This window comes from Ahaetulla prasina, chromosome 2 (genome assembly GCF_028640845.1).
Source record: "Ahaetulla prasina isolate Xishuangbanna chromosome 2, ASM2864084v1, whole genome shotgun sequence".
In the NCBI taxonomy this organism is placed as follows: Eukaryota; Metazoa; Chordata; class Lepidosauria; order Squamata; family Colubridae; genus Ahaetulla; species Ahaetulla prasina.
In genome coordinates this window covers 228,800,607-229,046,066 of record NC_080540.1, presented here as the reverse complement: position 1 = coordinate 229,046,066, position 245,460 = coordinate 228,800,607, and the positions used below count along the sequence as shown (strand labels likewise).

Genomic DNA, 245,460 nt, shown 5'->3' with positions numbered 1-245,460 from the left:
GTATAGTTGTCTTCATAATCAATTTGGCTGACATGACCTGGAAAAAGATTGAGAAAGCAGCATTTTTTCTATTGGCAGCACATACACAGGTTCGTTTCTTTGACTGTCAACTTAGGTAAAGTAGGTTTTGCTGTTGAAGTTATACTTTGGGGAGAAAAATTCTTGAGGTACCTGTAATATTATCACAGCAGCAGTAATCTTTCCTCTGTGATGGGAATTGTTTTATTCTTCAACCGCAGTCTGGGTTAGAAATCTTATCCTCTAACAGCAAAACTGCCAATCAACAACTGATAACGGACATCTTTCTGCCAATCAACAACTGATAACTCTCCTTTCTGGACAGAAAAAGTGTTCTTCCCTCGGACCGTTTGAACGAAACATCCACATATTTAAGAATTACTATTCAAATTTACGGCCGTTGCAGAACTATTTCTCAGAATGGCGACCGAAGAGAAACCTTGAATTTTCCAGGGAGGTGGTGGGTTTTAGCCGTTAATCAGCCAGACTAAAGATGTGAAATTGGACGGAAATCTCTCACTTCTCTTCCCCCTCATGAAGTGGAAGTAAGGTATGGAAGCAGCTGTTCCCCATAAATCGTCTGGCCCGAGACATATTTCTGCTGATCCTCTGCCTCCCCCCCCCCCCAACAACCCTTCCCAAGGACGAAATTAAATCCCCTACGAAAACTTATTTCCAATTATACGCGCCCGCGTTCGCCAACGCTGCAAACCTCAACAGTTCTCCGGGAACGAACGCAAGAAAAGGCTTGCAAAGATAAACGAGGGTATAAAACGAAGTTCCGCGCAAAGGGCCAAAACGAGGTTAAAAACATGTCTTGTTTGCGCTGCAGCCTTCCCTCCTCTCCTCCCGCCGTTATACAATTTATAAAGGCCACACATTCCATTGTCCAGGCTAACAAAACGACTTGTGAGTCCCTTGTAGCCGTTGCAGGATTGTGTTGCAGAAACACAAGCTTGCGCTGCAGCGGCCTTGCCCTCGCGCAAGAGCGCCTCGGATTTGCGCGCGCCGGCGACCTAACCTCGCCTTGCACCGATTTTTGGGAATCAGCCGCCTCGAGCGGGGCGGTGGAAACGTTTTCCTATTGAAACGGGCCCATCAGCAAAACCAGAGAAGAGTTTAGTGGCGCCTCCAAGACCAACCCGCTTATTTTATGAATCCTGCCACTAAGTTTCGGCAGACTGCAAATACTACATCCAAAGGTGCTTTTTCCAAAAGGCAACTGGATTTTCTTGGGTGTGTGTATGTTTTTTTTTCTTTAAAAATGTTTGCTTCTCATCCAAGAAGCTTCTTCATTTCTTGGATGACAAGCGAAGGTTCTCCAAGAAAAAAAACCTAGAAAGTCCAGTTGCCTTTTGGAAAAAAAGCATTTTTGGGACAACCACCCCCTGGATGGAGGATGGAGAATCTCCATAGACATTTGCAAGTGGGCTGTAACCCGAAGGAGAAGCTTCCGTGCCAAAAGGCCGTTGCCTCGCAGGCATCACTCTGCAAGGAACCTTATAGATTGGGCCTAGCCGGGGGTGGGGTGGGGTGGGTCAGGTTTGCGGAAGGCCGCTGGAGAGCCTTGGGGGTGGAGCCAAGAGCGCCCGGGAGCGGGTCCAGGCTCTGGAAATATACCTTCGAACAAATAGCAAAAAGTTCAGCCAATTCCCCATTTGACCCGCGCGTCTTTGCAAAGTGACGAGGTGGGCTGCAAACTTTGCACGGCTTTTGCTGCCACCGGCTAGCCGGCTCCTCCAGAAGCTGCATCCAAACAAACCCCAAGCAAAAAGCAACCGCTTTTGCAGGCCAAGGCGAACTGCCTCCTCCGGGGGACTCTCGCCTGTCCTTTTCAGGCTCCGATTAAAAAGCGAGCCCTTCCTTGCAAAGTCGAGCAATTCTTTGCACTTGACGGCTCGGAAAGGCGCCATGCCCAACGAGACCTCCTTCAGCAAGCCGTCGGCTTCGTCGGAGCATCACGCCCAGGGGACCAAAACGGGCCCTTTTGGGAAGGCTGCTGGGCTGGCGGCCGCCGGAGGTGGCGGCAATTCGGCGGGTTTAACCCAGGGCCCTGCTGGGGCCGCCACCGCCGCGGGGAAAAAGTCCCCGCGGCTCCCCAAGTGCGCCCGCTGCAGGAACCACGGCTACTCCTCGCCCCTGAAGGGCCACAAGCGGTTCTGCATGTGGAGAGATTGCCAGTGTAAAAAATGCAGCTTGATCGCCGAGAGGCAACGGGTGATGGCCGCCCAGGTGAGCAGCCGGAGGGTTCAGCAAGGAAAGAAAGAAATGGCGGGGAACCGGCTCTGGGGCAGAAAATGCACAGGGTGGCCTTACTGCCGCTCGGTGATGCTGGTTAGAAAGTAAGGCTAAGTCTCATCCCCCTAAAACTCTGCCCCGGAGAAATGGGTAGGTTTGACCTGCAGTGTAAAAAACAACAACACTCTGATGCTTTTTCTGCGAGAACCCTTAAATTCGTAGCCGGAGTTGAGGATAAATTTGGGGGGAGAAAAGTAAGATACTATTCTGGCTTTCAGCAAAAGTATGCATAACCTTTTTATTGTCCGAATAATACCCACTATGAAATTCAAGGTCTGTTTACAGTTACACTTTTTTCCCCTTTCTTAGCCTTTGTTCCAGATAGCGTGGGGCTCCCTAATATTCTAGGACTGTTTTGCAAGTAATAATGCTTGTTATATGTAGAGTACGGTATCTAAAAGAAAAAACAGAAATCAGATGCGATGGAAAGAAATCCTGCAATGGATAATGCAAATTGCATTGTTGCATTTGAAAGCATTTGTAACTGTGAGAGTGATTTTGATAGTGAAAATAATGCTTAATACGGTAATGGAAGAGTGGTAGGTTCTAGGTCCTAGATCCTAACTAGGTCAGTGAAAGACTCTTACCATTAGTTTAGTTTTTAATCAATGAAAACTTTATGATGTCAAATTTTAGTATTAGTAACCACACAAGCATCATGTTTATATCTTTGTTTTCATTTACAAGATTTGCAAAATAACATATTCAGCATTTTGAATTGCACAATCATTGTATTAAAAATTATTCCTGTTAGAAAATTGTACATTAATGTATTTTTATCTTTTTTTCATTCAGAATGTTTAATTTAAATCATGAGGAATTGGAAAAATTATACTGAAACTTTCAAATATCAACATTTTTAAAGTTTACAAATAATTGTAAACTAAAAAAAAAACTGTAGGCCATTTCTGAATACTTTGGAAAGAGTGTTGTCATAATCTTTCAACAGGTTTTTTTTCCAGTTTAGCCTCCCCCAGTTTAGCAATCTCCAGATGTCCTGGGAATTGTAGTTCAAAACATCTCAAGAATGCCAGTTTGGCAAGTCAAAAGTAGAATGCCATTCCACCAGTGCCCAATTCTTTGGCTTCTCTGAGTTAATTTTTTTAAAAAAAATTGGCATAGAAGCAACATGCATTTACACTTTCAAGACAACGCTACTACTTGTCTTACAACAGGTTGTTGTACAAGGGCAATTGTTAAATATTATTTTTGCACTTATCTAGAGTTATGTCCAATTGAATGATATGGGATTTATAAGACCGCAACTATCTAGGGCAAAATTTCCTGTACTACAATCTCAGTAATTAAATGCTAGTTTGTGCTGCTTTGCTTTTATCAATAAAGTTGCTCCTATATTTGATTGCTTTAAGTGAATATGAAAATTTTTTCGGAAAGACACTTTATTCTGCAGAGAGTAGTCACTTCAAATACTCCAAAGGAAACAACTGCATTTTTTACTATTATTCACCTTCCTTTATGTTACTACAAAATAATACTATCTTAATATTAGCTAATATTGCATCACCAGCCCATAGCTTGTTCCATATGACTGAAGTTATGACTGAAGTGCTGTCCATTTTTTTTGCTGCACCACTTGCTTCAGCCTTTGATTGGTGTCTCAACATTATAAGGCTCGGAATAATATCTGGTTATCTAAGCATATACTTTGATGCCATTATATACAGTTGTGCAGTTGTGACTTTGGGCCAGTCATAGTCTCTCAGTCCAATTCACCTTACAGGATTGTGGTTCTGGAGAAAATAAGAAGAGGAATGAGTATTAGGAACGTTGAATTACTTACAAAATAATAAAGATGAGATAAAAATCTAATAAATAAATAAAATTACCTTTTTTTCTACAAATGTAAGGAATGAAAGCAACGAAAGGCCCAAGGAGTCACTCAAGGTTAAGAAGAGGATCTTCTAAATGGGAATTGCTTGCAAAGAGAGGGAGAATAGAGAGGGTGAAGGTAGAGATGTAATAAAAACACCCTCTATTTCTTAAGGAGTTTTGTTCATTTGTAAAGACTTAATAAGTAAAAAAGTAATGGTGATCTCCTTAAGAACGTTTGCAAGTAATAAGATATGCATTGCCAGTTGGAAATGATTTTAGCTATGAGTTTGAATGAGCTACCCTTCAATAGTGATAATTTGCAGTTCTAAGAATCATTACAAAATTTAAAATTTTTGATTTCGTTCATAGTTTTTATATTATAAGATGTTTTCAATACTTTAAGAGGGTCACTGTCAGCTTCATAGTGGCAGATATAAGAAGTGGCACTCATTGAGGCAGATCAGTGACCAGAGATAAGAGGTCATGCAGGGACACAAAAAGTGAACCCCCAAATACACTGCAGCTGATCACCTGACCTCTGTACCATGAAGAATTGGTGCCAGAATTTGCAGATTTAATCTGCCTTCATACTATGATGCAACAGTGGTAAAACTGAGTTTATTCTGGTATTGTGATGGAATGCAGTAAGGAGGATCCCCAGAAGGGATGGAGTGCAATCCAGAAGGGTAAGAGGCAACGCAGTCTGGATATTACATATGAGAGAAAGAGGTTGAAAACAGCCCCTCTCTAATAATTACATAATATATTGTAGATAGTAGAGTCCTCAGTCAGGCAAGATTTTGTCTATACAGGTATGAAAACAATAAAGAACTTGGTGAATCATGTCATTCTTGGGTTTTGGCTAACAGATAGATGGAAATAATGACATACAGCTGTTTAAATCATGGGCTGAGGCTACCAGATGATCAGGGAAGAAATTTGGGTAATAGAGGCATGCTGATGTTGCTGTAAACTACAAATGGGACGGATTTAGAAAGTTCTTCCAACCATTCAGTTTACATCAGTAAAAAAGAAGTGATTGCTAAATACATTCTAGTTCTGTTAGAAATCATTTGGAAAACCAAAAAAAACCCCTCATCTGTGAGTAGGGTTTTATAATACATGTCTGAATTATAATCTCATATTTTATTTCCAGCTTTTATTGTTTGATTGGCATGTTCATTTAAATACAGGTAGTCCTTGACAACAATGGAGCCCCAAATTTTCATTTCTAAGCAAGACAGTTAAGTGCGTTATGCATTTACGATCTTTTTGCCAGTTGTTAAGTGAATCATCTCAGTTTTTAAGTGGATCTGATTTCCCTCATTGACTTCGTTTGTCAGAGGTTGGGTGGGATGGTTGCAAATGGTGAATATATGACACTGAGGCAATCCAACTGTCAAAAATACATGCCAGCTGTCAAGTATCCAAATTTTGATCATGGGGATGTTGCAACCATTGTAAGTGTGAAAACTGGTCATAAGTCAATTTTTTCAGTGTGGTCATAACTTTGAACAGTCACTAAATGAATGGTTGTAAGTCGAAGGCTACCTCTATGCAGACAGAAACTGCAATCTACCCAGAGGACAAGAAGTCTCTATATCCTTCTTTAGCAGCCCTTTGAATTTATGTAGGACTTAGTTGGCTTGTTTTTCATGCTAACTGCATGGAAGAAAGGTAGAATATCAGTACCTTACCAAGTGTCTAGTCATCTCTTGAAAAAGAATGCAGAAAAGCTTAGACTTTGTCCATTTAAATACCATATGTTAGAAAGCATTACTAAACTGCTAAAACAATCAAGTAATAATAGTAAAGCAACATAGCTTTCGTTATTCAGACAATTTATAGTTCAGATTTAGTCTCATTACTTAAATATGAGAATTTAGTGTAAAAACTAAAGCATTGGTGTCTAATTTGGCTTTCCCAAAGTGATGCTGTCTTAATGTTATGGTCAACAGCTTTCATCAGTCATTTTAAACACGAGCCTTTTGGGGAATTTTAGTCTTACATGTAAGAAGATAACAGATAGGGAAAAGTTATTAAACAAATGGTTATGTATGTATACCAGTTCACTTCCAGACTAAATTGAAATGGATTTGGTTAATAACTTGGAAAAGAGCTCAGCAGAAATTGGAAGGCTATAGGCTAAACTTGGGGGAAAAAACTAATAAGACAGTAGCAAATCTCTTCCATATTGCTACAAAGCTGTCTGGGCAAAGAACGATCAGATTTACTATTTGAAGAAAGGATTGAATTTTAGCCTGTGCAATCCAAGGCATACAGATAGTCCTCAACTTATGACTACAGTAGGGACCAGAACTAATGTCATTAAGCAATGTGGCTCTTAAGTAAGTCATGCCCAATTTTACAAACTTTTTCCCATGGTTGTTAATGACTCTGGTCATTAAGCAAACTACACAGTCATTTAAGTATATCTGGCTTCTCCATTAACTTTGCTTGTTGGAAGTTACCTGGGAAGGTTACAAATGGCAATCACATGACCCCAGGACCATGCAACATGCTGGCTAAAATTGTGTGATATCAGTATGGAAGCAAACAGCTTATATCTACTGGCCTGATGCTAGATATATTGCAAACTGCAGCACTGGGTGTGAAAGCTGGTCATAAGTCAATTTTTTCAGTGTGGTCATAACTTTGAACAGTCACTAAATGAATGGTTGTAAGTCGAAGGCTACCTCTATGCAGACAGAAACTGCAATCTACCCAGAGGACAAGAAGTCTCTATATCCTTCTTTAGCAGCCCTTTGAATTTATGTAGGACTTAGTTGGCTTGTTTTTCATGCTAACTGCATGGAAGAAAGGTAGAATATCAGCACCTTACCAAGTGTCTAGTCATCTCTTGAAAAAGAATGCAGAAAAGCTTAGACTTTGTCCATTTAAATACCATATGTTAGAAAGCATTACTAAACTGCTAAAACAATCAAGTAATAATAGTAAAGCAACATAGCTTTCATTATTCAGACAATTTATAGTTCAGATTTAGTCTCATTACTTAAATATGAGAATTTAGTGTAAAAACTAAAGCATTGGTGTCTAATTTGGCTTTCCCAAAGTGATGCTGTCTTAATGTTATGGTCAACAGCTTTCATCAGTCATTTTAAACACAAGCCTTTTGGGGAATTTTAGTCTTACATGTATGAAGATAACAGATAAGGAGAAGTTATTAAACAAATGGTTCTGTATGTATACGAGCTCACTTCCAGGCTAAATTGAAATGGATCTGGTTAATAACTTGGAAAAGAACTCAGCAGAAATTGGAAGGCTATAGGCTAAACATGGGGGGAAAAACTAATAAGACAGTAGCAAATCTCTTCCATATTGCTACAAAGCTGTCTGGGCAAAGAACGAGCAGGTTTACTATTTGAAGAAAGGATTGAATTTTAGCCTGTGCAATCTAAGGCATACAGATCGTCCTCAACTTATGACTACAATAGAGACCAGAACTTCTGTCATTAAGCAATGTGGCTGTTAAGTAAGTCATGCCCAATTTTACAAACTTTTTCCCATGGTTGTTAATGACTCTGGTCGTTAAGCAAACTACACAGTCATTTAAGTATATCTGGCTTCTCCATTAACTTTGTTGGAAGCTACCTGGAAAGGTTGCAAATGGCAATCACATGACCCTAGGACCGTGCAACATGCTGGTTAGAATTGTGTGATATCAGTATGGAAGCAAACAGCTTGTATCTACTGGCCTGATGCTAGATATATTGCGAACAGCAGCACTGGGTGTGAAAACTGGAATTATTGTAAGGTTACCAGGTCTGGACTGCAAACATTTGAATGAACTAGATGGTGGCAAAGAGAAAAATATTTTTTTGCACTCCAGCACTAGCATTGCCATAGTTGCCAAGGAATATTTCTGTTTAAGAAATGTTCAATTTGAAAACCATTACCTAAAATTTTGTAGTTGTTGGTTCCAATAAAGTAGTAATTGCTTAGGTGTATGATAGGGTGAGGATCAAATCTTGCAGACTGATGCCTTGAACTTCAACACCCAACATCCCCAGCCACAACACTGTTGGAATTATAGACACTATAGCACATCATATCTGAAGTGTCTTGACTTGAAAAAATTGCTTTCTTAGATAAAAAAACTTCTCTTCAGCAGATCCAAACTTAATCTGTTAAAAAGATGCAAAAGTTATACATTTCCACTGAATTAATATCAGTTGACTAGATTATTAATGTTTTCCCTGGTGCATTAATTTTAGTTTTAGTTTTAGTTTAATAATATTTGTATGCCTGTTTTTGCTTCCTGTAGCCACGGTGTTACATCTGCCTCTGTTTCTGCATTCTGCTTCTTTGTTATCAGTTAACCTACTTTTTCATTTTGTACCAATCTGAAAATTAGCCATACAGTATTTTTCCTTCTAGTTAGTTCTCAAAATTTGGTGTTTAGAACATGTCAAGTAAGAAACAGCCGCTCCCAGTCATTTTGAAAGTCATTTTTTGTTCTGAACTATTACATTTCTGCTAAATAATAAAAACAATCTGTTTTGTATTTAAGACAAGCATGTTTTGAACAAATCTGAACAGTTTAGATTTGAAACATTTTTCACACTCTTGCTCAATATTATGTAACTGTTAAAGGAGCTGTGCTAGAGAAAAATGCCATTTCTTAATGGTAACTCTGAATGAGAGACATACTGTATATATTTTACATATGTGCAATTAAGTGGCCCAGAATATGTTGTCTTGTTTCACTTTGCTTACATTGCAACAACATAAGATAATTTATAAAATAATACTCAGGAAAGATCTGCCTGGATTGGCTTCAGTGAGATTTCTGTAAAATAAATGCTCTGAACCTGAAATGTGATTTTAATTCTTTTCCAGAGCAGAATAGTGCTTTGAAAACCTCATATTTGCTGCAGAAATTCTGTATCAAGTACTTTGTATTATTTCGCTTTAATAAGGCTTACATCCTGAGATGCCCAAAAGACTCATGCTGTATGCATATGAAATAAAGATGAAAAATTATGTTGTTTATGAAAGATAGATGCTGTTAATACTACTCACTCCAGTTGACTAAATCCTTTGTTATAAAACATGAACAAAAAATCTCCAGAGAATCTCCATCTTTGATTTTTAGTAAAAAGGGTTCATTTAATTACAGTTGAAATTGATCCTTCATATTCCTAGGATCTCAGTTTGTATTTCAGGGGGTTTCCAAACTCACTAAAGCAAAGGGTTAAAAAATAACAGTTAACTAAGTTTAGATAGCTGCCACATTAGAAATCTTATTGGTAGATGCTTAACTTTTAGCTTTCTTTCATTTTTTAGCTTTAAAATTATGTCTTTATTTGCATCCATAAACCTTCATGTGTGCTAAGATAAAGAAAACAGCAGTGTTCCGCCAAATTTTGCTACTGTTGTTTTTCAGATAACAGTGCAAATACAGTGTAACTTTCCCTTTTCCAGGTTGCGTTGAGAAGACAACAAGCCCAAGAGGAAGAGCTGGGGATTAGCCACCCCATCCCATTGCCTAGCGCCACAGAAATGTATGTGAAGAAAGAAAACAATGCTAACAGTTCCTGCCTGTTGGAAAGCACCAGCCCACCCCAGTCGACAACCACAGCAACTGTAGTGTCTACCTCATCCACAGGTAATGTCCTGGATAAAGGGACCTCCCTTTATCTCCTTACCTCCAGATGGTAAGTCTTACATCTGGAAAACCAAATACATTGTCATGAGTTTCTTGGACTCTAACAGATCTAATTTGATTTCAGTAAACCAGGGATGCATGTATAAAAACACATACAGTAATCCTATGGAGATCCTCAGTCATCCAGATCATGGTTGTCCCAAAGGTGCTTGCTCAATATTATGGAAGCTTCTTGGATGAGAAGCGAAATGTCTTCAAAGAAAAACCAGAAGTCTAGTAGCCTCTTGAAAAAAGCACTTTTGGTACAATAATCCTGTTTTATGTTACATCTTTAGAGCATGCATTCTTTTAAAGGTATCATTTTGTTTAAAGTTGAAGTGCCTGCCTTAATCCGATTAAATTTTTTGTTTATAAATTCAATGTTATTTCTTTAGACTCTATTCGGTTGGACAGTGATTCAGAAGAAAAGCTTTAGACTAGGGGTTTTGAACTTTTCAGCCAGAAGATCTATTAGTTAAAAAAAAATAATTGTGGGATCCCTGATCAAAAGGGCCCAGGTTACAATCACTGCTTCATGAGCAGCATTGGTTGCCCATTTGCTTCCAGGTGCAATTCAGGGTGTTTGTTATCACCTTTAAAGCAATGCATGAAATGGGTATAGTCTACTTGAGGAACCATATCACCTCAATGGGACTGGTCGACTCCACCCATGCCTGCAGAGGAGGCATATTGCAGATCCTGTCAGCCATGGAATTTTGGCTGGCGGGATCCAGGAGAAGTGCCTTCTCTGCTTTAATAAGTCACAGAAGTCAATGGCAGTTTCATAATTTGTGTTTCATTCTTCTCCCCAGTCGAGACAGTTTGAGCAGCCGCCATTATTGTCCAGAAGTCCATGACACCAGATTTTTCATTTGACAACTCCAGAAAGCAATAGGTTCACTCTTTCTTGTGAAGGTTTTCTCTCCCTCCCACTTCCTTAGTTTTTCTTTCAAACTTCATCACACTGTACATGGTTTACCGAGAGAGGAATAGGGTGTGAAGGAGCCACACAAATCATACAAGGTACCAGAAAAGTCTTTTTTTTTTGCTGTATCCATTTTATTGGCAGGCCAGAAATATTATGGCACATTGAGAGGCCAGAGTCAATTTTTCAAGCCTCTGGTGACACGCCATGCTTCCTGAGGGGGAAAAAGTAAGAAGACAGAACAGAAGTGGGGGGAAAGAGAGAGGGCTTACCATTATTTTCATTCCTAAGTCTTGTCATTGTATTTCGGTGTATTTATTTTTAAAAATGGTTATGCTAATGGAGATCAAGAATGTAAAAGAAGCATGAAGCAGATATTTTGAGCCTGAAAATTCCACACTTCTTACTGAAAAGGATCTAGTCTTAAGATTGTAGGCTAAATACATCACCTTCAGCCATGATGAAGTAGAGGAAACTGGATGAGATACATGAGAAAATGAAATAATGAAGGTGTTTTGATAGCTAAACCTTTAGAAATTAGGTGCTTGTGTGAGAAAAACTAAAGAAGAGTTTGTATTTTCACTGTGCCTGTGTTACTTACTTATTTTTCTCATTAGGACAGAGAACATAATCCTCCTTCTTCTCCTGGCCTTGGGCCAGTGGTGGGATTCAGCCAGTTCTCACCTATTCAGGAGAACCAGTTGTTAACTTTCTAAGCAGTTCGGAGAACCAGTTGTTGGAAGAAATCTTATTTTATTTTTTTCCACTTTACAGGGCTAATCCTGTAAGGAAGGCAGGAAGGAAATATTCTGGTGTTTCTAGCCTAAACTTTACTGCCCTGCTTACAGAAATTGCCTCTCTGGTTAACCCTTATTACATTGTAACAGCTAAGGTGAAGCGCCCATCGACGTGAGTGATGTTGAGTTGGCCACGCCCACACGGTCACATGACCACCGAGCCACACTTACCCAGCTGGTCATTAGGGCAAAGAACCGGTTGTTAAATTATTTGAATTCCACCACTGGCTTGGGCCATTCAGAATCATATCTTAATTTGAGTGTGACACTGATTCCTGTATTTGTATGTGTGTTTGAAATGTGACTTGGTCACATGGCATGGGCAGACATAAAGCACATACAGTATGATCCTCTGCAAAAGACAACTTTTTATCTCTTGAAAAATTTAATTTAAGGGGCCGGTTTAGCTCAGGCTGGTAAAGCCTGTTATTAAGAACACCAAGCCTGCAATTACTGCAGGTTCAAGCCCGGCCCAAGGTTGACTCAGCCTTCCATCCTTTATAAGGTAGGTAAAATGAGGACCCAGATTGTTGGGGGGGCAATAAGTTGACTTTGTAAAAATATACAAATAGAATGAGACTATTGCCTTATACACTGTAAGCCGCCCTGAGTCTTCGGAGAAGGGCGGGGTATAAATGTAAACAAAAAAAAAAAAAAGTGTCCTGGTTGCCAAAAAGAAAGAAAAAGGTGTTTTGATAGAAGAATGAAGCACGTTGCTCTTGAGGGAAAATAAAACAGATTCTCACATCTGATTTAAAAGGAGGAAGAATTATATTGTCTGTCTTTTTAAAAGCAAGACGAACATGCATGAAGACTGTTGACTCATCTCTTCAACCACCACTTGTACCTTGATTGAGCAGATTATGGTATGAAGATTTGCTAAGGAGCCATCTGCTTGTAAAGGGGTTCATGCATATGATTGTTTCTTAGATATAGTGGTGCTTAGTCCTGATTTAGCTCAAAAACAGACCATCTGTGCCTCCCAATCCAATTCTTTTGGAACCCATCCATCATATTGAAAAACCCTAGTTTCAACTGGGGTCAAAAAGCCTTCCTTTAAAAAGGCTTGATACAGTTTTAAAACAATTTCCAAAATTCCATGAAATAAGTAAAATCCAAGCCTTCCTCATATTTAAGGCCTACTCTATCTAGCCTTTGCGTTCTCATCCATGTTTTGATGGAATATGGCCAGAAAAGGGTTATCTCCTTCTGTTGTACAAAATTGGAACATAGCTGTCTTTAATACCTGTTTTCAATCGCTCCTGGTTAATCCTTACCTTTGCCCCAACCAAAGCAAGTTTTTTTTTTTACAAAATGAAAATAATAATATTTCACATAAGGTTCTTGCAAAAATGAATTAGATAAAGATAGTGCCTGTGTAGTCCTATAGGAGGGCAGTAACATAGGGCAGTGATGGCTAACCTTTTCCGGATCGAGTGCCCAAAGCGCGAGCACAAATGCACATGCACCCAAACCCCCAAAATGCGATGTGCACGGCCCTCTGCATAAGCCTCCCCCCTGCGGATGTGCGCACGGCCCTTGCATGCACTCGCCCCCACGCATGTGCACACAGCCCCCTGCATGCCCCTCGGCCCCCGCACATGCGCGGCAGAGACCTGAAAACCAGTTGGCCAATGGGAGGCGCACACTCAGGCGCAGTGGAGCTGAAATGGGGCGAAGGCTTGCATGCCACCAGAGAGGGCATTGCATGCTACCTCTGGCACATGTGCCGTAGGTTCACCATCACGGACATAGGGGTATGGCTATTTTGTTAGTCAAACTTAAGACTATTAGGAAGTGATCACAGCATAATTTTTAAGATGTTTATGAAATTCTAGCACAAAATGCTCATAGGATTTTAAAAATGTGCTATCATAATCTCTCTTTAAGAGATTGAAATATCTAGCAAGACCAGAATTTAATACTTAAAGTTTTATTAGATTTGAGGAGAAAAAAGTAGTTCCATTGCTAATTTTTCTTTTGGATACATTAATCACATTTGGTGGGAACAGACTGTTATTATATGAATACAGTTCTACAAATACGTGCAAATGCCATTTTTACATGCAAAACCATTTTTTAGATTTAGCCAATTCCAAATATTTGGATGGTTTGACTAAGAATTTTGGAAATTTCATTTTTATCTTAAAGATGCTGGTGTTAAAAAACAAAATACCACATTTCTTCCTTTTCATTTGCTTACATGTAGTTTATGGTTTCAGTCATTAAAAAAATCTATGAGATAAAAGCTACTAGAATGAAGATGGTCAGTAGGTAAATTGATGGTGCAAATTAGCATATATGTGCAAAACTTGTGTACAAATGTTTGATATTTATTTACAAAATAAATGATACTGGAAAAATTATTAATGAACATTTATTTAAATGACTGCAATCTATAGTTTATGGTAAGTAAATTATACGGATTACTTGAAACCATACAGTTCCACAAATGAAAAAGTTATCATGGAAAAAAATTAGAACTGGAACATTTTCCATGTTGTCTAGTCTCATTGGTATACACTTGGGGATTGCTGGAATTGTTTTAATCTCCACTTAATCCATATATTCTCCTATAGTGTATCCATGAAGAGCTTCCTAGATCTTCATACTAACCGAATTGGGTATTAAAAGGATATATTGTAATCTTCACTTTGCTTCTTCAGTCCAATGAAGAAGGCTAATTGGAACAGAAGGGGAAAAACAAACCTAAATTTATAAATACCCTATTAAATACCATTGTACATGGAGGCTGCATGATTTGAAATGTTCAGCCGGAATGCTGTGCAGCTACCTAGTTTTGCAAAGCAAGTAGAGTATTCAGTATTTTATGATTGCTAGCCACTTACCAATTGATCATTTCTGAATTCAGATTCAGCTGGGTGGTTTTCATTTTGTTAAAACTTTAAATAGCTTGAAAGATGCTGAAGTTAATAACTGTTAATTATTTCCTACATTGACTTTTCTCTGACAAATTAAAAATCTAGCATACAGTATTTATTTGTTTGTCTCTTGGCCGTATTGGTTACAGAAATGCAGCATCGATGCTGAATTTAGCCATGCCATTCCATTCTTGATTAACAGCCAGTTCAATGAAACGCTCATTCCCAAGTCCTTAGAAGTGGTGATCAAGGCGAATGTTAGTCATTTATCAGCCTGTTCTACCCCGTATATTGGCAACTAGAGGTCCAGGAAATGTAGTCAACAACACACCTGGTAAGATTGATGAGGGCTGGCCTATGTTTTAAAATTAGTAGGAAGTTTTCTTGGGGTACAGTCTGTAATGAGCTTTGAATATCAGTACCATATGGGGCCTTTGCCCTTCTCCAGGCTAGATTAAGGATTCTGTGATCTCATGCTATCATGTCTGTTCAGCAGTTGAACAGGTTTCTCCCCCGCCCCCCAATGGTGCGGTATGGTATCTGGAATAGTAGTGAAGGCAACCGTTTTGTTAAAAGTTTTGGAGAAGGTGAGCCAGTTCTCATTTGGTGATAACTGTTGTTATCTCACCTCCCAGCTCCTGGATGCTGTTTAGCCTGTCTTCTTGTAGAACACGGGTGTCAAATTCAATCACGTTGCGTGACATCACGTAACACATCTCAATGTTTTTTGCCTTTGCGGAGCCAGGATGGGCGTGGCCTGCATGTGATGGATCTGGCCCACGGGCCACCAGTTTGACACCCCTGCTGTAGAGCTTCAGTTGCTGACCCAATGCTATCCAAATACCACCATCTCCGGGATTTCAAATTCAAGAGAAGAGGGCATGTACTTCGGCCACTTGGCAGCTTTTCTCATAGCAGAAATTGATGTTACAAATCACAATACAGATGCACACAACGTGAACCAAAAACATGGAATAGATGGAGCTTTAAAATGGAAAGATGTTCTTTGCACTCTGCTGGGAAGTTGAACTTCAAATTACTTTTGTGAGATTGGGAAGGGTGAAAATGATGATGATATGGAAGTGCTGAAATCAGGAAGTTAGTCTAACTTAGCCTTTCTTTTTTGTTGGAACCTTGCTTTAGAGCTTGGCATCTCATTATGAACAGGGACGTGGATAAACCTGAATACATCAAGACTTGGATGACAGAAATGATGTATACCTTGTAGAAAGAGAGAGGGTGAATATAACAGTCTATAAATATTAGAGAGGTAATAATATGAAGGAAGGGGAGGTATTATTTACTATGCTTGCAGCAGCATAACAAAGAGTGATGGCTTGAAACTAAAAAATACAAGGGAAATAATTAAATTGGGAGACGCTTCCTTTCTTAACTAAAGGTTCAATTAGACCATTGGAACACAAGGCAATGCTTCAAGCATCATTGGCAGGTAGATTTAAGAGAATTGCTTAGGACTCTTCTTGAGACAATTCTTAACCTCTGCAGAGGTAGGTTATTTATATTAGGTAGCGAAGAGCCTAGCAACATGTTGCATTTGTGACATGGCTAGCAATAATATTGTGTATGCATTTAAAAATATATATAACATGTTTAGTATTCAGTGGAGTTATTTCCAAAACACCAGTGTGGGGGATAAATTGGATTCAATTTTCCCTCCCTAATCACAATACTATGGAAATTTTCCCTCACTCCTCTCCCCTCCCCCACTTGCATACAGCCATTAACATTAGGGAGAAAAGTTGTCACTAAGCAGTAAATGATGTAGTTTTCTCTTACTATTTACTCCCATGAGAGGGGAAGGATTTATTCCCAGGAGGGGGAAGGATTTATTGATAGCATGTTGCCAAGGACAGTGCCTCAGACATACAGAGACTCATCGGCATCTGTTCTTTAGTTGTTTTAAAGCACAGAAGCTTATTGCTGATCACATCAATAGCATGAGATATGGTACATGGGCTCAAGTTCACATTAAATAAAAGCAAAAGCAATGAACCCATCAAGAATTTGCAATTGGGTTTGCAAATATGTTTTTTTTTAATGTATTCGCTTAAAAATGTATGGCAGTCTTCCCCAATTTAGAAGCCCTTCAGGTATGTTGGGGGAGCAACATTTCTAGAATTCGCAGCTTATTTTTAGTTAGTTATTTAAATTGCAAAGGATGACTGGAGATACATAATGACATTTTTTAAAAATTATGACATATTTTCAAGAGAAGTATATATTTGTGCTTAGGTAGCTGTTCCGTCTGGGCTCACAATTTGCAAGCAGTTGCTGATAATAGAACAGGGATGCAAGCTGGGTTGCCCCATGAAGCTTTCTCTGAAGACAAGACTGACGTGGAATGCAAAAAAGTTGTAAAGGATTTCTTGCTGCCTGCAATGGTTGAAAAAAGGCAAAACTAAACTAGTTAATTATGCAGAGAGGCAGATAATTTGGTTGCAAAAACTGAACAGCTACAGATGGTGGCAGAGCTTATACTTTTGAAATAATAGAAAATACTTGTAGCTCGGGTTTTACATTTTGGCGGTGGTTTGCTCTCCATGCTTGTTTCAATTTACTTTCTGAAAGTTTCATTATTAGACTAGGTAACATCATCAGCAGGATTGAACTGTGGAATTCTTGGTGCTCTTTGAATAGATTGTTTGTTTCCTTGTTTGCTAGTTAGGTAATGAAAAGGATTAAACTAATTTTATGTATTTAAAAAAGTGTGTTATGTATGTTTATGTATTTAAATAATTTGTGTTAGGGAAAACTTAGTGAATGATTGTTTTTTTCTTTTGAACTATACCTTGTGTTTGTTCTGGGAAGTCGGGAGTGGGTGAGTGGGAGGGAGAAGGGTGGTTTTGGAGGGAGGGGGGGAGGGGGGAAAGGGGGGTAAAAAATTTTGTAAAAACTTTTTCAATTAAAAAAAAAAGTGTGTAAACAATATCGACTGGATTTACACAGCACATTAAACAAATTCAGATAATCTATCCGGTAAGCAGGAAAGTTAATTTACTATGATCTGTATTGAATAACTTGTATAAAGAAACAGTGTAAAATAAGGGAGGTATCTGCTGGTAGAAATTCACCACATGCTACTTCAATAGAAGCTGTATCCTAGAATCTGCAATTAGAAGATAACAAACAAGACTTGATTGCTGATTTTATTTTGACCATTTATATTATAATTTCTAAACACACATTTTAACTTTTTATTTGTGACTTTGTGTGTCTACTTATTAAAATTATGCACTTGGATAACTTCTAGTTCAACCTTTGTTACTCTGTTTAGAATGACATGCCATTGAATTTTGAGGCATTTACTACGAGGTAATGAGGAACAGGGATGCAGTGTGGTTGCTTTGTTTTATTTGCAGCACTTCTGAACCATACAGTTGAGTGACTGCTTCTCTTTGCCAAAACCCTCCTTGTGTTTATCATTTTGTGGATTCTAGAATGCAGCTTCTATTGAAGTAGCCTGTGGATAATTTCTATCAGCAGATACCTCCCTAATATTATTTTTAGAGTGAGAGCGTATAATAATTTTATCCCAGTCTTACTTTTCCAAGGTCTGCCCTTTTAGATATTCATAAAAGGCTCTTACTCCCCACAACCTAGTCTTTGATATGTTATTGAAAAGATTACAGTCTGATGGCATCCATACTAATATTAGACTTTACAGAATTGTAGGTGAAGTTATTTATGCTTGGATTTTCAGCTTTTTCTCTCTCAAAATGATCTATTCCAATACAGTATTTTTCAATGATTTTGTGTTAGCATTTGCTTCATATCCAATGAGCTCTATCCTTCAGCTCTGACTAGTGTGGGCATCACATTGAGCCATAAACTTACTGATTTAACTTGGGTTTATCATGACCTTTCAACCTGGCTGTGTGGCTTGTGAAGTGTGGTATTATGTGTGAACCCACCGATCTAATTCAGAAAATCATGATTATAATGTGTTTCAATATACATGAACTATATATAATTCTTCAATAGGCAACTCTTTAAAACATGAAAATATTGAAAAAAATATGTGAGGGGTGAATAGAACATTCATTTTCTTTCTAGGGAAAAATGCATGTAGTTCAGATTGTAATTGTGAGAGGACAATTCAAGAAAGAAAACAATATCTTGTTCATTGTCATCAAAAACTGAGAAGGGCTTCCCATAGGAAGCCTGTATTGGAATATTACATCCAGTTTTGGCTGCCACAATATAAAAAAGTTGTTGAGGGATTCTAGAAAGAGTGCAGAGAAGAACAACAAAGTTGATTAGGGACTGGAGGCTAAAACATATGAAGAACGGTTGCAGGAATTGGGTGTCTAGTTTAATGAAAAGGAAAAGGGGTGACTTTTTTTTTTATTTGCATTTATATCCCGCCCTTCTCCGAAGACTCAGGGCGGCTTACACTATGTTAGCAATAGTCTTCATCCTATTTGTATATTTATATACAAAGTCAACTTATTGCCCCCAATAATCTGGGTCCTCATGTTACCTTATAAAGGATGGAAGGCTGAGTCAACCTTGGGCCTGGTGGGACTAGAACCTGCAGTAATTGCAAGCAGCTGTGTTAATAACAGACTGTCTTACCAGTCTGAGCCACAGAGGCATGATAGCATGATACGATATGATATCACATATAATATATAACACATATCATGACACACATATATATATAACATATATATATGTGTGTGTGTGTGTGTGTGTGTGTGTGTGTGTGTGTTATAATATATAACACATATCATATTATATATGATATCACATATCACATATAACACATGATAGCAGTGTTCAAATATAAGGGACTGCCACAAAGAAGGGGTGTGTGTCAACTTATTTTCCAAAGTACCTTAAGGCAGGACAAGAAGCATAGACATCAAGGTGAGAACTAACCGAGAAATAAGGAGAAATTTCCTGACAAAACAATTACTGTAATCACTAGAATGGCTTGCCTTCAGAAGTTGTGGGTGCTCCATCATTGGAAGTTTTTAAGAAGAGAATGGACAACCATTTGTCTGAAATGGTATTGGGCCATGATGGCGAACCTATGGCACACATACCAGAGGTGGCACGCAGAGCCCTCTCTGGGCACACACACAGTCACCAGCTGCTCTTATGGTTTCCAGCATGCACGTGTTGGCCACTGGGTCTTTGGGTTTCCAGCGCTTAGGTGCGCGCAAAGACCAGGAGAAACCTGAAGACCAGGTGGCCAGCGCACGCATGCACACTGGCAGCTGGTCTTTGGGTTTCCGGCACTCTAGCATGTGCACATTACAGTTTGGGCACTTGGTGCCAAAAAGGTTCGCCATCACTGGTATAGGGCCTCCTGCTTGAGCAAGGGTTGGACTAGAAGACTTCAGGGTCCCTTCCAACTGTTAGACTTCCTCAATCTGGTTCATGCAGATGCATTGGACTTCAATTTTCCAAATTTTTAATTACTGATACCTGCAAAAGACTGGGCTACAGAAAGCTTTTCAGTTGCATGTGCTTGGAAGTCTCTCTTACTCTGTGCCCAGGAACTCAACCCATGGGATGGGAATTACTCCCTCCTGAATTAGTCCCAAATTCTATCACTTGCAAGAAACTGTAGCCTCTGTTTTCCAGATTAATGCAAAAGTTCAGATCAGAGTGTGCTCTGCATCTTGTGTCAAATTTGTTGTCTTAAATAGAACCACGTTTTTCAGGCAGATTATAAATGTTGATCTATGAAAAGCTGCCCTTGACTTGTCCCAAAGATAAAAGTGAGAGCGGTACCAGCATAATCTCAGAGAACACTCCTTTTCAATTCATAAATTTTATGACTTGGATGTAAACTATTTCAACAACAGTACTCCAAATTCCTGTTAATTATTGATTAGGTACCATTAATTAGAGATTAGATGTTCATAACTATGACTAGAATTGTAGGAAGAACAGCCTAGATGAGCTGTGTGACAGCCTAATGCAGGGATGTAATTCCCTAATGCTGTGTAATTTTTAACGTAGAGAATTGTAACATTGTTAGTACAGAAAGCCATGCTTCACATATAGACTCTAGGGATTGAAAGGGGTGTTGCTGATATTTTCATGAAATTGTTAGACTAGGTATCCATAATATCTGACTTACATTTCTTTGCATTTTGCAGGATTTTTAGTGTTGTATTGGAAGTTTTTAAACTCAATTTGAAGGCACTTATTTTTGTCCTAGATTCTGCCTCTCAGAAAAGAGGAAAAAACATTCCAGTTTCATCTAAGAATGAAAACTTGCCATGGCACTTAGCTCCCACATTAGAAAAAAATTAAAGAAATATCAGCCTCACACATTCCATGGAAGTTGAGCTTTGATGCTGGGAGCCATGTGAATTATTATTGCCCAACCCTAATTTAAGGGTTTAAAACCATGAATGTGTTCTTAACATAGCTCTCAAGCTCTCAATTTCTCTGGGTATCCATTTTCCAGTGAAGCTAAGATTAATGGAATGTTCAGGGTAGGGGCCCCTACCCATCTCTGAAGATGGCCATTTAGCTATGGCACTGCCTTGTTTCTTAGGACAAATCTAATTTTGGATTGGGTTTGGTTATTTTAGTGATTATCATTTAATACTAAGTATTAATATGCCAATGAAATGCCACTTAGCTGTAATCTTTACATTTTTAAAAACGTAACATTTTTATCCCTTGAAGCAGTGTATCAGACCATGAGCCACGGTGCACAAACTGTGAATTAAACGTTAATGTTGAATGGCTTTCAGCGACTGCCTGCAGTAATTTTTAATGCAATGAATAATCTGGAATGCCTGGTTGTATAACAAATGGAAGAACCTGTCCACAAGAATATAAATCAATGCAGTTGATCAATATAGTACACTACTGTGCACAATGTAATAGGGTGGATCAATTTCTAGTATTAATGTCTGCTGTTGGCAACTGTGCCAACTTTTCAACGGTGTGGAAAAATATTACGGTCCTTTCACTGTATTTAAAACAGAGCCAAGTGCTTTTCTGACCAAAAAAAAAGAGAGAAAAAAGAAAATCATCCTTGAGAATCACATGACACTAGGCATTGACGTCTTTCCTGATAAAGCCCCTGCCTGCCCCCAGAACTGTCTTCCCTTGTCCAGATAGGCCTTATAAGAACGCCTGATAATATTTACAACAATTGTACTGTTCCGATTTGAAGTCTTTTGCACAAATCCTAGAGTTCAGTGGATAGTTTTAGCAGTATCAGAATGCCTCAGTAACCATTTTGTTTGAGGGATCGAGAGTGCTGGAGTTAGAAATTGCAAGCAAGGAGCACGCAGATAAACATAAACATCAATAGGATGAGGCCTATGCACTGTGTATAGCAACAGTAAGCAATACAGTTAGTGATTGTTCTTTGGAATATTGAACAGCTTTTTTTAAAAAAAAAATCTTCACTAGGAAAATGATTAAATTGCAAAATTGTAAGTACCCCGTAGTTCTCTTACAGAGAAATAGAGAATATAAGTATAATCCAGCCTGAATTGTGCTAACTCTTACCCTTTTTTCCATATGGTAGAAGTTTAGAGCTCAATTAATTAATTTCCATATTTTGGGCCATTAGATTTGTGGTCTAAAACAGGGATGTCCAACCTTGGCAACTTTAAGACTTGTGGACGTCAACTCCCAGAATTCCTTTCCATGCTGCCTGGAGAATTATGGGAGGTGAAGTCCATAAGTCTTAAAGTTGTGAAGGTTGTACACCCCTGGTCTATAAGAATAGGCAAGAGAGAATAAAACTTGGAAATGTAAGCACCTGTAACATAGCCTATAAAAAATAATCGGGTCAGATGGAATTGGTTCACAAAGAGAAAGGCTATGGGAGCTGGTTTATTTCTAGATTCAGTGTGCCCCTTTCTGTTTAGACTCTATGACTGCTAACATAATTTTTCCTTCTGTATACTTTTAGTTTTTATAATTTATTTTTTATTATTACATGCAGTTTCTATTTCATAGCTACAATATAACTACTGTATTTTTTTCACAAAATAGGCAATTATGTTTGACATAATACAATGCCATGCGATCCAATTATATGCATTGTGGCAAGGATCAAAACAATTTGAAAAAAATCTAATAATATTTTAATTATTACCTTAACTTTGTTTAAGATTATTTGACATGTATCATTCTAATTACCAGTATATAAACACAACTCTGGCAGACAGGGCAAGTCTATATACCATAATGAAAACAATGCAATTATTAGAAGCATAATTATCTTTAGTTAATTTAATCTTTAATTAATTTAATTTCTTAAAGTTACTAGAGAGTAAACTCAGAGATTATAGAGATTATTTGTGAGTATCCCTATAATGAACCTTATTGGATCAACACCTTCCTAAATTAGTACATATTTTAATTTACCTTTTTATAAATAAATTTATTCAGGTAGACATTATTAAGTTATTTAAATCACCATTGTGTCTCAAAAAGTGTTTGAGCTCCTTCTCAAAAATATGTTTGCTTTTATTAGCTAAATTAGTAAAAGACATGAAAGTAAGAGAATGGTTAAATGGAAAAAAGTTTAGAATCCCATTATCTCTTCAAAGAAGTATCTCCATCATACCGCATACTCTGTAAATTCTGGGACAGGGCCATGGGAGAACAAAGAACCACCGAATCCTGAGTAACAATTGTAAATAATCCATGTCCAGTTTATTGCTTCTGGAGCTGAAGTGACTTCAGTAATAACTTCAACATGTTGACCTGCTTTTCATGAGGGGGGATTACAATACCTATAATCCCCCACTAGCACAGCCAGTGTGAATTTCTACAAAACTAGGAAGGAGGAAAGAAAAAGCTACTTTTCCCCCCATTAATATATTCAGATCTCCTTCCTCCAAAGAAACCTTTTTAACATTTATTCAAGATGGTGTGCGTATGGATGTGGAACTGGTTCGCCATTTTGTTTTCTATAGAATAGAATAGAATAGAATAGAATAGAATAGAATAGAATAGAATAGAATAGAATAGAATTTTATTGGCCAAGTGTGATTGGACACACAAGGAATTTGTCTTGGTGCATATGCTCTCAGTGTACATAAAAGAAAAGATACGTTCATCAAGGTACAACATTTACAACACAATTGATGGTCAGTATATCAATATAAATCATAAGGATTGCCAGCAACAAGTTACAGTCATACAGTCATAAGTGGAAAGAGATTGGTGATGGGAAAGATGAGAAGATTAATAGTAGTGCAGATTCAGTAACTAGTTTGACAGTGTTGATGGAATTATTTGTTTAGCAGAGTGATGGCCTTCGGGAAAAAACTTCTTGTGTCTAGTTGTTCTAGTGTGCAGTGCTCTATAGCGTCGTTTTGAGGGTAGGAGTTGAAACTTATATAATTTTTCTAAACCTTCCAGCCAAGAGCAGTATTTTTATTGCTTTAGGCAGGTTCAGTGCTGCCTTCCTTGATACAAGGTAAGCTACTCCCTGCTCTTTAGAAGGTCAGATCCTGAAGATGAAACTGAAATACTTCGGCCACCTAATGAAAAGGAAGGACTCACTGGAGAAGAGCCTAATGCTGGGAAAGATTGAGGGCAAAAGAAGAAGGGGACGACAGAGAATGAGGTGGCTGTATGGAGTCACTGAAGCAGTAGGCATGAGTTTAAATGGACTCCAGAGGATGGTAGAGGACAGGAAGGCCTGGAGGAACGTTGTCCTTAAGGTCACGATGGGTCGGACACGACTTCGCAACTAACAACAACAACAACAGGCTACTCTGGCTGTTTGTGACATTGTGACAGTCGTTTGCTGAGATGGGCAGCTATAGAAATCCAATTTCATAAGTGAAATGTTATCATTTTAAAAATGATAAAGATATATTTATCACTGGGCAGAATCCTTTGCAGAACACACATTTCTATATTTTATAAATTGTAAGTAGAGACAGTTCTTGATTTACAACCACAATTATGACCACAATTTCCATTGTTAAGCAAGGTGCTTGATAAGTAAATTATGCCCAATTTTTCGACCTTTTTTGCCACAGTTTTTAAGTGAATTGCTGTAGTTGCTAAGTGAATCATGCAGTTGTTAAGCAAATCTGGCTTCTGTTATTGACTGCTTATTGGAAGCTGGCCAAGAAGGTTGCAGATGTCTATCACATGACCCTGGGAAGCACAAACCATAGTAAATTCATGCCAGCTGCCAAGGCCCGAATTTTGATCATAGGACCATGGTGATACTGCAGTGGTTGTAAGTGCAAAGGCCAGTTGTAAGTAAGTTTTTTAGTGTTTTGTAGCGTCGAACAGTTGCTAAATGAATGGTTGTAAGTCAAGGACTCTTATCTTATTTCAACCATCTCTGTCTCTCTAATAAAAATACTCTTTTAAGGATCCTATGGGCAAAGCAAGCCTGGAAACATTGAATCCCTTTTGATCTGGCAAGTGCTGTGCCATTGCTAAATGTTTGACAGTGGGTACAAGTAACATTTCTACGCGCATACTCCGAGGGGACACCTCAGCGTTGCCCTGCCTCTGCATGTGGAGAGTAGAGCTCTAAAGGTCAGGAAACCCTCCTTGATCACATAAGGCAGTGAGCTGTAACTGCATCAAATCCTGGAGGCTGTAAGGCAGTCGAGGAGAAATAATTATACTTGGTGATGGGTAATTACAGATAATGGCTCTTTTTGGGGGTGGCAAAAAAACAACAACAACACCTCACAGCCCTAACTGAAATGAATAGGGCACTGCACATTAACTTTATGGCAAGCTACAAGTTCAGCCCTGAAACAATGCAAGTTGCAAGGAGAATCTTTTTTCTTTAAACCATTAAAAAAAAAAACAGGTAAAACTTCTGGCTTCTGTTGTGCTCTTTCTCACTCTATTCCAAAAACAACCTTGATGGCTGAGAAAAGCTGGCCAGCAACAAGGGACAGCAGAAATTGCTCTTGTCATGAGAGGTCTGGTGGGAGAAACATATTGTTCCACTGGTTCCTGATTATGGCTTTAGGGAGTGATTTCACACCACTCTCATTCAAGGCTCTTGTTCGACCTCAAACGCAGCCTTAAAGCCAGGTCTGTTAATGAGGAAGGGAGGATGCGTTCAGCCAAGGGAGGGGTGGGCTGGAAACTGCTGAGTCGGGATCTAAATTTCTTTTGTGATCAGAAAAGAAGTTTTGGATGTGTGAATAATTACTTCCAGTTAAGAGATAGCGCAACATAACCAAAAGAAAAAAAATTGAAGATGGCCAGTGGCTTTGCCTGAAAAATAGTTTTTATTGTGCTTTTAAGAATGTGTAGGCAGACTGTAAAAAGATTAGCCATAAACCCCAATGTGCAGTAAATAGACTTTTTAAAGCACATTTAGATGTCTAATAAGTTCAGCGTGGGGATCTAAACCATGGGATTTCTATCTTAAGTGTACTCTTAGATACAAGGAGACCTCAATTTATGAGCACAATTGAGACCAAAATTTCCATTGCTAAGCAAGATGGTCCTTAAGTGAGTTGCACCCAATTTTACAACCTTTTTGCCATGGTTGTTAAGCAACTCACCTCAGTTGTTAAGTGAATCATGCAGTTATTAAAGAAATCAGGCTTTCCCCACTGGATTTGCTTGTCGGAAGCCAGCTGTGAAGGTCGCAAATGGCAATCATATGATACTGGGATATTACAATCATCATAAATACATGCTGGTTGCCAAGGGCCTTAATTTTGTTCACGGTGACCATGGGGATGCTTTGATGTAAATCCCAGTTGTTGTAAATCACATTTCTCAGTACTTGCTGTAATTTCAAACAGTTGCTAAATGAATGATTGTAAGTCGAGGACTACCTGTATATCAAAGAAGAAGACAGACCCGGGCATCAAGGACTCCTTTAGTGCAGCAGCATCTTTCCTTGAGTTCCCCACTCAAGGAAACTACAGTGAGTATGTTTGACCCTGTAGACGCACTTAATATGAAAGGGAGAAACACTTACTCTCGGTTGCCCCAGAGGGCAAGATTGAAGCTACTGGATAGTAAGTTTTGGCAAGGGTTTGACAATGTAATCTAGCGAGAGGGTGTGATCTTCATTGGAGGTCCTCCAGTAGCGGCTCTACAATGAATCATCCATTTGGTATGTTCTAACTCTGTTTTCTGTGTTGAGCAACATTATAAAATGCTGTTTTTCTGTACTGAGCAGCAGATAGACCTCAGCACAGTAATTACTCTCATATACCTCAGGTTTATTTGTTCAATTTTTATGCTGCCCAGAGTACTTCTGGAGTCAAGCCACCAAAATTGAATTTAGTAATGATGATGATGATGATGACTCACCGGTTGACTTTGTTTATTCAGCCAAAGGCTGAACTCTGCTTCTGGTTTTGCCACTTACTGTGTGCTCCATAAACATTTGACATTTTGAGTTTGTAATGCTTGGGAGAACCAGGGAGATAGTTTTCTCCTCTGTTTACCTACTGCAGATGCTTATATCTTTTTCGTCTAACATCTTATGGTCTCCTTGCAGCATATAAAACTTGGGTTAGAGTTGAGATAAATTTTTAATTGTATCAAGTTTTTCCCTCTGCCACTGCTGCTGTAGGCTCAGTTTGCATCCAGTGCATCTCTTCATCACATTTTATTATCTGACATTTGTAAAGCTGCCTCTTGAACCATATGTCTTTGTAAAGCAATGGAATGGAATGGAATGGAATGGAATGGAATGGAATGGAATGGAATGGAATAGAATAGAATAGAATAGAATAGAATAGAATAGAATAGAATAGAATAGAATAGAATAGAATAGAATAGAATAGAATTCTTTATTGGCCAAGTGTGACTGGACACACAAGGAATTTGTCTTTGGTGTATATGCTCTCAGTGTACATAAGGAGAATAAAATACATTCATCAAGAATAAAAAGATGCAACACTTAGTGATAGTCAAGGTTACTAATAAGCTATGAAATCGTACATACTTGATCAGATGTTGCACCTGGATATTGTGCTGTCTTTGTGGTTAGCCAACTGCCTTTTCTCCATCACCTGAAGATGTTAGCTAGCTAGGCACCTAATGGATCACATTGATGAACAACACATTACTTATGTCTTCAAATGATCATTAGTGCATTCATGCAGTTATCTCTCCAACCCTGTGTAGACAGTGGCTATAGTCTGTGGTTGTCCTGAATCACTCTCAAGGAACTGAGATTAAACAAATAAAATACTTCAAAGCATGTAAATTGGAAGAAGATGTCTATCACGGCCCATCAAAATTAAGACATAGAACATCAGTAAACACCCACGTAGGCATTAGAATGCCCTATCTTAATCTTGTAGTTAAAGCACCAAGCTAGAAACCTGGAGACTGTGAGTTTTAGTCCTGACTTAGTCATGAAAGCCAGCTGAATGATCTTGGTGCACTCACTCTTGGCCCTACCCATCTCACAGGGTTGTTGTTACGGGAAAAAAATAGGAGGAAGGTGTATTATGTTCGCACCTTGAGTTATTTGTGTGTGTTCGTGTGTATGTAAAGACACAGTTTATCATTTGAAGAACCACAGTTATAAGTGAGCAATGTGTTATTTAAAGCTCTTAAAACATACAGTCTGAAGATTGTGACCACATGCTAACTCACTTGAATTACTCTAGTTGCTAATTGCTTTAAAGATTGTGGTTAAGAATACTTCCAGGGGAAAACATAATGGAATCAACTGGATTGTTTCAGTACACATAAAAATTCCTTTGGCATCCCTGAATCTGAAGAGGACATACCAGTTCTCATATTAGCTCAAAGAGTAGACAATGCTGAATAGATGGTCAGTTTAAATGAGCTGCACTTGGCCACTATTAACTAATCAACTCCAGAGTACATGTCAGAATGACCTCCTCATTTGTCTTGTGTGGCTTTTTTTCAAATGGAACTTTCTAAATTAATGGTGAATTGGTTCTTCTCTATTGCAGTTTACTTCCAGAGAGAAAATCTTTCCCAAAAGGAGATTTACTGACTCTTCCATAGATCATGAATGAGAAAATATTTGGACATCAAAACATACTAGCAGGAAAATTAATCTGCCAGAAAAATCTAGCATAGATTTTTGGGCTTTCCAGGCATAGGCCTGATTTCTTCTGGAAATAAGAGACCATCCAATCATTGGTTTATTAAGTTTGATGGGTTTGCTGGTAGGTTTTATCTAGTCTATGCTGTATTTTATTCTAAATTATCCCTGGATGTTTCCTCATGAAGGGCTTAGAGTAGAAATAATGTTTTGGACCTTCTACTTTTTATGGGTAAAGATCATATATATCATCCATATGATGCATTGCTGTCATTCTGTATTTTCTGTACATTTGTCCATCATTTGTCAGACGAAAGAAAGTTCTAATACTGGAGTTTAGTTTCCAAGGGAAGAATATGCTTTTAGATAGTGCATTTATGTCTTTTTTTCTTTCGTTTTGTTTATAATAAGCAGAGTTCTGATACAGTCATATGTCAAAAAATAAAGCTATTGAACACTATAAAGCTTATCTTTGAATTAAACATTCAAAGATAAGCTTTATAGTAAATCATGGCTTTGTGTTTGTGATGACTTTAAATCATTGTTAAAGTTGTGACTATAATCTTATTGTTGTAATATGGTATAATAAAATAATATAAATACCATAAAATGATTGTTAATATTTTAGCCTTGTGATATTATCGTGACATTATGTGTATTAAAAAATAAGAACCTTGCAAATGTTATTACAATGAACAGGTACCATGCTTCTAACAGCTACCTATGACAGCTACATCACAGACCAGTATGGATAGATTGTAATGGGATATAAAGAGCCGTGGTAGCACAGTGTTGCAGGCTAATTCTGGTGATTACCAGGAGTTTGATTATCACTGGCTCAAGGTTGACTCAGCTTTCCTTCCTTCCGAAGTCGGTAAAATGAGGACACAGATTGTTGGGGGCAATATGCTAACTCTGTAAACTGCTCAGCCCTTTACAGAGAGGGCTGTAAAGCACTCTGAAGCGATATTTAAGTCTAAGTGCTATTGCTATTAAAACTGAATGTTTCAAATTCATTTCCAGAAAAGTGACCTGAAGTACATCATGGTGAGAGCAATCCATAAGAATTGCAAGAATTAAGAGACGACTTCCGGTGTCCAGCGGCAACGGACGTCTGGAAGGCTTCTCCTGCCTCCAGCGTCCGAATCCGGCCGCCGCCGAGGCCCTCAGGGGCCAGGTGTTCCGAAAAGGACACCTGCCGCACGGACGGCTCGCCAGGGGTCTCCCAGCCGACATACAGGACTGTGGGGACCGATGCTGGCGCGTCCTAGGCTTGGCGGGGTTTGGAGGCCACAGGCCGCGGCCATTATTTTGGTCGTCGCCTGGGCGCTGTGCCCGTGACACCGGGCATTGGATTTATAACTGCAGCAGCCTGGTGGTGAACAGGAACGGAGAAGAATTGAGGAGGAGAAGGAAGGGAATATCGTAAACGTGAGTGGACTGCTCCGAGTGCGGGGGTTTTTCTCCCCTGCGGTTGGAAGGAGCACGAGTCATTCTGGAGAGAGGAGAACTTAAAATAAGAAGATTACCGGTTTTGTGGAGCTCTGGAGAGAAGAGGTGATGGAGAAATTTAGGAGGGAAGGTTTGAGGCCCCCCCTCCCTCTGGGGAACAGTGGTGGAGTCCAGCTTCCGCCTTCACTATGAGAATTTTGATGACATCACTTCCCTTGACTTCCTGGTTGACTAACTGTACTCTGGACTCGTTGCTCCTGTGAGTGCCCCTGGTGGATCCGGAGGAAATTACAAGGATACTGTGCCTGCCTGAGGATTTTGTATTTTTTTTCCTTAATGGCAAAGGTCAGAGACCAACTGCTGGAGAGATGGAGAGAATTTTGGAAAAGTTATCTAATATGGACAAGAAATTGATGAAATAAGAGCAGAAATTGTGACTATCCAAAAGGATTTAAAGGATACTCAACAAGTTTCAGCAGAAAACAAGCAGAAAGTGGAAGGTTTGGAGGGTGAGATGCGGGCAGTGCAGAAAAGAGAGGAGACGACAGGCAATGCTGTGCTTGGACTACAGATGGATAAAATGTCTTATTTCCTTAGGTTTCAAAATTTGGAAGAAGTGGACCAAGAAGACTTGAGAGATGTTGTGACTAAATTGTTGGGAGAATTTCTTGGGAGAGGTGTTGATTTCATGAATTGGGATGTGGATCGAGTTTATAGAGTTAATTGCAATATGCACGCACGCATGCAGTTCCCAGAGAGGTTCATGTCAAATTTGTGAGAAGAGACGAGAGATGAAATTCTTAGAAAACATAGGAGTGGGGCACTGATTTACAGGGGCAGGGAGATAGCCATTCTGAGGCAGATTCCCAGACAGGTACGTGAAAAAAGAAAGAAATATTATTTTTTGTCAAGCAAATTGTACCAGAAGGGAGTGGGCTTCAGATGGCTGATGCCAGAGGGATTGATGATTTTCCGGGAGGGCATTACGAAAAAAATTAGTACAATTGCGGAGGCTACGGCCTATGTGGAGGAACACAAAGCCCTCCTGGAATCAGATGACCCAGGAATTGAAGAAGGGGAGGTTATAGATCATGGGGCGGAAGCGGCTGTTGCGCCCGTGGAGTTGGGTCAGGCTGAACCCAGAGTTCTGAGATCCAAAACTAGGAAGTGATAAAGATATTTGGGATTGTGTTGGTTTTCCTTATTCTCTTTTGTACGATATTCTGTTTATTCTTGACCCTTCTTTATTACGTATTTAAAATTTGTAAACTTAGCTACTTCGTGTCACCTGCTTGCCATATGGCTGTTGTATGTGTTAAAAAATTTGAGTAAAATTCTTATTTTAGATAAGAAAAATGAAAATTTACCATACCTGATATGTATTTGTATAAACCTTTTTTGACTAATAAAAACTTTTTGAATAAAAAAAAAAGAATTGCAAGAATTACATCAATCCGTATTTTTTTTTAGCAATTTTTTCCCCCACTATAAACCAGTGATGAAATGTAAAATATGCTACTGGTTCTGTGGGCATGGCTTGGTGGTGGGGGGGTCATATGATTGGGTGGGCATGGTCAACTTTTTTTTTAAAAAAATTTTTTTTTACTACCGATTTGGGCGAATTGGTAGTAAAAAAATGCTTTAAAACAGGGGAAAAAAAGGTTTCGATGATCATAGCTGTGCCGCACAATTCTCAGAACCTTTTTTCTTTTTTAAAGCATTTTTTTACTACCTATTTGCCAGCACTGGTAGTAAAAAAAATGCTTTAAAAAAAAGGTTCCGACGATCGCGCGGCACAGCTGATTGACAATCAGCTGTGCGCACAATTCTCAGAACCTTTTTCTTTCGTTTTGTTTATAATAAGCAGAGTTCTGATACAGTCATATGTCAAAAATAAAGCTATTGAACACTATAAAACATCTTTGAATTAAACATTCAAAGATAAGCTTTATAGTAAATCATGGCTTTGTGTTTGTGATGACTTTAAATCATTGTTAAAGTTGTGACTATAATCTTATTGTTGTAATATGGTATAATAAAATAATATAAATACCATAAAATGATTGTTAATATTTTAGCCTTGTGATATTATCGTGACATTATGTGTATTAAAAAATAAGAACCTTGCAAATGTTATTACAATGAACAGGTACCATGCTTCTAACAGCTACCTATGACAGCTACATCACAGACCAGTATGGATAGATTGTAATGGGATATAAAGAGCCGTGGTAGCACAGTGTTGCAGGCTAATTCTGGTGATTACCAGGAGTTTGATTATCACTGGCTCAAGGTTGACTCAGCTTTCCTTCCTTCCGAAGTCGGTAAAATGAGGACACAGATTGTTGGGGGCAATATGCTAACTCTGTAAACTGCTCAGCCCTTTACAGAGAGGGCTGTAAAGCACTCTGAAGCGATATTTAAGTCTAAGTGCTATTGCTATTAAAACTGAATGTTTCAAATTCATTTCCAGAAAAGTGACCTGAAGCACATCATAGTGAGAGCAATCCATAAGAATTGCAAGAATTACATCAATCCGTATTTTTTTTTAGCAATTTTTTTCCCCACTATAAACCAGTGATGAAATGTAAAATATGCTACTGGTTCTGTGGGCATGGCTTGGTGGGGGGGTGTCATATGATTGGGTGGGCATGGTCAACTTTTTTTTTAAAAAAAATTTTTTTACTACCGATTTGGGCGAATTGGTAGTAAAAAAATGCTTTAAAACAGGGGGAAAAAAGGTTTCGATGATCATAGCTGTGCCGCACAATTCTCAGAACCTTTTTTCTTTTTTAAAGCATTTTTTTACTACCTATTTGCCAGCACTGGTAGTAAAAAAAATGCTTTAAAAAAAAGGTTCCGACGATCGCGCGGCACAGCTGATTGACAATCAGCTGTGCCGTGCGATCCTCGGAACCTTTTTTTTCTTTTTTAAAGCATTATTTTACTACCGGTTCTGGTGAATAGGTAGTAAAAAATGCTTTTAAAAAGTAAAAAAAAAAGTTCCGATTATCGTGTGGCGCAGCTATGATCGTCGGAACCTTTTTTAAAAAACTTTTTAAAGCATTTTTTACTACCGGTTCGCTTGAACCAGTAGTTTTTATCACTACAGGTTCGCCCAAATTCCAATTGTCAAAAAAGAAGTTCCCACAGGGCCAACTGACAACACTTTGCTATTTCACTCTGATCAACACAGATCTCCCCACCACTCAACTATTACCACTGCACATTAATATGCCACTGTTTTAAGAAGAAGAAAAAGGAAGGGTTGCTTTGTGTCTTGATTTATTGGGGAAAAAGTAGTGAAAGGTTCCAGGCTTCTCTTTTTAGTATTTGTCTACTTTTTTACTTCTGAGTCTTATTCCATTCCCCAGCCCTTGGGGTGAATGACTTCTCCCACAAACTGTAGCACCCTCTTTGTCTGGCCTCCCTGTGTTTGCATACATGCATGGACCCTTCACCCTCTATCTCCGGTTTCCTGAGTTAATTTTGCACTGCAGCAGCACCCCCAATTCATGCATGGCCTCTGCCGGGCCTCTCAGGACCCCCCCAACCCTCCCGTGGCACCCTTACATTGTTTACTTGGGACTCCCTTCACTTCCTATGTAATGAGTTACAACAATGACCTGGATTGCCATCGCTAAGCAATGTGGTTAAGTGACATCACAATTTACAACCGTGTCACTTAGCGACGGAAATCCTAGTCCTAATTGCTTTCACCTTTCCACCTCTCACAATACTAGACAACATAGTATCAACAGTAGAAACCTTTAAATTTCTAGGTTCTATCATATCGCAAGATCTAAAATGGACAGCTAACATCAAAAACATCATCAAAAAAGGACAACAAAGAATGTTCTTTCTGCGCCAACTCAGTAAGCTCAAACTGCCCAAGGAGCTGCTGATTCAGTTCTACAGAGGAATTATTGAGTCTGTCATTTGCACCTCTATAACTGTCTGGTTCGGTTCTGCAACCCAACAAGAAAGACACAGACTTCAGAGGATAATTAGAACTGCAGAAAAAATAATTGCTACCAACCTGCCTTCCATTGAGGACCTGTATACTGCACGAATCAAGAAGAGGGCCGTGAAAATATTTACAGATCCCTCACATTCAGGACATAAACTGTTTCAACTCCTACCCTCAAAACGACGCTTTAGAGCACTGCACACCAGAATAACTAGACACAAGAACAGTTTTTTCCCGAAGCCCATCACTCTGCTAAACAAATAATTCCCTCAACACTGTCAAACTATTTACTAAATCTGCAGTAGTATTAATCTTCTCATCGTTCCCATCACCAATCTCTTTCCACTTATGACTGTATAACTGTAACTTTGTTGCTGGTAATCCTTATGATTTATATTGATATATTGACCATCATTTGTGTTGTAAATGTTGTACCTTGATGAACGTATGTTTTCTTTTATGTACACAGAGAGCATATGCACGAAGACAAATTCCTTGTGTGTCCAATCATACTTGGTCAATAAAAATTCTATTCTATTCTATTCTAACTTGAGGACTGCCTGTATTAGCTCCTGATTATGTGGGAGAGACTGACGCCTGTTTGCTGGATGGAAAAGAAAGTGCAGTGTATGTGTTCAGATAAATGTTTGCTGTCTTCCCCTTCCTGGTGCCCTCCAGATGTAGAAATGCTGATTGGAAATTCTTGAAGTTGTGATACAGCACATCTGGAGGCTGCTAAATTGAGGAAGGCTGGCTTGGATTCACCTGCAACTGCTTAAGAAGCAGTTCTTAAATGCTGCCAAGATAGTTGAAGGAAAAAAACTTTGCTAGCCAAGTGCAGTAACTTCCTTTGGGGGACATCTTGTACCTTCGGGATAGAGCCATTTGTTTTGCAACATAGCTGACTTCATAGCTGTGTTTTCTTTCAAAGTTTGTGAATTGTACCTTCTACAAAAATGAATGATTGCTAACAACTCATAATATCCTGTCTTCCTGATGCCTTCGTCCAAGTGAAAGATCAATAAGGATATTTATCAAATGAGTTATTGATCTGGGGATAAAAAATATGTGTTTCTCATTGAAAGTATGGAACAGAATAGACGCTGTCTAAAGACTTTATAACATGGAGAACAATTGAGATATTAAAAAAAAATCATCCCCATGACTATTAGAAATTGAATCCTATATTATACTGACCTTTTAAAAAATGGAAACCAATGCAGAGTCTCCACATTTATTTTTGTACAATTTAAAATTCCCTTTTGCCTTTGAATTGTTAAGTTTTCCACAGTTGCAGCCTTTATACAGTAAGTACCTTATGTTAAATATTCATAGTTTCTAGTATTTTGAAGTATAGCTAGATTTAATTGAAAAAATACTTCTTTTTCTCTAACTAATGTATCTTCTTGGAATTATTTACAATATCATGGTATATTTCTGTAACTATGCTGATTAACTGTTGATTTCCTAAACTGAAAAAAAAATATGGCATAATTCTTTTCCCAGTAGGCCGCATATAACAAAATACCTTGGCTTGCCCCTGTTCTTTTTTTGAACAGAAGTTTGTCCAGATCAAATATATTTTATTTATTTATTTATTTATTTTGTCACAACATCATACAAAACGATTATATAGCATATAAACATATATATGAGTAAATATTAGGAGGTATGAGCATATATATATATATAGGAAGAAGAAAAGAAAAACAATAGGACAGGAACGGTAGGCACGTTTGTGCGCTTATGCACGCCCCTTATGGTCCTCTTAGGAATGGGATGAGGTCAATAGTAGAAAGTTTTTGGTTAAAGCTTTTAGGATTATGGGAAGAGACCACAGAGTCAGGTAAAGTATTCCAAGCACTGATGATTCTGTTACAGAAGTCATATTTTCTGCAATCTAGATTAAAGCATTAAGTTTAAATCTATTGGTTGCCCTTGTATTATTGCAATTAAAGCTGAAGTAGTCTTTGACAGGAAGGACATTACAATAGATGATTCTGTGAGTTAAACTTAGGTCTTGTCGAAGGCGACGGAGTTCCAAGTTTTCTAAGCCTAGGATTTCACATATACACATAGAGAAGATCAGAATCTACTAGTAAATCTCCAGGCAATTTACTAGACATTTCTTACTGATTTGGGATAATGTCAGGTCTGAACACATATTCCTTGTGTGTCCAATCACACTTGGCCAATAAATTCTATTCTATTCTGTTTTATTCTATATGAAGAAAATAAGACCCAGTCTTATATATTTTTTTTCATCAAAAAAGGCACCAGGTCTTATTTTTTGGGCGGGGGTGTAGTCTTCCACTGACTCATCTTGCAGCGGCAACACCGACAACCCTGCCCAGCAGAAACCCGCTTCTGGCCCACTTGTCACTGCTTGTACACTTCACCCCCAGCCTCTGTTTCGCTGTCAGAAGCCTTTAGGAAAGGTGTCTGCAGCTAAGAAACTGGCTCCGAATGAATCTGGAGCTCCGTTATCGGCTGCAGAGGGCTTTCCGGAAAGGCCTCTGACAGCGAAATGGAGGCCAGGGGCAGTGTGCACATCAATCCGGAGCCTGTTTCTCAGCTGCAGACACCTTTCCTGAAGGGCTCTGACAGCAAAACAGGCCAGGGATGACACGCGCAAGCGACCGCAGAAGAAGTGGGCCAGCAAGGCGAGGCAGGTGGCAGAGTGTGCAAGGCCTGGTAAGTAGGGTAGCTCTACCCTTCATGGGAATCATCCCAGACTGGCAGTTTGCACCAAGACCAAACTAGATAAGATTCAGTGGCATTCAAAGGGAGTAAGATCTGCTCTCTTGTGCCTATATAAGGACTCCTCCCCCTGGCTTAGCCAGTCTCTCTCCAACAGATAACTTGGGAAGGGTTTCCAAGTACCAACCCTCTATTCCACATCCCTCCTTCCCAAAAACAGGCAGCTTAAAATATAACCAAGAAAACAACATAATTTTGATATGAAAGCTTGGATCTCAATGCAGGGGTGGGTTCTACTTACCTTTACTACCAGTTCGCAATGGGAGCCCGTGCGCCACTCGCTTCACACAGGCGCGCGCTTCTGCGCATGCGCAGATCGCCTATGACAATATCCGGGTCGGTGGGCAGAGCCTCCCACCGGTTTTATTACCGGTTCTTGCGAACCAGTCCAAACCAGGGGTAACCCCCACTGTCTCAGTGCTTATATGGAAGCTGAGAGTGTCCAGTTCCTTAATTCTAAGCTTAATTCACTGTCACTGGAAGAGGCCTGCTACAAACCTCCTTTTTGTAAGGAATTGTGGCAGGCAAAGTCAAGGAAAAGCCTTTTTCCCTGTTGCCTTGATCCTGTGAAACTACCACCGGGGAGAACTGCTCCCATGTGCTTTTGGGCTTCTGAAAGGGTATTAAAATTTGTTTTACTAGTTGGTTTGGGCCCCCAACCACTGCTGGAGGCGATTGAAAGAGTGAGACCTCATCCTTGTACTGTCTTGTCTCTTGGTTCCTGGTTTTTTGCATGTTTTCAAATTTTAATTTGCATAGCTTTAAAATTTTAGTTGCTTTTCTGTTTATTTATTTATTTTATTTATTATTTAAATTTTTATACCGCCCTTCTCCCGAAGGACTCAGGGCGGTTCACAGCCAGATAAAAAATACACAATAATACAATATAAATACGATTAAAATACAATTAAAAAACTTATTAAATTGGCCAAGATTAAAAATTTAAGATAAAAACCCATTAAAAACCCATAAATTTAAAAACTAACCCAGTCCAGCGCAGATGAATAAGTGAGTTTTAAGCTCGCGACGAAAGGTTCGGAGGTCCGGAAGTTGACGGAGTCCTGGGGGGAGTTCGTTCCAGAGGGCGGGAGCCCCCACAGAGAAGGCCCTTTCCCTGGGCGTCGCCAGACGACACTGTCGCGGCACCCTGAGGAGTCCCTCTCTGTGAGAGCGCACGGGTCGGTGAGAGGTATTCGGTAGCAGCAGGCGGTCCCGTAAATAGCCCGGCCCTATGCCATGGAGCGCTTTAAAGACGTTCACCAACACCTTGAAGCGCACCCGGAAGGCCACAGGTAGCCAGTGCAGCCTGCGCAGGATAGGTGTCACGCGGGAGCCACGAGGGGCTCCCTCTATCACCCACGCAGCTGCATTCTGGACTAACTGAAGCCTCCGGATGCCCTTCAAGGGGAGCCCCATGTAGAGAGCATTGCAGTAATCCAGACGAGACGTCACAAGGGCATGAGTGACTGTGCACAAGGCATCCCGGTCTAGAAAGGGGCGCAACTGGCGCACCAGGCGAACCTGGTGGAAAGCTCTCCTGGAGACGGCCATCAGATGGTCTTCAAAAGACAGCCTTTCATCCAGGAGAACGCCCAAGTTGCGCACCCTCTCCATCGGGGCCAATGACTCGCTCCCAACAGTCAGCCGTGGACTCAGCTCCCAACAGTCAGCCGTGGACTCAGCTGACTGTACCGGGATGCCGGCATCCACAGCCACTCCGTCTTGGAGGGATTGAGCCTGAGCCTGTTTCTCCCCATCCAGACCCGTACGGCTTCCAAACACCGGGACAGCACTTCGATAGCTTCATTGGGGTGGCCCGGTGTGGAAAAGTACAGCTGGGTGTCATCAGCGTACAGCTGGTACCTCACACTGAAGCCACTGATGATCTCACCCAGCGGCTTCATATAGATGTTGAACAGAAGGCGAGAGAATCGACCCCCGCGGCACCCACAAGTGAGGCGCGGGTCGACCTCTGCCCCCGTCACCACCGTCTGCGGCCGGTCGGAGAGATAGGAGGAGAACCACCGATAAACGGTGCCCCTCACTCCCAATCCCTCCAACCGGCGCAGCAGGATACCATGGTCGATGGTATCGAAAGCCGCTGAGAGGTCTAATAGGACCAGGGCAGAGGAACAACCCCTATCCCTGGCCCTCCAGAGATCATCCACCAACGCGACCAAAGCCGTCTCAGTGCTGTAACCGGGTCGGAAGCCGGACTGGAACGGGTCCAGATAGACAGTTTCCTCCAGGTGCAGGGGAAACTGATATGCCACCATACTCTCTACAACCTTCGCCGCAAAGCGAAGGTTGGAGACCGGACGATAATTACCTAAAACAGCCGGGTCCAGGGAAGGCTTCTTGAGGAGGGGCCTCACCACCGCCTCTTTCAAGGGGAAAGACCGGCCTTTTTATGATCTGTAAGCCATCCAGAGTTGCCTTATCAGGAAGATGGGTGACATATACATAAATACATACATACATACATAAATTCTCTTTATTTACATACAACTCTACCTGTTAGGTTTTATAATTCAAGAAAAAACTGTGTCTGTGCTGCAGTCTTGAAGTTGCCCCATTGTGGATCTCTGTAACAAATAAACTTCCCTTCCCCCTTCCCTTCCATTTCCTTTCCCTTCCCTTTCCAATATTGCAGTGTACATCGGGTGCTTTTCTGATTTATAGCCAGTGAATTAGCCACCAGTTGCTTAGAATGATTTGTTTATTGATTGTAGAAGCCATTTAATTCCAAGTGTGGCATTTTTTTTGTCGGAATCATTATTGCTTCCACTGTTGACAGTTTATGAGGAATGACATTGCTAATATGATAATACAGCTTGATTCAAAGATAGGCCATGTGGCAAGATGATGTAGCCCTCACCTTGTTTTCTCAGTTGGCTTTCAGATTATAATAAATCATGTGAGAGCTTAGTTGTGTGCTGCCTCAAAGTGCAAACAATGGCAAGAAAGAATTGTCTATTTAAATGCAGTGGTCAGTCTAATTTCCATGACTACTTTCAAAGGCTTATCTGGGTTTTTCTCAGTTACGGTCAGATGGTGTCACTCTTGAGAATTGTAGCTTAATTCATTTTAGTGATGGAAGAATGTCATGGAATAATATTAGTAGTATTACCCTTATCCTTTCCATACTTGGTATCTTTTTTTCTTTTTTGTGCCCAAATAGTAAATTTGGTTTTTTTAAATTTGATATGATCCATATATTTTCCTCCTGGTTTAGAAGATAACTGCAGTTACATTGTCCCAGTAATCAAACTATAGTATGATTGCATCTCAAATATTCCAGTGAGTAACAGCCAAATCTAGTTGAAGACATAGTACCTTTGCAGACTCAGAATTACTTGATAATATGTGCATGAATACTTCCTTGTGATTGTGATATGGAGTGTAGAACGGCAACATTTCACACATGTTAGGGAAAGGAAAGCAAGGTATAATGTCACAGTTCCATTGCTCTACTTTTGGGGAATATCCAAGACAACCCTTTTCGTGCAGGTAAGTGCTTCCTTCTTTATATGCCTGGCTACAACTTCCTATCATCCACAGCCATGTGCTTTGAGGTATGTTTACAAGTTTTACAGAGGTTCTTTCTGTGTTTCTTCTCTATTACTGTGTAAATGCAATTTGAGGACTGAAGAAGACCTACAGATAGTCCTTGCTTAATGACTGTTTTATGACTGTTTGAATTTATGACAGCTACAGAACGGGTGCTTTACGATCTATTGTAAATGGTTCACTGCCTCCCTCCACAGTCACATGGCCGCACGTTGGGTGGGTTAGCTTTACATCCCATCCTGAGATTCTATGCTCACATCACCGTGATTTGCAATGTTTTTTGCTAGTTTCCCACAAAATTGCCCATTCGGTGGGTTCACTTAACAACCATGGAGTTTGCTTAATGACTGTGATGTTTGCTTAACAATTGCCACAAAAATGGCCAGAAATTTTCTTCTAGTCACTAGAGTGCCTTGACTTAGGGCCTTAATGATTTACAACTATAATTCTGGGCTTAATTATAGTCATAAGTCAAGAACTACATGTACATGTCCTCTCATTTCTGCCACCATCGGTGATGTGGAACCAGGTGCCATACAGGGTGTTGTTAGTTTGGTGTGAAGGCAAACCATCTGCTTAATCCATCTAAATTTTACTAGAATTGACTCCACTCTAGTTGGAAAAGCAGGACATAAAAATGGCAAATAAGAAAAAAGGAGAAGAGGTAGTAATGTAATTGAGCTATGCAGGAGGACTGGAAACACTAAATGCTTTTTGATGAATTGACAATTATGATTTTTTTCCCCCTTGTGGCATCTGAGATAATGTAGAAAAAGATTTATTTTGAACTCATTCTTCTATTATTTCCATCATCTTTTTAGTTGCTGCTCCCTTGTTGTTTCTTTGCTTTGAATTGCATTCTGTAATCCAAAATGCACTGAGGGATAAAATGCAGGTTTTTCTAGTTGTTTCTGCTGTTGAATAATTGGTTCTTTCTTCTATTCTTTCTCTTCCCCCCCCCTTCCTTCTCTTTCCGCAGAAGGACGGATGCTGATTCAAGACATTCCTTCCCTGGCCAGCAGAGGGCATCTGGAGAGCACATCTGACTTAGTTATGGACCCCACCTACTACAGCAGTTTATACCAGCCATCCCTGTATCCTTATTACAACAACCTGTACAACTATTCTCAGTATCAAATGGCTGTGGCCACCGAAACTACCTCTGGTGATATGGGAAGCCCATTGACGGGGTCACCTGTTAAGAGCAGCCTCCGAAGCCTCCCAACAACTTATATGACAAGCCAGTCAGGAAACCAATGGCAGGTACTGTATAAATGAGTAAAGGCAGGGCCTTGTTTGATAAATTAAGATGTGAGTTTTCTTTGAGAATCACTGGAATTGCTGTGGTTCTACAGGTTCAAAGCACATGACCTCTTCCATAACTTGATATTCCCCAGGGGTTTGGGGATAAAACTGCCATTATTCCCAGTTATTATTGCTAATTGTCAGTGATGATGGAAATTGGAGTCCAGCATATATCGAGGGAGGAGCAGATGTGTTTTTAGAAAAAGACAAACATAGAATTGTCATGCTTAGTCTTAGAGTCTTCCCTTCTCAAAATAGGTATATGTTAATTAAGATTCTGTTTTCAGATTTATTGGGAATCTTTATCAGCATTTGGGGAGTCATTCTTTTCGTTGTTACTGGTTTTGTATTTTTACATAAATGTAACTAGAATGGAGCATTTGACCAGAACTGAGGATATTGGTTCAAATCCCCACTTAGCCATGAGGCACATTGGTTAAACTTCGACTATTACTCATCCTACCAGACCCCACAGAATTGGTATGCAGAAAAACGGGATGGTAAAAATCATAGCGTTTGTGGAACCTGCTATTGGTCTGGATAAAAACTTAACACGTTACTTCATTATCTTACATTTATTATGAAAACAGGATTTGCATCAGTGGGAACTATACTTAGATATAAACCCCCCTGAATAAATGATAATAGCCTGAAAAGCATAAAAAATATGATATACTGATGCAGACCATGCCTCTGTCTGAGTGGCAATGGCTGTTTGACATTTCAAGCTACTTTTCCGTGGAGATACAATTTGGGCCTTCAGGCTGCAGATCCTCTGTGCCAGGGATCACCAACCTTTCAGACCTCAGGGACCACTACGTTCATAATTTTAAATCCCATAGACCACTAATACGATCTGCCTAATGACCGGCTGGGTGGGCATGGGTAGGTGGGCATGTGACTAGGTGAGCATGGCCAACTCAATGTCACTCACATCGAGGGGCACCTCGCCAGCTTCTACTTGCCCCTCCCCTCCTAGCCAATCCTCACCTCTCCATCTGGGCTCCTTAGGTCCCCGACAGGAAGCAGTTGTTGGAGCTAAGCAGCCACCATGAGAAACAGTTGGCAAAACAGCTGTCTCAGTGCAAATTGGATCAGACTGTGAAGGAGGCTCAGCATAAGCACCTCACTGAGGACTACGAGCATAGGATTTCCAAGCAGAAGGAAGACTTGTGGGAGTGCAAGGCCAGGTACCGCCGCCTGGAGGCTCAGCGGACTGAGATGGTCAGCCAGTTCCAGGCCATGAGGCAGACCCACTGGAACAAGGCCCTCCGGGTGTTTGCCACCAGCAGCACTTCCCTCCAGCCTTCGGCCAAAGCCCTGCACAAGGAAGCCGAAGCGGCCAAGATGAAATTTCTGCCCCCCTCTGACCCACACAAAAAGACCCCGAAGGGGGGAGACTCTCTGAAGCAACACAAACGCTCATTGCACGTATTTGGCCCAGGGGCCGTAGTTTGAGGACTCCTGATATAGTGTAATATAAAAAATGCAAATAATTTTTCTGCGGACCAATAAAATTTTCTCACGGACCACTAGTGGTCCACGGACCACCAGTTGGTGACCGCTGCTCTGTGCTACCACTTGCCTGCAACCTTGGAGTGATTACACTTCATGTAGTTAGGGACCTATCCAATTAGGAAGAGCTGTTTTTCAAAACTACCCAAAGAGAAGTTACAAAAGATGATTCTCAGGAACAGTCAAGTCTCAGACAGATGGCCTTTTAAAGGTTGGAAATACTGTAAGCAATTCCCCTTCTTTGAAAAGGACAGTGATAAAAGAAAAGGCTGTTCAGAGGCTTCAGACAATGATATTGCCTGTATATGAATTACAAACGTCTTTAAAGCTTTAAGATTTTGGTCACCACCTTTAAAGCGCTCCATGGCTTAGAGCCTGGGTACTTACGGGACCGCCTGCTGTTACCGTATGCCTCCCACCGACCCGTACGCTCACACAGAGAGGGTCTTCTCAGGGTGCCGTCCGCCAAACAATGTCGGCTGGCGGCCCCCAGGGGCAGGGCCTTCTCTGTGGGAGCTCCTACGCTCTGGAACAAACTTCCCCCTGGATTACGTCAAGTGCCTGATCTTTGGACCTTCCGCCGTGAGCTGAAAACACACTTATTTATTCAAGCGGGACTGGCCTAATATTTTTAAAAAAATTTAATTGGGGTTTTATCATTTTGGGGTTTGAAATTTGAAATTTTAAATTTTTTAATATTGGCCATTTCTTCTAATTTGCTCGGTTTTAAATTGTTGTCTTAACTGTATTTTTTCATGTTTTTTACCTTTTGGCTGTACACCGCCCTGAGTCCTTCGGGAGAAGGGCGGTATAAAAATTTAATAAAACTAAAACTAAACTAAAACTAAATAAGTAAATATAATGTCCCAAATTACCAGTTTCCTTTTCTAGGGCCTCTATTCTTATTTCCTTCCCTTGGCAGTGATTTGGAAGGCAATATGAAGTAATTGCCATGGAAAGCTAAAAGGAAAAATTAATTGGGTGTACCAACAGGTACTGGTATATTACATTATTAATTGCAAGAGGCGTTGAGCTTGTTGACCTAAACAACTTGTGTGTGAAGGATTTAAGAAAACTCAGGCATCATTTAAGCTCTTTAGAATGTGATAACTGAACGCAGTTGCTACCTCAGCTAAGAAGGTGTTACTCCCATCACCTCTACCCTCAAAGCTCACCTTAGGTGGGAGTCACCTAAAATGATTGAGGTGGCTGTGCTAGACATGAGGGTAGTAGCGCATTGAAGGAGTTGACTGCATGAGAGGCCCTATTTCAGGGCCCCACATCCCTAGTGGCTGATGATGCTGGTTCCAAAGCTCTTTTATAAAACCTGTAGGAATCCTTGGAATGGCTGATGATCAGAAGCTCTTGTTCCCTCAGCAGGGTCTTCCATCATCTTGTGAATTCTGAAAATTCCAAACCCATCATAGGGAAAGGCTAGTCTTTTTTTTTTTTTATTCAAAAAGTTTTACAAAAAATTTTTTTCCCCCCTTTCCCCCCAACCCCTCTCCCTTCACAAACCCCCTCCCCCCCGGCTTCCCGGAACAAACACAAGGTATAGTTAAAAATAAAACAAACATATGCTAAAAAAAATTTTTTTCCCCAAAACTATTATACCAATTCTCCCTCTCTAGCTCTGACTTCCTCCTTACATAACCAAAATCCTTCAAAAAATTAACAATAAACAGTAATAAAATATATAGATCAGTAGAACAAATTAATCCTAAAATATTTAAAACCAGCTAAAGCATAAAAATCCAATCCAGTTCAGAGAATATCTCCCTTATAGCTTCTATAACCATATAATTTTCCCCCCAAGTCTTTCTTACATAAGATCTTTCGAGAATATTCTATTTAAAATTCAATACAACAGATTATAAAATTTCAATACAGGGAAATTACAATATCTATTCAACTTTAGTCCTTCCTCGTCAAAATCCAGTATAAATCCAAATATCTAGTCTTTTATGATGGTTATAAAACATATAATCAACCCATTTCTTCCAAATCTTCCTTACGTATTGTCTTTCAGAAACGCTATGGGAAAGGCTAGTCTTAAGAGGTGTATCTAGAAATGTTAAGTTAAGATTTTAAACAGTTTATTGAACAAACTATTATAGAGACATAGTTGCTTTATTAGGTAGTCCTCGATTTACAACAGTTCATTTAGTGACCATTTGAAGCTACAACAGCACTGAAAAGTGACTTATGACCATTTTTCACACTTAATGACTGTTACACAGCATCCCCATGGTCATGTGATCAAAATTTAGCTGCTTGGCAACTGACCCATATTTATGGCAGTTGCAGTGTCCCAGGGTCACAATGATCACCTTTTGCAACCATCTGACAAGCAAAATCAGTGGGGAAGCCAGATTCACTTAACAACCGTGTTACTAGCTTAACAACTGCAGTGATTCACTTAACAATTTTATGACCTTTGTTGCCACCATTGTTAAGTGAATCATTGAAGTTGTTTAGTTAGTAACACACTTGTTAAGTGAATCTAGCTTGACTTTGTCAGAAGGTTGCAAAAGGTGGTTGTATGACCCTGGGACAATGCAACTGTTATTGTATCTGCGCCCCCCGAGCCAGGCCTCCTGCCAGAAAGTGACTTGGAGCCAGGCCTCCTGCCAGAAAGTGACTTGGAAAGTGAGGGGGAAGGGCCGTCAGGACTTACCTCGGGAGCACCGGCTTCCCTGGCTCAGCTCCAGGAGCCAGAGGCAGGTCAGGTGGAAGAGATAACGAGGCCTCCGTCCCCTGACTCTTTCCCCCCCCAGGCCACGCCTTCACACCCAGCTGATGGCAATCAGGCTTGGTTGGACCCTAGGTTTAGTAGGCAGGAGAGGAGGGAACAACAGAAGCAGGGATGGGGCAGGCCTAGGAAATGCTGAGTCACGGAGCTACACCCTACAGGATATAAAGGCAGCCAGAGCTGCTGTGTCTCTTCGTAGCAGGCAAATCAACTGATTAACTAAGAGTTTGTTCCTGGGTGACTCATTGGCGTCGGGGCATATAACAGAGACACTTGGCAGGCGCTCGCTATTTTGCTGCCAGAGCTGATAGTGCCGGCTAATTAAGCCATCACTCGGACGGAGGCGAAGGAGGACAGAACAACTGTCAAATATGAGTCAGAAGCCAAACAACTGAATTTTGATCATGTGACCAAGAGATGCTGCAGTGGTCATAAGTGTGAAAAACAGTCGTAAGTCAATTTTTAAGTGCTGTTGTAACTTTGGTCGTTAAATGTACTGTTGTAAATCGAGGACTTCCTTTACTGTAGTCACTGAAGCAAAGAATGTGTTGTTTGAAAGTAGCACTAACACCAGTGTGTGACTACATTTCCAGCGATCATGTTTTGGGGGTGGGTTCCAAGGATTTCAGCAAAGGAACTTAAAGGCCACAGTTTGCCCCATATCTCTGTGTAAATCTGAAAAGCAGTAGTAGTTCAGATCCTTGAAAAATTTGTACTAAATCCCACCAATCAAATTAAAATTATTCCACTGGCTTTGTCCTTTACCTAATGCTTACCAGAATATTTCGTAAAAATAGTGTGCTAGACCATGGTCCAAGATTACAGTCAAGGAGAGGATAGAAACATCGCGTGTGAAATAAGAGAAATAGTGGAACCAGTGGTCCAATGAGCAGATGTGCTGGTATACACTAGTTCAGGGGTCTGCAAACTTGGCTCTTTTAAGACTTGTCCACAAGTCTGTGCAGACCCCTGCACTAGTTAGTTGTTCCTACTTGGTTTTTCTTGTCAGTTGACATTGCTAAACCAGACCAAATGTTCCCAACTATGGTTTGCTTTAGCATTATTTCCAAACCAGGATTGTTTTCCCTTATAAATGATAGTCATAAGTTAAGGGGGGAAAAATGGTTCTGGTTTATTGAGAAAAACGCAAGCCAAGATTCATATTGATTTGTTCAGCATAACGGTTAAAAAAGCCACTAAAGGAACTTCCTTGATTTCTCTAAATCTCCCAAGTGAGAAAAGAAGTTACCTAGGAATGATCAAGCAGGGCATGACAACTGGATCATTTCTGATCATTGTTTGAACTGGTTCAAAACTGCCTTGAAATGCCTTGTGTAGATTGTTTATTTGCATATGAAATAGAACTATAGAATGTTGTCATAGATGTTCTACTCATTGAATGCCAGCATTGTTTTTAAATTAGTCATGACTAATCTATAAAATAGCCAATTACAATTTAAACATTGGATTTAATATTAACATGTAGTTGAATTACGTCAGCAACTTGAATCCATTCTGGTTTGTCATTCAGACAGCATATTGCACACTGTACAACGCAGATTTATGCTAAAAGTAACCTAATGTTTCTGACAGCTCAAGTGTGACATGAATATAATCCATATTTCTTAGAGAAACTAATCTAAGTTGTTTATTTTCCGATACTGCTGATAGGACTATATCTCTTGGTGTCACAGTGGTTGAGATTCTGATGGTAACGTATTGTTTGTGGATCACTGCTTTTGTCTAAAAGAGTAGATTGGAAGAGAATAGCAAAGGTTAATTGAGTTTGTCTGTCAAGGTGGGACAGATACAGATGGTCCTTTTGTATGAAAATTACCTTTTCCACTTAGAATCCATGGGAGGCACGCACAGCATCACTGTGTATCTTTTAATAGTGGAAAAAGTCACTCAGGGGTTTTAGAATTAAAATTTAAAATGCTCAGTACGAAGATGCTCAGTACTTATGGCTTCTCAGTACGAAGATGCTCAGTACTTATGGCTTTTCAGTATGAAGATGCTCAGTCCTTATGATAATCCTTATTGTGTGATGATTCCATGTAATTATGAATTCCAGAGCAGTTTCCCAGTTTGGGCAATCTCCTGATATATTGTCTTCAAATTCTTGACCCTCACCAACAGCCATATTGTTTGGGATTCTGGAAATTGAAATCTGCAGAATTCAAGAGCATCGGTTTGGGATAGACTACCCTAGAAGGAACCTTTCTTAACTTTCTTAACATATAAGATGCATTGAAACTACCTAAATTCTAGCAAATTTGCTTGCTAGTATTTACCATTCCAACATATCTGGATGGTGTCATATTAGAGAATGTTTCCATAGTTGAGTACTACGGTCAGTCCATAAGAGAGGATAATATATGGGAATATATGACCAGCTATTAACAATATATTTATTGTTTAGTTTTAGTTCGGCAAGAGGCACAAAGTTCTTGGATTGATTTCCTTTAAGGGGCTTTGTTCAAACAATAGTTGGCAGAAGTAGCATCCAATCGTAATATGTCCAGTGATGGATTTGGTAATATCTACCGATAAGATGTACAAGCCAGCTTTTCTGAATCTCATGTCTGCCTTGATTCTGAAACAAGAATAGATAAGAGGAAGTTTACAAAAGTTATAATTTATTTGGTATAGTTGCTTTGAAAGTGTTTATTTCCTAGATTGGAAGATTAAGGTACCTCTCTCTTAAATCTTATTGCCACCTTCTCTTATCCCCAGAGCTAATTATGTATTTTTGAAACATACATGGCACATTGAACTCTACGTGTTCATTGTCAGGCTAAAAGAGCATCATCTGGATCCGTTTAATGAATATCATGCTAAGGTCAAAGATTTTAATGTTTGGCTAGTTCATTATTGTTACTATAAAACAGAATAACTAAACTCCATAAAAAGGAAACCTTGTGGTTCATACTTACTGTGTTTTATATATTCTAAATACTTTAATAAAATAAAAATGAAAGCTTTTTAGTTTTTTCTAGTGGTTAATTCAACACATCGTTTGCAGAGCCTTAGCTCGCCTCTATCTGTCGGTCGTACTGTGGTTCACAGGCTTGGTGCAGATAATAAGATTATAAAGCATGTCTCTCTAGGCAAGGAACATATACTATTAGTAATAGTTGTAATAATTCATTGGATCCTGGGAAATTAGTTGGCTTTTAAAGAGTAAGAAATGGGAGAAACACAAGAAGGCTCAAAAGGAAACAGGTCATTGACTACATAAGGTAAACAAACTAGAAATCCTTTAAGCACCAGTGGGTAGTGGTGCAATTTATCGCTTCTGAAATTATATTATCCTTTTGCAGTTATTATTTTTAGAGGGTGCACAAAAAAACCAAAAGGAAATACAGGGGTTGGTTTGTTTTTTTCACAGCAGAATAAAAGATCATGAACAGCAGGCTTGAAAAAAACAGCCTGTACAAAAAAGTCGCCCTAAGAAGCATTTCTCCAGTTTTCTTCCTGGTTGAAAAATAACTTCCAGAGTCGTGATTCAGAGTTCTAGTAAATTGGTAACCTCTTATACAAGTAGTCCTCAATTTATGACTAATTATGCATATTTGAATAACAGGAATATGTATCAAGCAGTAGGTGGTGAATACACCTAATACTCTTGCCTTCTACTTTCCCCATAACAACGACCCTGTGAGATAGGTTAGGCTAAGAGTGAGAGAGACTTTTGCCTGGTCTTTCTTACAAAATTCAGCAGAAAGAATATATGTGAAGCCTGAAAACTTACTATATAAAAGTAAGTTTTTTTACCATTGAAATACACAATTCCCCAATGTACACTTTTTCTTTGTGTATATGTGAGTGCTATTTTACTTTTGCTGCAGTTCATATTCTGTAGTTGCACTCCGCAGTTTTGAAGCATGAAAATTTTAATCTTCCTGGTTTGGACAAGATCTGTAGCACATACATCCGAGATGTGCAAATCTTTTGCTTTCATGCAGCCAGAATGTCTTCTTGGCTAAAAGAAGATTGAGGTTTGAAACGAGATGTCTCATTCTGAAATTAAAGCTTTGCTTGGCATTTTTACGCTTCTTATGTCAAATTTGTAAATAGCTTATATTTTCTCGCGAACTGAAACGACTTTACCCGAGAATAAATAATTTGCCTGCTTGACAGCCCTGCAATAAAGTGTTGATCAGTTTGAGAAACTGAATACTGTACGATGGTAGGAATCGGCAATGTGAAAGTTGGAAACTGGATTGCTTGGAAGAGAATTGAAAGCACTCCAGACTAATCTCTTTCCTCATACCACTTGGGTCTCCTCATCATTACTAATCAAAGAAGGGCTGGAGGCATTTGAAGCAGTATACAAAACCTGCAAAATCTTGAGCAGTTGCAACACAAGATATTTTATTTATTTATAACATTTATTGGCTGCCCATCTTAACTCAGAGTAACCCTGGACAGCTTACAATAATTTTATTTATTTAATCAAATTTTTATACCGCCCTATCTCCCGAAGGACTCAGGGCGGTTTACAGCCCGATAAAAATACAAATATAATACAAGATAAAACACTAAATTAAAAAACTTATTTAAATAGGCCAAAATTTAAAATTACAATTAAAATGATAAAAAACCCATTAAAATTAAAATTAAAATTAAAATTCTAGTCCAGTCCTGCACAGATAAATAGATGTGTTTTAAGCTCGCGGCGGAAGGATCGAAGGTCAGGAAATTGATGGAATCCTGGGGGAAGTTCATTCCAGAGGGTGGGAGCCCCCACAGAGAAGGCCCTTCCCCTGGGTGTCGCCAGTCGGCATTGCCTGGCAGACGGCACCCTAAGGAGTCCCTCCCTGTGAGAGCGCACGGGTCGGTGGGAGGCAATCGGTGGCAGTAGACGGTCCCGTAAGTAGCCCGGCCCTAACCCATGGAGCGCTTTGAAGATGGTAATCAAAACCTTGAAGCGCACCCGGAAGGCCACAGGCAGCCAGTGCAGTCTGCGCAGGAGTGGTGTCACATGGGAGCCACGAGAGGCTCCCTCTATCACCCGCGCAGCCGCATTCTGGACTAACTGGAGCCTCCGGGTGCTCCTCAAGGAAAGCCCCATGTAGAGAGCATTGCAGTAATCCAGGCGAGATGTCACGAGAGCATGAGTGACTGTGCATAGGGCATCCCGGTCCAGGAAGGGGCGCAACTGGTGAACCAGGCGAACCTGGTAAAAGGCTCTCCTGGAGACGGCCGTCAAATGGTCTTCAAAAGACAGCCATCCATCCAGGAGAACACCCAAGTTGCGCACCCTTTCCATTGGGGCCAATGACTCGCCCCCAACAGTCAGCCGCAATTGCAGCTGACTGTACCGGGGTGCCGGCATCCACAGCCACTCTGTCTTGGAGGGATTGAGCTTGAGCCTGTTTCTCCCCATCCAGACCCGTACGGCCTCCAGGCACCGGGACAGCACTTTGACAGCTTCGTTGGGGTGGCCCGGTGTGGAAAAGTACAGCTGAGTATCATCAGCGTACAGTTGGTAACTCACACCGAAACCACTGATGATCTCACCCAGCGGCTTCATATAGATGTTGAACAGGAGGGGCGAGAGAATCGACCCCTGCGGCACCCCACAAGTGAGGTGCTTCGGGGTCGACCTCTGCCCTCCCGTCAACACCGTCTGCGACCGGTCAGAGAGATAGGAGGAGAACCACCGATAAACGGTGCCTCCCACTCCCAATCCCTCCAACCGGTGCAGCAGGATACCATGGTCGATGGTATCAAAAGCCGCTGAGAGGTCTAATAGGACCAAGGCAGAGGAACAACCCCTATCCCTGGCCCTCCAGAGATCATCAACCAACGCGACCAAAGCCGTCTCCGTGCTGTATCCGGGCCGAAAGCCGGACTGGAACGGGTCTAGATAGACAGTTTCATCCAGGTACTGGGGTAATTTACGTGCCACCACACTCTCTACAACCTTCGTCACAAAGCGAAGGTTGGAGACCGGATGATAATTACCTAAAACAGCTGGGTCCAGGGAAGGCTTCTTGAGGAGAGGTCTCACCACCACCTCTTTCAAGGCGGCAGGGAAGACCCCCTCCAGCAAAGAAGCATTCGTAATCCCCTGGAGCCAGCCTCGTGTTACCTCCTGTGTGGCCAGCACCAACCAGGAGGGGCACGGGTCCAGTAAACATGTGGTGGCATTCAATCTCCCGAATAACCTGTCCATGTCCTCGGGAGCCACAGGGTCAAACCCATCCCAAACAGTCTCAACAAGACAGCTCTCCGACCTCTCACCTGGATCCACCCAATTTTGATCCAAGCCCTCCCGAAGCTGAACGATTTTATCGTATAGATAACCACTAAACTCCTCGGCACGTCCCTGCAACGGGTCATCCCGCTCCCCCTGTTGAAGGGGAGAGCGAGTCACCCGAAACAGGGCGGCCGGGCGGTTATCTGCCGACGCAATGAGGGAGGAGACGTAGCAACGTTTCGCTTCCCTCAGTGCCACTAGGTAGGTCCTATTATATGACCTAACTAGTGTCCGATCAGCCTCGGAACGACTGGACCTCCAGGAACTCTCTAGGCGTCTTCTCCGGCGTTTCATCTCCCTCAGCCCCTCGGAGAACCAAGGGGCTGGTTGAGACCTGCGCCGGGTCAGAGGCCGCAAAGGCACGACACGGTCTAGAGCCCCAGCCACGGCAAGTTCCCAAGCCGCGACTAGTTCTTCAGCCGAGCCGTGAGCCAGACCCTCAGGAAACGGCCCAAGCTCCATCCGGAACCTCTCCGGGTCCATCAGGCGCCTGGGACGGAACCATCGTATTGGTTCCGTCTCCCTGCGGTGTTGAGCGGCGGTCCGAAAGTCTAGACGAAGGAGAGAGTGTTTTGACCATGACAAAGGTTCAGTGACTAAATCTCTCAAGTCCAGATCCTTCAACCACTGTCCAGAGATAAAAATCAGATCCAGCATGCCTCCCCCAATGTGAGTAGGGCCATCAACTACTTGAGTCAGATCCAAGGCCGTCATGGAAGCCATGAACTCCCGAGCTACTGTCGATGACATGCCGGCCGATGGCAAGTTAAAGTCCCCCATGACCATAAGTCTGGGGGTCTCAACTGCCACTCCAGCAAGCACCTCCAGGAGCTCGGGCAGGGCTGCTGTCACGCAGCAAGGAGCCAGGTACGTGATCAGCAAGCCCATCTGACACCTATGACCCCACCTCACAAAGAGGGATTCACAGCCGGCAATCTGAGACACAGTGGTCTCTCTTGGCTCTAGACTTTCTTTAATAACAACCGCCGCCACCCCACCCCTACCTTGGGCCCTCGGTCGATGAAATGCTCGGAAACCCGGTGGGCACATTTCAACAAGGGGCACGCCCCCCTCTGTGCCCAACCAGGTTTCCGTAACGCCCATAAGGTCCGCGGCACCCCCCTGAATAAGATCACAAATTAGGGGGCCTTATTGGCCACAGACTGTGCGTTGCACAGCATCAACCGGAGGCCCAGGCTCTGAGGGTCTTGACCATCTGGGGAACGGGAAAAGTCTGGGGGATCGGGGCGCGTGATCGCCTTCAAACATCGAGCACGCGCCCCCAGAGAACGATACGAGCCCTCACTTTCGCCATATCTGCCCCTCCCACTTACCGTACAAATAGGACCACCCTCACTAAAAGGAACGCAATCCCCCCCATAACCTTCGAACCTATTAAATAACTGCTGTGAGCACATGCAAGAACTGCCCCCCCGACGGGTTCCCCCCAGCACCTGCCCTAACCCTCCCTCCCCTTAAAAATTCCCTCTCTAAAAATCCCCAAAGGCTCTTTCTCGACGCATGCCACCTCTGTGGGTCCCAAGACCCATCATTGAGGCCGGCCCTTGGTAACGAAGTGGGCCATTCCTGCGAGGCGGGGGTACCTCGCAGGCACAAGAGTTCATGTGCAGAGTAACGCATAGAAAAAATGAGAATCAGCGAAAGATGATAAAATCCCAGGTTGGCAGAACATTAAAATGATGGATCCTCCAATGGATATCCAGTTGTCAAATGAGAAAATTGGGGCTGGAACATGATGACACAGATAGTATAACAAAAGGAGATAGACAGATAGCACTCATGGTAAATAATCCATAAATAAGGTCTTTGTAAAAGATCTTAAAAGTCAAGAAAATGCTGCCAATCTGTCCATAATCCAGTCCAAAAAGCCATTAGGTATAAGGTGGATGGCGTTACCGTCCCCGCCATCGATGCCCGTGATTAATTACCGGATGGGTCCCCTGGTAGATCTCAAACCAGCTCTCATAGCCTCTTCCGCAGTGGTCACCAAGAGCCACTCACGGCCTAAGAATCTCAAAAGGCTGTATAAGTGCAGATGATATTGCATTGGTTCGGAAGAAACAAGCCAAAATAGGCTGGGACTCCTCCGGACTCCTCCGAAGCCTGCCATATCGCCCCCTCCGCCAGCTGCTCCGAGAGCAAGCTGCTCCAGGCCGAAGGCCTGTCCACAGCCAGCTACTGACTCCGAAAGGCCATACCCTGTCCAAGGCCCTTCAATCCCCAGGACCAGGCCATTTCAAGGGGCAGGCCTGGCCAGACATCTCCCCAAAAGGGCCCACAAACTGTAGGGTACCACAGATCCCAATGTGGCAGGGGCAAAAACGGAACATCAAGATGAAAAATCCAGGCCGAGAAGGCGACTGCAGGCCGGGAACAATCCTTCACCCCTTCAATGATCAAAAGTCGGGGGGGGGGGGGCAGACGACCGATGGAAAGCGCAGATGGAAAGCGCCAATGGAAAGCGCCGTTGGACTGGAAGAATAAGCCGCGGCCATGCCTCAAGGCCTTGTCTTGGGCCTCACCTCCCGCCGCGGCCTCGCCTCACACCGATGGAACACAGGATGCAGATTGAACACCTCACAGCCCGCCGGGGCCTCGCCGTGCACGGTAAAGTGCCGATGGACAAGGTGGGCCGGGGCCGAAGCCGGGGCCGAAGCCGTGCGCGGTAAAGCGCCGATGGACAAGGCGGGCCAAAGCTGGAGCCGAAGCCGAAGATAAACAGCAGGCCTCACCATACGCCCAGAAAATTGCCTCCATTTGCCGTTCGCTGCTTTTCCCTCGGCCCCCGTTCTCAGCAGCTGTGAACCCGAGAAGGTCAAAAAACCTCTCCTGCGGCTGCCGAGAAGATGATCCAACGGGCCGGGGGGTAAAAGCAGCTCGGTAAGTCACCTAGAGGTTGCCATCCTGAGAAAATCGTCCAACGCCGGCTCCGATTCCCCTAGCAAAACGCCATACTCGCGCATGCGCAGAGCCTTTTAATAAAAAAATTAAAGCTATATAAAGATAAATATGAATAAGTGTTGGCAGGGTAGCCTTTATAAGACCTGGGCACTACTTCAGGCTTTCAAAATGCCTTTCCAGGGATGGAAACCATAACACTGAAATTTTCCACATGGAAGTAATTAAACATTTCAGGCCTAACATTCTCAGGCAGGGAGTTCCAGGGATAAATTCAATGGGAGGATAGCATGGCAATAAGCCAAAAGTATACTTGTAGGGTGAGGAAAACTGTCCCCATCCAATGTAGGTTTTATCTCCTTACAAACTTCTATGATTTGTTCTTTCTGCTGTTTCTCTTCACAGGTGAAAAGCCCAGAAGGTCGGCACAGCTTGAGTTCCCAGTACAGGATGCATTCTTACTATCCTTCCAGCTCTTACTTGGGTCAGAGTGTTGGGGCCACTGCCTGTGTTCCCCAAATTTTTACTTTCGAGGAGAATCCTTCTTACTCTGAAACAAAAGCAAATGGTAAGCATCTTGTCAGCCTTCATGGGAAGAGGTATTGGGGCGTCTACTGAAAAGCCAGTGGTTCGACTGGGTAGAGGCAGGTAACGTTGGAGATGGATAACATTTTATTAAAATTTTCTGGATGACTCTTAAAATGGTTGCTTTCTTCCACTTTATGATAATCATTTTTTTCTCCAGCATTATTCCTTCTTTAAGAGAATAAATATTTCCAAGTTTTGGTTTATGTTCGTGCTTAGGGACTTAGAAAATCTGTGTGGTTCCGCAGCCTGCAGCTGTTGGCATAGCACTAAATCCTTCTTCAACTTGAATAGTTTGCAATATAAAAATTGTTGGGGAGCAGTATTTTACTCCTTCTCCTCAACACCTTGCCCTCTATATGTAGCAGACTGGCAAATCTGAGAGCTGTTTTCCAACCAATCTGGAAGGCGTCTAGTTGGTGAAAGTTGTTTGTAGGAATATGAAGGAGGAGAACTGTATACCTTGTGCATTTTTAAATTGCAAAAAATGCAGTATTTTCCATCACTATTGACTACTTGTCTAGACAATATTCCAGATTCTGATATTGTTCCCTAAGCTAATCCATCATTCAGCAACAGACAAGCAGAGAGTTGTAATTTACTGAGCTCAAGCAAACTTTTCTCAGCTGTGACAAAGTATTTTTCCATAGCAGGGTGACCTGCCAGCCTGAGAAACCCAGGTAGGTTTAGGAACTTAGGAAGGGTGTGAATACAAAATCACACAGCATACTTTTTGGGTGATCCTTCTAATAGTTCCTCCGTCATCCTAATACAATGATCATTTCAGGTACACTGTGTACGTTTCTATGTTAGAGGCAGACTCAAGTCTCCCATCTTCTCTGTAATTGCAATAAAAAAGATAGAAAGTGGAACCATGTACTGTACATCTTTTAAAATCAAAATATAAGGACTTGAAGGATACCCCTTGTTCATTCTCCCTTTATTTTCTGCCCCACATGTGAATGTCAGAATTCTCCAGTAGTGGAGGGCAAGATCATCCATGAATGGGTAATACTCTGCTTCTCTGCTTGGAGACCGAGTTAAATGATTCTTTGGCCACACCTCCCTTTGCCTGGGCGCTCCCCAGTTTGACTTGGTCTTCCAACGAGTGAGACTGAAAAAAATGAGGCTCAGCTACTGCAATCAACTTAATGGAAATATTTTACCGAGCGAGGCTCGAAGATCGCGGGAAGCGATATTGGAGGTTACCGGTCGCAGGTATTCCTCCCTGCCGGCTTAATTATCAGTCGAGGCCCCTGCCGATCCCGCATTTAGCGGAGGGGGCTTGTCCTTCGGCGGGCTGCCCCTGGTGATCCTCTGCGAAGGCAGAGAGGGATTCAGTCCCTGCCTGTATCATCCAGGCATACTGAGGGCGGCAAGTGCGTGAGCGCATTCAAGAGCCGCGGCAGGAGTGCTCATGACGAGCCAGTCTGCTTGAATTACAGTGGATAGCGGCTGAGGAGATTGGCGCCATTATCGCCGCTGCGGGAGTGCTCTTTGAAAGCCAGGCCTCCCTTTCCTCTGAAAGAAGCGGCAACAGTGCTCCGCTCCATACAGCCACGACGGAGAGCCTCCCTTTCAGCTTGATGAGCAAGGGGGAGTATAGCGCTTTTTCAGTCGCGGCAGGAACGCTCATGACGAGCCAGTCTGCTTATTATATGTGGAAAGCAGCTGCCAAATTCGGAGTCATCTTATCCGCGGCAGGAGAGCTCTTGGGAGCCGGGCTGCCTTTTTCCTCAGGCGGAGGGCAGCACAGCGCTGGGCTACTTAGCCATGGAAGAGAGCCTCCCTTATAGCTCATCAAGCATGGGAGAGTCAGCGCATTTATAACCGCGACCGGAGTGCTCTTGGAGCCGGTCATGTTTTTCCGGCAGAAGATACAGCAACAGCCGTAATCTGTGCCATTATGGCCAAGGCAGGAGAGCTCTGAGGAGCCAGTCTATCCACCCTATAAGGTATGTGTTACTTGCGCTCAAAAGCACCGGGCCGGAACAGGAGTGCTTATCGGGCTGGGCTACTTCCCCCCAGTCAGTCCGTCTTGTACCAGAGGTGAACAGGCTTCCGAGCTGTAGAATCAGTGGCAGGAGAGCTCATTACGAGTTACGCGGCTTCTCTTATAGTGCAACACAATGGCAGCACTTTTGCACTACAGCTGCGACGAGAAAGCTCCTTCGATCATGCCTTCCTTTTGACATGGAGTTGGCTGATAGCATGTTCAGCGCAACGATTCTGGTGGCAGATGCCTTCGAGCAAGGGGCTGAAAGTTCGCAGCAGTTTCACAGCACAGGCGCTGGGCGCCATCAGAGCTTCAGTGCATAGGCTTAGAGCTAGCTAGCTAGCCAGCCCGCCCAATTTCAAATTCAAATAGAGGTAGTTTTGGCGCCCTTTTGGTCTGTTCTCAATGGCTACACCTTGTTCCTAATCTGCCCAATGATACCATGGTGGGTGGTCCAATACTTTGAAATCCAGCAGCAGTTGCTCTTCACGAGCCAGCCCTCCTTGCAGCTGCTGACGTTAGGGATCACCAGTAGCAGTTTGTCTAGTATTAGCTGTTGCAGCTGCCAGCCCTCTCTATTCCATTCCCCTCTACGTCCCTCCCAGCAGGAAACCAGCTGCCTCCATGTTATAACACCAGGAATTCTCTTATTCTAGCGGTTTTTTGTCAGCAGACATGCCACTCATAGATTCAGTCAGTGCTTGTCTGAAGTAGTGTGTCTGTTCCTTGGGGAGTTCTTGTCATTCCAGCTATGTCTTACCCCACCAAGATGGGGACTGACCCAGGACAGGAACAGAATTAACCTTAACTGATCTTTGACTATTACTCCTTTGACCTATGGCCTCCAGTTCCCCTAGAGGGCTCAACTTAGTGGTCTGGGCCCGATACTGTGTCATGATCATTTCTTGCCTCCTCTCCGCAGGTTCTGGTGGAATTCCACATATATACATATAGATAGATAGATATTAATAATAATAAAAAATAATTTTTTTAAAAAAACCCTTCAGTATATTCTTCTGCCACAGGTTTCTCCAGAGTGGTTCTCCCCCTGTTGGCACGTTCAAGATCTGCCATTGCAGGCATCTCTCCACAGGACCTCTGCTCCATGGACCTCTGGGTCCTTTGTCTTGTTCTAGTTAGGTTCACGCTCTACAGGCCCTATTCCAGGGCCATGGTGACGCAATGGCCAGAATACAGTACTGCAGAATACTCCTGCTGATCTCTGGCTGCTAGCGATCAGGCGGATTGATTTTCACCGGAATCATGGTTGACTCAACCTTTCCTCCAGTCGAGGTTGGTAAGGTGGGACCCATTTGTTGGGGGCAATTTGCTGATTCTGTGATCTATTGTTTAACGATATGTGTGTGTGTGTGTGTGTGTGTGTGTGTGTGTGTGTGTGTGTGTGTGTTCTTCTACCATAGGTATGCCTGCAATTGACCTCAGGTAGGTTCCAGAAGGTTACTAGCCTTGATCACCTGCATGTTTGGCAACCTATGGCAGGTTCCTGTTTTCATTTCCTTCTGGTGTGTTTCAGAGATGGGTCCTTCAGGGGTGGCTCCTCCAACCCTGGCACAAGAACGGGACTACATAGATAACCAGAGAACCTGGTCACATTCTGTGCTATCTGGACATAGTCCTTCTACCGGCAACTATGGTCTTGTCCTCTCCCTCATTCACAACTGATAGGGTATATGCCACTAAGGGCAGGAAAGCAATTGGCTCATTTCCAACCCTTATTTCACCCCTGGAACAGGGTAGCAGCCTACCTAACGCAGATCCCTACTGGCTAAAGCGTCATTTCCTGGCTATGAGGGGAACAGCTTGGAGGAGAGACAGCATGGCCAATCCATTCTTAGAGGACAGCCAGGGTTTCTGTGGACATTGAGAGGGGTTACCGGAGTTTCTGTATCGACACTGCAGTAGGGAGTTTTCTTTTCCTTGTATCAAACCACTCTATATTACTTGGGGTGCCCACGGGTGATGGATTTTCCGGGGGCATGCAGTTGGAGGTCATCCGGACCTGGGATCTAGGTCCTCCTTAATCAGCTTGGTTCCATTTCAGCCATCCTCCTTGGCACAACTCTTTTTTCTCGGTGATTGGAAGGGAATGCTGTTGTGTCCCAGGCCACGTAGATATGTTTCATTGAGCAGATGGGAATTTCTCCATTCTCAATGTAGTCCTACTTAACTTCAAACAATTTTCATTCCATCTCAATTTGTCAGTCCCTTCATACCCTTGGTCAAATACCTCGGCCCCTTTGCATAGGTTCCAGAGTCACTAGAATGAGGTTAGGCGTTGTCTGCTAACGTTTTCTCCGGCTAACCCTTACACTGTTGTTGGTTAGTTTTCAGTTTCATGGGACGGGCCAATCATTCCTGGAACCTCTCCTGGGTTGTTCTTTGTTTGGGCTGCAGTTGCCTTCTGGCGGGTTTCCCGTCTGGGCATTAAGAACTGGCTCTTCTTATTCCTCAGCATCTCTATTGTCAGTTCTGCAGGTTCTGGAGTCCATACTCCTCTTCCTGAGGACCTTGGCCTCTCCTCAGCCCTAGCGCTGTCCTACTCCGTTGCTAGCTCCGCAGACTGCTGGGGTCCTTTCTATCTATCTATCTATCTATCTATCTATCTATCTATCTATCTATCTATCTATCTATCTATCTATCTATCTATCTATCTATCTACCATTAATCTCTAGGGACCGATAGGGCTGGCGATACCTTTCTTTACTCACAGGTTATCCTGGTTCGATAGTAGGTTTCGAGGGCCAGGGTTCCTTCTCTCCTATAGATTCCAGGCCTCTCCATACTCTTGCCATTGGGTGGCAGCGCTTTGCCCCTAGGGCAGCCTATGTTTGTATGCCTTCGGGCCATCCAGCCATACACAAGGGTTGTGGATACCTTTTTTGGTTCATAGAGTAGACAGGACCTCTCAGCTGTCTATATTTGTAAGTTTGTTTGTTTGTTTGTTTATTTATTTATTGTTCACACTTTTATACCACCCTATCTCCCTAGGGACTCAGGGCGGTTTACAGCCATATAAAAACATATATATATACAGAGTAAAACATTAATTTAAAAAACTTATTACATAAGGCCAAATATTTAAAATAGAAATATAAATAATAAAACCCCATTAAAACCAGATTTAAAATTTAAACATTTAAAAATTTAAAAATTCTAGTCCAGTCCTGCGCAAATAAATAGATGTGTCTTAAGCTCGCGGCGGAAGGTTCGAAGGTCAGGAAGTTGGCAAAGTCCTGGGGGAAGCTCGTTCCAGAGGGTGGGAGCCCCCACAGAAAAGGCCCTTCCCCTGAGTGTCGCCAGTCGAGTCCCTCTCTGTGAGAGCGCACGGGTCGGTGAGAGGCATTCGGTGGCAGCAGACGGTCCCGTAAGTAGCCCGGCCCTATGCCATGGAGCGCTTTGAAGATCATTACCAAAACCTTGAAGCGCACCCGGAAGGCCACAGGCAGCCAGTGCAGTCTGCGCAGGAGAGGTGTTACGTGGTTACCTTACTGTCATTCCCCAGGTTCTGGCAAGCTATGGTTGCACGCATTGGGCAAGGTTCCATGCTCCTACTTCTGGCCATAGATTGCAGGTAGCAGGTTTGCTCGGTGGTTTACACACGGGGCGCGTAGGAACTCTCATCTCGTAGAGTGTAGCTCTGCTGGCCATTTTACTGGTCTCAGGAGTCCGTTGTTATAGGACATGCCCGCGCTTCAGCCGCTGTTTGGGCTCTTCTGCCTTATTGTCAGGCAGGGGGGTTGGTCTTCCTCACCATGGGGGGATTATTTCACGCTGGTTTAGTAGAAGGGGGGGGTCTCTACGGCTTCTACCGTCATGTCCTAGAGAGGTGGTTCAAGTTCCTTCCGACCTAGGTCTCTTATGATTTAGTCAGGGCAGGTAATGTAGGCACCCTCATAGGTTCCTTCTGTTTGGGGGTCCACTGTCTTTGAGTTTCCAGTCCGGACCTTTGCTCAGTCCTCCTGCTCAGAGTCAGACCGATTCATTTTAGGGCTCCCACTTACTATGTATGGAGATTGTTCACTATCTTGCAGGTTCCAGCCCCAGACTTCACGCATGTCACGGATTGTCTAGTCCTAGGGGTGGCAGAATCCTTGATCCTCAGGAGGCTTGGTCTGTATGGGTCTCATGACCTAGACCCCTGTACGGGTCTCGTGACCTAGAGATCCCTCTCAGTGGACCTGAGCATTGGAAGGGACCTTGACATTGCAGGAGTTGAGGAGCTCTGTGTTAGCACAACACATTGGATTGGCCCAGACTGTCTTCGGTACACCTATTAGGTCACCTGGCTTGTTCCCATTGCTCTCCTTCCAGCGGGGCAGGGGGTTCCTTGGACCTGTGGGGCACACTAGCCTTGGTCTTAGGTAAGCTTGAGTGGATGCAGGTTCCCCGCACAAGTGATTTGCGTGGCCAGACGGCCTCTCCATATCACTGCTCCAGGACTTGGGTATTGGCTTCAAACCTCAGTCCGTTTCTGGGGGCCACGGCTCAGGGGCGTCTTTAGGCCCTTGAAAACAGGTATCAAGGCATCAAGGACTGGCTGTGACACTTCTTCTGTTCAGCCCCAAGTGTGCTTCACCGCTTCTCTCCACATGTCCTGGCTCCGGGATTACGTGGTTCTCATGGACAGACGGCGACTCCAGTTTTCACTACGGGGACTCTGAGGGCACCAGGGTCGTGCCATCATCTCTGGGGCTTGGAGTTGGCCATTCATTACTTCTCAGCAGTTGTTCAGGACCTGCAGGTTCCTCAGACACCTTGGTAACGTCGTCTGTGGTGATCTTACTTAAGGAAGCGGCAAGCACCATCTTCGATTCATTACGTAAGTAGGACTATTTGTTCATCTTGTCCCTATGCCCTGTGGTCATGGCGGGGATGTTCGTTCTTCGGCTGGGTCAACTTTGGCTGGGATGAACCTCCGGTGTGCTTTCTCAAAGCAGGGGACATTGGACCAGACTGCTTCCCTCCCGTGCGACTGACCAGCTTTGGTATGTCCCATTCATGGATGATCTTCCCCTCCACTACTGGAGAATGGGCGTTGGTCTTACCTGATATGCCCTTTCTCAGGAGAAAGGGGAAGATCATCCAGCCCCACCCTCATGACTGTCTGGTCCATAGTCCGGGAAGGGCTTCTGTTTTTTTCCTCTGCAGTTTGTGAGCCTCATCACCATCATCATCATCTTTCTCATCATCATCGTCACTGCACCTTCGTCAAACTGGGGAGTGCCCAGGCAAAGGGAGGCGTGGCCAAAGAATCATTTAACTTGGTCTCCAAGCAGAGAAGCAGAGTATTACCCATTCATGGATGATATTCCCCTTTCTCCTGAGAAAGGGGGTATCAGGTAAGACCAACGCCCATTCTTTTTATAACTTTGTAGCTTAAAGATCTCAATAGGTGGCAGCACCTGGCAAACTTGTCTGGCATAGAAGTGAAACAGGTTGTGATTGTTTAGTATTTGGATAGGATACCTCCACATCAAGGGTGAAATGCTCCCGGTTCGGCCAATCCGGTAGCAATGGCAGCAGGTGGTTTGGAGAACTGGTAGCAAAAATCCCTGCTCCCCCCCCTCCGCCCATGCTCAACCAACGCCCGGTCGCCCGCTTCCCCACTTGCCGCTTCTTTTAAAAAATGTTTTTAAAAGGTTAAAAAAAAGGCTCTGATGATCCCAGCTGAGCTGCCTGATCGTCAGAGCCTTTTTTCTTTCCTTTTAAAAGGATTTTTTAAATAACCTATTTGGCCGAATAGGTTGTAAAAAAAATGCTTTTAAAAGTAAAAAAATAGACCGTGTGCCACAGCTGATCACCACCACCACCCGGCACGCTATTTTACTTACCCCATGCCTTCTTTTGGTGTGCACACACAGCGCGCATGCGTAGCCAGAAAACCGGTAGTAAACCAGTTCAGATTTCACCACTACTCCACATGCTTATCTAATATATATATTAGAAGAAAGCATTGATAAACCACTTTCATATTGCTGCCAAAAGGTATATGTGGGCATATCCATGTAGTTACTACTTTGAAAACAACCATATATTTATAGCATCTATAGATCCCAACCTGGTTTATATTGATAGCCAGTTTTATTGCTGCTTCTGCATAGCACAGATTGCAGTATTTTGTTGAATACAAAATATAGCATCCTAGAATTCAATATTTCAATCGGCCTTCTTGTCCTTAAGGTTATAGAGATGGGTGTTAATTTATCCTTCTCCCAAACCTTCAGATCCATCATAGCCCCAGCTATTCTCCTGGCAGCGGTTTTGAATCCTCACCAGAATCCACCAACACTCACTTCAACTGCCCAAAATCAGTATCAGTTTTTTGCTAGGATTCTGCTCCCCACATCTATCACCATACAGAAATGCCCTAAATAAATCATCCTGTGGCTGTGTAAGCACAATAATCTTGAGACAATTTGTGGCTTTCTTGTGTGTTCACTGCTAGCCAGGGATGACAGCATTGGGGAATGGGTCCTTTTTATGCAATTCTTTTAGGGCCTTTCCGTTCCTCCCTATCCTTGAGGGAGCGTAAAATTATATGGCTTGAAAGTTTGTCCTCATTGCTGATTCTTACCCTGTCTTTGTTCTCAGTCATTGCCAATCACCTGGCTTCCCTCTTAGATAGTCATTCTAAAATATCTTACGTTAGAGCAACAAATAAAATTAAAGTGTAATTTCAGATTAGTTCAGCATGTCATTAAAAACAAAAGGATATTGTGTCCCGGCTATGTATTAATCAGGTTTATCTCTTCTTAACTTGAGCTCAATCAAAGTCAACTAGCTGGGGAGACACAAGTTGAAGTCCACTCCTATAACAGATGGTCACTTGGGCTACTTACCCTCAGCCTAAGCTACCTCACAGGGTTGTTATGGAGAAAAACTGAAGGAAGTGCTTTGTATGCTGTCTTGAATTCTTGGAGTAAAAGCAAGATGAAAATCTTATCAATCCATCAGTGATGGCAGCAGCTGGTCAAATAGGACTATAGGTAATCCTCAATTTACAGCCCTAAAGGAACAGCCCTAATATGCCCATCACAGTCATAAGTTGTGATGGTTGTAAAGAGGGTCACCAACCCAATATTATGACTGTTTTCAACAGTGGTTGTAAAGCAAACCCTTCCTTTGCTCTGGGCCGATTTTGCGGAAAACAGGAATCAAATCCTGGGTTTTCAGCAAAACTCCCAAAGTGCAGTCATGTGACTGGGGGATGCTGCAAATGTTGCTGAGCATCCACCATGTGGTCTGCCGACTGCAATCATCCAAACAAGAGATGCCCAAGGTTTTGGTGATCTTGAGCAAGACCCCACTCATCCACGAACAGGCCCAACTGGCAGACAAGATAGTCTTCCTCAATTTATTTTCAGGGATTCGTTGCTATCCTGCCCAGTTTTCATCTGGAATTGTTTAATTCCTAAGGCCTTGGAAATGTTCGGCTTGTGCTCTGTGACTTTAGGAGGACTGAGAACCACAAAGTCGGAAATTGTGCCTCACTTCCTCTTTCTTCCTCTCAGATAACTAGCAGTGTAATGGCAAGGGAAGAGCAGGCTTTGCAGTGAGGTTTCAAGAACTTTGGGGACCATGGGATTGTGGTTACCTACTAGGGTTTAGGAACTTTAATTCAGTGCTATGACCCTGAATTAAGGCATTACAGTGTTGTCAAAAAGAGAATTTGTCAAAGAGGTTTTCTGATTGCTGCTGCATGTTAGGGGAGAAAGAGGTAATTAATTTTATTAGGTAATTAAGGGGACTAGGTTTAATCAATTGTAGATGTTAGTTAGATAGATAGATAGATAGATAGATAGATAGATAGATAGATAGATAGATAGATAGATAGATAGATAGATAGATAGATACCCTGTTTCCCCCAAAATAAGACATCCCCTGATAATAAACCCAATTCGGCTTTTGAGCATATGGCAATAAGGCCAAGTGCTTATTTCAGGGTTCAAAAAAATATAACACAGGGTCTTATTTTTGGGGAAACACGGTAGATAGAGATATATGTGTACTCCAAGGCAGGGGTGAAATCTACTTACCTTTCCCACAGGTAGTGCGTGCATGCATATCATGTGCGATTTTGGACCCTCTGCGCATGTGCAAAGTCTTCTGCACGTGCGCAGAGGGTAAAAAACAGGTTACTTCCTGGTTAAAACTTCCTGGAAGTTAAAACCAGGAAGTAATGATGGATGGGCGGAGCCTCGCACTGCCACCGCTATCAGTTCTCTGAACCACCCGCTGCCGGTAGCATTTCACCCCTGCTCCAAGGATCTCAAGGTAAACTCTGAACTGTTTGGGCCCAACTGAAGCAAAATTCCAAATTTGAGTAGATGTAAGTTATTTCTTTTACTCCCGCATCCCTCCAATTTCTGAATGAGGCATAGATAAATGTAATTATGGATTTATTTAGTTGATACCATGGAAACAATCCTGTAAGAAGGCCATGTGTAGAAATGATACAGAGTTCACATGTTCTGTCTTGTTTGCTGGCAACTCATTTAGTTGACACTTCCTGATTACACTACTTCCTTATAAACCAGCTTTGTATTTTGCTATTTGTCCTTAGCTATTGTTGGTAATTAATTTGTAAATAGGATTGAAAGAGGAAATATGGATATTAGAGCTATGTAGCATTTTGTACTCTAGAATATGGAAGCATCTGCCTGCAAGTTAAACCAGGTGCTAGGAAGGGAAGTTTGCAGTCCCAGAAAAAGCAGCTGCTTTTTGAGTGCCCCTATACCCTCAAACAGCATTCCGTGCGCCTTTGGCATTGAGTCATGCCGGCCACATGACCACGGAGATGTCTTTGGACAGCGCTGGCTCTTTGGCTTTGAAACGGAGATGAGCACCGCCCCCTAGAGTCGGCAACAACTAGCACGTATGTGCGAGGGGAATCTTTACCTTTACCTATACCCTTTTGGCTTAAAATATCTGCATTTTCCTGGTGGATAAGATCATTTTTAAAGGGTTAATGCCTTGATCCTAATATGGTGGCTTCTCATTTTTAAAATTTCTATTATTAAGGGATAAAAAAATAATAATACAAGTACAAATGGCTTGTAATATTGAAGTGGTTATCCTACCTCAGCTTTAAATAGAGCTCTGAACGTAACTAAAATGTATGTATATACATCTAAAAAGGAAGCAATATTTAAAATGCAGTTCAGACCATGTTTAAAAGGGGCAAAATCTAAAGTCTATCAAATACAAGATTTCAGTAAGCATCAGAAGAGAAATCGTAACAGAATCAGGCAGATTTTCTGGGAAAAGCTATATCCATGTCACTGCTACAATAGTAGCTTATTATGTACTCTACCATCTTAAATAGTGGGATACGCATCAAACACCTTCATCCCAATCGTGGGGGCCACCAGCCAGTTTGGTCTAGTGATTAAGACACCAGATTAGAAAGTGGGAGACCGTGAATTCTAGTTCCACCTTACCTATGAAAGCCAGCTGCATGACTTTGGACCAATCACCCAGCTACTCAGAATACTCAGCCCAACTCCCCTCACAGGTTTGTTGGAAAACAGGAGGAGGAAGGTGTGTTTGATATGTTCACCACTTTGAGTTATTTGTAAAAATAATGGCAGGATCCCAAAGTTATGGCATGCTTACAATGATTTTTGAACTCTTCTTACTACGATAATATAGATCTAAGAATTCAAGCATGCTGCTGACTCTCCCAGTATGGAGTACTGTAGTGGGAAGTTAGAATCTTCTAATCACCTATTTTTTCCCCCTTGTTATATGTTGTTAGTTAAGTCCAGTGTTTGCAGAGGTGGGTTTCAGTAGGTTCTGACCAATTCTGGAGAACCGGTAGCAGAAATTTTGAGTAGCTCAGAGAACTGGTAAATACCACCTATGACTGGCCCCACCCCCATCTATTCTCTGCTTCCCGAGTCCCAGCTGATCAGGAGGAAATGGGGATTTTGCAGTAATCTTCCCCTGGAGTGGGGGGGAATGGAGATTTTACAGTATCCTTCCCCTGCCATGCTCACCAAGCCACGCCCACAGAACCAGTAGTAAAAAATTTTGAAACCCACCACTGAGTGTTTCTATTAACCCAAGGAAGACATTAAGCAGAGAGGAAAGACTAAAAAATCTCCCTAGATTTCTACTGTGTTTGAATAGGTTGTTGATTCAGGGTAATAGAGTCAAATAAATCTTGTACTTCCGATAATGTAAATAATAAGACATTAAGAGAAGATTAAAAGTGATCCTTCCAGAATAACTAATGCCCAGAGTGATCACTAAAATCGTTTAAGACAACTTTGCTTATTTGTTTGAGGGTTTAATGCTTGATATTCAAGATTACTTAAACCAGTTTGGTTGTCCTCAACACATTTTAAATGTTCTGCCTTGTTTTTGCTAGGTGATCAAAAGATCATTTAAAGGCTGAACAATGTCTATCTTGTAAATGCGTAAGTGGATGGATGAATTGGAAGTCTGTAATTGGGGAAAGTGATTGTGAATTTTGGACTAGCAATCATCTGCTTATGTTTACTTACTGTAACTGTGGAAAGTCTTGTGAACAAGATTACTTCTAGGACTGCAGGCAATCTTATGTACACTTACTGGGCAATAAAAGCCATAAAACCCAATAAGAGTTACTCCAAATACACACAGAATTTACTCCTGTCCCCTGTCCTTGATCCCAAATAAGCTAGGATGCTCTTCAACGTTTGTAGGAGTCTGACTTCAGAAAATGCATTCAGAAGATCTTAAGATATAAGTGCAGGATCAGGGTCTATGACAACTTGCCATGGCCAACTTGCCACAAAACAACTCACTGCAGGATAAGAATTGCACTAATATCAAATAAATAATGGAATAGAATCATAAAAGAAAAAATGCCAGACAAAAAATGAAATGTGAATGACAAAAATTAAAACAATTTAAAAATTATTTTAAATAATTTTAAAACAATTTAAAAATTATTTTAAATAATTAAATTAAATTGTTGAATTGTCTCGCAATGACTTGTCTCATGGCAAATTGGCCATGTTGTCCTACAATGAGTTAGCCATGGCGAGTTGACCGTGGCGATTTGGCCATAGCGAGTTGGCTGCGGCAAGTTGTCCCATTCCCACAGGGGCATTTGTTAAACCTAGGAGGAAGGAAAGAAAAAGACTGGTTCCCATTGATTCCCTGTGATATAAAAAAAGAGAGAAAGGCAAACACACAGGAAGACTTGCAGGATTCTGTTATTATAATCTATCTCAATGAAATATAGTTCTAATATTCCTGTGGAGCCAGTTTCTTGATCTGATCTATCTAGTAGGGCTGACAATTTTTAATCACATTTGCTCTGGATCTTACCTTTGGAAATACTACTCCATGGCAGGTTTGTTTGTGGGTGGAATATCTTCAGTTGGCTCCCGTTGATGTATCTTCAGGGTTGGTGTTTTGATAACCAGAAAGTTATTTTTCAGTGCAGACCTCCTCAGAGGCAGCGCTTAGGCCAAGTACAAGTTGAATAACCTTCAGGAGAGCTGTGCTGTCCTTCTGTCGGCCGCTGTCTTTGAAAATTGCCTGCAGAGTTAGTGAGCGGGAACAGTTAAGATTTACAAACAATGATGAAGCTTGTCACGCATCTTTCACCATTCATCATCTGGGTGCTGTGGCTGGGCGGTGAAGTGTTCTTCATAAAAACCAGCTCAGTGTGAAATACACCTCGCTGCAATGTTTACTGCTCTGAAACTCGTCAGAAGCCCTTTATAGTAAATCCAGATTGCGAGGTGACATTACAGTATATCATTGCACAGCGCGGTGGGGTTTACACTAGGAATGTGTGCAGTTCACACCAGATGAGATGTCGAAATTGAGTTATGTAGGAATTTGGCTGTTATATGAGGGTAGCTTTTGTTTTCTCAAGACTGAAAAGTTTTGTTTTATTTTATATATATATATATATATATATATATATATATATATATATATATGTATGTATGTATGTATGTATGTATGTATGTATGTATATATATGTATGTATATATGTATATGGAAACAAATATACATATATACACACATACATATACACAGACACAAAAACATACACACTATATACTATATATACATACATACTGAGTCCTTCGGGAGATAGGGCGGTATAAAATTTTGAATAAATAAATAAATAAATATGTATATACATGCATATATACATATACACACATGTATATATATATATACACACATACATATACATGTATACATATATGTATACATGTGTGTGTATAGATAAATACATGCATACATACAATACATATAGTGTGGTGAACTAGGTGACAACATTTGCCAAAACTTAAGTTTTCAGTCATGTTACTTTTAAACACAGGGGTTTATATTGTTTTCCAATCATTGTAGCCATTCCATTAGGATGCCAGCGTTATAGTCTATGCACCAAAGTTCAGATAAAAAAAGAATTCATTCGTTGAATTGTCATACTTTGCTGAGCAAAGCATTGAGGTTAAATCGTATTACCCTCTTCATTATAGAAGAAAAAAAATCAGGAAAATTTGATTATGGAGGCTTTTAATTTATAACTTTTATCAGTTATTATTTATACAGTTAGTTATCTCGTCTTGTTTATGGAGGGAAAGACAGAAGAGTTACGCAATTTTTTTAAAACTATAAATGTTGGAAACCACGTGCCTAGAAGCATTCTTAGACCCTTTTAAAAACCAATAAGACTACTAGCTTGTTTTTTTAACAAAATATACTTAATTGCAAGTTGCAAGGATTTATGCAATTTTATGTAAAATTGCCAACATTGGAAATTACGTTTTTGTCTTAAATTTCTAATAGACAAATAAGCAACCTCTGCCTTCAAGTGTGCAATGGGGTATGACAAATGATAATGAATGGAAGTTGTAGTCCAGCAGTGTTATGAGAACTATACATTTCTTATTTCCCTATTTTATTTCCCTGGCACTGTCTGTAAGACTGTTAAGCAATGATATTTTAAATGAACACTTTTTAAGTATGGAGTAGGAAACCAGAGATTAGTGACACATAAACCAAACTCAGCCCTTCGTGTGGAAATTTACTTTTTGTCTTTGTCTTCTCAACCCAAGTATGAGGAAAGAAAATGGCAAGAGAACAAGGGAGAGTAGCAATATAGAAGATAGATTTCCTAATATTTTCAGCTTTCACCCCTGAGTGTGGGAGAAGGTAGATCAACAAACACTGATTTATTTTAAGCCACAGGAAAGAGGTACTCAGTTCCATTACCTCCTATGCATGAGAGCACTGTGGCTGAGCGAATTCACTCATGTCACACGATTGTTGCAATGGCTTCCCTTTCTGAGTGCTCCCTACTCATGATCGTTGCTATGGTCAGACCTCTCTATTTGTGACCCCTTTCTCTTTAAGCCAAGTGTGGTAGTAGTGAGAAAAAAGTGTTGGCGCTATTGTCATGCCTACGTAATCTTTCTGGGTCCAGTGAGAATGCCAATGATGAACATTTGGCTGGGTTCCTGCTTTTGTATTCTAAGAAATAAGTCACATGCCAATAATAACTATATTGTCATTATTGATGATTATATCCTTTACTTAGAAATATTCATTTAACGACCAAAATTACAACGGCACTGAAAAAATGACTTACTACTGGGCCTTGCACTTTGGACCATTGCAGCATCTCCAGAGTCACATGGTCAAAATTAGGCACTTGATAACGGGTATGTATTTATGACGGTCGCAGCATCCCAAGGTCATGTGATCGCCATTTGTGATTTTCCCACCAGGATTCGAACAAGCAAAGTCAATGTGGGAAGCTGGTTTCAATTAACGACAGTGTGATTCACTTAACAACTGTGGCACAAAAGTCATAAAACAGGGTGCGATTCACTTTACTTAGCAACAGAAATTGTGGTCGTGATTGTGGCTGTAAGTTGAGGATTACTTGTACATATATTTATAGCTCTCTATAATCTTAAACTTAAACCAGAATTATCACTGTCATTGATTAGAATTTTGATTGTAAGCCATGCTGGTCTTTAAGCAGGTCACCACATGACCTCAGCCATTCATGTGATCTTTTAGTGATCGTTAAGCAAACCAATTGCCTACCATGGGCATTTTTTCGCCAGAACCAGAAGTAAACACTGGTTTCCAGCAAAAAAATGTTGTAAATCACGTCACATGACTGCAGGATGCTGCAAATAGCAAATACAGACCAGTTTCCAAGTATCTAAAATGTGATTGTAGGACTGTGGAGGGCCCTGGCCATTGGAACTTTAAAATTTGGGTCACCCATTTTGGGGGGGTGGTTCGTTGTAACTGAATAGTCACTAAGCAACTGGTTGTAAGTTGAGGACTATCTATACATTTAGATAGGTCAGACCAAAGTAATCCAAATTGGGAGAAAATTGTTCTGGAGAATTATAAGCAAAATGACAGATACCTTGTAGCAGGGGTGAAATCTATTTACCTTCCTTACCGGTTTGGAAGTGCATATGCCGCCCGCGCTCGCTCGCTTTGCATGTGTGCGCAGACCTTCTACGCATGCGCAGGAGGTAAAAATCACATTACTTCCTGATTAAAATCAGGAAGTAATGACACCCGGGCGGGTAGGCGGAGCTTTGCTCCGCCATTGCTACCATATCGCCAAACCACTGGCCACGATCGCTACCGGTCAGAACTGGGAGCATTTCACCCCAGCCTTGTAATGGGACTAAGATACCCCTGTTGGGTATGTATCAACCTTCACAAAACAGATAGCAAGTAAGGGCGCAATTACAGGTAAGCTACTACAAATTAGAGTTTATATTAAAGTAGATGAATTATTTGCTTGGCATTTCAGCAACTGTTGCCAATAGCAATCCTGAGACTTGCTGGAGGTTTTGAAACAGTTTGTGATTCATTAGCGTTTATGGAAACTTGGTGTGGGGAAACGTTGCTATAGCTGAAGTTTGTGTGACCATGGAAGTAGAAAGTTGTCTAACATAAATACTAGAAAAATGCCCATCAATAAAGGGTAGATAGCATTGTATTACATCTATGTAGGAAAGTACACAGAACAATAAATTAATGTTATATCTCTCTTAATAATTTAACTTTGCTAGTTTTCTATTTCTTTAATGGTTGCAGCTTTGAATAGTTTGGTTTTTTTTGCCATTGTAATTTGGATTGATGAGGAAAAGTGACACCTCTGGGACTCAAACTTTCACTTTTGTTCCTCCTTCAGCAAGAAAATAGCCCTTGATTACAAAGAGCCCATCAGAGATAAGCAAACTGAAGGGGGAGTGAAAACCATGCATGAGAAAATAAGCTAGTTAGGGTGGGGGGGGTGAAAAGAGAGCAAAGCTGCCTGACAAATAAGGAACCTCTGTTTGATGTGATGGGAGACAACCCCTCCCTTACAGCATCCCAGAGCTGTCAATCACCTGGTAATGTTTCTACAAGTGAAAAGTCAATGTGTTGTTGTTTAATTTGACATGACTCTTGAGCTGCGGAAAGGAACAGCATAATCGCTGCAGGGGACAGTTAAGTAACTGTGCTCCATGTCAGCTTGTCTCGCTCTGACTACTGCACTAAACGCTTTGCTGATGAGCGATAGATTTGGTTAAATACCAGGATAATTGCTAGCTATAGCACCCAGCACTCTTGTAATGCCATGTAGTACATCAGTACTAGCTCTCGCCTCAGGCGGTCAGAGGCTTATCCACTCAAGAGGGCACTTATGTTCAATTATATTGTTCTCTCTTCCTTTCGGAGAAAGCAATTGTTGCTGAGCCAAATGAGCTATAATAAATTATATTTCTTTCCCTCTAGACCTGTTGAGGTAGATCAGGCATGCAAATGCCAAAGCTGCTATTTTCTAAATCTTGCCAGTATTTCTTTTTTTTTCCTGCCTATCTACTTCAGGTTATCTGATTTTTGGGAGGCAGAGGTGTCATTTTAAAAATCTGTATATATCAAATTCCTATCTCTAGTATGTTGTTTATTTTTGATGGGGGAGATACTTTCGAGTACAGGTCGTCCATGACTTACGACTACAATTGAGCCCAGAATTTATGTTGCTAAGTGAGAAATGTGTTGAGTTTTGCCCCATTTTATGACTTTCCACATTTGTTAAGTGAACTATTGCAATTGTTTAATTAGTCACACACAATTGTTAAGTGAATCTGTCTTCTCCATTTACTTTGCTTCTCAGACGGTCTCAAGCATTGTCAAGCATCCAAATGTAAATCACATGACTGCAGGGATGCTACAATGGTCACAAGTGTGAAAAATGGTCATGTCACTTTTTTTAGTGCTGTAGTAACTTTGAATGATCACTAAATGTCACTCAACTAACTGTTGTAAGTTGAGGATATACATAACTACAATTGGAGAGATTTTGCAGGCCCTTAATGTTTTGTGTCAAAAATCATGAAGAATCTTGTGGCACTTTAAAGACTAATACATTTATTGCTAATGTAAAGTTCTGTGAATCACAAACAAGCAGTGCAAGTTCTAAAATGACATTGATTGAAGACAGACAATCTTTGTTTCTCCTCTATTTAATGCAGGATTTTAAGGTGGCTTCCTCTGCTTTTCTAGGACGCTCACTAAATAACCCCGCTAAAATCTCAAAATTTTGAAAACAGTCTTGGTTGGAGATACTTAAACTAGGAAAGTCATTGTTCCAAATATAAGTCTACCATTCAAGCTAGCCTAGCATTGTGTGATGGAGAAGAAACTGCTCTTTGTCATTCTCAAACCACTTCTGAACCAATTTCCACTTGTTCCATTCTCTAATTAGAAGTTACAAGACAGTTTGGTGTAGTGGTTAAAGGCAACAGGCTTGAAACTGGGAGATTGTAGTTCAGCCATAGGCTCAAAGCCAGCTGGGTAACTTTGGACCAATCATTCTCTCCAAGTTCTTAGAAGAAGCTCTCAGAATGGTATATATACCATCCCATAAGCTCTCAGAGCAGACACCTACAGATATTATATTGTGTCTTGTTCAGTGTATGGGATTTTCCATGACTTCTATTGATTTTGAAGGTGGGAGGGAGGAAAACTTTCTCTATTCTTACACACAGTTTATATCCTGAGTGATGTTTTGTAGCTACACTGACTACCGAAACCCTTCAGATGCATCTAACCAGATACTGTTCTATGGGGGTTCAGACCCCCTACTGGGAATTGAACTCACAAACTCATAGAAGTTACAGAAAATGTTACACATGATATAACATCTGCATCTTTCTGGTCTGGGAGTTTAAGGAAGAGCTTCTAGATATCCTTTCCTTTTACCACTGAGGAAGAGGACCTTGTCTTTTAAAGCAATGTGCTGAATATAGTCACCTAAAGTGAAGAATTCATTTGTGAATTCATGTCCACGTAGAAGGTTTGAACCCACAAAAGTCCCATTGAAAGATGAAAATGACCATGTAGTGTACATGGATCTGTCGAATCACATGGATCTCCAGCCTTCTATCTCCTCTCTTTATCCATCTTGGCAGATAACAATCTGAGTGGAGAGATGCCATTACTCACCTGAAGTGTAGTTTCATCTGTATCTGATGAAGTTTTCCCTTAACTGAGGTGACTAGGCAATAGCAATAGTACTTAGACTTATATACCGCTTCATAGTGCTTTGCAGCCCTCTCTAAGTGGTTTACAGAATCAGCATATTGCCCCCAACATTCTGGGTCCACATTTTACCAACCTTGGAAGGATGGAAGGCTGAATCAACCTTGAGCCAGTCAGGATCGAACTCCTGGAGTAAGCAGTGAATTAGCCTGCAGTACTGCATTCTAATCACTGTGCCACCATGGCTGTGTGCCACCACCAGGCCCAAGCAATTTTGGAATATGTGGTGCTAGATTACAAGCCCAAGATTGGGATAATCAAGAGAAAACATGGTATTTGAATAAAAGCACCACGATCGGGTTAACAAACTTAGAGCTTGATTCTAAAGCCAGCATCCTAAGCTGAGCATTCAGCACGGAACAAAAATCAAAACAAACCCTCACAGGATTTAATGTCCTTGTATATAGATTCCCATTTTCCCATGGTTTTGTAGGCCTCATTGGGCCCAATTTCATGACATTTTTTCAGGTACCTATTTGAGAACAAAGACAGTCCATATTTTGTCCTTTGTGTGTCCTTTCATTAAGGAAGACATTAACTAGGTTTTAAGAATGCTTCAAAGTTCTTCAACAAGCCAGTAGGCCACTCATAATTAAGAGGCCCCTTAAACTACTACATTGATGGTTTGAGGTCAGCCCTGAGGTCAGGAAAGAAAGCTCTGGGGGTTTCTGACATGTACATTTAATGTTTACCGAGATAAAATCTATTATGCTCAAAGGGACTTACTCTGAAAGAATGTATACTTGGGTGTCGCTCTTATAGAATAAGTACATCTATATTTTCACCCCCTGCAAAAACAGATTCTGTGTTCACTGGGACTTACTTCCAGACAAATTTGTTAGAATCCTGTGCTCACATCTCTAGTGTGGTGGGGTTTTTTTTAATCACAATAGGAATTTTGAGTCAAGTTCCTTATTAAAAGGGGAGAGAGTGGAAGAGATACTTTTCTTCCACGCTCCTTTTTTTTGTAAAGGTAAATCATTTTAAAAAAAATGAAGTTTGGGGAAAAGATCGATCAGATGAAATGCGTTTTATACCTTTCTTCATTTATACTTCTTGCTTTGACACAACTTAATCTTCTCCCTAACTACAAATAAATGGGTGAACTGCAAATGTATGTTATAATCCCTCCATTTATATCTCTTACATTGCTTTGAACGCCAAGAATAAAGGACTGTTGGGAATTGTGCCAGAAATCTGTCATGTTGTGCTTATTTTAGATGTTTAGATGTTAATGAAAAGAATTGGTGGTCAAAAGCATCAAAAAACGATGTGAATGAAGTATTAGATACGGAAACAAGGACATGTTAGGGCAAATAGGGGCAGTGACTGAAAATATCTGTTCCATGTCCAGTTACTAATTATAGTGAGATTGGTGAATAAAAAGGATAGAGGTTTCAAGACGGAGGAACACTTCATATTGTGGAAGAAGTAGTAAACTGAATCTTAGGCCACTATTTTAGCAGCAGCCAGTATAGGTAGTCCTTGACTTAGAACAGTTCATTTAGTAACCATTCAAAGTTACAACGGCACTGGAAAAAAAAGTGACTTATGACCATTTTATTTATTTATTTATTTTATTAAATTTCTATACCGCCCTTCTCACCGAAGGACTCAGGGCGGTTTACAGCCAAATATAAAACAATATTCATAGTAATTAAAAACACTATAAAAATCTAATTAAATTTTGGCTCACATTAAAACTGTTAAAAACGATAATAAAATCCCAATTAAAAACCATAACACAATTAGGCCAACCCTGCGCGATGAAACAAGAGGGTCTTGAGCTCGCGTTGGAAGGCTCGGAGGTCGGGGAGTGATCGTAACCCCAGAGGAAGGTTGTTCCAGAGGGTAGGAGCCCCCACAGAGAAAGTTCTCCCCCTGGGGGTCGCCAGCCGACATTGTTTGGCTGACGGCACCCTAAGGAGACCCTCCCTGTGGGAGCGCACAGGTCGATGGGAGGCTATCGGAATTTTTCACATTCGTGACCATTGCAGCATCCCCATGGTCACGTGACCAAAATTCAGCTGCTTGGCAATTGACTCATAACGGTTGCAGTGACCCAGGATCATGCGATCCTTCTGCGATCTTCTGATTCACTTAACAACTGTGTTACTAACTTAACAACTGCAGTGATTCACCTAACAACTTTGGCAAGAAACCACAGTTGTTTGCCCACATGTATAATGGGGCAAAGTTCGCTTAACGACTGTCTCACTTAGCAACACAACTTTGGGGCTTTAAGTCGAGAACTATCCATATGTATGTATTTTCACAGCTGGATGCTATTTGCAGATGTGATTTAGAAATTTACATACTTTGAAAATGATTTGAAAGTTGTACTTCGGACCACATGGAAGCAAAAGAACTTCTCTGCTCTTCATTAAAACAGCCTGACCCTTTTCTCTCTCCAAGCCTGAAAAGAGGATGATGCCTCAAGGAATCCACTCGTTAAAGTTGAGACAACTTTTAAAGCAACAGTGCCTTTTTAAAGGTTTTACAGAAATCTGAAAAAATAAAGACTGTCTTGATTCATAGTAGATGTTATGCTCATGTGAACTCTGAAATTGTTTTTGAAAGTGTGCACAGTCCTCAGCGAATCCCTGCCATTACTTCTTATTATGTAAATAGCATGCATATATAACTACTGGGTTCAGTTAGCAAAAATGAATTTAAGCATTCTTGGACTTTGAATCTAGGTTAACCAGAACTTAAAGTAAAAGTGGGAAACTCCCTTCTTGACAGATAATACATATCTTAGTAAGTAGACTATGACTACGTTGACCATTGAAACATTGGAATAGCATAACCATGTCTGGCACTGAATGAAATCATTATTTCTACTAGTAAAGTAGAAATTCGGGTTTGGAATAACTAGGATAATATGTAGAAACACCTGAAGCACTTTCCCAAACCTATTATGCTTTTCTGAAATACATCACTGTCCCCTTAAATACATATCTTTCCTTTTCGTTTGGATCCAAATAAAAAAAATACTTTTGTTTTTGTTCATCTGTACTAACTCACAGCATGTATGATATCCTTTTTTTAATTTATCTAATTTTCCTTATTAGTGTATTAAATGCATCAATCTTTCTGTAAGGATTTGGATTCCATTTAATTAGCTCCTGGTAGCCGTCTTAATGCAAAATTCAAAAGAGAGAAATGTAAAACTTATTTTCTGTTTTGTCTTTTTTTTTTTAACATGATAGTTTACAGAGATTATTTATAAAAGATTAAACTAAAGACAGTCTTTTTTCCAGAGGTCTAGATTCCAAAATTAAAAGCGCCTATAATTTCAACCCAATAGCCAGGTTAATCTTTGGCAGAAAAACAAACAAACTAACTTCTGGTATTCTGAAAACTAGCCATTAGTCTTCACAATCCAGTTCTGTGTTAGAATTAAGAATTTCAAGAATTTCCATTTAAGGCTGACCATTGACTGGAAATTACACTTGATCAGTTCTGTTACATGACCAGTCGCCAACATGGGATCATACAAAAACCCCTATTTGCCTTACTGCAATCTGACTTCTTTTTTTATGAAGATATACTTAGTTTTGGATATACCCAGAGGTGGTATTCAGCAGGTTCTGACCAGTTCTGGAGAACCGGTAGCGGAAATTTTCAGTAGTTTGGAGAACCAGTAAATACCACCTCTGATTGGCCCTGCCCCCATCTATCCCCAGCTGATCGGGAGGAAATGGGGATTTTGCAGTAACTGCCCCCTGGAGTGGGGAAGAAATGGAGATTTTACAGTATCTTTCCCCTGGAGTGGGGAGGGAATGGAGATTTTACAGTATCCTTCTCCTGCTATGCCCACCAAGCCATGCTACGCCCACAGAACCAGTAGTAAGAAATTTTGAATCCCACCACTGGATATACTGAATTTTTTTTAAAATTTTCATGAAAACTTGGTTTAATTAACTTAGGCTTCTTCTCTCAAGATGCAGAAGCTCTCTCAAGTAGTTGAGCATTAGGGAGATAATATTTGTCTGGCTTTTTTTATTTGTATACAAATATTTTTGTACAAATACAAAATACTGTATATTATTTTGTATTTGTACTCTATGATTATCATTAAGTGTTGTATCATTATGTGTTAAATTTGTACCCTATGACCAGCATTAGTGTTGTAAATGTTGTACCTTGATGAAGGTATCTTTTCTTTTATGTACACTGAGAGCATATGCACCAAGACAAATTCCTTGTGTGTCCAATCACACTTGGCCAATAAAAAATTCTGTTCTATTCTATTCTATTCTATTCTGCATTCCAGTTAAAAATAGGGGCCTCTGTGGCTCAGACTGCTAATCTGCTCAGTCTGTTATTAACAGCAGCTGCTTGCAATTACTGCAGGTTTTAGTCCCACCAGGCCCAAGGTTGACTCAGCCTTCCATCCTTTATAAGGTAGGTAAAATGAGGACCCAGATTGTTGGGGGCAATAAGTTGACTTTGTATATAAATATACAAATAGGATGAAGACTATTGCTAACATAGTGTAAGCCGCCCTGAGTCTTCGGAGAAGGGTGGGATATAAATGCAAATTAAAAAAAAAAGAACTTCTGTTTTTAAATTCACATACCTTTCCATGTACAGTATGTACCTGTACATAAGGTTGCTCCTCAAAGCATGATCATGGTATAGCTGTTTTATCTGGAAAAGAAATCCTTACCATTACTGCTCTTTATTATATTCCTTAGTTTGAACTGGTAAGGATTTTCCTTTTAGCACAATTTTGCTTATAAATGTTGACTTAGGAACAAATTTTGTTGGATTTATTAAGGCTTACTTTCAGGGAAGGGAAAATAAGTTTGCAACCTTAATATAGATTCTCAGCTGAAAGAACATAAGAATGTGAAAAAGATTTAACAAATGAACTATACCTTTTCAGAACTTAAATCTTTAAAATATTGCTTCACATTAAAGAATCTAATGGTCTTAAAATGTAAATACAAATAACATTTTGCTTTTCAAGCATGACTGTCTTAGTGGTTTCTCACATCTCTGGAAGCATATTATATTTTCCAGGCCATTGACTTAACAGCAGTTCACTCAAGTTAGTCTGTTCTTTGTATGGTGGTGGTCCATTGATGATTTCATTCTAAAAGTTAGTTTTCCGCTGGCATTTTTTTCTCATGAGGCTGGCTTGGAGAACAGCTAAGGGGAAGAAGGGAAAGTAAGGCATTGGAAAGATCAGGCAGCTTGGTAGAAAATGCCACACATGAAGCCGTGGACATCATTGGTGGGATGGTTAAGGGGAGGTAGGGAAATGTAGGCACTGAGAAAATTGCTCAAGCAGGCCAGTTGAAAATGGCATGCTTGAAACCAAGACCTTCAATGATTGTAGAAGCTAAACAAAAATAGGAAAAGGAAGGTATTAAGAAGGCTGTGAAAGTCACATACAGTAGACCAGAGATGGGTTTCAGCAGGTTCTGACCAGTTCTAGAGAACCGATAGTGGAAATTTTGAGTAGTTTGGAGAACCGGTAGTAAAAATTCTGACTGGCCCCGCCCCCATCCATTCTCTGACTCCCAAGTCCCAGCTGATTGGGAGGAAATGGGGATTTTGCAGTAACCTTCCACTGCCACATCTGCCATGCCATGTCACGCCCACCAAGCCATGCCATGCCTACCAAGCCATGCCCACAGAACAAGAAGTAAAAATTTTTGAAACCCACCACTGCAGTAGACCTCAACTTGTGACCACAGTTGAGCCAGTGGTGGGTTGCTATGGGTTCTCCCCAGTTCTTGCGAACCAGTAGTGGAAATTTTGAGTAGTTTGGAGAAATCATAAATACTACCTCTGCCTGGCCCCAACCCCAATCTATTCGCTGCCTCCTTCCTTCTAGCTGATTGGCTAGAAGGAAAAAATCAGGGCTTACTTGACAAAAGAAGAGGGGGAAACACAAAACAAGTCAATACCTGTTTTTCTGTCTCACCTGGCTTCAGAGCCTCTCTATGAGTCTGGGGAGGGTGAAAACAGCATTCCCCACCCCCCAGAGGCTCTCCAGAGGGCAAAAACGACCCATTTTCTGGTTGGACATGAAGTGACGTTTTTGCTGTCCTGAGACTCCTAGAGAGGAGGATTTTTTTACTTGCATTTTTTATTTTATTAAACTGTACTGTATTGTATTTATATAACTGCCCATCTCAAAAGTGACTCTAGGTGGTGTACATCACAAAATGTAAAAACAAATTTAAAACAATACAAGATGGATTCCAAGTAGAATTGTTGCCAGGAATATTAATACAGTCAAGAAACACAGTTCTTGCTTAGAATCATAGGGCTAGAAGGGATCTTGGAGGGCTTCTAGTCCAACCCCCTGTCCAAGGCAGGAGTCTTATACCAACCCACTCCTGCTTGTACAATTTATTTTTGAAAAAACTCAAGTGATTTTTATAGTTCAAGCCCTAAGCCTGGACCCACAACCAAGCTTGAGCCAGGTAATAGCTGTGACATTTTTCCCCAGTTGCGACTTCTAGCTTCACATACAGCACATTGCATTAGTCAAAAAGGATTGTAACCAATTGTGGATAATTACTGCCACGTTTGACAGTTCAGAAAGGTCACAGGTTGTGCAAACACACTCCTCACCACAATTACCACTTGCAAATCCACTGACAGCCAAGAGTCAGGAAACACTGTCAAATTGTGAATCTGTTCTTTCTAGGCAGATTCTACTTTTCTGTTTCCCAACAACATCTCTGTTTCACCTGGATTTAATTTCAGCTTGTTCTTCCTCATTTAGACCTTGGCTGAAATTAGATAGCATGTAAGGATATGAATTACTTCCTTATTTCTGTAAGTTCAGTATGGTGGAGTCCATGTATCTACAGTAGAAAAATCAATTATTCTTAAAGATGCTTTGTGGATTCTTGAATGTGGATTGGTATTCTTAGTCTAGGCACCAGGGTCCATTACTTACAATAAAAATATAATAAAGTTAATGGTGAATATAGTTTGCATTTATTGCGACTTTTATTATTAAGAAAAGTGTGTGGTTCTGTTGTTGCTATGGTTTGGTTCGGTTCGGTTCAAATCAGTTTTCAACTCCTGACAACTTCGTAGACTAGTCCCTGCAGTTTTGACAAGATTTCAAGTGGTACCATGGCCTCTTTCCCAGGGCTGAGAGAAAGAGATTGGGCCAAAGTCACTTAGCTGGCTTTCTGCCTAAAGCAGGACTAGAACTCTAAGTCTCCTAGTATTTAGCCTGGTACCTCAAGCTGACTCTCAAAAAATTACAATCATAAAAATATCATGTCCTTCAATTAATTAATAATTTTGCTTGTTTACTTGTAAAAGATTTCATTGGTACATTTTTCTGTTTCTTGAAAGCAATAAAAGTAGTAAATTTAAATCAATGAAGTCAAAGAAAGGAGAATGACTCTACTTGAAAGAAATTCATTGGATATCGTTCCCCACTAAATTATAACCATTCAAAACAGAATGGCTGCAACACATTTTCTTCTGCAAATGACTTTAGCATACTTGTCTACCAAAGCATTTTGCTAATTATATCATAGATTTCCCCATTGATGAATATATGCAGAATTAACACAGGAGCATCAATGTTGCCCTTTCACTATTATTGTTGTACAAGAAGCCATGGCAGATGTTGGCACTTAGTTACACAAACATTAGTCTTAACGATTGGCCATTTGGATTTGATGAAGACAAACGGGAGGCCTGGTGGAAATCTGAGGCTCAAACCAATCAGGAAGTTAATGAGGAGAGAAATTACCACTGCAGCTTCTCCTTAATTACATCCAGGCTAGGCGGGAAAGGAGTGCTGTGGGTGAATCTTGACTCATCAAAGGTGAATGAGGTCAGAGACCCTTCCATTTTGTGTTTTGTATCGAGCAGAGATTGAAATGTTGCAAATATTTCTTCCACTATATTAGCTTTTAAACTGCTTAAAAGTTTGCTTTGATCTTTTGTTGTTTATTGTTCTGGAACCTGGGCACTTCCTTTGGTATAACATCAGTTCTTTGGTGATTTGGGTCCTGCTGTATATGCCACATTCTACGTTTATTTCATCCCTTCTCTATGGAGCCACTGAAATCAGGACACCTTCCTTTGGCCAGAAATGGGCAACCTCTTGGATAGGAGTCTGTTTTATTCATTCATTTATTTATTTACAAGTGTTTTATCCCACGCAATCGCTTTCTCACAGCCCCATCACAAGATTGAAATCCAGGCCAGCTTGAAAGAACAGCTATTCACTTCAAATATACCCAATTTAACCCTCAGAATGCCTGGAAAGAGGTTCCTTTTTATGGAATAATCAGTAATATGATCCCTCTATCAAACCATCTGGTTTTGACCTTCCTCGCTTTGTCTGGTTGAAAGCAAACAGAATTAGGTGTGATACTGGAAGAAGTGACTCTGCCCTGTATCCGTGGGGATTGAAAGATTCCTCTTGTTGTGATTGTGGTGCTGATGTGCAAACTGTTAAACATATTGTGCAAGATTGCCCATGACGTGAATTCTCTGGTTCCCTAGAACAGGGGTCTCCAACCTTGGTAACTTTAAGCCTGGAGGACTTCAACTCCCAGAATGCCCCTGCCAGCTTTGCTGGGAATTCTGGGAGTTGAAGTCCGCCAGGCTTAAAGTTGCCAAGGTTGGAGACCCCTGCCCTAGAAGATCTGCATGAAGCAACACCAAAGGCCTGGATAGCAGAATCGGACATCCAGTTATGATGTCACTACCATATCCCCGTAGAAGTTTTGCTTATAATTAGGTGGACTATGTATATATGTTTACTTCTCTTCTGTCAGTGTTGCCAAGAAAACTGCAGGGACTTCTCGAGTAGCCAGGAATCAGCACTGACTCAAGGGCATATCCTTCCCACAGAAAAAAAATTACTAAGCAGGAAAAGAGAGATTTTTTTCCCCTGACAGTTCTCAATTTGATAAAAAAGAATTTAATTTTGAGTTGCTTTTCAAGAATACTTTACTGAATCTCTAAATTTATGGAATATAAGGTAGCCAAGACAGGTGTGTCCCCTATCTTTCACAGTGCAGTCATCCGTCAAGGAATTGGTAACCTCCTTGACATCCACACTTCCTTATATTTCAAGGGAAGATACCAAGAGAGAACTCCTTATGGGCTTTTTCAGACAAGGAAGTGTGGTGGGAAGATAAGAGAAAGTAAGATCAGCAGTTGTAGCCTTTGCCAAGCATTTTGAAAATAAGATAGAAAAAAACAGAATGTTCCTTGCATGGAAAAAAAAAACTGAGAAATTAAAAAGCAAATTCAGCACAGCACTACTGTTGGGCTTCCAAGAAAGAGGCAATCACTCGGTTGGGGGAGAGATAGTTGCCCTGACAACTAGAAGTTAGGACTTCTGGGAGTACTTGCATTGTAGCAAACACACACACACACACACACACACACACACACACACACACACACACACACCAACGTGCAAAATATACTTCCAGTTTCAATCTTGTTATAATTGCTAATGCTTTTTCTTACACTTTTCTAGAATTGGGGGCCATATGTCTGTAGAATAAGCATGGCTTCTCTCTGAATTATATCCAGTAGTCCAAACTGGATTTTGTGTTTGTATGTGTGTGTGTGTGTATGTGCGCGCACAGTTGTTGTTTCTTCAGTTGCATAAAGAGTCCATATTAGGAAAATGCATATGAACAAAAGAACTTATCTCTGATTCCCATTTGAGTTACCACCTTTTGCTGGGCCTTTAAAAGCAACTAAGAATTCAGCTGCTGAGTTATTGCTTGATTTTTCTTTGTGGTGTGCCTATTATTGGAGCCCTTTCAAAAATAAGTAGCAGTGTCAGTTCAAATGGAATTGAAGTCAAGTTGACTCCTGCCGCATAAGAACAGGCATTGCTACCTTTTTTCAAGGTGAGCTCCCCGTACCTTTCAATAAGACCCTAACGGATTAGTATTTTTTCTGCTCAACCAAGAGGCAGCCCGTTGCCAAACATGTTAAATGTGGATGATACATGGGTTGAAGAACATCAGAAAATCTCAGGACTGTAGGCTCTGTTGGAAAATTGAAAAGGCATTTCTCTCCATTGACTTCCGTGTTGTTGCCAAGAAAATATGGATGCGTCCATATAGTCATCTGAACATCTAAAATTAAGCTTGATTGAGGGAAGATTACAGGTAGTCCTCAAATTATAACCATTTGTTTAGCAACCATTCGAAGTTATAAAGGCACTAGAAAAAGTGACTTACAACCAGTAACAACCAGCTCTTAAAACTGTTGCAGCATCACGACAGTCACATGATCAAATTGGCAGTGGGCATGTATTTATGACAGTTGCACTGCCCCAGGGTCATGTGAGTGCCATTTGTGACCTCAGTTGCCCTGCACCAACCAAGTCAATGGGGGAAGCCAGATTTGTTTGTGTTATTAACTGCAACAACTATGGCAAAAAAGGTCATAAAATTGGATGTGACTCACTTAAACTGCTTTGCTTAACAACTGAAATTCTCAATTGTGATTGGAAGTCGAGAACTGTCTGTACGTTTTCATACCTTTTGTATGAACATCTTTGATGCGAATTTCCTTCTCTGGAGTTTCTTTCACCAGCTAGTATGTTGGTGATAACTTAGGTAGCTTTTTCTCAAATTGAATTAATAGATAATCCTGGAATATTGGTCTGCCATCTAATTGGCTTCTAAATGTACCTCAACATTGATGTTAATGTTTCCGAAATGTATTAATTGGTTAAGTTGTACTGCTATTGACATCTGCCTGGAGGCATGGAGGTCCCGTGTTACGTGTCATGTCAAACATTATAAATTTGGTACCTATGTGACTTATACTCGAGTTTTTGGTTTTTTTTAAGCCCCTCGGCTTATACTCGAGTATATACGGCTTATACTCGAGTTTGTTTTTTTTTTCTTTTTTTCACATTTTACCGGACGGCGCGGGGAAGCCCTGCCGGTGCAGTGAGAGGGCGGGGCGGGGGAGCCGCCAGCCTTCTCAGCTGAGGGGGGGTCGGTTTCAACCGTAGGTGCCTCATTTCCACCTGCTTATACTCGAGTCCCCAGTTTACCCCAGTTTTTGGGGTAAAATTGGGGACCTCGGCTTATACTCGGATCGGCTTATATTCGAGTATATACGGTAATAGATAATCCTGGAATATTGGTCTGCCATCTAATTGGCTTCTAAATGTACCTCAACATTGATGTTAATGTTTCTGAAATGTATTAATTGGTTAAGTCGTACTGCTATTGACATCTGCCTGGAGGCATGGAGGTCCCGTGTTACGTGTCATGTCAAACATTATAAATTTGGTACCTATGTGAGACTTTATGATATCAGATAATTTCATCATTTGTGTTATTGTATGATGCATGTGTCATTTTTAAGTCACTGTATTGTCGTGGATACTTCTGTTTACTGATGCTACTGCTGTTCTATAATACAATTGTTTTATGTCTGCATTTTGGTTTTATCATATGCTTTTTCTACAGTCCACTTTTTTAAAATGTTAAGGAAACTCCCATTCTTCCAAGCCTCAAGCAGATACGAAGTCCTCTTGATTTTAATAAAACAATCTAATGGTCTTTATAAATCTAATTCAGGTATTACCAGAACTTCAAGGAGAAGTTTTTGTTTTATTCTGCATAAAATATAATTGATTCGTCATTCAATTGTTTCACTGAAATTAGAAGAGGTTAGTTAATACACAAACATCTGCTTATTTCCTATAGACTGTCAGCTTATATGACAAGCACAGAGTTTCTAGGTGTGCCTTTTCTCATTCTGAAGATGCTTTGGTGGCACAAGTTTTTTCAAATTTCTGAATTTCCCCTATCATCCAGCTCTTAAAATTGTGAGACTCTTAGAGAGAGCGGGAGATGCTGTTTAGTTTTTGCATGGACCTGCAAAGGGTTTAGAAAGGACAAATATATCTTGACTATTTATACCTGTATGTTTATCTGAGGTCCAAACAATCTAGTACCATGAATGACCAGCCAATGATTCAAGTTAATGTTTTATGACTCACCATGGGCAGCATCTTCTCCCTCTCCACTCTTCCCTGGAAAATGGGTGAAATAAATGCATCTGGGTATCCCTAGAAAAATGGCAAGTGTGATATCCTGAGTCTTTTGTAACTTTTAACCTTGGACCAACTTTGTGGTTCTTCTCTTCCAGCAATAATATCTTATTAGAGGAGGCCAACTTATTTTCCAAAGATAATAATGAAAATAAAAATATTTTCCAAAGAATACAAAACTTATTTTTGATCTTATTAGAGGGGTTCAACTTATTTTCTAAAGCACCAGAGGACAGGACAAGAAACAATGGATGGAAACTAATTAAGAAAAGAAACACCCTGGAATTAAGAAGAAACTTCCTAACAGTGTGAGAACAGTTAAACAGTGGAACAGCTTACCTTCAGAAGTTGTGGGTGCTTCATCACTGGAGGTTTTTAAGAAGACATTGGACAGACACTTGTCTGACATGGGATAGGCCAGGGTCATCTGCTTGAGCAACGGGTTGGACTGAAAGACCTCCAAGGTTCCTTCCAGCTTTATTTTGAATTTGAAATATTATACATGTTTAAGACTGTGCTTAAGTACAAGTTATGGACCTTCATTGCATATTGATGTGTCCATGCATGTACTGTATGTAAGGTAACTTAGCCGTGCAATATTATTATTCCATGTCATTTAACTTGGCATTCCCTTTTTTTCTTTCTCTTTCTCTTTCTCCTTCCCCTTTATCCCACTGCTTCTTTAGTTTTTTCACCACCCAGTAGTCAAGATTCTGGCTTGGTTTCCCTTTCCAGCAGTTCCCCCATCAGCAATGAAAGTACCAAGGCTGTGCTGGAGTGCGAGTCAGCCTCTGACTCCAGCACCTTTCCAGTTCATTCTGTTATGGAAGATGGCGAATAAGCAGGGATGAAAAAAATAAGTCTTGGTGTGGATTCCCTTGAAGAAGTGCCTTCGTGTTAATTTGGGTTTGCCTGTTTTGTGATGACAGATGCTGAAATAACTGTTGATAAAATGTTCACTTATTCCCTTTATATTTGTTCTGCACATCGTGATTTTCAGGCTTAGATAAGAATGAGAATAGTATAGTATAGTGTAAAGGGCTGCAAGAGCATTATTCTTAAGTATATTGAAAGAAATGTATTGGTATTCTCTAATTTTTTTAAAAAAAGACCCTTTTTGACTAATAAACAGTATATAAATAAAATTAAACATTATTTTGTAGATAAAATGTAATCAAAGTTAAGTGTACACAAAAGATACTTAGATTTGCTTATAATCGATGTATCTAGCACATAAGAGTTTGATTAATTCTTTAATGGTGTTCAAAAGCAAGATATTTCAAATATGAAAATTTGAGAAATAGTTTTCTATTGTGAAACAGAATTGTTCTTTCTTTTTTAAGCTGCACTGCATGAGTTAAGATTGAGATGGAAGATTCTATGCTTTACAGACCCAAGGATCTTTTTCCTCTTTTCATGATATATAAAAGTAGATAAAAGTTTAAGCAAGAATGATATTTTTAATTAATAAAAGGATTTTTCTTAGTTCTGTTTTAATGGAAAACACTGTATTTTGACCAGATATAGCCTCTATTGCTAGCCTAAAATGTAAAAAAAAAAGTTTGTACAAGTTAAGCTATTTGCTACAATGTTAGCTCCAAGTAAAAATGGCCTTTTAAAGTTATTATAGATTTTTTTCAATATTCTGTTAAAAATGCCTTAGCATGTACTTTCTCTTAGTTACAGAAGCCAACCAGAAATAAAACTGCTCTTTAAAAGAATTCATTGTTCTCTATAGTTGCAGTAGTACCGAAATAAAAATGTTATTGATGACCAAATTTTCTTGTGTGTGCATAGTTGGTAAGCTGTATTAAACGGGGGGTGGGGGGGAGGGAGAAATTACTTGTATTTTCTTCACTCTGTGCTTTGAAAACATCTATTTGATTTCGCCCCCATCTGTTGTAATCAATAACCTGACCATCTTGTTTTTTATTAAATGCACTTACTCTTAATTTCATCCACCAGTGGTTTTAGAGAGAATAATGTGGAGTTACCTATATGGGTTTGACATTATAAATCACTTCTTGGGGCTGAATTGTATAGTGGTATCGATTGATCCTGATATATCACAGAAATTTACTGTCACTTCTGTTTTCAATTAAAGATACAATCAGTCAGATAATGACTTAATTGGATTTTACAGAAGATTGAGTTTTATTGCCCGGTGCTTTACGAGTTTAGTTAAGGAAGATCATTTTATCACACTTGTCAGCCTGCAACTGCAGTTGGATGCCTTCTGCTGCAGCCTGCTGCTGTTGCCATTGTGACAGACACATAGTTGGAGCAGAGGGCAAGGAAAAGAATCTAAGGACGAGGCGGGCTGAGCTGGGCAGCTAACAGCCAACTGCAGCCAAGACAATGCCTCCCCGTTTGCTTTCCTTCTAAACTGTTGAAATATAGAGCCGGGGTTTCCTAGTGGAGCTCAGTTTCCCTCTTGAGCTCAGTTGTCTCTCTCCTCTCTCCATTATCCAAGGAGAACATCATGCAACAATGGAGGAGAGATGGGTGTTTATTGTATGAAAGAATGCCGCTGTGCCAGTCCAACCCTGGCAAGGTTAAGATGAATTTAGAAGCGTCCTCACCTCCCTGGCACTACACAAGGGTCAGATTACATTCTATATCAAGTTTCTCTTTTAGGTCTGCTCTTTAATACATTACCAAAAGTTGGCCAGCCATGTAAATAATCTAGGATCACTTTGCTATTAAAAACAAATTCAATTGGAATTATCAGAAGAAATACACAGGATAACTTTAGCAGCAAACAAAGCTGGCATGGAATACTTCCACTCTTTCCTCCAAATATATATTGCACAGGATATCTGTTAGTCCAAAAATCAGAAATAAGTCTGATAGTGGCTACAGTTCACTTAGCTACTCCATGTTTAATTAAGCTTATTCATTTACTATTGGCCTCTTCAAATTATATATACTGGTAATTTCTTTTTACTTGAATGTGACGTGAGTCTATACCTATTTACAAATGAAGATTTGGAGCACTTGAAAGGTTCAGAGTAACATATAAACAAAACATTTATATATACTCCAAATTGAATGTGTATCATGACATTCTGTCCAGTCTCAAGGTATTTCAAATAATACATTGAAGTATTAAGTATTTCACTCTTAATCCATTTGGGTAAAGTTGCCCATCTTTATAAATTGTAATAGCTTCCCAAAATATAGGCTGGATATGTGAAAATAATTAAATGAAGCCTGGTCTAAACTTCCCTTTGGAGATCAAGCTGCTGCTCACTTTCCAAAATATAAGTGACCTCATGTAACAACCACAAAATATCCTTTAAGGACAAAAATAATGAAGATATGGAATTGGAACTGACGGTACTTTGGTCCTTTCAATATGAGAAATTCAGATTTTGCTATCTACCTGCCTGCCTTTGGGAAGTGGTGGAATGCAATCTATTGGGTGAAAAAACCTGCTTCAAATAAGAATTGGCAATTGTCATGACTTCAATTTATCCCAATCTATAAGTACTGACACAATGAGCCAAAAAACAAATTATTTTCCTGGATGTATCAAAAGCACCTCCACAATAACACCAGGTATTTTTACACACTCGAAGGGAAAAGCTAGAATTGCATACAGCAGATGCAATTCCATTACCCTTTTAATATTGTGTCTTCAAGTGTGTCTTAGATCATTTTTATATATGAATTTGAGAGTTAGTTGTACTTTACTGTTATCACCATGCGTGAATGTTTTTAACAAAATTGTCTTTAAAATCTTTTAAGAAACTATGGAAAACCATTGCCCTATTCCAGAAGAAAAGATAGTATCTGCTAAACTCCAGGGTCTTGTATTATTCAGGGAAGCTTAAAAATCTAGAGCTACCTATTTTATTATAAAGCTGGAAAGCTGCAAAATAAAATGGAAATAAAATGAGTATTAATTAGAAGAAACTAGTAACAAAAAATAAGAGATTCCAATCCACATTCACAACACTTAAAATCTGTTTACAGCCATTATCAGTGCAATTCTAGGTACAATTTACCCTCCCTGAAGCCAATGGGAAAAATCCCCATACACATTTTTATAGGATTGAAATTTACATATTTGTATGTTGTACTCAATACATTTGCATTTGCACCTTTGAGAAAATTGCTGAAGCTTATATCAGCATTTCTTGTGGTTAAATAATTGTTTCCTCTTCAACCTTTTTCCAAGGGTTGATTGAAAAGGCATATATATCTTAGGAGCAAGAGTTGCAATGTTAATTAAATACGCAGTAACTTAGCTTAGACCATAATGTCAGTCAAGCAGAATTTGTACTATATAGGCAATTCAATTAAACATTATCTTTTGTTTCTGATTAATATCCATAATTGAGGGTTAGAGCAAAGCCAAAGACATAAAACTGACAATTTTGAGTCTCCTAACGTGTGTGTGTGTGTGTGTGTGTGTGTGTGTGTACATACGTGTGTGTACACTGTATACAACAAATGTTGACAATACCACAAGCAACCCTAACACCTAAGAATAAATATTGGAGTGTTTTGTTTTGTTTTACATTTTGCTGGTTTCAAAAGGGCAGTAAAACCTTAAAAACAAAAAATAGCAATTTTTAAAATCTATTTGCAGTTCATTATTCCCAAGTACACCCTTTTTATAGAATTATTTTGGTGGACACACTATTTCATTAATGCATACCGTTTAAGCAGTATTAAGATTGCTTTTGGTCATATGCAAAATGTAATCTATTTACAATGCTTGAAGAAGTGAGGGCTATCTAATAAATAGTAATTTAATGTAAGAGTATATAGGTTCCCTGCTTATAGTAGGTATATTAAGATGTTACATTATTTTATAAGGAGTGCCTTATATTTTTGTTTCTTCATTCATGTACTTGTGACACCATTATTTTATCCAGCTGAAACTAAGTCACTTGTACAGCTATGAACCCAATCATGTTAATTACAGAAATTAATCATTGCCTATTTACTCCATTAATGGGCACAAATTTTGGCAAGAGGTTCTAGTGAAATAATAAGTAGGTGCTTTTTAAGAGCATCTAAGCCAATGTATTTTAAGAGCATTCGGAGTGGTGAAAAAGCATAATCCTTTACCACAGTGCGAGAATGAACTATCCTCCCTCCCCCCCCCCAAAAAACAAGTAGCAATTTACCCTTGGAACTAGGTCCAAAAATGTACTTACATAAAGACATGTTAAGTGAAGTTTAAACATGTGAAATCTGAACCAATTCAATCAGGCTTGCCTCTTGTTAACAAGCAGGCAAAAAAAAATCCTTGCAAATAAATTTATTTAAGAGGGTTCCCCCCCCCCATTCCTTAGATGAGTTAAATCTTCCTGGTTTCATTTAACTTCGCATTCCTAATTTCAGAATTAAGATCTGATTCTAACTGCATTTACTTAACAATCGGTAAATGAAAATTCTTCCAAGTGATTCACTGAAGTGTGGTCGGTTTCCAATTCAAGGAAATGACATTCTTGCAAAAAAGCTAGTACAAAACACACACAACAAAAACACACTGCCAAAGCGTTACTAGTTTTTATTCCGAATGCATTAAGGACAACGTGCGGGAGGAAAATCGCGCAAGAGAGAAAATGCTCTTAGAGTTAGGGGTAGCCGACGGCATCCTTTCCTAATCGCAGATTAAAATCCCCCTGTACCCAACGGCCTCATTCCGAGTCCGTATAGCCGCGATCTCTGGAAATTACGGAACTTGAGGTCGAGACGGCTGGAGGGACCGGAGCTGCGTTTTACACTCAGGCATTCATACTCGGGGCTGCTCGGCGCCTGACGGGGCGTTAAAGGGTAGGCGAGCCAGGCCCGCTTCTTTCTCGCTGCACCGACTCCGGCACCGCTGAGGAAGCCCCGCTGAACGACCCGTCCTCGCCTTTCCTGACGAAGCCGGGCCGAGAGGGCGCCTGTGCCGTCCGTCGCAGCTCGCCACAAAGCTTTAACGCCGGGAAAGGCCTTTGCACCCCGGGGGAGGCTGCGGGGCAGCGGCCTCCAAGTAGCTGGATTAATTAATCGCGCCTGGCTGGAAATCGGACCTTCTTTTCCCACCGCCGGAATTACTGGGGCCACCGACCAAAGTGTCCGCCCGGACGGCTCCTCACACTACCAGGCCGGCCAGTTCTTCCCGGCCTTGACATCTCGATGAGTGTGTGGAAATGACCGCGGCGGGGCCTCTGGAGATCTCTCGAGTCGCGCTCCCCGTTTCCGGTCAGACGGCTCCGGGCGACCGACCAGGCCCCAAACAGCGTCTCCTTCGCCAGGCAACCGCCATAGGAAAGCAACGCCAAGCAGCTTCCCCGGTGTCTCTTTAGCGTGATGGGGATTGGCAGGGAGGGGGGCCTTTTCTTACAGGCCTGGAGGGGCGGAGTGGGAAGCTTGTGGAAAACGAAAGGGCGCGAACGAAGTGGTTCGCCTTTGGTAGCCGTTGCGCCTGCGCCCGCGGGCCCCAACGGCCGCCTAATTTGGCAGTTGGAAGAAGCTTGGCGGCCGCGCGAAAGGCCCCTCTCAGGATCCGGCCCTGCGTCTCTTTTGGTTCCTAAAATTAACACCCCGCCCCGAGTGGATACTCGGCTGCCTACTGTTTTTGAGAATGGAAAAGTCAGATTTTGGGCCAGATTCCTCTCCGAAGTACCGCAGAAGAGGAGATTACGGCTCTCCGGCTTTGGGAAAGGTCGCCTTGAAGAGGCAAATTTAGGTGCACCCTCAGCTCGATTCTTCCCGCCCGGCTGAAAATGCTAGTGCCCTCCCTAGGGTCCTAATCTTACGGGCTGCCGTTGAGAGTTCTGGCGAACGGAAGCCCTTAAGATCGGTTCTTGCGATCTACCCCAGCAGAATCGAGGCCTTGTCGGTCTTTGCCCTGTTTATTCAGAGATTCCCCCGAGAAGAGGACGGCCGCCCTAGAGATGTTTGCATTGCCCTCCTTCGGCCACCGCCAACGCCACCCTGCTTAAGAAGGAATCTGCGATCGCGCCGCGTTGGTTTTGGAAAAAGAACCACCCGCCTTTGCTTCTCTCACCCGAATGCCGACCCTCCTTTGCGACTCGGGAGCCTCCCGAGTCTCCGCCCCCCTCGCGAAAGGGGCGGAGCGATAAGAACCTGAACAAGAAAGGTGTCACCAAATATTTATGAATGGCTACTGATCAGTGACCTTTATTAATTCTATTCATTTTCTCGAGATTTCCACGGCTGTTTCTCGTGCAGCTGCGTTTCGTCCTTTCGCCCCATTGTGCCAGCTCTGCCGGTGGGTGGGTGGGAGGAGGGCGGAGGGAATAGCCGAACAAGGCGGCGGCGAGAAAAATCCTTTACCTTGAAATGTAAGGGCTCCTTCAGAGAGCGCGGGTGGGGCTGGGGCCTTCTGATCCCTTCGCCTCTCTCCGGGAATGATCGGAGCTCCTGCTGTGTGTTTGGAGTCTAGTTTTTTTTCCCCCCCTCTTCCCGAACTGGATAGGAAGTTGCCGCTGGAAGAAAGCCTTACCTGCCTTGGCTTCGTCTTCAGGTTTTATCAGAAGGATGTCACCTTCCCGGTTGAGCCTTTTTCAGAACCAATGGTCGGTTGTTGTTTTTTTAAAGATATTTTTTTCGTGATTCTATGTCCTCCCCAAACGAATAAAACCAATTTCAAACCAATAGAAAAATAAACCAGACCCAGTGTTCGGCGGCAACTTCCAGCATTGGGTTTTCCAGTCCCATCTAATATTTAGCGCGGCGTTCTTCTGAAGGCGTTTCTTAGGAGATCCCGCTGGGTTTTCTTCCCAAGTTCCCGTCGGTCTCTTTTTGTTCAAACCATTCTGACATCCTCAGATTTCAATGTTTTGCTCTCAAACTCAGAGGTGTTTGAGGTCCATTTAAAGCTCCATTAAATACAGTGGGATTATACTTCGTTTTTACTACTTCGGATTTTTCCTACTTTTGCCCTGCTTTTTGAGGAGGATGGGATAGAAGGAGAAGTGTTTGACCTGCGCTACAGTGCAAGTTTTGGAGGGGTAAAAACAGATTTCGAATCAGTTCAGTGATGGAGGAAAGGGAAAAAGGCGGATTTTACTTTCTTTTAAACAGGAGTCAGAATGGCTACTTTCCTTCGTTCTCGGGCATTTCCGAAGGCATAGGTGTTTTTTTTTCCCGTTCGGGTCAGTAAAGTATTAACCGAAAGGCAGACGCCACTTCTTCTACTTAAGGGCGACCTTTGTTCGCTTTGAGCCCCACTGTTTTTAGTGAGCCAGGAACAGTTGGATCGATCCCACTGGTCAATTTCAGGCCCCCACCTGCCACTTTGCTCCGAGGTATTTTAAACGCTCAGAAGGTCGCGCTGGGGCGCCTGTTCTAAAAATCCTTTTTACTCTTTTGCTGATCTGGAAACCTTTTTAATTTCCTTGATCGCTTCCGATGGAGCTTTAATTAAGGAGCAATGGTAGTTAATCCAGAGCAGACGATAGTTCGTTGCATTCATTCATTCATTCGAAATGAATCCGCCTGTCCTACCAGAATCCTCAGGCGGCCTACAATAACAAATTACAATGGATCGGGTGGCTGGACGGTGCTTTTACATTTTGGATGTGTATGGTCTCCTTGAGGATTAGACTACCCGTTAATTCAGCAACTTTGGCGGACAAGGCAGTCTTGTTATATTTCGGAAACCTTCTGCTGACTGGGATCCCCAGGCGTGAAGTTCTGCCTAAGCCCTTCCTTTTTCCAGTCCTCTTCCAACGTTTCAATATATTAAAATATGGAATATTCACTGACATAGAATTGATAGACCTGAACACTTGCATACCTTTAATAACCAGAGTGGTGATAATACATATTTCTCCGCCTATTCTCGACATAGTTTGCCCTTCAGTTCTTCTGGGATGGTTTTTACTTCCTACCTTACAATCCCGAGACACTCTGGTGAGCTCCTACCCAAGAACCCATCACTCTGGGTCCTATTTAACTCTTCTTTTTCAGAATGCCAGGTTTGCCTTCCTATTTTATGTAAACTCTCCACCCCACCCCTCCTTTCTGTGAATCAAACCCAGATGAAGGGCCGCTGATTTGATAATTCCAGCTTCAAGGATTCCATTACCCCTTTCTCGTCAAGGCGGCTTCGGCGGACTTGGGCTGCCCCTGCTGCCGTTCTTGCCTGGGCGGCTGGCTTTCGTAGAAAACGAGCTGGGGTCTCCCACACCCCCTTTCCCCTCGCCCCCAAAGGCAGATGACCCCGCCCTGCCGCTCGACCTGATTGGGACCATATGTTTGGATCATTCATCCCCTTTTCAAGCTATTCTCTGGGGCGCAAACGGCGACCACGTTTGAGTCACCTTGAAATTGCCTCCTCTCTTATTACGCCGCTTTTCCTTTCCCAATTAAAAGCTTAACAGCCCTGGAAACGGAGTTCATGTGGCGAAGTTTACCCTGGGCCCCGCTTCTGAAAAGCCTTCTGCTGGGATCCCATTATGTGCTTGACTAAACCTTTTCTGCCCCGAGCTATGGGACCGGTTCTCGTCAGGTGTTGAGTTACAATAGGCTCTTAGGCAGGGGACGTGGCGCTCACAGAAAGGCCGACCCAGACCTGTGGGGAGATGTTGTCAAATACGGAGTGGGGGCAGAAGGGGGGGCGTAGGTGGCAGAGCTTGTCCGATTCCCAGTAAAAGAGGTGGGAAGAAGGCCCGCGGCCCGACTCAAAAGCCTGGGGCTTGCGATGACCGCGTGGGGGGAACCTCCATCCCCGCTTCATTAGGAAGAGAGACTGTTGGGAAGGCCGGCCAGCCGACGTCGCGGCTTCCCTCGGCCCGGCTCCTTTCGGGAAGTAGGGCTGCGTTTGCCTGGAAGAGCCGGTTGAACCTGGGTCCCTCCAGGGCCAAAAGAGGCCTGCCCGCCTGCTGACCTCCATCCCCACGCCTTCGGCTTCCTTCCTTGCTCAACGCAGTTGATCCTGTTGTTGATCGGTATATAACCATTTAGTACCATCGAGGTTCAATGGTTCGCTTTGTTGCATTTTCTTAAAATGTGGTTAAATTTTAATTTTAATGCGTAAAATAAGCAGCTAACGCTTTTCTTTTTTAAAAAAAGTGACTCGTTTCATTAGAATCATTTCTACAAACTGTGCTTCCAAAAGTTCATATTCTCCACCTTACGAATTATTGACAGCTTCTTTCGTTCGAGGAAAAAAAACTTCCCATCGGCTTTTTAAATTTCTTTCCATTTCTCTTCCAAGGCCGATCCCCAATCCTCTTTTATCTCCTTCCCCCAGTATTTAAATCCTTCCCCTCAGATGATTCGGATGACCTGGATTCCGAAGGACCTGGGGAAAATGATTTCAAGTGAGCACCCATTTTCCCACTCCGGTTCCGGTTTAACAAGAGCTGTTGTTTATTAAACAATAAGTTCCCTTCCCTAACAGTCCACATTTGCACTCCACATTTAGCCTGGGGAGGACAGGGAAGAATTCCAGAGGCTCGCAGCAATCCCATAGCAAAATTCAACCGACAAACAATACAAACGAGGCAGGCATATTCGGTTTCATTTCTTTTATTAACAAGTCTAAATACAGCAAAATGTTCTGCATTAGGCGCGCGGTTGATCAGAATTAGAAGCATGGCTCGAATGGGCTATAACTTATTATACTGCACAATCTTTCTTAAAGAGGTTTAAAATCTAAAGCCAAAATTATTGTTTTAGATCGGATGTCCGCATCGTGGCCCTTGTACTGATATTTTGCAAAGCTCTACTCTCCCCTACTTTGAGAAATCTATTAGCAGATATTTACATCCCAATGAATACATATAAGGATTTCTGGAACAATGCCTGCGTATGTATTGGGAGGGGAGGAGGGGGGGGAGAAGTGCACCTTGATCTCCCGTTCTGCAGCCTCTAACACGATGCTTATAAATTCACCCCGCGAGTCAGGCAGCAACTTAGTGTCCAAGCGGGTTATTGGTTAGAAATCGCGCCGGAAGGGAAAGAGTTACGTCTGGCAGGGTCCCTTTAGCCAATCCCGGAGCTTGAAAGTTTTAGAGGGTTGGGATACAGGACCTTCAGCAACTGCTCCGCCCCTTTTCTGCAGAATGGGGGTCCCGGTTGCTTTGCAGGCCCGAAAGCCTAGCAGGAGCTTCGGGTGAATGGCGCGTAGAAGTCGGCAGATTTATCCGCGTTTGCTTTGCTTTCCTTTCCTTATCTCAAAGCCAAACTGATCCTGGTCGGGTTGTGGAGCCATCGCAGGTCAAAACAGCGTTGGAGCCACACGGCAGCCTATTTGGGATTTGCCCCTGGATCTCAGAGCCTCGGTCTTGAATGCACGTTTTTTGGTGTGTGTGTGTGTGTGTTTTTTTGTGTTTTTTTTTGCAAAATAAAAATTCCTGCGGAGTGCGTGCGTGTGTGAAAGAGAGAAGCGGGGGAAAGAGAGGGACCCAGGGATGACGTACGCAGTACAATTCCTGGCCGAGGCCATTGATTCGTGCCACTTACTGTTCTGTTCCAGAAGGGACAACGCCAGCAACGCAAAACATCCGTGGCCTTCATCTACAGACGCGCACGCGCTGGGAGACTCGCTCTCCCCTCCACCCTCGAGGCGGCGCTTTCCCTCCCCCCGAGCTTTCGAGGAAGAAACGGCCTCGGCAAGGAAAGCGGCGCAGTGGGCGAGTCCACCTGTCTCCAGAAAAGTGGGGAGGGGGGTGTTGAGGGCGAGAGCGAGGCGAGGAGGGGCGAGGAATTGGCGCTGGCGAGGGGAAAGCCAGAAGCGCCGCGGCTTCGGCGGAGAGGAGGAGCCTCGCCCGAGAGGCGGGGAAGGCTGGCGGGGCGACGGAGCCGCCAACCCAACTTGCACTTGAGCTGAGGCGACTTCAGCGCCTGGTTCGGCGGCAACGGGACCCGGGTTTGGCCGAGCATGGCCCCGGCGAGAGTGAGGCGGACTTAGCGGCTGCGGTGAAGGGCTGAGGCGGCCCCCGCGGGCGCTATGAACGGCTACGGCTCCCCGTACCTGTACATGGGCGGCCCGGTGGCTCAGCCGGCCCGGGCGCCCCTGCAGCGGACGCCCAAGTGCGCGCGGTGCCGGAACCACGGCGTGCTCTCCTGGCTGAAGGGCCACAAGCGCTACTGCCGCTTCAAGGACTGCACCTGCGAGAAGTGCATCCTCATCATCGAGCGGCAGCGCGTCATGGCTGCCCAGGTGGCGCTGCGCCGCCAGCAGGCCAACGAGAGCCTGGAGAGCCTCTTGCCCGACACGCTGCGCGCCCTGCCCGCCGCCGCTCCTACACCCGCCTCTGCTACGCCGCCCGGTCACCCCGGAGCAACGCCCGCCGCCGCCGCCGCCGCTGCCCCTGGCCCAGCTGAGGGCCCGACCGGCGCCTCGCATCGTCCCCCCATGGAGTTGGCCGCCGCCGCCGCCGCGCTGAGATGGGCTTCCGAGCAGCCCGCCGCCGTCCTCCCGCCGCCACCGCTCGCCAAACCAGGTAGGTGCTTATGGGGTGGGCAGGATCGGCTCCTTCGAGCGGAGCAAATGTCGGCCGGTTTTCTCGAGGAGGCGGTTGGGTGTCCTAAAAGGACTCGGGCGTCTCTTGAACCCTTGAAGGCAGAACCCCAGTCCGGGGTGACGGCCGGGCGCTTTCCGAGCCCAGAGCGCGGCCAGTGGGGGCGACTGCTGCGGGCCCAGGGAAGGAGCCAGAAAATCCGCGATGAGGCAGGGCAATGAAAGGATCGGCGCCCCCAACTCATCAGTCGATGTCAGGCTTGACAGGGGACACCTGGCTCTGCACGGCGGGAGAAGTCCCGGAGGATTCCGCAATTAGGGCTCCGGCAAAGACCTACCCCGATGCTCCTCCTTTCTCCGGTCCGGGAAGAGACGGGGGAGGAGGCGGACACAGGAACAAATGTTTGGTCTCGAAGAGGTCCCCAGCGAGTTGGAGGGAATTAGCTCTGCGTCTTTTAGGACTACAAGCTTCAAGGGCAGGGAGGCGATCTTCTGCTCTCGCTTGTTCGCGGGCTGGACGGCTGGGCCCGAGTTTTCTTTCGCCCCCGAACTGATTAGGAGCGCAGCCTTCTAAATCGGGAAGCCGAGGAAGGCCGTCTCCCGCGGTCTTCTCTGCCCTTCGCTTCCCTGCGGGTGAAAGCAGCCCGAGGCCAGAGCGGGTTCCACGCGCGGAGGCAGGCAACCTGGCGACACGCGCTTTTGTCCCGTCGACAATTCCAGCTCCGCGAACGCAGAGCCGGTGGAAGGTTGAGCGGCGAGCGAGCATCTCCCCTTTTGGTCAGAAAGGGTCTCTTGGAGGCAGCCTAATAAGCTGCCCCGTCTTTTACCCCGTCTGGGGGAAGGAAATAGGCAGCGCCTCTATCCATCCCCGAAGAGCAGCGATTAGCTCTGTGCCCGCCGGGATCGTCTCCAAGACTTGAGGCATCCTCTGCAGAGGAGCTTCTCGGTTTCTCTCGGGAAATTTTAATCCCCTTCGGCGTTTCTTCAGAGGCGCGGCGCTTTCCACGATAGAAAGGGAACAGGTCCGTGTAGCAGGATGTGACGAAGCCTGTCGATTGCTATAGGCTTAACGGGAAGATCGCAGGTTAAGTACAGCTCCTCGGAAGATGGAATCGGAAAAACTGACTTCTGAGTTGGCTTCCAGAAAGCTTTTACCAGGCGCTATTCTTGTAAAAGCGGGAGATTATCAGACCACGGGGTTTCTAGGTGAGAAGCAATTTGAGAGGGTCCTGAAAAGGAAAAATTAAAGCTCCCCTTTTGTATACTGGATGGTTTTGGCCTGGTTCACCTAACAGGCAAAAAACGCTGATTTCGATTGCTTAGTTTTGACTTAGACTGGCTAGTGACACCAACCAATTTAAGACAGCTTGTGACTTGGCCAAGTTGTTCAAATCCTGGAACTACTGTGGTGGTTCCACAAGGTTCACTAAAACAATTTGGGGCTTGGTGTAATGTGTGAACCTAACCTCAGTGCTTCTAGTGGGCATGGAGAAAAGAAACCAGACTCACCATCTCAGAAGCCCTTAGTTTGTTGGGTCTCTGTCATCCAGACTCCTTCTGGATGTTCTTTGTGTCACTTTGCTTCTCTCAGCCAGCAGCCTCTTTTAAGCTAAGGACAGTAATTCAGGGTTTAATAATAATTTAAAAAGTATGTATTTCCACCTGAGCCCTGTCTAGTAAATCCTACTATAAAGCTTTTTATTATTCTGGTCAATAGCCAATGTAGAGATATTCTATTTTATTTTCACTTCCATCAGATTTTGGGATGACATTCAACCTTCAGAAGTACTTTCCACTGTCAAAGGTTGAAGGATTCGGAAATAGGAGTGTGACTTTACTATGGCAGGCCATAAGCCCTTCTTAAAAAGGCTTTGCAACATCCTGCTTTGTATTAAACATTAAGAGTGGTTCTTGACTTCTCTTTCTGGAATCTGGGCTCCTAAATAGCTATGAAAACCATCTTTAAAAAGATTTTTAGGAAGACACCAGGTTTTCCACAGATCTGTTTTCTTTTTTTACTAGAGTCATCTTTGAGGTCACCTCTGAAAGGAAGCATAGAGTAGAAGCCCCTGGACCCTTTGGGGAGTTACCCTGTAGGTTTAAAGACAGCTTTACTTCCAAGCAAGGTGTGCTTTGAAAATCTGTTTGGGAACAATATTCATGGTTGCATTTCCTCTTTCATCAGCCTTGAACTTGAAAGTTCCCTTAAAACTATCTGACAACAAAAATCAGTCCCATTTAGCTGCATCATATATCTGGAAAAATCAGAATGGATCCACTTCACAGATAGTGTTTATAGAAAGCCTTTTTTAAAAAAAAGGTTTTTTCTCCCATTGCAGAAACTTGGTGGAAACAGAAAATCAGTCCGTGGACAATTAAAAAAAGATCTATAAAAATTAAAGTCTAAAAGAAATGGACATGTGTCAAGTCTTATTAAATCCTGTGAGAAAGTCTGTTAGTAGATACTTATGAGCCTGGAAAAATCCAAATATTTTACATTTGGTCCTGCAATGGGTTAGTAAACTTGTTTCCTACCTTAACAGCTCCTTCTGGTACCACATACAGTAACCTTCGGTTTGTATAAACATGATTTGCTTATTTATTAAATACACTTTCATTACTTGAGTAGACACCAAAGGCTTTCTACAGTGAGAATTTTAAGTATTAGCTTCATCTAATCTCTTATTTCCCTCTATTTAAAAAAATAATGAAAATAAATATCTTTTTCTGTTGACTAGAGTGTTATAAGAATATATGAACCAAAATATTTCAATGAAGACATCCTGATTCTAGTTCTTTTTCCTGTTGTCTTTCTAACATTGGTCCTGGCTCATCCATGCTTTCAGGAAAGCATAGAAGGCATATAAAAGAATCTAAACTGCAACTTTATTCTCATGTTTTCCTGGGAGTGATGTTTGTTAATCTCAGTGGATCTTTTGAGTAGACACCGTGGAGCTGGTTGACATTAAGTAGACAAGAAAAGAAAGAGGAAAGAGATGAAAAGAAGAAGCAGGATAAGGCTGTAATAGTTAATTGCAATTTTGAGGGTAGCCTTTCATTATTACACATCTGAATTAATTATTGGACTTACTGTTTAATCCCTCGTTTTATGCTTTTAAATAAAGAAAAATGAAATTGAGCTCAGGCTCTATAAATATAAACAAGGACTAAAGTTTGAAAAAAAAGATAAATAACAAGAGATAATAGAGAAATATAGACAAATCAGTAGTGAGGATTGAAACCATCCTTTTCTCTAGATAATTGCAGTGAGAAAGTGTTAGATCCCCAAAAGCTTTTCCAGTAGTAGCTAATTCCACCAGGCAGCCATAGAGTAGGCCCTACCGGGTCCACAAGAAGGTTCCCCCTACCTTAATTTAGTGCCACCATCCCAAACTCTCAGTGTCCACCTGGAAGGGTTTTTTCGGACTCCACAGCAACTTCTTTTGCTGACTTGAGAAAATCCACCCTTAGTCCAGATGGGAAACACGCTTTTGTATCGGGTTTGTTTGTTTGTTTGGAGGGAAAGTAAAAGGGAGAGAGTAAGCTGTAAAAGGGTCAAGCCAATTCGTTGTGCAATGCCACTACTAGGTCGGACTTGGACTGTGGAGGAAGGAATACCCCTTCTCAAACCCCAAATTTTAAATCGTAGGTTTTTCAAGAAAGCAGTAGGTCAAGGCTGCTATCAGAAGGTGGGGTGCTTTTTAAAAATCCCATTATTCTGCGCATCTGTCAAAGACGTGGGGTTCTTTCCAGATATTTTCGTCCGGGCTCTTGGGAGACAATCAAGCGATGAAGGAGATCCCGACTGGATTTACACAAGGCCCTAATCTATTAACCAGGGTCTGATGGATAAACGATGGGTTCAGTCGGCGCTAACCCCGAGATGACTGTCACTGTCTGCAAAGTGGGAGCGCGCAAAGCCTATGTCTGAGCCGCCGGTGCAACCGAGTCCGGCCCGGCCTGGTTTGGCGAGGCCCCACTCCAGCGATCCCGACCAACTCCCAAGCCTTAGGAGGAGCCGGCACGGATCTCAACCTTCGTTTGGCTAGAGCCCATCATTGAAAGAAGCCTTCCCGCCGCTGAGTGGAACTTGTCGAGGCAAGGATTCCGATCACAGGTTCCTCAGATAAAGCGGGGCTGGGAATGTTGGGTTTGGAGTCGCAGCTGAAAGAAGCGATGGGAGTCACACGTTGCTGAGTGTAAGCAACCTTCCTCAAGGTGTTTGTTGGCTTCTGGTGAAGACTCGGAGCTGGGGGACCCCTTTGGCCAGCAGCGTCCCCAAAGTCCTCTGATTGCGGTCCTTTCTGCACAAGGAGAAGGTAGGCCATTGGTGGCCAGATTCACGCCTCTCCTGGAATCGGAAGTATGTTGGTCCGTGTTCCCCAAACTGTGAAATAGTGAACCGCTCTTAACGTGGTCTTAGTGTGGTATTTCAAGTCAGGCCTAGTGTTGGCTTGGGCAATATATGAATGAAGATCCTCGATTTTGGGACGCGGTAAACCACAGTTAAAGAAAGTAGGTCTCATGGGTGAACCAAGTTAGTGGTTCTACTCAGATGGAAACCCGCTGGTGATGATGACCCCACATAGGGCCACAGGCTCGCTGCCAAGTCGCTGGCGACCCGTTCCGATTTTATACAGGTGGATCTACGCCGTGCTCTGGCCTCGGTGACTTGCAAACCGAGTTATTACATTTACACAAAATACTACATTTGTTCAGAGCTGGGCGGGAGGGGAAGGTTTGTTAGCGTGCTGACGGAGCTCTTTTGGTGAGTTATGAGTTTAAAGAATAGATTGATTAACTGACTAAACATCGTGTATAAAGATGTTTACTCTTTCCTTACTCCTGCGTGCATTTGGAGGGCTGGGGATTTCTGGAGCTTAAACTTGGGACCCCGAGCCACACGCCGCCTTTCCCTCGCAGTCCATTCCGAAATCTTTTCTCTGCAGCAGATATCTTCGCAAGCCGTTACTGTAGTTAATTCTGTATAATGATTAAGGTAGGGAAGGTGGAAGCAAAAGTAGCTGGACACTCTCTCCCCTCCCCCCTCTCTGTCATCCTCTGTCTCTCTAGACTCGCTCTCTTTTTCGCACTCGCTCTCGTAGGGGACCAAACGCGGGGAAATGCGCGCCTTCACTTGCTGCCTGTGGCAGCCTAAATGTGTTCCCAGAGTCTCCGTCTCCTGTCCTCCTCCTGTCGAGAGGAGAAGCCCGAAGCAGGAGCTCCCCGCGCCCGAACCAGTCCCGGGAGATCTCGGGAATGTTGCTGTCCCTTTTCCAAAAATTGAGCTGCGGATCGGTCGTTTTTAGCCATGAAAACCAAAACCCCAAAAGGCGATGTTCCCCATAATTTTTGTGTGTGCAAATTCTATCTTGTTCTGAGTGACAGTCCACTTCGAGGTTGGGCTTCTGCGTAAACTAATTGTCCGGATTAGGAAGATTTGGACCAACGCCTCCTTTTCCCGCTTTCCGGTCCTGCCCAGCCTGATCTTCAGTTCCGGGCTGTGTATCGGTCTGCCGAGCGCCTCTGTCGGTTTAGTCAGGCAAGCCAAACAAACTGCACCTTATCCCCAAATAGTTACCATTCAGACTCTGGGGAATGATGATTCCTGCCAGATTTCTTTTCTCCCCAATTCTGAACAGATCCCAGCAATTGTAATTCCCACTCCCGCCCTTTAATGAATTATGGAATCTAGGCAAAACAGTTGGTTAGGGACGCGGTGGCTCAATGGCTAAAACGCTGAGCTTGTCGATGAAAAAGTCGGTAGTTCAGTGGTTCGAATCCCTAGTGCCGCGTAACGGGGTAAGGGCCAGGTTACTTGTCCCAGCTTCTGCCAACCTAGCAGTTCGAAAGCACCTAGAAAAATAGGGACCACCTTTGGTGGGAAGGTAACAGCATTCGGTGTGTGATGGAAACCTTATAACTTGAACTTCTGTGCAAAATTTGAAGTAAATACTGCCACATATGAAAACTCAAATTGTTAACCCAAAATCTGATTCTTTCATGTATGCCTTCGGATTTTCTCCCTCCTCCACCTCCCCAGTAAATACGGACTTAGGTGCTATGGGAGGCCTTTGAATTAGCCAGTGTAACATTTTGATTGCAGAAAATAGGACATTTTTTGGGGGAAAATATGTGGAGTTCAGAGGTGACATATTCAGGGGATTCTCTCCCTCCCCCCCTTTCCTTTCTCTCTCTCCCTCCCACCCCCCACACATCATTTCCAAAGAGGAATTTGGAAAAGGGATGAGCAACTATGGCCCATTTATGACCTGAGGACTTCCTGAGCCAGACTCCTGGGAGTTGAAGTCTACAGGTTGTAAAGTTGCCATAGTTGCCACCCCTGGTTTGGAGCCTCTATTTAATCTTTTATTAAAAAGTGTATGGTAAGCTAAGACTCGATTCTGAGCATATCAATGGAGGGGGGGAAGAGATTTCAGTGCTGTGGGCTTTACCTGGGAACAGTCTTGTAGGATTCAACAGACTGAATCCACCTGCACAGAATTGTTGCAGTTTCCTTTATTAGGATGATTAGGTTACATCCTGAGCAAGCAAACAACCCTGCTGCACATTTTTAAGATTTTAAATTCTGTTGCAAACGTCCATAATTTGAAGGTGCATATTTACTTCAATAGACTTTGGTGGTTATTTTTTCATTAAAATGGAAGAACTTGGATTTGACAATTGTACAATATCTGTTTGCACACCAGCGGGCAAGACTTGCTCCTTGCCAGCATCAGACTCTTCTGGATGTCAACCTTTTCCCATCAAATGTTTCCTTGCTCTTTAGGGCAATAGTGTGGATAGAATTCTGGGCATTGCATCTTCAGCTTCATATTGAAGCATTTGCTAAAATGCCATCTTTTCCTACTAGAAATGGTTTCTCCATTCTTAGCTCCGAACCCTTCACTAAGGTTTTTAATATTTGCTATTCTTGTTATTTTTACTTTCTGGGTGAGGAGACCTGGTCTTTCTTTATATTTCTTTTTGCATTTGCTGAGGAATATTTTTTTTCTGAATTTAATAGAAGGAGGAATTTTAATTAACGGCAAACAGTGTTTGGGTAGCTATGTGTATGTATGTAGTCACTATTAAGGGAGATTTGGGCAGTGAAGAAGATCCTGTCCTACTGCTGGAGGTTAAGAAGGAAGCTATTAGAGTAGTTTTGTAGTCTTAGAAGTGACATCCTTTTCCAGAAAGCAAATGTAGCTAGCATTTCTCTTCTGGTTTTCTCTAGGTAAAATCAAGGGAAATAATATATTAGGAAACTTTCCAGGTGATGGTATATTGTTATACTATTGCTTCAGAACCATGTACGGTAATACTGTAATTCATAGCTGCATTTCTCTTGAAATAGGTCTCTGCCTTTCCCAGAAGACCTAAATGGAAAGAGGATAATTCGGAACAAATTGGCAATTTAAAAACCTAGTTTATTCCTGCTCTTGTCTGATAGATATCAGTGACCATATCAAAACTGTTCAAATCTTATCATTGTCCATGATAAGTGCCATACACAAGAAGGATTACACAAAATACTTCAGTTCAAACCAAACCTTACTCAAAAAGAAAAGTATGTAACACAATTCCCTTAGCATTTAGGTGGGTTATTTTTATTCCATTGATTTCATTGATTTCATTGAATGGGTGAAGATTCCCTGACACAATCCTTAAGAACAGAGAATCTGTAAGAGCAGAATCCATAGAGAATTAGAATTAGTAAAAAGTAATTAGTGAGATGACATAAAAATACAGTATTTGCTTTGACCAAAGCTTTACTAGCTGTATCATGATACTTAGTTATATGGAACATTTATTACAATTGCAGTGATGAAAATTCATTCCCTGATCCTAGGAATAGTTAAGAGTTCTCCTTTCTCAATTCCAAGGAAGTCAATTACTACTGTAATCATGCTGGCTAATAGCCAGCTGGAGGCCAGCCTGTTGCCCTGGGAGAAATGTAAGCACATGTTGAAATCAATGAGATTTAAATGCTCATAGTTTTGATGGGTACATAAGTATGACGTGTTAGTTTTCAGTTCCCTGCCAAGTTATCTCTGTCTGTACTCATCCTCCACTTAGGTTGTTGTCTTTGCAAGATTATCTCTAGTGCCATGTTGCTTGATTCATTGGATGGTTCCCATGGTTTCTATTAGTGGATACCTAAACATCGTGTGAGGTTGTGGTCTTAACATGTTGTGTGTGGGCAACATTCTTGGTCATGAGAGATTTGAGGGCTGCATTGATTTCTCCATTGCTTGAGGAAACAGGCTGCCTTGTCTGACTCTACTTCAAAGCTTATAAATCTGAGGGGGAGAAGCACACAATTTTTGCCCCACTGATGTATGAACCTCCCAGTTTAAAAGATTACAGTAATCACCAGAGGACAGTGTAAATCGAATCGGGTAGCAATAACTTTTGGAGTAGGTCAGGCTCAAGTGAAATGTTACCAGGCAACAGGCATTTTCTTTACCAAATACAATCAAAGCGCATTGATGAGAAATTCTTCCCTGCCAGCTAGTCAGCACTTTTCTGCTTAACGGCTTAGGAGAAGGGAGGAGGACATCTCCATCCGTCAAAGATCCCTGCATGCTCCAGGGGACTAGGCTGCTGCTGCTGCTGCTGGATGATGGATGGTCCTTTTGGCCAGCCTCCAACTGGAGATCCAGCTTCTCCAAGTTCTTTTACATGTTTTGCAAGAATTTCTGACCAGGTTTAGACACCATGCTAAACCACGGCAGGCCTAAGTTTAGATTGTTGAATAAAATACAATAGGCTGGATTTACAGAATAAATTAAGCTGGAAACATGGATTATAAATCACAATGGCTGTGTTCACATGACACATAAAGCCAAAATCAAATAAACAACACATATGTTTATATCAGGGCTGTCCAAGCTTAGAAACTTTTAAAACCTGTGGATTTGGCTGGCTGGGGAATTCATAGAATCTATTCATAGAATTCTAGGAATTAAAGTCCACAGGTGTTAAAGATGCTAAGGTTGGACACCCTGGTTTACACCATCTGTGCATATATTCTACATAAACGATAATTCTCAGAAGAAAAATAATTGTTGAGCTAAGTTATCTAAAACAGCAAATAAAGTCCTCATTAATTTAAATCGATATAAATATTTAGCATTATTCAAATGCCTATGTTTGAGTGACTTATTGTGTACATCTTTTCAGGTAGTCTGTTTGAATCTGGATAATCTGGTTCTCTGTGGGAGACTGCTGGGGACATGGATTAAACTTCAAGCTACTTTTGGGGATTTCAAGAAACTTGATATGAATCCACTTGCTCAGTTTTAGCATTGTAAAATTAAACCAGTTACACATGTGAATTACAAGCATGTGTGAATCCAGCAGGTAAGATGGATTCTTGAAGGGAAAAAAAAGAGATAATATCTGAGATTTGGACCAACACTTAGGATGACTCGAATTGTAATGTAGGCTTAACAACATAGGATACAATTTGATAAACAGATCTGGAGTTCTTGTTGAATCCTGTTGTTCAGATAGCAAAATAATGTACAAATGTGAATATTTTTAAAGCAATGTTAATCGAATCCCGAGACACAAAATCTTCGCCTGAAAGATTTAGCATTTTAAAACTGTAATAAAATATTTCTTCTTGAATTCCATTTAGGTCTGGTTCTCTCTACTGAAAAAATGAACATTTATACACTCTGCTGTAAAAAATTGGCAATTCAGATGAAATACATATTTTGTCTTGGTTACAAATGTGCTAATGAACAAGCATGCCTATTTACTTTTCAAAAACTATTTTGGCTACAACCTTCTCTACTTATCTTTGTCCTCCCACTTACTTTAAATAAATAAATGAAACAGATATATATTTGTAATAATGATAAATGTATTGAATCTCCAGATCATTTTTACATAAAATTAAATTTTAAATGGTAAACTACTTAGAAGCAGTCTCTAGAATGTTTAGAATAAGTTGCCTGAAGAGATTATAGGTGAGGAAAAGGGGAAGTGATATATTAACGTTTTTAGGATTTACATGTAGTTAAGATTATGATATAAAGTGTATAATTTATATTTGTCCATGTAATAGATTTGTATCCTGGTGGATATTTTCTTATTATACTTAATAAGCAAGCTACTTTTCCTTGCTTATTAGTTTCTGGGTTCTGATAGTTTTTGTGCCCGCCACAAGTGAGTGGAGCCTCAGCAAACTACATGAGACCAAATATTCAGATCAAAAAGGGTTGCCTACCCCAGTCTAGTGTGTAAAAACAGGTGTATTTCAGGTAGCTCATGCTTCTTTTGTGCTATTTCTTGCTTACTTTATTTTAGAAAGACGTCCAAGAATATAGGCCAATATGAAGGAGTGTCTAGGAAAACATGCTACAGGACATTTCATTCAACAGAACCCATTCATCTTGTTTGTGGTTTTCTGACAAAGAGGTGTGGCTTGGTGAACTGCACAGAGAAATCAAATACAGGCAAAGTTCAGGATTAGTGTGTAATCTTAATTTATCTGGCTGGTTTTTGTTTTGCTTTGTGGTTTTATTTTATTTAATTTTTTATTTTATTATTTATTATACCACCAAGTCATGTAAGTGAGGATAAAGGAAACTGCAAAATAGTCAAGGAGATTGTTTTTTTAAAAACACTATTTCAAAATTAATCCTAGCAGACATGAAAGGCCATCAGAAATCAACAGAACTCTAACCCTTACTAATACCAATTTGGGATTTATTAAACAATACAGAAACTTTTGAATATTTAAGAGTTCTTCATCAGACAAGCATTCTGGAAAGAAAAATCTTACTTTAGCTGTCTTTTTCTCCCTCTTTCCCCTTTGGGGAACCATGATGATGTTTCAGAAATGCAGAACAATTATTTTGGAAATTAATAAAGATGAGAGCATACCTATTTTCCAGACAGGATGCTTCAAGGTGGCCTTTGACCTATATTTTGACAAGAGTGACCAAAGTTTTAAGATTCTCTTCAGGATTTAGTGATGGCTGATTAATAGATTACTTTATCACAGCAATGTCATGGACCCACAAATAAATAATACTTTTTTCTCAGTTGACTTTGACAAAAAGAAAAACTATAATTCCTATAAAAGCCATTTGGTGTTTATGAATCACAGATTCTAGTCTGACTCAGTGTTTTTTCATAAATGAACCAAAAATGTATCAATGATACAGTTGGTTTATTCTTAGTTATATAATTGTATGAACATTCAATATTGTAGTGGTGTAATAGGTAAGTGATCTACAAGAGTTATGGGAAGTAGCAAATGGGGACGTGATTTCTTTATTTTCATTTCCAATTCATTTGTGACTATGGTCTGTGGTACAAGCAAAGCGTGATATCTAGAAAATAAATAAAAGGGCCAAAGTAATTATAAATGGATTAAATAGGCCAATATCTTGTCTCTGTTATAAATCAACGCCTTTTTAATGCTTGTAATCTAGAACAATTTATTTATTATCTCAAGGATTCAGTGCTTGTAATACTTAAAAAATGTAATACAGAAATGATAATGTCTTTGTTCTCAGTGGCATAACAAATCTGCCTTCTGTTTTATAGACATGACAGAAGAACGACTGGGTGATGTCAGTGGAGGAGACAGTACCGAGGCCTACAGTGACAAAGATACAGACCAAAGGAGTTCCCCAGAGGTGACCAAGACCAAGAGCAGCTTCACTCCCAAGAGCCCTGAAATAGTTTCCGTTGATGAGGGTGGTTACGCAGTCCAGAAAAACAGTGGGAGCACTGACAGCAGACCAGAGAGTCCTAAGTATCAACCGGAACAGAACCATTTCTTGATTGAAGGTCCATCAGGGACAGTTTCTCTGCCATTTGGCTTAAAAGCCAACCGGCCACCCCTTGAAGTGTTAAAGAAAATATTCCCTAACCAAAAACCAACCGTGCTTGAATTAATCTTGAAAGGCTGTGGGGGTGACCTGGTAAGTGCTGTTGAGGTCCTCCTGTCAAGCAGATCCTCCCTAGGGGGAGGAGACAGAACTTCTGCAGAATCAGAAGGCCTGGTTTTGCCTTCAAACGGGCACCTCTTTGAACACACTCTGAGCTCCTATCCTATTTCCTCTTCAAAGTGGTCAGTAGGATCTGCTTTTCGAGTCCCAGACACACTGAGGTTTTCTGCAGATACTAGTAATGTTGTACCAAATCCATTGGCTGTTCCGTTACAGCATCCCTTCCCACAACCTCCTCGGTATCCACTGATGTTGAGGAATACTTTGGCAAGAAACCAGTCAAGTCCATTTCTACCCAATGATGTTACTTTGTGGAACACCATGACTCTTCAGCAGCAGTATCAGCTGAGGTCTCAGTATGTCAGTCCCTTCTCTGCTAATTCTGCCACGGTCTTCCGAAGTTCACCTGTCCTTCCCACACGCCCATCGGAAGATCCTAGAATCTCACTTCAAGAGGACGGATGCCCGATTGTGGCAAAGCAACCCATTTATACAGAAGATGACTATGATGAAAGATCTGATTCCTCGGATTCTAGAATATTAAACACATCTTCGTAATATGATTATTTGCCATGACATTTTTCAATGTAACAGAAATGCTGGACTTCAGACAAAAGAAATGGTGGGTCATATATCTACAGGAAAAAAGTGACTCTGCTTGTTACTATTGTAAGCAATAAAGACATAATTTATTTTATTTCTTGCACTTCACTGAAAAATGCCAAATAGTTACTTTCATGGCTTTAGTGCTGAATGTTACTACTGGAAAAAAATAATTAAACACACATGTAAGAAACTGGGGGATTGTAAAACATTTAAAGAAGAGCAAATATGTCTTATCTTTTACACCACTGGGAATGTTGATATTGTCTTGATTGCAGTGTTCAACAAAAGGACTCCTCAGGATAAATAAGCAACTAAAAAGCAAATAATTAAATAGCAAGAGGACTAAGCAGTGACCTTCCTGACTTTATGACCATCGTTGTCTTGGTGTTATACCCATGAGTCATAAAAAGTCTAAGAATGAACTGCCCACATGTGGTTCCAGCTGAGATACTTTTTGGAGGCACCATAAACCCTATGCTTTTTACATGGCTTGATGAAACAATATTATGGCATCAATGTAAAGTAAATAACAGCAGTAAGTTGCATGAAACTGTCTTGTGAAAAAAGTGAACACATTAATTAAAATTGTCAGATTAATGTAGCATGCTAAGGACTCTGGGGAAAAATAAACTCTGCTGATCTTGATTTTTACCTGTCATTTATATCTGGAGAAAGTTGGCTTGGCTTTATAGATACGTTGTCCTGAATGAAATTTTAGGTTCTCTTGCCCTGAACATGAGGTGCAAATATAACTGATGAGGGTAACTTAATGTTTGAGACATATAATCTAATATTATAGGCAGAGGAAGTATATTTACATTAAAACAAGAAATACATTTATACAAATGCAGTCACGTATGTTGGTGATAGTTATTTTTTCGAGCTTTCCAAGAACCATTACCTTTTTCACTTCTCTTAATTCATTGGATTCATTGGATTTTCTTGGAAAAATTTGTCTGAAATATCCCGATTCCTATTTGGAGTCTCCTATGAAGATGTAAAAAGAATATGGCCAAATGGTAAGTTTGGGAGGAGGTAAACTAAGGTAGTTGCTGCAGTGTGATGAAATAATGCATACATTTATAACATGCCTTTTATCTTCTTTTATTTTTCAGCTAAGGGACACCTGACCTCACATCTAGCTGTTGAGAAGCAGATAGCTTTATAGAGAAGAAAGGATTCAGGAAAAATGAAACACTGAAATTATGAATACAGCTTTTTTTCAGGCGGTATAAAGGCTAGTGATGCACAAAAGAAAAGTAATTTTAGTAATTTTCAGTCTATGGCAGAAATTATTTAAGCCCATCTACTCAGTGGTGAAATCCAAGTTTTTTTACCAGTTCTGTGAGCGTGGTTTGGCTTGGTGGACATGGCTTGGTGGGCATGGCAGAGAAAGCATACTGCAAACTCTCCATTCCCTCTCCACTCCTGGGGAAGGATATTGCAAAATCTCCATTCCCACCCCACTCTGGGGCCAGTCAGGGGTGGTATTTGCAGGTTCTCTGAACTACTCAAAAGAACCTGTCAGAACCTGCTGGATTTCACCCCTGCATCTATTGCTAAAAGCCTGTAGTTTTTTCTCTTCCATTATGGTGAGTACCTAAACTACACAGGGTCCAAAGACAAAGAGGATTGAGCTGAGAAAGGGGGTGGGTGGGGAATTCAGAATATGAGAATCCTGGGAGTTGTAGTTTCAACAACCTAGAAATCACCAGATTTGGGAAGGATAGCTTATTACATTAAAAATTTATAATATTCCTACATGGTTATGATTTGGAACTGTTGTCCTGAAATCCATCAATATTTCATTGTGATGGGCCCTGTAATCTCTGGAGTACACTTTCCAGATAAAAATAAATGCAGTTCCTGTTAATACTATCTGCTGTATTATTGTTGTGATCCAGATTATAAGGTATAACCTTTTTTAGCATTAAAGTTGAAACTGTATAATTTATTTTCCATAGTTTTAACCTTACAATGGAATTGGAGTATAAATAAATGATGGTGTACCATAAGCCATAGTTAATATCTGTACAGAAATTGCTGAAAATTTGGTCTGCTTCTTGCTTCAGTAACAAAGCATGGTTTAGAATCATTAACATTCCATTTCATAACAATTCAACATAGAGTGAGAAAGAGTGAATATTTGCTGCTTTAAGTGCTCAAAGTGAGTAGAAAGATAAGCTATAAAAAGCAAATATATCACATTTTGCTTCATAGTCTCTGACAGCAAGAAATTGCAAGAGTGAAACACCTGTGACATCAGTGATCATCTGTGCATTCTGAAAAAAAATGCTTGCATTTCACCTTTGTGGGAGCCAGAATAAAATTATTGACAAATTATTGACAATTTAATAATAGCAGAAACTAAATTAAAGAAAGATCAAAGAAAAAAAAAGCTAAACCCAAATGCACCATATTGTGTTTTTAAAATATAATAGAGAAGAAAAACCATGAGGATTTTCTATTTTGTATTTTTGAAACTTTTTAAAAGTCAGTTAAAACTACAATCCACAACTTTCTGCTGCTGGTGGAAATGATACCCCTGTGTGACCAGCGGTAGGTTTCCAATATTCTTACCACCAGTTCACCACACCTGCACATGCTTGCTTCTGTGTGTGACCCATGGAAGCAAGGTAATTCTTGATAGAAAAGCAATACAAGGTCCCAAATGGATTGTTCCCAGGTTCAATGTGTCTGTCCCATCTCTGAAATGCAAGTGGACCAAATCCTATTCTTTAGCAGTTGATTCTTCTCTCCCAGTTTCTGGCTTCACAGGAGCGATACAGATAGTCCTGACTTTTTACCCTAAGGGTAAAAAGGGTAACCCTGGCTTGCAGACATTTTACTATGTAAGAGAGCCAGTGTGGCCTAATGATTAAGGCACCGGGCTAGAAAACAGGAGACAGTGAGTTCAAGTCTCACCTCAGCCATGAAAGCCAGCTGGGTGACTTTGGGCCAATCACTCCTTCTCAGTCCTACCCACTTCACAGGGCTGTGGTTGTGGGGAAAATAGAAGGAGGAAGTTTTGTTGGATATGCTTGCCACCTAGAGTTATTTGTATAAATAATAAAGATGGAATAATAAACAATATGAGAAGATCTAAGTTTCCAAGTCTCCAACTGTAAAGGATGTGGTAGCAGATGAGGAGAAACATCTCTGTCCAACTCAGGAGACCTTTAGCAGTCTTCAGAATTCCCAAACATTATAGCCAAAACTGGAAGCCAGGCCCTATCAGACCTGGCTGGAGGAGCTGAATTAGATGTAATGGGCAAAGAGTCAGTCCTCAGATAAAGCAAGAAATTTTTATATTTCTTCTTTTCATGCTTAATATCTAAAAAAAAAAAACCCACTAAAAAAACCCTACAGAATTCAAAACAAATCCTTACAAGAGGTCTGAAGTGGTACCTGTAAAATAGGAATGTCCAATATATGGACTTCAACTCCCAGAATTCTCCAACCAGCATGGCTGGATGGGGAATTCCATGAGTTGAAGTCCACAGACTTAAAGTTGCAAAATTTGGATGCTCTTGCTGTAGAATATCTGTAGAACTAACAGGTTTGATTCACATTTGCTTTAGTATTCTAAAATATGAGCTTGATTCTTATATCTTATTATATTATTTCAATGATTCCTATTTTATGTGCTTTGGCAGACATAAAAAAAGGCACTGATGCTAGATTAATATATTAATTTTTAAATTGAAGCAATCAATTGGGGTTTGAAAAATAAGATCAGTTCTTCATTTTTTATGGGATCCTGGGGATTGCCTTTAGAGAGAAAATTGTTTCTGAATGCATTGATATGCCAAATTCCAATTCTAGTGGATGAATAATTCTAAACATCATATGCCCTTTCCATATACTAAATTCATTGATGGGAAAATTTTAATACTATCTCAAGATTCTTGGTCAGTAGAGAAAACAAAGGTTTATAAGTTATTTGTTAATATCGTCTTTGAACAGATTTAATGTATTGTGGTTTAGCAAATAAATTAATACCTGTTTGAATGATTGTGAACTCTGCCAATGTAACTGCCATCATGTATTACAAGCCACCACTGCTGCTACCAACAATGGATCTGCCTGTTACCTGTTTTCATAATAGATACAATGGTTACAAGTTCTGTTCACAAACATTATTATTACTTGGCCATGAAGATTTTATATTTGATTTTGAGTGGTAAATGCTTTCTTTTTTTTACATCTTAATAGTAAGATGCTTAATCCAAGATAATTATAACTGATATTACAATAAACAGTATTCCCAACCTGATGTAATGGTATCATTCAGGTACTTTATTTAAAGAATTCTGTAAATTGTAGTCCCCCAAAATCCAAATGGACAAAAGCAGGATGGAGAAGGTTGGCATTAATTGTTGGCAGCCATAAAGCATTTTAGGCAACTTCTCCTTTTGAAGTATGTATTGCTAGCACTTGGACTGGAAACAAGTTGTGCCAATAGCCAAGCTATGTCAAGGCGGACATGATCTTTTGCCATGCCTGGTACACTCAAGGATCAAAGGATTATTCAGATCTTCAAGGAAGTCCTTAATACTAGAATATTAAAGAGTCTAAAATGAGTCAAGTGATTTTCCCTGGCTTTTCAGTTTGTAGAAGCCTTGTAGTAAAGCAATTCTTAATTTTTACTTCTGCTGGCTATCCTTCTCCCTTTGTCTTTATTCTCCAGATTAACTGGTGCTAGCCTTTGAAATTGCTAGGTATTCATATCTGCAATCCTACAAGTCCATTTTGGTATGCTGATTTATATGCATTATTGTCACAATTATTTTCTATTCTCCTATTTCTAACCTTGAAAGGAAAATGACTTCTCTCTTTGATGATACTGGCAGCAGGAATAAACTGTTTTGATTACTGATCAAATTATGATATTTATACATTCTTAATTCATCAATTAGAATGGCTTCCTTCATTTTCAATTTTTGTTAAAGTTTTTCAGTAAGAAGCACTACATTCTTAACTCCATTCATCCCATTCATTACATTATTGAAATTCTTTGGTAAGCATTATACAAATTAGGAGGCTGATTAAATGACATTTTTTTTCTATATGTGGGAACAGTTAAGTGGCTTAAAGCACCAGTTGAGACCTTGCATAATGTACTGAGTCATGAACTCATCATTCAACTTTAAGCATTGGAGCCCTAAACCACTTGGCAATTGTACAACTGCACTGGAATGAAAAGAAAATGCAGAAAATCACATACTTCATTTCACTGATATGTCCACAGGCAGTCTTCAACTTACTTGAGTTAGTGAGCTTAGTGAGCGTTTGAAGCAGGGGTGAAATCTATTTACCTTCCCTACCGGTTCAGAAGTGCTTGCTTCACTTGTGCACGCACACGTGCATGTGTACGTGTACATGTCACACGCCGCACATGGACCCTCTGCACATGCGCAAACCCTTTGCAAACTGGAATAGAATGGAATGGAATAAGAAAGAATGGAATGGAATGGAACGGAACGGAACGGAACAAGAATAATGAATGGAATGGAATGGAACGGAACGGAACGGAACGGAACGGAACGGAACGGAACGGAACAGAACAGAACAGAACAGAACAGAACAGAACAGAACAGAACAGAACAGAATACAATACAATACAATACAATACAATACAATACAATACAATACAATACAATACAATACAATACAATAGGATTTATTGGCCAAGTGATAGGACACACAAGGAACTTGTCTCTGGTGCATAAACTCTCAGTATACATACAAGCAACAAAGTGATAAATCGTAATAAGATACAATCATAAATCATAAGATACAACCAACAAAGTGATAGTCATAAGATACCAATAGGAGTAGGTAAGAGGAAAGGTGAGAAGGATAATAGTAATACAGGTCTACTACATGGGTAAATATCCTTTGGCATAAGACAGTGCTGTGGGAATTAGGTGTTTAGCAGAGTGATGGCATGGACAGGGGAATCCTGTCTTTGTGTCTAGTTGTTTTGGCATGCAATGTCCTATAGCAGAGTCTTGAGGGAAGGGGTTGAAACAATTTATATCCAGGATGTGAGTGGTCTGTAGATATTTTCTCAGCCCTTTTTCTGACCTGTGAAGTATACAGATCCTCAATGGAAGGCAGGCTGATTATAATTGTTTTTTCTGTAGTCCTAACTATCCACTGAAGTTTGCACCTGTCCTGTTTGGTTGCTGTACCAAACCAGACAGTTACAGAAGTACGAATGACAGACTCAATAATTACTCTGTAGAACTGTATCAGTAGCTCCTTAGGCAATAGTTTACTTCAGAGGTTATTCTCCCTAGATTCATCTTAGATTCATCCCGGATTAGCTCTGCTTAATATTTTATATTTTTTTTCCAAGGTTCCCAGTCTCCCTACTTTCTGCTATTAATCATGATGTAGCAAGTTCCAATATACTCAAAGTTGGAATAGGCTGAGTTGGAGACTTAAGCATCCTGGCTGTTGCTACCAAGAGGATCCCATCCACTATCCAAGTGGATAGGAAAATTGTTCTAATTATGGAGACCTGGAATATATTTTTAACTTGAGTTCTATTTCATGATTGTTTAAGATTTTAACAAAAAACCCATTGATTGTACTCTATTATTCTTGAATATCAAAGGCATTCTCACTAAGCCAGAAGTCTTATTGGTCTTCCTGACGTTAAACCCAAATAAGTCTGCACTGAATGATAGCCTCTGCCTTATCACCTTGGCCTCCTTTGCAGCTAAATCCTCACATAACCTGCTTGGCCTGGTTTCCCCCTCCCCATCCAGTCCTGCCTAGAATTCAGAAGAATGTATATTGCTGTTCTTTGTGTGCCTTTATATAAAGGAGATTTAGATTAGCAGAAAAACTCTCTGATAAGATTAGATTCTCCCAATCTCTGTAACTTGGAGCAGAATTAATGGCCAATGGTATCACACTGGGCAGTTCCTCTCTCAAAGTATATTGCACATAAATGATACTGCAAGGTGTGCGTGCGTGCGTGTGTGTGTGGGGAGGGTATATTCAAATAATTGCTGTATTGTTATATTAGCTTTCCTTCTGGGGTTTTTGAGGTTCCTTTCCAGGTCTCTGAATACTGCATCTTTTTTCTCTTTCCTCCACTTGGTATTAGTCCTCTGGAAAATCAAGAAAAAAATATTAAATAATTTCATATTCAAGATACCTGGAGAAATTCAGAGTTTATTAAGCTAGAAAAATTCAAAGAGTTTTAGAACAGCCATCGTTAATTTAGAACAGCCATCAATTTAGTGCCTTGCAGCTAATAGGAATTCAGCTTGAGCTTGAAGACGTTGGGAAGACAAGCACATCTAATAAGGGAGATGAAGAGCAAATTGTGAGCTGCTTAGCTGGTTCCCCTCTTATTTACAAAATTCCATTTCACTTTTTCCATTTCCTAATTCTTTTCTCCTCCAGTTGTCAATCAGTATCCCTGGATCTCTAAGCACAGTCATGCTTCAAAGGGCTGTATTTAGTGCTTTTTCTAAATATATTTTGCTTTGTTTTTGTTTATGTTTATCATGCTATAAATGTCCATGCCATCCAAATCTCATGTTATGGCCTTCTATCTGTAAAATTCTCTCATTTCTCAGCAACATCCATTCTTTCATCCAGATCAAAAAACAAGCAGTGAAATACCATTTCAAATCCAGTAAACCAAATCCTCCTGTTTCCTTTCACTGGGTCAGTTACTGAGTTACTTTTAAATCCTACAAGAGGATTTAAGTCACTAAACATCGCATATGGCACATGCATCTAAAATTAATTCCAGCTTTTGGAATAGGTATGGACAAGAATGATGAGTTAGAAAGTCTTTAGCAACAAACTAGGAAGATGCATAAGCAATTCTATGTTGCTTTTTCAAAGAGAGGATAAACCTGAATCCCCTCTGTTTTCTATGAAAAAAAATGTAGCTCTATCCAGCAATTCTAAAATCGCAATAGTTCTTGTAATTTATAAACTTATTTCAATTTAAATGGGTTTCTTCACTTCTGACACCTTGTGGTAGCTCAATGTTAAGAACCGTTATTAATATAGAGTGAATGCCAAGGGTTACACTCAATGGAAAGCAGATGTGCATGCCGATGATTCAAAAGTGAAAGCAGATCCTAAAAAATTGGGATGTGAATCTCAGAATCCCTCCCTCAAAAAGTTGCTGCTGAGTTGTAATTTTTAACATGACAGAAAAGCGAAACGGTTGAACAGCAAATGGATCATCAGAAAAATCAACCCAGACTTCTTACTCAAGGCACAAATTATATCATCATACTGGAGACACACATGATGTGACGACCTGGTTCTTTAGAGAAGGCTCTAATATTAGGAAAGGTGGAAAGAAAATGAAGAGGACAACCAGCAGCCAGATCAATGAATTCAGTTATTGAGATGAGGGGTGCACCATTGGAAGGCCTGACAGGCCTTCCTGTTTTAGAGAAAGATTATCATGGAGAAAATCTGCCTATTTATGTGGTTGTTAAGAGTCAACACCAACTTGAAATATCATCACCATCATCAATCATTTATCATTACTCCCTGCTATATACCAGGTGTGTGTGTGTGTGTGTGTGTGTCCTGAATTGTGTGCAAATACATTGTTTATAATTCTTGCTGGTTGATGCAGATAATAAGAACTCTGTAAGTTATACAGTGTTAGTTGCAGGTTATTGGAAACAGAGTTTATGTCCAACATCTTATATCTTCATTTTGAAGATATAAGTCTGAAGTAATAAAATCATTTACAATAAGAAAGAAAGTAAAATATAGCAGTTGGATTTATTAAATACTCTTATCTCAATAATAATAATAATAATAATAATAATTCATTTTTTCAAATCTTTCTCTTTGAATAAAGTTCATTTCCCATATAATTTGTACTGATTTTCTCAGAAGCATGTCCCTTTAAATTCAAAATAAAAGATTCCTAGATAAAGTTGAATTGAGACATCAGGTTCCTTTCCTACTTTTTTGCTTTTATTGTTTGATGATATCTCTTTGTAATCACAAATGTCAGTTTGTGTAATCACAAATGTCAGTTGGCAAAATGTCAAACTCCATCTAGTGGAAGAAAGGTAGAGAAGGCCACAAAGATCTCTCAGCTGTGCAGTATCCTTGAGCAGATACTTGGGGTTCTCAGATGTTAGTGCTTCTGTGAATTTTAAATGATTCTGTGAATTTTAAATGATCTGTGAATTTTAAATGATTTATTTGGAAAACATCCCTGAAAATCCTTTGCTTTTGGCTTGTTCTTGTCCATTGATTTTTCCTAATCTTTGTTGGATTTCAAGATTAGTTTAACTTTAAATAAAGCAGGATATGCCTTTTTTTCTTTTTAAACACTGTTTTCATTTACATACGCTTTGGCTATTAATGCCTGGTTTTATTGAGCTCTTTAATGATTATTGACCCATTACTCCCAATCTCCATTAGACTAAACAATTGAGAGCATTTTATATCTACTATTACATAAAATAGAGACTAAATGAAATTTGGCAATATTTGTTCTTTCCAGCCATTTCAAAAAGAAGACTTCATTTCTAGATGGTTTTAAAAAAGTACAAGGTATAAATTAAGTTTTTAAAGGTCTAGAATTTTCATTTTTTTGTAGCTACAAAGCAAATTGTTGTATTTTTAACCATAGGAAAAAAGAGAGAGATACATATCCTATTCCATAATCCTCTTCAGCTAACAGCAAATAAATACACATATATTTTTCAGAGTATAAGATGCACTGGAGTATAAGACACACCTTAGTTTTTGGGGAGGAAAATAAGAAAAAAGCTGATTGGCAGGTGGATCTCCCGGAAGAACCCCAATCAGCTGTTCCCAGAAGTGAATTTTAGCAACAGGTTCTTTGGTTTTGAGCTCTATGCCTTGCTTTTTTTTTTTTGCTTTTTTTTCTGCCTCTGAAACTTCTAAAACTCTGTTTCAGAAAAAAGTTTTTCCTGCCTCTGAAAGCCTCCGAAACAGCTTTAGAAAAAAAGCCTCTGAAGCTCTGTTTGGGGGCTTCTTTTCTGAAGCTCTGTTTGGGGACTTTTTTTCTGAAGCTTCGTTTCTGATGCTTTTTTCAGCCTCTGAAACCTCCATTTGAGAAGCTGGGCAGGGCTACTTTTGGAGTATAAAAGGTACCCAGATTTTCACCCTCTTTTTTTGGGGAGAAAGGTGCGTCTTATACTCTGAAAAATACGGCACTATATTACTTTTCAGTAAAAAACAACAACAACCCAAACCCATAAATTTGAGGTGTAGATCTCTGTGGATCTCAGCTATCAAAATAATTAAATTTGTAAAAAGTGAAAAAATAAAATGAAATCACTTTGTAAAATATCTCCATCCCATTTCAATATTTTCAAGAAGAAAATCCAGATTAAAAAATATTAGAGTTTCAAGCAATTGGAGAAAATCTTTCGAATCTTAGATAGTGCTGCAAGCTGCAGGTTGGATTCATACACTGCACTATGCTCTATTTGCTTAATGATGATTGAATAAAGTACATTTGCCTGGGTTTATAAACTATGGATTAGAAAACACAATGGTAAAGTTTACGCAATGCACTGTGCCAGATCAAATTAATCATATTTTAATTTAACTTAATGTTTTAACCAGGGCATAGTATAATTGCTTTTATTTCATTTCAGCTTATTTGTTTTAGTTAAATTATTTTACACGTTGACATTTTTTTATTGATGGTAAAACCTTTTGAATGCAGCAAAGAAAAATGATTTAGAAATTAAAAATGAGGTTTTTAAACATATTATTTTAAGGGTGCATTTTAGATCAGGACCAGATACTTGAAAAATTATTTTCCTTAAATAGAATCTTTCTTATGTTAATATCATAATACTGTAGCAGACATTTTCTGTTAGCATTATGTTTAATTAATAGATTTTTCCTATTCTTAATGTAAAGAAATAGCTTAGGTTTAGGCAGAGTTTTGGAATGACATTTTTGTTTATGCAAGCAAATGCCAAACCTAGAATGTTAGTTTTTTCCATAGTGCTACAATCTTGATTGTTTATATTATTCAACAGGTTAAAACAGGCAAATATTTAATATTCTTTTAAAAAACATTTGAAAAATCCAGAAAAATAAATTCCAGTGTTAGACATACATTTACCCAGAAGGTGTATTAATAGTTGCAACCTGTAGATGAAGTGTTCAGATGTAGCAATAACAGGAGATGGCCTAGATTAGAACAACTTTATAGAAACTAAGAATAAAAAAGTGCCATCAAAATAAATATTCTCGTATTACAGCATAAAAAGATCTCTAAATCAGAGCATATAATCTGCAACTCTAGAGCTGCATTTGTCCCACCAAAGTTATCACCAAACTTAAATGGGAGAGAAATACTATGAAATAATGTTTTGATTTAATTTGCCCATTAAATTAAATACACTTTATTTATGTCCTAGTCCTGCCTGCTTTTTGAAGTTCAGCCATCCTGTACGACAGGTAAAGAAGCCCAATTTGGTGTAATGCTGGCCTAGAAACCAGGAGACTGTGAGTTCTAGTCATGCCTCAGCCATGAAAACCTGCTGGGCAGTGGTGGGATCCTACTGGTTTAACAACTGATTTGCTGTGCGCAGGTGCGCACTTCGAAGAAAATTGAACTTCCGCGTTGCTGAGAGCAAGAAAAACAGCTGAGGAGCAGCATCCACTCTGCCACCCCGATCAGCTGGGCTTCGGAAGCAGAAATATAGGCAAGTATAACGCAGGGGCGGGTGGGCAGGTCCACTTCAAAGAAAGAGAGAACCGGTTTGCTCACAGCTGAAAGTCGGAGCAAATGGTTCCCCCAAACCGGTCCGAACTGGTAGAATCCCACTATTGCAGCCAGGTGACTTTGGGCTGATCATTCTCAGCCCAACTCACCTCACAAGATTGTTTCGGTGGGGAAAATAGGAGGAAATAGTGTAATGTATCTTTAAAAGTTGTGGAGGGAAAACTGAGCGGGAAAAAGCACGTTGCTGATTGGATGAAGCCTCTGGCTAAACTGTATATAAAGAGAGGGTTTTCCCAGCCCGAGCCGCTGGGTTCACCATATAGTAAAGAGCTGTTGTCACTATCCTGGTCTCCTGCCTCGTTATTGCCCGAATCTAACACTGGCGACGAAGGTGGGATCTCGAGGCTAAGAGCGCCAGGAAAAAAGCTGAATTCACCAGGAAGACGCGAACCCAGCAAACAAGGTGCGGAAAGCAGCGATGTCCAGCTACACACCGCCAGCGCCATTCGACCCAGCTAAGGAAAAATGGGGGTCATACATGGCTTGTTTCGAGTGTTTCCTCGAGGCGAACGAACTTCAAGGAGTCTCAGACAACAGGAAGCGAGCGTATTTCCTGAGCCACTGTGGTCCAGAGGTTTTCGACACCGCAGAATCGTTGGCGGAGCCAACGCCGGTACAATCGGTGCCGTGGCAGACTCTACAAACCATATTGAAAGCCCATTATGCACCAACGCCGTCCAAGTATGTGCAACGGTACGAATTCAGGGAGCGTAGGCAGCAAGAGGGCGAGTCCATCAGCGTATACATGGCAGCCCTGAGGAAAGCCACGAACCATTGTGAGTTCCGAGACTTGGAAGAGGCATTGCTGGAACAACTCATTCGTGGGGTCAGGGACATCCGTTTGCGGCGGCTGCTGTCCAAAAGCAACAGCGCTGGCAAGCGCCTTGGATGAAGCCAGGGCTAATGAGATGTCTACCCAAGCGGCGGAAACCCTACAAAAGCAGGTCGCACCAACGGCTGGTGCGAAATCAACCCCGTCCACAATGAAGAGGTCCAGGCCGAGTCGGACGGTGAGGAGGAGGAAGGAGTCTTCCACGGGAGGCGGAGAAAGAAGACCGGGGTGACTGCGCGAGTTGTGGAGGGCAACACCAACGGCAACAATGCAAATTTAAGGATGCGACTTGTCGGCGGTGTGAAAGGAAGGGGCACATAGCACAGGTCTGTCGAGCACCCCAACCTTCCCGCCAAAAATTCAAACTGGCCAACCAGGGCGTGGAACGCGAAGCGCCCGTGATTGGTCAATTCAAAAAGGCGGTTGAATCAGACTGTCGTGAGAGTGGGTCACGCAGAAACACGCATAGAAAAAAAAATCTTTACGAAAACAAAGATTGAGGGGGTGCCGTGCCAATTGGAGGTGGACACAGGCTCAGCGATCACGATCATGTCCTGGGACACTCTCGTGAAAGCCTTACCCGCCATCGCAAAGTGCAAGCTGAAAACACAGAAATTAAAGGTACAAGACTACCAAGGGAATCGCATCCCTGTTCGAGGGGTAACGTCCGTCCACGTCGAGTATGGACAATACAAGAAAACTCTGCCCATCACCATAGTCGATGGGACCCTGCCAAGCTTGTTGGGACTGGACTGGTTCCGAGCATTGGGCATGGGAGTGACTGGAATCTTCAGAAACGAAGTCAACCTCAAAGACGCACTCATGAAGGAATTTGGGGACGTTTTCAGAGACTGCCTGGGCAAGTACACGGGGACCCCTATTTCTTTTAACTTAGACCCACAAGTTGCCCCTATCCGTCTAAAGGCTAGGAGGGTCCCGTTCGCCCTAAAGCCCAGGATTGACCGGGAACTGGATAAACTAGTAAACCAGGGAATTCTAGTGCCAGTTGACCATGCTAAGTGGGAGACCCCTATAGTCACCCCAGTCAAACCGGACGGGTCGGTCCGGATTTGCGCTGACTATAAGGCAACGCTTAACAAAGCGTTGCAAAAGAGTGCTTACCCCGTCCCGGTGGTACAGCACTTACTGCACTCAATGGGGCAAGGGCAGGTTTTTGCCAAGCTAGACTTGGCCCAAGCCTATCAACAGCTGCCTGTAGATAGCAGCACAGCCGAAGCGCAGACAATTGTGACTCACAGAGGGGCTTTTAAGTGTACCCGGTTACAGTTTGGGGTTAGTGTGGCTCCAGGGTTATTTCAGAACCTAATGGAGCGTCTATTGCAGGGACTACCAGGGGTGGTACCATACTTTGACGATGTACTGGTATCCGCTGAGAATCTAGAGGAATTAGGGGTAAGGCTGCGAAAAGTTTTGGGCATTTTCCGGTCTGCCGGTCTCAAAGTTAAACTGAACAAATGCCAGATCGGGGTTGAATCTGTGGAATTCCTGGGCTACCGGATAGACAGGGAAGGGATTCACCCCACTGAAAGCAAGGTACGGGCCATCAGGAAGGCCCCGGTTCCAAAGAACAAAACGGAGTTGCAGGCATTCTTAGGTCTGGTCAATTTCTACGCGGTATTCTTAAGAAATAAGGCAACAGTAGCCGAGCCGCTTCATAAACTACTAGCAAAGACGGCTGCATGGTCTTGGGGAAAGGCGGAAGCTAGGGCATTCGAAGGGGTAAAGAATCTCCTATCGAATGATAGCCTCCTTATCCAATACAATGGCACGCTGCCATTAGTGTTAAGCTGCGATGCATCTCCCTATGGGGTGGGGGCTGTGCTCAGCCACAGGTTGCCAAATGGCACAGAAGCCCCTATTGCATACTACTCCCGAACCATGTCATCAGCTGAAAGGAATTATAGCCAGCTTGATAAGGAAGCCTTGGCTATAGTCTCCGGAGTAAAGAAATTCCATGAATATGTATTTGGTCGTGATTTCGAAATCATCACGGACCATAGACCCTTGCTAGGCCTGTTGGCAGGCGACCGCCCAACGCCCGTGGCACTTTCGCCCAGACTGACCAGATGGACTATCTTTCTAGCGGCGATTCTTACAAACTACTACACCGGCCAGGAAGGAATTAGGGGTAAGGCTGCGAAAAGTTTTGGGCATTTTCCGGTCTGCCGGTCTCAAAGTTAAACTGAACAAATGCCAGATCGGGGTTGAATCTGTGGAATTCCTGGGCTACCGGATAGACAGGAAGGATTCACCCACTGAAAGCAAGGTACGGGCCATCAGGAAGGCCCCGGTTCCAAAGAACAAAACGGAGTTACAGGCATTCTTAGGTCTGGTCAATTTCTACGCGGTATTCTTAAGGAATAAGGCAACAGTAGCTGAGCCGCTTCATAAACTACTAGCAAAGACGGCTGCATGGTCCTGGGGAAAGGCGGAAGCTAGGGCATTCGAAGGGGTAAAGAATCTCCTATCGAGTGATAGCCTCCTTATCCAATACAATGGCACGCTGCCATTAGTGTTAAGCTGCGACGCATCTCCTTATGGGGTGGGGGCTGTGCTCAGCCACAGGTTGCCAAATGGCACAGAAGCCCCTATTGCATACTACTCCCGAACCATGTCATCAGCTGAAAGGAATTATAGCCAGCTTGATAAGGAAGCCTTGGCTATAGTCTCCGGAGTAAAGAAATTCCATGAATATGTATTTGGTCGTGATTTCGAAATCATCACGGACCATAGACCTTTGCTAGGCTTGTTGGCAGGCGACCGCCCAACGCCCGTGGCACTTTTGCCCAGACTGACCAGATGGACTATCTTTCTAGCGGCGTATTCTTACAAACTATTACACCGGCCAGGAAGGAATTAGGGGTAAGGCTGCGAAAAGTTTTGGGCATTTTCCGGTCTGCGGTCTCACAGTTAAACTGAACAAATGCCAGATCGGGGTTGAATCTGTGGAATTCCTGGGCTACGGATAGACAGGAAGGATTCACCCCACTGAAAGCAAGGTACGGGCCATCAGGAAGGCCCCGGTTCCAAAGAACAAAACGGAGTTGCAGGCATTCTTAGGTCTGGTCAATTTCTACGCGGTATTCTTAAGAAATAAGGCTACAGTAGCCGAGCCGCTTCATAAACTACTAGCAAAGACGGCTGCATGGTCTTGGGGAAAGGCGGAAGCTAGGGCATTCGAAGGGGTAAAGAATCTCCTATCGAATGATAGCCTCCTTATCCAATACAATGGCACGCTGCCATTAGTGTTAAGCTGCGATGCATCTCCCTATGGGGTGGGGGCTGTGCTCAGCCACAGGTTGCCAAATGGCACAGAAGCCCCTATTGCATACTACTCCCGAACCATGTCATCAGCTGAAAGGAATTATAGCCAGCTTGATAAGGAAGCCTTGGCTATAGTCTCCGGAGTAAAGAAATTCCATGAATATGTATTTGGTCGTGATTTCGAAATCATCACGGACCATAGACCCTTGCTAGGCCTGTTGGCAGGCGACCGCCCAACGCCCGTGGCACTTTCGCCCAGACTGACCAGATGGACTATCTTTCTAGCGGCGATTCTTACAAACTACTACACCGGCCAGGAAGGAATTAGGGGTAAGGCTGCGAAAAGTTTTGGGCATTTTCCGGTCTGCGGTCTCAAAGTTAAACTGAACAAATGCCAGATCGGGGTTGAATCTGTGGAATTCCTGGGCTACCGGATAGACAGGGAAGGGATTCACCCCACTGAAAGCAAGGTACGGGCCATCAGGAAGGCCCCGGTTCCAAAGAACAAAACGGAGTTGCAGGCATTCTTAGGTCTGGTCAATTTCTACGCGGTATTCTTAAGAAATAAGGCTACAGTAGCCGAGCCGCTTCATAAACTACTAGCAAAGACGGCTGCATGGTCTTGGGGAAAGGCGGAAGCTAGGGCATTCGAAGGGGTAAAGAATCTCCTATCGAGTGATAGCCTCCTTATCCAATACAATGGCACGCTGCCATTAGTGTTAAGCTGCGATGCATCTCCCTATGGGGTGGGGGCTGTGCTCAGCCACAGGTTGCCAAATGGCACAGAAGCCCCTATTGCATACTACTCCCGAACCATGTCATCAGCTGAAAGGAATTATAGCCAGCTTGATAAGGAAGCCTTGGCTATAGTCTCCGGAGTAAAGAAATTCCATGAATATGTATTTGGTCGTGATTTCGAAATCATCACGGACCATAGACCCTTGCTAGGCCTGTTGGCAGGCGACCGCCCAACGCCCGTGGCACTTTCGCCCAGACTGACCAGATGGACTATCTTTCTAGCGGCGATTCTTACAAACTACTACACCGGCCAGGAAGGAATTAGGGGTAAGGCTGCGAAAAGTTTTGGGCATTTTCCGGTCTGCGGTCTCACAGTTAAACTGAACAAATGCCAGATCGGGGTTGAATCTGTGGAATTCCTGGGCTACGGATAGACAGGAAGGATTCACCCCACTGAAAGCAAGGTACGGGCCATCAGGAAGGCCCCGGTTCCAAAGAACAAAACGGAGTTGCAGGCATTCTTAGGTCTGGTCAATTTCTACGCGGTATTCTTAAGAAATAAGGCAACAGTAGCCGAGCCGCTTCATAAACTACTAGCAAAGACGGCTGCATGGTCTTGGGGAAAGGCGGAAGCTAGGGCATTCAAAGGGGTAAAGAATCTCCTATCGAGTGATAGCCTCCTTATCCAATACAATGGCACGCTGCCATTAGTGTTAAGCTGCGATGCATCTCCCTATGGGGTGGGGGCTGTGCTCAGCCACAGGTTGCCAAATGGCACAGAAGCCCCTATTGCATACTACTCCCGAACCATGTCATCAGCTGAAAGGAATTATAGCCAGCTTGATAAGGAAGCCTTGGCTATAGTCTCCGGAGTAAAGAAATTCCATGAATATGTATTTGGTCGTGATTTCGAAATCATCACGGACCATAGACCCTTGCTAGGCCTGTTGGCAGGCGACCGCCCAACGGCCGTGGCACTTTCGCCCAGATTGACCAGATGGACTATCTTTCTAGCGGCGTATTCTTACAAACTACTACACCGCCAGGAAGGAATTAGGCATGCAGACGCCTGAGCAGATGCCCGTTACCAGAGACTATCAAGACCCCACCCGGGACACCAGTTCTGCTAATTGACTCTTTGGACTCTGGCCCAGTCACATCCAAAGAGGTGGCTCGGGCTTCGTACAAGGACATTACAATAAGGACTGTAATTGGTTGGGTACAAAGAGGTTGGCCGCTGCGCGGCGGCGTTTTAAAGAATTTGTAAAAACGTGGGAACTCTCAGCTCAAGGGGTGCCTGCTATGGGGGATCAGTGGTGATCCCGGAGAAATTGAGGGAAAAGGTATTGGGGCTCCTTCACGAAGGCCACCCAGGGATCGTGAGAATGAAGGGTCTAGCGAGAAGCTATGTGTGGTGGCCCTTAATGGACACGGAAATTGCTGAAAGGGTAGGGAAATGCCAGGCCTGCCAGGAGTCCAGACCGCTACCCCCAACGGCCCCGATTCGGGAATGGGAGAGACCCCAGGGCCCTTGGTCTAGGATCCATATCGATTTTGCCGGCCCCTTCCACGGCCAAACCTTTCTGGTAGTAGTCGATGCCTACTCCAAATGGCTGGAAATCATTCTCATGAGATCCATGACAGCCGAGGCCGTGATTTCAGTCCTACGGCACCTATTTGTAACCCACGGGTTGCCCGACACTTTAGTCTCCGATAACGGCCCGCAATCCACGGCAACCCAGTTTGAGGGGTACTTGGCAGAGGAGGGCATCCGACATGTCCTCTCGGCGCCTTTCCACCCTGCGACGAACGGCCTTGCAGAACGTTTCGTTCGGAGCGCAAAGGAAGCATTGTCCAGAATCAGGCCAGGCGATTGGCAAACAAAAATCGATACATTCCTAGCAGTCCAACACAGAACCCCCTGTGTAACAACTGGCCGCAGCCCGGCAGAGCTATTAATGGGTCGGAAGCTTAGGTGCCCACTAGACCGCTTAAACCCAAACTACGCACCAGACAGTTACAAAGGGACACACGGAAAAACAAGAGGGATGGCAGTAGGCGACCTAGTGTGGGCACACAACTACAGCGAGGGCCCGACCTGGTTAGCAGGAAAAGTCCTAGAGATTACAGGACCAAAATCATATCTAGTAGAGATAGAGGATGGCCGGGTATGGAAGCGCCACATAGACCAAATAAGGAAACGACAACCGTAAATCAGAATCAGACGAAACAGGCCCTGACTATCCCATGTTTGAATCCACAGCTGACTCAAACCCGGGCAAACGCGGGACTTATCTGAGTTCCAGGAGGTCCAGCGACGCCAACCGGTTCCTCCTGAAAACAGCAGGGACGACTCTGCAATAATCCAGGGCCGGATGGCCTAGAGGAGGAGCTGAGAGGAACAAACAGTCCTCCGGTCAGCTCGACTCACTCCCAGAAAATGAATTGCAGGTCCGAAAGAGTCAGGAGACGCCCAGTCTACTTGCGTGATTACGTTGAAAAATAAGATGTTAATTCTATGTAAATATTGGTAAAGTGTTCTCTGGGAGGGAAGGAGTGTAATGTATCTTTAAAAGTTGTGGAGGGAAAACTGAGCGGGAAAAAGCACGTTGCTGATTGGATGAAGCCTCTGGCTAAACTGTATATAAAGAGAGGGTTTTCCCAGCCCGAGCCGCTGGGTTCACCATATAGTAAAGAGCTGTTGTCACTATCCTGGTCTCCTGCCTCGTTATTGCCCGAATCTAACAAATAGTATTAAGTATATTCACCAGAGATGGGTTTCAGCAGGTTCCGACCAGTTCTGAAGAACCGGTAGTGGAAATTTTGAGTAGTTTGGAGAACCGGTAGTAAAAATTTTGACTGGCCCCACCCCCATCTATTCTCTGCCTCCTGAGTCCCAGCTGATTGGGAGGAAATGGGGATTTTGCAGTATCCTTCCCCTGGATTGGGGAGGGAATGGAAATTTTACAGTATCCTTCCCCTGCCACGTCCACCAAGCCACGCCCACCAAGCCATGCCACACCCACCAAACCACACCCACAGAACTGGTAGTAAAAGAATTTGAAACCCACCACTGATGTTCACCATTCTGAGTATGAAAAAATAAAGGCGGGATAAAAATCCAGTAAATAAACAAACGAAGGAGAAGCAGAGCCTTCGGGGGGGAAAACCTGCAGTTCTTATTTGAACGCTCCTGAGGCCCAGGGGACACGTACAGCAATTAGGATTCCACTTTTGGCCACACCATAAATTGGCAGCATACAAAAAATCCATGATTTTGAAATGGGCCACCCAAACTTTGCAGCGAGGCCCTTAAATAAGCTAAAAGTAGTTAAAAACCAAAAGAAACGTAGCCACCCACCAACTCAGACTTGTCTGTCATGCGGTCCTCCCCTTTTTATCCCACTGCTCCCCTTTTCAGTGTGGCCCTGCCCACTAATCACTGCCCAGACTCTGGGACTGGAATTACTCCAGCAATTACTTCATTCAATCTGCCCTTCACATGTAGCAGGGGGAGGTCAGTGAAATGCAAGACATAAGAACAGATCACTTCTAAGGCAGAGGGGAAAGGGGATATACAGGTAGTCCTCTATTTACAACTGCTTGTTTAACAACTCTTTGAAGTTACAATGGCACTGAAAAAAGTGGCTTATGACCATTCCTCGCACTTACGGCTGTTGTGGCAACCCCATGGTCATGTGATCAAAACCTGAGTGCTTGGCAACTGTATTTACAACAGGTGCAAGAGGTCCCCCAGGGTCATGCGTTGTGATTGCTATTTGCAATCTTCCCAGCCAGCTTCCGACAAGCTTCAGCTTCAACGGGAGAAATTAGATTAGCTTAACGGCTGCACAATTCACTTTATTCCAGTGTGATTTGCTTAACAACGGCGGCATAAATGGTCGTAAAATCGGGGGTGACTCACTTCGCAACCGCCTTGCTTGGCAATGAAAAATTTGGTCCCAATTTTGGTCGTCAGTCGAGGACTCTCTGAACTGCCTTTTTAAGAAACGTTCCTCTAAGTTCGTATCAAATAGAAAATCACTCCCCCACCCCATACACACACAATAAGAGTTCTTTGACTGGCCTTTAATGGCAGCGCTGCTTTTTTCCTTGCAAGGTGATTTTTAGCAAAAGGGGAGGGTTCCTTTGCCAGCTGATCATGGCAATTCAGAATGAGGTGCAAATGTAGAGTAACTCTTAAAGGTAACAGAAAAGCGAACACTTGATGTCACTGTTGCTCTATTACAATATGAAGGAAACATTTATCGGACACTGGGGGGAAATGTTGCCAGGGACAGAGACGTGAACTTTCTTCCGCCTTGCTTCGTCTCAAATCCTTTTCAGCAGACGCCCTGTCGTAGCTTGAAGAATCACACCGGGTTGCCATTTGTCATCCTTGCACTCCAATCCATCATCTCTGTAGCGATAACAAATATGTCCTCCCTGAAATCCTCATCGGATCACATCTGGTTTTGCCTCTGGGTTATTTATGGCAGCTCAGACGTTGATGTGGTGCTCTAGCTGAGGGAGGTAGAAGTGCCACATCGCAGGTAATATACGGCAGGTTTTGTCAGTGGATGTCCCCTTTCAAAGCCATTTCTTTTGAAGGATCTCAGGTAGCCTGTCTCTTTGAATGATGGCTGAGGGACCTGGCTTCAGCTCAATGTTGTGATGCATTGTGGGTCCAGAGATAATCGTGCTAGTCCTGCATAGGTTTTGGAGAACCTATTTGACCCAGATGGACCAGTTATTTTGGGTGCCTGGTGAGAGGACTACACTGTCAGAGATTAATTAGAGAATTAGTTGTAGCTCTGTGAACATACGGAACAGACCCATGCGGGCTGGGGAATTGTGGGAGTTGAAATCCACAAGTCTTAAAGTTGCCAAGGTTGGGATAGTCTAACCTTTGAGCTGGAAAACAGATATACTGACCTAAAATTCACTGCCCCCATTGGCTAAAACTACTATATCCTGCCAAAAGTATGATGGTAGTAAATAGTGTCCCTTTTAAGTATATACCCTGTTTCCCCCAAAATAAGACATCCCCTGATAATAAGCCCAATCGGGCTTTTGAGTGCATGACAATAAGGCCAAGCAGTTATTTCAGGGTTCAAAAAAATATAAGACAGGGTCTTATTTTCGGGGAAACACGGTAGGTATGTTAAGGGAAGAGTTGGTGGATTTTTTTGGCTTTGTTTCTCTTCCCCTTACTAAAAGCTAGCAAGAAAATATTCATCAGCTATTCTTAATGTGGGTTAGGTCACTATTATAGAAGCACAATGGTTAGACTACTACATCCTTTGCCACTATCTTGCAGTCCTCTGGATTTTGTAGACTAACTCTGATAGCCCCCAATCAGTGGTGGGATTCAGCCAGTTTGCACTTTTCGGGAGAACCGGTTGTTAACTTTCTAAGCAGTTCGGAGAATCAGTTTTTGAAAGAAATCTCATTTTGTTTTTTTCCAGTTTACAGGGCTAATCCTGTAAGGAAGGCAGGAAGGAAACATTCTGGAGTTGTTTCTAGCCTAATCTTTATTGCCCTGCTTACAGAAACTGCCTCTCTGGTTAGCCCTTATTACATTGTAATAGCTAAGGCGAAGTGCCCATCGATGTGAGTGACATTGAATTGGCCACGCCCACACGGTCACATGACCATCAAGCCACGCCTACCTAGCTGGTCATTAGGGCAGAGAACCGGTTGTTAAATTATTTGAATCCCACCATTGCTCCCAATAATGGTTGAATACATAACTGTGAAAAATGGTCATAAATCACCTTTTTCAGTGACATTGTGACTTTGAACGGTCACTAAATGAACTGTTTTAAGTGGCCTGTAATGCCATGGTTTTGTTTTCAACATTGCAAACCTGTTGAGAAGATGAGATGTAAACAAATAACAAATGGTAAAATCCAATAAAATGACAAAATAAATATGACAATGAACTACAGTAGCACATCGGGACTCATTGTTAATTGATCTCGGGAGGTGTGATGAGTACCAAAAACAATGACTACCAAACAAATTTTTCTCTTAAGGAATAATGTAGTGAGTCACAAGGCAGCCAACACTGATAACCTCTAGCTTATGCATCGCGTACCAAACAATGAGTACTGGGACAAAATTTTCGTGAGTACTAAATTTGATGAGTTTCAAAGCAGTTGAGTTCCCAGGTACCACTGTGTGTAGAAACCTAGGTAGTCCTTTGCCTTTCTCTATTATATTGTTGTTGTTGTTTTTAAATTTTGAAATTTGATCGGAGTCACCTATCAAAGTGTTGGGGAGCTACATAAATTTGTTTAATAAATAAATAGTCATTTTGCCAAGGAAACCTTCCTCAGGAGAAAGGCCACTTGATGTAGGAAACCATGTTTTCTTTTTTCAGGCTTCTAAATCATTGAAGAAATGCTAGTAAAATAATCAGGCAATCTTAGAAGGGCTGCAGATGCAAGAACAGGGAAAGATAGAAACATGTTAGCTGTGTGCTTAAAATAGCTTATTCTGATGGCTTTCCTAAAAATATGAGATTTTAAAAAAAACAACAAAAAAACTTTCAAACACATCTGTTTTTATCCTTTAGCTTGGAAGTCTCCTGCATATCCTTTATTGGTCTTTTCCACCCAATCCTCTGTGGTAACAGCCACCTTCTCGGCAGGACACGGAGGAGGGCGGGAGTTAGGGGCTGGGCTGGGGAATGTGAATGTTTCCTTTTTCAGTAAGTGATACATTTTCCGAATAAACACCTCACCCAGCTGTTGGGCCAGTGTAACGAATTGAGCACTAAACTCTCAGGACTGGTTTAAGGCTCAGAAACTCCATGGTGTGGGCCATCCATCAAAATCTCACTGCTAATTAACATAACAGGGACCACTCTAAAGGCCAGAGGAGATGGTCACTGAGTAGCCCTTGCAGGAAAGAAGAACATATGGGGAGCATTGCCTCGTGTTTACACTGGGGAGAAGGAACACACAAAAAGGAGGTGCAAAGCCAGAGTATTGCTTTTGGATAGTCTCTAGTCCGGGGTCTCCAAACTTGGCAACATTAAGACTTGTGGACTTCAACTCCCAGAATTCCTCAGCCAGCTGCTGGCTGAGGAATTCTGAGAGTTGAAGTCCACAAGTCTTAACGTTGCCAAATTTGGAGATCCCTGCTCTAGTCAAAGGCTGCCATCTATGTTCTTTTGAATATGTCCTTGATAGATTCCTAAAGCCTGCAGCAGAATTTCTGTCTCAGAAACATTATGATATGTGGACTTCAGCTCCCAGAATCCCCCCAGCCAGCATTCTTTAATATTTAATTTGTCTCTCTCTTTGTGATCAACTTACCTGATTGTATAATATTAATATACAGGAATTTATCCTTCAGATCATCTAAACTTACACCACACTAAACCTTTTAGTGCAGCAGCATAAGGTGCTTCACCTTCACACCTGTTGTACTGTTGACTTTAACAGCAGCTCCATCTAGTGCATGTAGTTAGCACATGGTTAGAAAAAATAACTATTACATCTTCATATAGTTAGAAAAGTCACAGTCAAGGACCTGAATATGATGATTTGGGCTGCTGAGGATCCGCAGGCCAGATGCAGATATTTTCATGAACAGAGACAATATGGCACACTTCCTGTTCACTTTATTGAAGCCTTAAACACCCCACCCAAAGACTTTGCCAGGTTGACCTCATCCACCCCACCTTTTTAAGGCAACAGATAGAGCAAATTCAACAGATTTTTTTTTAGAGAAACGGACTTTGGAAACAGGCAGCCATTTTGGGAGTCCAGCCTCCACAGACCAGGCTAGATATTTACCTGTGTTTTTATCAAGCTGCCTATCTGGAGTGCCTTTCACTCTCTCAATATTTTTAATTTCATTTCATTTGATTTTTATTTATCTTATTTAGACTTCGCCTCATGGAGGACTTTATACATACTGTACATTAGGGCTCCTAACCAGCAAAGGGCCTGCCAGGATATACTGAGGGGAATAAAAAAATAAAGATGGCACCTGCATGAGATGTGTAAAAATGGGGCGAGACTTCTATTTAGAATAGAATAGAAAAGAACAGAACAGAACAGAACAGAAACTTTATTGTCACTTTGAATGTACGCTACTCGGCATACATTAAAATGAAATTTTGTTGCATACAGCTCTCAAAGGGTCACCACAACATAAACATGACAAAATAAATAAATAAGTAAATACAAAATTATGCATATATCCACATATATGATTATGCATTATATATTTTTTGTTCTCCCCTTGAATGCTTTGAGTACCTGCTTCCTTTTAACACTAATCCTGATGTCCCAGGTTGAGTGCCACCAAGGCTCTCCTATTTATAAAACCTGTTTGAAGCTCCTGCTTGGCTCTGTTTGAGAGGATGGCCATGGGGAATGGCATTCTCTCAAGAAACCCCTAAGGAAAAATTAAGAAATTAAGAAATGCAAAAGAGCTCTGGGCCAAGGACCTGGAAAGCTTTGCTTTGGATTAAGTAGTAATACTTCTGCCATAACAAGGGGTGATGGAAATGCTGGCAAATCAGGCAAGGCAGTCTTCCTCCCACAGTGAGAAAAGTGGATGAGATCAAAGCATTCTTGCTCTAGCAATTGCACCCGGGGTTGCCGTTTAGTTAACCTTCCCAATAAATTTTCTGGGGAAGAGAGTCTGGTGGGAAGGCAAATGGAAGTGGGACAGAGGCAAGGCAAGAGCTCCTTGCACCTGCACTGCTGCCAAAATTGCCACATGTTAAATCAATGTGGAACAGGTCAACACAGTGCCACTCTTTACAGGCTGGCTCTCTTGACATGGGTCAAAGTTTTCAAAGTGGAATTTTCCCACTGGACCCTTGAAAAGGCAGCCTGCTCTTTTATCTTTGAGGAAACTCTCTCGGCTGGACCCTTTCCTAAACACAGCGGTGGAGGGGAAAGGGATAGCTGGATGCTCTTGTTTCACTGCTAATCTCCCGTCCTGCTTCTAGCCAGATTGGACCTTCATTTGTCCTATTGAGGCTAGGAAAGAAAGCATCAGGATAGTCCAAATGGTGGGCCCGATTTCCATGGTCCTCCTTTATCCTTATCTTCAATATTGCATAATGCCAACATCCTCAGTAGATTTATAGAGACTGTGGTGTTTGTGGTTGTGGCTTAGCATAATATGTGAACCTGGACAATTATGGCTTACCCCAGAATAATGACTTTAAAAAACAACAACAGATTAACAGAATGTGTGCAGAGTGCATTTATGTAGGTAACAACCTTGGGTATCTTCTGCCTGATTCTCCAGTCCTATGTTTCAACTTGGGAAATAACTCAACTGCAGGACTTCTACTGCTTGTGAAAGAGTGGATCTGTACAGTTGCACAATGGCAGAATCACGCTTTCCTTTTTTATTGTGCTCCCAGCCTTTGAAATAAAGGAAGTCAACATCTGTATTGTTTTGAACACATATGCAACTTTGTGTATGGATAGGTAATGCAGTTCCCCTTGTGATCAGGTTCAACTTTGAAATGTTTGTCATAGATCCACAGAATAGCTTGTGGTAAGGCCCCTCATGATGATGAGATGGGCAGTATATACATTAAATAAATAAATAAAAATCCATAGATTTGCATGGCTGGAAAGGACCACAATGATAATTTGTTCCAGACCTCTCTACAATGTGCTGGAAAATCAATTAAGCCACCTTTCAGAGATAGTGGTCTTTTATTTCACAGACTCATTGAGTTGAAAGGGACCTTGGTGGTCTTCTAATCCAACTTCCTGCCCAGAGTAGGAATCCTTGTACTACTCCAGATAAATGGCTATCCAACCTTTGTCAGAAAATCTCCAGTAATGAAGACTCCAGGATACAGGCTGTTCTGCTGCTGAACAGCTCTCATAGTCAAGAAATTCCACTTTATTTCAAATTTGGATCACTTTCTGTGAAGCTTCTGCCAACTGTTTTTTGTTCTTTGTTCTATTCTTAAGAACTGAAGGAAACACATAAGTATTTATCAAGAGAAAGACACAGACTGGCCAAGCCTCTCCCCAGTTTTCACTTCAGTGATGCTGGAAATTTCCCCTTCAACTGCAGACATGTGGAGAGGGAAAAGGAAACAAGGCTGCAGGAATCCATTAATCTCTTTGCTTAACACACCCTGCTAGGCGCATAATGAGGACCCATCATTCAGCAGTGAATCAGAATAGAAGCAATGGAAGCAAAGTAGAAATGGGGGTTGCAAATTTTATGCTATATGTTTTCTATCAACTCAAGGATGAACCTGAGGGCTTTAATTCAGAAGTGGGATAGGCCACAGCTTATGAAAGTATATAATCTTCAGTGAGATAATGTCAGTTTAAGGGGAGATAATACTATTTTTATACTAGTTTGTGTAGTGGCAACTTTTTATTTATTTATTTATTTATATTAGTTTTCTAAAAGAAGAAAATGAGGAGGGAGGAGGAGGGAGGGGGAAGGGAGAAGAAAGAGGAGGAGAAGGAGAGAAAGAGAAAGAGGAAAAGAAGAAAAAGAAGAAGAAGAGGAGGAGGGGGAGGAGAAGGAGAAGAAGAAGAAGAAGAAGAAGAAGAAGAAGAAGAAGAAGAAGAAGAAGAAGAAGAAGAAGAAGAAGAAGAAGAAGAAACAGATGTTAAAAGATTCATTAAAAATGAACTAGCAAGAGGAATTGGTGTTGGGGAAAGAAAGCTACTGTAAAAAGGTATTTTAAAAAGATGTCTAAAGAATTCCAGTCCTAGGCCATGGCATCCTGCAAAGTGGAATTCTGGGCTGGGGACAAATCAAGGTATCCTATGAGATCAAGGGGACAGAGCAAAGTTGCCAGGGCGTTCTGGGTCTGTTTGAAACTTCAAGTGAGGCAAGGGCCCTGTAATAGGTTCTGGGTGAGTTCTTTGTAATTTGGTGTCACTTTACAAGGCAGAGGGGCTCCTGTGTTTCCTAAACTAACAGATCCCTTGACCTTTTTAAGAGGAGGATCTCTGGAGCAGAGAGGGAGCGGTCCCAGTGTATGGAAAGGGACACTGGAGGGCTCATCAGAGCTTTTTAGTCATGCCTCCTAGTCAAACGGTAGTCTGTGGGAGGGTGACTAATATTAGACAGCTTGGAAAGAGCCAGCCCCTTTGCTCATCCAAACATTCAGGGGCTCCGTAGGGTCACAAAGGACACATCGCACTCCTTTGATCTGGAGGGTTATTCTTTGTTGTGGAGAAGGGGGGGAGGCAATTTCTAGGTCGGGTGGGCTGACTTCAAGTTGTGGGAAGAGGAATTATGGATTTCCCCAGAAGTATCAACTAGAAGATGCAAAGATGCATACAGAAGAATGAAAGCATCTGAACTCGGGAATTTATCTGGCATAAATACTTAATAAATGAGAAATAAATGAGCTCACGATCCTTTTACGCCCAAATCTGTGTCTGGCTTTCTTCACTGAATAATATAGGGCAGGGGAAAAGCGTGTTATTTGTTAAATAACTGGAACTTAGGAAACTTTGCTGATCTAATCAAAATTATCCAGAAGCTATCATTGGGAGTCAATTGATCTTCCCAAACTGAAGCTTGAACGTTAGGGTAGGAGATAATTTTTTCTTTCCTAATCCAAAGGAACATGAATAATCCTTTTGCAGGGAAGAGAATTCCACCCACATTTGTGTATTCCAGGTGGTCTCCTATCTTGGACACAGTCAATCTCAAAGCACAGGTACAATCAGGGATGCAAAAGGAAACCTACTCCGAAAGCCAGCCTTGGGATGTCACAGTTGCTTACTTGGCATATACAAACTTTCTACCTTTCTCTCCCAACCAGGGATGATAAGAGATTGGTGTCTGGGGGGGAGTGGGACAAAGGGGACACACAAGCGTGCAATATCTTGGTGTTACTGCAAAAAGGTATAAAGCTTGTGTTATGATATCACAATGCATCATCATGCAGACAAATGCTTACAACTGATTAGAAGGAAGCAAAACTAGAGTCCTGGATCATGCAAAGGAGGAGGAAGTGATAAGAGTACCTTATCCATGCAAAAATCTGGACAACTGCTAGTGTAGAAATTTTGTCTCTCTCTTTTTGCTGTCATCTAGTGATCCATCTGAATTCAGTCTACCCAAATATACCAGCTTCAAATCAATAGTTTCCCCTACTGATCCGTGTTTGTGTACACAAGACAGAAAGATAGATAGACAGACACGAACATATAGACACAGAGAACACAGAGAGAAAGAGAGGTAAATGGTAGAGAGGTAGGTATGCATGGTAGGAATTTCACTGAACCTTTGACTGAACGGCCCCCCAACATGTGCCAAAATGGAGCAAGTAAAAAGATAGAAGGAACCAAGGACGGCACCAGCTTGGAGGAAACCCTCAGTTCCATGTTGCCTGATTGGCCATCTCTACTGGTGGCAGAGTTTATTTGGTGGCAGTAAGCAGGGTCATCTTTCCAGCTACAATCTGCTGCTGGGTCTCCAAAAGTGCTCCAACAAAGAACAATACATATTATATTGTACAGAAAACTACGGTATTTACTATTAACGTAACTATGTGATGGAAGGATTAAGCTAATGGAAAAAGTGGAAAAAGACAAGAAATATCTTTATGCTACTCTTACATGGACACTAGACATGCAAATATACATTTCATTTGCATGAAAGAACGATATCAAGTCTTTAAAAATGCCCAGTGCCAAGGAAATGAGAAAGACTGACAAATACATTTTTAACTGATCATAAGGTGCTTTCTTGTTCCTTGATGTGCTATATAACCAAATAATTTACACAATTAATATAACTGAAGACCTGATAATTTGTTGATTTATATTATCATATAAAGTTATATAAACTATATAACTTTATATAGTTCTGGAAAAGTATGATATATCCTTTTGGGCATTGAGCAGTCCATATAAAATCTTGCTAGTAGGACCTTGAACTGTTTTGGATATAGACAAGAAACAGAGAGACATACCCTACTTTTTAAAGATCAGTCTCCATATTAAATTTACGCAGCTCTTGTTCAATGTTTATTGCTTTTTCTGCACGTTGTACCATGCCATTTGAGAGAATTGTCTCTGGGGTGGGGGGAAACACCCAGAACACATTGAGAAAATATAAATCTTAATTTTTGTAGTATCCTGCAGTTGCCTATTGCCCCTCCATCCTCCTCTTTTACATGATGAATAAAAGAGCTGTTTTTCCCCCCAGAGAATCAATCATTTCCAGTCAAGTTTCTTTTTTATGTCAGTACAATATAGTTTGCTTTTAATTGCTTTCTTGTTCATATGTAGAGTGGCTTTTAAAACTTTTCAGTGTAAATTGCCACATGGTTCCTGGACTGGTATAAACAATTACATTAACATTGATCTAGCTCCTTCCTTTTTCAGTTTCTGCTTTAAAAGTTTGTTTGCCGTTCAAAGCAGCGTTTTGCCAACTTTCGGCAGTCACTTTGGTGTTTTTTGTACATTTAAATGACATTTGGTCCTTCATTCGCTGGTCAAACCTGCATCCCATTATCTATACTTCTGGTATAACTGTGCTCTTGTGTTTAATCTGTCCCAGGGAAATTCCATTCATGATCTGATTCTATGACATCTGGGCAGCCACAGATGGTTAAAGTGGGCTAAAGCTGATTTTTCCACTGACAGGGGCATGTTGCTTTAGCTTTCCCTGGGAAAGTCTGCCCCTCCTTGCAATATCTGAAGTGGTACTGGTGCAGGAGAAGAATTTTTGTCACACTTAGAAATGCAGTACTCGAAAGCAATTTAAGGGACATGGGGGGTGGGATGAGGGAAAGAGACGCTTAATGGCTCGAGCGACCCTGATAAAAAGCTAGGGTGATGTTGGCTGTATGGATGATCGCAAGCTCTCCGGTTCCGTGTCAGCTTGAGCACAAACGATCCTCTGACATGTTATTTCACAGCAGGGGCACGTTTCACTTCGCCACGAAGGTGTAAGCCACGGATTTCGAACAACATCAAGGAGAGGTTAAGGCGGAGATCCGTTCCAGTCGGCGGAACTCATCCAGATTTAAAGCAGTTTCTACCCGAGGGACCGAAGTGGATTCCAAAGGGGTCGATTGTGACCAAGGCGGGATTCTCTCTCTCAAACAGCCAGCAAACACACACACACACACACACGAATAGCCCAGCGGCGTCTCCCTGCGCCTGGATGTGAGCGGATCGGCGGTTCCCGAAGTCTTGCCCTGGTTTCGCTGAGATTCGTGGAGCCTTCACGCCCAGCATCGCTCCAAGCTCTCGGGTCTGCCGCCCGTCTAAGCAGCGGCCTGGGCAAACGGCAAGCCGGATTTTGGCCTTGGGGCTCTCCGGCGTGGTTTCAAGGAGCCCCTTGTCCACTTTGTCACGCGGAGAGGTTGCTGGGTGAGAAAAGCACAAGCCAGAGGGCCCGCGGTCAAAAAATTCAAGATGGCCACCCCAAGGGGGCCATTGAAACTCCGCCCGTTTTAAAAAGCGGGAAGGGATTCGATGCGCCGTCGTGGCCGCCATTTTGACTTTTTTCGACCAGCCGGTGCGGACGTCCCGGACTGCAGCCTTTTTTGTTCAGATTGTGTTCCCAAAAGCAGAGGGAGCCATCCGGAGACCGGCTTCTCTTGCTGGGCTGGCCTCCGAGGGTGAACGCCGCTGGGCGAGGCGTTTATAGTACACAAAACGCCTGTTTGCCCCTCGAGATAATCATTATTTAAAGTCAATCCAGGCCGGGGATCGCCGTCTTTTTACTGTGTTTGTTTTGTGTTTATGGAACAACCTCCTTTTCGATTCCATCCGCTACGTCTCCCTTGCCACTTCGTTTTGGGTTACACACAGATTTCTCCCTTCCACCCCTCTTCGTCTTGCCGCTCGTTCAATCATTTACAAAACGGGCAATGGCGGGAGGCGGCTGGAAAAAGAGACGGAAGGGATTGGGAAGGAGAAAAGAGCGGCGTGGGGAGAAGGGAGGTAAAAAGAGACACCCTGGCCCAGCCTCGACCTTTTGCATCTTTTTCTACAGGTGCTTTAGCAACAGAAGAGCAGACGCCGAGCAATTGGGGAAGGGGGGAGGGAAGGAAGGAGAACCCCATTCTTGGCACATTTTAAAGAGGATTAGTGCAACCTGAATCCGGAGAAGACACTGCCGGGACGCCTTTTCTTGGCTAGATGCCCGGGTCAAGTCGAGGATGCTGACCGTCGAAGTTTTTGATACAATAAACGGTCCTTCGAGAAGAATGTAACGGGAGAATTATGACCCAAAGGTGCTTTTTCAAGAGGCAACTGGACTTTCTGGTTTTTCTTGGAAGGCGTTTTGCTTCTGATCCAAGAAACGGCTTCAGCTCTGAGTGGATGGTGGGGAATGAATGGAATCCTATAAATCCTTCCGTTCCCCACCATCCAGTCAGAGCTTGAGGAAGCTTCTTGGATCAGAAGCGAAACGCCTTCAAAGAAAAACCGGAAAGTCCAGTTGCCTCCTGAAAAAGCACCTTTGGGACAATCAGGACCTGGATGGCTGAGAATCTCTACAGACATTTAGCTATGCACTTTGGGAGAATTATGAGTTACAACAAGTTGGTGGGGTTTACTTTGTGCTCAGGATTAGGCACGTCCCGTCCGGCGAAAGCGATGCAAGAAGACGAAGCAAAAAAAAAAGCTGGAGGCTGCGGTCTTTTTCCGAAGGTGATGAGCATTGTGACGTCATCGGCTTGTTTGCACTGACGTCAGCGAAGGGCTTCCGGGCGCTCTGAGTCTATGGTTGGTGGAGACACCTGCTCGATCCACAGCGGTCTAGTTCCTTGAAATTCCTCCAAGACCTTCCATACTAGTTTCTTGTAGCATCCTGTGAACTTTCCCTTCCCAGCTTTTCTAGGTAATTCTGAGTCGGTTCCTTTCAGCCTCCTTCGATCCTAGGCCCTCCACATGTTTTGACCAACAGTGCCCATGAGTCCCAAACACTGAGAATTGCAGCCCAACATCTGGAAGGTCTCAAATTGAGGAAAATTGATAAAGGAGGCAAGGAACTTCAGCACCATCAACTTTTTAATTAAACCAACTAATGACCAGAAAGGAAGGTTTGTGTAATCCTTGTCCAGTTTTTCAAAAAACAAAAAAACAAAAACGGGTTTTCACCAGCCGCATAGTCGCCTAGGGCAGATTGTAGCAAAAAATATATATACACGCGTGGTTTATACCGGGAAAAACGAACCTTGCCTTCTGTTGACACTGTTAACAGAAAAAGGTATATTAAAAAAATCTCAACGCACAAGCCTATCCAGAGGGTCAACTGCGCAGTTAACATACCGATCGGAAAATGTTTGTTCCATAAACTAGAAAGATTATATCGAGTAGCTGAGTTTAGGCGAAGTTTCCCTGGCGTTTGTTTGCATGTATATATGACCCTAGAAAAATAGACATAAATGCATAAAGGAATATAAACAAATCATGTGTTGTGGGAATAAAACTCTCTGGAAAAAAAGATTATAATTTTGCTGATAGAAAACATCATTTTATTTTGTCATAAGGCTATTTTATGTATAATTTGTTCATACAACTCTTGGCAAGGTTGATTTTATCTAAATGACTCGATTAACGCAATTCCTATAACTCACCAAGCAGCCAGAATGAGGCGGTTTTCTTCCAAAATCTCCTCTCTTCCATGAAGACGAATTGATGGACCGAAATGTAACACTTGAAATCGGTCTCTTGTTTGCTAAACGAAATATTAATGAAATAATCCTTAAAGTAGCAAGAAAAGTGCAAAGGGACATAGCAAGCCATTTTCCTTCATACATGCTTACTGTTCTCACAATAAATTTTAGATGGCATTCAGACTGAGTGGATTTACCTGGGATTAAGATCCCTTTTAACACAATCGTTTTTGCCTATCACTTGTATAAGTTTTAGCGGAAATACATTTTTGTTATTTGCACCTAAATTTCATCTAACAGAAATGGATTTCAGTTGCCGCTAATAATTTAAGGACGATGGAAAGTAAGGATAGTTTAATAATTAGATTTAGTGAGATTTAAGTATATTCGAGAGCATTTTTTTTACAAAAGGATAATAAAGGAATTGTTGCAGTAAGATATTGAACATATTATTTCTGAATTTTATAATTGCACAATAATAGAAAATAAAGAATCCTCTTTAGATCCCTCGGCTATATCAGAACCGATTGTCGGGGAATTTAGACCCACTCTGGAGGATTTATGGTTAGGAAAGATGTATTTTGCTCTTTTTTTTTACTCCCAAGGAGCACGGTTGCCTCCGCAACAATATTTATCCCCGTAGCTCTGCTTTCGTAGCTGTTGGCAACTTTCTTTTTCAGTCTTGGGTTACCAACAGAGCCTTTTACACATAACTCATTTTGCTGCGGAGGCTGGTAAATAAAAGGTGATCTCGCCAAGCGGAGGGGAAAAAAACCAAAACAGCTGCAGAGACGCTGGCAAGAACCTCCGAAGGGGCGGAGCGTCGAAGAGGTGGGGACAACTGGAATTCCTTCGTAGCCAATCGGCAAGGCTTCGGCCCGACCACTCACCAATTGGTGGGTCGAACGGGCGGGTGTTCGCGTCCTGGGACCGATCATATAGGGAGGGACGTCCAGAGTCTAGAAACGGGCAGGCGTTGTGGTTGCTGCCGCTGGCGAGCTTTGCTTTCCTCCACGCCCTGAGCTCCTGCGTCTGCGGGGTTGGGCTGCTTCCGTGGGTCCCCTCGAGAGGAATCGCCCCGATCCCTGCCTCAGAGGTGGCTGGAGACAGGGCGAAGCTTTGGGCAGGCTGAAGCCACTTCGCCTCTAGCGGTCTCTCGGGGCGCCTCTAGCGGTCTCTCGGGGCGCTCCGCCTTCACCAGGTCCGGCAACCGGGCGGGACCGAATGCCATTATTGCGCGCCTCTGCAGCCCCCTCGGACGCTTGGTTGTGGTGAGTAACTCTGGAGAGGTCGGGGGGCTGGGAAGCCCGGGGAGAGGTTACAAGAAGCAGAAACTGGAGAGGAAGGTCCCCTTTCCCCCGAGAAGCCCCCTCATTTGGGCTGTCTAGGATGGGCACCTTGCAGGCGGGGGAGGGGGGGCTTAGAGGTCTCCTCTTCTACCCTCCTTCCTGGGTCTGAGGGTATTGCCAGAACAATGGAAGAAACCCAGAGTCCGCTAAAAGGGAATGCCCGTGAATTCTAGTCGCTTTGGGATGCCCTTGCATTTCAAAGCAGCATTAAAACGCCGAGGGAAAAATCAGCATTTGATTGCCCAGAGTCGAAATTTAACTTTACTTTTAGCATTAAGGCAGGGCACTTATTCTGAATGAAAGGTAGCGGTTTTGCTAATGTGGGAAGATCCTTACAGGCAGCCACCTTGACCAGTTGGATTACAACTCCTGTCAAGTCTGATCCCAACGGCAAGGCACAAAAGTTACATGTGTCTATTTTCCATGTAAGCAAACTGAACGTCCACATCCACAGAACATCCTGAGTGAGACCCTCTGTGCTGCATTCAGTGACCCACGCAATCTTTTTTGAAGAGAGAAGCACGGTGTTGGTGTGGGTCAATTGATCTTTAGACACAAAAAAGGCTTTCAGTGGTTGAAAGAAAACAATGAAGGTCATACTCCTGATACAAACCTCTGGCTAAAGTACTTTTGCTTTGAGGAATGTATAACGTATAGTTTACATTTACACGTAAACTAAGAAATAAAGATGAATTATTTCTTTGGCTAAATCCATTCTACTTTATAATTCATCATTCTATATTGATATACATTAGAATACAAATAAGGTTACTTTGGTGCCAAAGTAATTCACCAGCCAACAAATCATGGATGCATTGATTAGACTCAGATTTTCCAAAGCCATAATGTAGCTTGTATACATTTGACTTAGTGTGTGGTGAGAACCAGTCAACAAATGAAAGTTATTGTGATATTTTACTCATGGTCCTAGTCAAATTTATCTGGTTTTATTTAGTTCATTTGTACTTGTATGAATGGAAACATTCAATCATAAGCAGCCATGGAATTATACTTCCAGAAAATTATATTTCTAGATAACCAAGACATGTCTAGGATTGGAGCTTTAAACAGATAACTTCATATTTGCTATTTTTCTGAAGTGCATTTTAAAGGAAGGGGATTCCTTTCTTTAGGTGCAGGAACTATGAAAATTACATCCAAAGATTTTTTAAAAAAATGAGAGATACAATGGAAACAAGGATAATATATAAAGATCCTAGCACATCAGAACTGTCTTTTTAAGTGGAATTTTAAAAATTAAATCTTCCAAAGCCAGCCTTATGGCCCACAGTAATACAAATTCTGAATTTCTAGATGCATACTACAAGAGAATATTCTGCAATCATGGCTTGTTTGGAGACAGCTGCCCCCCTTTCCCATCTTGCATGTTGGGCTTTTGACATTTCTTAATCTATGACAATTTATAGTATCGTCCAATGTGCTGAAAAATCTGCAATGAAACCCAACTTTATATTGCTTTCATGTTGATATAGATCTCTCTCAGAAGTCGTTAAAAGATGTTCTTGGATAGACTTAGGAAACACCTTGCGGATCTGAATTCACACATCCAACTAAATCATTTGTTTGATTTTACTTTCTATTGAATGCCTCGTATGAAAATGACTGTTGTGTTTAATTCACTTATAAAGCCACTTTCTAAGGCCTAGAATATTCCTGCATAACATTAAACTACAGTAGGTGCATTCACATGTCAAGCTAAAAGGAAAGCAAATGCACACCATAAAGATCTGTGACTTAAGACTAATGCTGACCTTTTTCACAAGGGGGAGACAGCAAAGCTCTAAACTCTCTTGAGTTCATAGAGGCATGAATCTGGCCACGATCTTTCTGGTTAATGGAGGGGGACTTTCTATCTTCCACTAAAGACAGCTCTGGTCTTAAAATTGTGCATCATCCTTTCCTCTATGTGACAGCAGAGTAGAACACACGTTGTTGACCCACATTCTATGAAGCGTCTTTATTACGAGGTAGAGGGGAAAAAATGCAATGAGGATGGTGGGTGTACGTTGCCTACTACGCCAAAGTTATAACGAAGTTTTTAACATGCTTTGTGATCCCAGTGGGTTATGATTTATTCACTAAACCCTATTTAATAAACAGAGCGCCCTATGAACTAGATCACTGTAAAAATAAAAGGAAGCAACTCTTTTTTTTAAAGCGCCAGATAAACCCAACTGTGATCCACCCCCCCTTCCCCTGCGTTTCATCTGGCCTTGCTCCTTGAAGGCGCACCAAACCTTCCTGGGCAATAAGGGTGGAGACGAGCAGGGCAGAAACATCGCGTTTGCAGGGAAGCCTTTCTAGAGAATTGCCAGCTTTACCCAACCCCCGCTACTTTTCTGAATGTATCTGACTACAATTCCTAATTTGGGATGGTAGGAGTTGCAAATCTAAGGCACCCCCCCTCCCCCGTTTCTCTATCTGGGGCGAGGGCGAGTCAAGAAGACGCCTCACATTTTCATTTGTGAAACCTCCGCGGCATTCGGGCCTTGAGCGCTACAAGGGAGCCGGGGAGGGGGAAGGGGGAGCGGACGGCTGGCGGCCGAGCTAAGGAATCGAAATCCCATCTTCGCGGCCTGGGTACAATTTGTTCAAGCATGACAGGAAAGCCAAGGGACAACCTCCCGTTTCCCACCCCCCCACCCCCGGCCTTCCCCCACCCCACCCGAAGGAGACCCTTCCTCCGGGTTAAGTCCCCGATAAGTGGCCTGAGTCACCCCCCACTCTCCGCGGATACTTAATTCAGCAGTGGCCCTGGCCGATTTCCATTCCCCCCCGAATGGAAATGGACCCTAGACGGGTCTAGGCAAAACAGCCGCGTCAATCTGGCGGGCGGCTAGCGATGGGCGGGCGGGGCAGCCAGGCCAGATCGCGGCTCTAACGCGAGGGACGCCGCGGCCGCCGCGCCTCTTTTCTCTCCCCCCCCTCCCCATTCTCTCGTGCAGGAAGCGAGCTGGAGGAGAAGGCGGGAGCCGCGGGGCGGGAGCCATGGCTGAGGGGCAGCAGGTGGGCCCCGCCGACGCCGACGCCTGGGAAATCGACGTGGAGAGCCTGGAAGAGCCCGAGCAGCTCGAGCGGCCGCCGCATGCGCCACCAGCGCCGCCTTCGCTACAGGACGACGAGGAAGACGACAACCAGGGTGACGATGACGACGACGAGGAGGAGGAGGGAGAAGAAGACGAAGACGTAGTCGAAGCCGGGGCAACGGGCGACCTTCTCCGCTTGCCTGGGTTGCCTCAGCCGCAGCTTGTCTCGCCGTCGCCGGCGGCGGAGGAGGGTGGCGTAAGCGGCGGGGAGCAGCCGGTCCGCAAGCTTAGCCGCACGCCCAAGTGCGCGCGTTGCCGCAACCACGGCGTGGTGTCCTGCCTGAAAGGCCACAAGCGCTTCTGCCGCTGGCGGGACTGCCAGTGTGCCAACTGCCTGCTGGTGGTGGAGCGGCAGCGCGTCATGGCCGCCCAGGTGGCGCTTCGCAGGCAGCAGGCCACCGAGGTAAGGGCCGGCCTCGCCCGTCCTCCCGTCCCTGAGCGACAGGTTCTTCTTGGCTCCCCCGGGCGGATTCCGCCCTCCGCTCTCCGGGCGAGGCTCCCCCGTCATCCCCATCCTCTCCTGCCTTGATTTCACCTCCGCGGAAAAAGAAGCCGGCCCGGGAGGCGGAGCGTTTTCTTAAGGAGGCCGCGCATGCGACGCTCGCCCCTAAAGGTGGCTTTTGCTCGTTCCCGGTCCGTGGATTTTCAGGTGTCCGCAGACGTTGGCCGGACTTGAGCCCGGGGGAGCTGATCTTCCGAGGAAAAGGCGTTGGTGGGCCTGAGGGCGGCGGCCGCGGAATCCAACCGGCCTCCTTTTTTGATAGAGCGGAGCCCCCAACGACCCTCTTGAGGAGCTGCCCCAGGACGGTGCGGGGAGCTGCGTTGGGACGGGGAATCCTCTGGGATCAGAGCGGCTTCAGTAATTAATCGCTTTCTGGAGCTGGAGCACCTTTTTGCTTCCCAAAGGAAAGATAATAGAATAATAATAAAATAGTAATAAAATGAAATACATTTATTTTGATGGGCCTCGACTGACTGCTTGGATTTAAACTGGCTATGAGGTGCCGATGCTGGTTAGTTGGCCTAATCTAACAGTTTTGTGAGACTGATTTGGCTTCGACCCAAGTATTTTAATTTGGGTTTTTGTGGAAGAGTGGGTTCCAAATTCCAATGGAATTTGTTCTCAGCTTTAGTTGCAACCTCTCTTCCGATTTACCTGTTTTTTCCTGGCTTCCTGAAAGCATTGAATGTAAGGTCTTCAATTTACTAGGGGAACAAATTGAATCCAGACTGTAACAAGTATACCCAAATTGACATTTTCCCCAGACAGTCTTTTCTTTCCATTATTTCCTCAGAATTAAGACTAAGATATCAGAAGCTAAGGTTTTAAAAAGAAAAAAACATGGATTTCAACCAGATATAAAGTCAATTTTAATTTAGACCAAGAATTTTTGTTAAAGCAATATTTTCTATCACATAGGGTTTAAGGGACTGTATCACACATGCTTAAGGTTTTCCTTTTAAACAAGTAGTATCAAATATGTTAGAAAATGCATTTTACTTTTTCAGCGGTGTAGTATGGTATGCATTTTGGCATTTTTTACTTTTACTTTTTCAACCGCAGAGTATAGTATGGTATGCATTTTGGCAATTTCTTCTGTGATCATTCCTAATGAAACTCTAATTGTATTTTGCATATTTTAGCCAAAGCTAAAGGTATTTAATATATTTGATTTGATTGAAAGAACTAAGTATATTTCTCCTTTGCTATTGGCTCTATTTGGGAGCTTGGAATAAAACTATACAGTATAACTTGTTTAGATCTTTGAGCCAATTGTTTAGAACTTAAATTCCTAATATATTTAAGGTCAAAGGAAGATACCTAATGTAGAAGGAATTCCATTAAAATGAGAATATGTTTAACTTGATTAATTAACCCATTTTCTCAGTTTGCATAGTACATTGAACTGTAGTCAAATGGCCAAATATACGGCACTAATTTATGAAGAGTTATAAATGCAGCTGCTGAATTGGTTTAAAAATGTGGTGAAACCCCAGTCTCTTTCTAGACTCTTAATTCAGGGAGTATGAAGAGTACTGGCTTTCTTTCAAAACTGCAACCTCAGAAATTGATACTGCTGGGAATAATAAGAATTTCTCTGATTTCTTTTTCCCTTCCATGTTTCTCTACTAGGATAAGAAGGGACATACAGGGAAACAGGCTAATTTTGAGCGCAGAACAGTGTACCAGAGACATGTTCGGACGCCTAGTTTGCTGGCTAAAAGCATTTTAGAAGGTAATAATTTTTAGCACTTTGAAGTTGCCTGTCTTTATATATCTTAGGAATTATTTTTGTGTGGTTTGTTAATATATAAACATCTTAACATCTATCAGTTTGATAATAAAAAGATTAAGAAAATTAGACAATTGTAAACACTCATGGACCCTGACCCACTATAAATCTTATAACAAAATCTTCTTAATTAGATTGTGATTTGTGCACTTTAATTCTGTCATAAAAAATAGAAGATGCTTTCTTAGAAATGAATTGATGACAGTGTTACAGCCAGTAACTGAATTATAATTTCTGGCAATTGATAAGGGCTAGATTAGATTATGCAAAGAAGTACAGAATCTACATACCTTGTTATTTGAGGATTTTAAAAATTAGCTAATATATGGAAATTCCCTTTCCATCTCTTAAAAGGATAGTCAGATTAAATTATGAAAATAAAGTATAGACTAGTTGCAGTGAACAACTTTTTAATTTCAACTTTCTCTTCATTTTGCCTCAACCTGTATTCAAATGTTGATTAAAAACATAAAGTGATATTTTGAGGAGTTAAAGTAGTATTTCTCTGTCAAAAGCATATATAACTTGTATCCTAGGAAAATTATATATTAAAATAGTTAATTTTAATTGAATATGCCTTTTTGAAGGCATTCATAGTGGAGTTCTTTTGCTTCCTAAGTAAGGTAATCCTATTATTTTATTATCTTTAGCATTTGATACAGATTTAGTAAAACTAAAGTCTCTGACCCAATTCTGTAGTGTTGAGAAAACTAGTAATTTAGAAATAGAAACAATCCATTTTTATTCAAGCAAGTGACATCTTGCTCTGCAACTTTATACCATATATAAATGTTTTATTTGGGTGAAAATCCCATTAAATTATTCATGGTTTTGAGCAATTATGCTTATTGGGCCTGTGGAAATGTGTGTATACATGAAATTCTCCTCTGCAACTTATTTGAGATTATGTCTCAATGAACTCAATAAGGCATATACTATATCTAAGAAGTAATGTCCACTATAGAACTGTTCTGTTGTAGTGCACTGAACCTTACAAAATCAGTTATTAAAGTTTCCTATGAGTTGACTTTGATTCCTGGTGAGTTCACTTATCTGTCCTTATTTTTCTCAACAATAATATGAAAATTGTTTGCCCTTGCCTTCTTCCAAAATAGATATCAGATCTAGTCAAAATCTCTGAAACTTCATAGATTTGCTGTTGTGAAAGTTTTTCATTCTTTGTCACGTTGACAAGCAGTACTTATTTCTGAGCAAATAAATATTTAAGTTGCACATCTCATGATGTCATTAGTGGATATTAATCAAGAGTTGTAGGACATGCTATAAGAATCTTCCTAGTTTTTCTTCACACCTTTCCCCCATTATTGGTAACACAGTACCACATGGGTATAATAGGATTTTTAAAAAAATTCTTCGCTTTTTTCTAATCACCAGAAAATACTAAGATGCAGACAGATTTGAAGGACAGTTGAATTTTTAGGTTTATGGGTTGACACTAAAGATATTTTAAAGAGAATGATCATTGATGATGTTACGGAAGAGATGGTATTATTGCTATATGTAAAAGCAAGCATATTGACCACAAAGAATAAAATTCAGAATCTGTAACAAATGAGCTTCTGAAAGTCTTCAGACTAGTTGTTTTTTTGAGTTTTCAAGACATCTCGGAAATTTAGAATATTGTTTTCAACTCAACACCATTTACTCAAAATGATTCAAAAATTTAATTCCAACTCCTATTTTTACATGCAGTTTGAATCCTATGGTGTTTTTTTTTTGAATGGGTGTGGTTGATAACATTTATTTGGAGTATGTGAAATGAGGATCATAAGTCAGAGCTGCAGAGACCATAATTTTGGAGAATAAATCCATTGGCTTTACTTAAGCTTTATTTCCAGCTAAAGGAAATAGGACTGTCACCTAACTATACAAAGTGATTTCTTTATATTTCTTCTTTTTCTTTTGGTTCAGTTTTTACATTCTTGCAAGGATACTTTCCTTGTAGGAGTAGAAACATTCTTATGCTTCATGCTGTCTTTTCTGATTTGTCTTAACTTTCTTTCTCTTTTCTCCTAGTACTCCTTGGATTTTATCTTTACCTCTGTGTACGTAGAGAGAATAGAAATGCACCAGTTGTAGGTATAGAGATCTTTCAAAATATTTGATAATTATCATAATAAAGAAATATTAATATAGTGAAATGGGGTATGAAAACTGATTTATGGGCTAATTATTATTGTGATGGTTCAGTGTGACTTTGGATATGGTGAAAGTAATTAGTAGTTGGAGACAAAAAGCACTATGTTCCTTGCACTTTTTTCTGTGCATCTTATCAAAAGGACAACTTGTACATCTATAAATAGATGTCTAAACATCTGATGCAAAGGTTGATCATAAATCTTGGCAGGTAATTAGCAAGTTTTGCTTTAGGTGTAAACCGGGAGGAAGGATAAATGAGGAAAATCATTCAAGTTCTTGTTCCTCAAATTTACATAAACTCCGAAGTTACCTGTTGAGGATAAGAAAGCACTGCGTATGCACCAAAGTGCCATACTCTAAAGCATTATCTTCAAGTGTTCGTGCAGGGAGAGGCCATGTTCTTTTACAGTACATTAGCTCTCTTATCATTTTGCTCTTTTTACACTTTTTTAGTTATTAAAACAATTATTTTCTCCCCTCCAAGGTTATCGTCCCATTCCAGCAGAACCTTACCTTGGAGGGAATTCGTCCTTGCCACCTCCTGTTAGTGACAGAATGAGAAAAAGACGGGCTTTTGCTGACAAAGAACTTGAGAACATAATGCTTGAACGGGAATATAAGGAACGAGAAATGATGGAAGCCACCCAGGCTGCTGCCTTCTTCCTGCCAAACCGCATGGTACATGGGCCCGAGTACAATTCTTATAAAAGTTTTAACTCTCATCAACTTGAAGCTTCCAGTAAGGAGTTGTGTGGTTTTCTGCCTACCTGCTTAGATCTGACTATGCAGTATTCAGGCTCAGGGAACATGGAACTGATCTCATCAAATTTGAGTGTGGCCACCACCTACAGGCAATATCCTTTACCCTCCAGATTCTTGGTGTGGCCAAAATGTGGCCCTCTCAATGATGCCCTTCTCTATCAGCAATGCCTTCTAAATGCTACCACAGTCCAGTCTCTCAAACCTGGAGTAGTTTGGGACAATAAAGCTTCACATGGCCAGGACTTTCCCATCTCTGAACATGACATCACATTGTCAAAAAATGAGAACACGTTGCACCATCCTCATGTTCGGGAACTTGAGACACGGCAAAACGAACTCCAAAACATCTCTCGGGAGGCTCATGAGAGGTCAGCGTTTTCATCTCCCAAGAGGACCTTTTCACAGATACCTGGCAAGGATCCTACAGTTCATCAGGACCCGCCTCTCAACCAGATCAACAAAGAAAGCAACAAGCAGCATCTGCTACTGCCACCCTCATCCAAATATAGCCCATTCCATTCATTATTCCAGCAGACGCTTCATAGCAAATCAGGATCAGAGTTAAAAACCAGTTTTGATGAGGCATCCAAGAAATATAGAGAGTGCACCTTCAGAGAAAACCAAAAGTACAAATTCAGCATTGACAGATATGCAAAAGACTTTCTGGAGACTAAACAAGTTGTAACAAAATTATCAGCAAATGAACCGTTACCATTTTCTGTTGAATCAATTCTTAAGCGACCATCTTCAATGGTCACCAATGTTTCTCAGTAGGCTGACAATGTGATCTTCCAAACAAATCTATTGGCATTTAGAATTGAACTTAACCATATGTGCCAAGAAGTAAGCCCCTTTGAATTCATTAGAGAGTTCTTTTGCTAGCCACTTCGTCCACCATACACTTGAAAGATGTTCTTCAGATTTTGTTGAAATTGATTTCCAACAAACAGGTTTTGAACTACAACACAGCATTAATATCAGTTGTTTTCAGACTGGCTGAGTTGCCCTTTCTGGGGAATTGACTATTCTAAAATGCAATTATTGATATGCTATCTGACAAACGCATAGCCACTGCCTTTTGCCACCATGATTTTGGAAAATAGAATTTCAGATGTAAAGGGGGTTATTAAAATGTACATAGTATGCATGTTTTTATATGAAAATAAAATATTTAAATGTTTTGCAAATTAAAATAGTGCATTCTGTGAGGATTTTAAAAGTTATGAATGCATACACACATATGCAAAATCCGCCCCAGTTTGTTGAATATCTTCATTTCATCTCTGTTGCAATAACGTGAATGCAGAATAATACTTTTGATTCATAATCATCAAGTCGAGTCCAGGAAAGAAATGGACCCAGGGTCATTCAGATTAATAGATGTAAGGCCCCAGATGATTCAAGACTTGGCCATTTGACTTGCTAGATTAATTGCTCTAGATTGTATGTCTATTTCTTCTTGCAATATGGTTACCTATGACTTTCTAACATTTACATGCAAAATGTAATGCATTTGATACCTTTCTGGAATACTCACCAATGCCTATGATAGGAGAGATGTTTGAATTTGTCCTGTAGTATTCTGATATATATAGTATTTCACCAAAGCCTTCCTTTTACCACATGGGCAGCGGAGACCTACCACAAAATTGTATACCTCTTCCTGCAGCTTCCCTCTATCTCAAAATGTCTCTAAGAATATAGGGTAGTGCTTAATTTGATATATACAAAATGACATTTTCTTCATCACTAATGTGATTCTGGCTAACATAAGCCATACTAGATTGGTTACCTAGAACATACATCCTGATCAGAGCTGGTCCTTTTGGCCTTGGCTGCCAACTTTCACTAGGTCAAAGGCTGTATTAAGTCTCAATTACACTTTGGAGTGGTACCAGTGGTGGGGTTCTATCGGTTCACCCTGGTTTGGGTGAACCGGTAGCAGTGGTGGCAGGAGGCTCCGCCCACCCACCTGGACATCATCACGGATGCTCTGCGCATGCTCACAGTTCCGAGCTGGTACGTTCAAAGAATACGGTGTGCGTCCAAGATACCTTGTGGAGTGCACCAGGTCATGAGGTTTTGTTTTAATGCCTGGAGGATGTGGGATTCTGGATGGTTAAATCCAAACAAGCCTGAGTGGCTTGGAATTTTGGATCTCCCGGTTCTTGGTACTTTCCTTCCATATTTTGTTCTTGATGAGGAAATATTGCCCTAAACAGATCTGAGGTGAAATCTGGAGGTCATCCCAGACTCGTGGCTCTTGCTGGAGAAAGATGGCAGCCATGTTTTTACAACCACCTTCTGGTTGTGTATTAGCTATGCTTGTTGCTAGATTGGGGACTTGTGACTCCAGACTGGAGTATTGTAGTGCGTTCTTCATGAGGCTGCCCTTTAAGAGCGTTTGGAAGCTTCAGCTGGTGCAGAATACAGCAGTGCCATCAGTTAATGGCATTAGTTACTTGGCATGTGACATTGCTGCTTCCCTAGCTGCCCTGGCTTCTTATGTGCTTCTGGGTGCAATTCAAGGTGCTGGTTTTTACCTTTAAAGTCCTCTATGGCATGAGACGGTAAATTAGAGAACTCTCTCTTCCCAATTGTATCTCCTCATTCTACCTGGCGCAGCAGGACAGGGAAACTGGGTCCCATTGGCTAAGGCAGGGATGTCCAACACTGGCAGCTTTAAGACTTGTGGGCTTCAACTCCCAGAGTAGCTGGCTAGGGAATTCTGGGAGTTGAAGTACACAAGTCTTGAAGATGCCAAGGTTGGACACTATGGTCTAAAGATTGTTAGCTGGTGGGTCCCAGAAAAAGACCCTTTTCTGCCATGTCTTCCAGCCTTTGAAACATTCCTTCCAAAACCAGACTAACCTTGATTGCTGGCTTGTTACAGGGCCTTCAAAACTTGGGTTTGTGCCTCGCCTGGGGCCCCGAGTATGTGAAGGAGCCCATCTCTTGTCTTTGCTGATAGTTGAATATGGCAAAGAACTTCAGGAAAGGGGGAACAGTCATGGAGAGTATGACCCATGGTGCTGGACTTCCATTTTGTACTTCTAATTTTGTTTGTCCTTAGCCACACAAATTACCTTAGAATGATCAGCTTCAATAATAAAAGTTGCTTGGCAAGGGCCAGTAATATTTGATTCAGTGTATTCAATGCACAAAAATCCTATTTGAAGGCATTTTGTATATGGTCAGAAGCACTATTTCTTTTCGGTCTTGCTAATTCCCTGTCAAGATACGACATAGAAAACCGAAGCAGAAGCAGCCGGCTCTGCAACAGTTGCCACATCATTCATTTGAAATAGTTTGGGTTACCTTCTGGGTAGAGTTCAATGCAGCACTTCAATCTGGAAGTTAGCAGAGTGTGGATGACAAATTTCCCCTATGACAAAGAGGCACTTCTAGCTTCCTGTCTGAATTCCATTTCTTCACCAGGAACTTACAGCATTTTTTAAAGTTATCCAATTATTATTGTGCCAAAATTCAGCAACATGCTTCCTTTCTACTGTATTTCTCAAGATGCTCAGCTGCCTAACTTCACTGTTAATGGGAATAAAATAATGGTGGAGCAAACATTTGATCATTGGATTTATAATTTGCCTACCATTCAGAAGCCCAAATGGACCTAGGGATTTAATGGGAAATTAAATATATTTCTCTGCCATTTTTCCTGCCCCATTTCCACTGAGTTTGATACTGCTTCCTTTCTACTGTATTTCTCAAGATGCTCAGCTGCCTAACTTCACTGTTAATGGGAATAAAATAATGGTGGAGCAAACATTTGATCATTGGATTTATAATTTGCCTACCATTCAGAAGCCCAAATGGACCTAGGGATTTAATGGGAGATTAAATATATTTTACCCTTACAGGAAAAAGATTAAATTAGTGCAGTAAAGAAAAGCATGGCTTCAGCTGCATGGCTTTGGTTGCCATCTTGACTTTTTTGACCCCCTGTGGACATCCTTGTCTGAAGTGAAGCTCATGCTAAAGATACAGTGCCTGGTCTTCCATCCAGTGAATCAGCTTTTGTAGCTGAATGTAAATTTGAACCATGGACTCCTTGCTGCACATGTCTACCTTTTATGAATCTGCTTCCGAGAACGAGCCACATTTTCGAAGCAGAGCCTTTTATTATCTTAGGACTAGTTCCATTCATTGGAAAAAAGGATGCCAACTCACCTAATGTAACTGCCTGTTCTTCTCTGGCAAAACAAAATGTGAGCAAACTTCAGTCTTCTCTCGGACAGGAAGGAAAAGAGGTCTTGTTCCATACAGACAAGCTCTACAAGAGGCTCTGCCGAAAAAAACAACACCCAACACCACCAGCATTATTTTGTTATCCTGCATTCTTCGCACTGAAAATGCAAAGAAAGTTACATGCATCTGGATCCAAAGGGCACACTGGCTGTGGAGGCTGACCCCATCTGCTTTCAGAAGCTCTAATGTAGTAAATAGCACTATAATAACATAAATTGTGTCTATGTAGCAGAGAAATTACCTTGTCAGTATCTATTGGGTCATCATGTTTCCCCAGCCAGCACTTGGCATAAAATCACCGATCTTCTGATACACATCATGGTTAAGCTCGGCATCTCAGCATAACTTGGCAGCAGATTCACAGCTATGATTTTGCTATAATCTTTCTTGAGAATAATAATAAAATCATATCCAATGGTTGCTTTCTCGCTGCCAGCTAGAAGAAGTCAGGAACTTTTACATCTTTGCAGGTATTTAATTTGAGATGTTTTCTGCCCTGCCAAATTCACAGATGGTTGGTGTGCCATTTAGCAATTTTGAAGTTGGGTTGTGGTAAGTTTATACAATGACCATCTCGAATTTGGGAACTCCTGTTCTGCCACTGCAGTCTTAACCCTTCTATTGGCTACAGAAAAACACAAGAACAGTTACAAAATTTGCTGTATTGGGGCTACTTTATTGTCTCCTAGATTCCCAGGAGAGTGGTAACATTCTTTCATGTGGCTTAAAATTCCGCATTCTTGACAGAAAATAATTGAGAAGCACTGCACTATGTCAAGCAATAGTCTTTATCCATTTGTATATTATATACAAAGTCAATTTATTGCCCCCAACAATCTGGGTCCTCATTTTACCTACCTTATAAAGGATGGAAGGCTGAGTCAACCTTGGGCCTGGTGGGACTTGAACCTGCAGTAATTGCAAGCAGCTGCTGTTAATAACAGACTGCATTAGCAGTCTGAGCCACCAGAGGCCCCTTTTTATTCTCAAGGATTTTATTCAAATGCTTTTCCACTCATCAAAAGATGAATAACTGGAGTCAGGGACAATGCAGGAGAGCATCTGACAAATTTCTCTGGTTAGCTTTACCTGACCATCAATCAGTGGCATCTATGGAAGTAGGATAGTCAAAATTCTGATGGTTGGACCCCCGACTCATCTTTATGATGGTTGCAATGTCCTTTTGCAACCTTTTGGCAAGCAAAGTCAATGGAGAAGCCAGATTTACTTAACAACCTTGCCACTAACTTAACAACAGCAGTGATTCATAAATGTCTCAATCAGCAACAGAAATTTTGGACTCCATTGTGATCATAAGTCGAGGGCTAGTTGTATATGAAAAGTTGGATGTAGGATTGCCAGAAAAGAAGAGGGAGGACACTGCTAGTTATCAGCATTGAAAAATCAACTGTCTACCATCTTGAAATAGCCCTGTTTGTAATCATTGATCATATTTTAACCAAAGCCATCCATTCAGAAATTTCTTTTTTTTACTTTGCCCTGAGTAACCTCAAAATGGAGGAGACTCTGGCTTTCATTCAGGTTTGTCTTCCTATTCTTCTATTTGAAGAAGAAATGTATTTCATTTATATTTCCCAAATCCCTACCATTATGATGGGTCTCATACGCAACGATACAATCCCTAGGATTTACAGTGGCAACTAAAGAGAGCGGATTTGTAGATCTCCGAGTATTCAGCAGACCCCTCAAGAATTCATGTTGCTGGAGGCAACAGGAAAGTTGCAATATTTCTCTATTTAAGTAGAACCCTAAAATCCACCAAGCTTAATGCAAAAGACATGCAAGTAGTCTTTCAATTATGACGACAATTGGGATCAGAAAATTTGTTAAGTAGTGCATACCCAATTTCGTAACCCCCTTTTTTTTTGCCACAGCTGTTAAATAAATCACTATAGTCATTAACCAAGATATAATGTGATCTTGATTTGTGATTGCAGGATGCTGTCATCAGTGAGAGCTGGTTGCCAAGCACCCATGTGATCATGTGAAGTGGTGTGAAAGTCATAACTTCAAGGATGGGGCATTAAGTAACTTTTTTCAGTAGCATAATTTTGAACTGTCACTAAATGAATGGTTGTTGTGACTCCGGTTCCCGAGCCTGTCCTCACGGAAGAAGATGACTCTGAAAGTGAAGGGGAGGAGCTGACAAGGCCTCCCTCTCCAGGACCCTCCTTTCTGGCAACACCTCAGGTTCCAGCTGAAGGTGAGGAGGAAGGCATGTCAGAGCACCCACTTATAGGGTGGTGAAAATCAATCTTGGATTGATCCCAGGCAGCATCGGAGGGAGAGGCGTGCACAGCAAAGGAAGAGGCGTGGAAGGGCCAGAGATTGCTAAGTCACTGAGCCATGCCCCACAGGGGATAAAAGTGGGTGGGGTTGCTCTGCAGGCTCTGTGATGGACAAAAACTGCATATCATGAGCTTCGGATGGGATATTTTTTAGAATTAAGGCTTGGACTTTGTGAATTACTTCAGACTACTCTTTGAACTTTTGGTTGCCCCAGCAACGGACTACAGATACGCAGACTCCTGTTTCTAGAGGTGATAAGAAACTTGGCAGGTATTCGGAAAGTAGCTGCCAGAACTTTTAACTGCTAAAGGGATTCAGGCCGGCTTGTAAAAATAAATGACTGGTAGACGTCGTTTGCTCGTGTGTCTTCCTATGTGAGGTGGAGGGACAGAACAATGGTTGTTAGTTGAGGACTACCTGTACACTAAAATAAAAACATCCTGGTTTCCAGAATTTGTTCTGAGTGCAGTTAATCTTCAATTTACAATCATAATTGAACCTAAAATTTATGAAGTGAGAAATGTGTTAAATGAGTTTTACGACTTTTCTTGCCACATTTGTTAAACGAATCATTGCAGTTGTTAAATGAGTAACATGGTTGTTAAAAGCATCTGGTTTTCCCATTGACTTTGCTTGTGAGAAGGTCACAAAAGGCGATTATATGACTCCTGGACATGGCAACCGTCATAAATGTGAGTCAGTTGTCAAGCATCCGAATATAAATCACCTGATCTTGGGGCTGCTACAACGGTTGTAAGTGTGAAAAACAGTCATAAGTCACTTTTTTCAGCGTTGTTGTAACTTAGAATGGTCTCTGTTGTAAGTCGAGGACTACCTGTGCCAGAACAGAGGAGGACTCACAAAAAGTAACCCTAGGCTTTTTTAAAATTGCCATTGTTGCTGCAACAGTGATATTTTTTTCAGTGGCTGATGACATCCTGAACGGGGGCAGAATAAAACCTGAGGACGAGGCCATCACACTGCCTGCCAACATTGCTTTGTGCTGACTCAAGGATGGGTGGATAACTCTTTTAAGACAAGACCAGGGAAAGGCCCAGGGATAGAAAGCTATTTGATTGGGAGGGGAAAACATTTCCTTTTGTTCCTAGTGGGCTATTGCTGACTCATTGTAATTACTTTTTTAGAAAATAGAAATTATAACTGAGTCATTCATGGCTTGTTTTGAAATTATGATATAAACAAGCTTAATGTCAAGACTGCCAAAAGACGTGAGCTTCCTCCAGGAGGAAAATCTTCAGGATAGGTTCGCGAAATATGTTGTATTTTTAATGTGCCAAAATGGGTGACGAGTGATGGGACCTCTTCATTTGTATTTAGTGGATCTGTTCTTTTAATGTGTACTTTAAATCTTTGCCATGGATATTGTATAGGATGGCTCGTGGCTTATGTTCTTAGTCACTGCCAAAAGTAAACTTAGTAAACTGCCAAAAGTCTATGGTAGGTATAAATTTGAGAAATAAGTAATTAAAACCCATCCCACAAATTGTTTTGCCCTTTCAGAATGATTTTATGTGTGTTTCCGCTGGGCATGGTTTTTAAATTCTCCTATTAGCAGTCTTCCAATATTTATGGGGCTGCCACATAGAAGAGAGGGTCAACCTAATCTCAAAGCACCTGAAGGCAGAACAAAAAGGAATGGATGGAAACTGATCAAGGAAAGAACCAACCTAGAATTAAAGGAGAAATTTCCTGACAGTTAGAACAATTAATCAGTGGGAAGACTTGCTTCCAGAAGTTGTGGATGCTCCAACACTGAAAGTTTTTAAGAAGAGATTGGACCACCATTTGTCTGAAATGGTAGAGCGTCTCCTGCTTGAGCTGGGGGTTGCACTAGAACAGGACTCTCCAACCTTGGCAACTTTAAGACTTGTGGACTTCAACTCCCAGAATTCCTCAGCCAGTTGCTGAGACCTCCAACGTCCCTCCCAACTCTGTTGTTCTGTTATCTATTAAAATATCACGAAGAGGAAAGACATTTGTCAAGCAAATAAGCTCTCCATGTCAGTAGTTGTGGATCAAATTTTGCAGCTTAGTGTGATTTAAAATCTAGTCTTTCTACAGTTGCCCGTGATTATCTTGGTGAGCAGAAGACTCTGGTCTTGGGCCGGTTTAGCTCAGGCTGGTAAGGCCTGTTATTAAGAACACAAAGCCTGCAATTACTGCAGGTTCGAGCCCGGCCCAAGGTTGACTCAGCCTTCCATCCTTTATAAGGTAGGTAAAATGAGGACCCAGATTGTTGGGGGGGCAATAAGTTGACTTTGTAAAAATATACAAATAGAATGAGACTATTGCCTTATACACTGTAAGCCGCCCTGAGTCTTCGGAGAAGGGCGGGGTATAAATGTAAACAAAAACAAAAAAAAGACTCTTTCTTTGCAAAAGAAAATGAAACAAACTGGCTTTTCAACTCTTTCTGGAGTGTGGCTGTCAACATCGGCCAATTTCTTTCAGAAGGTGCCAGAGACAAAATAATTAGAAACAAGGATACATACATCACAAGAAAAGTCAGAGGCAGTGCAGGGCCAAAGTCTTGCTTTTTTTTCTTTCAGCTGCAGCATTACCCAAACCTGACAGGTACAGCTGTAATCCAAATAGTTGAAGATGACCTCACCACACTTTGAATTTTTTTCTTCCAATTTTATTCTCCACTTCTTTCATGTCTTCCCCTCTCAGGGAAAGGAATGAGGAAAAATCCCCTCATTCAATATATTGGATATGTTCCAAGACTTCACTCATGTCTACTTTCATCTCTTCTTTCATTCAGTTCAAAAAAAACCTGTATCATCTTAAGCTGCTTTGTAACCAGCAACACATTTGTGTCTTTCCCAGTCAAAGCTCCTGAATTAGCATATTATAAATTCGGCTTGTAAATTAAATACTGTAAATGCTGCTCATCTAGGAAATAGTTTTCAATGGATGCTGGACACTTCTCCAGATTAGACATATTCAGAAATCCATCTGTAGACAAAGCAATAAACAAACAAAGATCACAGCTATTAATACTGAATTCATATCAACATAATTAATTTGAGTGTTTTTTGTCTTCTCTCCTTTTCTCCCTCTTTTCTCCAAACAATTTATCAAAAAAGACATGTCATATTCATTGAGAAGGTGGCAACCAATGATAGACATCTTCTCAATGAATATGACATGTTTTTTTTGATAAATTGTTTGGTAAACATAGTTTTAAAAACAATTAATGCTGGATCAAATGTTGCAATTTAATGTTTGCTGAACTTTTGTCTTTTTACAGTTTTAATTCCATTGCATTCAGAGCGGCAGAAAATTGAATCTGTAGAATTTAATTCTTGGGATCTGACCTTTCTTTCTCTCTCTCTGAAATTTATTGGAATTCATATGAAACAAAGAGTAGCTACACGGTGACTCTAATTACCTCTGCCCCCACAAACTCATGAGTGTCAATCATAAGACAGCTTTGCAGTTTACCGGGGAGGGGAAAATGCAGGTCTGCCTGCCTTCCCCCCTCTCTACATCATAACACCATGGTGTGGAAATAACCTTCACCCACTGAGTTCTGGAAATTGAGTTCTCTCCTTTATTTTTACCGCCTGTGGCGCACTTGGCTCTAGCTCAGATCTAATAAAATTTAAGGCTGATTGGATGGCATCCAGTTTTTAAATTCGTTTGCATTATTTTCAAGAAAAACGGACTGTAGACTGAACCGCAACATTTCTTTCTTTCAATATACCAAATTGAACGGGAGAAAAACCTTCGCAGTTGAATTACGGGAGAGTCCAACGTGTTGCCTACAGCATCTCCTCTAAAGACAGGCAGCTCCTATGATCAGGGTGCATGTTTGGGCTTGAAAGGCAGATCCTGGACTAGTTGCGTGGTACATCTGTTTGGCTGACTTTTTAACCATGGAGTGTTACTTTATTGCTAAGCTTAAGGAAAAAAGAAACAGAGATTGAAAGCTGGACTTGGAGGATGTTGCTGTCCTTCTAAGTACATTCAGATGTCTACCAAGGAAGCCCCGTGCTTTCTTTTCAGCTCATTTTCACCTCCCTGGTACAATGCAAGTTCTTATTATTGAAAAACAATATTAGTGTCAGAATAACAACAGCAACCAAATTCCAAACGTTTACATGATAATTCCCGGAACACCCGCAGAAGGATAGTTGGCATCAGCTATTCGTGTTTCTTATCCAGCAGTCCTTGACCTGGGTAATGATTGCTTTAGATGATAGATGTTCTCGTCAGGTTCTTCAAAGTCCTTTGCTAATATTCTCAGCTGTCCTGCTCATATTGCTGCCTGCAAGATGTTAGTCTAGTAAGATGCATTGCTTTTCCACTGTTGGTTGTCTGTATTTTCTAGAAGAATTAGACCGAAGCAGCTGTATTTGAACCCCTGTTTGATAGCATAGACTTTCATGACCAGGGGTCTCCAACCTTGAAAACTTTAAGACCTGTAGACTTCAACTCCCAGAATTTCTTTAAAGCCATGGAGCGCTTTAAAGGTGGTAACCAATACCTTGAAGCGCACCCGGAAGACAACAGACAGCCAGTGCAGTCTGCGCAGGATGGGTGTTACATGGGAGCTCCAAACCGCTCCCTCTATCACCCGCGCAGCTGCATTCTGGACTAACTGGAGCCTCCGGGTGCTCTTCAAGGGGAGCCTCATGTAGAGAGCATTGCAGTAGTCCAAGCGAGAGGTAACAAGAGCATGAGTGACCGTGTATAGGGCATCCTGGTCCAGGAAGAGGCGCAACTGGCGAATCAGGCGGACCTGATAAAAAGCTCTCCTGGAGACGGTCGTCAAGTGATCTTCAAAAGACAACCGCCCATCCAGGAGAACGCCCAAGTTGCGCACCCTTTCCATCGGGGCCAATGATTCGCCCCCAACAGTCAGCCGCGGCTGCAGCTGACTGTACCGGGGTGCCGGCATCCACAGCCACTCCGTCTTGGAGGGATTAAGCTTTAGCCTGTTCCCCCCTCCAGACCCGAAATCTCACAGATGCCAACAGGGATGTCCACAGCAGAAGTAAAAAAGTCATGATGGTAGTTGTGTGACACATTTTTTTAAAAAAAAGTAAGAATAGAATCGCAAGCGCTGATGACATTGATGCTTTTGGGAATAACACCAATCATGTATGTGGTTACTCTGCTTTCAAAAGGTCTCTGTTGATACTCCTGGAGCATATTTTGAAGGCTTAATTCATAAAGGCTGTTGTTTGTGGAAAGATATTAGGGCATTAAGAAAGAGGTCTGGTACAGGTAGTCCTTGACTTATGACTATAATTGAGCCCAACATTTCAGTTGCTAAGTGAGACAGTTGTTAAGTGAATTTTGCCCCATTTCACAACCTTCCTTGCCACATTTGTTAAGTGAATCACTGCAGTGGTTAAGTTAGTAACATGGTGGTAAGTGAACCTGGCTTCCTTCATTGACTTTGCTTGTCAGAAGATCACAAAAGATGATCCTATGACCCCGAGACACTGCAACTGTCATAAATACAGACTAGTTGCCAAGCATCCAAATTTTGATCATGTAACCATGGAGAGGCTGCAATGGTTCTAAGTGTGAAAAATGTTACCAAGTCGTTTTTTTCCAGAGCCGTTGTTAACTAAATGGACACTAAATGAAGAGTTATAATCAAGGACCACCTGTAGTGTCTTTTCAGACTAAAAGATGGTATTAAAAGCTATAAGCCTCTGTGAACTTCAACCCACTTGATCAGATGCTGTTGTTAAAAAAATTTACATTACTTATGACTTTGAATAAAATTCATGGCAGCCAATATTCTGAAGACTGCTTATCTTCTCCTAAACTGTTGGGAGAGGTAATTCCTAATTGTAACTCAGGAACTGAAGAGAGCATCACAGTAAGAAAGCTTAGCGTGGATTGTACCATGTTAATAACCTGTCTATAGGAAGGGTTTTCTTATTTATTGTCACCTCAATCCTACCTTACTGCTTTCTATTCTGGCAAAAAGCCACAATTTCACTTACTTACATTTTTGGAATACTGAATTGATGCACACAAAGAATTTATCCCCAGGTTTAAATAAACACAAGTAAAATGCTTGACAAGTCTCGATATTTTCCAGGTTGATTGTTGGACACAGAGGAAGTCATTGTTGAATGCTACTCATCTTGAGTATATAAACCGAGCAGTTGTTGAGCAAAAATCCCTATGTCATTCAGAGGATAAAGAACCATAACAATTGTTGAGCAGCAGAGCTGTGTGGGAAGTTTAATGTAGCAAAGTAATATAATACAACACAACACACACACACACACACACACACACACACACACAGCAAAAAACCCCACCCCAGATATTAAAAAGAAATTGTAGTTAGGGATTTGTATAATAAACATGAGCTGGAAATAGCAGTCTGTGTGTATAATTGTATATGAGTGTGTTCAACCCAGGGTATTGCCTTTTAATAAATTGGTCCATTTATCCATCTGCACTAATGTTTCTCAACCTTAGAAACTTTAAGATGTGTGAACTTCAAGCTGACTGAGAAATTCTGGGACTTGAAGTCCACGCATCTTCAGGTTGCCAAGGTTGAGAATTACTGATCTAAGTTAATACCGTCAACTTGGATCAGTAGAAGTTCTTCAAATTTCAAGAAAAGAATGTTTTCCAGCTCTACATTGAGGTATCAGAGATTGAACATGGCTTTGCTATAGAAGGTCTGAGGTTCAATCCATGATATTTCCAAGTTCAATTGGAAAGACCCTCTTTCATTCTGGAGGGGACTCCTCATCCGTGGATGTCCATTTTGTAACAATCCTTCTTATACAACTTCATTTTGAAATAGTAAGGATAATAGTCAAAATATTCTACAACGTATCATCAGGTCACCATAAAATGGGTAGAACGTCTCCCGCAAGCAGTCCAGATTTGTTTCAAGTCTTGCAACAGATTCCTACCCCCCACATATTGACAACATTCAAAAATGTCTGTATGTTATATTTTATATATTTTATTCACCGGCGTCTAATTCTTGCATTTCAAGATATATTTCAGCTGTGTAATACTGGAAACAAAACAGAAAATGCCTTTTAACTATCTCCCCCCACCCCCACCCCAAAAAACCAGGTTCACTTTTTCAAGAATTATAACATATATTAATTTGGACATATAAAACCTTTTACTGGCAGTCTGATCACATTCTGGAAAAAAAATTGCAAACTTGGCTGGGGGATTCTGGGATTTGAAGTCCACAAATCTTAAAGTTGCTAAGGTTGGGGACCTCTGATTTAGAGGATTTATGAATCCAGTTTACTTTGGTAATGTCTTAAGAGTCACACTGGCTCTAGTTTTTCCTGTATTTATTTAATTTATTTTTGTACCTCTTCTTATATCCAAACTGTTAAGTTGTGGGTGAATGTAAAGGACACAGGGCACTTGCAGCAGTTTACAGGTTTATTCAGCTCCAGTAACAGCAATAGCAATCCAAGGCGCGGCAGCTCTTTTTAAACGGGAGCTGTCCGCAGCTTCAGCCACTGATGCGTGCTTATTTTTCCCGCTCTGGCTATGGGTTCCTGATTGGTTCCCGTGCCAGTCTATTCGATATCTAACACCCCTCACCTCTAGGCTGGTACTGACCAATCAGGCTTCGTTTAAACAACATAGTCTCGTAAGTAGGTGGGTCGCTTTGGGTTGCGATTTGACCTGTGCAGTTCAGTTGACTCTGTAGCTTCGGATAGAACGGTTGGGTTCTGTGTTTCTCCTGTGGGTACTCTTGGAATTATCTCGAACCCAGCTGTTGGTGTGGTCCTTTCTTTTTGGATATTTATTTCCTCATTCTCTGGACGGACTCATTGACTATCTCTGGTTTTGGAAACTCGTCACTAGACCTCAGATAAGTGGCTGCTGACTCTATTCAGGTTTGAGTGTTGTTGTTGTGTAGTTGGGTGGGTGTTGTGTAGGGCCTGGTCTACTTCTGTGGTTTCTATGTGGTGTCTTCTTTCTCACTCCAGGGTTTCTTCCTATGTGTCATGTTCCTTCCTAACTATTCTACCTCGAAGTTGGTCTATGGTCTTCCACCCTCGGCCGTCCTCTGTTTCTATGCTGTAAGATAGCAGGCCTGTGATTTGTATTATTTGTGCTGGTACCCATAAAGGGTTCCCGCTGTAATTCTTTGCGTATATGTTATCCCCCACTTGAAAGGAACTACATTTACTAGTTGAGTCTACTGGAGTTTCTGAGTTATATTGTGGAATCTGTCTAACTGGGATCTCAGTTTCCTTCCCATTAATAATTTCACGGGGCTTCTGTGTGTGGTTGCACAAGGTATTATGTGTTGTATGTGTCGTGTCCCACTCCTCCGCTGACGGCCGGGTCAGGGAAATCCGAATCAGGCTTGCCTCTGCAGCTCTGCCCAAAGTCCTAGCAAAGTCCTCAGAGCAGGCAGGAGACCAGAAAGTGACTTCAGCAAGATAAGTTCGACTTTGCCTGACTCAGAGACTGCCAGAAAGCAGATCCTTTATATAGGCCATGGGGTGTGGCTCCATGACTCAGCACTCATTAAGGCCTGCCCCTCCCTTCCTTCTGTTGCCTCCGCCTATCCAGTCTTCTGATGCGAGGGTCACTCCAATCAGCAGCTGTTGGAAATAAACTTTCCTCAGGCTCACATGCTGTGGAGGAGGGGGAGGGGTCTAGCTGCTCCGTTTGCCTGGGCATGGAGCCAGGGCTGGGGCCGGGGGGTGCTCCCTCCTCTGCAGCCTGCTTGGGCATGGAGCCAGGGCTGGGGCCGGGAGATGCCCCCTCCTCAGCCTGTCTGGGCATGGAGCCAGGGCTGGGGCCGGGAGGACATTCTTCAGCGTTCGGAAGCAGATAAGCAGACCCCGGCTGCGGTGAGAGCGGGCAAGACACAACAGTATGCTTAGCAGCTTATCTATTTTTGCTTGAATTTCCCCCGGGCCCATCCTAGTTAGTGTCTCTTTAGTCGTTTTCATCATCCATTCTGCTTGGCCATTTGTGGATGGATGTCCCGGCACAGATAGTGCATGCCTGATCCCTTGGCTAGCTAGGAACATTTTGAATTGGTTTGCAGTAAATTGTGGGCCATTATCAGAGACCACTATATCAGACAGCCCGTGTGTTGTGAATAGTCTCCATAAAACCCTGATGCCTGCTTCTATTGTGGTCGATATCATAAGGTTTACCACTAACCATTTAGAATAAACATTGACTGTGATTAAAAATGTATTTCCCTGGCAGGGCCCTGCAAAATCAATGTGTATGCAAGACTACGGTGTCTTTGGGCTTTCCCAGTCATGTATGGGTGCTGTGTGTGGTGTCGGCCATGATTCTTGGCAGGGTGTGCATGTTGCTACCCATGTGTCTATTTCTTTGTCCATTCCCAGCCACCAAACATAACTCCTGGATAATGCTTTCATTTTAACTATCCCTGGATGTCCCTCATGTAATGTTTCTAGAATGTCCTTTTGTAGAGCTTTGGGAATAATTACCCTATCCCTCCAAAACAAACATCATCTCAGCCCCGATAGTTCAGCTTGTTATGTTTTAAATGGTTTGAGTTCTTCGTTTATGCAGTCTCTGGCCAACCCTTCCATACCCAATTTAAAATATGTGCCAAAGTTTTGTCTTTTGCGATTGCTCTCGCGATCTCCACTGCTGTGATTGTTCCTTATTAATGGCTGACATTAGGACATCATCAAAATATGGGATACTCCTTTGTTGCCCTGTAGGAGGCGCTCCATCAGGCTTTGGAATCACCCCGGGGCCACAGTCACCCCAAACTGCAACCACTGCCATTTGAATGCTCCCCTATGCGTGACTATAGTTATGCTGGGCCAGGTCAAGTTTTGCAAATACCTTTCCCTGACCCAAGGAATATAACAGGTGTTGTACACCAGGCACAGGGGTATGCACTCTGCTGTAAGGCTTTATTTAAAGGACTTTTATAGTCTCAGCATAAACAGCACATTGGGGGTGGCACTCTGGATCTGATTTTTATCTCTGGTCAGTGGCTGAGAGATCTGGATTTGAAGGAAATAGTTATTGAACCTCTGTCATGGTCAGATCACTCTCTTCTTCGCCTGGACTTTCTGACCGCCACTCAACACCGCAGGGAGACGGAGCCAGTACGTTGGTTCCGTCCCAGGTGCCTGATGGACCCTGAGAGGTTCCGGACGGAGCTTGGGCCATTTCCTGAGGGTCTGGCTCACGACACGGCTGAGGAACTGGTTGCGGCCTGGGAACGGGCCGCGGCGGGGGCCTTAGATCGTGTCGTGCCTTTGCGGCCTCTGACCCGGCGCAGGTCCCAAACGGCTCCTTGGTTCTCCGAGGAGCTGAGGGGGATGAAGCGCCGGAGAAGACGCCTGGAGAGTTCTTGGAGGTCCAGCCGCTCCGAGGCTGATCGGACACTAGTGAAGTCCTATACTAGGACTTACCTAGTGGCACTGAGGAAGCGGCGTTGCTACGCCTCCTCCCTCATTGCGTCGGCAGATAACCGCCCAGCCGCCCTGTTTCGGGTGACTCGTTCCCTCCTTCATCAGGGGGAGCGGGATGACCCGTTGCAGGGACGTGCTGAGGAGTTTAACGGTTATCTATACGATAAAATCGTTCAGCTTCGGGACGGTTTGGACCAAAATTGCAGTGGCCCAGGGGAGGCGTCCAAGGGTGGTCTTGGTGATATTTTATGGGATGAGTTTGACCCTGTGGCTCCCGAGGACATGGACAGGTTGTTGGGTAGGTTGAATGCCACCACATGTTTACTGGACCCGTGCCCCTCCTGGCTGGTGCTGGCCACCCAGGAGGTGACACGAGGCTGGCTCCAGGCAATTCCGAGCGCTTCCTTGGTGGAGGGAGTCTTCCCGGCCGCCTTGAAAGAGGCGGTGGTGAGACCCCTCCTCAAGAAGCCTGCCTTGGACCCAGCTGTTTTAGGTAATTATCGTCCGGTCTCCAACCTTCGCTTCGCGGCGAAGGTTGTAGAGAGTATGGTGGCATATCAGTTTCCCTTACACCTGGATGAAACTGTCTATCTAGACCCGTTCCAGTCCGGTTTCCGGCCCGGTTACAGCACGGAGACGGCTTTGGTCGCGTTGGTGGATGATCTCTGGAGGGCCAGGGATAGGGGGTGTTCCTCTGCCCTGGTCCTATTAGACCTCTCAGCGGCTTTTGATACCATCGACCATGGTATCCTGCTGCGCCGGTTGGAGGGATTGGGAGTGGGAGGCACCGTTTATCGGTGGTTCTCCTCCTATCTCTCTGATCGGTCGCAGACGGTGTTGACGGGGGGGCAGAGGTCGGCTCCGAGGCGCCTCACTTGTGGGGTGCCGCAGGGGTCGATTCTCTCGCCCCTTTTGTTCAACATCTATATGAAGCCGCTGGGTGAGATCATCAGTGGCTTCGGTGTGAGGTACCAGCTGTACGCTGATGACACCCAGCTGTACTTTTCCACACCGGGCCACCCCAATGAAGCTATTGAAGTGCTGTCCCGGTGTCTGGAAGCCGTACGGGTCTGGATGGGGAGAAACAGGCTCAAGCTCAATCCCTCCAAGACAGAGTGGCTGTGGATGCCGGCATCCCGGTACAGTCAGCTGCAACCGCAGCTGACTGTTGGGGGCGAGTCATTGGCCCCGACGGAGAGGGTGCGTAACTTGGGCGTCCTCCTGGATGAACGGCTGTCCTTTGAAGATCATTTGGCGGCCGTCTCCAGGAGAGCTTTTTACCAGGTTCGCCTGGTACGCCAGTTGCGCCTTTGTGGATGGATGTCCCGGCACAGATAGTGCATGCCTGATCCCTTGGCTAGCTAGGAACATTTTGAATTGGTTTGCAGTAAATTGTGGGCCATTATCAGAGACCACTATATCAGACAGCCCATGTGTTGTGAATAGTCTCCATAAAACCCTGATGCCTGCTTCTATTGTGGTCGATATCATAAGGTTTACCACTAACCATTTAGAATAAACATTGACTGTGATTAAAAATGTATTTCCCTGGCAGGGCCCTGCAAAATCAATGTGTATGCAAGACTACGGTGTCTTTGGGCTTTCCCAGTCATGTATGGGTGCTGTGTGTGGTGTCGGCCATGATTCTTGGCAGGGTGTGCATGTTGCTACCCATGTGTCTATTTCTTTGTCCATTCCCAGCCACCAAACATAACTCCTGGATAATGCTTTCATTTTAACTATCCCTGGATGTCCCTCGTGTAATGTTTCTAGAATGTCCTTTTGTAGAGCTTTGGGAATAATTACCCTATCCCTCCAAAACAAACACCATCTCAGCCCCGATAGTTCAGCTTGTTATGTTTTAAATGGTTTGAGTTCTTCGTTTATGCAGTCTCTGGCCAACCCTTCCATACCCAATTTAAAATATGTGCCAAAGTTTTGTCTTTCGCGATTGCTCTCGCGATCTCCACTGCTGTGATTGTTCCTTATTAATGGCTGACATTAGGACATCATCAAAATATGGGATACTCCTTTGTTGCCCCGTAGGAGGCGCTCCATCAGGCTTTGGAATCACCCCGGGGCCACAGTCACCCCAAACTGCAACCACTGCCATTTGAATGCTCCCCTATGCGTGACTATAGTTATGCTGGGCCAGGTCAAGTTTTGCAAATACCTTTCCCTGACCCAAGGAATATAACAGGTGTTGTACACCAGGCACAGGGGTATGCACTCTGCTGTAAGGCTTTATTTAAAGGACTTTTATAGTCTCAGCATAAACACACTGACCCATCTGGCTTCATGGGGGTTACGATAGGTGTCTCCCACCTAGCATGGTCCATCGGCTCTAGCACCCCTTGGGCAATGAGTTTGTCCAGTTGCTCATTGATTTTGGGCCGTAGAGCAAATGGGACCCTCCTTGGCTTTATCTGGACAGGAGCTATTTGGGGATCTATGTTAAAGGAAATAGGGGTCCCAGTGTACTTGCCCAGTTTTCCATCGAAAACGTCCGCAAAGTCCTTTAGGAGGTCCTCTTTCCAGATGTCATCTTCAATTCGGTTGATCACAACAGATCCCCGTCACGGCCAGGCCCAAAGGTTCGAACCATTCCAGTCCCAGCAGGCTAGGTCTGTCCAAGTCTACTATGGTTAGGGGTAGCTTACCCTTGAAGTCTTTGAAGGCTATGTTGAAATACCCAATGCCTATTACTGGAATTCGATTCCCTTGATAGTCTTCTAGTGTTAGCTTCTGCGGCTTGAGTGCGCGGGTTGTGACTCCTGGTCCAGTTGATTGTTGTCCAGGATACCATGGAAAGATAGGATCCTGAGCTGATCTCCATCTTGCATGGTCTCCCTTCGATGGTCGCTGCCATTTTCTTTTCTTTCCTGCGCTTGAGTGGCCCACTATTATTGTCTGGTGTGTTTCCCCTCTCTTGGAACCTTTGTCTTCACTGCATCAGTTTCATCCAAACGGTTGTCTTTGGTCGCTTGCTTGGAAGCTCTTGGGACACTGTAGAGGACTGGATTGTCTGGATCTGTGGGAAACTGACTGGGATGCTCTGCAGGCTCTTGCGATGTGCCCTTTTTGTTTACATCGCTGGAAGATGGCATCTCGGAACCTGAATTCCCTCCTGGGATGGTTTCCCTCACATCCAGCACACCAGAATCCCTTTTTTTCTTTCTCTTGGTTTCTTCCCTTCCATTCCAAATGGAGATGATGTACCTCATCCTTGTCTCCATCCTCTGATTTGGTCTCTGCATCCTCATAATGAAGGGTTGTGGTTTCCTTCACTTGTGGAGGTCTGTTCATTTTTTTCGTTGTGGCTGCAGATTTTTGTGAGGCTTCAGTTGCCATCGCTTCTTCCATGGCTTCATGGAAGGTGATCCTGGGCTTCACAAGCTATCAGCTTTGTAGAGTGAGGTGTCGTAGTCCCAACACCAGACGGTCCCTCATAGTTTCATCCAGGTTAGAGAATTTGCAGGTGGTAGCTATTTCTCACAGGGTTGTGACAAATTCACTGATGGATTCTCCTTTTTGGTCTCTCTGGTAGAATTTGTGTTTGGGGGATGCTTGGGGAGCATAATGTGCCCTAAGGATTTTCTCCAGCGCCGGCCAGGTCATGGTTTTTAGTTTGGCTGGTGATGCGAGGGCATTTGCCATCTTAAAAACAGTGGCTCTGCAGTGCATGAAGAAGAGCGCCCTTTTCCTCTGTTCCAAAAGGCTCAGAAGGTCATTGGCTTCCAGGAACATGTGGAAGTACTTCAAGTAGGAGTCCCAGTCTTCTCCCATGAGGTTGAATAAAATTAAACAATTCAAAGATTCTGTGTGATAAATTTTCCCAGCTGAATTCGTCCTCCATATTTTAGCAGGAGATGAAACAAAAAGACACAGCGGCTCAGATGGCTTGCTATTGTTCAGATTTTTTCTTGATGGTTGAAATTTTGGCACGCAAGCCAACTGACACAGTGCATTTAAGAAAACCTACTCTTTCAGATCTGCAACTTCATATCTGCAGATTTATAATGGAACTTTGTAAATAGTTTTAAATTAAGCCCACAAAAGGGAAGGGATGTACAATTGCTTGGAAGAAGGAGACTTGTGCATGGAAAGACCATGGGTCCTGCATAAAAAAAAACACTAAAATGGTGCTAGGCTTGAATTATCATGGCCGCCATCTTGATTTCACCCCCTTTTGGCAGTTGTTCCTGCCTCTGAAATTCTCTTTTCTAACTGAAATATAATGGCCCTATCCAAAATTTTATAAGTTTGGATTGATTGTATCATTAAAATAGTCTACTAGCAGAACAGTTTTTACCTCAAAAACAAGACAAAACAAAACAAAACAAAACACCCTCACCCTGTTTCAAAATATTGTAAATTACAGTAAATATTTACAGTTCTTATTTGATTCTTTTTCACAGAACCCATAGGTAGTGTGAATGATTGACGTTTAAGGCTATATATTCAAAATCCTCCTTTTGCTGTGATTTCTGTCTTTTGAAAGAAAGTTGCTTTCAGATCATGTTGCGATCAGAACAGAAAACACTTGGAACAACTGTTTTGCATTATTTTTCTATTATTTTTGCGGCTGGTGTGTTATTTCCCTCCTTACCGACACCGTAGGAGTAACTAAACTTGACAACATCTTGCTCTAGCCATTCTTATTGGCAAGTTTCACAGTCTTCTACTATTGTTCTTTCAAGTTGCATGAGAAAAATTGGAGAAATTCTTTTGTCATGTCAGCATTGCCCTTCCACAAAACTCTACAAAAATAACATAAGGGGGGAGACTTTGTGCACACCTCTTCTTTCAAAAGCCCTCATTTAACAGAAAAATGTAGCAGAATACAGCCCAGATTCTATTCTTGCATTTGTATAAAATGCAACAGAAAACTACTTCTGTGCATACTTACAAACCTTGATGACAAGCTCTGACAGCTATCTTTTCAAACTTTTTTTTAAAAAAACCAACAAATCACATTGAAAGAGAGCCTCAATAAGCCTAAAAGTAAAATATGTATCATAAAGCCAGGTGATGGATTAATATAGTCCATGTAGGATTTAAATTGTCATCCATGCTAATAAACCATCAGTCAAGAAAGATTAGCCGGGCATTGTGAAAATTCTCATCCAAAAAAAGCATTGAGAAGCAGAAAAGTGTGCTGTCTAATTTCATATCAACACGCTGGGCCATAAAGTCAAGCCAACAGAGAGAAAAATAGAAGCCGCTTAATTGTTGAGTTGCGAGTCGAGAGGCAACAAAAGCAGGCTTTTAAGACGTCAATGCAGTCAGCTAAATCAACTTGTCTTTTGTCAACCGGCATTAAAAAAAGGAATGGGGGAAAAAAAAGCTTGCAGTATACTTACCAAAAAAAATAGCAACCTTCACTGGCTAGGAAAATAAATTTCAACTTTTCACCATCTTAATCCATATATGTTTAGAGATATTTGATACTTTTGCTCATGGGTTACATGCCGAGCCCTTCACAAATGTTTTGTCAGTTAAGTGGTCAGACCCCTAAAGGGACCAGCCTTTGGCAGCTTGTGAACTTCACGACAGAAGCTGATTTCATTTAAATGAGGTTAGGCTGGGAAATGAGTGGGCATGTCCCCAAGTTTCATTTTGCACAAGAGTCAGTCATTGTGGAAACATAGGGCAGATTGCTCTGTTATTAATCAATCGATCAATCAATCATGCCCTTTCCCAGACTACTGATCTACTTGACTTAATGATGGTTCCAATTAATGGTGGCCTGGGAAAATGGTGTTTTATGGCCTGTAAAGCAGGGGTCTCCAACCTTGGCAACTTTAAGCCTGGCGGACTTCAACTCCCAGAATTCCCCATATTTAAATGGTTGTCTACTAGGACTCCAAGATCCCTCTCACAGTTACTACTATTGAGCAAAGTACCAGGGGTCTTCAACTTTGGCAACTTTAAGCCTTTGCTGGCTGGGGAATTCTGGGAGTTGCAGTCTGCCAGGTTTAAAGTTGCCAAGGTTGGAGACCCCTGCTGTAAAGCACTTCTAACAGTGGCAAAATGTTGTACCCCCAACTCTCTCCGCAGTCATATGGCACTTGGCAACCCCTTTATACTTACAACCAATGGCCAAGTGTTCCTGTGATCATGTGATTGCCATTTGTACTCTTCCCGGCTAGCTTCCCTAGAAATTTAATCCTCTCTGCTTGGATTTCAATAGGGAGAAGTCAGAAAGTTGGAACAGACAATAAAGGCAGGATAGGAACCAGCAATTGGGTCAGCAAATTGAACAAATTTCTACACTACCCCTTTCATCTAAGTGACTTAACCCTAACCCTAACCCTAACTCCAGGGAGTTTACAAAATAAAACCCATAAAAAAGAGGCGTAAGTTAAAAAACCAATATTAAAAACAGAGTTAAAAAGTTAAGAATTATAAAAGATAAAAAAGGGAAAGGGCACATCCTAAAGCCACTAACCAACCCTAGGGTTTCGTGCCAGTTGGCAGAGCTATGTCTATGTGGCAGCATTTCCAGGAGGTCAGAAGAAACAGAGCAGTGGTGGGTTTCAGCAGGTTCTGACCAGTTCTGGAGAACCGGTAGCAGAAATTTTGAGTAGTTCAGAGAACCGGTAGCGGAAATTCTGACTGGCCCCGCCCCCATCTATTCTCTTCCTTCCGAGTCCCAGCAGATTGGGAGGAAATGGGGATTTTGCAGTAACTTTCCTCTGGATTGGGGAGGGAACAGAGATTTTACAGTAGCCTTCCCCTGCCACGCCCACCAAGCCACGCCCACCAAGCCACACCCACAGAACCGGTAGTAAAAAAATTTGAAACCCACCACTGTTAAGAATGTCTTTTTAGTTGACTTCCGGGTGGCTCCGCTTTGTTAATGGTGGGCTATCTCAGACCGCCAGTTCCGTGTGATTCTGTAGAGCCGCTTAGACAGCGTTAATCTGCTGTCAAGCGACTTGGAAATCTCTTCCCTCGGGCAAAGAGGGAGAAGTGAGCATTCAGGCTGAAGTAGAGCCCCCAGGAAAGCACCAGGAAGATTCCTGGTAACTTGATGGGAACGCTCCTTTTATAGCCCGAAAAAAAGCTCCAGAATCCGGAACGCTTCTGCCAAGTGGCAGAACAAAACGCAGCGTCCATCTCCGCGACTGAAATGGATTACTGAAGGACTCTAACGCGGACAGAGCTGAAAACTGGAGTGTTAGCATTTGATTGTAACAAGATTTTAACTCCCTGATAATGTATTCGTAGTCAAGATTGGAGATGATGAAAGTAAATGGCGTTTTGTGTATTACAAGTAAATGGCGTTTTGTATATTGGAAGTGAAAGTTAAGGAAATGCTTATTACAATTGCTGGCGTGGAACCTTTAAGAAGAATATAACAAGATATTTTTTAAAATTGAATTTTTATTTTTTATTTTTTATCCTTTTTTATCTTTTTATTACAGTGTTTAAGAAGAAAAGTTTATTGAATTTTTCTTTTTTCTTTTTCTTTTCTTCTTCTTGGTATTACTTAGTTTAAAAATGGCTTTCAAGCAAAGAGATTTAACTACTTCTAAAATACTGGAAATTTCCTCACTTCAGATACAGAAATTGAAAGAAGATATTAAAGATGGCTTAAGGAATTTTTTACAGGAGCTTATGGAGGTTCATCTTTCAGAAATAGATCAAAAATTTGATGAAATGGAGAAAGAAATATTGGATTTTAAAGATATGGTGGAAGAACAGAGGAGGGAGATGAAAAAATTAAAGGAATCAATTAACCCATTATTGCTATCTAGTATTCAAACAGAGGAAAGACTGGAAGAAATTAACCAAATTAATTTAGATTTGCAAAGGAAAATAGATGAAGTTCAAATTAATTTGAATTTAGAAAATAAAATAGACGATATTCAGGTTAAGGTAGATAGGGCAGATGAAGAAAGGGTTATATTACAATATAAATTAATGGAATATGCTATAAGGGTGAGAGGATTAAAAGAATGTAAGGAAGAAAATTTGAAAGAGATTTTTATTCAGGCCTTTGCTCAGATAGATGGAGTGGAACCAGAAGATTTTGAAGTTAATATTGAAAAAAATTATCGTGTTAATTCTTGGTTGGCAAGGCAGAAGTGTTTACCGAGAGATGTGGTTATTTATTTTACAAATAAGAAGATTAGGTATGGAATTTTGCAAGCATTTTATAAAAATAAATTTCAAATACTAGGACAAGATATAATAATGATGAAGGAAATTCCTCCTAAAATGTTAAGAAAGAGAAAAGAATTTGCCTTTTTAGTGGATGAGCTTAAGAAACATCAGATATATTTTAGATGGGAGATTCCAGCTGGCTTAACAGTGAATTATAAAGGAAGAAAGTATTTTCTTAATACAGTTTTTAAAGCACGAGATTTCTACACTAATGTATTAAAGATTGGGAACCCTTTATCGATAGATGTTAAGTTGAATGGTGAATAGATGGTGGAAAATGTGTAAGATAGAAGATAAGGGGAGTGAGAATGTTTAATTTTATTATATATGATTATGGTTAATTTTTGTAAATGATTTATTTTGGATATAAATGTGTAATTTTAGGGGTACTATTTGATATATTTGAGGTATAAAGGAATAGGAAGATGGAATATTGTTTAATTTTGGAGGATAGATAGTAAAATTTAATTTGGATTAAATATTATATTTGAGAGATGGATGTAATGTTGTTATATGGTTAACTAGAATTGAATTGTTATAACTGATATATTTTGGATAAGTTATAGGTGTAATTTTAATAATGTTATTTGATATAAGTAAGGTAAAGTGAAGATTTTAATTATTACAATTGACATATTGTGGAGATAATATAGGATTAACAATAATATTTGTAATCTGATTTGATGTATGTAAATGATACCAAAGATATGAAAAGATGGATTATTATTGGAGGTTGGACAGTAAAATTTAAGAAATTAAGTTGGAAATATGAACTATTCTTGAGAGACTGCTTAAGGAAGAAAGATATTTCAGAAGAATCCTTGGTGAATATTGGAAGATGGAACGTTGTTTTGGTACTGATTGATGAAGGTTGGATATTAAAAACTATGTAATTTAATGAAGAACAAATACGAACCCAATTGGAAACTTCTGAGATCGGGGACTCGAGGTTTTAAGGAGTGACTATGGATTATGATTTGTGTTATATTTTAATTTTTGACTGTTAGTTTTATACCCTGTATTCAGTTCTGGGAAGTCCCGGGGGATGGGAGGAGGGAGGGGAAGGGAGGGGGAGGGGGGATGAGGTAGAAAATGGATTGATGGTTAATGTACAGAGATGATTGAAGATGTATAATTAATGTAAGATCAAAGCTGCCTGGCTACCATTTCAGAATGATGGGAAGGAAGGAAGTAGGAATAGGAGAGAAGAGGAGGAAGAGGAAAGGAAGGAAGAGGGATAGAAGAGGGAGAAGAAAAGAGTAGGGAGAAAGGAGGAGAGGATGTAGATAAGAGAAGGGGAGGATGGTCGTGGAAAGTGGAAGAAGGTAGAGAAGGGAAGAGAGATAAAGGAAGGGGGTGGTGACTGGGCAGGTCCGATTAATTGTATATGATGGCACATTAAATATGTTATTGGATATGAATGTTAAAATAAAACTTTTTAAGCAAAATAAAAATAAAAATGTTTTTTTAGTTAATTTAACCAGATAATCTAACCCATCAGCTAAAAGTCATACCCCATTATTTTGTTAACCTTAGAATGCCAGCGCAACAGCTAAGGGGAATCAGCAATTTATAAACATCATGGCATCTCCACCACTTTTATCTAATTTTAGAGAGTGATATGATAGTATAACTTCCATAATATTCAAATTCTAGTAAATAAAGCATTTTGCAGTATTCTTCCCTGGATTGGGGAGGAAATGGAGATTTCACAGTAGCCTTCCCCTGCCACGCCCACCAAGCCACGCCCACCAAGCCATCCCATGCCCACCAAGCCACAGCTACAGAACCGGTAGTAAAATTTTTTTGAAACCCACCATGAAACAGAGCCTGCCTCACCACTCAGGGCAAGATGTTCCATTGGGTGAGGGCAACAGCAGAGAAAGCTCTCTTCCCAGATCTGGCAAGCCAACATTCATTAACTGATGGAGTCTGCAACATGACCTCCCTGCTTGACCAGATTGGACCACGATAGGTATAAGATGGTAAGGCTTTGCCATGAAGGGTTTTGCAGGTAATAACTAACAACTAACTAAGAATTGGAGCTAGAAACAGACTTGCATGTGATGCATCTCACGTAGCAAGGATGTTACATGTACATTCCAAAACTGCTCATGTTGCTACATTCTGCACTAGCTGCAGCTTCTGGATATTCTTCAAGGGTAGCTCCACGTAGAGTGCATCTCAGTATTCCACATGGGAAGTGGTGGAAAGAATTGGAAGTTCTGTTTCCTGCTGACTTAAGGACGGGTAGTTCCCCAGTGGAGAAAGGCCCATCATGGACGCCTTGGACCTATCTGTTTTTTTTTCAGTTGGAGGAAGGAGGAGAGGATGTAGATAAGAGAAGGGAGGATGGTCGTGGAAAGTAGAAGAAGGTAGAGAAGGAAGAGGGATAGAAGAGGAGAGGATGTAGATAAGAGAAGGGAGGATGGTCGTGGAAAGTAGAAGAAGGTAGAGAAGGAAGAGGGATAGAAGAGGAGAAGAAAGGAGTAGGGAGGAAGGAGAAGGAGAAGGAGAAGGAGAAGGAGAAGGAGAAGGAGAAGGAGAGGATGTAGATAAGAGAAGGGGAGGATGGTCGTGGAAAGTAGAAGAAGGTAGAGAAGGGAAGAGAGTTAAAGGAAGGGGGTGGTGACCGGGCAGGTCTGATTAATTGTATATGATGGTACATTAAATACGTTATTGGATATGAATGTTAAAATAAAACTTTTTAAGCAAAAAAAAAAAAAGAATGTCTTTTTAGTTAATTTAACCAGATAATTTAACCCATCAGCTAAAAGTCATACCCCATTATTTTGTTAACCTTAGAATGCCAGCGCAACAGCTAAGGGGAATCAGCAATTTATAAACATCATGGCATCTCCACCACTTTTATCTAATTTTAGAGAGTGATATGATAGTATAACTTCCATAATATTCAAATTCTAGTAAATAAAGCATTTTGCAGTATTCTTCCCTGGATTGGGGAGGGAATGGAGATTTCACAGTAGCCTTCCCCTGCCACGCCCACCAAGCCACGCCCACCAAGCCATCTCACGCCCACCAAGCCACGGCTACAGAACCGGTCGTAAAAATTTTTTGAAACCCACCATGAAACAGAGCCTGCCTCACCACTCAGGGCAAGATGTTCCATTGGGTGAGGGCAACAGCAGAGAAAGCTCTCTTCCCAGATCTGGCAAGCCAACATTCATTAACTGATGGAGTCAGCAACATGCCCTCCCTGCTTGAACAGATTGGACCACGATAGGTATAAGATGGTAAGACTTTGCCATGAAGGGTTTTACAGGTAATAACTAACACCTTGAATTGGACCTAGAAACAGACTTGCATGTGATGCATCTCACGTAGCAAGGATGTTACATGTACATTCCAAAATTGCTCATGTTGCTACATTCTGCACTAGCTGCAGCTTCTGGATATTCTTCAAGGGTAGCTCCACGTAGAGTGCATCTCAGTATTCCACATGGGAAGTGGTGGAAAGAATTGGAAGTTTTGTTTCCTGCTGACTTAAGGACGGGTAGTTCCCCAGTGGAGAAAGGCCCATCATGGACGCCTTGGACCTATCTGTTTTTTTTTCAGTTGGAGGAAGGAGAAGGGAAGGCATAAGAAGAGTATGGAGAAAAAGCATATAAGTAAAGGTGGTTCTACTTACACAGAGAATGAGAAAGCAAAGAGAGAAGACTTTCCCTCTCATAATACTTTTGTTCAGGTATGTCCAACCTTGGCAACTTGACTTCATATCCCAGAATTTCCCGACACCTGCTTTAGTTTGAAGCTACCAGAAAGAGTGCTATTGTACTCATGCTTTGACTATCAAGGTAAAAACAAGCTGTCTGGTGGAACAGGAAGCCCTGGTTTATCTAACTCTTCTTGTGGCCTTTCCTTCTGAGCAATTCTTAATCAACCCTTTTGTGCAAACAACAACAACAATAACAAAAAAAGGAGATGGAGACAAAGACGGAGAAGGCAAAGAAAGAGAAGGAGAAGGAGAAATGCTTGGATGTAGGGTCCATTTCACATAGCATGCCTTAATGGAGAGACAGGGTTCCTGCTAGCTTATGGTAGCTGACCCTCTGGAGTCCTTGATTTTCTCTGAACTTGGTTGTTTGCTTGCAGACATTTCATTACCTGAGAAGGTAACAACTTTGTGCTAGTTATGAAGCTGATGGTACTAGTTATGACCTTAAGATGACCCTTGCAGGTGAACATTGCCCCATACTGGAGAGCCTGGCAAGGTGAGCATTGCAGGCACATAAATACCAATTCCTCTCTGCGTGAAGAACATCAACTTTGGAGGTTGTCATTCAGGTACATTGTTCACCTTTCACCAGCACTGCATTCATCTTCCCCCCCCCACCCCTATGTGTATATTAAATAGAATAACTCCAAAAGCAGGCCTGTTGTCACAATTCACATCTTTTATTATTATTTTTTTGCACAGCTGCTGACATTCTTTTCAAATCCCCTCCTGAACTCACCTGTGTAAACATTAAGGCACCTTTTTTCTTTGTCTGGCGTGTGTATGTGTGCATTAGGAAAGCAGAAATGGGCCACCCTCTGACTCTGAATACTGTAAAGATTTTCCAGAAGGTAACAGTGACAGAATTACAGGTTTCCTCCAGTATGACAGCAGCACCACCAGATGGATTCGTAACTGGCTGACCAACCGCACTCAACGGAACTACATCCACATGGAGGGAAGTATGCAGTGGAGTACCCCAAGGCTCTGTTTTAGGCCCAGTACTCTTCAACATCTTCATCAATGACTTGGACGAGGGGATAGATGGGGAACTCATCAAATTTGCAGATGACACCAAGCTGGCAGGAATAGCCAACACTCCAGAAGATAGGCTCAAGTTACAGAAAGATCTTGACAGACTTGAACATTGGGCGCTATCTAACAAAATGAAATTCAACAGTGAAAAAAGTAAGGTTCTACATTTAGGCAAAAAAAACACAAAATGCACAGGTACCGTATATGTGGTACCTTGCTCAATAGTAGTACCTGTGAGAGGGATCTCGGAGTCCTAGTGGATAACCATTTAGATATGAGCCATCAGTGTGCAGCAGCTGCTAAAAAAGCCAACACAGTTCTGGGCTGCATAAACAGAGGGATAGATCACGTGAAGTGTTAGTACCACTTTATAATGCCTTGGTAAGGCCACACTTGGAATTTTGCATCCAGTTTTGGTCGCCACGATGTAAAAAAGATGTTGAGACTCTAGAAAGAGTGCAGAGAAGAGCAACAAAGATGATTAGGGGACTGGAGGCTAAAACATATGAAGAACGGTTGCAGGAACTGGGTATGTCTAGTTTAATAAAAAGAAGGACTAGGGGAGACATGATAGCAGTGTTCCAATATCTCAGGGGTTGCCACAAAGAAGAGGGAGTCGGGCTGTTCTCCAAAGCACCTGAGGGTAGAACAAGAAGCAATGGGTGGAAACTGATCAAGGAAAGAAGCAACTTAGAACTAAGGAGAAATTTCCTGACAATTAGAACAATTAATAAGTGGAACGACTTGCCTGCAGAAGTTGTGAATGCTCCAACACTGGAAATTTTAAAGAAAATGTTGGATAACCATCTGACTGAGATGGTGTAGGGTTTCCTGCCTGGGCAGGGGGTTGGACTAGAAGGCCTCAAGGTCCCTTCCAACTGTGTTATTCTGTTATTCTCCACATAAAATTACTTTGCAGATTACAATTAATTGCAAAGAGCTGTTTTAGAGCAGGAGAATATTATTGACAAAACCAGGTGCTGGATTCTTCTTACTGGGTCCAAGCTGTCCTGCTGTGGGCTTGTTTCACTGAAAAATAAATGTGTTTAGTTGGGCCCTGGTTTTAAGCACGTGAGCGTAAGCAAGTGACTTTAGGCCTAGATAGCAGGGTAAGCTTCTCCTTTGTGTGGATCTCAGACACATCCATGGTAAATTAGCCCCATTTCTTTTCATAAGGCAAGCCTATTAGGAGCTAATTCCTGAGGACTGTTTGCCCACTTGGGCGAGTGAAAGAGATCTGATGTTCCTCCATTCTCAGTTTGATGGATATCCCCACATGTAAAAAACAGAGGAAAGAAACAATCAGGCCCAGATCAATCCCAACAGATATATGAGAATGTTGGATGATGCCTGAGACAGGGAAGGAATTTATTTCAGAATCCTGTGCTGTAGTGAAAGGGGTACGAGGGGAAATGCAGAGCAGGGCTGAAGAAGCTGTTTGTTGGAAACCCAGAAGAACTGGTGGTTCTTCTTTGCTTGGCTGAAGAAATTGCACAATCATGAGGCCGGCAGCATATTTATTTATTTGACACAACAGTATATATAAGCATATATATGAGCATAAGTATGTAATAACTATATTAATTGGATATAATGAAAGGAAACAATAGGACAGGAACGGTAGGCACGTTTGTGCTCTTATGCACTTTAAATCTTGTTTGTAACACATAAAAATTAAAAAGAAATTCACCTGACTTCACCTTTGACATAATGAGTGGTGAAGTGTAACATATATTACACCCTTTGCAGCTGACCCTGGAGGCTGTTGGCTTAAGAGAAGAACACTATTCTAGCACTGAAATGGCCAGGTAAAGGTAAAGGTTCCCTTGCACATATGTGCTAGTCAGGGTGTCAAACTTGGCCTTGAAGGTGGTGGACTTCAACTCCCAGAATTCCCAGCCAGCATGAGCTATAAATATGAGCAAGTTGCTGGCTGGGGAATTCTGGGAGTTGAAGTCCACCACTTCAAAGGGCCAAGTTTGACATCCTGTGCTAGTCGTTCCCACCAAGGAAGACTTAAAGCTACCTTATTCCTGGGATGATGGAGGTCAAGAGGAAAGCAATGACATAAGGACACAGCTCCTCCCCGCAATACTGCCAGAGCATTGTTATATTCATGTGAGGAAAGATCCTACAGTTCTAGAGAGTCAGCTTCATTGAAACTTTCTCTCAATCATCTTCTTGTTCTTTTAACCCCACAGTAAAACATTCTTTAAAATGTTGACTGGGTGCGTCTTCATCCCACCTGTTATTTAAGAGGGTTTCAAAAGCATTTTAAGGTTTTTTTAAGGAAACTGTTCCTCGAGTTGAGTATGACTTCTGGACAGTTCAAGGACTTGTATGTTTGCCATGGGCTTTCTTTTAATTTTCATGCCTGGGCAACAGACAGAAATATTTCAAAACATTCTATTCTATTCTATTCTATTCTATTCTATTCTATTCTATTCTATTCTATTCTATTCTATTCTATTCTATTCTATTCTATTCTATTCTATTCTATTCTATTCTATTCTATTCTATTCTATTCTATTCTATTCTATTCTATTCTATTCTATTCTATTCTATTCTATTCTATTCTATTCTATTCTATTCTATTCTATTCTATTCTATTCTATTCTATTCTATTCTATTCTATTCTATTCTATTCTATTCTATTCTATTCTATTCTATTCTATTCTATTCTATTCTATTCTATTCTATTCTATTCTATTCTATTCTATTCTATTCTATTCTATTCTATTCTATTCTATTCTATTCTATTCTATTCTATTCTATTCTATTCTATTCTATTCTATTCTATTCTATTCTATTCTATTCTATTCTATTCTATTCTATTCTATTCTATTCTATTCTATTCTATTCTATTCTATTCTATTCTATTCTATTCTATTCTATTCTATTCTATTCTATTCTATTCTATTCTATTCTATTCTATTCTATTCTATTCTATTCTATTCTATTCTATTCTATTCTATTCTATTCTATTCTATTCTATTCTATTCTATTCTATTCTATTCTATTCTATTCTATTCTATTCTATTCTATTCTATTCTATTCTATTCTATTCTATTCTATTCTATTCTATTCCCATCCAGTCTATTCTATTCTATTCTATTCTATTCCCGTCCAGTCTATCTATTCTATTCTATTCTATTCTATTCTATTCTATTCTATTCTATTCTATTCTATTCTATTCTATTCTATTAAACCCGCCATTAAAATCTCATGGATTCTCTGAGCGTGGCCCCATATCCTGGAGTGTATAATGCAGCGATTAGTTGGCTTTGCCTAACGCTCTCTTCTGTGCTGTACAGATTTGCATTCAAGTAGAATTATGTCAGCAAACGCATTTACATTAATGCTCCTATGACACACTGTTCCCGAGACACAAAAGATAGACTGGAGTGGGCAGATGGTGTCAGAGGAGAGTGATCCATGAGGACAAAAAAGGCCAGCAAGGAACAAACATTAAAAAAGAAGCCAAGAGGGGCTGTCACAATGAAAAGGGCTCCAAGATAGTCTCCAAAGCACCTGAAGGCAGGACAAGAACCACTGAATGGAAAATTATCAAGGAGAGATCCAACCTAGAACTAAGGAGAAATTTCCTGACAGTGAGAACAATTAACCAGTGGAACCGCTTGCCACCAGAAGTTGTGGGTGCTCCATCACTGGAGATTTTAAAGAAGAGATTGGACATCCATTTTTCTGGAATGGTATAGGTTCTCCTGCTTGGGCAGGAGGCTGGACTAGAAGACCTCCAAGGTCCCTTCCAACTGTGTTATTCTGTTATTCTCCACATAAAATTACTTTGCAGATTACAATTAATTGCAAAGAGCTGTTTTAGAGCAGGAGAATATTATTGACAAAACCAGGTGCTGGATTCTTCTTACTGGGTCCAAGCTGTCCTGCTGTGGGCTTGTTTCACTGAAAAATAAATGTGTTTAGTTGGGCCCTGGTTTTAAGCACGTGAGCGTAAGCAAGTGACTTTAGGCCTAGATAGCAGGGTAAGCTTCTCCTTTGTGTGGATCTCAGACACATCCATGGTAAATTAGCCCCATTTCTTTTCATAAGGCAAGCCTATTAGGAGCTAATTCCTGAGGACTGTTTGCCCACTTGGGCGAGTGAAAGAGATCTGATGTTCCTCCATTCTCAGTTTGATGGATATCCCCACATGTAAAAAACAGAGGAAAGAAACAATCAGGCCCAGATCAATCCCAACAGATATATGAGAATGTTGGATGATGCCTGAGACAGGGAAGGAATTTATTTCAGAATCCTGTGCTGTAGTGAAAGGGGTACGAGGGGAAATGCAGAGCAGGGCTGAAGAAGCTGTTTGCTGGAAACCCAGAAGAACTGGTGGTTCTTCTTTGCTTGGCTGAAGAAATTGCACAATCATGAGGCCGGCAGCATATTTATTTATTTATTTATTTATTTATTTATTTATTTATTTATTTATTTAATTTATTTTATTTTTATTTATTTATTTATTTGACACAACAGTATATATAAGCATAAGCATGAAAATAACTATATAATATATAAGCATATATATGAGCATAAGTATGTAATAACTATATTAATTGGATATAATGAAAGGAAACAATAGGACAGGAACGGTAGGCACGTTTGTGCTCTTATGCACTTTAAATCTTATGCACTTTAAATCTTGTTTGTAACACATAAAAATTAAAAAGAAATTCACCTGACTTCACCTTTGACATAATGAGTGGTGAAGTGTAACATATATTACACCCTTTGCAGCTGACCCTGGAGGCTGTTGGCTTAAGAGAAGAACACTATTCTAGCACTGAAATGGCCAGGTAAAAGGTAAAGGTAAAGGTTCCCCTTGCACATATGTGCTAGTCCAGGGGTGTCCAAACTTGGCCCCTTGAAGAGTGGTGGACTTCAACTCCCAGAATTCCCCAGCCAGCATGAGCTATAAATATGAGCAAGTTGCTGGCTGGGGAATTCTGGGAGTTGAAGTCCACCACTCTTCAAAGGGCCAAGTTTGGACATCCCTGTGCTAGTCGTTCCCACCAAGGAAGACTTAAAGCTACCTTATTCCTGGGATGATGGAGGTCAAGAGGAAAGCAATGACATAAGGACACAGCTCCCTCCCCCCCCCCCGCAATACTGCCAGAGCATTGTTATATTCATGTGAGGAAAGATCCTACAGTTCTAGAGGGAGTCAGCTTCATTGAAACTTTCTCTCAATCATCTTCTTGTTCTTTTTTAACCCCACAGTAAAACATTCTTTAAAATGTTGACTGGGTGCGTCTTCATCCCACCTGTTATTTAAGAGGGTTTCAAAAGCATTTTAAGGTTTTTTTAAGGAAACTGTTCCTCGAGTTGAGTATGACTTCTGGACAGTTCAAGGACTTGTATGTTTGCCATGGGCTTTCTTTTAATTTTCATGCCTGGGCAACAGACAGAAATATTTCAAAAACATTCTAAGGTGGTCTCTTATTATCCCAGAGAGAGCTGATAGCCTGGGCATTGAGACCCCTGCTGGTTACAGAATATGAAAGAAAGATATCCTATAGGTAGGCCATGACTTACCTTAAACTATTGTTTTAAATTCCATTCTGGATTGTTGTCCTTCGACATAAGGGAGTAGCGCAGTGGTAAAATCCAAATTTTTTTATACCAGTTCTGTGGACCGGCTTGGTGGGTGTGGCTGGGTGGGTATGGCAGGGGAAGGATATTGCAAAATCTCCATTTCCACCTCACTCCAGGGGAAGGATACTGCAAAATCCCCATTCCCTCCCCACTCCTGGAGGAAGGATATTGCAAAATCTCCATTCCCACCCCACTCTGGGGCCAGCCAGAAGTGATATTTGCTGGTTCTCCGAACTGCTCAAAATTTCCGCTACCGGTTCTCCAGAACCGGTCAGAACCTGCTGGATTTCACCCCTGGAATAACGTCAAAAAGTTCCTGGGTCAACAGTGAAAAGCTGGCTCACTAACTATTATAACGTACAAATCAAAGTTTCTGAAATTGGACCCTAGAGTTGCATATGAAAATTCTAATCAGAGCACTTCCAAAACTTTAGCTGAATCATATTTTAAAAAACAACAACATAGTGCTATGTGATTATTTTTTATATTTTAGCTTATCATGCAGTTCTACAAAACTGAGTTTTTTCTGAGAGATGAGTGCCAGTTTGGTGTAATTAAGGCATCAGGCCAAAAAGTGGGAGACCATGAGTTTTAGACCTGCCTTAGGCACGGAATCAGCTGGGTGACCTTGAGTCAATCACTTTCTCTCAGCCCTAGGAAGCAGGCAATGGTAAACCACTCCCAAAATCTTGCCAAGAAAACTGCAGGGACTTGCCCAAGTAGTTGCCATGAATGACTTGAAGGCAGAGAGAAAAATGGAAAGAGAGAGAGAAGCTGAAGGGCAAACAATTTGTTATATGTCATATGTCTTGGGTTTTTAAAAACCGTGTTTGTGAAAAACGGAAAAACATCCCTGGAAAATTGTAATTGGAAGAATTATAGGGAAGGACTTTGAATCCTTTTCTTTTCAACCTACTTATATTTTTCCTCATTTTGCAGGATGATTATCCTTCTAAAGGTATATATATATGTATAGAACAAGGATGGCTGGGAGAAAAACTCCCTACCATCTTTTTTTTTATACTTTAAATTCACTCTAAATTCTTTGCTTCTGAAGCATTTTATCTGTTAAAAATGAGTGCATGTGTATCACTCTCATCAATCAAGATCTTGAATTAAGCTAATTTAAATCTTTAAATAGTTCTAGACATGTAGCTTTAAAGAAAAGAAAAAAAGCAAGTCATGTCCGCTAATCTCTTTTTAGAGTACTGTAAACTGGAAAAGAAAAACAGTTGTATTCAAGATGCATTGTACTTGGTGTGTGCATAAAATACATCATATTCCTCTGTCACTATCTATTTCTGGCTTATTATCAAATAGCTGTTTTGTTGAAAGTGTAAGCGTTATAAACACCGTGAGCAGAATTTGAGGTATTGGCTACAGTCGCTGATTTACAGCTGAGGGTGAAAACCACATGTAGGCCCAGATGAGGATAAATGTGAACAACTGCACCTGAATTTCTCCAAACAGGCAGTCACAAAAACTCCATTCAGCACAATCCTGCTCTTTTTGTAGCTGAAAATAATAAATCATGTACTTATTTCAAGGAAGGAATTTTTATTGCTGGGAGAAATTCTTGTTTTGCTTATACTTTCCATCATTTAGAGATAAAATGGATTTAGCTCAATATGTTTCAACTGGTGCCACATCCTGAAAATGTCTTCTATTCTTTTTAACATTTACCTGCAGTTGGGGTGTGTGTGACTTTAATTTTCTTCTTCCAAATGAAGAATACAAAGGAGAAGTGCAAGTTTCTAATTTTTACTGTAATTCCAACTGGTGGTAGTCATTTCTCCTCTCCCTGCAATCTTTCTCTTTTCCATCCCAATTTTTAGGGCATTATGAGGAAGTCCTAAAAACTCATGGAGTTTTCAAATCAGGAATGCTGTTAGCCAAAAAGATTTTGGAGTGATGGACAAAGACATATAGGTAATCCTCAATTATCACAATTGGAGCCAGAATTTCTGTTACTGATCAAGACAGTTACGATAAGTGAATCATGGTCATTTTATGATCTTTTTTTGCCCTGGTTGTTAAAGGGATCACTGCAGTTGTTAACTGAATCACACAGTTGTTAAGCAAATTAGCTTTCCCTCAGATCCCAGCTGGGAAATTTGCAAGTGGGGATCACATGACCCTGGGATGCTGCAACCATCATAAATACACACTGGTTGCCAAGTGCCCAAATTTTGCTCACATGACCGTAGAGATGTTGCAATGGTGATAAATGTAAAGACAAGATGTAGTTCATATTTTTCCAATGCTGCTGTAATTTTTTATGGTTGCTAAGTGAATGGTTATAAGTCAAGGACTACCATGTAATAGAAACAACAACAATAATTGAGATCCACTGTAGGAGAGTGACTCAAAGGGTTGCTTTTGGACAAAGCAGGCTTGAAATCCAGTCCATATTTAACTGCAGAGGTCCTTTCTCAGCCCAATCTACTTTACTGTGTTAATATGGTCTAGTGTTAGTTTGGACTAATGCAGGGGTGGGTTCTACTTACCTTTACTACTGGTTTGCATTGTGCCCACTGCACATGCGCAGAAGAGTTTTGATGAGTTTTGATGACATGGGCAGTGGGCGGAGCCTCCTGCCAGTTTTACTACTGGTTCTACAGAACCGGTCCGAACCGGAGGCAACCCACCACTGATCTAGTGATTAAGACAACTGGAGACAGTGAGTTTTAGCCCCACCTCAGCCATTAAAGCCACCTGGATGACTTTGGGGTCAGTCTCTCTCTCTCAGTCCACCCCACCCTACAGAGTTGCTGTTGTGGAGAAAACAGGACAAGGAAGTTGCGCAGGATATCTTCACTTGGGTTGTCCCAAAGGTGCTTTTTTCCCCAAGAGGCAACTGGACTTTCTGGAAATCCAGTTGCCTTTAGGGGAAAAAAAAAGCACCTTTGGGACAACCATGACTTGGATGACTGAGAATCTCCTTAGACACTTCACTTGGGTTGTTTGTAAAAATAAAAGTGGGATATGAATAACTAAAAATGAGGGAATAACCCTAGAAGTGACACCCTCGGCGAACTGCCATGAGCTCTCAGAGAAAAGCGATTACTGTGGCACATTTGAAGGATGGTGAAGTACAGGTGGGGAAAGGCCTCATTACTGTTATGGGGGGGGAATGTGTTCCTTTTTGTGAGGGTGGTTCCATTTGCACGGTAAGTGGGAGGGGCAGATATGGCGGAAGGGGGGGATCGTATCGGTCTAGGGGGTCACGCGTTCGATGTCTGCAAGCGATCGCGTGCCCCGATCCCTCTGACTTTTCCCGTTCCCCGGATGGTCAAGACCCTCAGAGCCTGGGCCTTCGTCTTATGTTATGCAACGCACGGTCCGTGGCCAATAAGGCCCCCCTAATACACGATCTTATCCAGGGGGGCGCCGCGGATCTTATAGGCGTTACGGAGACCTGGTTGGGCACTGAAGGGGGCGTGCCCCTGGTCGAAATGTGCCCACCGGGTTTCCGTGCATTCCATCAGCCGAGGGCCCAGGGTAGGGGTGGGGGGGTGGCGGTTGCTATTAAAGAGAGTCTAGAGCCGAGGGAGACCACTGTACCTCAGATTGCCGGGTGTGAATCCCTCTTTGTGAGATGGGGTCATAGGTGTCAGATGGGCTTGCTGGTCACGTGCCTGGCTCCTTGCTGCGTGACAGCTGCCCTGCCTGAGCTCCTGGAGGTGCTTGCCGGGGTGGCAGTGGAGACCCCCAAACTTTTAGTCATGGGGGACTTTAACTTGCCATCTGCCGGCTCGCCATCGACAGTGGCTCGGGAGTTCATGGCTTCCATGACGGCCTTGGACCTGACTCAAGTAGTTGATGGCCCCACTCACATCGGGGGTGGCACTCTGGATCTTATTTTTATCTCTGGTCAGTGGTTGAAGGATCTGGATTTGAGAGATGTAGTCATAGAACCTTTGTCATGGTCAGATCACTCTCCTTCGCCTGGACTTTCTGACCGCCACTCAACACGCAGGGAGACGGAACCACAACGTTGGTTCCGTCCCAGGCGCCTGATGGACCCGGAGAGGTTCCGGACGGAGCTTGGGCCACTTCCTGAGGGTCTGGCTCACGGCACGGCAGAGGAACCAGCCGCAGCCTGGCAACGGGCTGCGGCTGGGGCTTTAGACCGTGTCGTGCCTCTGCGACCTCTGACCCGGCGCAGATCCCAACCGGCTCCTTGGTTCTCCGAGGAGCTGAGGGGATGAACGCCGGAGAAGACGCCTAGAGAGCTCCTGGAGGTCTAGCCGTTTAGAAGCTGATCGACACTAGTTAGGTCCTATACTAGGACCTACCTAGTGGCACTGAGGAAGCGAGGCGTTGCTACGCCTCCTCCCTCATTGCGCCGGCAGATAACCGCCCAGCCGCCCTTTTCGGGTGACCCGTTCCCTCCTTCACCAGGGGAGCGGGATGACCCGTGCAGGAACGTGCTGAGGAGTTTAACGGTTATCTATACGATAAAATCGTTCAGCTCCGAGACGGTCTAGACCAAAATTGCGGCGATTCAGATGAGGCGTCTGAGGGTGGTCTTGGTGACATTTGTTGGGATGAGTTTGACCCTGTGGCTCCCGAGGACATGGACAGGTTGTTGGGTAGGCTGAATGCCACCACGTGTTTACTGGACCCGTGCCCCTCCTGGCTGGTGCTGGCCACTCAGGAGGTGACACGAGGCTGGCTCCAGGCGATTACGAGTGCCTCCTTGTTGGAGGGAGTCTTTCCGGCCGCCTTGAAAGAGGCGGTGGTGAGGCCCCTCCTCAAGAAGCCCTCCCTGGACCCGGCTGTCTTAGGTAATTATCGTCCGGTCTCCAACCTTCGCTTCGCGGCGAAGGTTGTAGAGAGTATGGTGGCATATCAGTTTCCTCTGCACCTGGATGAAACTGTCTATCTAGACCCGTTCCAGTCCGGTTTCCGGCCCGGTTACAGCACGGAGACGGCTTTGGTCGCGTTGGTGGATGATCTCTGGAGGGCCAGGGATAGGGGTTGTTCCTCTGCCCTGGTCCTATTAGACCTCTCAGCGGCTTTCGATACCATCGACCATGGTATCTTGCTGCGCCGGTTGGGGATTGGGAGTGGAGGCACCGTTTATCGGTGGTTCTCCTCCTATCTCTCCGACCGGTCGCAGACGGTGTTGACAGGGGGCAGAGGTCGGCCCCAGGCGCCTCACTTGTGGGGTGCCGCGGGGTCGATTCTCTCGCCTTCTGTTCAACATCTATATGAAGCCGCTGGGTGAGATCATCAGTGGCTTCGGTGTGAGGTACCAGCTGTACGCTGATGACACCCAGCTGTACTTTTCCACACCGGGCCACCCCAATGAAGCTATCGAAGTGCTGTCCCGGTGTTTGGAGGCCGTACGGGTCTGGATGGAGAGAAACAGGCTCAAGCTCAATGCCTCCAAGACTGAGTGGCTGTGGATGCCGGCATCCCGGTACAGTCAGCTGAGTCCTCGGCTGACTGTTGGGGCGAGTCATTGGCCCGATGGAGAGGGTGCGCAATCTGGGCGTTCTCCTGGATGAACGGCTGTCTTTTGAAGACCATTTGACGGCCGTCTCCAGGAGAGCTTTTCACCAGGTTCGCCTGGTGCGCCAGTTGCGCCTTTCTGACCGGGATGCCTTATGCACGGTCACTCACGCCTCGTGACGTCTCGCCTGGATTACTGCAATGCTCTCTACATGGGGCTCCCTTGAGGGGCATCCGGAGGCTTCAGTTGGTCCAGAATGCGGCTGCGCGGGTGATAGAGGAGCCCTCGGGGCTCCGTGTTACCTATCCTGCGCAGACTGCACTGGCTACCTGTGGCCTTCCGGTGCGCTTCAAGGTGTTGGTGACAATCTTTAAAGCGCTCCATGGCATAGGGCCGGGCTATTTACGGGACCGCCTACTGCTTCCAAATACCTCTCACCGACCGTGCGCTCCCACAGAGGGACTCCTCAGGGTGCCGTCAGCTAGGCAGTGCCGTCTGGCGACACCAGGGAAGGGCCTTCTCTGTGGGGCTCCCACCTCTGGAACGAACTCCCCAGGACTTCGTCAACTTCCGGACCTCCGAACCTTTCGTCGCGAGCTTAAAACGCACTTATTCATCTGCGCGGGACTGGATTAGATTTTAAAGTTATTGGTTTTAAGGGTTTTTTTTATTATTTATATTGTTTTTAAATTAGGCAATAGAATAAGTTTTTTAATTGTTGTTTTTTAATTTGTATTTATATGTATTTTAACTGCCTGTGAACCGCCCTGAGTCCTTAGGGAGATAGGGCGGTATATAAATTTGAAAATAAAAAAAAAAAAAAATGTGAAAGAGTAGACTGGGCATATATCACTTTTTAAAATTTTGTCTCCCCTCATCCAAATCTCAACAACCTCTAAGGAAAAGAAGAGGGCTTGAGAGATTTAATATCAGCGCAACAGCATGGTGGGTAGTTTGTGAGGTTTATTTTTCCCATTTTGTTTCCAACTTTGTAAGAGTGTCTTTCAAAAATCTCCTATATTCTTGCTTTCCCCACAACTTTTTCTCGGATTTCAGATTTTCTGCTCTGGACCTGAGTGGTTTAATGTTTGTTTTGATTGTTTTGTTTGATTTGTTTGATAGTCCTTTGCATATGGGCTATGTAAATGCCCTTTCTGTGGACAGGCAGATTATAAATGGTTTTAAACAAATAACCAATAAGCAAATAAAGGTTTCAATAAGCTCAGGGACCGTGCCAGGATTGCTGATAGCATAATCCTTAGGCAAAGTCAGTTAATTTGTAGGGCAAATTATTCTGGCTACGTTAGAGTCAGTTTAAATGTATTGATTCACTTTTCACTAGTTACATACTAGTAAGATGCTGCCTTTTTTTTTGACAGACAAATTCTTAATACTAAAAAATATATAAATTGTATTATAACTACATTATAAGGTATTAATGTCTTATACAGTATCATTAATATCAATATACGGTATCATTAATATACTGTAATATAGTATAATAAAGAAAATAAAATATACAGTATACTTCAGTAGAAAGCCAAATCAACCTATATACTTCTTTTTAAGCACTGCACTCAAATACACAGCAGGGTGTTTGTGTCACGTTGCATGTTTTGTCAGTTGCCTCCCTCTTGTGACAGTTAAAAGGCATGATCACGCAAAGCTAAGCAAGTGATCGTCCTTCTTAGGGAAAAAAAAAGTTACTGAAGAAACTGTACTTTATAGAATCCAGTCGCAGGGTGTGGAGTCTTCTGGAGAAGTCATTGTTTGAATTGAAGATCTTGTATGTGAAAAGCACCAACTTTATTCTCATCTTTTGTTCTATGCCCTGTAGTAGTTGATCCTCAGATTGGCGTGCTTCCATTCACTAGAAAATAGAGTCATATATCATCTGCATGAATGTATTACTAAATGCATCCCAAAACCCTGAACTGCACACTATGAGACAGTCTGCAATTTCTCTTTAAGCCAAACCCTCCAGGGTCATTGTTTCTCACAAACTCTTTGTGAACTTTGTAAAGTATCGGCTGTTTTTCATGCACCAGTGAGTTGGATGGGGCCTCCATTTATCTTTGCTATGATAAATAATTCCAGTGACTTCAAGCACACGTTGCTTCCTTTTGCTGTCTTAGAAATGAAGGGCAGTAATTTTCAGTGCTGTTTTGTCAAACTGTGGTAACTATGCAGGGAAATCTCATTGTGTAAAATAAATCAAGGACTCGAATTTAAACTTCCCTTAAGAAGCCCCCTGCCTCAAGGTTTAATTGGTAGGGACTCGAGCTTTGCATTGTAAGCATTTTTACTTGTCTGGATGTATGTTTGCATTCGTGCATTCTATTGCTATGCTTATAATTTTGGCCACCTAATGAGAAGGAAGGACTCACTGGAGAAAAGCTTAATGCTGGGAACGATTGAGGGCAAAAGAAGAAGGGGACGGCAGAGAATGAGGTGGCTGGATGAAGTCACTGATGCTTAAATGGTCTCCTGGGGATGGTAGAGGACAGGAAGGCCTGGAGGAAAGTTGTCCATGGGGTTGCGACTCGTGATGGGTCAGACACGACTTTGCAACTAACAAAAACATAATTTTGGGAACAAATAATATTTTAGAATAAAATAATTCTGCTCTTGTCAGTGCCTCCTTTGATTATCAAGAAACAGAACTTTGTGAGAAGAATGAAGCAAAAGCTGGTGATTAAAATGGGGTAGGCTAAGAAGAGAAATGGTGCAATTTACACTTAAGAATCTGCTGTTCTCTGGCCTCATCAATTTGGTTTACTAAATTTAAAATAAAGATATTCTCAGTCCAGCTAAACTCCTGTTGATTTTATGGAGTTTTCTTGGCAACAGTACAGAAGTGATTTATACTGTAATTACTATTTCCTTGAATATTTTATTTAACTTGTCAATTTGGCCAACAAAGTCCTGGGGTTCCTTGCAGTCTCCCTTCTAAATATTAACCAGAACTAAACCAACAGTTTTTTAAAGATTAGTTAAAGTCAGTTGGGGTGGTAGTATGTAATTTTGTAGCCACAATATCTACCTATCTAGCCGTACATTGAGGCTTCCTGTATTTCTAGGTCCAATTATATGTTACACAAAGTACAAAAGGGCAAAAATACAGATTGCCCTATATTTGACTTCTGGATGAGCAATAAAACTACGTGTTATGTTAACATTCCTATTCAAAAAGTAGGAATCCTGGGTGTTTTGGGCTTTTTGAAAGCAATAGCTGTTTGGACACTACAAGGTGTGCCTAACAAATATTATCCTTGATTCATGTCAGGCATGGGAATGCTTGTGACTATTGGGGCATACAAATGATATAAGCATTATGACATTATCATGGCTGATGGCAGAAATTACTTTATTTGCATTATATATATGATGTCATGATGCATATGGCAGTTCTGGACACTTATCAGTCTCCAATTTTTTTTATTTTAATAAGATATAGTCTCTATTATCATCTCTCTCTCTCTCTCTCTATCTCTCATATATACACATACACACACAACACAAACACACGTCTATCATCTATCATCTATCTATCTATCTATCTATCTATCTATCTATCTATCTATCTATCTATCTATCTATCTATCTATCATCTATCATCTATCATCTAATCTCTATCTATCTATGTAGAATATACATATATTACATACAATAATTACAGAGGAATTATTGAGTCTGTCATCTGCACCTCTATAACTGTCTGGTTTGATTCTGCAACCCAACAAGACAGACACAGACTTCAGAGGATAATTAGAACTGCAGAAAAAACAATGGCTACCAACCTGCCTTCCATTGAGGACCTGGATACTGCATGAGTCAAAAAGAGGGCTGTGAAAATATTTACAGACCCTTCACATACTGGACATAAACTGTTTCAACTCCTCCTCTCAAAACGACGCTAAAGAGCATTGCACACCAGAGACACAAGAACAGTTTCTGAAGGGAGGGGGGAGGGAGGGTAGAGGGGGGGAGGGGGGAAAGGGGGGCAAAGCTTTTTTTTTGTAAAAACTTTTTCAATAAAAAAGAACAGTTTCTTCCCGAACGCCATCACTCTGCTAAACAAATAATTCCCTCAACACTGTCAAACTATACTAAATCTGCACTACTATTAATATTCTTATCGTTCCCATCACCAATCTCTTTCCATTTATGACTGTATGACTGTAACTTTGCTGCTGGTAATCCTTATGATTTATATTGATATATTGACCATCATCTGTGTTGTAAATGTTGTACCTTGATGAAGGTATCTTTTCTTTTATGTACACTGAGAGTATATGCACCTAGACAAATTCCTTGTGTGTCCAATCACACTTGGCCAATAAAACATTCTATTCTATTCTATTCTATTCTATTCTATTCTATTCTATTCTATTCTATTCTATTCGATTCGATTCGATTTGATTCGATTCGATTCGATTCAATTCTATATATACATACATTGCCTGTGTGTATTCCTACTCATGAAGATTGCATCGTACCAAGCAAAACAACAAACCAAATACTCCCAAGAGGCAATTTTATCTTAGAGGCAATTTTAGAAAGCGTAACTGATTCAAGTTACAGTCCAATGTTCCTTTTGAAAATCTTTTAAGGAAAATAATCAGCAATGTAGCCAAGTGGAGGTATTAAAGAGCACCTTGGAGACTGGATGTAATGGAGGCTGAAAGGAGGCAACCTGACTGAGATTTTTCCTTGGTCCATGGGTAGGTTTGATTTGCCTCATGCCCCAAGGTAATAATTTTTGAGAGTACACAGAATAGTCTAAATCCCAAATGTGTCCACTTGCATCCAGAGTCCCAGCTTAGTTTTTATAGTGAATTATAGCAAACATAGCATGAATATTAGAACATTTGTGTTAGTTGTTTACTTTGACTGTATTAAAGTAAGTGACCCTTGTTTCAGGCTATATCTATCACCAACAGGACTCCAACAACGCAAGTTACTTAATGGATTTGGAAGTATTATATGATCCATGTTGCTGTTGCATGAACTACGATAGAAGTTCATTTTAAATGCCACACAAGGAAGTGTAAATATTGATGGACTTTGAAAAGAACTTCCCTAATTTACAGTACACAGACCTTGTTTTCATAGAAATGCTTCCTGTTCACTATTGTAATGGGCACATTTCATTCCTGATACGTTATAAAAAGAAACATGCCAAAAAATACACGTACCTTTCTTATATATATCATTGAAATTAAGTAAAGAGTATCATCAAAATATAAGGGGAATAAAAGTTATATATGCCTTTATATAAATAACAAAGCATTGCATACCCACGTAGTTCAATTCTTTGTCTAAGGGTGTCTTTGAGTGACTTCTTGTTACTCCTAAGTAAATTAATCTAGGCAGCATTCTCAAAGACTAAGGAAAGAAAGGAAAATGAGTGTGTGCATACACTGTTCTTTACTCCAGCTCAGAAGCCAAGATATTACCACGAGAATACACCTTATATCAGGGGTGGTATTCACTTACCTTCGCTACCGGTTTGCAAATGTGAGCGCGCCCGCAGCCTTCGTGCATGCTGCGTCAAAAACGGGATGTGATGACATCAAGGTGGGTGGGCGGAGCCTCCTGCAGCCACCGCTACCAGTTCTCCCGAACCAGCGAAATACCACCACTGCCTTATATCTTCCAGGTTGGACAAATAATCTCCATCCCTGAGGTTTTTTCTCCAGCAGGAATAACTACATATTAAATTAATTGAAAATAATGGTGTTACCTTTTGGAACTACTTCAAAGGTAAAGCCCAACTGTTATCCCACACTGTTGAAAGAAACAGTGATTTAATCACAATTACTGTCAAGATACATTCTGTTCATTTAAACTTTTGTCAAACATTCAACTGAATATGAAAGACTTGAATCAGGCAAATACCTGCTGAGGCTCTCAGGACGTTCAAAAGAGCGAAAAATCATACATAGATTCCGCATGCATACCACAGTCCTTGACTTATGACCACAATTGGGAGTGGAATTTCCATCACAAGCCATTGCGGTTGTAAGTTGAGTCAGACCTACCTTTATGATATTTGTTAGGGAAATTATTAAGCAAATCGTATGGTCCTTAAGCAAACCTAGTTTCCCAATGGGAATTTGCAAAGCTTACAAATCTGAATCACATGACAGACAGATGCGGCAACCTATTTTAATGTGAGTGCTTGAATTGCGATCACGTGACTAAAGTCAATCTGGGAAAAAATGGATGTGTGGAGATGAGGAAAACTGATCTCAACCCAAGCATCAGTTTGTTAATCATCAACCATCCCTCTGTCTCTAAAATACGTAGCAGAAGTAAACTTATTTAGTGACACATATTTTTCATAGAGAAGTGTTTGATTTGTGTATGAAAGTTATTAAGAACAGTTCATCCTTACATACATAATACGCCAATGTTGCTACTGAAACATTCTTTGGCCGTCCTCTAGCAGAAGTTCTTACTTTGCAATGTAAGACTCAAGCTAAGGTTAAACTGACTGTACTCATTAGTAAGCCCCATTGAATTAAATGGGACATAGTTTAGGTTTCACTATTAAACATTTGTTTCGCTGTGTCTTCTTCTGGCTTAAGCTGGGGCAGAAAAACATTGCAAATGCAAAAGGAAGACTATACTGTATAGCATAATTAAGACTCTCAGATTCTTTTCTTCTCTCCTTTTTTTCAGGGTTTCCTGCAAGTCCATGGTCTACTTTTTTTCCTGAATCAACTAAATAATGACCCAATGGCTGGAACAGGAATTGACCAGCTGCCATGTTGCTCAGGCATGTAATTGTGGTTGAGAGAAAATGACTGGCCCAAAATAACTCAGCTGGCTTTCATGACTAAGGTGAGACTAGAACTCACAGTCTCCTGGTTTCTAACTTGGTGCCTTAACTATTACCTAACTTAACTAATTAACTAATACATGGGCAAATAATAGATACAAACTCAAGGTAAACTGCTCCAAACTCGACTGCAGAAAATATGACTTCAGCAACAGTGTGGTCAATGCCTGGACTGCACTACCTGACTCTGTTGTTACATCCTCAAACCCCCCTAACTTTAACCTTAAACTGTCTACCATGGACCTCACTCTGTTCCTAAGAGATCTGTAAGGGAGTGTGCATAAGCGCATCAGCGTGCCTACCGTCCCTGTCCTACTGTCCCCATTTATTTGTACCTATTATCTCGTACATGTATGACAAACTAAATAAATAAATGAATAAACCCCTATCAGATCAAATGGCTGTCATAATTAGGGCTCTCAGATATGGATTGCAGAAATTCAAATAACCATTCAGGGGCAGCAAAGATGGGATTCTGTATTTCTTTGCTTCCATCTAGTGGTCTCCTGGTTTTTTTCAGCCCAGGTATGATAGCCCTAATCTTGACGGTGATCACCTTTCAGTCCATAACTGTGAGTTTCTTAAAGGTTATTGGTTGGCTGTTGTGTCCAACAGAATACTGAAATAAGTGGCTCTCGGCTTGATCTAAGATATGTTGGGTGGCAATTCCCATCATCCTACTCATCATTACAGTCCAAATATAATTGTGGCAAAAAGCAGATATAATCATTAAGGAATGCCAACCATTCATCCCTCACTGAGGTAATAGAACATTAATGAAGAGCGGCTTTGTGGCATCTCAGCAAAGCTTTAAAATGCTATAAGCTAATTTGACCAATGATCTGACTTTATCTCACCCATATTTCTAATTATTCCTCCTATTTTAATGAATAGTACATGAACAGTAATTGGGAGGAATGAGGTGACTGACTAGCAAATGCTGGGAGGCTGCAGTAAGATATTGGGGAAGACTGACCTCTGAAAACGGACCTCTGATTTCTAAGTTGGCCAGATGCCTTCAGGAGCATCAGAGGATGTTCTTCTACCATGACTTTTGAAGGAAGATTCAACTAAGGCAACTATGTTTGAACTGCAAAAACTGACCAGGTGATAGCTTAGAGTTAGATTTTCCTGTATCTTTTTGCTGTCAATTTGTGACTGTCTGGAGTTTTGCAGCCCAGACACAATAGACCACCTCCAATTTAGTTGACTTTTGTGCAGGTAGTCCTTGACTTACAACCACAGTTGGGACCAGAATTTCCATTGCTAAGCAAGGCAGTTGTAATGGAAATTTATGCCCAATTTGATGACCTGGCTACAGTTGCTAAGTGAATCATGTGGTTGTTAAGCAAATCTGACTTACCCTGTTGACTTTGCTTGTCGAAAGACAAGTAGGAAGGTCGCAAATGGAGAACACATGACCCTGGGATGCTGCAACAACTGTAAATACATGCTGGTTGTCACATGACCAAATTCTGATCATGTGACTTTAGGGACGCTGCAACAATTAGTCTAAATGTGAGGACCAGTGGTAAGGGCTGTTTTTTTTCAGTGCTGTCGTAACTTTGGCTAAATGAACGGTTCTAAGTTGAGGACTGCCTACATTTGAAAGTGAAGGAGGAGGCCATTTTATACTTTTCCTCAAGCAGGAAATGACTTGAGCGAACTAACAAATTCAGTTTCGATATGAATAAAATGGTAATTCTTGGGCCTGTTTATACTTGTGGTTTATCTTTGAGCAAACAGCACCAGAGGTGAGTGCAAATGCAGCTGCTTTAAGACAATTGATCATACATTATTTACTCTTGACCACTTTGGATGGCAATCACCATCCATCACAGGAGTGATCATCAGCAGAACGAGAGGTCTTAGACTATTTTATCCGTTGACAATATGATAACATTGTTAGCTAGGCTGCCATAGGTTGCAATGTCTTCTGCAATTCATTACTGAATTGACTCATAAAATATCTCACCAAAACTATCCATCCTGTATTAGCAATGTTGATATCAAGATTGCCTTTAGAAGTACTAAGCACCTGGTGATATCCACAGATGCAAAGTCTTTTCCCTGTTCAGTGCCTAAAGAAGGAAAGCTGATGGATTTTATGTTGGAAAAAGAAATAAACAAAGGACATGCAACAAGTAGAAACCAAGTGGAAAGCAACCGAGAAACTTGCATTAGTGAACAGGTTTTCATTCCTAGACAGACGGAATGAATCTTATTGAAGCTAATGGTAACATTTAATAAGGTGATGCCACTCTTTCTTTTTTCAGGAAGAAAAAGGGGAGGAGAGGACATAACAAAAACGCAGGGAGTTTGGCTGAGATAGAAATATAGGGTAAGAGATAGGGATAAGGGAAGGGAATATTCCAGAACAGAACAATGACATTTTATCTGAAATCTTCCATAGGTGCCCTCCACACTTAAACATGTTGATGCAGTTCCTAATTGTGCAACCAATTCCCTGGTATTGATATTTATAGAACTGGAAGCTTTTTCAAAGAAAGGACACTGGCTAGTTGGTGAGTTGCTCTTGATGCTAAGGCCACCAATTTAGTGCTGTTAACAATTTTTTTTCTACTTTGTTTTAAACAATATTGTGATAGTTCTCAGCTGGATTGAAAAATGAATACTTCTACCTTTAGTGTCGTGTAAACACAAAGGATTAAGAGGCAGCTCGTGTTTATTTCTTTACTGTTCACGTGTTAGTGGCAGGACTAAGCTGCCTATGTTACATTCTGGTGCTTTAAAGGGCATAGCCCTTCGTTATGGTTATAGCTATGCAGTATCTATTGATGCAGTGACTGGCTGTGGCATATGCATTTGTGTAGAAAGAGAAGCAGGGGCAGCAAGACCCAACAGTTATCTGTAATGCTTTACTATCTCTTGGAATATCAATTTGAGTAAGCCTTAAGTGTGCCAAGTACCCTATATACTTTTGTGCAGGGGTGGGCTGCTACGGGCTCCCCTGGGTTTGGAGACCCTCCAAATCCTACCCCTGGCTGGCCCTACCCACCCCGTCCTGCCCTAACCCTCCTGGCCCTCCTCTCATCTCCCAGGAGTCTCCACACGACCCGTTTTGGATGCGAGGTAAGTGCAGGGCCCGCTCAGAGGCTCGGAGAGGGGAAAAAACGGGCCTCCCGGAAGCTCTAGAGGGCCTCCGGAGTCAGGGGAGGCAGTTTTCGTCCTCCCAGAGGCTCAAGGAAGGCAAAAATGCCCCCCCATTGGCACAGGAGGCCAATTAGGCCACACCCACCATGGCCATGCCTACCCAGCAACCAGGCAGAGAACCCATTGCTGAAATTTTTGAAGCCCACCCCTGCTTTTGTGAGTATGTCAGCATCCATGCAAGCCATTTAATAAGTACCTAATATCTTATTTGTATTGCCTATGAACAAAGTATTTGTTCTATACTGTTACTATCATAGCAACTTACAGGATAATGAAGAAAAGGGTAAAAATGATATTACCATTAAATATATTCTTATGTTAATACATATATTGAAAAGAAGCTGATCATTATCAGGATCATTAGGGGCTGGTGGGGTGAATATGTAACTTTTTCTTTCCATCTTTCAGTTGCAATGAAAATATCTTTGGAGCTGCTATTTATATTGGAAGAATTCCTTCACCGACATTTCCATCAGAAAACTTCTCTGCCTTCTGCTTCAACCTTGGTAACAATAAGTTTGCTAGTTTTTTTTAAAAATCCACATTTAAGTGTAAAGGGTCTTTGACTTCAGATCTCCTACTTTGGTCCAGGAGAGGGAGGTAAAACATCAGGTAGAGTGGAATAGAAAAGCAAATTGGGTGGTTGGTTTCTTGGTTTCACCAATTCCACCCCTGTTGTCAAGAAGTTGTGTGACAGAACTAAAGTCATGGTTAACATGAGGCTTCACAAAGTTTCACATGAACGTTGAACACTCTGGAGCCATCAGACTTTGCCTGATTTCAAAAAGTTTTTCTAAAAGGAAATACGGTTCTTAGCTTGAAGATCGAACCACTTGAATGTAGGTTGTCCTTATTGGGAGTGAGAAAAGAAAACAGAGCTATGGTTGTTTTTGTCTATGTCAGGGGTATCCAACCTTGGCAACTTTAAGTCTTGTGGTCTTCAGCTTCCAGGATTCCTCAGCCAGAATGGGCTAGCTGGGGAATTCTGGGAGTTGAAATCTACAAGAGTTAGAAATGTTGTACTCCTTGAATACTCACTTGAGTTCAAGGGCAAGGTATAATTACAATGAAATAAATATTCTATTCATCCTCATGCTAGTCTCCGCCTCTTCTGTCAATTGTTTTAGTGTTATGCTATTTAAAGGCCTTCTCATCGTCCAGTGCCATGAGAATATACAATGTCATCTTCAGTCTTGAAGAGTTTCCACGCTTAAATTTTGTGTTCACATTTGCAAACATATAAACACTCCCACTTCATGTATAAGTTTTGATTTTAAATGGCATATATGTCCACACTTTGGAGGAGGCAGAGAAGATGGAGGCATGAGTGTGTGTGTGTGTGTGTGTGTGTGTTTGTATATGTCAAAGGAAAGTGAGTGGGGGAAGAGAAAGCTATGGGGGCAGTACCTCAACTCACTTATAGTCTTCCTTACTTTCTTGTCTTTAGAACTCTTGTCTTAGTTCTTAGGAAACATCTGTCTGAGCAAGTCCAGATGTGGTAGCTATGGTAGACATGCAGATAAACTAAATTATAACAATTAAATGCATGTACTGCCTGCAGTTATGATGTAGTTTCTTCATATAATTGGTACAGTTACCAGCAATAGTCAAACAGAAATTGAGTACATTGGAATACTCATAACTAAAAAATGGTATACAATGGTACCTTGGTACTCAACTGCTTTGAAACTCATCAGATTTGGTACTCAACATATTTTGATGCAAAAATTTTGTCCTGGTACTCATAGTTTGTTTGGTACTCAACGCACAAACTAGAACTTATCGGTATTGACTGCCTTGTGACTCACTACCTTTTTCCATATGGGAAAACTTTGTTTGGTACAAAGTATTTTTGGTACTCATCACGTCTCCCGAACCCATTAATGATGAATACTGAGCTACCAACCACAGTATCTGGAAAAGAAATCCAAACCCAAATGCTAGAAGATTGTAGAGCTTAAATGCCAGCTGATTCTCAACCAGAAAAGCGTAGAGGTTATGTGCGCAGAGTACATAGTCTTTTTTTTCTACAATGGCTTGGCTTCCATTGTTTAACAAGGCACTGTTGCCATCAGTAGGGGGCATGTGACTCTCTTAAAAACAAGAGATTCATTTCAATCCCCCCTTTTTTTGGCACCAAAACATCCTTCTTGATACTGTATATACGTAGAAGCACCACCATCATTATTGAAAAGATAAATAGCCTGATATTTTTTTAAGTGAAGACAGACAAATTTACTTCCCCCCAAATTTACTGTCTCTGGACAAGCCTATCTCCTGAAGCAAATCTTAAACATAAGCTGTGGACTGTTATTACCCTTGAAGGAAGAATAAACTTGAAGAAATTTAAATAAGAGAATACACTTGCTGCTAATGAAATCTGTTTCATCACAGTCAAGTCAGTTCCAATAGGTTAACAAAAATCTTTTGTTTAACTTACTTCTGAGGACAACTAGGAGAAACTGAATAAGCAGATCAGTCTTGTCCTCTTGTCCTCTCGTGAAGACCAAACCCTGGATAGACACGTCGTCTGTTGGGAAAAAAATGTTTTTCTTCTTCTAGGACTCACAACTTAGCCAATAAGATGGGCTCCTCAGAACAAGCAGGCTCTTCAGCATTTACTTCCATAGAGTTTTCAGGCAGCTGCTGCATTTTACAGATAGGCTGAAAAAAAGGGTGTTCCTCCCTCCCAAAACAGGAACCATTATAAGTTCCTATTTGAATGGAGAATTCTACCTATGTTTAGATGTTAATGACCTGGCTGGGATTGAGACAAATCTTATTTGTGGATGAAATCCTGCAACAGTAGCAGTAAATGTTTGTATAAAAGTACAAGTAATGGGCAGATTTGCATGTAATTCACAGTGTGCATTACCAACCAGGTTTAAAACACGGACACAAGAGGGACCTCAATTCGGATGAAACATAGATATGGCGCATGGATATTTTCAACCAGCATTGCAGTTGTGGGCTATATTTGCTACTATTTGGTTTGGTTTATTCATTCATTCATTCATTCATTCATTCATTCATTCAGACTTTGCGGCAGACACTTAGCCCAACCCATCTTACAGATGGTTGTTGTGGGGACTTTGGGACAAGGAAGGAGTGCTATTGGGGTGTTCGCTGCTTTGAGGCACTTCTGAAAATTCTAAAAGTGAGGATATATAATATAATATAACAATAGAGTTGGAAGGGACCTTGGAGGCCTTCTAGTTCAACCCCTTGCCCAGGCAGGAAACCCTACACCATCTCAGTCAGATGGTTATCAACATTTTCTTTAAAATTTCCAGTGTTGGAGCATTCACAACTTCTGCAGGCAAGTCGTTTCACTTATTAATTGTTCTGTCAGGAAATTTCTCCTTAGTTCTAAGTTGCTTCTTTCTTTGATCAGTTTCCTCCCATTGCTTCTTGTTCTACCCTCAGGTGCTTTGGAGAACAGCCCGACTCCCTCTTCTTTGTGGCAATCCCTGAGATATTGGAACACTGCTATCATGTCTCCCTTAGTCCTTCTTTTTATTAAACTAGACATACCCAGTTCCTGCAACCGTTCTTCATATGTTTTAGCCTCCAGTCCCCTAATCATCTTTGTTGCTCTTCTCTGCACTCTTTCTAGAGTCTCAACATCTTTTTTACATCGTGGCGACCAAAACTGGATGCAATATTCCAAGTGTGGCCTTACCAAGGCATTATAAAGTGGCACTAACACTTCACGTGATCTTGATTCTATCCCTCTGTTTATGCAGCCCAGAACTGTGTTGGCTTTTTTAGCAGCTGCTGCACACTGCTGGCTCATATCTAAATGGTTATCCACTAGGACTCCGAGATCCCTCTCACAGGTACTACTATTGAGCAAGGTACCACATATACGGTACCTGTGTATTTTTTTTTTGCCTAAATGTAGAACCTTACTTTTTTCACCGTTGAATTTCATTTTGTTAGATAGCGCCCAATGTTCAAGTCTGTCAAGATCTTTCTGTAACTTGAGCCTATCTTCTGGAGTGTTGGCTATTCCTGCCAGCTTGGTGTCATCTGCAAATTTGATGAGTTCCCCATCTATCCCCTCGTCCAAGTCATTGATGAAGATGTTGAAGAGTACTGGGCGTAAAACAGAGCCTTGGGGTACACCATTGCATACTTCCCTCCATGTGAATGTAGTTCCATTGAGGACTACACGTTGAGTGCAGTTGGTCAGCCAGTTACGAATCCATCTGGTGGTGGTGCTGTCTAACCCACATTTTTTTACTTTATCTAGTAGTAGGTTATGGTCTACTTTATCAAATGCTTTACTGAAGTCCAAGTAAATTATATCGACAGCATTCTTCTGGTCTACTAATTTTGTCATTTTGTCAAAGAATGCAATAAGATTAGTCTGGCATGATCTGTTTTTGACAAACCCATGTTGGCTTTTGGTTATTACTTTGTTTGCTTCTAGGTGTTCGGTGATTCGTTGCTTGATTATCTTTTCCAGAATCTTCCCCGGTATTGAGATCAGGCTGATAGGTCTGTAGTTTCCTGAATATGTTTTTTTTTCCTTTTTTGAAGATGGGAACTACATCAGCTCTTTTCCAGTCCTCTGGCAGCTCCCCTGTGCTCCAGGATCTTTGAAAGATATAGTTCAGTGGTTCTGAGATCACGTCTGCCGGTTCCTTCAGAACCTTGGGGTGTAATCCATCCAGTCCTGGTGATTTGAACTCGTCTAGGGTGTTCACTTACCATTTTTCGCCCTATTTTAACTTGTGTTTCTAATCTGTTTTTTGTAGTGCTGTTTTTGATAGGTTGGATTGTTTTTTCCTTTTGTGTAAAGACAGATGCAAAATATGAGTTAAGTAGATCTGCTTTCTCCCTGTTGCTTGTCATCTTCTTGCCACTTTCTCCCAGCAATGGGCCAATTGTTTCCTTGATTTTTTTCTTGTTTTTAACATGTTGGAAGAAGCTTTTTTTGTTATTTTTTACTTTTGCCGCTAGCCTTTGTTCATTGTGAGCCTTAGCTTTCCTCACTTCATCTTTACAGGCTCGGGCTATTTGCTGATAATCTGCCTTAGTTATTTGCCCCTCTTTCCACTTTTTATATTTGTCCTTATATAAATAAATAAAATTTTCAAGAACCGCATTCATTAACTGTGATTAGGTAGGTTTTCCCAGGCAAAGTGTGACGATTAATTCTTTGGTTTTTTTCAGTCTCGTATCCCTACCTGAGCCTAGAAGAAATTGCTTAATAAAACTGATTTTCTTACCTTCAAATTCCTTGTCATCAGAAGAGGGTATCAAGTATAAATCACCTCCATTTCAGCCCCACTAATACTGAGTGAAGTGGCATAGTTTTGGCTTTTCTAATTCATTCTCCCCATTCTTACGGGACCGTCTACTGCCGGCCTCTATCTCCCAGTGTCCGGTGCGTTCCCACAGAGAGGGACTCCTCAGGGTGCTGTCAGCCAAACAATGTCGACTGGCGACCCCCAGGGGAAGGGCCTTCTCTGTGGGGGCTCCTACCCTGTGGAACGAGCTTCCCCCCGAGCTTCGACAACTACCTGACCTCGGGACCTTTCGCCGCGAACTTAAAACTTATTTATTCCGTTTGGCTGGACTGGCTTGATTTTAAATTTTAAATTTTAAATTTTAATTGTGGGTTTTAAATTCTGTAATTTTTAGGGGGTGTAATGTTATTTTAAATTTTCTGGCTAATTTGAATCAGTTTTTTAAGGGTTGTTTTAATTATGGTGTATGTTTCTGTTTGTATTTTATTTGCCTGTTCACCGTCCTGAGTCCTTCGGGAGAAGGGCGGTATACAAATTAAAACATTATTATTATTATTATTATTAATACTGGGTTGCCCCATTGCCATCCCCAGGCAGACAATCATGCCGGTTTCACCACTAAGAGTTAGAAGCCATAATTACGTCAATCAATCAGCATAGAAGTTGGGGAATGGGAAGATCAAGTAAAGGGAAACAACTGAAGAAGGATCAATTGAGAAATATGTTGTGAACTTCACCAGCCACCCAGGCGTCTAAGGAAATGTTTGGATAGATGGCATCTTGTCTTTTGATTAATGAAATAGAATATGGAATGCAAGATGTTTGTTTTTGAATTTTTCCATGCATTTTGTTTCCATAAATGAAAATCATATATAGGTACACTAAATGAGCGTTCCTTAGAGTTTTGTGGCAAAGGAATTCTGGCATAAGCAACAGTTGGAGATGTATCTGATTGTGTCTTATTTCCATCCGATACATCTCACTAGATTCTTTGTTAAATGGAGGGATTAAATTTCATGAGGATTCTCATCCTACCATGACCGTTTTAAACAGAGCAGAATAAAAAGCACCGAAAAATCTGATACCATAAAGCAACTGATGTGGGGCCAGCAGGTGACCTTACTTGATGATGGCCTTGACCAAGAATCTACCTTTGTTCTGAACTGAAAACAGTTTAACATGCAGTCTGGTGTGAGTTTAGTCTGGTGTGAGTTTAGCATCACAGAATAAAGATGAATGGGCTTATTTATTTATTTATGTATTCATTCATTCATTCATTCAGTACATACATACATACAGTACATACATACATATATACATACATACATATATACATACAAACAATTTATACAGCTTCCTATCTTAAGCCTATGATTCTGTGCAACTCAGAAGACAAAAGCATGTAGCTGTAAGTCGAGGACTTACAACTATTTGTTTAGAGACTGTTTGAAGTTACAACGGCACTGAAAAAAGTGATTTATGACCATTTTTCATACTTATAACTGCTGCAGCTGTCATGTGATCAAAATTCAAATGCTTGGCAACTGGCTCATATTTATGATGGCTGCAGTGTCCTGGGGTCATGTGATCAACTTTTGAGACCCTCTGACAAGGAAAGTCAATGGGGAAGCCAGATTCCTTTAAAAACCATGTTATTAACTTAACAACTGCAGTGATTCACTTAACAACTGTGGCCAGTGAGGGCATAAAATGGGGCAAAACACCCCTAAACAACTGTCTCACTTAGAAAAAGAAATTTTGGTTTTCTCGTTTGTGGTTATAAGTCGAGGAGTACCTGTATTTCAATTATTGTACTAGAACTTCCTTTCACCCAATAGGCAAATGGTGGATCTCTATAACTTATTGTATAGTTTGGTCCATTGCAATGCTTATGATTTTAAGCAGCGGTCTGTAGAATTTGTGTTCTTTGGACTCAGCCTTCTGTGTGCAAGTATGTGGTCTCATCATATCCTAATAACTGTCAGTCTCTAATCAAATAACATAACCCAATGATGAGACTTAAGAGTCGGTGCGGAGCCCGACTTAAGATTCTACTTTAAAAAAGAACAGATACCTTTTGAACTGTCAGTGTACTTTTTTATCATAACTGCATTTCACCCTCAATCTTCTCTCTGAGAGGTCCAATCCTAAATTTAATTATGATAATAGTGGAAGGAAGCAGACGCATCCAGACTGCCTGTTTCTAGTCTGAAAACTGCCTTGTGCTGGAAGACCAAACTCTACCCACTGCTATACGATATCACATTCATCACTGTGATCTACATTTGAAATATAGCAACGTGTATCTTGAACAAACAATGCCTGCCGTCCATCATCCTCTGCAGATGATCCATTGCCCTGGCATGTTGTTTCATAGGCAACTTGAATCTCCTGACATAAGGACAAAGTGAAATCAAATGCTCTGAAAAACCCACGGCGGACTCACAATGTACCCTGATGTGATACTCCAGTTCAAAGAAGATTGACTGAACTAAAGACTACGGTTACTGACAAACACATTATTAACGGTTGGACATCAAATGCTTTTGATTAAGGAGAGAAACTCTTCCCCAGCGGAAGAAAATTTCCCTCCTGCTTTCCCAGCTGTTATGCTGGATGTTCTTTAGGAAAATTGAATGCTGTTTTAAAAAAGATTAATTGCATCTGTACTATATTTTATCCTTTCTAGGCATCCAGTTAAAAGGAGTGGGGAAAGAACTATTAATATAAGAGAAATCATTCTTGATTAACTTTGCCTTCTGACCGTAAAATGCTATAGCTCTTCACACTTCACTTAAAGGCTCCCTCTAATTCCTATCAGCTGGATAGAATTGTCCCGAACATTTGTATAAATAACATTTATGCTCGTAAAAATAAGATAATCTGGCTACATGGTTGCAGAGGTTTTCTATAAATCTTTCATGATAAAAGTGGAGACTTTATTTTTTCCCCCGGTTATAGAAATGAGATATTGCTTAATATTGCAAATAGACATGGTAATGTTTCAATCCAGTTAAAACCAATATGATTAATCTCAATGCTATTGTGACTACTTTAAAAAAACAAACTCCAGGCCAATTTACACAGATGAATTTGTGTATTTTACAGACCGAGATAATTTGTTCAACCAAAATGGTATTTCATGAATTTTCACCATGCACACAGTTCAGTTCACAATTTCTCTGCCTCTGGAACAAAATCAGGATATGAAAGAGATGAGGGTAAGTTTTAATCCACATTTTTATATGAGACAATCTATTTTGCATTGGTAAATCAGGATATACCAATGAAAGAGATGAGGGTAAGTTTTGTTTTAATCCACATTTTTATATGAGACAATCTATTTTGCATTGCAACAAATATTTAGAAAGGTTAGTTTCAGTCTTGGACTGCACTGAATTTTGCCATTTGTTAAAAAGTCAAGAATGCCATATAAAATGTTTATTTTAGAAAATATGAGTTAAGGTTTATGTTAAGGAAATAATATACCGACTGTATTTATTGCAAGGAAACTCTGTAAGAAAATACATGTAATTGTGGGTTTCTTTAAAAGAAGAAGAAGAAGAAAAAGCGTTTTGCAGAAATGAGATAGACGGGAAATAAGATTGAATGGAATACTTACAACACTGGTATTCACCAGCATAGCTTGATCTGGTTTTTCCTAGGACTGGAACTCCAGTGGCCAAGGAGTAACATTAGAAGGTCTATGGCCCTTGAACTCTGCTTTTGGATTCTTTGAAGAAATTCTTCTGCTGGGAAACCAAATCAAATATATCTGGGCCCTTGAAGATATATTCAGAAGAGCTGCCATTGGGCCTAATATTGTATTATATTAGGCAAAACGGAACACCTTATGGGTGGAGAAAAATGGCAATGAGGTATTGCAAAGCAGAGAACTTGTTTACCTTCCTGCTTGTTCCAGCCCAGCGAAGGGTAACATTTTAAGAGAATAGGAGCACATGATGTCGTCTTCAGGTTACCCCTAAGCTTCTGAAAAGTGACCTCCACCCCGTGGTGGGATTCAGCTAGTTTGCACCACTTCGGGAGAACCAGTTGTTAACTCTCTGAGCAGGTTGGTAAGCTGGTTGTTGGAAGAAATCATTAGGGCAGAGAACCGGCTGTTAAATTACTTGAATCCCACCATTGCCTCTACCCATGTTTTCTTACACTGAATTAAAATGGTGTTTTTCCTCCTCTACTGCTGTGGAGAATGCTGGTCCTCCCGCTGTACTTCATTCAATCTTACTCAAATGTTGTCATTTCAACTGGCTGATGAGTACTATGGTGTGAGTCCCCTTTATCCTGCCTTTGATGGCCTTTTTGTTCTGAGTTGCCTGCCTTGAAAAGTCTAGACCAGTTCCCCCCGCCCCCACAACTTGGCAACTTCAAGATGTGTGGACTTCAGCTTCCAGAATTATGGTTGGGGAAATCTGGGAGTTGAAGTCCACACATTTTAAAGCTGGCAAGCTTGAAAAACACTGGTCTACTATAGATCTTGGAGGGTAAAGACACTCACTAATGCAGGGCTGTCAAATTCTGGCCCGCGGGCTGCTTAGATCTGGTCCGCGAGGCTGGCCTGGAAATAAGACCAGCCCGCAGTGCCTCTGCTGGCCAAAACGGCCCATTTTTGGCCTCCAAGGCCTCCGGCAGCACTCTGCCAGCCAAAAACACCTGTGTGTTTGTTGAACGCCCTGTGTCAAACGCTCACCATGGCCACACCCACCCCTGGCCATGCCCCACCACTACCCCCGGCCCTCAAACGCAACCCCTGATGCGCCCCTCAATGAAATGGAGTCTGACACCCCTTCACTAATGGAATGATGAAATCCTGGTCATTTTCCTCCCCCTCCTTTTTTTAACAATGTGAAATTGACAATGGTTCTGCCAAATTCTCCTTTTTAGCCCAAATGGCAAGAAGAATTGTACTATAAAATCATTTTCCTTTTTTTCCACTATTCCTCCAGACATCCACAAAAGCGAATCCAATTGAAATTTGTCTTCTTGGCATGGATGGAAAAGGAAAAGAAAAGAAGCAAAGGAGTCCATTCGTTGGGGACCATAGAATAGAATAGAATAGAATAGAATAGAATAGAATTTTATTGGCCAAGTGTGATTGGACACACAAGGAATTTGTCTTGGTGCATATGCTCTCAGTGTACATAAAAGAAAAGATACGTTCATCAAGGTACAACATTTACAACACAATTGATGGTCAATATATCAATATGAATCATAAGGATTGCCAGCAACAAGTTATAGTCATACAGTCATAAGTGGAAAGAGATTGGTGATGGGAACTATGAAACGATTAATAGTAGTGCAGATTCAGTAAATAGTCTGACAGTGTTGAGGGAATTATTTGTTTAGCAGAGTGATGGCCTTCGGGAAAAAACTGTTCTTGTGTCTAGTTGTTCTGGTGTGCAGTGCTCTATAGCGTCGTTTTGAGGGTAGGAGTTGAAACAGTTTATGTCCAGGATGCGAGGGATCTGCAAATATTTTCACGGCCCTATTTTCACGGCCCTATTAAATCTGTCCAGCCAAAGTAGAGGAAGAGAGAGATTCCCAGAAAGGGATTTTTGAGATGGGTTCATTTCCATCCAAGAGATTGGAATTACAATGCAGAACAGCCCTGGGCAACAAACAGCCTAGGGGAGAATTTAAAAAGGCAAGATGGCAATCACAGCAGCACATTCAAAGCCTCATTCTTTCTCAGGTCTGTGCGTTGCTGACCATGTACAAAAAAAGGTGGGACTTTTATTCTACCCTGCGGATGCTCCTAGCAATAAATGGACCACAGAGCCTTTAGGGCTGTGGGAACCTCTGAAGAACAGACAGATTGGAAATGTATCAAGAAGGACTTTTTAAAAAAAAGATGTTAAAGTGGTGGCACTTTTTTCCCCCAGGATTGCACAATTGTTTCAGAAGCTGTTCCACAGCCACTTCAATTTGAGTGAGAAGACTTGTGGATGCAGCTGCAAGCAACCATGTAAGCATGGAAAAAGACATGGCTGCATTAAAAGGTATAAAAGAAGAGCTTCCAGTCCAATTCCATGTGGTTTAAAGCCCCTTTTCTGAAGGGCCTGCAGAGCTCTATCGTATTATAATGTTTAGCATTATACTGTTTACTGAGCAGGTAGAATGTACCTATATTTTGGAATTGCTGACATAGGTAAGTCTCTCATGCAGAAGATTTTCTGGTATAAACCTGGATGAATTCAGTTACGTTCCCTAGGATTTAGCTCTTCTTTATCTTTCCAAGTCTGCTTCCTCTTGTCTTTGTGCCATGGAATGAGAAAGCAGCATGTGGCAACATTTTCAGTTCAGGAAAAGGACTATGTTTTTCAGATTTATGGAACAGGATGTCCTAGAACCAACAGGGCTAATAAAAGAAAGAAGGGCAAATGTAATATGATGGATCTGCCCAGGAAAATGTTTGGTATATATAATGTTTATAAAAGATTTAAATTACAATAATAAAAACTCTTATTCAGAAAGAAAAGTAAAAAGAGAGAATGAAATGTGCACAGTGCACATGCCCCCAGAGAGGGCTCTGCATGCCATTTCTGGCATGCGTGCCATAGATTCGCCATCACGGTGCTAGTGTATTGGCTTCAGTTTGCTTATTAGTGTTTCTAGAAGAGCTGTAAAAGAAGAGACAGGCTTGTTGTGATAGCAACATCCACAAATTGACCACAGAATATCAATCTTCTCAGGCAGGCTAATGTACCAACATCCTCTATCCATATCTGCCACTGAAGCAAGGATTTTGCTCCCATATAGAGCAAATCAGACCCAACGCCCCCACCCCCGTTAAATCTTGAAACAGAACTGGAGGAGGGAGAAGAAGATCAAACTATTTCCTCAGAAGAGAAAAGAAGGGCTTGAAATCCTGTTTTTTATGCTATATGGCCAGGAGGCTGCATCACATAGTTTCCTCCATCCTGCCTGCCTGCGTTTAATCCCCAGAAAAGGCAACAGGACCGTTAAGCGTCTTATGTCTTTCCCATGCTGGGGTTAAGGAGGATGATGTTAGATGAGATGCTTCCTGGAAGAGAGATTCTGGTGGTATGAAATATTAAAGCTCTATTCCCCTGCCCCAAAACAGGAGGGTTTCCTGGAGAGGAAGTTTGAAACTTCAGGCCCTCCAAATTAATGGTTTAACGGTAATTTTTGTGAAAGGGGGATCATAGGATCATCCAAATTAATGTAATTTTTGGTAAAGGGGGATCATAGGACGAAAGAAATGAAAGGCTTAACCATTCCATGTTTTGCATGAAGAAAGTGTGAAGTTCAGAAAGTAACTCAAAAGGTATTTTTTCTCCCCACCCCCCGAAAGACAACTGGAGTTTTGAAAGTAGTAACTTTGAGACAACTATGACCTGGATGACTGAGAAATCTCCATAGACATTCAGAAAGAAACATTTTCAAGTGGCAAAACTCCGGAGAGCAATTGTCAGGCAGTGCCCAAAATAAAGGTAGTCTTCGACTTACAACCACAATGGGGTCAAAAATTTCTGTTGCTAAGTGAGCAATTTGTTAAGTGAATTTTGCCTTATTTTAATCACCACAGTTGTTAAGTGAATCACAGAAATTGTTAAGTTAGTGACACAGTTGTTAAGTGAATCTGGCTTCCCCATTGACTTTGCTTGTTAGAAGGACTCAAAAGGTGATCACATGATCCCGGGACACTGCAACCGTCATAAATATGAGTCAGTTGCTGAGTACCAAAATTTTGACCACATGGCCATGGGGATGCTGCAATGGTCATAAGTGTAAAAAATGGTCGTAGCTCACTTTTTTTGTCGTAACTTTGAACAGTCACCAAATGAATTGTTGTAAGTCGAGGACTCCCTGTATGGAAACACAGGGATAAGGTAGACTCCAGGGTTTCCTGTTTGGCCCACTAGAAAAAGTGTTTGGTTATATGTCAGTTTCTACTATTGGAATATAGATTTTCCCTGGGAAAAGGAACAGTATGATGCACTTTCTCAACTTCAATCAACTTCCATGAACTCTGGCTGGGGAATTCTTAGAGTTGAAGTCCACACATCTTAAAGTTGTTGAGGTTGAGAAACACTGGTGTAATGATAAAGGAACGGATGATTTATTCTATGTAGTATTGACTTGGAGCCTTTTCTGATTCATATGTGATGTTGCTTCTACTGCAAATCTTTTTACTTGAAAGATGTAACTTGCTTATTCTATGGCTTGTTCTAATGCATCATTGTCAGAGCACTCCTAGATTGATGGGCTATAGCTCAGTACCTTTGGCCACCTAATGAGAAGGAAGGACTCACTGGAGAAGAGCCTACTGCTGGGAAAGATTGAGGGCAAAAGAAGAACGGGATGACAGAGAATGAGGTGGCTGGACGGAGTCACTGAAGCAGTAGGCATGAGCTTAAATGGATTCCAGAGGATGGTAGAGGATAGGAAGACCTGGAGGAACATTGTCCATGGGGTCGCGATGAGTCGGACACGACTTCGCAACTAACAAAACAACAAGCCAAGTACCACCTTTATGTGTTTGCTGTTTTGGAATGACACATTTTTGCCTATTCTTCCTGGGATGAATATACTGTATACAGTGGTTCTGACACTGAGATGTCAGCATTAGTCACTTAGCATTATTTGAAAAAAGAATTGCTCTCTTGACATTTTGGAAAGTAACCTCTACTGAATTCCACACCATTTATAGCTGCATAGGCATAAAACACTGATAAGTACACATGTCTACATATTGATGTGTTTTACTATGTCATGTAAAGCTAAGTAGATGCGATTTTATGCCCCTATAATGGTTCATCCCTGGTTTATGAAAAAGCTGTTTCCAATCTCATTCTTCTGTTTGTACAGTTCTTCGGACAAGGCAGTACTTTCAGAGTTCCTGGTATTTTCATAAATCTCAAGTATTTTCTTATTTAAATGAAGCTAAAAGCTATCTTGCTATGCTTTGAACTTCTTGATACTTGGACAGACAGGGGGGATTGCACTGCAGAGTTACTCATTGTTTTGAATTTTTGGATGTCCATTAAATTTGCCAGGGAATTGTTATTATTTAAATGTGAGCAGGGCTTTTATTAAAAAACAATTCAGGTATGTGCTGCCATCTGCCTTTCTTATACAAACACAAATATACATGCACACATACACACACTTTGCAGTAGTTGTTCATAGCAGCCAACCAACTGGCTGAGTTTAAAGGTTTTTATTATTATTAAACCTTCCCAAATGCTTTAAAAACCACTCCATTTCACCCATGGATTTTGTTCCCCTCTGTAGTCCAACCACCTGAGAGCAATGGGTTAAGTGGGAACCTCAAGGGGCCACTTGACTTTTGCTTATCTGGGTAACTTTTTGATCTTGTTTGTTTTACCTACCCGAAGAAGCCAGACGACTACAGAACAGCCCATGTGGGTATTACTCTGAGATAATCATGGCTGAAAGAGAAAGAAGGGGAAAGGGGTAAACAAATCCTTGATGACAGATCAAATGGTAGGTACGGTAAAAAAGGAGAAGGGAATTACATGCCCTGCAAGAATGATAATGGAAATGGAAAGAAAAACACAGCATGGCTCATGTGTGAAAAAGAATGCCAGGCCCAAGATGTCTTGATGCACGCACTAGCCTTTCCCAACTTGGCACACCCTAGATATTGAGACTGAAATTCCTAGCCAGGATGGGGACAGTTGATATAAGACAAGATCGCACAAACGTCTCAGTGAGAACACAATATCTATGTTCAGGTCCAGCTTTTCCCAACTTGGTGGCATAGTGGAAAATGGTGTTTGAAGGCTAACGCCATTTCATAGGCAACAGACAAGGTTTTCCCAATGTTTAATATTTTTCCTGATGTCATTGATAGATTATAAGAGAGCCAGTTTGGGCTCGTGATGAAGGCATCAGGCTAGGAACCTGGAAACTGGGAGTTCTAGTCCTGCCTTAGCCATGAAAAAAAATGCTGGGTGACCTAGGGTCAGTCCCTCTCTCTCAGCCCAATTCACCTTACAGGGTTGTTGTTATAGGAAAATAGGAGGAGGAAGGAAGGTGTGTTGGATACATTCACCGCTTTGAGTTATTTGGAAAAAAATAATAAAGGTGGGATGCAAATAAAATAAATAGATGAAACTAAAGTGCTAAACAGACCTAGCTGCTGCCTACAGGCAGAAGGGGGCGTCACAACTAAAGTGATATTTTATTTTTATTTATGTATTTATTTTTATTTGTCACAACAGTATATATAAACATAAACATGAAATAATTATACGATATATATAAGCATAAATATAATCATAAGCATGTAATAACTATATGAAATTGGATTCAATCAAAGGGAACATTAGGACAGGAACGGTAAGCATGTTGGTGCTCTTATGCACATCCCTTATGCATATGGAAGTAATATGGAAGAATAGCATTTTTAAAGCCAGTTTTAACTGAAACCCTGTGGCCAACCTGCTTCCAAACAAACACATTGGCTGGTGGGTCATTTTATTTCTCATATCGCCAATCCAGCCGTATTATTTCTTATGCATCATTACCTTTTCATTCACTTCCATTTCCATGGAACTTCTATTGGTTCCATGGAACCAATGTTGTTCAAACATTGGAAACGAATCAAGCCCTTGTCATTTACAAACTGGTTTTGCAGGATCTGACATCCTGATCTTTTAGAAAAAAATCAGACCGTGGCGATGGGACCTCGGTAAGGTTGTTGGATCTTATTTGCAACACTGAAAGAGAGATATTTTGAAGTATGGAAGGAATATCTAATGCCTGAATGGTGGGCGTTAGCTGAAGTGGGCATTAGCTTCTAGTAAAAATGGAACCAAAACAAATAATTAGTGCAGCCATTCATACATTCCAAAATATGCCTTTTTCAACAACTGTGGATGCATGTGGATACAATTTAAATTGCAATTTGGGAAATAGCTCTAATGGTCACCTCTCCAGAGACATCACTCTCTTCACTTAAAAGGCCGTGTGATCAGTTCTTCAAGTGGTTACAAGCCAGGCATTTTTCCCAAATAAGCGCAAAGAAATTACACCAAGGCATTATAACTGGAAATCGTTCTGCTTTTGTGTGCCATGATTTCCCCCCACCCCCCAAAAAAACCCTGGGCTTCTCTAGTGACACCTTAAAAATATCCCCCATATTTTATGAGCCAAAATCCATTTACAAAGAGAGTGACTCCCCTGTGGCCGGCTGTTTAAATAAGCACCTTCTGCATGTAATTCCTACAGTGGAAACCGAGTTCCATACATATGATGTAAGCAGGAGTTGAGGAGGAATTTCACCGACATGCTGATCAGAAATCATTTACAATAAAAAGCATAGATGACAGCCATATGCATTGGACTCTTTATTTTATAGGGGATGGCTGGCCTTGCAGACCTCAAGTGGGGGTATCTTCTGATCCAAAGATACAATTGGAAACAGGTGTCTACCACACCACATGGAAATCTATATATATTCTTCTCTCAAGAGAACTTTTCAACAGTAAAGTGGAGAAGTTGGGAGACAACTTCTCCACTTTATCCTTCTTTCTCTTCCTCCTCTCTTGAAAAAAAAAATAGAAGCGATTACAGCCTTACTGCCTTCGCCTATTCTCAGAAAATATGAAAAAGGCAGGATTCATCATCACTCTTTGAATACTTGTGGGGGGGAGAAACACTTTTCACATAGTTTTGCATTACGAACCATGGAGTGACCTTCATGAATACGAGCGTGGCTATAGCTGTGACTTCCATTACCTATTTCCTATTTTGCAAATAAACTAAATGTACTATTCCTGTTTGGAATAAATACCTGATTAGGTATTTGATCAAAAAAAGATGACAGCTGGGCAACATGAGGCAGGGTTTGGTTTCTTTATTATTTGTTGTCACCAAGGACTTCCCAATTGTTTCTGACTCAAAGATTTGTTAAGTGGCTGCTTTCAGGTGGTGTGACAGGCGCTGCAGCTGTATTTCGTTTGGAGGGAACCTAAGCAAGAGGTGTAATAGTATCCAGGCTCGATGTATTAACTCCTGGGTGTAGATGTTACAGTATGTTTGTGTGCAGCAGAGAATGTTTCCATCACACAGATCTGTTGCAGATAAATGCACCCCAGCCCTTTCTTCACCAGGAAGAGGAAAAAAAACTCTAGCTAGACATACAAATTCTTCTGAATTGCAATATGTAACATTGACTGGAAATGCTTTGAGAGCAATGGAATAAAAATGATCCAAGATTATAGGATACCTTTGTTCTAGAGCAGGGGTCTCCAACCTTGTTAACTTTAAGACTTGTGGACTTCAACTCCCAGAGTACGTCAGCCAGCTTTGCTGGCTGAGGAACTTTGGGAGTTGAAGTCCACAAGTCTTAAAGTTGACAAGGTTGGAGACCCCTGTTCTAGAGGTCACGGGAAGAAGAAAAAAGATGTTGAGACTCTAGAAGGAGAGAAGCAGAGAAGAGTATCAAAGATGATTAGGGGACTGGAGGTTAAAACATATGAAGAACAGTTGCAGGAACTGGGTATGTCTGGTGTAATGAAAAGAAGGACTAGGAGAGATATGATAGCAGTGTTCCAATATCTAAGGGTCTAACCCAGTCTTGAGGGTTTTTTTTTTTTAATAAAGGAAGAAATTTTTCCAAAAACACTCTCCTGCCCAGCTTATGCAGCGTCCCCCTCACTGCAACAGCCAATACTTTGCCTTCCATGAAGAGAAGCATGTCTTCCTTATGCTAAAGAAAGATGAGACTAGAGAGAAAAGAAAGCAGTTAATGCAACAAGCAGAGTGGAGCAGTCAGATCCCTGCCTATTTCAGTCCATTCGTCTTGCTCTGCTTTCTCCTTGCTTCTTGGTGTGCTTTCACTTGGCCTGGGATTTCATTACCACGACCCAACTGTGGAGGTTTCCTCACTTAAGTTTGGGTGGATCTGGACATGTCAAAGGCAGTGATGGAACACAGTGGGGCACTTTTAAAATGTTCCAAGCTCCCTGTGGGTTAAACAGAATTGTTCATTTTGTATTCACATACAGGTCATCCTCAACTGTAATTGAGGCTGCAATTACAATTGTAAGCCATGAAGGTCATCATGTGAACAGGCACGATTTTACAATCTTTTTTTGTGGCAGTCATTAAACGAACCCATTGTTCACTATGGAGTGTTTTTTTCTGGAAACCAGAAATAAGCGCCAGAAGCATAGTTGACTGGGGAATTCTGGGAGTTGAAGTCTACATATCTTAAAAGTCATCAAGGTTGAGAAACATTGCTCTAGATGAGGGGTGTCAAAATCAATTTCATTGAGGGCCTCATCAGGATTGCATTTGACCTCGAGGTGGGTGGGGGCGGGGATGTGTCCAGGTGGGTGTGTCATGGTGGGCGTGTCCATGGTGGGCATGGCAAACTCGACATCACTTGTGTTGGGGGCACTTGTGGTGGACTGGGGGCGGGCTGGGGGGGGGATCCACTTTTACTAGTAGTTTGTTTTGCTAGCACACCCCGGGCTTCATTTTTGGCTGTAATGGCCTTTCGCAGCCCTCTGCCAGCGAAAAGGGCTACCGAGCTCCGTTTTCACTGGCAGAGGCACTGCGGGCCGGTCCTTTGCTGTTTCCAGGGCAACCCTGTGGGCCAGGTCTGGCCCATGGGCTTTGAGTTTGACACCCCTGCTCTAGATAAAGGGATTGTGGTTGAGCTAGTTCACTGGTTGATTGTTAGTTACTGCCTTAGTGACCTACTGTAAGTGGAAAGATTTTTTTCATTTTTGAGTCTGAGCATGCGGTAAATTATGGTTTTTTCCTATATATCCTTGAAATTGTGATTTGTTCTTTGGCTTTTTTTTTAACTGCCTAGAGTCACAGTTGCAAGATGGACAGCTCTCTGGATTGTTAAAATAAATAAATAATCAATAAATCGGATTAACTTCCATAATCCTCCATTATGGGAGCTTAAACTGTAACACATCTGGAGGGCATCAGGTTAGACAAGCCTTTTACAGTCCAAATTTCTCCTTTTATTTCAGCATGAATTGATGTCAGGTTCTGTTGAAGATCATGCTGACAGGTCTGGACTTAATCATTTACATTTCTGATCAAGATGTTTGGCTCAATCACTAGCCTCTTGCTAAAGCCAAAGAAGCATATTCTCTTCTAGTGTTTAGATGAGTGTGGTCGGCAACAGGATTTCATTTTCGTATTTTCATTTCATTTGGGTGTCTGTTGATCAGGCAATCAGGCCATAAACCCTTTACAACTGTAACTGCTCTTGAGCAGCTGTTTATGGATAGACATAAAGCTGTTTCGTAAATTGATTCACAAAGTGTGCTGTTTATACAGCAAACAGCAAAAAATGTGCGCTTCCCCTTTTGCAACGCCGAGGTCTGATGTGAAGGCATGATGTAGAGCAATGGTTACTGTAGAACACTGAACTTTCGCGAGAGAGACTTGCTGAGACTTTGGTACAGACCAAATGTGTACTCAATACTCGGATTCCTTGGGTGAACTTGGACCAACAACAAACATTTTCTGCAACCTTCTCATTCATGGAGCCGAACCTCTGTTTCGATTTTTATTTAAGTGGGAGGGAATCTATTGTTTTGTATTAGTGGCCATTTAAGGTGTTGAATGTGAAAAGTGAGATGAGATAGAGAAGCTCATGAAAAAAAAATTGGTACTGGCTGTCAATTAATGATGCAAGTTAAAAATGGAAAGTTATTAAATATGCAGGAAACAAAATATGAATATTGAAATGATGTAATAAAAACATGAACAGAATTCTGGCAAGGAAAAGTATCATATAGTCAATTTCTGCAAAAGATTGAAGAGAAAGTGGATAAAGATAAAACCTAGCAATAGTTTACAACTAGAACGTTAAAAAAACAAAACAAAAAGAAACCGAAGGCTTGATTTTGGCTTCTCAAGAGCAAGCTTCTCAAACTAATACAATTAAGGTCAGAACTGAAAAATCATCAAATGATTTAAAAGTGCAGATTGAGGCAGAAGAACCAGTAGATCACATATACTCAGCTCATGCAAGAAGATCGCACAAACTGATTATAAGCTACCACACAACACTGTTAAGGGAAAAATAAAAATAAAGCAGAGATAGAAAGGTTTGCAAGCATTGTAAAATTAACCAGAACATTTGCAAAATGTTGATAGAAATCTACATATTATAATGTCTTCTATCTATTTAAAGTTTTTAGTTAACATTGAAATTAGTTAATATAAAATTTGTTGTTATGCAATAATTAAAACTATAGTCCAAAAATTGTTTCTACATTTAATTAAATGTTATATAAAATTTGTTTTTCAAATATGAAGTTAGGATTTTCATTAGTATATAGTCCCATTACTTAATTTGCTATTTTTCTACTGTATATAAAGGAATTTCCAGTGAAAATCCTAGAGAACTTGTAGCAACTGTTATCCATGTTCCTAACCAGTTCTGTATACTTGATGGAAGTATAGGTTTTAGTAATTTTAGTACAAAAATAGCAGGCTGAAAAGAAAAATCCACCTTTATAATATGTCTCCTTATATAATAAATCATTTTCCAGAACTATTGGGATTTAAAACTTTGTCACCAAATATGAAAAAATATATACTGCATTTCCAACAGTTTTTAGAGAATGAATTGTTTATTTTGGCAATCAGTCCTGGAAAATATACCATTTCCTACCAGTTTTTTTGAAGTGTATTATTGACTGTAAATTTGATATTGTTCTTCCACTGGTATTCGCATTGTTGCATGACAAATGCTTTATTTAAATTCTGCATCCATTTTTTCATGGGCACCAGCTGGTTTAGACTCCATGTGTAATTTGAAACTTCAACCCAAGACCTGAAAAAGATGGACAATCCACTTAATTTTGAAGTTTTCTCACCCGCTGACATTGTGGGGCCTCAAAACTCCAATCCAATGGACTTTTCATAGCATCAGGTGAATTTATCTTTAGTAGAGACATATAGAGAAGCTGAAGAAGACCAAGAGGAACCTCACAAAGAATTTGGAGTAAGCTATGAGTTTGGATTTGGTACCTTGGAATTTCTACAGTACAAGAAATCGTCACTAAAGAGCAGTAGTGGGTTCCACTTATCTTCGCTACTGGTTCAGAATTGTGAGCGCAAGTGGCGCTTCTGTGCGTGCGCAGAACCTTCTGCACATGTGCAGAGCATCCGTGATGATGCCCAGGTGGGTGGGTGGAGCCTCCCACCGCCGCCACTACTGGTTTGCCCAAACCAGGGCAAACCGGTAGAAACCCACCACTGCTAAAGAGGTACATGAACAGTCAATCCCATTGCTGAAGGATGGGGCGAGATGCAGCAGCCTTGTAGAAGAGGAAAAAGAATTTGGTAACACTATTAGGATTGGTGGGACCTAGCAATGCACCAGGTGGCGTATTGTTCAGAATAAGTTATCTGTTTGATATGAGTCACTCAGAATTTGTCGAAGGGTGAAATACAGGTAATCCTCAACTTACAGCAGTTCATTTAGTGACCATTCAAAGTTACAACAGCACTGAAAACAGTGACTTATAATTCATTTCTCACACTTATGACTGTTGCTGCATCCCCATGGTCACGTGAATAAAATCCAGATGCTTGCCAATCGACTCATATTTATGATGGTTCCAGTGTCACAGGGTCATGCAATAACCTTTTGCGACCCTCTGGCAAGCAAAGTCAATGGGGAAACCCAATTCACTTAACAACCAGGTTAGCTCATTTAACAATTGCAGTGATTCACTTAACAAATTTCTCACTTAAAAACATACATTTTGGACTCAGTTGTGGTTGTATGTTGAGGACTAACTGTACATGAACAGATGAATAATAAAATAATAACTGCATGTGGATTGGAAGACAGTGTTGACAAAGCTGGATAACTCTCTTTTTGTTCTTCTTGCTTAGCTATATAATGTAAAAAGATCAGGGGACCTGTTAATTGTTGTGGGCTACCCCCACTTGTTCTAACCTGGGGCCTTGAAGAGATTTTTGGATCACAGGTTCTGCTCTTCTTGGTGTCGTGGCTAATAGAAGATTCTAGAAGCTGTAATCCCAACGTATCTAGAGGGCGTCAGATTGAAGGCGCATGGGCTTGAAGCATTTGCAGCAATTTGGATGATTTGGAAGATACAGTCTAGTGAATGGAAAGTTGGGTGAAGAGATAAACGAGTCATTGTTCCAAATTACAAATAACTGGAAATCTTCCTGAAATATTTTGTAATGAGCATTTTCGTTATCTACTGTAGGTTTGGTGGGTTTCTTTGCTCATGGAAATCTTGATGTCTTTTGGAATCTACCCACCTAAAACTAATCTTCGAAAGAGACAATTGGAGATAAAGTAGCTAGAATTGAAGCACAGAAGGTTGGGAATTAAGATATCACTGGACACCTGAGCGAATGTAAATCTTCTGTGGTTTCTGTTATTAAGATGCTTCTTCTAAGAAGAAAATAATATGGCTGTCCTCCCAGCTGACCTATGAAATCCTCCACCTCTTCGTTGTTCTGTGTTGCAAGGTGTTTAATTCAGGGCCGCAAACACCCATGATTTGTGAAGCAAAACTAATTGGTCTCTGGATGTTTTTAGCATGGACGAAGACTCGGTGGGGAAGCTTGGCAGCTCCCAACTATGATTTAGCAGGGGCCATAATGTCTGCAAGTGCAAAAAATAAGTAAGTGTTGCTAACTTAATCCATATGAACGCTTCCCCTCGAAGGTACGTGAGGGTGCGCAGGGAAGTGTGAAATAGATAGTCATTGTCTACAGGTGAGATCCACCCCAGAGATTTACCCAAAAAGCATTGTCATGCTGCGTCGGGAACATTTGTGCAATGCATTAGTGCTCGGAAAACTCTTGAAGGAATGAAAAATAAAGTTGTAGTCAGGTTAGGATCATCCATAATAAATTATGGCCTTGTCTTTATATGGCTATATCAAGGGAATTTAAGTCGGAGGGCTTTGGCGGGTCTTCCTAGATGGTTCCTCCAGGTGGAGATTAGATTTGAAATGGATTGTTCCACATCTCCTCCTTTTGATAGAAATGATACATGCCAAAGTGGCATAGGAAAGGATATACCGGTAGAGGGAAATATATTAAAAAAACAAGATATATATACCATTTTTATCTGTTATGTTATTTGCCAGAGAGACACATCTGATAGTTTGCTAACACCCACAAAGTGAATTAGAACCTTTTTTAGTATTTCTTTTTAGTTTTAAGACATATACTCAGAACTGTATAAGCTATGTATTTCTTTGGGGTTTTTTGAAATTGAAACCACATTTCTTGTCCTGAGGCAGCCAATCAAAAGCAGTACCTGTACACTATAAAGCCATAATCATTTGAAATATTGCTAGGCATTATGGACCTGTTGTCTGATATAATTACTATTTTCACAATATTTTTTATTTATTTATTTATTTATTTATTTATTTTTACATTTATACCCCGCCCTTCTCCGAAGACTCAGGGCGGCTTACAGTGTGTAAGGCAATAGTCTCATTCTATTTGTATATTTATATACAAAGTCAACTTATTGCCCCCCCAACAATCTGGGTCCTCATTTTACCTACCTTATAAAGGATGGAAGGCTGAGTCAACCTTGGACTTGGTGGGACTAGAACCTGCAGTAATTGCAGGCTTTGTGTTCTTAATAACAGGCCTTACCAGCCTGAGCTAAACCGGCCCAGTAGATCACAATATGTGTAAATAATCAGGCAAGTACCAGTAAAAAGAGTAAGGCTGCAATCCTATACCTTTTTAGAGGTAGTCCTCAAATTACAGTCACAACGGAGCCAAAAATTCTGTGGCTAAGAGAGACATTTGTTAAGTGGGTTTTGTCTCATTTTACAACCTTTCTTGCTACCATTGTTAAGTGAACCACTGCAGTTGTTAAGCTGGTAACACTGTTGTTCAGTGTCTCTGGCTTCCCCATTGTCTCTGCCTGTCAGAAGGTTGAAAAGGTGATCACATGACCCTAAGTCACTGCAACTGTCATCAGTATGAATCAGTTGCCAAGCACCTGAACTTTGATCATGTGACCATGGGGAGGCTGCATTCATGTCTGCATGCACAGACGTAAGTGTGAAAAATGGTCATAAGCAGTGGTGGGATTCAGCCAGTTCGCACCACTTCGGGTTGTTAACTTTCTGAGCAGTTTGACAAACCGGCTGTTTTAAGAAATCATTAGGTCAGAGAACCGGTTGTTAAATTACTTGAATTCCACCACTGGTCATAAGTCAGTTTTTTCAATGCCGTTATAACTTTGAACAATCACTCAATGAACTGTTGTAAATTGAGGACTAACTGTATACATGAGGAAACCCCACTGAACTCCATATTATTTACTTTTGAGTAGATACATAGGAGGGTATAGCTAGTATCAGAATATAATATGAATCTTAAATGACATTTTGAGGCCCAGTAATTGCTTGAATGAATCTATACACTTTTCTTTTAGCCTATAGTGGACAGACCAAATATACAGCCCTCAACTTACTATTCACTTAGCAACTGTTCATACCCACTATCCTGTCAGAGCTGAAGAAGCTTCCTGGATGAGAAGCGAAACATCTTCAAAAGAAAAAAAAAAACAAGAAAGTCCAGTTGCCTCCTGAAAAAGCACCTTTGGGACATAGTAATAAGAGAAGAGTTTAATTAAGTTGTAGTAAATTCTGGTTTGTTAAATGCATTTCCTGGAATAACTAAATACAGTTTTTATATGTGGTTAGCATCTGAGGCCTTGGCTTAATGAACATACAGCATTGAAAAGATACATTTTTTTAATAAGTAAACACCTCATAAAACATCTTTTCTGAAGACATTAATCAAGAGAGACTTCTAAAAAATTATGTGGGAAAAGAAAGGGGAGGTCACCATATGCTTTTTTAGCTGACAAAAGTACTTGTAGCAGCTGCTGCTACTGCTGCCTACTCAGGAGACCTAAAATTTTGCAGTTTACAAGGGGGAATCCAAAGATTTATATTCAGTCATATATATGGCTCTCTCTGGCATTATTTTGTAAAGAAGATCATTGGTCTGACACCAGATAGTATTTTAGATTAAATGTTTTTTGTGTTCATAGTAATAATCACCTAAAAAGTGGCCATTCTTTTATGTATACCCAGTGATGAAATAAAACAATGGATACTGTTATAACATGCTGTTCCCTTGTACTGTATGCATATTATAAAGGAAACATTTGTTTGTTAATGGCTAATATTTACTCTATTGTATTAGTATCGCTCCCTTTTTTGTGTGTTCTAAAACAAACAAGGCATGTAAAAGGATTCAGTAATGGAAATTTTCCTTTTATTATTGTAATGACAGAAACAAATAATACAATAATTTAAGAGAGGTTATAAAAACTAAGCAGTATTTTGTATAACAGAATATATATATATATGTAGGTCTTGGCATATTTGGGTCTTTTCCCATGTAAGGTTGAGAGTATCTTGGCGACGTTTCGACGAGGTCTCACTCATCATCTTCAGGCTGGTGCTTTCGGCTTCATGCTTCTGTGAGCAAAGTGTGGTGGGAGCTGCCGTCTCTCTATAAATACTGGTGGAGAGGTGGGGAGTGTTGCTGTGAGCGGGTTGGTTGGCTTTGTGGTTGCATCTTGATTGGTAGATGGAGTGGGTGTTTGCAGATTGGTCGAGGTGGGGAGTGTTGCTGTGAACGGGTTGGTTGGCTGTGTGGTTGCATCTTGATTGGTAGATCAATCTGCAATCTGCGAACACCCACTCCATCTACCAATCAAGATGCAACCACACAGCCAACCAACCCACTCACAGCAACACTCCCACCTCCACCAGTATTTATAGAGAGACGGCAGTTCGATCACGCTTTGCTCACAGAAGCATGAAACTGAAAGCACCAGCCTGAAGATGATGAGTGAGACCTCGTCAAACATTGCCAAGATACTCTAACCTTACGGAAAAGACCTAAATATGCCTATATATATATATATATATATATATATATATATATATATATATATATATATATATATATATATATATATATATATATATATATATATTGTTTTTACCCTTCTCCGAAGACTCAGGGCGGCTTACAATGTATAGGGCAATAGTCTCATTCTATTTGTATATATTTACAAAGTCAACTTATTGCCCCCCCAACAATCTGGGTCCTCATTTTACCTACCTTATAAAGGATGGAAGGCTGAGTCAACCTTGGGCCGGGCTCGAACCTGCAGTAATTGCAGGCTTTGTGTTCTTAATAACAGGCCTTACCAGGCAGAGCTAAACCGGCCCATATATATGTTTTCTGAGGTTTTCGCGGGTGTTTCTATGTAGGTCTTTGGTTATTCGGGTTACGCGGGAGAAAACCCGAATAACCAAAGATCTACATATATATATATGTCTTTGGTTGTTCGGGTTTTCTCCCGTGTAAAATTGGAAGTGTCTTGGCGACGTTTCGACGAAGTCTCATTCGTCATCTTCAGGCTTCAGCTTCGTGCTTCTGGGAGCAATGTGTGATCGCAGCTGTTTCTTCCTTTTAACTGCTAGTGGGGGTTTGAACTGATTGGGTGGGAGCTTGGCTGTGCTCTGATTGGATGGGGGTTTTTCTGTGCTCTGATTGGATGGGTGTGTGTCCTGTGTTGGTGGGGGCTTGGTTGTGCTCAGTCTAGTCTGTGCTGCAGGGGGATTTGAGCTGGTGAGCTGCATAGCTGTTGTTTGGCTTTGTGGTCGTGCTACATCTTCATAGTGGGTGTCAGTCTGCTGCATGAATGGATTGGAGGAGTTGAAATGGCTAATGTTGCAGCTGCGGTCTGGCTTCTGGTCCTTGGTCGTGCTTCATGATCAGTGTGGGTTTGGGTCTGCTTTCTGGGTGGATGTGCGGTGGTGACATCCTGTGTGGACCTTGTGAGTGTGGGTCTGGTGTCATTCCTCGTGTTAGGGACTCGTTTGTCAATAAGGGCGGGTTTCCAAATGGCTGGTAGGCGGGAGGTGTCATCTCGTTTGTTCATGCTGTGTGGGCGTTTTCCTATCTCAATGGCTTCTCTGATTATTCTGTTGTTAAAGTGTTCAGTTTTGGCGATAGTTCTGGTCTTTTTAAAGACAATATCATGTCCTGTGACTTTAAAGTGTTGGACCAGGGAAGTTGGTTCCTCTTTTTGAATGAGTTCTTGTGTTCTTCAATCGTGCACTTATTCTTCTGTTGGTTTGTCCAATGTATGGTGGGGCAGGCGGTGCATGGGATATCATATCCTCCTTGATTCTCTAACTCAATTTTGTCTTTGGGGTTTCTTAGGATGGTGGATATTTTTCTGTTTGTGCAGAATGCTGTCTTGATGTTGTGTTTGTGGAGGATCTTGCTGATTCTGTCTGTGGTGCCTTTTATATATGGGAGGAGGGCTGTGCCGTTTTCTTGTTCTCTGTCTTGGATTTTAGTGGGGGGTTCTTTTTGGATTAGCTTGGTAATCTTATTTGTTTGGAATCCATTGGATGTTAGTACGTTAGTGAGAGTGTCTAGTTCGGGTTTTAGGTGTTGTTCATCAGCTAAGCATTTTGTTCTGGAGATGAGTGTCTTGGCTACGGAGTTGATCTGTGCTGGGTGGTGGTGTGAGAGTGCGTGCAGATAGCGGTTTGTGTGTGTTTTCTTCTGGTAGATGGTGTGTCCTAGGGAGCCATTGGGTTTTCTGTAGACTAAGACATCCAGGAAGGGAAGTTGGTTATTAACTTCTGTTTCCATGGTGAACTGTATTTTGGGGTGTAGGCTATTGAGGTGTGTGAGGAAGTTGTCAGTTTTCTTTCCCGTGTGGCCAGATTATGAAGGTGTCGCATATCTGAGCCAGAGTTTGGGTTTGTGATCAGATTTTCTAGAGCGAAACCCGCCTTATTGACAAACGAGGAATGACACCAGACCCACACTCACAAGATCCACACAGGATGTCACCACCGCATCCACCCAGAAAGCAGACCCAAACCCACACTGATCATGAAGCACAACCAAGGACCAGTTAGCCATTTCAAACCCTCCAATCCATTCATGCAGCAGACTGACACCCACTATGAAGATGTAGCACCACCACAAAGCCAAACAACAGCTATGCAGCTCACCAGCTCAAATCCCAGCACAGACTAGACTGAGCACAACCAAGCCCCCACCAACACAGGACACACCCCCATCAATCAGGCACAGAAAACCCCATCCAATCAGAGCACAGCCAAGCTCCCACCCAATCAGTTCAAACCCCACTAGCAGTTAAAAGGAAGAAACAGCTGCGATCACACATTGCTCCCAGAAGCGAAGCTGATGCCTGAAGATGACGAATGAGACTTCGTCGAAACGTCGCCAAGACACTTCCAATTTTACGCGGGAGAAAACCCAAATAACCAAAGACCTACATACAAACACCCGTGAAAACCTCAGAAAACAAATATATATATACACACACACACACACACACACACACATATATATATATATATATATTCTGTTGTAGAAAAACATCAGCTTAGTTTTTAAAAAAAGAATTAAAAAGACCACACAGAATAAGGCCAGGCATTTGTTTAAATTTTGCCAATCTGGCCAGTTCATAAACAGAGAGTAAACATATATTGTCAGTCCAAAACTATTAATCTAGACGAAGCCCCAGGAGGGCCTTCTCTGTGGGGGCTCCGACCCTGTGGAACGAACTTCCCCTCGGCCTTCGACAATTACCTGACCTTAGGACCTTTCGCCGCGAACTTAAAACTTATTTATTTCGTATGGCTGGACTAGCCTGATTTTTATCTTTAAATTTTAATTGAATTTGATGAGTTTTTAAAGTTTTATAATTTTATAATTTTATGGGGGAGTATGTTATTTTAACATTTGGGCAAATTTAAATTAGTTTTTTAAGGGATGTTTTTAATTATTGTGTGTATCTGTATTTTATCTGCCTGTTCACCGCCCTGAGTCCTTCGGGAGAAGGGCGGTATACAAATTAAAATATTCATTCATTCATTCATTCAATAAGGCAGTACATATGAAAAAAGGGGTAGAGTTTTGATTATCTGGTCTCCATCTTGACTTTTTTGAGTCTTCTCTCCCCACACCATGGATGTCCTTGCATGCATTCTAGCAGAGTAGAACCAGCTTTTTCTAGTGGTGAAGGCGCCACTAGGATAGAAATCAGGAAACTGTGAGTTCTAGTCTCTTTTTAGGCGTGAGAGTGACCTTCAGACAGTTACTTTTTCTCAGCCCAGCCCACCTCAAAGATCTGCATTTGTGGGTAATATATGAGGAAGGCATATTAGGTTCGCCACCTTGACTTATTTATAAAAGTAATAAAGGTGGGAGAATGGTTTTTTTTAAAAAAGAATATTTATCACAGCACACAGATCTTGGAAGAAAATGCTAGCTTCCATTCTGAGCAGGTGAAAAGCAGCAAATCATAGCAATCGGAGTCTGCAGAGATTCTCATCCAAGAAACTTCTTCAGAATATAAATCAGAATATAAATCCTTTCATACCCCACTATCCTGTCAGAGCTGAAGAAGCTTCCTGGATGAGAAGCGAAACATCTTCAAAAGAAAAAAAAAAACCAAGAAAGTCCAGTTGCCTCCTGAAAAAGCACCTTTGGGACATAGTAATCAGAGAAGGGTTTAATTAAGTTTTAGTAAATTTTGGTTTGTTAAATGCATTTCCTGGAATAACTAAATACAGTTTTTATGTGTGGTTAGCATCTGAGGCCTTGGCTTAATGAACATACAGCATTGAAAAGATACATTTTTTTAATAAGTAAACACCTCATAAAACATCTTTTCTGAAGACATTAATCAAGAGAGACTTCTAAAAAATTATGTGGGAAAAGAAAGGGGAGGCCACCATATGCTTTTTTAGCTGACAAAAGTATTTGTAGCAGCTGCTGCTACTGCTGCCTACTCAGGAGACCTAAAATTTTGCAGTTTACAAGGGGGAATCCAAAGATTTATATTGTCATATATATGGCTCTCTCTGGCATTATTTTGTAAAGAAGATCATTGGTCTGACACCAGATCGTATTTTAGATTAAATGTTTTTTGTGTTCATAGTAATAATCACCTAAAAAGTGGCCATTCTTTTATGTATACCCAGTGATGAAATAAAACAATGGATACTGTTATAACATGCTGTTCCCTTGTACTGTATGCATATTATAAAGGAAACATTTGTTTGTTAATGGCTAATATTTACTCTATTGTATTAGTATCGCTCCCTTTTTTGTGTGTTCTAAAACAAACAAGACATGTAAAAGGATTCAGTAATGGAAATTTTCCTTTTATTATTGTAATGACAGAAACAAATAATACAATAATTTAAGAGAGGTTATAAAAACTAAGCAGTATTTTGTATAACAGAATATATATATATATGTAGGTCTTGGCATATTTGGGTCTTTTCCCATGTAAGGTTGAGAGTATCTTGGCGACGTTTCGACGAGGTCTCACTCATCATCTTCAGGCTGGTGCATTCGGCTTCATGCTTCTGTGAGCAAAGTGTGGTGGGAGCTGCCGTCTCTCTATAAATACTGGTGGAGAGGTGGGGAGTGTTGCTGTGAGCTGGTTGGTTGGCTTTGTGGTTGCATCTTGATTGGTAGATGGAGTGGGTGTTTGCAGATTGGTCGAGGTGGGAAGTGTTGCTGTGAACGGGTTGGTTGGCTGTGTGGTTGCATCTTGATTGGTAGATCAATCTGCAATCTGCGAACACCCACTCCATCTACCAATCAAGATGCAACCACGCAGCCAACCAACCCACTCACAGCAACACTCCCCACCTCTCCACCAGTATTTATAGAGAGACGGCAGCTCCGATCACGCTTTGCTCACAGAAGCATGAAACTGAAAGCACCAGCCTGAAGATGATGAGTGAGACCTCGTCGAAACATTGCCAAGATACTCTCAACCTTATATATATATATATATATATATATACACATACATATACATATACATATATATATGAATATATGTTTTCTGAGGTTTTCACGGGTGTTTCTATGTAGGTCTTTGGTTATTCGGGTTACGCGGGAGAAAACCCGAATAACCAAAGATCTACACACACACACACACACACACACACACACACACACACACACACATATATATATATATATATATATATATATAGGTCTTTGGTTGTTCGGGTTTTCTCCCGTGTAAAATTGGAAGTGTCTTGGCGACGTTTCGACGAAGTCTCATTCGTCATCTTCAGGCTTCAGCTTCGTGCTTCTGGGAGCAATGTGTGATCGCAGCTGTTTCTTCCTTTTATATACACACACACACACACACTATATATATATATATATATTCCTATACACACACACACACACACACACACACATATATATATATATATATATTCTGTTGTAGAAAAACATCAGCTTAGTTTTTAAAGAAAGAATTAAAATGACCACACAGAATAATGCCAGGCATTTGTTTAAAATTTTGCCAATCTGGCCAGTTCATAAACAGAGAGTAAACATATATTGTCAGTCCAAAACTATTAATCTAGACTAACACTGACTTTCCAGCATGAAATAATTTTCAGTATCTCCCATTTTTTATAAATTGTATATTTTAATAAATTATACATATTGAGAATATAATTTGAGAATACATTCACATTTTAAATAATATTACCTTTCCTAAAACTTTATTTATTTATTCATATATTATAAACTTTCAATCTTTTAAAAACATTTTCCGAGGTATCCAACAATAGTGAACACAGTCTTTTCTTGACTTAATCTCATATTGAGATAATAAAACTATATTTTACTTATATTCCTAAAGCCCTTAACCATTGATTTGTCTCGTATGAGGTATTTCAATTCTTGTTTCTAAAGTTCTAATGTTGGACCATGAAAAAGTTAAGTTGCATTAACTTCAGTAATTCAGAATGAACTGTCTCATTACAAACATGGTTTCATTTTTGGGTTGTCTTTGCAGTATTGTTTTTTTCCCCTTCTTTCTTTCTCAAAATCTTTTTTTCTTCCACTTCTCCAGTTACAATGGGCACTATGAAACTAAAATTGATCATGTACCATTAATTTTAAGGAGACTTATACTATTTTCTCTCCAAGCCAAATCAATGAGTTCTGAAGATGTGTAGCCATGGCTGGAATATGCCCAATGTACATATATGCTATATTTTAAATAAGTAAATGTTTGTGAAAAAGAATTCCTGGCTATACTTTTTAAATTACAGTGGAAGTCAAGACAAAGTTATGCCTAACATGGCCAAGTTGCAAGGGGTTCTTTACATCTGTTTCTTGCACTGATGTTTATGTGGCAATTTGAGTTCATCGGAATCTTTCATCACTTGGACTTTCTCAGAATGCTGGTCTACAGCAAAACAAGGTCAGGATTAGGAGAACTGAAATGTGTGTTATTTTAAGTTACTGTAGCATGTGGGCTGTGGAATGTTTATTTAAAGAAACAGATATTCAGCCACATGTTTGGTTTCTTTTTCCCCTAAAAAAACCTACGCTTATTGCTTTCAGGCTTCACAGATGTCTGGGTTCTGATTTTTTTTTAAAAAAAAAATATTCAACTTGAACTTTTCTTTATAGCATTACAATTTCTATAAAATAATGTAACAGAGGAAACTTGATTCTATATGCCATGTAGGTAGTCCTTGACTTGGAAAAGTTCATTTAGCGGCTGTTCAAAGTTACAGCAGCACTGAAAAAATGTGCCTTCTGATCGTTTTTCACAACCATTGCAGCTTTCCCATGGTCACGTGATCAGAATTCCAATGCTTAGCCATTGGCTGATATATGTGATGGTTGCAGTGTTCCAGCGTCATGCGATCATCTTTTGTAACCTTCTGACAAGCAAAGTCAATGGGGAAGCCAGATTCACTGAACAACCGGGTTAACTCATTTAACAACTGCATGATTTTTGTTACTAGCAAAAGCAATAGTACCTAGACTTAGATATTGCTTCACAGTGCTTTAAAGCCCCTTCTAAGCGGTTTATAGAGTCAGCATATTGCCTCAACAACCTGGGTCCTCATTTTACCCACCTTGGAAGTAATATAATAAAATATAATATATAACAACAGAGTTGGAAGGGACCTTGGAGGCCTTCTAGTCCAACCCCCTGCCCAGGCGGGAAACCCTACACCATCTCAGTCAGATGGTTATCCAACATTTTCTTAAAAATTTCCAGTGTTGAAGCATTCACAACTTCTGCAGGCAAGTCGTTCCACTTATTAATTGTTCTAACTGTCAGGAAATTTCTCCTTAGTTCTAAGTTGCTTCTTTCTTTGATCAGTTTCCACCCATTGCTTCTTGTTCTACCCTCAGGTGCTTTGGAGAACAGCCTGACTCCCTCTTCTTTGTGGCAGCCCCTGAGATATTGGAACATTGCTATCATGTCTCCCCTAGTCCTTCTTTTTATTAAACTAGACATACCCAGTTCCTGCAACCGTTCTTCATATGTTTTAGCCTCCAGTCCCCTAATCATCTTTGTTGCTCTTCTCTGCACTCTTTCTAGAGTCTCAACATCTTTTTTACATCGTGGCGACCAAAACTGGATGCAATATTCCAAGTGTGGCCTTACCAAGGCATTATAAAGTGGCACTAACACTTCACGTGATCTTGATTTTATCCCTCTGTTTATGCAGCCCAGAACTGTGTTGGCTTTTTTAGCAGCTGCTGCACACTGCTGGCTCATATCTAAATGGTTATCCACTAGGACTCCAAGATCCCTCTCACAGGTACTACTATTGAGCAAGGTGCCACATATACAGTACTGGTGCATTTCGGTTTTTTTGCCTAAATGTAGAACCTTACTTTTTTCACTGTTGAATTTCATTTTGTTAGATAGCGCCCAATGTTCAAGTCTGTCAAGATCTTTCTGTAACTTGAGCTTATCTTCTGGAGTGTTGGCTATTCCTGCCAGCTTGGTGTCATCTGCAAATTTGATGAGTTCCCCATCTATCCCCTCATCAATGACTTGGAAGTAGGGAAGGCTGAGTCAATCTTGAGCTGATGAGACTCAAACTGCCAAATTGCAGTCAGCCAGCAGTCAGCAGAAGTAGCCAGCAGTACTGCATTCTAACCATTGTGCCACCACAGCTCAATACTCTTTAACTAACTTAACTCAAACTAACTTAACAACTGCAATGATTCCCTCAACAACTGTGGCCAGAAAGCAGCAGTGAAATCCGGCCGGATCTATCCGGCTCGCGCAAACTGGTAGTTCTGGCAGTGGGAGGCTCCGCCCACCCGCTGGGACATCATTACATCCCATTTTTTACCCTTTGCGCATGTACAGACGGCTCTGCGCATGCGCAGAAGAGGCACGCACACTCACATTCCTGAACTGGTAGCGAAAGTAAGTGCATTTCACTGCTGCCAGAAAGGTTGTAAAATTGGGCAAAGTTCACTTAACAAATGTATCGCTTAGCAACAAAATGTTTGGGCTCAGTTGTGGTTATAAGTCAAGGACTATCTGTATTTCCTCAGACTGGAGGTAAAGATTCAAGATCTGAATCTTTCAGGCAGGACTTAACAGGAGAAAATTGGTAGGCTTCTTCATGCAATTAAACCAACAAAGAAATATCTTTCTTCCCACACAACACTAAATACTCAACTAAGAAATGTTGCTTAATTTTTATTTTACCTTTGTAAAAATATTTTTATTGATCTTTTTAAAGAAGAATTGATCATACATAAACACAGGCACACACGCACATATACACACCCATACACATATATACAGGTAGTCCTCCACTTAAAACCACAATTGGGCTGAGAATCTTTGTTGTTGAGTGAAACAGCTGTTAAGTGAAATGACATGTGACTGTTTCATCAATAACTGCAATCTAGGCTCTCCCCATTGTGGTTGTTAAGCAACCGGACAGGTTGAATGGAATACCATAGAAAGATCCTGGACATGGGCACTTGGCAACGAGCTGTAAATGCAGGCTACCAAGCACTCAAAATGTGGTCATGTGACTGAGGTGCCCTGGCATAATCTTTTATGATGGCCAGGTATGCTTTACAAGCCAGTAAAGTCCCCATTCTGAGGCCGTAATGACTGCAAATTGTCATTAAACAACTGGTCACTAAGAGAAGTCACTAAAACATTATTAAAAACATGAAAATTGTACTCTTCCTTCCTTCGTTACATCTTGATTATTTACCACCCGTACACGAAAGAAAGAAAAAAAGAAGAAAAGAATTACAGAAATAGAATGATATTTCTATTAAGATGCTATGGTCTTCTTTATTCATAAATTATTAAACCTGAAAACAAGTAGTTCTCATTTCACAATCACAATTGGGACTGGAACATCTATTGCCAAGAGGGTTTTGCCTGATTTTAAACCTCTTTTGTTGCAGTCATTAAGTGAATTGCCATAGTAATTTAGTGAATCACATGGTTTTCGTGTGAACCTGGCTTCCACTTTTGATTTGGCTTGTCAGAAGCTGTTGAGAAGGTTGCAAATGGTAATCACATGACCCAATATGCTGCCACCATTGTAAATATATGCTGCTTGCCAAGAGTCCAGATTTTGATCATGTGACTGCTGAGATAGTCATAAGTGTGAAGAGTGGTCATAAGTCACTTTTTTCAGCACCATTATAAATTCAAATGGCTGTTCAATGAATGATTGTAAGTTGAGGACTATCCTAGATGTTTTGCTCCTCCAAATCACTTAAATTCCACACGGAAGTACAAATGTCGGGAATAACAAGTGATGCCAAATTGATCATGTAATAAAATTATGAAACTATAAATTACAATGAATTCTTGTTTTAAAAAGAAAAAAGAAAAGTAACAATATACAAAAGAAAAAAATGACAAAAACATAAAGGAGTAAAATCACTATTATTATTAAAAATATGAAAATTGTTCTCTTCACCCTCATTACATTCTGATTGTTGATGGCAACCATAGCATACTGCCAACTCTAAGATGTGAAATTTCTCTTCTCTGTTGTTGCCATCGGTTCATCCATCCCTCTCAAGGAATTCAGCAAAGGACAGAAGCTCGAAACTCAGTACCCCTTACTCATCTCTCTGGGAGATCCTGTAAACTGAGATCAAGAGAGGCAAGAGCCAGTTATTAGGAGACCTCAATAACAAGGAAGGGTTGAGTTCTTCTTTCCTCCTCAGTTTTAGAAACAGCTGTTTGAACAACAACAACAACAACAGGAGAAAATAGTATTGGTTTCCTCATGGTTGAGAGTTAGATATTTGGAGTATGGTTTCTGAGAAGATAAAAAAGGTTGAAAGAGAGGAAAGGATTCCAAAAGAAATCAGAAGCATCTCCTAATGTAATGTTGAAGTCCACAAGTCGTAAAGTTGCCATACTTGCCAAGCTATTAATTACATGGGGAAGTTGGTGAGGACCAAAAGCTAACATCTGTGACTTTCAAACAGAAGGGACCCCCTTCTTCTTCTTCTTCTTCTTCTTCTTCTTCTTCTTCTTCTTCTTCTTCTTCTTCTTCTTCTTCTTCTTCTTCTTCTTCTTCTTCTTCTTCTTCTTCTTCTTCTTTTATTTTGTCACAACAGTATACGCAAACATTGACATAAAACAACAACACATCATATAAACATGTATATAAGCAAAAGTATGCAACAACTATATTAATTTGATTTAATGAAAGGGAACAATAGGACAGGAATGGTAGGCACTTTTGTGCTCTTATGCACGCCCCTTATAGTCCTCTTAGGACTTCTTCTTCCTCTTCCTCTTCCTCTTCTTCTTCCTCTCCTCCTCCTCCTCCTCCTCTTAAAAAAATATCCCCTCAAGTCACTTTGTCTTTAAGATATGAAGATATCCCCCAGCCATGTCCCAGTCTCTGTTCTTGCTCACTTTAGCTGAAAATAATTGGAGGCAACTCAATACTAGATAAACATCCTATTTAAGATGAAATGCAATATAGGTAGTCCTTGGTTTACGACCACAACTGAGAGTAGAATTCATGTTGTTCAGCAAGGTGGTTGTTAAGTGAGTCACACCCAATTTTGCAAATGTTTTGCCATGGTTGTTAAGTGTAGTTTTCAAGTGAATCATGCAGTCCTTAAGTGTATCTGGCTTTCCCCATTGATTTTGCTTGCCAGAAGCCAGCTGGGAAGGTCATATAAATGATGATCACATGATTCCAGGGCTCTGCATGCCCGATCCAAGTAACTAATTTTTGATCACATGACTGTGGGGATGCTTCATTGGTTGTCAGTGCAAGGACTAATTGTAAGACACATTTTTCAGTGCTGTAACAACTTTGAACAGTCACTATATGAATGATTGTAAATTGAGGATTACCTGTATGATAATGAAATACAGATAGTCCTTGTCATACGACCAAAACGGAGTCCAAAATTTCTGTTGTTAAGTGAGACACTTGACAAGGGAGTTTTGCTCCATTATACAACCTTTCCTGCCACAGTTGTTAAGTGAGTCACTGCAGTTGATCAGTTAATAACCCAGTGGTTAAGTGAATCTGGCTTCCCCATTGCCTTTGGTTGTGAGAAGGTCGCAAAAGATGATCACACGACATTGGGACATAGCAATGGTGATAAATATGAACCAGACACCAAGCATCCAAACTTTGATCACATAATCATGGGGATGTTGCAAAGGTCGTAACTATGAAAAACGGTCAAAAGTCATATTTTCCAGTGCCTTTTAATGGTCACTAAACGAACTGTTGTAAATTGAAGACTATCTGTACCAATAGTTAGAGATCAGGGACAGCTTAACCACAATTTTATTCAGCTTGATTAGTTCTTTCACTCAGTTTGTATGCTTTCTGAGAAAGCTACCCAAATGTGATACTTCCATGTATACAATCTAAGTCAGAGTGTGAAAGAGTGGGAGAGCTGCATTTTCTGCTTGGCCATTGCCAGCATGGGCCGCTCACCATATATTAAGTACAAATATGAAAGGAATGAAATATAATATTTCTCACAAAAACAATTTCTGAATTGCTTTCCCTTTCTGTCACATTTAAAATGACAAAACAGGAACAGAACTTGGAAGAAAGCAGTGGATCGTACCCAGTGCTCAGAGCAGGGGTCTCCAACTTTGGCAACTTTAAGCCTGGCGGACTTCAACTCCCAGAAGCTGGCTGGGGAAATTCTGGGAGTTGAAGTCCACCAGGCTTAAAGTTGCCAAGGTTGGAGACCCCTGGCTTAGAGAGCTGTGGGAAGCCTCCAGCATTGCAGAGGCAGAGGGCATCAGAGGGGGCACTTATGGAGATACAGCCATTCCTAGCTTCTTGTAAGCACGACACAATCTGTGCAGTTATTTTGAAAGACAACACTCTGAAGTAGACCAAGAATTCAGATGAGGAATGATTGTGGTTCGAGGTAATGAGCATGGAGTCAGCTATGCTGGTAAAGCAAACGTCCCTTCCAGTTACAAGGCCCCCACATTACTCCCCCCCCACCTCTTTCTCAGTGCAATATTGGTTGTCAGCATAAAAGGCAAGCTGATCTATAGAAAAAGGAAGACAATTAAGGCCAGGCCCAGATCCTCATTCTCCTCTGGCCAGGTACATCCTATCCTAGGTTCCCCCCTGAGCCCAGTGGGGAGTTGGCAGTAAAGAATCTGTAGCCACAGAGACATGTGATCCAGAATCAGGGACTGAATCTAATTGCAACCAGATCTTGCCTGCCTTTGGGAGGATGAGTGATGACCGACTGGCATGTGACCTGGCTTGGCAATTTCCCTCCTCCGTCCAGGCTGCCACAAAGAGATACGTAACGTCTACAGTGATGGGAAACTCTTTAAGACAGATGGTACGGAGCAACCTCGTAAAATAAGTCACGAGGAACCTTTGCAGAATTGTCTGCAATAAAAACGATAATGGAAAAAGCAAAAGAAAACCCCAAAAGAACTTAAAAGACAACTCATTCCAGCTTGGGACTCCCATTTTCTTTCATTAGAAATAGGATGTGGCTTTTTGGTTTTGAGGATTTTGTTTCAGGACAACAAGCACGAAATCTCTTTGTCCTCTTCACCTTCATCATCACATCCAGTAAGAATCGAAGACCAGGGGGCTTCAGTTGAAGGGTGGTGTCTATTGAAGTGACAATCCTGTTCCCATTCATTTGAAAAT

At 41.5% G+C, this 245,460-nt stretch overlaps 3 protein-coding genes across 4 annotated transcripts; all 3 read left to right on the top strand.

The window, feature by feature from the left end:
* Window positions 1-1,929: 1,929 nt before the first annotated feature.
* On the top strand, window positions 1,930-88,673 carry DMRT1 (doublesex and mab-3 related transcription factor 1). Its single transcript, XM_058169170.1, has 5 exons — window positions 1,930-2,250; window positions 9,595-9,778; window positions 41,149-41,432; window positions 55,334-55,496; window positions 87,846-88,673. Exons 1-5 carry the CDS (start codon window positions 1,930-1,932, stop codon window positions 87,998-88,000), a joined length of 1,107 nt encoding a protein of 368 aa, XP_058025153.1. The 3' UTR covers window positions 88,001-88,673.
* A 10,207-nt stretch (window positions 88,674-98,880) lies between these two features.
* Window positions 98,881-112,795, top strand: DMRT3 (doublesex and mab-3 related transcription factor 3). The gene is made up of 2 exons (XM_058170296.1): window positions 98,881-99,584; window positions 111,170-112,795. The coding sequence occupies exons 1-2, from the start codon at window positions 99,089-99,091 to the stop codon at window positions 112,132-112,134; spliced, it is 1,461 nt and encodes a 486-aa protein (XP_058026279.1). The 5' UTR covers window positions 98,881-99,088; the 3' UTR covers window positions 112,135-112,795.
* Window positions 112,796-146,382: 33,587 nt separating this feature from the next.
* On the top strand, window positions 146,383-156,278 carry DMRT2 (doublesex and mab-3 related transcription factor 2). Of its 2 annotated transcripts, XM_058173245.1 has the most exons (5): window positions 146,383-146,708; window positions 149,753-150,296; window positions 152,028-152,130; window positions 154,225-154,287; window positions 154,832-156,278. In XM_058173245.1, exons 1-5 carry the CDS (start codon window positions 146,662-146,664, stop codon window positions 155,881-155,883), a joined length of 1,809 nt encoding a protein of 602 aa, XP_058029228.1. In that variant the 5' UTR covers window positions 146,383-146,661; the 3' UTR covers window positions 155,884-156,278. The 2 variants fall into 2 exon arrangements, with proteins under 2 accessions (XP_058029228.1, XP_058029229.1); XM_058173246.1 differs by lacking the exon at window positions 154,225-154,287 and having other exon boundaries at window positions 154,832-156,277.
* The last annotated feature ends 89,182 nt before the right edge of the window (window positions 156,279-245,460 follow it).

Bases quoted from the DNA above. Each gene is read 5' to 3' on its own strand.
- DMRT2 (XM_058173245.1), top strand. From the start codon at position 146,662: ATGCCATTATTGCGCGCCTCTGCAGCCCCCTCGGACGCTTGGTTGTG. The intron at 150,297-152,027 runs GTAAGGGCCGGC...TTTCTCTACTAG, and splicing joins GCAGGCAGCAGGCCACCGAG to GATAAGAAGGGACATACAGG. The intron at 152,131-154,224 runs GTAATAATTTTT...CTTTTCTCCTAG, and splicing joins GGCTAAAAGCATTTTAGAAG to TACTCCTTGGATTTTATCTT.
- DMRT3 (XM_058170296.1), top strand. From the start codon at position 99,089: ATGAACGGCTACGGCTCCCCGTACCTGTACATGGGCGGCCCGGTGGCT. The intron at 99,585-111,169 runs GTAGGTGCTTAT...TCTGTTTTATAG, and splicing joins GCCACCGCTCGCCAAACCAG to ACATGACAGAAGAACGACTG.
- DMRT1 (XM_058169170.1), top strand. From the start codon at position 1,930: ATGCCCAACGAGACCTCCTTCAGCAAGCCGTCGGCTTCGTCGGAGCAT. The intron at 2,251-9,594 runs GTGAGCAGCCGG...TCCCTTTTCCAG, and splicing joins AACGGGTGATGGCCGCCCAG to GTTGCGTTGAGAAGACAACA. The intron at 55,497-87,845 runs GTAAGCATCTTG...CTGCTTCTTTAG, and splicing joins CTCTGAAACAAAAGCAAATG to TTTTTTCACCACCCAGTAGT.